Source organism: Cavia porcellus, unplaced genomic scaffold, assembly GCF_034190915.1.
Source record: "Cavia porcellus strain 051 isolate PalLab524CR breed Dunkin Hartley unplaced genomic scaffold, mCavPor4.1 scaffold_4, whole genome shotgun sequence".
Lineage (NCBI taxonomy): Eukaryota > Metazoa > Chordata > Mammalia > Rodentia > Caviidae > Cavia > Cavia porcellus.
In genome coordinates, this window is record NW_026947487.1 from 70,953,147 (window position 1) to 71,221,167 (window position 268,021).

The window sequence follows — 268,021 nt, forward strand, 5'->3', positions numbered from 1 at the left end:
GAAGATTGGAATAGATGGTCTTTACCTCAATATAATAAAGGCCATTTATGACAAACCAACAGCCAATATCATACTAAATGGCCAAAAATTGAAAGCTTTTACTTTAAAATCAGGCACAAGACAAGGATTTCCTTTATCACCATTCCTATTTAATATAGTACTGGAAGTACTAGCCAGAACAATTAGGCAAGAGAGAGAAATAAAAAGGGTAAAGATAGGAAAAAAAGAAGTTAAATTATCATTGTTTGCAGATGACATGATACTCTACATAGAAGACCCCCTAAACTCCATTGAAAGACTCTTAGATACAATAAATGAATTCAGTAATGTGGCTGGATACAAAATCAATAGTCAGAAACCAATAGCATTCCTATACACGAACAACAAAATCACAGAGACGGAAATAAGAGAAACTACATTCTTCACATTAGCAAGCAAAAAAATGAAATATTTAGGAATTACTCTTATGAAAGACTTATACACTGAAAATTATACACTGAAAAAAGAAATCGAAGATGACCTCAGAAAATGGAAATACATCCCTTGCTCATGGATAGGAAGAACAAACATTGTGAAAATGGCCATTCTCCCAAAACTGTTATACAGATTCAATGCAGTCCCAATAAAAATACCATCAACATACCTTATAGATCTAGAGAAATCACTCCTAAATTTCATCTGGAACCAGAAGAGACCTAGAATAGCAAAGGCAATTCTAAGCAGCTAAGACAAAGCAAGAGGCATCACAATCCCTGACTTGAAGTTATACTACAAAGCAACAGTAGTAAAATCAACGTGGTATTGGAATCAAAACAGAGTCGAAGATCAATGGAATATATTAGAAGATACAACCACGACTACAAACACACTCAACCACCTTATCTTTGATAAAGGAGCCAAGCAGGTTCACTGGAAGAATGACAGTCTCTTTAATAAATGGTGCTGGAAAAACTGGCTCTCCATTTGCCAAAAACTAAAGCTAGACCCATGTCTATCACCACGTACTAAATTAAAATCTAAATGGGTCAAAGATCTGAATATTAAAACAGAAACACTAAATCTATTGGAAGACAAGTTGGGTAGAAACCTTGAAGACATAGGAGTAGGTAGAGAATTCATGAACAGGACTCAAACCGCACGGGAAATACTTCCCAGAATCAATAACTGGGACCACTTCTTATTAAAAAGGTTCTGCATGTCAAAAGAAATCTCCAGCATAGTGAAAAGAAAACCCACAAACTGGGAAAAGATTTTCGGGAACTCTCTCTCAGACAAGGGACTGTTGTCTAAAACATATAAAGAAATTAAAAAACTCAGACCCCCAAAATTCAAAGATCCAATCCAAAAGTGGGCATCTGAGATGAAAACGCACTTCTCAGATGTAGAAATGCAAATGGCAAAAAAATACATGAAAAAATGTTCATCATCATTGGTCATTAGAGAAATGCAAATTAAAACCACACTGAGGTACCATCTCACTCCTGAAAGAATGGCCAGGATCAAGAAAACCAACAACAACAAATGCTGGAGAGGCTGTGGGGAAAAAGGTACTCTCCTACACTGTTGGTGGGAGTGTAGACTGGTGCAGCCTTTGTGGAGGTCATTCTGGAGATTTCTCTAAAAGCTGGGATTGGAAGTCCCATTTATTCCAGCTATTCCACTTCTAGGCATATTCCCAGAAGAACTGAAAGCATCATACCACAGTGATATATGTGCACCTATGTTTATAGCAACACAATTTGTAATCGCCAGATCTTGGAAACAACCCAAGTGTCCATCAACTGAGGAATTGATAAAAAACAGTTGTGGTATTTCTATACAGTGGAGTACTATTCAGCTATAAAGAAGGATCACATTGAGATATTTATCTTTTTTTTTTTTATTTAAAGAAAAGGAAATGAAAAAAAGAAAAAAAATACATGGAGATTAAAAAAAAAGGTAGAAATAATACTAAATTACAGACACACAAAAGGTAAGAAATTGCCAGTTGATAAGTTACAAATTGTCATCTTCGAAATGGCTGTTCAGGTTACAGAATTAAAGTATTTAGAATGACATTCAAAAAAGTGACCCTACAAACCATTCTGCTCTATGGTCGAACAAAAGCTCCATAATATGATTATCAGTCCCACCTATTTGTTTTACATCTCTAAGAGGGTAAGGTTAACCATATCAAAACAGAACAGAACATTTAAAAAAAATAAAAAATAAAAAACAATTTAAAGAAATACAGATTTCAAAGCAAGTCCACTGGAGATCTACCTTATCTAACTGTCTCTAGCTTCTTACAAATAGTTGTCCCTAACTTCACCCACTTTATATACTTATTGCATATTATAGAACTAATCAAATCATTACAAATCATTATAAATCATTACTATTATAGAACTAATCAAATCATTATCAAATCATTACAGGATGATGGAGTCTTTTTAGGTCCTCAAGTTCCAAATTAGGGAAGACAATAGCAACTACCATCGCATCTCTCATTCTCTTTGTGATAGCCATCCCCATCTCTGTATATGCTGAAGTTGAGCTGAAGAAACCAGTCCAATGTCATTCTAATCAGCAAGCAATAGATTGCTAGAATTTATATTATAATGCTACAAAATAAGCCTCGGGTTTTTCAGGTCTCTTCCTCAGATTATTTGTTCCTATCCTCTCTGTATTATAGGGAAAACCAAGTCATAACAAGACAGAAAAACAATTTCCTAGAAAAACATGCAATGGATAAGACTTATAAAACTATAATATAAATGATCTTCCGTAGCTACTATGTTTTCTCTTGTTATTTTCAATAGATTTGTCCACAACACTGGCTTATTATAGTTTAACATACTTACACCTATTTTTATAAAAACTTATCTTTGACTGCATTGTAGTATTTGAGAGCTGTTACTGATTCATACCAGTATGGATATCCTTTACATCTTGTCATGCTCAGAGTAGTTTCCTCTACTTTTAGGGTTGATTCTAACACGCATACCGATTTCAAATAGGATCAGTCAAGGCCAACCAATAGTCTTATGATTCAGATACAATTAAGATCAGTCATAGTAAGACAATGTAAGTAATACAGGATTTCAGCCTAAGTCAATAGGAAAGTAAGGATAGTTACCATGGTATAACCTGCTATTTTTGGTTCTAGAGGTCTGTGTCCTCAAATCTGACATGAGTGGACAGACCAGAACAAATTTAATTCAATCTAAATATGGCACTAGGACTACTGTGTCTTTTAAATCGTTATACACCATTAGCAATGACCTCTCCTTTTTTTTTTAAATATAGTTTCAGAGCTGTCTCTACCAAAGACTAGCTTACCGTCTCTGCCTCATGTCTGCTACTCCACTTTTCTGCTATATTTTGTCCACCTTATTCCCTCATTCCATTGTCTGCCCCATTCACTGAAGCCTCTCTGCCACTGTAGCTGTAATCCTGATTTCTCTTCCTCTCTTTCTCTGTAATGTCCTTCAGCGCTCTCTGTAGGGTTGGATTGGTGGCCACGAACTCCCACAGTTCCTCCTTGTCTTGAAAGTATCTTATTTCTTCATTAATTTTTAGAGAGAGTTTTGACGGATATATGAACTTCGGTTGCATATTTTTTTCCTTCAGGACTTGGAATATTTCTCCCCACTCCCTTCTTGACTTAAGAGTTTGTGTTGATAAGTCTGCTGTTATTTTGATAGATTTCCCATTATAGGTAACCTGCATCTTTTCTCTGGCTGCTTTTAATATTCTGTTTTTTTGGTGGATTTCTGGGATCTCGATTATTATATGCCTAGGCGTAGATCTGTTTTGGTTGTAGGTAGCTGGCGTTCTGTATGCTTCTTTTATCTGGATATCATTTCTTTTTGCTATACGTGGGAAATTTTGCTTTAATATATCTGTGAATATTTTTTTGTATTTCATTTTTGGATGTTCCTGCTTCCTCACTCACATTCTTTATTCTTAGGTTATGTATCTTTTTATCATCTTCCAGTTTTAGAATTGCTTCTTTCTGGTTCCTTGTTATTTTTAAGAGGCTTTTTCTTTCACGTTCATAAGCCCTAAATCTCTCTTCAAGTTTCAGAAGGTTGTCTTTAGTTTCTGTCAAGGCATTTTGCCAATATTCAATGGAGTTTTTAGTTTCCTGATATTCTCTTTGGATCTGTTTCATGTATTCTAAGTTATGCTTAAATTCTTCTTCAGATGCTTCTCTTTCTTTTCTGAATTCCTCAGTTCTTCCATCTGTGTTCTCTTGGGCGCGGCTTGTCATTTCTTTAATTAATCTCTTTATATCTTGCCTCACTTGGATCAGGAGTACATCTTTAAATTCCTCTATGAGATCATGTAAGTACTTTTTAATTTCGGCTGATGCTGTGTCGAGTAGAGGATGGTTACCGTGTTTGTTCTCTTCAGTGTTTAGTTCTCTTGGGTTTATTTTCTCCTGTTGAACAGCTGGAGATTTTTTTTTTATTTTTATCTCTTGTCATGTTTCTGGTTTCTTTCAGACTGTCCTGGAGTTCTCTGGCCCTCTCCGAATTGCTTAGGGCCTCTCAGAAGCGTGCTGGCTTGAGTTTTTGCTGTCCTCCCCAATTTGCTGTTATCTGGGGTAGGCTGGGATGCAGGGGCGGTACAGTCTAGTCTCTAGCCTCTGTGCCAGTTAGTTCCTAAATTAGGCTGTACTTTCTGGTTGTCACTGAGTTGTAACTATTTTGTATCCGCTTATTGGGCCCCAAGCAGAGGCTTGGTTTAGCCCCAGTAGCTCCTGCCAGTTCTCTTTGAATCAGAAGCAGCTGAGTAATGGCACAGGATTCTGCCCAAGTCCCAGCTGTTCTCTTCCAAACCTCTCTGTGACAGGAGCACCAGAAAAGAAGCTCTGCCCAAAACTAAGATGGCTCCCACTAAGTTCTTTGTGTGGAGCTGAAGCCAGCAAGTAATCAGGCTCTGCCAGGACTCAAGATGTCTTCCACCAGCCCTCCCTACAAGGGGACCTGGTGATGTCACCAAGCTGTGGTTTCTGCCACCAGGCAAATATGTCTGCACCAGACTCTGTGTTATTGATTTCCCCGTGGTGGCGGGCCAGCTGTTCTCTGGCCAAACCCAGCAGCCACGGGGTTCTCTGTACTCACCAGAGTCCGGTGCAAGTCCTCGTTCCGGGACCGCCGCACACCAAGCTGCCCACTTTTCCCGCACTCCCAGGACAGTGCGGGGCGGTGCACAGCGTGCGCTCCCAGCACAGTGCTGACGGGTCAGATATCTGTGCACCATTTAAATTTGAAACGCCCGCACTTTGTTCGTCCGCTCTGGTGCAGCGGTGCAGACTTGGCTGCTACTTGGAGTCTTGGTCCGTTTCCCGCAGTCCCCAAAAGCAACTCAGCTTTTCGTGCTGGGTCCATGAGTCTGTTTGTTGATTTAAGGGCACGAGATTTGCAGCCTCCCGTTGTCGGCGTTGAAGGTCTCAGTGCGACTTTAAATCCTCCAGCTGTACTGTCTTGGTTAATAAGAATCGCTATCGATTTGTCTGGCCCTCTCCATGCTGTCTTTTTTTAGCTTCGAGTTTGAATTCTCTGGAGAGACTCTTCGCTCGATCCCCTAGCCCGCCGCCATTTTCAGAATCCCGAGATATTTATCAATAAATGGGCGCAGCTTGAGACCCATACTCATAAGTGAAATAAATCAATCTCGCATGTGTGAATACCGAATAGTTTCCCTAATGTAAGTAATGATTCAAATATATAAAAATATGTGGTAATCATGATTCCCCATTATGTGGCCTTCAAGCCTTATAAAGTTTTCACTTATTAATTGGAAAGGCTTTATTCTGGGCTTCTTGATATGGAAATATTTGAAGCTATAGTATATGAAGTTTTATTCAAATATTTCAAGGAAAAAGACAGACACTATGGTAACTACTATTAAGTTGTGTTATTTGGTGGTGAAGCACTAGGTTGCTGAAACGGTCATGCTTTGTCCTTTATTGTAATGTTGTTATGTCCTGTTTTATCTCAATCTCTCCCTTATTCATTAAAAAAATTATTTAGTTACTTCTTATGTTTTTTAATTAAGGGGAAAAATTCAAAAAAATTTAGCATGATATATATTAGTAACTTTTTTTGATTTCCTATTAACTTCTTTTAAGTCCTGTAATACTCCCACTATCCTGTTTTGACTGATTAGACTCTGTTCCATTCTGTATGATAGTATCAAGTTTGAGGGTATAGGCAACTATTTTGAAGGCAATAAAATTCACTAAGATACCCATTCTGGTTTGACTATTGTCTCCTTGGAAGTCCTGTAATGTTTACAATGCTTAAGTTTTATTGGTCTTGTTCCCTACTGTTTTGTTCAACTTTATAATATCTAATGAGATACACAATTCTTTTTAAGGAAACAAGAGACATTGTTGATAACCATTGTTGATAACCTTGTACTCTGTTTTACATCATGTGCTATGTCTATCCTTGGTTTTGACTGACAGCTTTGTTTTGCCATATTTGACTTTATTCTCTCCCCCCAAAAAAGTAATAAGAACTAAAGAGTAATAAAACCCAAAAATGTGTAAATTTTGTTGTAAAAAAGAGAGGGAAAAAAAAAGCTCTAAAGGATACAACAGCAAGTGTGTTTAGGGGTGTTAAATAGCTGACCATATTAATGTTTTTTGGTTGGATCATTGAACACAACTGTTTGATGTCTCACTGTTTGAATGTCCAATTTGTATGCTTTGATACTGTGATTTGAGCAACTATCTCTAAGATGATAATATGTAATCTGTTAACTGGTGATTTCTTACTGTTTTTTTGTTTGTTTGTTTGTTTGTGTTTTTTTGTAGTTCTGTATTACTTGTACCCTTACACGGCTTTGTTTTATTTTGTTTTTTCTCTTTTTCCTTTTAAATAAAATTTTAAAAAATGTTCCCAGGGGAAAGATCAACAATGACACAGGAAAAACCCAAATGCTGGGAGTCTGAGGAGTACACCTAATTTTTGGTCTAGGTACAGAGGTAAATTTCCACCATCAGCCTCACCCCAAAGTGCCTGTGCTTCCTCCTGTCTGCAGATGGACAGGAAGGTGGGGGTAAATCCCGCTATGCCTATATCCATAAATAATCACTGAGTCATTAGGTGTTTCTCAGCAGAAGAGAAAGCATTGTACTGAATTTCCCCAGCAAGTACCCTATTTATGTAGCCTGAACATCATATACTGCTGGTCTCTGTAACTCAATGGCTAATATTCTGTTCTTTGAAGGTTTTTTTTTTCTTTTTCTATTATGATAAACCTAGAAGTAAATATTGACTTCAGAAAAAAAAAACTTTTAAATGTATAGTGGTTGAGTGGTACACCAGTTGCTACCATGCCTGAGTTCTCTCAGTTGACCATGACATGGCATCTAAAAGCAAGTAGAAAATTGGTATAAGGCTGCTTAGTTTCACTTTCAGCCTCTAAAATCAATATTGTCATTTTTGTCTAGTGTGTAAAGGGAAAGCAGGATATTTCTTTCGACTTATATGCAACTCATGATCTTAATGCTTAGCTTTGTTTTTTTTTTTAAAAAAATCTTGCACTTCAGCTAACCGCTTGCAGTGAACTTTTCTAAAAAATGAAGTACAAAAGAATTCCAAACCATAGAATATGTATGTTTCCATTTCATTAGGGATAGGAATGGTTAGAACAAATGTTAAACACTATACTTCTTGTTACTTTTTTATTTTCTCATATCACATATCTGTGAGCCTAACTATATTACTGAATTTTTATTATTTATATTATTTTAGGTATTCTTTGAAATCAGCTGAAAAAATCACAAAATATCACTCATAGGAAAAAATGGAGACATAGGAAAATTGGGGGGAGTCTATAATTGTTACTGAGCTTAACTTTTTCAATAATTTATTTTGTATATGATTTCTCCACTTACTTTCTGATGTGCCTTGATTCATTTTTCTTTATTTTAAAGAGGATACAACCAAGGAAAATAACATAGAATAAAACCAATCAAAAGAAAAACCAATATAAGTGATACAGGACAGGACTTCAAAAATTACAAAATCAGCAATATTTACCTGCCATAATGCCTTTTGTTGTCTTCAAAATAGCTGCAGATACCGCTCAGACATAATAAAAATCAAATAAAACACAATAGAACAGAAATAATAAAAACAGAAAAATGAATATAATAAAGGACTTCATAATGTCTTGCTATCTTTCAAATAGCTGCTCATGACATCAGATTTAACATAAACAAAACAAAAAAGAATAAAACCCAACCCAAGAAAACAATGAAAATCAAATGGATTCCAGGTGAGGATCACCTCCCAGTGAGGTGGTTCTCTCCCTCCAGGTCTGCAAATGACACTGACTCACAGAGATAGGCTTGGGTGTGACTCCAGCAGCGGCCTGCACATGGCACTGGTTTCCACACAGAGATCACTTCCTTGTGAGGCCTGGTTCTGTCCCTCCACAGATGCGATCAATTCATTTTCAAATGAATGTAATGTTGAAACTTACCCATCAGAATCAACTTACTAAGTTTTCTAGTATGCACTCGAAGGTTGATTTCAGTATATTTATTTAAATCAAGATTTTAAGGATGTTTCAAAATTCTTAAAGAATTAAATAACTAAAGTTCTCATTTTATGACATTTTAGGAATACAGATGTCAAATATTCTTCATCATGCATGTCAAAATTGGATTTATAATGCAGATAAGGTTTAAGTTAAGAAAGAGAAAGCTGTGGTACTGAACTTTCCTTCACTTTTGGAAATTATCAGCCAAAATTTGAGCTAGTGGCAATTGTTTGCATGAGTGGGTTTCACCAAGTTTATAGCAGAAATGTATTTCTCATTGTAAAGTAAAAATGTTATTTTTTGAAAGTATACAGTAATATGCAGCTCTTGCTGATTTCTGAGCAAGGAAAGAACTGCAGGCAGTAAGAGCAAGAAATTAAATGCCTTGCTGTAGCACAAAGGATTTGGGCAGGTGCTTGATGTCCACTAACTTAATTATGAATGGCTTAGTGGCAAGAAACCATTATCTTAGAATACAGTGCAGATGGTGACCCACCGAGTATGCTACAGGACTTTCTCTGCAGTCCACCCATGAAACAGAGAGAAGCTGAAAGTACAGGGAAAGACTATGCTGAGACTTTGGTCCCTACTCTATACTTACCAGCCATGTGACCATGACAGATGCCTGTACCTGAAGCCACTTTTTCTCAACCTGCTTTTCTCATTTGTAAATGAAGGAAATGAGTGGACTGTCTCCTTCACATGAGCCTGTGCGCAAAATCAAAATGTGTGCAAAAGTACACTAAACCTGAAATTTTCATTGCAGATGAAAGACACAGAATGAAATAAGGCATTCAAAATGTTATATGATATATGTATGTGTTTGTTGAACAAGTAACCCTCTTTTCAAATCAGCAAAAAGAAAAAGATTTATTGAGAACTTCAAATTTCAAACTGAAAAGGCAATTTAAGGACAAACAATAATTAAAAACTAACAAAATATATACCTATATACTTGAAAACTGTAAACTTTTGAATGCCTCACTTCATATTGTACCATGAGCACTCTATGAAATATTGACTGTTAATGTAAATCAACATTATATCTATATAAAACGAATTACAATTTATGATTCTTAAGAAATAACAAAAACATGTTAACCTCATCCTTAATATAGTACATTTAGGTTGTTTCAAATTTCTTTTTGATGCTAGAAATGGAACACAGCGGCTTCTCAGAGGTATGTGCCAAGCTGATTTTCCTTGCTTGTTGCTTGATGCTGGATTTATTTCATTTTGTTTTTGGGGGGCAACTGAGACAGGATCTCACTAAATTTGTAAGTTCAAAGCTGGGCCGGAACATGCTATCCTCCTGCATGAGTCTGCCAGAATGCTGGAACTGTAGGCAAGTGCCACAATACTGCACTCAAATATTTATGTTTAACATAAGTTTTTACATATTTCTGGTTACTTCCTTTTTAAAAATTATTTATTAAAAATTAGCAGGGAGTATAATAGTTAGATTCATCAGGATAAACATTGTTGTAAGCCCCCACCCCCAAAAAAGCCCCATGATGAAAAACAGGGTAAGAAAACATCGTTTTAAAAAGAAGAGCTTTTACTTCAGCTGGCCCAGTGACATAGTACTGGAATTTGCAAAGCTGTGCAACTGAGTTAGAATTTTGACTGATTTTTATAGTTCATTTATGATTAGCTCATTGATCATTAACTATATAGTGATGAGAAACAGAAACAAGGTGGGCCTTTGTTCCCCTTTGCTTGAGGTCAAAGCCATTTCACAGTGGGTGCTTAGTGAATTTATAGCCCTTGGTCTGCCAATTCCAGGAACATTTGTCTCTCATTAAGGGAACAGTGGTTGACACAGCATCATTTGTCTCTTACAAAAGGAACAAAGGCTGACATAGCAAACAGGTTGTTCGGGGACAACTCATACAGAACAGCATGACAACATGGTCAGTGATGACGTGGTCAGTTAACTTATAAGGATGTAGTTGGTGCGTGGCAACTAGGGTAAGCAGTTGGGCACACAATGACAATACTGCTAATAACTATCTTTTTAAGTAACTATTTTTGATAATAGCTATCTCTTAACTATTTTAAGTTTTCAGCATTTTAGTACAGTAAATATATAATCATGATGCAAACTACCAGTTCTAAATTTTATATCTGTTCTTATAGGAAACAAAATTACAGGATGGTTCATTTGTCCACCTGCCAACATAGTGAACTTTTTGTTTTACAATACTATTTTTAGTGTAATATAAATAGAAACAGACATTACCTCTCAAAAAATAAGATTTTCTAGAGCTCCTTTCATAGACTAAAAACAAAGGTATTCACAATCAAGTAGGATTTTTTAGTGCATGTTGCCTTGCCTGCAGCACATAAAATGTTTTATAAGAATCACAAGCCACCACTTAGCTCTAAAAGATGAAAAAATCTTTGATTGAAAAAATGAATTTTGGAGAGTTTCAAAAATGGCGGCTTGCTAGGAGATTGGGTGGAGAGTCTCTCTGGAGAAATCATATTAGATGCTAGAATATGACAACATGGAGAGGGCCAGATGAATGGATAATGATTCTTATTAACCAAGACAGCACAGCTGGAGGATTTAAGGTCGTGCTGAGACTGCAATGGCTGATAACGGTCTGCAAATCCCACACGTTTAATATGGCAAACTGACCAGTGGATCCAAGAGGAAAAGCTGTATTGGCTTTTGATGACTGATGGAAATTGAGACCCGGGACCCTGCAAAGCAGCCAGGGCTGCCCAGCTGCGCCAGAGGAGATTGTGAGAAGCTCCGGAGTTCCGAAGCCAGGCACCGTGCAGTTTTCTGACCATTCGGCACTGTGTTGGCAATGCAGTGAAGGCAAGCGGCATAGTGTACAGGAGACTCGAGAGGAAGACCTGCACTGAGTCCTGGTGAGTCCTGGGGACTGGGTCACAGACTCCGAGAACACTCTAGTCTGAAATAAACCAGAAACATGACAAGAGATAGAAAAAAAAAATCTCCAACTGCCCAACGTGAGAAAATAAGCCCAGGAGAAGTAAATACTGAAGAGAACAAGCGCAGTAACCATCCAATACTGGACACAGGATCAGCCACAAAAAAAAAAAAAATACCTCCATGACCTCATAGATGAATTTAAAGCGGTACTCCTGATCCAAGTGAGGCAAGATATAAAGAGATTAATTAAAGAAATGACAAGCCCTGCCCCAGAGAACACAGATGAAAGAACTGAGGAAATCAGAAAAGAAAGAGAAACTTCTGAAGAAGAATTGAAACATAACTTAGAATACATGAAACAGATCCAAAGAGATTACCAGGAAACTAAAAACTCCACTGAACACTGGCAAAATGCCTTGACAGATACCAAAGTCAGCCTTTTGAGACCTGAAGAGAGGTTTATCATATATGATCGTGAAAGAAAAGACCTCTTAAAAATAATAAGGAACCAGAAAGAAAAAATTCAAAGGCTAGAAGATGACAAAAGGATACATAACTTAAGAATAAAGAATGTGAGTGAGAAAGCAGGAACAACCAAAAATGAAATACAAAGAATACTCACAGATATATTAAAGCAAAATTTCCCATGTATAGCAAAAAGAAATGATATCCAGATAAAATAGGCATCAAGAACACCAGCTACCTACAACCAAAACAGATCTACACCCAGACATATAATAATCAAGATTCCAGAAATCCACCAAAAGAACAGAATATTAAAAGCAGCCAGAGAAAAAAAAGCAGATTACCTACAACAGGAAAATTATCAAAATAACAACAGATTTATCAATACAAACTCTTAAATCAAGAAGGGAAATACTGGGGAGAAATATTCCAAGTCCTGAAAGAAAATAATATGCAACCAAGACTCGTATACCAATCAAAACTGTCTCTCAAAATTAATGGAGAAATAAGATGCTTCCAAGACAAGGAGGAACTCTGGGAGTTCATGGCCACCAACCCAACTCTACATAGAGTGCTGAAGGACATTCCAGAGAAAGAGAAGAAGGGATACCAGCATTCCAGCAACAGTGGCAGAGAGGCCTCTATGAACGGGACAGACAGTGGAAAAAGGGATAAGGTGGACAAATTATAGCAGTAAAGTGGAGTAGCAGACAGGAGGCAGAGATGGTAAGCTATAGGCTTTATTATAGATAGCCTTGATACACTACAAAAAACAGACAGAGGTCATTGTTAATAGTGTATCAGGATTTAAATGTCACAGTAGTCTTATCGCCCTGTTTAGTTTGAATTTAATTTGTTCTGGTCTGTCCTCTCATATTGAATTTGAGGGCACAGACATCTGACCCAAAAATAGCAGGTTATACCATGGTAACTATCCTTAATTTCCTATTAACTTAAGCTGAAATCCTGTACTACTTATATTGTCTTACTATGACTGATCTTATTTGAATCAGATTCATAAGACTGCGGTTTTGCCTTGGCTGATTTCATTTGAATTTGATGTGCTTGATAGTGTCAACCCTAAAAGTAGAGGCAACTACTCTGAAGATGACAAGATGTAAAAGATATCCATACCAGTATTAATTATTAACAGATCTCAAGTCCTACAATGTTTTCAAAGTTGTGTTATTATAAAAATAGCTAGGTAATACTATGTTCAACTATATTAAGCCCGATGATATGGACAAGACTATTGAAAATAACAGAAAGCATAGTAACTACAATAGATCACCTAATATTGTGGTTTTATGTGTCTTTTTCACTGCATGTTTTTCTAGGGATTTGTTTTGCTGTCTTGTTATGACTTGTTTTCCCCTATAATACAGAGAGGATAGATATACATGTAGAAATTCACACATGAGAAGATTTTTTTAAAAAATCTATTTATGGGAACAGATTATATAATGCAATATGTAATGACCAGATACTCTGAAGAAGAGACACTAAGAAAACCAATGCTAATTTTGTAGCATTATGATCTAAAATCTAGCAATAATATTGTTCACTGATCAGAGTGATATTAGTCTAGCCTCTTAAGTTCAATATCAGCATATGTAGGGATGGGGACAACTACTACGAAGAGAATGAGAAATGCGATGGTAGTTATTATTGTCTTCCCCAATGTCAGATCTTGAAGACCTAAAAGGCCTTCATCATCCTGTAATGATTTGGTTAGTTCTATAATATGCAGTATGTATTTTATGTGTGTGAAGATGGGGACAACTATTTGGTAGAAACTAGAGACAATTAGACAGTGAAGATCTCCAGTGGACTTGCTTTGAAATCTGTATTTCTTTAAAGTTTTTTAAAACTCTTTTGTCCTGTTTTGATATGTTTAATCTTGCCCTCTTTAAGATATAAAACAAGTGTGTAGGACTGATAACCATGTCACTAAGTTTTTGTTGGATCATTGAGCAGAACTGTTGGCAGTGTCATTGTTTGAATGTCATTTTGTATACTTTAATTTTGTAACCTGAATAGCTATTTCTGAGATGACAATGTGTGGCTTATCAACTGGTGATTTCTTACCATTTGTTTTTCTGTAGTTCTGTATTATTTCTACCCTTTTTTATCTCCATGTATTTTTTTTCTTTCTCTTTAAATAAAAAAAGAAGAAAAAATGAATTTTGCTAGTTTAATAAATCAAAGTGCCACCCAGTTTACATACACTTAAAGTGTGATTTTTTTATAAGAATCACTTACATTTTTGTGTTATGAACTGCTGATTCTTGTACTGACCACAGGAAATGCTTAATATTCTTGGGGTCCAGATGTAACTAAAACAATCGGTGACCCCCTGTGATACAAATGAGCACACAGGAAGTGGAGCAGCCACTGATAAAGCTGTACTGACCCCTGGAGCTGTGTGGCACCTAAAGCAATGCAAAAGTTGATTGAGCCACATATTTCATGGTGAACCTGCCAAATGGAGTAAACACTGGCAACATCAACCTGGTTACCTAAGAGAATGAGATGAGATAAAAAGATCTATCTGGAAACTATGAGCTATATTCTGCTTACATATAATAGTCAAAGTTGCCAAGTAGCTTGGGGAAAAAATGGCTTTGAGAAATGCTATATACATGAAACATTGGGAAATGGCCAGTGTTCCCAGAATCAGCCAAACACCAATGAAGCTCAGCTCTAAAAAGACTTCTTGAATGGTTACAGAGCTAATGTTTTTAACACAATTGTTATTATTTATCCTAATCAGCCTCAGTTTATCAAATAAGTCTGAGCATACCACTGAAATGAATCTGCAGTTGTGGGTGTGAGACAAGCTGGATTTTGCCTTTTTATCTCTAAGTAAAGATTTTGAATTTTTAAAAAAAAAGTAGAAACACATACTGTCATGATTTATCTCTGTGGCCTCATGAGCTTGCATTATGCATTTGTGATGGTTCATTGTCTAGTGTTTGGATTGATGGTGTCAGTGCTATACCCACATAAGTGTGGAGCCAAGATGTAATGTAATGGCAGAAAGAAGGTGTGTCTTGGTCTTTTGCTGGTTTTTGCCTTGCAGCCACCATGAATTGTGGCTCTGCCATGCCAGACTGCCTTGGAGCCAACTGACTATGGACGAAAACCTCCCAAAACTGTAAGAAATAAACCTTTCCTTTCCCAACTTGGGCTTCAGGTATTTTGTCTCAGCAATGAGTAAAAAGGAACTAAGACAGAATTTGGCATGAGGAGTGGGGTCACTTGCTGTTACTATACCTGACCATGTTTTTTGAGAGGCTTTGGAAATAGCTTGTGGGCAGAGTTTGGAAAGGTTCAAACATGTGACCTGGCTGCATTAGAGCTGGAGCAGCTTAGGCTGTTCTCTAGAGAAGATCCTAGTCAGAGCTCAGGAGACCAGAAGGCTGATAGGAAGCTTCATGGTAAAGACCAGGCTTGGGAGGTTTCTGCTGGGAAGGACTGCATTGGTTGTTGGACTTCCCATGGTGTGTGCTATGGTTTGGCAAGAAGTTCATCTGCATTTTGCTCATTCCCAGAGACTTTGCCTGACACAGAGACAAAGGACAGTGGATTTATTAATCTGGAAAAGGAAATTTTAAAGCATATTGAGGCTGTGGCATGGCTATTTTGGAGGGCTTTTAGCCAACTTTATGTTACAAATCAAGAACAAAGAGCCCAGCAAGATAATTTGCAATACCATGACTTTGGCCAGAAGGAAAATTGCAGGAAAGCTGTGAATTGTAAAGACAGAGTTGAGATTTTGATTGCTGAGGAGAAACAGAGAGATAAAAAAGATGGCCCCAGGGCATCTCAGGAAACAGGTCCCCACCCTTTGCAGCCTCACTACAAAGGTGAAAGAATTTGCTAAGAGGAGAAAACTGCAGAGCACTATGCTCCAGAATGGCAATGGTGGCCATATCAGGGGCCAGAATGGTGGCAATGTAGAGAAGCTTTTGGTCACAATTAGGTAAAGAGAGCCCTGCGATCAAGGCAACTGATCCTACAACCAAGAGAGAGAAAAGCCTGGCTACTGCTTCAGCTGGCAGCAGACCTTGGCGGCATCCACAATGCTGGTTTTAGGTGCAAGGAAAATGCACAAATTCTGAGGATAAGATGGCTTCCATCTCCATTGCTAGGGACCTGGGAGGCCAAGTAGTGTGCCCCTGAGAGAGCAATTTGTAAAGATGTAAGGGTGAAGCCAAAGGTGCAATGGAGACCCCAGAAGTTTGAAAAAGCCAGGAACGTGGATGATCCAAGGAAACCTGCAAAAAGGGAAGAGAGACGATTTAAGAGAAAAGCTGCGGAAGCTGAAATCCCTGGAAGTGCCGTGCGGGGGGTGGGGGTGGGGGGGTGGAATCACCCAAGCCTTTTGGAGCTTGCAACCAGATTGCTTTAGATGCTGAGTATGGAACTCTGGGACTTCATATTTGTCCTGATGGATGCTGGACTTGCTTTGTTCCCACTGCTTTATATTTCCCTGTTTGTAACTTTTGGAATGGTGATGTTTCTCTCATGCCTTTGCATTTCAGAAATGTGTAATCTTGTTTCCTTTGTACAGGGGGTTATAGTTAAGTTTACCATAGATCTTGGAGGAGACTTGGGATTTGGACTTTTCAGCAATGCTGAAAGTAAGGACTTTGGCAACTCTTGGAGGTGGACTAAATGTCTTTTGTATAAAGGATGTACAAGAGTACTGGGGGCTAGGGGTGGAATGTCATGGTTTATGTCTGTGGTCCCCAGGCCTCATGAGTTCGCATTGTGCATTTGTGATGGTTCAATGTCTAATGCTTGGATTGATGGTGTCAATGCTACAGCCACATAGGGGTGGAGCCAGGATGTGACGTAATGGCAGGAAGGTGTGTTTTGCCCTTTTGCTGGTTTTTCCCTTGCCGTTTGTAGCCGCCATGAACTGTGGCTCTGCCATGCCAGCCTGCCTTGGAGCCAACTGAGTATGGAATGAAACCTCCAAAAACTGTAAGAAATAAACCTTTCCTTTCCCAACTTGGGCTTCAGGTATTTTGTCTCAGTAATGAGTAAAAAGTAACTAAGACACATACATATAACATTTTGAACACCTTATTTCATTCAGTTCTGTTCTTTAACCAAACAAAATAGTTTTGTTTTCCATTAGGTCAATATGCGTGATCATTAAAGTCATAAAAGCAATCTTCCAAGACTTATTTTAAGTTCAAAATGAAAGCATTTTCATAAAAGCCAGGGTAATTGCCCTATTTTAATCTTAATATTTCTTTTAAATATGACCAAGAAAAGTCTGTCCAAAATATTTATATCAACATTAAGTGTTTTTATTTCTAACTCATTTCTACTACCACTAAGATTTCTAACAAAGTAACTTTTAAATGTGTAATGGTGTATATTTTTGAAGTATGTTGTCCAATACACTTGTTATCAACACAGTAAATGTTTAGGCATTTTACCAAACACTATTATCCCTCCATTTCATTTTGGCTATAGTATTTATTTCTGCTTTTTTCTTCATAAAGTATTCGTTCCAATATTTCTATCTATGAAGAGAAATAAAACGCACGTATGTATTTGAACAAGTGGATTGAGGCTCTTCTACTGTGGTTTTGTCTTTTCTTACACTATTGTCATTAAATTGTAATTCTTCTCTATAATGTACTTCTGATATTTATTCTGATATCCATGTTACATGCAGTGAACATATTTTATTTATTCATTTCTGCAGAGAACAGTTGGCTCTAATATCTCCATTTTAAAATCATTTTATGTATATAATCTCTTATGGACTGTTTCTCTCATGAGTTTCTCTGTGTAAAAGTGCGGAGTTCCAAATATACAAACACTTTTTCTGATTTCTGAGGTTGTGTTCCTTAGTGATTGCACAGTCTGCAGTTCCAGCACTGTTGTGCACAGTCTGCACAACAAACACTTCGGTTCTAGCCACATCTTCACCAGCACAGTAGCATCCCTAGAATGAAACCTGGACCACCAGTGAGTAGCATGTTCAAGCACATCTTCTTTATATAATTGTCCCTTACAATTTATTCTGAACTCAGGATCTAAAAATGACAAGTTTTCTAAGTGGACTACTATCCCAATATTGTAACTCCTGTGTTTGCCAATACTCCACCAATGTGGAAATCCCAAAGTGATTTAAGTGGCAGAAACAATCAGGTTTAGAAGAACTCTCACTGTATTTCCAGTGGGACACAGTACCCTGCTCTTTAGGATTCAGGAATTCTAATCTAGCAGGGTCTACAGCTACAGAAATAGGAAGTATAAATTCTACAGTAAAATTAATAAAAGTTATAAAGAGAGACGCCAATATTGCTTGGATTATGGACCTGATAATTCCAAACATTGGGCTCAGCCCCTATTGACCTCTATTATGGGGCCTGAAAACTTTATAAAAGTGACAATTTGTACATACTTTAGGCTTTGTAGACTAGAGCAGTTTTTTTTTTTTTCAAAACCACTTTCCCCTCAAAGGCCAAAAAGTAGCCTCGAAAAATACCAAAACATTTCTATAAAGTTATTGCCTCCATTAGGATTTAACCAAGGCAATGATCCCCACAGACATCAAGGACAGTCACTCAGTTATTGCATATTATTATTTGCCACCAAGTTGCTGACTTCTCTAGTCTCCTTGGAGAGCAGGACCATACTGAGAACTCAGCCTTGATCCCAGCACTGCTGACAGTTCAAACATCAACAGTGAGTGTCAGCAGAACAGCCTAAGTGACAGCCTCAGCTGTCAAAGGACCAAACCAAAGCCTCTATCTCTGCTGCCTACACAATTTGCTTCTAAAGTTCATATATCAAGTACTACCCTAGGAAAAATTATTGCATAAATAAGTAATGCTACTTTTTAAGTAGATGATAGACAGTGAATAGGTACTGTTGAGGTTAATAAAATCCATGTACTATATAATGCTCAGGGAAAATTTTTCCAAAAACAGGACAAGAGGTATATGTTTTTCCTTTTTCACAACTACATTTTCTTTCAACCTTTCCATAACATACCAAGGAGCCTTCCAAAGCACCATTGTTCTTACAATCAAAAAGGAATAACTAGAATATAAATACCAACTAGAATTTATATAACTTTGTGGTTTCTTTCATATTAAAGCTAATTAAGGGCTGGGGATTTAGTTTAATGGCATATGTACCTGCTTGGCAAGTGTGAGGTCATGAATTTGATCCTCAGCATCAGAAAAATAAATAAATAAAGCTAATTAACTGGCCTGTTTCTATTATAGAGTAATTTTCACACATGGGAATATTTTAAAATTTTGTGATAATATATGCATAGTTTTAAATAAATTTCTTTGAGTTTTTTTTTAAATTTTATTTAAGGAGAAAAGAAAAAAAAGCAGAGAAAGGTACAAGTTATATAGATTTACAGAAAAAAATAAACAGTAGGAAATCACTAGTTAATGGATTACATGTTGTCATCTTAGAAATAATTGTTCAAGTTACAGAATTAACGTTTATAAAGTGGACATTCCAACAGTGAGACTGCAAACAGTTCTGTTCAATGATCCAACAAAACTCAGTAATATCATTATATATCTTATACACTTAAATATACATGCAGTTATATCATTTAGAGCACTTTCTTTTCCTCTCTTTTGTACAATGACAATTACAAATCTTGGGTTTTGTTGCTCCCACAGTTCTTATTACTTTTTTGGAAGAGAGTAGAACCAAATGTGACATAACAGAACAGAGTCAGTCAAATCAAAAGGGTGTACATAATAGTTAATGTAAAAGCATAATACAAGGTGATCAACAATGGTTACCATAATGCCTCCTGCTATCTCTAATAGAATTGCCTATATCATCAGTTATATTAAAATTGAACAAAAAAGTAAAGAACAAAACCAACAAAACCAAAACATTGGAGACATTATAGGTCTTCAAAAGTAGATAATAGTCAACCAGAATGGGCGTCATAATGAATCTCATTATCTTCACAGCTATTGCCTAAATTTACGAACCTGGTACTATCAAACAAAACAGAATAGAGGAACATCAGTCAAAACAAGATGGTGAGAGCAATACAGGGCTTTAAATCAAGACAATGGAAAGTGAAAGTGGGTTACTATAATAAATCCTGCTATTTTTTATTTATTTTTCCCTTAATTAAAAGGATAAAAATAAAAAAGTAAATAATAAAATGGAGATTGAGATAAAAGTGGGCATAACAGGCAAAACATTGCAGATCAAAACATAACCATTTAAGCAAAATAGTGTTTCACCACAAGATAATCCCAACATAAAAGTAGTTACCATATTGTCTCTTTCCTTGAAATCTTTGAGTACAACTTCGTATACTGTAGCATCAAATATATCAAAACAATGTAAAACCATTTAAGAGAATGACAGTATTACAGGGTATTTAGAATCAACTAACAGAAAATGAACAATGGTTTCTGTATAATCTCCTTGTCTATAAAAGTTTTTGCTTATACTATCATATATAATAAAATTCAATAAGATACAACCTGTTTAGACCAATGGAGACAGAAGAACAAAAGCTTGATGAGACTTCAAAACAAGATGATACTAAATCAGTATTACCTATTAAGACGTCATTTTCTCCAAAATAGCTGTTCCTATTATCCAATCTTCTCTGCCTCATTTCTGTTGAGCTCTTTTTCTGTCATTAGTTGTCAGTTTGTCTTCTTCATTTTGTTTTCTGCTCCATTCATTGTGGCCTCTCTGCCACTATTTCAGGATTCTTCATATTTTCCTTTTTTAGAATATCCTGCAGTATTCTCTGTAGAGTTGAATTGGTGGTTGCATATTCCCCTAGTTCCTCTTTATCCTGGAAGCACCTTGTTTTTCCATCAATTTCCAGGGATAGTTGTGCAGGATATATCAATCTTGGCTGGAGATTATTATCTTTCAAAGCTTGAATTATTTCCCCCCATGCTCTTCGTGATTTGATGGTTTGTGCCAAGAAGGCTGCTGTAATTCTGATGGGTGTTCCCTGTAAGTGATCTGTTTCTTGTCTCTGATGGCTTTTAATATTCTGTTCTTGTATTGGATATCTGGAATTTTAATTATTATATGCCTGGGTGTTGCTCTGTTTGGGTTGTAGGTGGCTGGGGTCCTGTATGCTTCATAAAACTTAGTATCTTTACCTTTTGCTAAATTAGGAAAATTCTCCTGGATTATTTCTGTGAGTAGCTTTTGTAGTTCATTTGTTTGTGTCATTACTTCTTCTTTTATGTTCTTAATTCTTAAGTTATGGATCCTCTTATCATCTTCTTATCTTTGTATTATTGCTGTTTGTTTCTTTGTTATTTTTAAGAAGTTTTTCATTTCATTCTCCCATATTACAAATCTGCCCTCCAGTTCAGATAGTCTGTCCTTAGTTTCCTTCAAGCTGTTATGCCAGTTTTCGATAGAGTTTGTAGTTTCCTGGTAATCTCTTTGAACCTGCTTCATATATTCTATGCTTTGTCTATTTTCTCCATCAAACAATTCAACCCTCTTTTTCTGTTCTTCCATTCCACCATCTGTTTTTTCTTGGGTGGTGCTTAGCATTTCTCTAACTATTCTGCTTATGTCTAGCTTCAGGTCATTAATAACTTCATTCCTGAACTTGTCTATGAGGCTCTGGAGATAGCGCTTTATATCTATTGGTGCTGTGTCTGCTATTGCCTCTTTCTCAAGACTGGGGGCCAAGGAGCCTTTCTTGTTGCTGCCTTTTCCCATATTCTTTGTTCCTTATATATGCAAGCGTATATAGGAGGCCCAGCTTCCTTCCCTGTCGGCCACAGTCTGATTGAATTGCGCCAGCTAGGTGTTCCCGCACACTGCAGACCACCAGGAAGTTGCAGGCCAGGCAGCCTATGCGGAGCCCGCCCCTCCAGGTCAATCTACCTTCAGGCGCTGGGACCTGGGTTGTGCTAGCCTACTGGGTCTCAGCCAGCAGCGTCACATAGGCTAGGCACTACTCACCAATCCCTCTTGAGAGGGGGATACGTGACTGAAGTCACTGCAGCTCCCTGTTCCCGCAAGTCTACCCAGTCCTAGAATGTCCTCTGTTGGAGTCTCCTAGACCGTGGAAGAGTCCCAGTTTCTCTCACTCACCATAGGTCAATGCACAGCTCCCCGCCTGTCCTGCTTTCAACTGCGTTCACCAATTCCCATTCTCAGAGTGTTCGCACCTCTCTCTCCCTGCTGAGCCGATGTAGATGCAAGCAGCGGTGGTGGGAAACCCAAATTGCAGCTTCCAATGGTGTGGGCTCCAGCTTAAACACTGAGGCTTTTCTGTTCCTGTTATAGCACCAGGATTGCATTCCCAGTTGGTTTCTCTCAGCCCAGTTCATTCTTGGGTCAGCAGGGCATATCTCCTCCTGCTTATGATTCCTTACTCCGCACCATTCCTGAATTCTAAGCTGGGTCTTTCAGAGAGCCTCTGTAGCTGCTGCTATCTGTCTGCCATGTTCTCTGAAGTCCTCTTAAATAAATTTCTATACACTAACATTTTGCTATCTTATGGAAAATAAACTTATACACTGTAAGATGTTCAAAAGCATCTGAAACATCATTAAAAATCAGATGATAAATTTTGGTGTGCTTTTTACTGTGAGAAAAAGTATATAAGAGGCAATTAGCTTGCAAAAGGTGGGTAAATATAAAAAGACATATTTAAACTCTTAATAAATTAAAAAGTAGGTATTGGAAATCTTGGCCATTTCATTTCTTCTGGTAGGTATATTTTATTGCTAAATTACACGTGTAATCTGTCACTGTGTACTTAGGAATACGTATGCAGGGAATTATAAGATATGATCACATAAAATACAGAAATTAAACAAAAAATAGGAAATATAAATTTGAGATTCATGTAATAACCAGCGAATACATCTACTATGAGATAATGCACTAATCGAATGACTTCAAAAGAAAACATGTTCCTTAAAGTTCAAAGATTAAAGTATAAGATTATATCAACAGACTCATGTTACAATACTGTAGCACCAATGACCACAGACATGATATTTCAATATGACAGCATCTAGAGAGAAATATTTGGAGTCTCTCAACTCTTAACACTCACAGAATTACTACTTTTAAAAGGGGAGCTAGATAAAATGGTACCTTCCAAGATGGTTCCCAAAACAACAAAAGAATATTAGTTGAAAAGTACTAAGATATGAACACAGCATACAATTTCATTAGCAGTAATGGCACACTGATATTTTCTTAGCTTTGACCAATACATCTTGATTCATATATGTCAGATGAGAAGTTAACATGAAACAAATCTAGACAAGCAGACACAGGGACTTTCCATAATATCTCCTATCCCTATTCAAAATTTAAAATTATTCAAAAATTTCAAATTTCTTAAAAGCTGTAATGGCGATCTAAGTCTCTATCTATGCAAATAAGAATGCAAAACTGAGCTGTAATGATGCTCTGAAAAGAAGAACAGAGAGGAATACAAGTCTTCACACACAACTCATGGAAATGAGAGGAAGCAGAGACTGAGGCAGGGGCATGACGGGTTTGTGTTCAAGCTCTATTTCTTGACCTGGACTTGTGGTTGCACATACGTTGTCATTATATGGTAATTCGGTGAACTGTGCTTTTTGCTACACTTAACTTCCACACACCAAAAACTTTAAAAACACTTTTGTAATATAGTTAAATACCTCCCTGTTACTGACAAAGGCTAGAATAAAGAGACTATAGGTAAATAAATGAGGTGCACCTGTAGAGAGGTCATTAACAGGAACTACTATAGCAATTATTAAATTATAGGCCTAACATCTTCAGAACTGGAAAGCACTGTAAGAATCACCAGGTGCAGCAGTGGTCAGTTCTTCATGGAAGTACTCAGATGAGGAAGAACCCAGACAGCAGAGTCTCAGTCAAGTTCCTCAGGGACTAATGATGCACAGATTATAACCATTGTACTGTTTCAGGATGGTGAAATGACTTTTCATGACTTTTCAGCAATCATGAAGTTCCACAAAGAGCATAAGAGCTAAAACTATCAAATGCTTGGCTCTCTATTCCATCTGAAGGATTAAGTCCCACCTAAGAATCCTGGGATATTATAATTCCAAATAACAGTAGTATTAGTAAATTCTATTAATCTCAGTAAGTTTACCAAAGATATTTTTCCATCATCATAGCTTGCTTTTGGTTTTACCCATGAAATAACAGATTTTTGTATAAATTTAAACATTCTCATACAATACTAATGCATTTGTCACTTACTAAACAATAGCAGATCACAGATTCATAGGCTAGAGGACTACTAGCCCACTTACTTCTTTGAAAGATAAGGAAACTGATATTAGTGATATTAGTAACTTGTCATGTGTGTCTAGAATTTCATTCTCCTTTTTCAGGTTAATAAATTAGACTACATTTATTCTTCCTGATCATTGTCAGACAAAATGAACTGGTATGCCATACATAACATCATTAGTTTTTAGCTTGGGTTCTCCCACATACAATTCAGTCATTGTGACATCTGTGAACACTTCTATTGAAATGATAGTTGGTGAGCACCAGTGTGATGGCAAATGAACCACAGACAACACAAAATCTTCATTAGATTGAAAGCAAGTTGAAGAACTTCTTTCATAGATAGTAACTCATAATAATTGTAAGTGGAAATTATAATGTTTTATAAGTAATACCAATCTTAAGAAGGTAATGAAGAGGAAGATAATCATCATTATAGTCAAACCTAGAAGATTCTTCCAAAAGCCCCAAAGTGAGGGATCAATGCCTTGGATTTCCAAAAATTCTTCACCATCACATCTGAAATTAAACACAAAAAGAATACAACTTCATTCTAAGCATTGGTCATATTTTATTCACTCAATTCACTGTTCAGTTTTGAAATAAGCCTATAAGTTAAATGAACCTGTTAGTAGTTATCCCTTCATATGTAACAGCTGACAGATACTGAGTACTTACAATTTTGCCAGATATTACACTAAACAACTTCACCAGACAGCTAAATGTCTTAGTTTCTGTTCCAAACTCCAGCAGACTCTGTTTCCAAATGAAACCACCTAAATTGATCTTTACTGTTTGCATTTCTATCACTATTCTGGTCTTCTGAGTACTGACTAGTATCTACCATCAAAACTTGGCTTAGGGTATTCTTGGACTTTTCCAACTAGCATCTCCAAACCTTTCCAAATCCTCCCATGAACCAGTTCTGATGGATTCTGAACTATATGATCAGGTATGGTCATAGAAACAACCCTCCATTTTCCTGGCACTAAAAATCTGTCTTAGTCACTTTCACAAGGCTAACAAAACACCTGACACCCACAATTAAAAGGAGAGATTAATTTTGCCTCATGATTCAGTCCAGGTTTATTCTAACGCAAGAAGAACCTGGTAGAAGTATCTAGCAGAAGAAAGCCACTCATGTCATGGCAACCATGAAGCAGAGAGAAACGGGGAGGTGAATAGGCAGATACACACTTCCAGGGTCAGGCTCCCAGGAAATTGTCTTAACTGACCAAGTCAACCTAACAGCAGTATAGCTATAACAGCTCATAATCCAATAAGCTTCCAAAAGTCCCATCTCTGAACACATGAAATTCTTGGGGCACGTACTATATCTGAAGCATAACACTCTAATAATCCCTAAAATAATTCAATGGGATTTGAATATTATATACATTTTACAAACATGATCAGGTAAATGAGATGGTCAATGTTCAGTTTGGTTGTTCCTAGCTTGGGAAGCCAGTCACAAGATAGACAAAGACACTCTCCATAAAAACAAAATGAGAAATATTTAAGTTTACAGAGTTGTCTCTAAACCAAGTTTCTACCCCTTTCATATTCATTTGTTTCTAAATCTAAAATGCTGTGCTCTTCAAAGGAAATGTTTATCAAGTAAGCTTTCATTTATTACTGATGGAAAAACCCTGAGACCTAACTGATTATACTTATTGTCTTTGCCAAGATGGTCAAATCTACCTGTAGTTGTGCTCACCCACAAAATAACCATCAAAATACAGGCTATAAATTCTAAAGCTGGAAATATATGGGAACAAGGGTTTCAGGGCAGTCACATTTGGTCAATTCCTGCTGTAACCCAGGTATCAAACACAAATCTTAAGTAAAAGCAGAGCAGAGAGGAACCCTGCTGTTAAAATGAAAAGTTCTTGGTACTAAAGATATCTGGAACCATCATAATTATTGCCTGCTACCATTTCTGAGCATCTGTTAGAACTCAGAATTTCCAAAAGCATCCTTGTGTCTCTTTACTAAGAATTGCTTCCTCTTTTCCACAGGAAAGAAGATCTTTAGGTACGCATAAAGCTTGCGGTGGCTTCTCTTTATCTGGTTATATTTTCCTGTCCACTTCCTCTTAACCAGCAGCCTAGAGATGACAATATTACAAAACACCATATCTAGATCAAAACAAAAAAGAGTGGAAAGGGTAAAAAAAATTCTCCCTTCAAAAGTTTTTTCTATTGGTAACTCAAAATCTGTGTTAGAATTATTTCTAAACTACTTGAAAATCCAGGAGATATTTAATATACCAACGCTTCTGTTTCATTAATTTTTGTACCTAAATCATGCCATTAACAATAATCATGGAAGAGTATGATAAAAAACATAAAGCAATATTCCTAAATTTATTAAAACATAAGATTTTTTAAATCACATTATGCAAAAATGAAATTTCCATTTCAACACACTGAAATACACACTTCTTTCATTAGCATATACATCCTATAGTAGAATATTTCAAGTTAGTTTGCATGCATGCGCATGCATGTACACACACCGACACACATACGCACATACAATTGTGCAATTTTTCAATTCATGACATCCCCCAAAGGCCTTTGGCAGTGGGAAATCCTACAATCCTCCTGAGGCAGCACTCACTCCCTTTTAGATCTTACAACTCTGCCCAGGCTGGGCTCAAACATATAATATGATCCTTAAGTTTAGAGTCAGTTAGCTTTTCTTCAACTGTCAAAGCAAGCTGTTGTTAAATATTAAAAAAATAAGTACCCAAACCCATAATCAAAACATAAAAGTAGTCTTTCAAAATGTCACAGTAAATATTTCTCCACATTGAAAATTATTTTGGCTACCAGAGAATACAAATAAAGCATGTTCACATGCAACACTACACAATGTCTCACTTGATAGATGAGAAATACAGCCTCAGAAAGACTGACCCAGAGGATTCAGACAGGCTCTAAGCCAGGGCCTATTCTTCATTACAGCATAGCAGAAACTAAACCCATTTTGACAATGAATGTGAACTTACATTACATAACTGGAACAACCACTGTGTTCCGCTGTATTAAATTCAGGACAGAAGTTTTGACCCCAAAACTCATTATGCTGCAAAGCCTGTAACACAAATGAGAGTAGGCATTATAAAACATTTCCAAGAAATTATCACAATTATGTCTTGTGGCTTAATCTTCATTGTTATTCCTAAAGAACACCAAGTTTCACATTCACAGTGTTTGTCACATCACAGCAGCTAAAGTTATTTTTCCTGCAATTTAGATAGTTGGTTTTGGAATGTTATTCTAATTGGCAAGAAGGGACACCTGGCTCCCTGGAAGAACTGCTCTATAAATCGTTCCTTTTCTCCCAAATGTTTTAACCACATAAAGACTACAGTTAAAATATTACAATGCTGCTCAATGAATATTGATGCCTTATGGTAATTATCTTTTCTTAAATATTTCCATCAAAACCAGTTGTAGTCATAGGAAACAGAAACTTAGTATGCTATATAAAGGGAGTTTTCCTTGGAGTACATTAGTTTGATAGTAATGCCTTTGTTTGGATTTTAATATCCATTTCAATGAACCTCATATTCTAGTCACCTATCTTCTCATTTATTTCCTTATTACACAGACACATCAATACGTTTTCCATCAATTAGCATTTCCGGTTTACTATGAGAATTCTCTGCACCTTTTAATGTTCCCCAGATAATAGGGTAACTGGGAAACCATGATGGCTCCCTGACCTCATGCTAACCAAAGGTAATAGCGTATTCTTATCCTTTGCTCTGGAAAGGAGACAACTGCAAATCATGGCCAGGTAAATGACACAGTCAGAGTTCGGTTTGGTTGTTCTCATCTTGGGACGTGAATCACAAGACAAAGACACTCACCATAAAACCCAAATGAGGAATACTTAAGTACTGAAATCGTGTAAACACAGGTGCAATGGTTGCAACGGTTTCAGAATACAGCGATATATTAAAAAAAACCTACAAAAAAACACAAAACACAAATCATAACCAATCCAGTGATTTTGAGAATTTTAAAGAAAACCGTATGCTCAAAACCGTATAGTCTTCTAATCATTTCTGAGTAGACCAACTTGGTCTTGAAATTCTTTTCATTTGTACTAAATACTAGTCTTCCTCCTTTGTATGTGAATACCTCTGCATAGGTAAGGCTGGTAAAGGTGTTAAAGAAAGAACAATATCCTGAAATTTATATTATAGCTTTTGCTTATTTTTAAGTGTATATTTGCAATACATAGTAGTTATGTTTCTTCTAGGGAACAGATACATGCATATCATATCTTCATCATTTTTGATCACTTTGTCTTGTTTTTCACTATCTTTCGTTAACCTATTTACTTATTTATTTATTCATGGGTTTTGCTTCTCATATAAGAGAAACCATGTGATATCTATAGTGATACCTAATATAATGTAAATGCTATGTAACTAATTATACTGTATAGTTTAGGGAATTATGGCAACAAATGAAAAATGTGTCTCATAAGTACAGACATATAGTATTTGTTTTAAATCTTCAACTCATGGTTGGTGGAGTCTGCATATGGAATCTATGGGCATGAAGGGTCAACTACACTAACTGTTCTAAAGATATCACAACTACCTCTTTCCCTAATAAACCTTGTTATCTAGGAGCAGACCAGAACAATGCCAAGTCTCACATGCCCCTCTCTAACCCATACAATAGCAAGATTTGTCATTTACAAAGATTTGCTCTGTGAATTCATCACTTAATGAATAATGTGTGGTTCAAAGTACAAGTTTAGGATTAATCAAAACCTAGAATTGATACATAACATAATGTGGCAATATACAAAAGAAAATGTACCCCACACCTCACAGCACAGTAGAGCTATTGAGGAACAACTGCTGAAAATGAGTAAGAGATAACTATGGGGTTCACAGAAAATTGTCCTAACTGGGAGAAGACTTACTGGGATATGCAAAATAATGTCAATATTGGTAGTGTTTCTGCACTTATTCAGACGTGACCTAACCAAGTGTTTAGTATGTAACAAAGAATTTCGGAGTAAAATTTGGTTTTCTGATTGGCGTTATGGTTTAGATCTAGAATTTCCCCCCAAAGTTTTACGTGTTCAGAGGTAGTGTTTTTAAAAGTGATTAGCACGTAGAAGGTGCTCTGTTGATCGGCAGAAATCCACTGATTAGTAAATTCATAGCTGAGTGTGTTATTGAAAGCTGGGGGCGGGTCAGAAGAGGTACGTGATGTAGGGGTGTGACCTGGCAGGAAGTATCTTCCTCCCTGGCTCTTGCCTTCATATTCTGCTTTCTGGTGAGAAAAAAGAACAAGGCAATTGGTTCCAGTTATCGAGTGCAAACTTTGGGAACATATAGGGGGACATGTAGGATTATAATTAAGCAACCATTAAAAAAGAGACATGAAGATGAGCTAGGAAAAGTGATGTAAGCCTGTGAACCACAGCTACTCAGAAGAATGAAGCAGGAACACTGCAAATTTGAGGCCAACATAGGCAAATTAGCAAGATGCTGCCTCAAAATAATCTGAAAAATCTCAGGATATAGCTCAGTGGAAGAGCAATTTCGTGGCACGTGAGCAGCCTTGGATTCAAGCCTCAGTATCAAGAAAATGAGAAAAATAATAAGGAAAATTATACTCATATCAGAGAGTCTTAGGAATTCAGAAAGGAGGTGATAGTATAGTGGATTTTGAAATTTTTTAGTATTTTCAAAACACTCCTTTTCAAACCATAAGAGACCCCAAGACAGACTTCCCATGAGAAAATACATTACACTTCTTATGTAGCTTGGCTTTCATCCTGGAGAGTGGTAACTCCAGCCATACCACCTCTGTAGTTAAAAAGCCAGCAGATCTCTAATACTGGCAGGAAAAGCAAGCAGATAGCATGGCACGTTCATGAAATAATTAACAAATCATAATTCTTTTGGTTTTAGAAATGCCAATAGATAAGATATAGCACAGTGTTGCCAGAAAGAGCTTTTTAAAGGCAAATTACTAAGCATATGTTAACTAAGTTACAATTACTACGTTAGAACAGCCCCCCCCCCAAAAAAAAAAAGGTTGGACAAGGGAAGGAAGAAAGCTGGTATTCTCTACTATAAACTATAATTGTTTATGGTCTCCTGAAAGCATCAGTCCCATGTATAGAATATTTCCAGCTGATTTTATCAGATAGGTGAATACACAGGAAGGAACAAAGGGAGTATTTCCCTCTCACAGAAGCATAGATTATACTCACCAGCATAAACGCAAAATAGAGGTTCATGATTAATGTTGTCAGAGAGTCTATTCTTGGACTTATTGCTATGGCCAGTGCCATGGAACTGGCTGTGTAAGTTATCAGCATGACAGTAAACATCATGATGCAAAAGGCCTCTACCTCTTTTTTCAATCCTTAAAAGAAAACAAAGGGTCAATCCAGCTGCCCATATCACCTTGTTTTGGTAATAATTTATTGGACAAGTAATACTATAATCTATAAATCTAGTATCAGAATGAAGAGTAACACACTATCAAACTACCTGGGTCAACAGTTTCATTTTCCCTCCATGTAACTGCATAAAGTTTTCATATAGTTTTTTCTTATCACACTTACTACGAACTCTTCTCCATAAAGCACCTGTGCTCCCTTGTATGAACTTAAGAACAATATCTGAGTTCGTGAGATGGAGCGCTCCAAGCAACACAATAGACCAGCATTCTCATGCCTTCGCCTCTCACAGAACATTCAGCAACAGCATTTCACTTCCCCAGACATCTGCACAGCACTCAGTGTTTGCTGTGACTGCACTAGTGAGGAGTCTGGGGTCAGGACTCCATGGCCTTCACAGTGATTTTAATATCTGAGACCAGGGAAAGGCCTTCATAAACCAAGTCCCCCAGAACAAAGCACCATGTGACTTTGTGATTGAGAATGATGTTAACTGAATTCCTGAAGCCATCTCATAAAATATAGTGAGCCAATATTATGCATCACACAGGCTGAAGATTTACAAAGAGCTGCAAGAACACAAACAGGAATCTCGAGACCTCAATTCCACACCTAATTCTTTTGATGCACATCATCCTTACAAAATGGAATATCTAAGCTCTGTAAATGATTCTTATTAGGTAGCGTGTTATCAAAAAAGATAGTTCTGTTGTGTATGTGTGTACACCCACATGTTTTTGTGCACACATGCATTGTGTGGCAAATACTATCACTGAAATGTGGTGTTAAGTAATTTTGATGAGCATGGGATGAAGGCTGAACATAATGCAAAAATGAAACTATAGCAATCAAACAAGCATTTTTATTAATGCACTATAAAGTACAAGGCATACGGAATAGTACGTATTTTGTTTTATTGACCTCTATATATACGTCTATATAGTTATTAAGGATGTTACCGATCTCCTATCTATATTTTACCTCTATAAGGAACACACAGAGGGATAGAAAAATATAGACACATAGGCAATGAATATTCCACCGCTTCCAGTTTGGTCTCAAATTGTGTATAAATTTTTTTCACTTTTGTGTATGACTCACAGTAAATATATCTTATTAAAATCGAGTTCTATAGTTTAAAACGTTCAGGTAGGAAAAGATTTGGGAAAAATACCCATATAATATACAAAATAGCTAAGATAATTGTACTATTCACTCTATTAGCTTATTGAAAGAACAGCTACTGCTTGTATTGTTTGATCAGTTTTGCCTGCCTACATCTGGTAACTGAGCAACTACTTTGAAGAGAATAATATGTAATATAATAACTATTGTTAACTTCCTATCATCTTGTTTTGAAACTCTGTATCATTTTTATTGTTTTTTTATTTTTAAAAGAAAAAGATGAAAAATACCCATACAGCACAGTTATTTCACAGAGGCAACATATTTTGTCTCTAGCTCACGGCCTTTTTTCCACTTTGAACAATCTTCCCTAAATATTCTTGCAAGGAAAAATTAGTTTCACCAATATCCAAGTCTACAAACAAACTTTTTGTCTTTTTACTTACCAAACATAAAATATACAGTCAAAGTAAATGTAATACTCGGCAAAAGCCTTCTAGGGATTAAGTCAGATAATAGTTTTCCAAAGAAATAAGGAAGAAGTCCATAGTATCCGCTGATATACTCGTGTCTGTAGAAGAAAAATATACATTGTTAGACATCCCAGATTAATTTCAGAAGCTACAGACCATAAAAATAAGTGCTTGCTATATAGAATTTTGCTGCCCAGGGCTGTAAAAGGACAACTTCCCACATGTGCTAGGCTGCCACTCCGACACTCTTCACGACACCCCATATTAGCTGCAGGAGGCTCTCACTGTGATGCTCTCTTTTTGCAAAACTTCCTCCTGCAGCTGTCCACGTGGGCCCAGAATCCTGCTCCAGATGCAAAGAATCAGCATCTTCTCACTTGCCTCACAGACTCTGCTTCTTCTTTAATGCTGGCTCTCTCTGAAGAACAGCAGTCATGGTGGCTGTTCTTTTCCTCACTTCTTCTTCTTATTATTGTTACTATTAAGTTTATTGGTACCATTTAGATAGACACAATGATCACATTCATCACAGGGGATCTGTATTATATACATGATATAAAGAAGTTGTGTATCAAGACCTACAATGCAGCTTCACATCAACAATCTCTCTTTACTTCTTCTATTTTTATGCAAAAGACTTCTTCCTTTGATGATCCTGTCTCCAACTAAGCAGCCATGTCAGCCAACAAATCCTAATCTTCCTCTGACACTATTCTCTCATATTTGCAAACTATTTCACTACTATCTTACTCCTTCGCCTCTCTGATGATTCCTTTCCTTGGCATGTAAATATGAGCCAATTGTCTTTCATCTTTGAAAGACACAACAGGCAAACCCAGCCTGCTCCTTACTGTGAAGCTGCCCTCTTGGTCTTTCCACTCCTTCATCCAACGAGGATTAACTTGGACCCAATCTTTGTCAACTTTACCTGCTTTCTCCACTTCACTGCTGAACTCGCCATATACTCAACACCAGGCCTTCAAAAATTCTCTTCCTGGAGTTTTTATCACCAGGTATTTGCTAAAAACAAAAGCTTCTCTTCAGCCCCCTCACTGGTGCCTAGACATTTGCACTGGGATTTGCTGACCATACCCTGATCTTGAAACTCCTCTCCCTTGGCAGCAGATTCTCTACTCCACTGGTGACTTTTTTTCAATTAGTATTCATACATATGTACTTCAAAAGCTTCTGATTATAATAAATATATGGATAGTTTGTATTTTTCAATTAAAAAAATAACAAAATGAAACTGCTGGTAATCACCAGTATGGCATCCTTGTTGTAATTCTCAGTGGAAATAGTTTGTCCAATAATCACCACAACAACCATTGCAAAAGAAATCTACTCACATGAACAGCTTCTTCTCAAGCACAAAGATATCCGCGGCTGACACACTGCTAAAACACTGAAAGATGACCAGTGTGAGGAGTACTAAGGATCTTCGAGGTTAAAAGAAGAACAAAAACACCACAGTCAGTATCACATCATTAGATATTCTACCTGCAGAATTCTTTTTAATGAATAATATTACATTAAACAAAGTATTGAAATTTTTCTTTATGAAAGCTAGAATTATTTTGGTTCAAAGTGAGAGGGGAGCAGGACCCCATAAAGTCTCTCTTCCATCTGTCTCTACAGCTCAGCTCTCTTCCATCTGTCTCCACAGCTCAGCTGGACCCCTGTGAGTCCAAACTATAGCACATTTTGACATTCATGGCCTGCTGCAAGATACATTTTGTGTTCCCATAAAATTTATAGTTGAAACAACAATCCTTGGGAGGAAGTATTTGGGAGTTAATTAGATTGAGATGAAGTCATGAGAGTAAAGTCTCAAGATGAGATAAGTGTCCTTATGACAGGGAGGAACACCTGACTCTGTGTCATCAGAAGGCATCCAGGGAAGGCAGCCATCTGCAGCCAGCACAGGGCCTTCACAGGAACCCGACACTGCTGGATCAGAACAATGACTACAATATTTTATCCTTTCATCAGCTGATAGATGCTTAGTTTGATTCCTTGGTTTGGCTATTATGAACAATATTGCAATGAACACAGAAATGCACATAAGCTGACTTCAAATATTGCAATACATGAAAGTGAGATGACTAGATACAATTAGTTTAAGCCCCTCTCCTAATTTGTTTAGCTATCACCTCAACCTACTAGGCGGCAGGAAGTTCATAGTCTGCAAAGGATTCAAACACGTTTCTTAGTTAAACCATAGTCCTCTTTGCTTAACAGGATGTTTACCAGTGCTTCTTAGGGTTTATTAATGTACAGTTGAAATTTGATCCCATTGTTGTTAATGAATTTAATACACTTGCCAAGGAAACACAGTACTGCTGCCAATTGGTTTTCTCTCTGTGCTGATACCTAGATGCCTGGAGGTCATAACACTGTGGCTTGCCCCTGAAAAACAGAGGCACTGAGCCAAAAAGTTTGCAAACCCCATTATAAAACAGAAACATGAAAAGACAAGGTAACAAAATTCCCCCAAAATCTCCCAGTTCTCTCAAAACCAGTTCAAGGGGCAATACGAGGGAGAAAATCATAAATGATACAGCACATATATTTCAAAGGCTACCAATGGAGATAAACCAGTCCATTAAAATAGTTGGTGAACTTAAAGAAGTTATACCTAATAAGATAATGATCTTAATCAAACAAATTATAAATTAGTCTAAAGACACTAATACACAGCTAATGGAACTAAAGAAAGAGATGTAAAATATGAATGCTCAACATAGAAAAAAATGGGAGTCTTTAAGAAAGGTACAAAACAGAAATCCAGGAGATTAAAAACTTGATTGAAATTGTGGGGGTAGAAGTGATCTATGTGAAGACAGAGTGAAGGAAAGAAATTATAAAGATTACAACAGAAATTTTAAAAAGGGAGACTAAAGCAAAACATTACAAAGAATCAATGAATCAAAGAGCTGGTTCTTTGAAAGAATAAACAAAATTGATAAACACTTAGCAAATGTTACCAAAAAACAAAAAGGGAGAAAAGATACAAATTAATACAATTAGAAATAAAAATGGTAAAATCAATGTAGACGCTGTTGAAATCCCAGAAAATTTGTAGCAAGTACTTTGCAAAATTATTTGCCATACAATTGGAGAACACAGAAGAAATAGAAAGATTCTAGATCTTATATGACAGCCACAATTAAATCAAGAAGACTTAAAAATTCTCAATAGCCCAATAACAGGCAATAAAGTTAAAGCAATAATAAGAAAAACTAAAAACTAAGAAAAGCCGAGGACCTGATGAAGTCATAGCCAATTTCTACAGAATCTCCAGGCAAGATCCAACACCAATACTCCTCAAAATTTTCAATGAAATCCAGAGATAAGGAGTACTTTCAAACTCACACTTGGAAGCTAATATTATCCTGATCCCAAAACCAGACAAGGGTCTAACCAAAAAAGAGAACTATACACCAATTTCTCTAATGAACACAGATGCAAAAATCCTTAAAAAGATACTAGTAAACAGATTACAATGAATCATCAAGATCATACATCATGAGGAAGTAGGCTTCATCCCAAGGATGCAGAGATGGTTGCATGCAAGCAAATCAATAAATATAATTCATCACATAAACAGAAGCAAAGACAAAAAATCACATGATCATCTCAATAGAAACAGAAAAGGCCTTTGACAAGATCCAACATCCATTCATGCTAAAAACCTACAGAAAATAGGTATCTCAACATGACAAAAGCTATTTATGACCAAGATACTGCTATCATTATACTAAGTAGGGAAAAAAATTAAAACTTTCCCTCTAAAGTCAGGAAACAAGACAAAGAATTTCATTATCACCACTCTTGCTCAACATAGTCATCAAAACATTAGCCAGAACAATCAGGCAGTGGAATACTTTAGAAGAGGACAGTCAAGCTCTGCCTAGCTGCCTGGGTCCTGGAGGTTTTGAACTCCACTCAGCCAGGCATAAGACCCGGGCACCACACTCCAGCAGTATGTCCTCACTAGCCACACAGAGGACCCGAGCTCTGCCCAGCCCAGTGTCTCAGTGCAATCCCTCAGGGGAATGAATGCCCAGCCAGCCTTACAAGTCACAGAGGTACAGAGGCCAGCCCAGGCCCAGAACCCAAGAGCCACTCATCAGGAAGTCACCAACCTAGCTGATGGGTGTTGGAGAATTTGAGCTCTGGTCATCAGATCACAAAGGTCCAGCTCTACAGTTCAGGGGGGCAGCCCAGCTAGTCATGCGGAAGGTCCTGGAGGTTCTGAACTCCACCCAGCCAGAAACAAGATCCCAATACCATATGTGCTCTGGCTGGTAGAGGTGCGCTCTGGCTGGCCCCATGCTCCTGAGGCTCTGAACTCCTCCTAGCCAGATACAAGCTCCCAGCCATTCCACACTTTGGGGATGCACCCTGCCTAGCCACCTGGGTTCCAGAGCCTCTGAATTCTACCCATCCAGGCATAAGGTTCCAGCACCACACTCCAGGAGGACATCCCTGCTAGCTTCCTGGGTCAAGAAGGTTCTGAACTCCACCCAGCCAGGCCCTAGGCCCCAGTGACACACTGGGTGTGTATCCCTGCTAACTACCTGGGTCCCAGAGGTTCTGAACTCCATTCAGCTAGGCACAAGGCTACAGCACCACATTCCAGGGATGTGTCCCTGCTAGCCATGTGAGTTGTGGAGGTTCTGAATTCCACTCAGCCAGGTTCTAGGCCCTAGCAATATACTCTACGGGTGTGTTTATGCTAATTGCATGGAGCATTAAGCCGTGCCCAGCACAGTGTCTCAGGGTAACCCAGTACAGTATATCAGGGAAACACCCAATAGTCCCACAGGCCACAAAGCACAAGGTTCCAGCATCATAGTTTGGGAGTACACCTGGCTAGCCACGGGGATGTTGCAGGATGGAAGCTCTGCCCAGCACCAAGTTCCAGGGCAATCCAGCAGGAGGGTACCTGGCCAGCCACATGGTCCCAGAGGAAAATGACAAAAGAGCAAGATGCAGTCTTAGTTCTCCAGCCCACCAAGAACAAACCCAAGAGATACTGAAATGGAAGACACTGGAATTTACACAACTGCCATTTCTGAAATGATAGCAACTGAAGTAAAGAAACAACTCTAGAAGGAAAAAAATGATGGCTTGCTAGAAAGTTGGATAGAGATCCTCTCTGGGGAAATCAGCCCAGATGCTAGAATCTGACAACATGGAGAGGGCCAGATAATTGGAAAATGATTCTCACTAAACCAGGAAATAACTGAAAGAAAAATAAAATTAGGAAGAGGAAGGAAAAGCGCAGGTGGAGGGCTGAAGCCTGACATACTCACTGAGACCTGTTCCGTGCTGTGCTGGGCGCCCCATGGAGACAGATGATTCAAGGTTGCACCGAAGCTGTGGCTGCCAATAACGGGAGTTGGTGAGTCCTAGGCCCGTGGCGGGAGGATGTGGCACAGTGTGGAATGGAGCCAAGGTAGAGAGCTTTATTAGCTCTTGGTAAGTGCTGGAAATTGGGTCCTGTATGGTAGACTGACTGGAAGACATCTTGGAGTAGAGCACAGTCCAGCACCACAGTGGCATCAGTCAACCTCCCTTGGCCCAGAGAGGACTGCTAGGAGCAGCTTGGGCTGAACCACACAGCTGGTTGGGACCCAATAGCCAGGGACGAAACTATTCCAAACCTGTGATGTCCGCCACAGCACAGCATAAAGTGCTGAAGGCAGTCGCAGGTTGACTACCACAGAGGGGAGAGCTAACCGCATGCCACCTCAAATATCAGCAAACTGGAGAGAGCAGCAAGCCCCCAGCCAGCACGCTTTAGAAAAACTGTAAGGAATACAAAAACGGCCTGAGATCTCTACACACCTGTCTGAAAGAAACCAGACACACAACAACAGCAAAAGATAAGACAAAACCTCCAGCCACTGACCCTTGGAAAATCAGCCAAGGGGAGGTAAATACAGAAGAGACCAGTACAGCAATCATGCAGTGTTAGCCACAACATCAGCAGACATAAAGAAATACATTCATGACTTCATAGATGAACTTAAAACTGAAATTCTAACCCAAGTGAGACAAAAAAAAAAAAAAAAAAGGTTAATTAAAGAAATGTTAAGCCCTTCTCAAGAAAACACAGAGGGAAGAAGGGAGGAACCCAGAAAAGGAAGAGAAACCTTTGGTGAAGAATATAAACAAAATCCAAAATACATGAAACAGATCCAAAGAGACTACCAGGAAACTAAAAACTCCATTGAAAGCTGCCAAAATGCCTTGACAGAAACAAAAATTATCCTTTCAAAACTTGAAGACAGATTTACAATGTGTGATCAAGAAAGAAAAGACCTATTAAAAATAACAAGGAACCAAGAAATAACAATTCAAAGGCTAGAAGACAAGAGGATATATAACTTAAGAATAAAAAACATAAGTGAATAAGGAGTAACCACAAATGAATTACAAAGACTATTCACAGAAATAATAGGAAAATTTCCCAAGCATAGGAAAAACAAATGATATCCAGATAAATGAGGCATACAGAACTCTAGCCAAAACAGATCTACATCCAGACATATAATAATCAAGATTCCAGAAATCCACCACAAGAACAGAATATTAAAAGTGGCCAGTGAGAAAAAGCAGAAAAGAAGCAGGAATAAAGCACCAATCATCAAAATAGTGACAGACTTATCAACACAAACTATTAAATGAAGAAGAGCCTGGGGGAAAATAGTCCAAGCCCTGAAAAAAAAATAACCTCTAACTAAGATTAATATACCCTGAAAATCTCTCAAAATTAATGGAGTAACAAGATGTTTCCGAGACAAAGAGGAACTGTGGGAGTTCATGGCCACCAACCCAACCATACAGAAAATACTGAAGGATATGAGAGAGAGAGAGAGAGAGAGAGAGAGAGAGAGAGAGAGAGAGACCAGGATTCAAGCAACAGTGGCAGAGAAGCCTCAGTGAACAAGGAGGACAGTGGAATGAAGGAGAAAAATGGACAAATAATAGCAGAAAAATAGAAAAACAGAGTTGAGGCAGAGAAGGTGGGCTATAATTTTTTAACATAGATAGCCTAGATATACTAACAAGAAGAAACACAGGCAGAGTAGGTTAGGAGGCCAGATCTATCATGATGCTCTGAATAGGAAATATACTCAACCTGAAAGAAGATTAATAAACTGAAAATCAAAGATGAGAAAATGAAGCTCTAAGTGACAGGGAACCAGAGAGAAATAGGGACAATTCATCCAGCAGCCACAGGTAGGTTGAAAAGCTATGACTCTTCTGTGCAGTGTAGAAGAACTACAAAGCTAGAAGGAAGGAAATCTTTGTGGCTTTAGTAAGTAAAAGAGTACAGTTCAAGATGAAGGTCAGGGGTAAAAAGACTCAGTACCACTCAGATAGATAATGGATTGCCCCTGAATCTAAAAACTAAAGGAGTTAGTGGGACCCAAAATATACAAAGCATCCAGAGAAAGGAAAGGTGAGAAATTGTCTAAAAAAGGAAGACAGAGGACATTTTTAATAGTGTATCAGAATTTAAAGCCACAGTTATCTTACTGCTCTGCTTAGTTTGATTTTATTTTGTTCAGGTCAGAATACTCATACTAGATTTGAGGGCATAGATAGTTATCCCCAAAATAGCAAGCTGTACCACGGTAACTATCCTTAATTTCCTATTAACTTAAACTGAAGCCCTGTATTACTTACACTGTCTTACTATGACTGATCTTATTTGAAGCTGGTTTGTTAAACTGCTGTTTTGCCTTGACTGATCTTATTTGAATTTGGTATGCTTCATAATATTGAGTCTAAGAGTAGAGGCAACGACTCTGAAGATGACAAGATGTAATAACATATCCTTTCCGGTTTGATTATGAACTGTGTTTGAAGTCCTACAATGTCTCCAAAGTTGTGTTTTTATTAAAATAGCCATGTAATGTTTATTATATGTCTGATGATGTGGACAACTCTATTGAAAATAACAAAGGAAAGCTTAGTAACTACTGTAGATCAACTAATAATGTGGTTTTATATCTTTTTCATTTGATGTTTTTCTAAGAATTTGGTTTTTTGTCTTACTATGATCTGCTTTTCTGTTTAATACAGAAAGGATAGATACACATGTAGAGATTCACACATGGGGAGAATTTCTAAACGGTTTACAGGAACAGATTATATAATGCATGATGTAATGAACAGATTCTCTGAAGAAGAGACACTAAAAAACCCAGTGCTAATTCTTAACATTATGATATAAAATCTAGCAAAACTAATACTCACTGTTTAGAGTGATAATAGTCTAGTCTCTTATGTTCAATTCTAGGGTACGTAAAGATAAGGACAGCTACTATGAAGAGAATGAGGGACATTATGGCAGTCACTATTGACTTCCCCAATGTCAGGTCTTGAAGATCTAAAAAGCCTTCATCACCCTGTTATGTTCATATTAGTTCTATAATGTTCAGTATGTATTCACTGTGTGTGAAGATGGGGACAACTATTTGGAAGAAAACTAGAGACAATAAGACAGTGAAGATCTCTAGTGGACTTGCTTTGAAATCAGTGTTTCTTAAAATTGTTTCCTTATGATCTGTTTTGGTATGTTTAATCTTACCCTCCTTAAAATATGGGCAATTCTTTTGAAGATAGCAAGAGGCATTATAGTAGCCATTGTTGATCACCTTGGATTTTGTTTTTACATCATGTACTATGTCTATTCTTGTTTTAACTGACTCCATTTTGCTTTGTCACATTTGGTTTTATTCTCTTCAAACAAAGTAATAAGAACTGTAGAAGTAATAAAACCTAAAATGTGTAATTGTTATTATAAAAAAGAGAGGAATAGAAAGTGCTCTAAAGGATGTAACTGCATGTATGTTTAAGTGTGTAAAAAAAGGTAACCATATTACTAAGTTTTTGTTGGACACTGAACAGAAATGTTTTCAGTCTCACTGTTTAAGTGTCCACTTTGTATGCTTTAATTTTGTAACTTGAAGTGACTTCTAAGATTACAATATGTAATCTATCAACTAGTGATTTCTTCCTATCTGTTTTTTGAAATTCTGTATTACTTCTACCCTTTTTTTCTGTTTTGCTTTTTTTCTCTTTAAATAAAATCCTTTATAAAAAAAAAAAAAGAAAGAAAGAAACAACTCCATGAAGCTATAGAGGAAATCAGGTCAGAAATAATCTTCTAGGTAAAAAATGAAATGACAAGCATTATGAAAGAAATGCAGTGTGTATCTAAAGAGGATCTACATAAAAACAGAGGAACATAAGAACATGATGGAAACACTGAATGAACAATGTAAGACTTAATTAGAATGCATAAACAGATTCAAAGGAATATTCAGGAAACTAAAAATTCCATTGAAAGCTGGTAAAGCCACTTGAATAAAGCTGAAGATTGACTCTCAGACCTTGAAGACAGGATGGAAGCTTACAATCACAAAAGAAAATATCTCTTAAAAATCACAGGGAACCAGGAAACAATTCAACAAGATGATGCAAAGAGAAACAATATACAATTTATGGGTCAACACAAATGACCTGTGAAGACAATTTGCAGAAATAACAACAGAAAACTTTCCCAACATGAGAAAAGAATCCGATGTACAGATAAGTGAGGCATACAGAAACCCAGTTAACCATAACCAAAATAAATCTTCAACCAGACATATAATAATTAGAGTATCAGAAATTCACAAGAAAAAAATACCAAAAACTGTCAGAGAAAAGAAACAGATCACCTACAAAGGAAAGCCTATCAGAATCATGGCAGATTTTTCAACACAAACCTTCAAATCAAGAAGAGGTTGGGGAGAAAAGTCAGCATCTCCTGAGAATCGGCCATGCTAGGATTTGGGGTATCAACCAAGAAATCAACTAGCCAGCCTTCCTAATAAGCTGGGCAAGGCATACAGGTTCCAGGGAAAGAAAAGTCAGCACCTCTCAAGAGCCTACCAGTGTGTGGGCTGAGAGTCAAACTCTGTCCATCCTGCCCCCTTTCCCCACAAATGGCAGTTGGATGGTTCTGAAAACAGGCTGAGTTGATAACAGCTAAGTTTCATAAACCAACTGGATGCTTGTATTTTTCATTGATCATGCAGTTCTGGGGCCAGCAATCTGAGCATCTCTTGGGAAGATGACAGTATATAATATAGCAAATATAGGGGATTTCCTTCTGTCTTGTCTTTGAAGTCCAATATTGTTTTCACTATTTTGTTTTGTTCAATATTCTATTTTGATTGGTCTTATAGTGTTTTGTTTTTGGTTTGATTTTGCTAAATCTGATGGAATGGACAACTATTTGAAGACAAAATGTATTATGGTAGGAAGCTATTATTGTTTTCCCAGTATCCTGCCCTGAAGTTTTGTACCAATTTTGCTGCATTGTCTCGATTGGCTTTGTTCAGTCTTTTTTGTTGTTGTTTCATTTTACTATCTTTAAAATAAATTTTTAAAAAAGAGCTTGGAATTAAGTATTTCTGGTCCTGAAAGAAAACAATTTTCAACCAAGATTGATGTAGCCTGTAAAACTATCTTTGAAAATTGATGGAGAAATAAGATACCATCACAACAAAAACAGCTGAAGGAATTCATGGCAACCAAACCAACACTACAAAGAGTATTGAAAGACACCTTAGAAAGAGACAAAGATAACTACAATCCCAAGACCAACAACAAAAAGAAACTATTAAGTAAGGCAAAAAATTTAGCAGTAAAAGTAGAATACCAACAACAGAAAGATAACATGACAGTGAGTAAGATACTACATATCAGTTATATCCATTGACTTCATAAATTCAACTCACCAATAAAAAGAAACAGACCAGAAAAGTAGATTAAGAAACAAAACCCAAGAATATTCCATACATAAGAAACACACTTAACACAAAAGGAAATTCATAGACTAAAGGTTAAAGAATGGTAAAACAGTACTCCATGCAACAGGAACCCAGACAAAAGCAGGAACAGCTATCTTGTTTGCAAATGTGTGAACTTCAAACTAAGAATGATCAAAAGAGATAAAGAATGTCACTACACACTTGTTGGGGGAAAACTGCAAGTAGAAGAGATAACAATCTTAAATATATATGCACCAAATATGGGAGTATACAGCTATGTAAGGCAAATATTAATAGAAATAAAAAACAAATAAAAATAATACAGTTATAACAGAGGACATTAACACATCATTGTCACAAAGACGCAGATCAACCAAACAAAAAATCAGCAAAAAACTAACAGAAATGAATCAAACTTGTGAACAAATGGACCATGTAGAGGTGTTCCACTCAGCTACATCACATACACATTCTTCTCAGCTGCATGTGTGGTTCTCTAAAATAGATCATATATTAGCCCACAGAACATTCTGTTATTATTATTATTATTTAAAGAAAAAAATAAAAAACAGAAAAGATAGAGAAAAAAAGGATAGAAATAATACAGAATTACAGAAAAATAAACAGTAAGAAATCACTAGTTAATAAGTTACATATTGTCATCTTAGAAATAGTTGTTCAGGTTACAAAATTAAAGCATACAAAGTGACATTCAAATAGTGACACTGCCAACAGTTCCGCTCAATGATCCAACAAAAACTTAGTAGTATGGTTATCAGTCCTACACACTTGCTTTTTATCTCAAAGAGGGTAAGATTAAACATATCAAAACAGAACAAACAGTTCATAAAGAAACAATTTAAAGAAATACGGATTTTAAAGCAAATCCATTGGAGATCCTCACTGTCTATCTTATTGTCTCTAGTTTTCTTCCAAATAGTTGTCCCCATCTTTACACACGTTGAATACATACTGTATATTATAGAACTAATCAAATTATTACAGGATGATGAAGGCTTTTTAAGTCTTCAAGACCTGACATTGGGAAAGTCAATACTGACTACCATAATGTCTCTCATTCTCTTCATAGTAGATGTCCTTATCTTCGTAGTAGCTGTCCTTATCTTTACATATGCTGAAACTGAACATAAGAGACTAGCCTAATATCACTCTGAACAGTGAATAATAGTATTGCTATATTTTATATCATAGTGTTACAGAATTAGCATTGGGTTTCTTAGTTCTCTTCTTCAGAGTATCTGTTAAATACATAGTGCGTTATATAATCTGTTCCTATAAATAGTTTAAAAAGTTCTTCACATATGTGAATTGCTACATGAATATCTATCCTCTCTGTATTATAGGGAAAAACAGATCATAACAAGACAACAAAACAAATTCCTAAAAAAACATGCAATGAAAAAGACACATAAGACCATAATATTAGGTGATCTGCCATAGTTACCATGCTTTCTCTTGTTATTTTCAATAGACTTGTCCACATCATCAGGCTTAATACAGTTAAGCATAGTATTACATAGCTATTTTTTATAAAAACACAACTTTAAAGACATTGTAGGACTTGAGAGCAGTTAATAATCAAAACTGGTATGGGTATCTTTTACATCTTGTCATCTTCAGAGTAGTTGCCCCTACCTTTAGACTTGATACTATCAAGCATACCAAATTCTAATAAAATCAGCCAAGGAAAAACTGCAGTCTAACAAATCAGATTCAAATATGATCAATCATAGTAAGACGATGTAAGTAATACAGGGTTTCAGTTTAAGTTAGTAGGAAATTAAAGGGTACTTACCATGGTATTACCTGCTATTTTTGGGTTAGTTGTCTGTGCCCTTAAATCTGATATGTGTGGACAGACCAGGAATAAAATAAAATCAAACAAAACAGAGCAATAAGACTACTGTGACTTTTAAATCCTGATACACTATTAACAATGTCCTCTGCCTTCCTTTTTTTAGGCTATTTTTCACCTTTCCCCTTCTCAGGATGCTTTGTATGTTTTGGGTCCCACCAGCCCCTTTAGCTTTTAGATTAGGGGGCCAGCCTGTTGTCTATCTGAGTGTTGCTGAAACTTTCTACTCTTGAGTTTGATCTTGAGCTATACTCCCTTACTCACTAAAATCATAGGGTTTTCTTCCTTCCAACTGTGTAGTTCTACACTTCCCAAAAGTGTCATAGCTTTCCAATCTATCTGCAGCTGCTGGATGAGTTGTCCCTATTTCTCTCTGGTTTCCTGTCACATATAGCTTTGCTTTCTCATATTTGACTTTCAGTTTATTAACACTCTTTCGAGTTGAGTGTATTTCCCATTCAGAGCATCTCGATGGGACCTGATTCCTAATCTATTCTGCCTGTTTTTTTTTTATTTTAGTGTATCAAGGCTATCTATATTAAAGATTACAGCTTACCGTTTCTGCTGCATGTCTGCTACTCCACTTTACTGCTATAATTTGTCCACCTTATTCCCTCATTCCACTGTCTGCCCCATTCATTGAGGCCTCTTTGCCACTGTTGCTGGAATCCTGGAAACCCTTCCCCTCTCTCTCTGGAATGTCCTTCAGCATTCTTTGTAGGGTTGGGTTGGTGGCCATGAACTCCCACAGCTCCTCCTTGTCTTGGAAACATCTTAGTTCTCCATTAATTTTGAGAGAGAGTTTTTCTGGGTACATCAGTCTTGGTTGCAAATTATTTTCTTTCAGGGTTTGGACTATGTCCCCCCAGGCTCTTCTCAATTTGAGAGTTTGTTTTGATAAGTCTGTTGTTATTTTGATAATTTTTCCATTGTATGTAATTTGCTTCTTTTCTTTGGCTGCTTTTAGTATTGAGGATTTTTTGGTGGACTTCTGGAATCTTGATTATTATATGTCTGAGTGTAGATCTGTTTTGGTTGTAGGTGGCTGGATTTCTGTATGATCACTTATCTGGATATCATTTCTTTTTCCTATGCTGGGGAAGTTTTCCTTAATTATATCTATGAATATTCTTTGCAGTTCATTTGTGGTTACTCCTGATTCTTTGTTTACATTTTTTGTTTTTAAGTTATGTATCCTTTTGTCATCTTCTAGCCTTTGAATTGTTTCTTTCTGGTTCCTCATTATTTTTAAGAGGTCTTTTCTTTCATGATCATATATCATAAATCTCTCTTCAAGTTTCAAAGGCTAACTTTAGTTTCTGTCAAAGCATTTTGCCAGTTTTCAATGGAGTTTTTAGTTTCCTGCTAATCTCTTTGGATCTGTTTCATGTATTCTAGGTTATGTTTAAATTCTTCATCAGAGGTTTCTCTTTCTTTTCTGATTTTCTCCTTTTTCCATCTGTGTTCTCTTGGAAGGGGCTTATCATTTCCTTAATTAATCTTTTTTCGGGGCTGGAGATTTAGTGGCATAAGCGCCTGCCTTGGAAGCAGGCAGTCATGAGTTTGATCCCCGGTACCGATAAAAAGGAAAAAGACAAAAAATAATAAGAATTAATCTTTTTATATCTTGCCTCACTTGGATCAGAAGTAGAGTTTTAAGTTCGCCTATGAGGTCATGAAGGTATTTCTTTATGTCCACTAATGCTGTGTCTAGTATTGTATGGGTACTGCACTGGTTCTCTTCTGTATTTACTTCTCCTGAGCTTATTTTCCCAGGTTTGGCAGCTGGAAAATTTTTTTTTTATTTCTATCTCTTGTCATGTTTCTTTCAGACTGGTGTGTCCTGGGGTTTTCTGGCTCTTTCCATATTGCTTAGGGTCTTTCCAAAGTGTGCTGACTGGAGTTTTGCTGCCCTCTCCAATTTGCTGTTATCTGAGGTACACACAGGGATGCAAGGACGGTGCAGGCTAGCCTCGAGCCTCTGAGCAGGTCAATCCACAAGTAAGGCTGTACCTTATGGACGTCACAGAGTCACAACAATTTTGTACCTGCTTATTGGGTCCCAACCAGAGGTATAGCTCAACCCTAGCAGACCCCGCCAGTTCTCTCTGTGCCAGGGGCAGCTGACTGATATCACCGTGGTGCCGGGCTCTGCCCAACTCCAAGATGTCCTCAAACTGTAGCACAGTAAAATTAGAAATTAATGACAAAAGAACACAAGGCCATAAACACAATGAAATTAAATAACACTCTCCTAAACAATGAATGAGTCACAGAAGAAATTGAAGAAGAAATTAAACAACATTGACATTTAAATGAAAATGCAAATATAAATTATCAGAACCCATTAGGCATATGAAAGCAGTCCTCAGAGGGAAATTTATTGTGGTGAATTCCCACATGAGGAAAATGGAATGAACACAGATAAACAACCTAATACTGCACCTCAAAATCCTAGAAAAAGAAGAACAAGCCCAAAGCCAAAATAAGGGAAGAATTTATGAAGATTAGAGCAGAAATTAATGCAATTCAAACAAGAAAAAATACAAAGAATTAATGAATCAAAGAACTGGTTCTTTGAAAAAGATAAATAAAATTGGTAAGCCCCTAGCTAACCTTATCAAAAAAAGTAATGAAAAAACTCAAATCAATAAAATAAATGAAAAGGATGAAATCATTACAGACCCTGTGGAAATACAGAAGATTATAAATACTTACTTTGAAAATGTTTACTCTCATAGATTCAATAAGACAGACAAATGGACAGATTCCAAGAAACATAGAAATTACCAAAGCTGAATCAAGAAGATGTAAAACTGCTGAATATCACAATTTCAGTTAATGAAACTGTAAATGTAATTAGAACCTTACCAACAAAGAAAAGCGCAGGTCCTGATGGATTCACTGCGCAATGCTACAAGAAATTCATGGAAGGCTTAAAGTCTCCTCAAAGTCTTCAGTGAAACTGAGAGGAAAGCAAATCTCTGTAACTCATTCCTGGAAGCAATTATTACCCTAATGCCAAAACCAGAGAAAGACTCGATCAGAAAAGAAAATTACAGGCCAATTTCCCTAATAAACATAGATGCAAAAATCCTTAATAAAATACTGGCAAGTAGATTGCAACAAGTAATCAGGAAGATTATACGCCACAATCAAGTGGGATTCATCCCAGGAATGTAGAGAAGCTTCAACTTAAGCAAATCAATAAATGTAATACACCAGATCAACAGAATCAAGAACAAGAATTACATGATTATCTCAGGAGATGCACAAAAAGCTTTTGACAAAATCCAACACTGATTCATGGTAAAAATTCTACAGAAAATCAGAATAGATGGTCTCTACCTCAATGTAAGAAAAGCAATGTATTGTAAACCAACAGCTAACATCTTACTAAATGGACAAAAACTGAAAGCTTTCAACCTAAAATCAGGAACAAGACAAGGATATCCATTATCACCACTCCTATTCAATATAGTTCTGGAAACATTAGCCAGTGCAGTAAGACAAAAAGAGAGAAACAAAATGCATAAGGATAGGAAAGGAAGATATTAAATTATCACTATTTGCAAATGACATGGTACTCTACATAGAGATCCCCAAAATTCCATTGAAAGACTTCTAGGTATAATAACCAAATACAGTAATGTACCTAGATACAAGGTCAATACTGAAAAATCAATAGCATTACTATACACAAACAACAAACTCACTGAGAGAGAAATAAAAGAAACTACACCCTTCATAATTTCATCCAAAAAATGCAATGCTTAGGAGTCAGTCTAACAGAGCAAGTAAAAGATCTATATAGTGAAAATTACATTACTCTGAAAAAAAAATCAAAGAGGATTTCATAAAGAAAGATATTCCCTGTTCATGGATAGGAAGAACAGACATTGTGTAAACAGCCATTCTCTCAAAATTGTTATACAGATTTAATGCAATTACAATTAAAATATTATTAGCATACCTGACAGATATAGAGAAAGCATCATAAAATTCACTTGGAACCAGAAGAGACATAAAATAGAAAACGCAATTTTAGGCAACAAAGGCAAGGCAGGAAGCATCACAATCCCCACCTTGAAATTCTACTCAAAGCTACTGTAATAAAATAAGCATGGTATTGGAATAAAGACAGATCTAAAGACCAGTGGAATAGATCAGAAGATACAGCCACAAGCGCAATCACACTTAGTTACCTCATCTTTGACACAGGGGTCAAACATGTACACTGGGAGAAAGACAGCCTCTTTAACAAGTGGTGTTAGAAAAATTAGCTCTCTATATGCTGAAAACTAAAACTAGACCCATGCCTATCATCATGCATAAAACTAAAGTTAAAATGGATCAAAGATCTAAATATTAAAACAAAAACACTAAACCTGCTGAAAAACAAAGTAGGTAAAAATCTTAATGACATAGGAGTAGGCAGAGGGTTCATGAACCAAAATCAAAAAGCACAAGAAATACTTCCCAGAATCAACTGGGATCTTGCCTTATCAAAATGTTTTAGTATGTCAAAGGAAATATCCAACAGAGTGAAAAGAAAATCCATAAATTGAGAAAATATCTTAGGCAACTGTCCCTCAGACAAAGTAGTTCTATCTAGAATATATGAAGAATTAAAAAATATCAGGCCCCCCAAATTCAAGGACCCAAACCAAAAATGGTCATATGAGATGAATACACACTTCTCAGCTGAAGAAATACAAATAGCAAATAAATATATGAAAAATGTTCAACATCAATGTTCATTTGGGAAATGCAAATTAAAACAACACTGAGATTCCAATTGATCCCAGAAAGAAAGGCCTAGATCAAGAAAGCAACCAGTAACAAATGCTGTAGAGGTTGTAGAGAAAAACGAACTCTTCACTATTGGTGGGAGTATGGGCTGGTACAACCACTATGGAAATCAGTGTGATGATTTCTGAAAAAGCTAGGATTAGAGATTCCATTGACCCAGCTATCCTGCTTCTAGGCATTCTCCTAGAAGAATTGAAGACATCATATCACAGTGATATATGTGCACTCATGTTTATAGCAATAAAATTTGTATTTGTAACAGCCAAATCTTGGAAACAACTCAAGTGCCCATCAATCAAGGAATGGATAAAAATGATGTGGTATTTTTATTCAATGGAGTACTATTCAGCTATAAAGACTGCATTGAGGCTTTTATAAGTAAATGGACACCACTTGAAACCATACTTATAAACGAAATAAATCGAACTCACAAGTGTAAATTCTATATTGACTCCCTAATGTAAAAAACTGTACAATCCAAAATCTACAATAAATATTGTATAAGAGTACGAAAGTTCTCATAGAGGAAAAGTTATTGGGATCAGGGAAAGGAAGAAAGAAATAAGGGAAAAGGAAAACGACATAAATTTGTACATATATGTGTGTGTGTGTGTGTGTGTGTATACGCGTGTGTGTGTGTGTACACATGTGTGTGTGTGTGATAGGTAAAATGACTATACTACTAAATGTTTTAGTTATTGGAAAAGAACAGTTAATATTCATATAATTAAATCAATATTACATGTCTACATCAGTTAATCTAAGCATGCCTTTTGAAGGTAACAATATGCAATATTACAACCATTGTAAAATTCCTATCATCTTGTTTTGTAAAACTATACTATTATTGTATTGGGTTTGTTATTGTTTGTCTCTTTTGCTTTTTGATTTTCTTTTCTGTGTCACTTTTCCCTTAAAAAATAAAGCTTTTTCAAATGGAAAAAAAAAGACAGTCAAAATGTCATCATTTGCAAATGACATGATCCTTTACTTCCAAGTCCCCAAAGACTCCTACATTTATTTTATACCTATATTCAGTAATTGTGCATGGTACTAGATTGGGTCCTTGAATTCTGGGGGCCTCTAGATAGAAGTCCTTTGTCTGAGGGACAGTTGGCTAAGATTTTATGGATTTATGGATTTTCTTTTCACAATTTATGGATTTTCTTTTCACTCTATGGGAGATTTCCTTTGACATGCAACAAACTGAAATGAATAAATTGAAAAAGGAATTAGGAAAACAATACCATTCATGATGGCATCCAAAAAAGTAAATACTTGGGGATTAACATAAGTAAGGAAGCAAAAGATTTCTACAATAAAAATTACATTACTCTGAAAAAGAAAATCAAGGAAGATACCATAAAATGGAAAGCTATCTCCTGTTCCTGGATAGGGAGAATCAACATAATCAAAATGACCATATTTCCAAAACTGATATACAGATTTAATGAAATCCCAATCAAACCATCAATGTCATTTCTCACAGAGTTAGAGAAAGTAATGATAAAATGCATATCAAATCTAGAAAGACCCAAAATAGTAAAAGCAATCCTGGGTAACAAAGCCAATGGAATCACAATCTCAGACTTGAAATACACTGCAAGCTATAGTGATTAAAATAGTGTGATACTGGAAGAAAAACAGGCACATAGATCAGTGAAACAGAAAAATAGAAGCAGAAAAACCCCAGGTACATTTAGGTATTTGAACTTTGACAAGAGTCTGAAACACACACTGAAATAAAAACTATGCAGTATTGGAAAATAGGAACTTGTTCAAACAAGAAAGGAACAAGAGAGGATGGAGGGGAAAGAAGGAAATGAAAAGGGATTTTTTAAAAAGAGAATAGAAGGGAAAACTGAAACAAAGCTTTGTAAAAAGGAAGAGAGGGAAATGAGGAAAATGGAATTAAATACTATGAACAAGTACTTAAGAAATATTATGTACAGGTACAAATTTTCTATGATAAATGTGATCATTATATATGGCAAACATGTACTCATAAAAACAAGTAAGTAAATAAATACATACAAACATTAGTGGAAATATAGCCTCTTTAATAAATGGGGCTGAGAAACTTGAGTATCCAGATGCAGAAGACTGAGTCTAGACCTACACATCTCACCATGTGCTAAACTAATATCAAAATGGATCAAGTATATCAATATTGTTTTAATATTGACAATCTCCTGGAAGATAAAATGGATATAACTCTTGAAGACATAAGGCACAGGCAAGAACTTTCTGGACAGCATTACACTGGCATTAAAAATAACCCCAATAATCAACAAATGGAGGTCGCATCAACCTAAAAATCTGCTCAGTGAAGGAAACAACCAACAGTAAAGAGACAATCTACAGAATGGGAAAAAATTTTCTAGCTCTTCCATGGACATCAGAACTAACATCAGGAATATGTAAAGAACTAAAATATTTAGACTCCTCAAAATAAAAGACCCCATCAAAAAATGATTAACCAAAATGATTAGGCATTTCAAAGGAAGTACAAATGGCCAAAAGACACATGAAAAATATTCACCATCACTGACCATTAAAGAAAAGCAAAAAGGGAAAAGATTATACGTATATGTGTATGCATAAATATATACATATATATATGTATATGATAAATAATTATACTACTAAACTGTTAGTTCATCAGAAAGAACAGTTCTGTTTTCATTGTTTGATTGTTGGATCATTTTTTTCATACCTATGTCTTGTAATCTGAATAACTACTAGTTGAAGAGATAACAACATGTAATATATTAACCCCAGTGTTAATCTCCTATTGGTTTGAATTCTATATCATCGTCTTTATTTTTTGTTTTTAAAATAAAAAGAAAAAAATGCAAATTTAAAACCAGACACCTTATTCCAGAAAGAATGGTTATCATCAAAAAGTCTAATAATTACAAAAGCAAGAAAGGACATATTGGATAAAGAATTGTTCCATGTTTCCCATGAGAATTTAAACTACATCAACCACTATGGCAATCATGTAGATATTCCTCAAAATACTAAAAATAGAAATTCCATTTGACCTAGCTATCCCTCTTTTACATGTTCCTCTTCTCAAGAGACTAAAAAAAAATCATCCTATTACAGGGATACATACCCATATATATACCAGCACAGTTCGTAACAGCTAGATTTTTGAAACACATATTTTTCACTAACACATAAATGGATAAGGAAAATGTAGTATGCATACACAGTGGAATATTACACTGTTGCAAAGAAGTATAAACTTGAGGCATTTGTGGGTAAGTGGATGCAACCTGAGGATATAATGTTAAGTGAAGTTAGACACAAACTCAAATATTAGACGGTTTGTCTTATATAAGAAATAAAAAACATATACATATAAATGTACACATAAAAAGCAAACTAGAAGAGATAATAAATAGGAAGTAAGTTCAAATGCCTCCTCAAATTGCTTATTTCATTTTTTAAAAAATATTTTAATATATATGCTAATTTGTTCCATTTATACTACTAGTATATCTTAGATCACTGAAAAATTTTCTGTTACTGTTTGTTTTTTCTAAGAACCTTTTTGGTTTCTATCTTATACCATTAAGTAACTACTTCAAAGATAATGATACACAGAGTATTAACTATTGTCATTTTCTTATTATTTTGTTATGAAATTGTTTTATTTTTTCATCTAATAAAAAAATGTCCAATTTCTCCACAAAACATTTGAAGAAGAACCTAAAGCACTTCTTTTTTTTTCCCCTGAGTTTTTCTGGTAAGACCTTACATGTCTTGATTTCCACATGGTCTTTAAAATTCCAGTTGATGACAGTTGGCTCAATATTTTTTGAATTCTCACTTCTACCACGAGACACATCCTATAGAGCCTGTGGTGAAGGCTGCATTGGTGAGAAAAGGGATTCAATAGAGGGCACAAAACAAGTCCCGGCATGTTTGGAAACAGTCCAGAGGACTCAACTTTCAGAGAAAGGTAAAAAGATGACAAATTCTGGAAAATCACTGCAATAACCATCTCAATATATTATAGTACTGTCATGCTTCAGTACTTAGTTTGAAGTGAGTGAAGAATTGGCTTTTATGTTTATTTTCTTTCAAAAATAATCAGTCTTTTGCAGAAATTAAAGTAGATCACCATGATCTACAACTTTCCTTAGTCATAAAAATACGACTACCCCTTTGACTGCTGGGATGTCAATCACAGATCAGAGCCTGGCAAAGAGCAGTTCTCTGTACATGAATTAAAGGACTGGAAGGTGTGAGCACATCTGCATTTAGAGCACAGTGCAGTTGTCTAAAAGTCTCTTCAGAAACAAGGTTTATAAGAGCACATTAAACTGAAATGAGTTAAGAATAACAAAATACCCACTCGAGCTAACCCTACATCTAACAAATAAAAAAACTCCAGGGAAACTTTCTCACACACAGCAAAACAAAAACATAGATGAACTTGACGACATCAAATTTAAAAATACTTATTCACCTAAGGCTCTATCAACAAAGTGATAAAAAGTCCATAAAATGGGAAAAATATTTGCAAATCTTGTATTGGCCAAGGTATTAATATGCAGAAGTATAAAGAATTCCAATTCAGTAACAAAAATAACAACAATCCACATTTCAATCCACATTTTAGAGATCTAATGAATCTCTATTATTAAAACAAAAACTATACTAGGTGAGGATGCAGAAAAATGGAGATTCTTATCCCCTGCTGTTAAGAATGCAAAATCGTGCAGCTGCTGTGAAGGACAGGGCAGCAGCTCCTCCCAAAATTAACCTGACTGCCATGCGGTCAAACAATTCTGCCCCTGCACATGTGTCCCAAAAAACTGAAAGCAGGAGTTCACCAAACATTTGTATGCTTATAGCACTGTTGTTCAAAGTAGCCAAAAGGTAGAAGCAACACAAATTTTCATCATCAGATAAACAGATAAACAAAATATAGTACATACATATAATTGAGTGCTTATTCAGCCTTAAAAAACCAAGATATTCTAACACATGCTACAATTTGCAAGACTTTTGAGAACATTATGCTAAGGGAATTAAGCCAGTCACCAAAAAACCCTCACAAATACTGTACTGTATGATTGATAATTTATGATGTTCCTAGAGCAGTCAAATTCAGAGACAGAGAATGGCATTACCCAGGTATGGAGAGAGGTAGATATGGGGTGTTGAATGTATATGAAGCATCTATTTGGGAAGCTGAAGTAAAGTCTTAAGAGTTGCATGGTGGCCGCATCATATGAATATACTTCATGTCACTAAGAACTACACTTAAAAATGGCGCAGAATTTATGTTGCATTTATCTTACCACTACATAATTAATACACATGGGAAAGAGAAAGTTAACTTTCCCACTCAGTTTTCAATGCACTGACTTATCCTAACCCCTCAATAAAATAATGACATCTACCCAAAATTCAAGTTCCCAATGGATATTTACAATCTTGAACAAAGTATCAAAATTTTTCCCAAATGAAGATAAAAATTTACTTACCGATTCTGGAGTGCAGTACAATTATCATGTCGTCCAAGAAAAACACAGCTTGTAATCACTGCTATCGCCAATATTATCAATAGCTTTTCAAATGAAAAAGCAGAGTTTTAATCAAAGGTAAAAATGTTTACACAGTATTTATAATAAATCTGGCCACCTGTCAAATATCTCCATTGAAATAAGCACTTCCAATGACTTTTCCAGAGTCCCTGGGAGAATATAAAACACTGAGCATTATATGACTGCTTTATAAATTAAGCTGAAAATTAAGTTATCTGTTGTTTGAGGCTCTGAATGAACACAGTACAGATGACTGACAAATCCAAGGTTCTTCCTACTATCCCACCAGATATTGCTGGCTCAGGGCCCAGTTAAGCCACTGGACCCACAAGCATTACACTTCCCTGGAGAAGTCATTTTAAGAATAAAGTCCACGTGGCCAACAGTTTTTATTTGAAGTAAATTCATAACTTTTATGACAGTGAACATGTAGTTTATAGTTCAAAAAGTTCACAAAAAAGTTATCTTTATGTTTATCATTAGAAATAAGTACCATTTTAGGGCTGAGAATGTAGCTCACAGGCAGAATACTTGCTTGTCATGTGCAAGACCCTGGGATGAATGCCCTGCACTGAAAAATGAATCAAAAATAGAATTTTTAAAGCACACAACATTTCTAAGAAGGAAATTTTGCATAAGAAGTAGGAGTGAGGTGGCCCCATCTAGCCAACTTATGAGGAGTCCCTGCCTATGTGAGAAAGTGCCCCCAAAGCACCCAGCCAGCTTTCTTGGGGGCACCCAATGCTTCCATTACTCGTTCCTCTGTCCCTGCATCAGGAAGGCTTGCAGTCCTCACAGCCAGGGAAGCTGTGGATATTTGCTATCCTCACCTCTCTTCACCTCCCCAATAGGTGTGGAGGGCTCCCAAGGAGACTGAACAAACATCACTTTTAATTTTAAGATGAACATTGTCTTAAGGATTCTTCAATTAGCAAGGGTTACATTATGACATACTTTTTGAGGAAATCTAAAATTATTGATGGACTGAATACAGAGGTATAGAACATAGTAACCTAAAGAAAACAAAATATTCTAATATATATTTTGGAAACTTCAAAGTTAAAAAATAAAGTCTCAATACTACAATAATATAAAGACATGAAGTAATTTGTGAAGGGTACATTTGAGGAAATCCAAGCCAAAGTAGAAACAGAATGAAGATCTGTAAAAACTAGTTTGTGAAAATCTTAACCTGCAAAGGACATTTATAAAATGTTTCACTTGTAAGATATCCTTAAATTCCTTTGGCAACAAGAGGGACATTTAGAGAAAAGAACTCCTTTGCCATGGCATATTTTTACTACTCTCAAAATACACCTGACTTCAGCAGATCTAAAGTAAATACCAATGACTATCAACAGTAGCATACCAATGTATACAAGGGTCTATAGTTTCACAGAGCCTAAATTTTAAGAATCGGTCTTTTAAACTAGGCATTCCATATTCTTTGTTGTACTTTTTTTACATCCAAACTTGACAATTTATACTAACAAAATCAGTGTTTCTACTGTGATGCTCACTATTGGTTTCAAAGTTCTACAACAAATTTTAGCTGTTTAGCAACATTGAAAAATGATGAATCCCATAACGACATCCTGCTTTTACAAAGTGCATCAGAATTACACTTTTTTTTGCATAAGTAATAGGAAAACTATTATGTACAATAAACATTAAACAACAGCGTAAATGACACCATCTAGGAGATTTGGGAATTTGGTCTCCAGCATATTTTCAACACATGGATCACTCTAAAATATGTTGAGTGATTTTTCTAGCTTTTATTAAAAATATGAATGTAGTGGCTCATTATAATCTCAGCACTTGGAAGCTGAAGACACAGGAGAAATAATTTTGAGACCAACTTGGGTTTGTCTCAACCTTAATTGAGACGAAACTGAAGTCACCCGGATAACATAGGGAGACACTGTCTCCAGAAAAAAGGAGAACCCATTGTAGGTTTGTAATATGCTGGTAGAAATGACAACACTGAGAAATTAATGCTAAATTTTAACAAATTAATTTGATTAGAAAGCCCCTCACCCATTAAACAAATGCTAAATCTTCCTATTCAGAAAATCTATTCATTCCAAGAACCTTCTAATACAACTTGAGCCATGTAAATGACTACTTCAAGCCATAAGACAACAGATACAGTATTTTTTGGCACGAAATCATAAAATTTTTCGTAATTCTACATTAAAAACAGATTTAAAAATATATACAGCATACTTCTATTAAAATATAAATAAAAGTCCTAGTGTATTTGCAAGTCAGTAAAATGCTACCCATAGGCCACTAAGCGACAGCCAAATATTTTTGTTCTGTCTGAAAGTTAAAATGGCTTTCATACCTAACAACATAGAGAATAATTATTATTTCAGACTTAGAAATGTACAGAGTAATATCCTTACAATATCAAATTTATTTGAAACTCAAATGTCACCGTCTAGCATAACATCATAACTTTTTTTTCAAATAAAGAATAACCAGGGATTTGGCTCAGTGGAGTAAGCACCTGCTTGGCAAGCACAGTATCAAAGAAAAAAAGAAAGAAAGAAAGAAAGAGAGAAAGACATATTCATTTGTTTATATATTAGCTATGGCTGCTTTCACACTAAAATAGCCGGGTAGACTACCTGAGACAAATCCCATGTATGGCCTGTGAAGTCTAAAATATTTGCTATCTAGTCTATTCTCAAAATGGGATTGTCCACTAGTAAGGTAATCATCCAATATTTACAAAGTAAGAGTTGTCCCACTAAGCTCAGGGAGAATCAAGGTCTCAACCTTATGTTACAGACATCTGCTTCTCTGAGCTTTGCTGTGTTCCCTTTGTGGAACTGAGCACACTGATGAAGCAAGGTTGCTGAACTTGAATCCTGGAGGCAATGGGCCTGGTGGTTGCATCATGAGGAAGCCTCGGGGCAAACCACTCACAATCCAGGGGGACTGAAGTAGATGGATTTTAATAAGACACTGCTTAGAACTACCACATATGTGTCTTGGACAAGACACTTATAAACCACTTCTACAGGCAAATAAGAGCAACCTAATACATAAATTACAGGAAAAATCAGCTCATTACATCATGTCAGTGTTCAACAATGGGGTAACCCCAGTTGATGGATTTAATTCTTAAAACGTTTTTCCAAATGGCATCAAATCTCCTGCAAAGAATGAAATTTTGTCCTGGGTTGACAGGACACAAAAGTGTTCACGTTCTCACAGAAGTGCCTAATCAAATAACCACCAACACTGCAGTGTCTGACACTATGACTCACACAGGAGTGAAGGCTCTCAGATACACTTGGAAAGTGACAAACTTCAATAAGAAAATTATGGTGCATGTGTCCATAGAATTTCATTAGACTAACATGCTATTAGAACTCAATAGCAACTCAATGACATATACTAAAAATAACAACCCCAAAACAACCTAAAATAATTTCTTTATAGATGATAAAGAAATGAGCTGGAAGAACCAGTGATCTGTGACAAAGGTTTGCGGTTACTCATGATAGTCAAACTGATAGATGCAGGACTGCCAAAGACATTAGTTAAGCATACTGCTAGGTAAGTCTGTGGGTGTTTCCAGACACAATTAGATCATGAGGGCACTAAATTCATCAGTGGACTAACTCATTCATGAGATTGTGATTTCATGGCACTACTGGAAGGTAATAGAAACAAGAGACTGGGCCTGGTTCCAAGGCTTGATCCTGACTGCTATGCATGGTTCCTGGCTCCTTCTTCACCGTTCTTTCCTTTTCTCTTTATTTCAAGGCTGCTATCAGGCTGTCATCAAACCCTTCTGCTGTGACTTCTGCCTCACTTCAGACCCAGAGCAACAGTACTATACAATCATGGACTGAAACCCCTGCAAATCTTAGCCACACATTTTTCCTTCTATAAGCTGTTTATGTGTGGTGCTTGGTCACAGAGACAAAAAGCAGACCAATATTAGAAAAAAAAAAAAAAAACAACAACAATAAGAAGAAGAAGATAACAACAACAACAAAAAAAAAAAAAGTAAAATCCCCCCCCCCAAAAAAAGGACTAATAAACAACTTCCACAGAGTCATCCAAAATCAGGCAAGGACATGATCTCATTGTAGTTAAGTGACTTAATCTGCCCGTAAATAGCCTTATTACATCTGGTTACTACCTATGTACAAACTACACACTCATTTGGGTATCTAAGAATTTCAAAATATGAAACCCTCAGAATAAGGAAATCAATTATGGAGCACACATCCTTTGGCATGAAATCTCTTTTCTCAGACAGTAAACAGCCTAAGCTACCTTCAAGACCACTTGCTGCCATGGGTTCCCTCGTCTCCTGGCTTCAATTGCAAGCAAGCCTTATCCTGATGTCACTCTCTCCCTCTAGCCCCTGCCCCTCATCTCTGATCAAACATTCTGCAGTCCTGTTTGCCATCTGACATGCAATATACTTTATTTTTCATTCAGCTACCATCTCTCTGCCCTCATAAGAAAATAATTTCTGTGAGACCAGAGATTTTATCTTTACTCATTTTGTTCACTATTGTATTAAAATCTCAAAAGGCAACATAAGATATTATGTTAAAGTTGTGGAAGGAATTCCTGAATATAATTGCAGTTTCTAGAATATCCCAAACATGACTGATGGTGCTTTACATTTTGGGGGGATTTTTTTTGCTCTGATAATCCATTACAGTTCATCTGAATCAACAAAAATTATGAGTTAGATAGTGCAAGAAGCAACTAACAAAAGCTTTCTCTATATAGAAACTTAATTGTGCTTTTTCATCCTACTGATTGTTTCTAGGTCCCAAATGGAATAGGGATGACAAATAAATGGTAAGGTGCATAGGAGATAAACATAATCCTTAAATAGACCACATCAGAACCAAACTGCTGAGCAGGGTATGGTGAAGCACATCTGTAATCCCAGCGCTTCAGAGGCTGACACAGGAGGATCATTCAAGGCCAGCTTGCGCTACACAGTGAGTTGAAGGCCAGACTTAATTACATTTTGGGATCCTGTCTCAGCACACACACACACACACACACACACACAAGTTGGTTCAACATGAATATTTCACATCACATTGAAAAAATATGCTGAATTACCTGAATTATAGTGACTTGAGGAAAACCTTGCAAGTTTCTGAATGAACGTTTCATAATACATCTGAGCTGATGCCAGAAGGAGGTAGTAGAAGTGATCTTGAAAGCTGAAATCCTCTTCTTCTGACCTCTTGGGAAGTTGGAATTATCTAATTCATCCTTTATTTCTTTGTAGAAGGATGAGTTGGCATAAAGGTTGACTAAGTTTTCTACAGCTGGTTTGTTTCTCTTATAAAACACTTCAGTCTCTCTGGCTTTGGAATAAAAATAGATGAATACAAGAAACATTAAAGACAGGAATAAAATAACTGATTTAACAGTTTTCTCTGACTTTTTATTGGATAACATCTTAATGTGAAAACTTGTGTACAAAAAGAAATCACTAGCTCTGTCATTACACATGAGAAAAAGACAGCTATCTGACCTGGCTACTACATAATCTTATGAGTATGCAATAATCACTGATCTTTTTTCTAACAATTTGAATGTCAATTCTTAAAACAGACTTGTTACCATACAAATTTATAATTCTTATTATAAAACTTCAGTCCATACTTTCTACTATGTGCAAATATAAAAAATCCCAAATGTCTTATTTTAAAAATACTATAAACAATGAATGGGGCTGGGATTTAGCTCAGAGGCATAACAGCCTGCCTGGCAAGTGTGAGGTCATGAGTTTGATCCCCGGTACCACACACACACACACACACACACACACACACACACACACAAAATGAACATTTTTGTTTTTAAATGGAAACTCCCCTTACAATTGGCAATGTTATATAAATGCTCATTTACCAATTAAATCAAAATACCTACACCACTCATAGACAACAATGCTATCTGATGACTGGTATCAGAACAATGCATTAACAGAAATTTATAAAATCATGTGGTAATGAGTCACTACATTAATGAATTTTAGATAAGCCAGCTAGGCAACACCCCTGTGAACCCAAAAAATTCACATACCTTCAGAGCTTTCTCCCTCTTGGTTTACTACAATAGCGGAGTTTCCACTTAACACATCTAGAATGAAGTCTGCAGGGTTGTTGTAGGGCTCACAGTGGTAACCTAGGAGAAAAGGCAACACAAGAAAACAAACCTGACGGTCTTGGAACACAGAGGACTCCTTACAGAGGGTAAGACAGGTAACACTAGGGAAGGCAGAATCTAACAACTTCCCCCTCATCTTCTTACTCTTCTCTTCCCTCAGTAATTTATCCTTTCCTTTTTTTTTATTTTAAAGAGGGAAAAACAAAACACAAGAAAAACAATAAACAAAAGAAACAAATGAACAACAATAACAAAAAACCCAAAACAATAACAATATAGGCTTCCAAAACAAGGTAGTAGAACTTAACAAAGGTTATTTTGCACAGTTATCTTCAAAAGAGTTACTCAGATTACCAGGCAGAGACATGCAAAAATGATCTAATCCTATGAACATTAACTGTTTTGTTCCAAGAATATAATTAGTAGTACAACCATCTTTGCTATCTCATGTATATAGACAAATTTACATTATTTCCTTTTCTCTTCCTTCTTTTCTCCTTTCCACTGAGTAATTTTTTCCCTTTGAGCAGTTTCTAACCCTTTTACAATATTAATGAAGTCTTTAGATCTTATTTACTCTTTCCATGTCTTACACCAGGGAAACAATACAGTACTTGCCCATGATTTTATTTATTTCACTTATGAGTATGGTCTCTCAAGTCTCATCCAATTATCCATTTATCCATAAAAGCCTCAATGTGATCTTTATTTATAGCTGAGTAGTATTCGATTGTATAAAAATATTACATCTTTTTCATACATATCTCAATTGATTGGCGTCTAAGTTGTTTCCGAGATTTGGTTACTACAAACTGTGCTACTATAAACATGGGTGCACATATATCACTGTGGTATGATGTTTACAACCCTTCTGCAAATATGCCCAGAAGTGGAACAGCTGGGTCAAATGGAATCGCCAATCCAAGCTTTTTGAGGAACCTCTACATTGAATTTTACGGTAGTTGCAGCAGTCTACACTCCCACCAGCAGTGCAGAAGAATTCCTTTTTCCCCACAGCCTCTCCAGCATTTGATACTGGTTATTTTTTTGATCCTGGTCATTCATTCTGGAGTAAGATAGAATCTTAATGTTGTTTTAATTTGCATTTCTCTAGTGATCAATGATGCTGAACATTCTTTGATATATTTATTTGCCATTTGCATTTCTTCAGCTGAGAAGTGTTTATTCATCTCAGATTCCCATTTTTGAATTGGGTCTTTAAATTTTGAAGCCCTGATTATTTTTAATTCTTTATATGTTCTAGATAGAAGTCCTTTGTTTGCGGGACAGTTGACAAAGATTTTTTTTGCCAATTTATGGGTTTTCTTTTCACTCTATTGGAGATTTCTTTTGAAATGCAAAAACTTTTTTAGTAAGATGTGGTACAGTTGTTGATTCTGGGAAGTATTTCCCATGTGGTTTGACTTTTCTTAATGAAATCTCTGCCTACCCCCATGTCTTCAAGATTTCTACTTACTTTGTCTTCCAGGAGAGTCAGTGCTTCTGTTTTAGTATTAAGATTTTTGATACATTTTACTGCATGGTGATAGGCATAGGTCTACTTTTAGTTTTCAGCATATGAAAAGATAGTTTTTCCAGTAAAACTTGTTAAAGAGGCTGCCTTTCTTTCAGTGTTTGATCACTGTGTCAAAGATAAGATGACTGAGTGCATTTGCAGTTATGGTTGTATCTTCTAATCTATTCCATTGATCTTCAGGTCTGTTTTTATGCCAGTATCATGCTGATTTTGTCATAGTAGTTTTGTAGTATGATTTCAAAGTAGGGATTGTTATGACTCTTACCTTACTTTTGTTGCCCAGAATTGCCTTTGCTATTCTAGGTCTCTTCTGGTTCCAGATGAATTTTAGGAATGATTTCTCCAGATCTATAAGGTATGCTAATAGTATTTTGATTAGAATTGCATTAAACCTGTACAACAATTTTGGGAGAATGGCCATTTTCACAATGTTTGTTCTTCTTATCTGTGAACAAGGAATGTCTTTCCATTTTCTGAAATCCTCTTCAATTTCTTTTTTTCAGAGTACTGGAATTTTCACTGTATAGATATTTTGCTACTTTGTTAGATTGATTTCTAAGAATTTCATTTATTTGGATGCTATTGTGAAGGGTGTGGTACCTCATTTCCCTCTCAGTGAGTTTTTTGTTTGTGTACAGAAATGTGATTGATATTTGAGTATTTACCATATATCAGTTATATTAACGATTTTGGTTACTACATCGAGAAGTCTTTCAATGGATTATTCCTGTATAAACTTATAACTTGCTGAACTTACTTAAAGTAATTTTGCTCACCAAAAGCATATGTTCATTATAGCTTTCTTTCTGCCTTGATTCTTGAATATATTTTTAACCAATGTTTATAAAATCATTGAATTCAGACAAAATTATTTTTCTTTCATTAAAACAAATTTCCCTTTACATAGATTCTTTCATTAAACTCTTATATTTTGAACTTTTGCATATAGAATTACATATGTTAATTACAATACTTAATTCTTAATCACCTTACATTTTAGAGAAGATCTAGAAATAAATCTTAAATCATTAACCCATATACCAAAAGTTTATGAGATACATTTATGAATAGAACCAAAAGTATACTGTCCTTTGACAGAATTAAAGAAGCTAAGCATCTTCAAATGTATATTAAGCAATTGATGTTTCAGAACTTCACTTTACTTAGAAACAACACATTAGCTTTATCTTTGTTACCTAATGTAATATAACTATAAGGCTTTACATTACATAAAGAACACAGTTACACACTTATTTTTATTAACTGGAGTTAGTTATTTTCAACAGTTAGACCTAGTCTAACTTCATTCAGAAAAAGAGATACAACTCAAATATTTAATGGTTTCTCCTATATCAGAAGTACAACTATAAACAAAGAGCAAAATAAAACACAGATGATAGGAATTAGGGAGACAGATCTTCTTAAATGAGAAGGAGAGAGAAGGGAGAGGAAAGGGAAAGGATAAATAAAGACTTAGATGTGTTATGTCCATGTACCAGCTCCTCAAGGGGAATGTGATTATTGTGTGTTTCACACGGGTGATGATAAAAAACAAAAACTTGGACACAAACAACAAACTAATAAGCAAGAACATTATCACACTACAAATATCAAAATCATGATGATATAATACAATCTTCAGGCCTTTCTTTAAAAATGGATAGAATTTGAGAACATCATATTAAATCATACAGAGGACAGCTATGATCATATGTCCTCACATATATAGAAACAACAACAAAAAATAACCTTCCTGGAAATAGGAGACTGATTACCAGGGCTAGAAATAGGAAAAGGAGAGTAGGAAAAGGGTCCACAGAAATGATCCATTCATGATGTAGAAATGTATGGGAATACCTTACTGAATCCATCATTTCTACCATTAACATGTTTATGAAATTCTATTAATATATAAGTTAAATAAATAAAATACATCATTGCCAGAGAATTGAACTGCACTCAATGGAAAACAAAATTACTTTAGAAAAGTAAGGAAAAAACCCACAGGCAGTGTAGGAGGAAACTGCAAAAAGAATAGAACAACCATGGGAACTCTCTCCAAAGCTGTGCCCAGGAATTCTGGGAACAGTTTATTTTGATGACTCTGAATTAAATTCTACCAAACGCAGTTTTGAGCGTCCATTTTCAAGCCATTTCTCTCCTAACCTAAGAATATCAAGCCCAGGAGCAATTATATAAGAAAATTGTTTTCCCTCACCGCAGACACATAGCTAAAAGTCACCCTAATTTGGAGATTATAAATTAATGGACTGAGACCAAGCTACTCAACGATACACTTATGTTATTTATGCTAGAATCAGATCTTGAGACTCTTACAATGAAGTACAAACAAGACCAGAGTAGTGTTTCCAGCAGTTAAATATTAGGTGTCCCCCAAACCAGAAAAGAGACTAGAAGAGCATTTTCTTTGGGAAGTTAAAAGAGAAATTCCATTGACAAAGATCTTTTAATAATTTTTAAACCAGAACTCCCCCCATAAATGCCAATCCACAGCTTCCATTGAAAAATCAAGTAGCAGGCATCTCTAAAAGGCAGGTTCTCACAATGGAAGCCAAACTACAGAGAAAGATAAACAGAAGTCTGGTCATTTCTATAGAAGTTACTTGCAGGATAAGATGTCTTCCAGATCAGCTACTGTTTCTACAGTATAAATGCTGAGATAATGCACAGATAGTCAGCAGTGCTGAGCAATGGGAAAATGCCTGGGGACACTCTCTGTGATGAGCGACTGAAGAATGTGCTCGGACTCATCTACAGTCTCTCGGGACCTGCAAGGAGCTAAAATTCAGGGAGAAAGGATGCTTCTGGACCAGACACACTTTGCCTGCTGCACAATATATCAATCACTAAAATTACAAGTACTGAAAAAGACAAAATATTTATTTACGAGTCACCCAAGTGTGAGGAGACATAACTCTCAAATCTAGATGCCCAAGGGAAGCTTAGGGATAAAGAACAAGATTAAGTTACTTGAATAACTACTTCTGAGATAGCCATATGTAATATATCAACTAGTGATGATTTCTTATTATTTTTTTCTTAATGTTATTTTTTGAAATTCTGTATCATTTCTACCCTTTTTTCCGTTTGCTTTTTTAAAAAACAATTTTTAAAAAGAACAAGATTAAAGCATGGAAAAGGCTGAGTACAGGAAAAGGAATCAGTGGTCTGTGCATGTGATATCAGTATTTGTACCTCTTCTTAGGATTTCGGTTCACAAATGGCATACTAGCCTGATCATACGCAAGACCCAGTTTCTCTGTTAGTCTTTCCTTTGCAGGTTCAGCCACAGTAGTGCACATGGGCAGTCAACTGTGAGACACACAAAGAAACCAGCCTTAAGTGGGTCATACTGGGCTTTTTTTCCATTAAATCACATGTGTGCATGTATACTAAAAAGAAAAAAAGTGAAGATGTCACCAAGTTTAAAGACATCTTTATTTTATCCACTGATTTAAATTAGACCACTGTTAAGCTATGTGAGCCAAAAAGCATTTAGGCTAGTATTGTGAGTGTTTATAAGCCAAAATAAGCAGAATACATACCTGAAAATTGACATACAGAAACATCTACATTAATCTGAATCACATAACCTTTATGTTATCAAACTTTAAGGTTTTATCTGAAGTCCCTTGTAGGCTTCAAGACCATCAGGCCTCATTCTGTAACGTCTTAAGTGAGTTTGGCTATTCCCAAACACATATATAACCTGTTTTACACAGAAGATGCAAACAGCACAAGTTCATACGGGCAAAAATAAAAGAAAAAACAGTTGATACAACCTTAAAACCTTCAGCAAAGCAGGTGTAGGTATCTTGGTCAGATTAAAATGACCAACAATTAGCAAAGCACACAGAAAGCAGCTAGTTTTAAATTAGGACACATGCGTAGATGTATTGGCCAGCCGCACTATCATAATCAGTTATAGTTCTAGGTGCACAACTATAAATAGATACTTAGAACATTTTATGCAGTGAAAAATTATCACTTTTTCTTTTTGGTGAATCACAAAAGAGTTCTCTGGTAACAAGATAACTCCAAAAAGAAAGGGAAAGAGAAAAAACCTTGTACATTGTGAAACCAATGACTGTTTAAAGAATGATTATTACACTGACAGTTTATTTTAGTGTTGGAAGATAAACCACAGAGCAGGCTCCTCACAGTGCACTGTACTATAGCTATTAGAGGAATCTGCTCCATTGAGAGCTGTTCCCCTGTGTTAGATATTATGTCAAGCTGCTTTCAATAGAGAACACAACTCATGGAGAAATAAGCTCCTTCCAAATCTCAGAACTACTCTCTGGAAGAGAAGTTTGGTAACAAGGGCAGCCCTTTGTGACTTCTATTACTCTCTCTTCTTCCTCATCCTCTTCCTGCTTGCAACAGCAAGAATAGAAATCTTCTCCTATGGCCAGGCAGAGTCACCTGTGCCATGTGATGACATCATGTCTTGGGAGGGTCCTCCCAGGGACTGACACTAAAGGTGGATAGAAAGCTCTGGACTAAATATATCTTCATGGCTGCCGGCAGTTATAGAGAGCTCTTTAGAGTATATCTTTTAACTCAGCCTCCAGAGGAGAAGACAGTGGTACAAAGTGGCTTTTGTTTGGAGAAGTGGCAGTCGCTGTACCAAAGTGTGAAGGAAGTGGTTGAGGGGGTTCCAAAATTAGGTCCCCTTGAGCCCTGCAGGAGATGCCAGAGAAGACCAAGGCCCACTGCCAGTAGGTTGGATGATAACATGCCCTGAGGAACACTTCTTTAACTTTGACCTTTGTCTTAACAAACTTTTCTCAGAAAATCTAGAGGACTGGTCGGTAGACATAGGTTCTATGAATGTTAGGACAGAGGCCCAGGCAATAGCCACATCAGAGGTCAGAGGAGCCCAGGATATGGGCTAGGACTTTAACCACCTTCTAGACCCATAAATGTATCAAGACCCATCTGAACAAGGAGTGGGATCTGTCATACTATCAGAGAAAGAAAATCCCTAGGCTGTGGCCCAACTCTTCATGGAGACTTCTGAGAGGGCTCTGATAGCATGGTCTCAGTTCACCCTGGAAAAGGGACAGCTGGAGAGCACCAAGAGGTTCTTTCACCTCATGGAGAACTGCAAGCTGGACATTATGGGCCTGACCTCTGCAGCTGATCTGGTAGTTTTCAACTTTCCAGAAGAGAGCTCCATGTCTTAGAATGTAAAAGGACAGGGAAGAAGGAGACCATGTGTGGGATCCGACTGTTTTGCCACACATTCATCTCCACAAAGAAGTCAAGCCCCAGATTCTGGAAGATGGTGGAACAGTAAGCAGCAGAGTAAAATGGCTCTCTCAAAGAAACAGCCCAGATGCTGGAATATAGCATTCTGGAGAAGACTAGAGGGAAAGAAATGGGTCCCCTCAACCCAGGAAAAAACTGAAGTGAGAATTGAACCCACAGAGAGAATTTTTTAAAACAGAAAAGAAAAACTTAAACAAGAGGTAGCCCAATGCATTCTCACTGGAGCTGGTCCCACTGTGCAAGAAGTGCCCCTGGAATCTGGAGATGCTGGTCACAGTGAATGTGGGGGCTGGCAAGCCCGAAGGCCTCAGTGGGAATACACAGTGGTGAGGGGAGCAGTAGAATGAAGAACGGCACTGGCTGGCGGTAAATGTGGGGGACTTAGTCCTCCTGCTGAGTGGGTGATTGGCCAGATGCCATTTTGGAGTTGGGCAGGATAAGCCTGGAACCAGAACTTTAGTTGGCTTCATTCAGCCACTCCTAGTGCAGAGCAGACTGGGGAAAATTCCCTGGACTGAGTCCCACCCCTGAGTGATCCAATAGTCAAGGTTGAGGTCTCCCTAAAGCTATCCCTAACCAACCCCACCCATGTGGCACACACTGACATGTTGAAGACTCCCAGTGGTTAACCAGCTTGGAAGGGAGAGGCCAGCCTGCCCTACCACTGCTTATACTCCAGCAGATTGGGGGAAGCAGCAAAAAACAGAAATTCCTAGCCAGCATGCTTCAAAGTAATTATAACCAATACAGGAAGTGCCCAGGACTCCACTACCCACTTATCTGGAAGAAACCAGGAACATGACAAAAGGAAGAAACAAAAGGCAGTCTCCAGCCTCCAACCCAAGCAGTACTGGCCCAGAAGAGTAAACACAGAAGAGATCAGGAGTTGCACACCTGCAGTTTCTGAAGCAACAGCAACTGACATAAAGAAACAATTTTATGAAACTATAAAAGAACTTAAAACAGAAATTCTAATACAAGTAAAGGAAGATATAAGAAAAAAGAAATGCTAATCATCACTCAAGGAGACACAGATGGAAGAAAAGAGGAGCATAGAAAAAGGAGGGAAACCTCCAATGAAGAATATAAAAAAATTAAAATACATGAAACAGATTCAAAGAGATTATCAGGAAATTAAAAACTCCATTGAAAGCTGTCAAAACTGTTTGAAAGAAACTAAAAATAGACTATCAAACCTTGAAGACAGGTTTGCAACTTGTGATCATGAAAGGGAAGATCTCTTAAAAATAACAAGGTACCAGGAAGAAACAATACAAAGGTTAGAAGATGACAAGAGTATAACTTAAGAATAAAAAATGTGAGTGAAGAGGCAGGGGTAAATACAAATGAAATACAAAGACTATTTATAGAAATAATTACAGAAAACTTCCCAAGCATAGGAAAAGGAAATGATATTCAGATGTATGAGGCATACTGAACTCCAGCGAGCTATAAGCAAAATAGATCTACACCCAGACATATAATAATCAAAACCCCAGAAATTTAACACAAGCAAAGAATATTAAAAGTTGTCAGAGAAAAGAAACAGCTCACCTATAAAGGAAAACCCATCAGAATCACGACAGACTTCTCAACACAAACCATCAAATCAAGAAGAGATTAGAGCGAAGAATTCCAAGCCCTGAAAGAAAATAACCTCCAACCCAGATTGATATACCCTGAAATCTATCTCTCAAAATTAATGGAGAAACAAGATGCTTCCATGACAAAGAGGAATTCGGGGAGTTGATGACCACCAATCCAATCATACAAAAAGTACTGAAGGACATTCTGGAGATAGAGAAACAAGATAATGGTTTCAGGAATAGCAGCAGAGAGGTCTCACTGAACAGGGCAGACAGTGGAATGAAGAGGAAAAGTAGACAACCAAAGGCAGAAAAATAGCATGGCAGAGATGAGGCGCAGAAGGTTGGCCGTAATCACTAATACAGATGGTCTCAATACATTAATAAAAAGAAACACAGGCAGAGTGGATCCAGAGATAAGGCACATCAAGATGCTCTATATAAGAAATATAGTTAACCTGAAAGAGGGTTTATAAACTGAAGTCAAAGATGAGAAAATAATGCTCTGTGTAACAGGGAACCAGAAAAAAGTGGGGTTACCTTGCCCATCAGCTGCAGATAAGTTGCAAAGACATAACACTTTTATACAATAGAGAGCTACTCAACTATAAGGAAGGAAATCCTTGAGGCTCTTGCAGGTAAATGGATACAACTTGAGATCATGCTCAGGGGTTAAAAGGTTCAGAACCATTTAGGTGAATAGTGGGTTACCTCCCTAATCTAAAACATAATAAGGAGTTAATAGAATACAAAATGTACAATGTACCCTGCAAAAGTGAAAGGGGAAGAACTGTCTAAAAACAGAAGGCAGTGGACACTGTTAATCTTGTATCATGATTTGAAACCCACATTATTTTCATCACTCTGTTTAGTTTGGCTATACTCTGTTCCAGTTCATCAACTTGTACTAGTTTTGATGGCTTGGACAGCTTTCGAAAGATAGCAGGATATACATGGTAACCATTTTTGATTTCCTATTAACTTAATTTGAAGCCCTGTATTGCTTTCACTGTCTTGTTTTGACTAAGTTTATTTGAGTCTCTTTTGTTTGATCACTGTCTTGTTTTGACTGATTTTACTAGAATCTGTTTTGTTTGATAGTATCAAGTCTGAGGGTATAAGGCAACTACTTTCAAGACAATAAGTTTCCCTATGATGCCCCTTCTGGTTTGACCATTATATTCTTTTGAAGTCCTATAATGTCTCCAATGTTTTGTTTTCTTTGATTTTGTTCTGTACTGTTATGTTCAATTTTATTGTGCCTACTGATATGGGCAATTCTTTTGAAGATGACAAGAGGCATTATGATAACCATTGTTGATCACCTTGTATTTTGGTTTTAAGTCATTTACTGTGTGCATTGTTTTGTTTTGACTGACCCTATTTTGTTTTCTCTCATTTGGTTTTATTCACTTCAAAATAAAAATAAAATAAAAAGAAGTCAAGCCTATGCTGGGCACCAAAGATGCAGCCAGTTTTCTCTTCCTGGGCTCTAGTCTTGAGGGTGATAGAAGAATGAAGTCAAAAAACAGCGGTGGGGGAACAGAGCAGGTGTGGTTCATTAGAAAGAACAAGAAAACCCCTCAGGTTTGGAGGGAAGCTCAAAAGTAAGGATGTCTTAGAGGTGCCTGAATCTAGGGTTTACATGGAGATTTTGGTACATGAAAGAAGCAGATGGATGTGTGAAAAAGCAGGTGTGCAGTGGCTGCTGCTTGCTAGGCTTCTTATCCACAGATTTCATTAGTCTTTTGCCCTTTGCCCGACAAGCAGTTCTTTGTTCCATGTGCTCCAAAGTCCTGAGGGTAAGGTGATGAATTTGCTTGCATGCAGTGTTGCTCTGCATGAACACATCGTCCAATGGCAGGAAGGAAGACAAAATATTAAACTATACCAGGGATGACCGAGGATGGTGGTATAGAGGTGAGAGATAGGAAATGATAGTTTAAAAATGCGCAAGTTGATTAAACCAGCTAGGCAGGGTGTATAGAATGACAATACCATTTCAAGTAAGGATATCAAAGAGAAATAAAGAAGGGATGGACAAAGGAAAATGAGCCCCAGATGGAAAGAGAATAAATAGAGAGGTCCAGAGCACACACAAGAACATGTGACGTGGAAAATCAAGACATAGCACTGAATCCAGGTTTGCGTCTGTGGATAAATTTGAGACTAAAACATAGAATGGCAGAAGAAACCAACCATAGTACTAGGTAAACAAAGGGCTTTTCTTTCTTGTCAAGGTAATTTCAATGACTTATGACATATGTGGTCTGGCAGTATTTTAGGCTATGTGTCTTTGAAAGCTGTACTTCTTAGACATTGACAGACACAGTGCAGAGTTATCTGAACACTGATTTTCTCCGCCCCCCATGGAACACCACCAACCCTGATGTAACCAATCGAAAGAGGTGGGTGGTAAGGGTGGGCACATCACAGGCTTGTGGGGATGTGTGACAGTGGGCTGTTCCCAGACAGAGAGCAAAGTAAGAGCCCCTGAAGATCTCTCAGCACAGGAAAACAGAGCCCATGATGGTTGACAGATCCAGCTTCCCCATGTTCCCCTCAACTCACCCCCTAACTAGCATAGCATTGGGCTGCTCCTGTTGCTAGGTTCTGGACCAAACACTGAACATTCCAGGCCAGCACTGTGGTTCAGGAAACTGCTCATACAGCCTTGTGCCATGGAGTGGCCAGCCACTGTGGGTCATTTGACCCCTCTCTTAATTTCACGGAGAATTTTTTGTTCTATTAGAAGTCGGTTTGCAGTGAGGAGAGAAAAACGGCTCGCTCTTTCACTTGAAGGACTCTTAAGCAAAAATGCCAACACTTGAACAAACTCAGCCAGCTTCAAAAAGAACATGAAACCTTACAGACAGCTCTCAAGGAGACCCACCTAGAAGAAGAGGCCAGGGAAGCACAGCATCGGGAGGCAGCCTACAAGAAGGGGTTGAGGGACAGAGCCAAGATTCCAGGGCAGATACTTTTCCTCTTCAAGAAGCTCAAAGAAGAGCAATCAGAATGTTTTTGACGACAGCAGTCGAAGATGGCAGAGATATCCAACAGGATATGGACCCTAGCAGAGGAATCAACATCACTCACATTTGAAATAGCTGAAGCCAACCCTGTTGAACATGTGCAAACAGTAGCTCTAGAGAGCTATGGCGATGCTCTGAGTGAGAAAGCCCAACCCAGGAAAGCCACTCACAGCTTTTCCAGGAAGCTCAGTGGCGGAAGGAATGAGTAGCTGAAATCACCTCGCAGAAAAGGACACTGCAAGACTCCCAGGCTCAAGCAGAACAACTGCTTTGGAAGAAAGGAAAGCATGTCAAGGCTCTGAGTGCCTGCTCATCATCACGAAAGACTGGGCTTCTGAGATCCCAAAAGACACCACACAGACTGAGAACTCACAGCAGGAAGTCAACTGGAAAATGGTCCTGACTTAAGTCATCAGCCAAAAGTGCCTTTAAAGAAACTGGTTTATGGTGCTCAGTTAAATGTGTCCTTAAAGACCATAGAAGAACAAAGAAACCAACTTTGCACTCAACTCTTGGAAGCAGAGAAAAATAAGAAGGAACTGGCAGAGTCTCTGCAACACCTCCAGACTCAACAAGCATCTCTGCAGTCAGCAAATGCACAGCTGTGAGGGAAGCACCAGAAGCTTCAGCAAAAGTTCACAGTGAGCACCAAAGTTCACCACCAAACAGTGCTGAGCTGCCACAAACTGAGATTGTAGCCAAAGTCCAGGCAGAGCAGGAACACAAAATGTTCATACTGGAAGAGGAGAGGTGGACCACATTGCTGAAGAGCTGGAGACTTACAGGAAGAGAGGCCAAGATATGCAAGAAGGAGTAGGAGAAGACTGTTCAATTCTACCAAAGGCAAGTGACCTCCATGCAGAGACAAAGAAGCCCATAAGAACTGGGCTGCAGCCACCATCGCTGAAAGACACCTCCGGGAGTTAAGGAAGGAAAACGCTCACACCAAACAAATCCTATGTGCAATGGAGCTGAAGGCTTCCCTGTTAGGCCAAGATCCTGCCACTCTTAGTGTCACGAAAAGCGAATCTGGCAGAGAGCATTTCCAGCGTGCTCCTTCCCCTCAGGGTTGGCCTGCATCTGCAAGGAGATCTGCTCACCCTCTTCCAAAGCTGGAAGGAGCTGCTGTGATCCTCAGCTTCCTCTCCAGCAGAACCATGAAGCCCACTTGAGACTCTCAGAAGGGCCTACTTCAGCACTGCCTGTCCTAAGCCACGCCCCAGGACAGGCTTTGATTCCCCCAGCCCTCCCTCTACAGTTTCTAACCCCTACAATAGGCCAGATTCTGAGAAGTCCGCTCCTCCTTTTATGCCTCCTCCAAGAGGGCTCCATGTCATCGGCCACCAAGATATGTCCCCGACCCACAGCCAGCATTCCTCATGAGAAAAGTCTCTTCCCCATGGCCTATTCTTTAGGCTTTTTTCCCAAAGCTGGCATTTTCCCCATCATCACACGCTGAATGGAGGGGCCCTTTGGGACACACTCCAACTTCCAAGGAGCCTGCTACACAACACATAGCCCCACACCCAACAGCACACCCTGGCCCCAGCTCTGTTCTCCCTTCAGGAGTCACCCTCCATTCCCCCTCACTGCTTCCACATCTACTTTTTCTCAGGATTAATATTCAGTAAGTAAAGAGAATTTCAGGATAAAAACTGCACATGCTCAGTTCCTAACTCTATATCACATACAAGTTAATAAACAGGAATACAGTGTACATTTTACTGTGTGCAGACTGACAACTCCCTTCCTGCCTCCCTTCAGGCAAACAGAACTTCGGAAAGCACATGCCTGATTTCAGTTTGCAGGGCTCCATCACCACATTCCCTTTATCCACTGGGCTTAAGGAAACAAGAAGTGGAGTGAATGAATTCAAATCACCTTCACCCTGGCACACTGGGCTTTACTCCAGTTGCTTTTCTTGCCTCTAGGAAACATCCAAGCTGAAGTTGGCCAGGCTGACTGCAGTAAGGAATTCAGGGCACTGGCTGAGGCTTCTGCTTTGCAGTCCTTGAGGATCAGGTGAACCAGAAAGAGTAAGAGGACAAAAGTGGAGTGTAACAGACATGAGATGTAAGAGTTATGAGTATTTAGCTCAGTGGCATAAGTGCCTGCCTGGCAAGATGTAAGAGTTACTATCAGTAGATATGGGGTTTTTCTTTGGGCGGGGGGAGGTTGTTTGTTTATTTGTTTGTTTTGAATATAAGGATGTCATCAGGTTTCCTCAAGAGTGACCAAGATAGAATACCTAAGATTAGGAAAAACCTACCCATTACTTAAAATACATTCAGGGCCATTTTGGACACTGCAGTGACAAAAAGGATTGCTTTAAAATATTAACATGACAAAATATATACCATTTATTTACATTTATTGATACTGTCACTGTGCTTTTACTTGACTTATAAAAGTAATAAATGATACCTAAGGCTTACTAAGACACTCTAAGAACTAGTATATTTTGAATGTATCTCCCTATTTAAAACTTTGAGGAGGCTTTCCATTTACAGAAATCAGTATAACACAGAAAACATAGCAGACAAAGTGGCAATTTGACAGATTCGTAAACTAATACAACACATTTCACCTTTAGTAACTACCTCTCTATCCTCAGTAGCTAAGATAGAATGTGACTGAAATTTGAAAATACTGATTTGGGAACAATCATTTGAAAAGTTACTAGAATTGTGTAACTGTAAAATCAGGGAATCTTCAGCTGTAAAATCTGGTAAATGACAGGAGGACAGTACAAGAAAGTGACATGGTATTAAACATGCAGCCAAGATAGTATCTCAAATTCATTAGCTCAGAAAAGGAAAGGTAGTGCTTCAGGAAGAGGCATTTCCAGGGGCAGGAAATGATGTCAGGGGCTCTGAGCTATGAAGTCACCTGGGGACCACCAGAATCTCACAGGAAGAAGCACTGTCTCTTTAATCTCCTAGTGTCCTCTTCCTTCCATAGAGAAGGGAGGGAGCAGTGAAAGGAAACACAGCCAGGCCTGGGGAATGCACGTTGTCACCCTGCCCTCCAGGAGACTGGGCAACTCATACTAGCACCCACCCTACAGGCACCAACCAGTGAAAAGAGTGAGCAGCAAGCTTCGTAAGAGACCTGAGCTCAGGAGGAACATCACCTAGAGTATACAATGACCTGAACACCAGGGAGCAGCAATACTTCCTTGGGCTGCCTCTAGGGAGGCACCAGGGGAGAAGGAACTGGGCAGGAGACAGTTACTTCCATAACCCTTCAAAAGCAGGCTTTTTTCCAAAAAACACCCGGTGATATCAATTACTAACCATGAATTTTCGAAACTGCATGATTTTCCTGGCATTAGAGCAGTGATTTTCTGACAATTCCCTGGCACCATCTGTAAACACTTAAACCATCAATACCTACAAATATTTTACACTAATGACTGCCACTATAATTAAGGCCATGGTACTCTTAATTCACCAGTCCTGAAGTTGGTAAGCACTGACAAAAAAGCACTCTACTGGCAAAAATCTTCAATGTTAAACATGAAAGTTCTGACCACCTTTTAGTGATAACTGACCTCAGAAATGCAACTCTAAGCCAGGTATACTGGCAGAGGCCTTATCGCAGCATTCTGGAGGCTGAGTAAGGAGAATCTCCATGAGTTTCAGTCCAGCCTGGACTACAAAATGATTTCAAAGCCAGCCTGAACTACATAGGGGGAACCTATCTCAAAACAAAACAAAGCAAAACACCTAAATAAAATAAAAGTAATTCTACATATCAGGTGTTTCAGTTAGGTAAGAATACAATCTAATTCTCAAAAATCCAATTCTAGTTCTCTCTACACTCACTTATCCTAAGATCACATTCAATGAGCAATGTTTGGCTCTATGAGAGATTTGTCAAAGGGTACAGAGTTGGTGATTAAGTCAGATACCAGAACTTTCCTGCCCTGTCACAGCTTCCCATAGACATGACAATGACACCACTATTTCCACTGAATTCCTCCTAAAACAGAGTCACAGAGCAAGTCATGGATTGTGATGCCTCCTGCCTTGCCTTTGTTGCCCAGAATTGCCTTTGCTATTCTAGGTTTCTTCTATTTCCAGATGAATTTTAGGAATGATTTCTCCAGATCTGTGAGGTATGCTAACAGTATTTTGATTGGAATTACATTAAATTTATTCAACAATTTTGGGTGAATGGCCATGTTCACAGTGTTTGTTCTTCTATTCATGAATAAGGGATATCTTTCCATTTTCTGAAATCCTCTTCAATTTCTTTTTTCAGAGCACTGGAATTTTCACTGTATAGATCTTTTACTTCCTTTGTTAGATTCATTCCTAAGTATTTCATATATCTGGATGCTATTGTGAAGGGTGTGGCTTCTCCTTTCTCTCTCATTGAGGTTTTGTGTACAGAAATGTGATTGATTTTTGAGTGTTTACCTTGTATCCAGCTACATTACTGACTTTGGTTATTATACCTAAAAGTCTTTCAGTGGATTTTTGGGCATCTTCTATGTAGAATATCATGTCAACTGCAAATAATGATCATTTAACATGTTTCTTTCCTATCCTTATTTCTTTTATTTCTCTCTCTCGTCTAATTGCTCTGGCTGTTTCCAGCACTATGTTATTTAGGAGTAGTGATAATGGACATTCTTGTCTTATTTCTGATTTTAGAGTGAAAACTTTCAGTTTTTGGTCTTTTAATATGATGCTGGCTGTTGGTTTGTCACAGATGGCTTTTATTAGATTGAGGTAAAGACTATCTATTACAATTTTCAATAGGGTTATCATGAATGAGTACTGTACTTTATCAAAATCTTTTTCTGCACCTATTGATATAATCATGTGATTCTTATTTTTGGCTCCACTGATATGGTGGATTACGTTTATTGATATGTGTATGGCGAACCATCCCTGCATTCCTGGGATGGAACCCATTTGGTCATGGTGTATAATCTTCTTGATGACGATGCATTCTGTTTGATAGCATTTCAATAAGAATTATTGTATCTATGTTCATTAGGGAGATTGACCTCTAGTTCTCTTTTTAATGGATTTTCTCTGGTTTTGGTAGTAGTATTTGCTACCTAGGTGGTAGTTGATAGGTATTATTTGGTAGGGTAGTATTTCCAGGTGTGAGTTAGGGAGACTTACATCCCTTTTAATTTCACTAAAGAGTTTGAAAATTGTTGGCATTAAATCTTCCTTTACTTTCTTGTAGAATTCTGCAGTGAATCCATCAGGTCCTGGGCTTTTCTTTGTTTTTATAAGGTTCTATTTGCATTTTCAGTTTCATTAACTGAAATTGGGTTATCAGTAGTTTTACATCTTCTTGATCCACCTTTGGCAATTCATGTTTCCTGAAATATGTCTATTTCTTCTGTGTTATTAAACCTATGAGAGTAAAGGTTTTCCAAAGTAGGATGAGATGATCCATATTTCCACAGGGTCTGTAGTAATTTCATCCTTTTCATTCCTTATTGCATGAATTTAAGTTTTTTGTACCGGGGATCAAACTCATGACTTCGCATTTGCCAAGCAGGCACTTTTGCCACTGAGCTAAGTCCCCGGCCTAAATATGAGTTTTTTAATTTCCTTTTTAAAATAACGTTGACTAGGGGCCTATCAATTTTATTTATTTTTTCAAAGAATCACTTCTTTAATTCACTAATTCTTTGTATTCTTTTCTTAGTCTCAATTGCATTAACTTCTGTTTTGATCTTTATACTTTCCTCCCTTCTTTTGGTTTAGGCTTGACTTCTTTTTCTGTATGTTTGAGGTATAGTATCAGGTTATTTATTCATGTTCATTGTTTTTCTGATATGGAAATTTACTACACTATATTTACTTCTGAGGACTGTTTTCATTGAATCTCACAGGTCCCAGTAAGTTGTATTTGCATTTTCGTTTGCTTGTAGATAGTAATTTCTCCTTTAATTTTCCTCTGTGAATCATTGATTGTTCAGAAGTGTATTATTATTTTACATGTGTTTATGGAGCTTTTGAAATTTCTTTTGTCATTAATTTCTAGTTTCGTAGCACTATGATCAGATAATATGATTGGATAATTTTGATTCTGTTGAATTTACTGAAGCATGTTCTATGGATGGTCGACTTTAGAGAATGTCCCTTGTGAAGCTGAGAAGAATGTGTAGTCTGATGTTGTTGGGTGGAACACAGTGTACAATTCTACTAAGTCCATTTGTTCATAATTTGATTCAGTTCTGTTATTTCTTTGCTGTTTTTCTGTCTAGTTGATCTATCTCCTTGTGTCAATGTGGTTATCATGTTACTAATTATTTGATTTTTCATGTCTATTAATAATTGTTTTATATATCTAGGTATTCCCATATTTGGAATGCATATATTTAACACTGTTATCTCTTCCTCTTCAAGTTTTCCCCTAGCTAGTATTATACTAGTAATTAGTATAATAGTGATTGCCTTTATCTCTTTTGATCATTCTTGGTTTGAAATTCACATTGTGTGCAAACAGAATAGCTTACCCTTACTTTTTTGTGGGGGAGGGACGGTTCCTGCTGCATGAAGTACTGTTTTCCATCCTTTGACTTTCAGTCTATGAACTTCCTTTTGGGTTAGATGGGTTTTTTGTATGCACCATATAATTCGATGTTGTTTCTTGATCCATTCTGCCAGTCTGTTTCTTTTAATTGGTACATTGAGACCATTTACATTAATGGTTATAAGTGATATATTTTCATTATGTTATCTTTCTGTTATTGGTTCTTTACCTTTCCCCTGTATAAGTGTTTGCCTGCTTGGTGGTTATTTCTGTTGGTGCTCTTGAAGTCATAGTTATTTTTATGTCTATCTGGAATATCTTTCAGTATTCTTTGTAGTGTTGGTTTGATAGTCATGAAATTCTTCAGCTGTTCTTTGTCATGCAAGTTATCTTATTTCTCCATCAAATTTGAAGGATAGTTTTGCAGCGTACATCAGTCTGGGTTGGAAGTCATTTTCCTTTAGGATTTAAAATACTTCTCTCTGTGGCCTTCTTGACTTGATTATTTGTGTTGAGAAATCTTCTGTGGCTCTGATGGGTTTTCCTTTAGAGGTGATTTTTTTCATTTCTCTAACAGTTTTTAATATTCTGTCCTTATGCTGAATTTCAGGGATGTTGATTATTTTATGTCTGAGTATAGATTTATTTTTGTTATGGATAATTGGAGTTCTATGTGCTTCAATTATCAGTTTCCTTTTCCATGTTTGGGAAATTTTATGCTATTATTTCTGGAAAGAGTGTTTTGATATCATTTGTTTTGTCACCTACTTTTCATTTACATCTATTAATCTTACATTTTTTTTGCATCATCCTGCAACTGTTGAATTGTTATCTCTTGATTCCTTACTGTTTTTAAAAGATCTTTTCTGTTCACAAGCTGCAATTTTGTCTTGGAGATCTCAAAGTCATCTTTACATTGATTTAGATGGTTTTGCCACCTTTCAGTGGAATTTCTGATTTGCTAGATATCTTTCTGACTCTGTTTCATGTATTCTAATTCTTATATTATTCATTCAAAGTTTCCATCATTTTTCAGTGCTCCTCAATTTTTTTTAAACTATGTCTTCTTTAGATGTGTTCAGCATTTCATGCACTACATTTACATTTATCATTTCTTGTTTTACCTGGGAGATTGTTTCTGATCTGAGTTCCTTTACAGCTTCATGGAATTGTTTCTTTACTTCAGTTGCTATCATTTCAGAAGTTTCAGGTGTGTGACTCATACTTTCTTCTATATCCATGTCTCCTAGTTTTCTCTGGAATGGGCTGGAGGTTTGAGATTGCATTTTGCTCTTTTGTTTTGTCATTTTCATGTATTCCCCTAGGAAGCTGGTTGCAAGGTCTCAGTTGTTTCCTGGGTTGAGGATGACTTTCGATATTGGAGGGGGCTACTCCAACTCAGTGAAGGTCATTAGGCAGGTCTTATCACGATCTGGTGGCACTCAGTAGCTCCCAGAATAGGTGGAGTATGTAGAGTGGACATTGAGCATACCCCATACCATGCACTGAGGCTTATCAAGTGATTGGGCTTCTGGTGCAAGGCCCCATCAGGCCTTGAGTGGCCTCCAAGGCTGCACACTAGGTAAAGTATGCTGTGCAGGACTTCAGCTCATGCCACCCAACACATGCTCTCCAGCTGTTTGGGGTTAGTAGGCAGGCCCTACCAGGTCCAGAGTGGTGCAGCAAGGTTCCCTGGCTGACTAAGGCCACTGGAAAAGGCCCTACCAGGGTCCAAATTGCACACCAATGCTGTCTGGCTGCTTGGAGTGACTGCACAGGACACTACCAGGACCCAAAGCACACACCAAGGCTCCTCAGTTGCTTGGGGTAGCTGGGCAGGGCCATATCAGGTTCTGAGTGGACCACCAAAGCTGCACAGCTAGGTGGAGTACACTATGCAGGCCTTCAGCTCATCCCACATGGCACGCCCAAGCTCCCCAGTGGCTTAGGGTTGCCGTGAGGGGCCTTACCAGGACCCAAGTGGATACCAAGGCTCCATGGCTAGGTAGTGTGCTGTACAGGCCTTCAACTCACACCCCACAGCACACCAGAGTGCCCCAGCCTCCTTTCCTTTTATATAATCACTCACATGACACTCCTACAATTATCTGTGCCTCCCCTCAAATATATGTCATGAAGATTGAACTATTCTGAACATCTCCTTAACTTTCATAAGTCATAGAACTCAAAGAGCTGTCAGTATGCCTGGTACTACATAAAACTTGGTTTTTAGAAAAAAATATCGACAGTTCATATGGAATCTGGGAAGATGGCAGAACAATAAACAGCAAAGTAAAAAGCCTCTCTGAAAGAAACAGCCCAGATGCTGGAATATAGCATTCTGGAGAAGAAAAGCAGGGAAAATGTAGGTCCCCTTGACCCAGGAAAAAACAAAAGTGGGAACTGAATCCCTCAGAAAGAATTTTTAAAAAGAAAAACTTAAACAGAAGAGTGGCACTCTCACCAGAGCCAGTTCCACTGTGCCAGAAGCATTGCTGGAACCCAGAGATGCACGGGCACAATGAAGCTGGTGGCTGGAAAGCCTGAAGGCCTTGGTGGGGAGATGTGACGGCAGAAGGGAATAGCAAACTTGAGATTCACTGGCTGACATGCCCGAACTCATGAGGCTGCATGAACTGCCCAGGTTCCTGTGGCTTCAACTAAGTGGCAGTCACACTGAGGTGTGGGCACACTGAGGTTGGAGTTCGGCGAGACCAATGGAGAGCAGAGCTGGTAGGGGACATGCATTGACCTATGGTGAGTGTTGGGAATAAAACCCTTCCACAGAAAGGGGAATGACATTTTGGAACCAGGGAGGACTGGCAGAAACCAGGTACTGCAAAGACTTCAGTCAGCTGTTCCCTTCCCAGATGGAATGGGTGAGATGTGCTTCGCCTGGGTAACAACCCTTGTTGGGAACCAGTAGGTTGTCCCAGACCAATTCCCTAGCGCTGTGCACACTAAGGCTCAGTGAAGACCTTGGAAGACGGGCTGACCCGGTGGGGAGGAGCCAGTATACGCCATCCTTATTTGCACCTCAATAGCACACTGGAGTAGACAGGGTCACCTAGCCAGCATGCTTCAAAAGAACAAGAATCAACAAAAAAAAAAAAAAAAAAAAAAAGAAAGAAAGAAAGAAAAGGGGAATGGGGCCTCCTTTATATGGCTGTATGGAAGAAACAAAAAATATCAGAAGAGGAAGCAATAAAAAAAGCCCCCAGTCCCCAACCCTGAGAACACTGATCCACAAAAGGTAAATACAAAAGAGTTTGAGGACAGCAAACATGCAATATCAGACACAGCATCAATGGACATAAAGAGGTATCTTCGGGACCTCATAGACAAGATCAAAAGTGAAATATTTAACCAAGTAAAGCAAGATATAAATAGATTAATAAAAGAAATGCTAAGCACCTCTCAGAAGACACAGATGGAAGAATGGAGGAACACAAACAAAGGAGAGAATGTAGAGTATAAAGAAAATATAGAAGACATGAAGCAGATTCAAAGAGATTACCAGGAAGTTAAAAACTCCATTGAAAGCTGGCAAAATTGCTTGAAAGAAAGTAAGGATAGATTATCCAAACTGGAGGACAGGTTTGCAATGTGGGATTATGAAAAGAAAAACTTTTTTAAAATAACAAGGAAACAAGCAGTAACAACACAAAGGCTAGAAGACGACAAGAGGATCTACAACTCAAGAATAAAGAATGTGAATGAAGAAGCAGAGGTATAAACAAAAGAACTACAATGGTTATTCACAGAAATAATTAAGGAAAACTTTCCAAACATAGGAAAAGAAAATGATATTCAGATGTATGAGGCATACAGAACTCCAGCCAGCTACAACCCAAACAGAGCCACACCTGGGTATATAATAGTCAAGATCCCAGAAATTCAATATAAGAACAGAATATTAAAAGCTTTTAGAGACAAGAAACAGATCCCCTATAAAGGAAAGCCCATCAGAATCACAGCAGACTTCTCGACCAAACCATCAAGTCAAGAAGAGCTTGGAGCAAAATATTCTAAGCCTTGAAAGAAAATAACCTCCACTCAGATTGACATACCCTGCAAAACTGTCTCTAGAAATTAATGGAGAAACAAGATGCTTCCAAGACAAAGAGGAACTGGGGAAATTCATGACCACCAATCCAACTCTACAGAGAATACTGCAGGACATTCTAAAGAAAGAGAAAAGTACCAGGACTCCAGGAACAGTGGCAGAGAGGATTCAATGAATGGAGCAGAAAGCAGAATGAAGAAGACAAGCAGACAACTAATGGCAAATAAATAGCACAACAGAAATGAGGCAGAGAAGGTTAATCTCTAATGTAGATGGCCTTGATATACTAAATTAAAAAAAAAGAGAGAGAGAATCACAGACAGAGTAGATCAGGAGGTAGTGGCCACTCAGATGTTCTTTATAGGAAATATAATTAACCTGAAAAAAGAGTTTATGGACCGAAAACCAAATATGAGAAAACAATGCTCTATGTGACAGAACCAGAGAGTAGTAGGGGCAACTAGACCAGTGTTTGTGGAAAGGTTGGAAGACAGGCTTCTATAGGTAAAGGAATATAATTAGAGATCAAGTCCAGGAGAGAGAAGGTTTGGAACCACTTAAGTAATAGCAGGTTCCCCCCGCCAATTTAAAACCGAGGGTCTTGGTGAGACCCAAAAATGCACAGTGCACCCTAGGGGAGTGAAAAATGAGGAACAGTATTTAAAAAGACAGCAGAAGATATCATTGATAGTGTATCAAGAATTAAAACCCATATTAATCACACCACTCTGCTTAGATAAGATTTTATTCTGTCCCAGTTTGTCTACTTGCATTAGATTTGAGGGCACAGACAGCTATCACAAAAATATCAGGATTTAGCACAGTAATCATTTTTAATTTCTTATTAACTTAATCTGGAGCCCTGTATGACTTATACTGTTTTATCATGATCTTAGTTAAATCTGGTTTGTTTGACTGCTGTTTGGTATCGACGGATTTTATTCAAAACTGATATGATTGATAGTATCAACTCTGAGAGTATAGGCAACTACACCGAAGATGACAAGACTCACTATGATACATATTCTGGGTGATTACTACCTGTTTTTGAAGTTTTATACTATATACATATGTGTATATATATATATAATATATTTTGTATATATATAGTATATATAGCTGTGTTTTTATTAATACTGTTATGTACTGATATATTCTATTACACTATGTCTGATGATATAGCCAATTCTATTGAAGATAACAAGAGACAACACAATAACCATGGTAGAACTCCTTGTACAGCAGTCTTATATGTCTTTTTTGTTTCATGTGTTTATAGTAATATGTTTTGTTCTGTCTTGCTTTGTTTTGTTCCTCCCTCTAATACAGAAAGGATAGAAATACATGTTAAGACTCATGCAAGCGTAGAACCTACAAACAGTTTATGAGAACTGATCTTATGACACATGATGAAACGAACAAATACTTTGAAGAAAAAAAGGCACTACAGTATCCAGTGCTGACTCCACAGTGTCATGATGTAAAATCCAGCAATACTATTATTATTCTTTGTTCAGAATGATTTTAGCTGGCTTGGGTTTGTTTAATCTCAACATAAATAAAGATATGGATAACTACACCTATATTTAAGTGTATAGGATTGATAACCACATTACTAAGTTTTGTTGGATAGTTGAACAGAACTGGTTGTAGTCTCACTGTTTGAATTCCCACTTTATATGTTCCACTTTTGTATCTGGAATAACTATTTGTAAGAGGACAATATGTAAATATCAATTAGTGATCTCTTACTGTTTATTCTTTGAAAGTATGTATTATTTCTACCTGTTTTCTGTTTTGTTCAGTCTTTCTTTAAATAAAATTTTTAAAAAGACAAAAAAAGAAATCAAATACTTTGGTGCACTGTGCTTTCAGAGTTCCCCTCTCTAAGTTCTTCTGTGTTCTGTGCAATGTGAAAACTGCAGTACACACATCAGTAATGACTCCTTCTATACCTACTAAATCCAGGGGTCTAAACTAGCATCTGTTATACTGCCATAATTTCAAATACAGAAAAAATCCCCAGGGTAGTACTCTCCAAAGAACATGACCATCACAGCATACCTGAACTCTGACCCTAACTTCTTGTGACACAATCATCTGAAGATTAAACTCCCCTAGATTTTCCCATGTGTGCTTGATTAGTTTTAAAGAAATAGACTAAACAAACTAAAAATGATAGTGAATATTTAAAACTGTATTTATTTATTTATTTATTTATTTATTTATTTATTTATTTGGATTCAGGAATTAAACTCAGGGCTTTGCACATACTAGGCAGATGCTGTACCACTAAGCTATATTCCTAGCTCTTAAAGTTGTATTTGAGGTCATAGTAAAACATCTATAAACATATCAAAATATTTCTAAAATGAAGCAAACTGCATGAAGCATTTTACAAACTAATTAAGTCTATGTGAATACAAAGAACTAGACAGTGCAGAAAAGACAGAAATCCTGGCCCTGTGAAGGTCAGACTCATTATTTGATTGACTAATAATTCATTCACATCCATCCACAGCCCAAATTTGCAATCTAATTTTACTAGAAAATGAAGTAGCAGTTATGGTGGCAGATCTTCAGTGGCCTGGACCCCTTGACTCCCAGACCTCAGAGTGTGGCATATCTTTGGCCACTCGGCCTGCCTCACTGCCCAGACCTCAGAGGGCAGTAGATCTTTGGGTGCCCAACCACATTGTTCCCCAGACTTTGGAGGGTGGTGGGTCTTCAGCTGCCCAGCGCCCACACCCTCCGGACTTTGGAGGATGCAGGTCTTCAGCTGGCCTTCCTTCCTTGACCAACTGAACCTAGTACTACTGTGGATCTCTGGCTGCCCCTCCCCCTCCCAGAACCTTTTCTGCAGTAGATTAACCTTGCTGGGCTAATGGGAGACTCAGTAACCCCTCATCCAAACAGAGGACCTCAGCAGGCTTGCATCAGTGTGGTGAGTCTGCCCCTAAAAAAGAGGACTTCAGTGGGTAAACAGGAGAAGTAGCAAAGTCCCCTCCAGTCACAGGACGTTGGTGAGCCTAGCAAGAACGTGGGTCCTTCCTCCATACAGAGAACATCAGGTGGGTTGAGGAAAGTGCCAATAAGGCCTTCCCAACCTGGAGGAAATCTAAAAATGCTTATGAGACACCCAGTGACATAGTGGAGTCCCAGTTGAGGCAAACACTGTACCAGGTAGATCTGGTAGCCTGTAGCAACCTGAAGACATAGTACCAGCAGGAACTAAGGGATGACTTACACCAATACTCCGAGGCTAGTCAGCCTAGGAAAAATACAGGACTCACCCAACAAGCCCTGCAAGAGGAATTCACGTGACTGGCAATCCTCCTCATTGTGGGACCTAGCAACTGGATAAACATTAACCTCACAGTAGGACCCTATACACTGCCACCAATTGAGAATAGTTGGATTGAAAAACCAAATATTAGCCCAAAAGGTGAAAATGACAAAATGAAAAAGGAAAATGCAATCTCAGACATCTAGTTCATCAGGAACAAATACAGGAGACACTAAAATAGTAGACATTAAAAGTCGTATACCTGAAATTCCTGAAAACATAGCAAGTGAAATAGGTTTGATTTGTATGCAACAACACAATTGTAATACGGGAAATTAATGCCCCATTGTCACAAAGAGATAGATCAACTAGACAAAAAGTAGACAAAGAAAAAGCAGCACTGAATCAAACCTATAGCAAAGAAACAAATCCATGAGGCTATAGAGGAAATCATATTAGAAATAATCTCTCACATAAAGACAGAAATGACAGCCTTAATAAAGGAGTTGTTCAGCATAGCTACAGAAGGCATAGATTAAAAAAGTACAGGAGCATGAGACAATGACAGAAGCCTTGAATGAACAATATAGAAAAGAAGTAGAATACATGAAACAAATTCAAAGAGATATCCAAGAAATAAAAATTTCTACTGAAAGCTGGCAAAAACATTTAAACGAAGCTGGGGATAGAATTTCAGACCTTGAGGATGGGATTGCAGCTAGCAATCATGAAAGGATAGAACTTTTAAAAGTAACAAAGTAGTATGAAATGATAATCTAACCACTATAAGATGATACAAAGAGAAAATATATAAGACTAATAGGCATCAATGAAGTGCAGGAGTCAATGTGAATGACATGGGTAAACTATTCACAGAAGTAATAGCAGAAAATTTTCCAAACACAGGAAAAGAAGCTGATATGAGGATAAATGAGGTATATAGGATGCCAGTTATAATCAAAATAAATCTACACCCAGACATATAATAATTAAGCTTCCAGACATACAACATCAAAACAGATTACTAAAGCTGTTAAAGACCCAACTCACCTATCAAAGAAAGTTCAATAAAATCATGGAAAACTTTTCAGCACAAACCCTTAAGTTAAGAAGAGTTTGGAGTCAAATATTTTAGGCCCTGAAAGAAAACAACTTTCAATCCAGATTGATGTACCCTGCAAAACTTTCTTTGAAGTTTAATGGAGAAATAAGATACTCCCTTGACAAAGAACAACTGAAGAAATTCATGTCCGCCAAACAAACTCCAGAAAGAGTACTGAAAGACATACTAGATAGAGACAAAAATGAGTTCAATTTGCAGAACAACAGCCACCTGACAGGGCAAGCAATTAAACAAAGGAGGAGAGCAGAAAACCAACACAGGAAAATAACATGACAAAGTTGAACCAGGACATGGCCTCAATTCACCTATTAAAAGAAATAGATTGACAGAATGGATCAAGAAACAGGATCCAACAATATGCTATATACAAAAAACACATCTGGCACAAAAGAAAACTCATAGACTAAAAGTCAAAGGATGGAAAAAATGTTCCATGTGACAGAAACCGAGAGAAAAGCAGGAGTAGCTATTCTATTCGCAGACAATGTGAACTTCAAGCCAAAAACGATCAAAAGAGATAAAGAAGGTCACCACATACTTGCCAGGGGAATAATTCAAGAAGAAGACCTAACAATCATAAACATATGTGCACCAAATACAGGGGTACCCAGCCATGTAAGACAAATACTAACAGATATGAAAAACCAAATAAGCAACAATACAATTGTAATAGGGGGAGGTAATGCCCCATTGTCACAAAGAGATAGATCAACTAGACAAAAAGTAGACAAAGAAAAAACAGAACTGAATCAAACCTATGAGCAAAGAAAAATGGAAATTGTATACTAGATGTTTACAGAGTGTTCCACCCAACCACATCAGAATACACATTCTTTTCGGCTGTGAATGGCACATCCTCCAAAATAGACCACATATTATCCCATAAATTATTCTTAAGTAAGTGTAAAGGGACTGAAATTATCCCATGCATATTCTCTGACTATAGTGTACTGAAAATGGAAATTAATGGCAAAAGAAATTGCAAAACCTGCATAAATACATTGAAATTAAAGACCAACATCCTAAAAAAATCAATTAGTTACAAATGAAACTAAAGAAGAAATTAAGCAATACCTACAATTCAATGAAAATGCAGATACAACCTGTGGGATGCATTGAAAGCTTTCCTAAAAGGGAAATATATAGCAATGAATTGACACATAAGAAAACAGAACAAGCACAAATAAACAAACTAATGCTATATCTGAAGATGTAGAAAAAGAAGAGCAAGTAAGAACCAAAACTCAAAGAAGAGAGGAAATTATAAAGATCAGAGCAGAAATTATTGCAATTAAGACTAAGAAAACAATATAAAGAATTAATGAGTCAAAGAGCTGTTTTTTGAGAGAATAAACAAAATTGATAAATCTCTAGCCAACCTTATCAAGAAAAAGAAAGAAAAAAGTCAAATTCACACAATAAGGAATGAAAGGAGAGAAATTACTACAGATTCCATGGAAACTCAAAAAATCATGAATACTTACTTTGAAAATCTTTACTCACATAAGGTGGGAAACACAGAGGAAATGGACAGATTTCTAGAAATATATGAACTACCAAAGCTCAATCAAGAATATATAGCAATTTTGAATAACCCATTATCAGCTACTGAAATTAACATGATTAAAGAATTACCAACAAAGAAAAGCCTAGGTCCTGATGGATTGACAACTGAAATCTACAAAAAATTTACAGAAAATTCAATGACACTACTCCTCAAACTCTTCAAGGAAATTGAAAGGGAATCAGTCCTCCCTAACTCATTTTTGGAGGCAAGTATTACTCTGTTACCAAAACCAGAGAAAGATCCAAGCAAAAAGAACTACAGGCCAATCTCACTAATGAAACATTGATACAAAGATTCTCAATAAAATACTGGCAAATAAAATGCAGCAAATCATCAGGAAGATTATACATTATGACCAAGTGGGATTCATCCCAGGAATGCAGGGATAGTTTAACATATGCAAATCAATCAATCAATAAATAAATCAACAAAGCCAAAGACAAAAATCACTTGACCACCTCAATAGATGCAGAAAAGGTTTTGATAAAGTTCAACACTTGTTCATGATAAAACCCTTCAGAAACTTGGAATAGATGGTATCTACCTCAATCTGACAAAGGCCATCTACGATAAACCACTAGCCAACATTATGTAAGTAGACAAAACCCAAAAGCTTCCCCTCTAAAATCAGGAATAAGAGAGGATGTCCACTAACACCACTCTTATTCAATACAGTTCTGGAAACATTAGCTAGAGCAATCAGACAAGAGAGAGAAATAAAAGGAATAAGGAAAGGAAAGGAAAAAGTTCAATTATCTACTTGCAGATGTCATGATATTCTACATAGAAGATTCCAAAAACTCCATCAAAAGACTACAAATGCAGCAGTGTAGCTGTATATAAAGTAAGTACTCAAAAATCAACCGCATTTCTGTACACAAACAACAAATTCACTGAGAGAGAAATTATGGAAAAAATACCTTTCACAATAATGAAAGAAATGAAACACTTAGGAATCAACCTAATCAAGAATGTAAAAGACCTACATATTGAAAATTATACTAATCTAAAAAGGAAATTGAAGAGGATACTAGAGGAAGGATACCCCTTGCTCTTGGTTAGGAAGAATGAACATTGTGAAAATGGCCATCCTCCCAAAACAGTTATACTGACAGTTAACACAATCCCAATCAAAATAGCATTGACATACCTTACAGATCTGGAGAAAACATTCCAAAAATTCATTTGGAAACAGAAGAAACCTAGAATAGCAAAGACAATTCTTGGCAACAAAGGTTAGGCAGGAAGCATCTCAATTCCTGACTTGAAATTATACTACAAAGCTACAGTGATAAAATCAGCATGGTACTGGCAAAGAAATAGACCTGAGAATCAGTGGAACAGATTAGAAGATGCAAAAATGACTACAAGGACACTCAGCCACCTTATATTTAACAAAGGAGCTAAACACATGCTCTGGAAAAAGGATAGCTTCCTTAATAAATGGTGTTGGAAAAACTGGCTTTCCACATGTCGGAGACTGTAACTAGACCCATGCCTATTACCATGCACTAAACTAAAGTCAAAATGGATTAAAGATCTAAATATTAAAACAAAAACACTAAATCTACTGAAAGATAAGGTATGTAGTTATCTTGAAGACATAGGGATAGGCAAAGAATTCATGAACAAGATGCAAACTGCATGGGAAATATTTCAAAGAATCAACATCTGGGATCTCATATTATTAGTTTTTAGACTTCAAAAGAAATCACCAACAAAGTGAATGGAAAATCCATAGAATGGGAAAGAATTGTGTCCAGCAGTCCCTTAGACAAAGGACTTATATCCAGAACATACAAAAATTCAAAAACGTCAAACCCCCCAAATTCAAAGACCCACTCTAAAAAACAAGTGTCTGAGATGAACACATAGTTCTCAGATGAAGATATACAAATGAAAAGTAAGTATATAAAGAAATGCTCACCATCACTGATCATTCAAGAAATGAAAATTAAAACAGCATTGAGATTTCATCTCCAGAAAGAATGGTTGCCATCAAGACATTAACCAATAATAAATGTTGGTGGGGCTATGGAGAAAAAGGAACACTTCTCTCCACTGTTGGTGGGAGTGTAGAGTGGAGCAGCCACTGTGGAAATCAGTATGGAGATTCCTCAAAAAACTAGGATTGGAAATCCCACTCAATCCAGTCATCCCGCTTCTGGGTACTTTCCCAGAAAAATTGAAAAGATCATGTCACAGTGATATATATATCCCCTCATGTTTATAGCAGCACAATTTATAATAGCTAAATCTTGGAAACAACCAAAATATCCATCAACTGCAGAATGAATGAAAAAGATGTATTTTTTATACATGGAATATTGCTTGGCTACAAAAAGGATGATCTTGAGGCTTTTTAAGGTAAATGGAGGCAACTTGAGACTCTCCTCTTAAGTGAAATAAATCAGATTCACATTTATAAATATTGCATTGTCTCTCTGGTATAAAAATAAATAAACAATGATAAAGTGAATCAGTAAAAAGATCCAAAATGTATAACAGATTGTTGTAATGATGGAAGGGAAAGAAAGTGCTCAAAAGGAAAGAACAACTAGGTGTACACATATAACTTATGTATGTTTAAGTGTGCAAGGTAGATAACCATACTAATAAGTTTTTGTTAGTTCATCAAACAGAATAGTTGGTGCTGTCATTGTTTGACTGTCTGTTCATTTTTTATGCTTTGATATTGTAACTTGAACAAATACTTCTAAAATAACAATATGTAACATGTCAACTAGCGATGATTTCTTATTGGTATTTTTTGAAATTCTATATCAGTTCTAGTCTTTTTTTCTGTTTTGCTTGTTTTTTAATTAAAAAAAAGAAAAAAATGAAATAGCATCTCTATGAGAACTCATGAAGGAAGAAAAAAAAGCCAGGGTAAAAACTTATGAAGCATTATCCAATTTAATATCAAGAAGTGAATGATATTGGAACTTTTCAAAAATGTTCACCTGACAGAAAAATTGACTATAAGCCCAACACATTACTTAATAAACTCTCAGGGGAAGGTGACCACACCTAGGCAATAAAATAGACACAGGCTCAACTTAGACACATTCATGCATGCACACTCAAGTAGGATAAGAAACGGCAAGAAACATCATGAACAAAAAAAGCACTGCAAAATGAAGAATAATCCGGGCACCACAGTGGCCAAAGGCATTTCAGAGGGGTGGAATCCAAAGTACTTCTACACAAAGATCAAACAGCACTCTCGGAGATCTTATCTCTTCTCTTCCAGGATTCTGTGAATAAAGGACCAGCTGGATGAAGAAGTTGGGGCTGGGGATTTAGCTCAGCGGCATAAGCACTTGCCTTGCAAGTGTGCAGTCGTGAGTTCGATCCCTGGTACCTGTAAAAAAGAAAAAGACAAAAAAAAAAAAAAAAAGAAAAGAAAAGAAAAAGAAAAACTAAACAATACCTGCCGATGTAAAGTAATCCACAGCCAGATGTGCAGGGCCATGGAAAACTAGTTTTCCTGAGGTCAGTAAGGTGAGGCTATCAAACAGCTTGAAAATGGAATACTGTGGCTGATGAATGGAGAAGATGATTGTTCGCCCCTGCATGGCCATCCTAAGTTAAGAGAGGGAAAAGAAGAGGTCATTAAACATCTGAACTTTGCATTTTCTGATAAAATATTCTATCCTACCACTACCCTGTTTATTTCCAATTCAACTTGATTTTCTCTTACAAACTTCTTCTCTTACCTTATATTATCTATTTGATAGTTGAGGAATCTAAATATAATGCCTTTATTTAAAAAGACTAGAGCTCCTTAAAAGATGGTACTTTAAGAGTCTAGAATGCACTAGAAGGTTTATTGAAAATGCAGGTCCTTGGATAGTCTTCTCAGGCACTGAATTAGAATTTCTAGGGGTAAGTGCAACACTCCAAGAAATCTGCAACTACATCCAAGTTTGATAACTCATTATGGGCTAACATTAAAACAATGCTGGTTTTTTTGTTTTGTTTTGTTTTGCTTTTTTTTTTTTTCGGTTTGCACTGATCATTTCAGTGTTCTTGGCTTTAGGATTGATTTTTGTTCTTGTGCTATGGTAATACAATTAATATCATGAAGCACTAAGTCTTTGCGAAATTCTTTGGAGAAAACTGCACTGTAATTTTTACAAAGTTATTGTATAGTGGTTCCTGTATTATTTTCTTCTTTTTACATGTAAGTCTTACAAGGCAACCAACTAACCAAGAAGGCACAGCTACCAAGATATAAGTTTGTGATTTGATCCTTGGTCAACATCCATGTCAGAAACAACGCTAAATACCTTTCCACCGGAGTTATTATCAGTGGGTAGAGGAAACAAAGGTCAAAAATTCCCGTTTAAAACTGTGATTAAAGATATTTTATCAGAATTACTTGTAGCATTTGATAAATACTAAATGCTTGCAGTGTTTGTGTCTAAGGGGATCAGGCAGGAAAACCAAGAATTTCAGAGGCAAAAGCTAAGAGTTACTTGTAAGCTAACAGGAGTCTTGTAACCCAGTCTGAAGATATGAATATCAAATGGCTCTAAAGAAGCATGCTAAGAGAAAATCCTAAAATAGAATAATAAAGTGCAAAATTCAAAGGTTTAGTTGAAAAACATGAGTTCATTGTTATACAACAAAGAGTGTGTGTGTGTGTGAGTGTGAGCATGTGTTTGTCGTGTTGGATGAAAAAGATAAAGAGGCTGCAGCAAAGACGACCTATGATACACCCTTCCCTCAGAAATGAGATTCCTGGCCACCAGGCAATAAGGAGCTGGTAAAAGATGAAAAGCTGAGAGCCCTAATACTCAAAGTATGGTCTGCAGATCAGGGACTTCAGGTGAGTATCTCTTCTAAGAGAATAGAAATGGAGAATACTGCACTCCACCTCAGACCTACTGAAACTAAATTTGCATGTTAACTAGACCCCATGAGGTAAGCATGCATAACAATGCTTGACAAGGATGGATTAGAGCTCTCTGCATAAGGAGAGAAGGTAGTATGTCACACAACACAAAATGTTTAGGAAAAAACAGTGACAGCAGTTCTGTGACACAACCTAAACTGGCTTTTTTCTGGTGTCCTTGAACTACCCACTGTGAATTGTGCAGCTTCTCTGCAGCTGCCTGTGCTGTGCTCTAGAACTACTCTGAAAACATCTCCCACATCCCCTATGCAGAGTAAAATTTACAATTCTCACAGTGGCCTAATAGCTCCATGTAACATCACTAACACAGCCCACTGCCATCCCATTTCTACCTGTGATGGGCTGAAGTATCCTGCTCAGAACTCGTATGCTGGAGTCCTGATACCAGTACCTCAGAAAGTGGGTACATTTGGAGGTAGAGTCTTCAAAGAGCTAATTCAGATTAAACAAAGCCATCAACAGGGTCCTAACCTAACTGATGTCCACTTAAGAGATTAGGACACACACACACACACACACACACACACACACACACACACACACACACACCTATAAGCCAATGATAAACAACTCAGAATAAACAAGCCTGGGAACATCTTAATCTCAGACTTTCAGCCTCCAGCGCTGTAAGAAAATTGATTTCTATCATTCAGCCACCTGGTCTGTGGTATTCTGCTGTGACAACACCCTTGCCAACCTCCTCTCCCTCTAGTCACAGGTTCTATACCTGGTTGGTTTCTTTGATGCTCCACAAATAGCAGGCCTCCTCGGGCCCTGCACCACAGGTTGTTCCCTCCAACTATGGCTCTCTCTTGCCACCTGCAGCCTGGTCTCTCTCACTGCCTCCCAGCTGACATGTCACAGCCCCCATCCCACCATGGCCAGCTTTCCCTACACTCCTGTTTCTTCTTTCTTGACAGCACAGCTTTGTTTCTTTCTAAGAAAAAGAAATTTTGCTGTTCAATTCTGAGTTCCCTTCACTAAAAATACTAAGCACACAGATGTGATCAGTGATTTATATTAAATAAATGAAAGAGCAATGTTCCAGTAGCATTTACCTTTTCAGGCACAAAATAACAGCATATGCTGTGCTTGAATCTAATCCAGTCGTGGGCTCTTCCAGGAACAAGATGGGAGGGTCAGTGATCAGCTCCACTGCAATACTGGTTCTTTTCCTCTCTCCTTTGGACAAAACCTAAAACACAAATCATTATCAGAATCTGTAGATATGACCAGGGTTCCTGTCATTTGGTGAACTAACCTGTAACAGTCCTATAACAGACAATCTATCTCTTATTTCCTTATTATTCTGAACAGTAAGTAACCACACACTTAGAGAAGGTTTCCCTTTCACCAGATGAGTAGACTGAGACTCAGTTCAGAGCCGTTAAATGATAAGACCTGATATAAAGCCCATACTTGTCACAGTTGTAGATGTGCCTTATAAAGCTGAGCATTTCATTTTAAGGTAGGAAATTAGAACCCTGAAAAGGCATAGTACTGACACAGTGAAATCACACTCAAAACAGAGCAGACAGACAGGAGAAAAAGAAGAAAGAATCTATAGAAAATTATTAACCTTCTAACAATACATCTCCCTAGTATTCTGGCCAAAAATCTCCAAATAAAATTACAAGGGAATGAACTGGGAGCCAGGAAAGCTCACCTTCTACCATATGAGCACCTTTTCAATTTCCATACGGCTTTCCAGACTGATTCTGCCTATAATCTGTCTCAGGGCACAATTCTGATTTACCCTTTCAGACAAATCCAGAAAATGGGATGTTGCACAGGCAAACTGGCTGAATTTTGCCACCAGGCAGGGTCACTGTGTGTGGTGAGGGAGGTAGCAAGGTTTGCAAGAGGCAGGAAGAAACAATTCTGTAACTAAGAGCCTCCTGAGAGATAATAATTAAATGTAAATCAAAACAGGGTTGACACACCTGGTGACATGAAGATATATAGTGTCCATTTTGATAACTGGTAGTAGTGTTATTTAGGTAATTTCCTTATTTTTTACAGATATGTAATAAGTATTCAAGCATAAAATGTTATAAAACTTCTATAAAATATTTCAGAAACAAATAGTTGTAATAATCATTGGAGAAGATTTTAACAGCTGACATATCTAAGTAAATAGTATGCAAATATATTAACTATCTAATCATTGTATCATAGTGATCAGACTATGTTCTTTACGTCTCTTTTGTTTAAAATACCATTAAAAATTAAAATTATTTTGATCAACTGGACTATGTGAATTCTAATAGCTCAACAATGGCTTTTGTTTTCCACAGAAATACAAACAAGTAGTTTAGGGCAACGACTGCTTAAATGTGAAGAAGAAAGTAAAAGAAAGTATCTCACTCAGAAAATCAGGTAAACAGAACCAAAGCAAAGATCACAAGCACTTATAAAAGAAAAACAAGTGGTAAATAGAGATATCTCAAAGTTTTTTTTCCAAACAAAATATACTTTATACAACAGTCTGTCAACAAGTAATGATATTAGGAATTCGTATAGAATTCCCATTCTTCGTTGTTCTAAGGACAGCTAAGTCACTACAATCTAACTAATATATTTGCCTCCAAACACCCACACGTCAAAGCTTCCACACTGACTGGTCAAGTCTAAATTTCAATGATTTCTCTCATTTTTTCTCCTTAATCTTCACAACTCACAACAGAAAACATTACTTTGTCTGCTCTTTGGTACCCCTGCCCACAAGGCATATAAAAATTCTAAAAAAAAAAAAAAAAAAAAAAAAAAAAAAAAAAAAAAAAAGGCAAATAAGAGTCTGGAAATAAATACTAGCAGAAGAAAGGTAAAAGAGGAGAGAGGTATGAGACAAACATCAAAAGAAAGCCTATGGAAAAATAGTTTGAGTAAAAACTACAAGTAAATAATAATATGACTGAATATAATTTTGGAAACCACATTAGAGCAAAGTGAAATAGAGCAGGAATTCTTGCTTCTCATCAGTCAATTTCAGACATATGCCTCAGAAACACATTGGAACAAGTCCCCTGGAGGAAGAGAGGGGAACTGAAATGAGGAAGAGAGAAACAGGAGAAAGAAGTTAGTACACAGCTATTAAAGAGCCTGGAGAGATTTTATTCCCTAGCTATGATTCCCTCCGTTTTATTCACAATACCTTGGAATCTGCCACTCCATCCAGATCTAGCTCAGCAATGAGATCGTTAATCTTTGCATTTTTTTGATCATTCTTCATAGTTGTTGGAAGCCGAAGAGCTGCTGAGAACTCTAAATGTTGTCTCACAGTCAGCGTGACCATCACAACATCATCCTTCAGACAACACGGTATTTTAATGAGACATCCTGAGGCTTTTCTAAGACCATCGGTCTAGTATGTGTATTTTAATCCTCAAAAATTACATACTAAAGGCAATTTCTAGCTAATCGTGATCTTTCAATTCTACCAACTGCAGTTAACTACATACACAGACATTTCCATCCCCCACTGCACACCCAAGGACAGCACAGGTTGCACAATTACTAATAGCAGACCGCTGCATACAGGGATTGCCCATGGATACCTCTCTAAGCTAAGGAAAGGAGAAAGGCGAAAGGAGAGCAGAAAAAGACAACAGTAGTGGGTTTTAGAAATGATGCAACAGTTGGAATTGATGCCTCTGCCCTAGGAGGCTCTTACTCCAGATCCTCTCTGCCTCTTCCTTTAACACTACCTCAAATAGTGGAATATTGTGAAAAGTTGGTGTAAAGAAAGTTAGTTCTACAAGCACATCATGTAATTCACTGGAAGCACACTAATGCATAACTCAAGACATTGGCTCATGTAGAAACAGAGAGACCCATGTATACTTACTTGTACCACATAACCTGAATTACACTTGAAATCAGCGGGTGGTAGTTCTCCATTTATCAAAACATCTCCAGATAATCCAGGCGAATCCTTTCTTCCAGCTAACACATCTAACAACCTATAAAAATACATATATTTTATGGGATTTTTTCCCCTCCAATTCAAGCTGTACCTCTCAGCTACTCTCAAATGTAATTTTGTTCCAATTATAAACTAGTTAAGTTCAAATTCTACTCAAGTTATGAGCTAGTAAAAGATTCTATAGTTCAACTAGCTTTGATAATCTGTATGTAAATACACACACGCACACACATATGAAAAATATTCCCTTACAGGGAATATTAGAGAAGGGAAAAAGAGACTAGGGAGTAAGAAAGGATAATAGGAAAGGTGGTAAAAGCAAAGTGAGTTATCTGTATGTATGAAAATGTCATAATAAAGCTCATTATATTTTTCAGTTAATATGTGCTAATAATTAGAATTTGATAAAGAAAGATTACATCACAGTAACACTGCAGTTATTTTTGTGTAAGTACATTTTTTGATCTTTGCATAATAACAAAATTCCCTAAGGACATATTTTTCAAAACATTTCTCCATTGTTTACAACATTATGCTTTATTATGAGCATTAAAGCATAATTTTTAAATTCTCACTTTTCTTTTAGTTAGGTGCCATAAGAATTCTCAAAAATATAAGCCAAAGGCAACACTGGCTTAGTCAGCACAGATCTCTGAAATGTTATCTACTTTGTGGGGTCAAACTGAAGAAATGTTCTCATGTCCCCAGTGAACAATTTTCATGTCCCCAACTATACCTTCTGCTCCACTTGCCTCCTTCAATTTTACTGCTTTATTTTTCTTCCCTATTATCTCCTAATAATGTCAACAGCTGCATATCAATCATATCAATCTGGCATAGAAGATAAATGTAACTTTTAAATATCACAATTAAATTGCACTCAGAAGGTTTGCTTATAGTTTTTGTTATACTCACATAGATTTGCCTCCACCTGTAGGCCCCATAATGGCATTCAAGCCAGGTCTCATAATCCCACTGTAAATACAAAAAGATATTGATTTATTGTTTGACTTAAACCAGTTCTATTAATTTAGGGTCTGCATGGAATAAACTCAGTGAGTAAGTACCAACACTTTAAAAAATGTTGATTAAACAATTCTATTTATGAAAGATGTTCATCCAAATACAAGACTTATATGGCAAGAATATGGCACAGATCCTGTGAATTCTGTTCACTTATGCTCTAAGTCACTTATTCTCTTGGAAAATGACATATCCAGTTCCTGGGACTATAGCTCAGAATACAGCTCAGTGTTAGAACCAGTGTTTAGAATACAATGGACTGGGTTTAACTCCAGTAACAACAACAAAGAAATGTTTCTTTAAGTAACAGATTTGCATTTACACTTACTCCTTATGACACAGTGTAAACTACAAAACAATTTGTGAGTACTGTTTGTTGATCAATATCTTCATATGTCCAGTTGTTATCTACTCAAGTTCTGCATGAGGAATTAATCACTGACTCACAGAATATCAGTGGTAGTGGGCTCACTATTAAATTCTTATCAGAACAAAAAAAATAGAAATCTAAAGGCTAGAAGGAAACATATTAGAGGATTTGAAAGCATCAACACATGTTAACACTCAAGGAAAATGTCTTACCAGCTAGAAAAATGGGAATTTTAAATCTATCCTTCAGTTAGATGATTTCCTTCCTTGTTAAGCAGTTGATAAGTGAGCTAGAAAATACGACCTATCAAAAGGGTACCTCATCACTTCAGCAAAGGACGTCCTTTAAGGATAAACAAGTAGAGAATGGACACAAGTATTTTTCAAATGAGCTAAATGGATGTATGAGAGTAGGGAGTGTTTAGGTAGAGTAGGAAGGTGAAAAAAATACAGCAGAGCCATTGTAGCTGGACAGCCATGGTGAAATGGAGGCCTGATTTAGCCTGGTAAAAACCCTGGTGTCTATGTCTAAAAACCCAGGAATCACATAACAATTCCTGCCAGAGTCAATCCTATGATTATGTAATTATTGTGAGTGATAAATTTCATGTATATTTTGTTAGACCGGTGTCACAAGGAAGACTCCAAGGGCCTCGCTCTCATGTAAAAACAAAGGGGTTTTTATTATTCCGTGTACACGGGGTCCTCCAAACAGGTGGAAACGGAGAACCCTGAGTTGGGGCAGGGCTGGTGTTTTTAAGGGGGAAAAACTGCAGTGTAAGCATTTATTACAGAAGCCAATCATTACAGTTAGTGCGGAGCGGTGGGCATCTTATCTATCTGCTATTGGTCAGTTCATAAGGGGTGACCAGCAGGTCAGAGTTAATTAACTGTCTTTGTTCTGCACAACTTGTCTTTTAAGACACCTGGTTTCTGTAGACTTGAGTCTGACATATTTTACAACGCTGATTAGCATAATGGCAGGCTCTATCTCTGGGTTCCCTGGCATAGCACATCCCCAGCATATCACAGCCACAGAGGTTGTTTTTATTTCTGCAGGGCTGAGTTAGGACTGAGTCACGAGGCCCAGTGCTGTTTCTAGCTGAGAAACAGCATCTTGTTTTTAACCTTTAAATTTCTGGTTCTACATTCCCCTCTCTTCATGCATAATACCTCTAATCTTAGAGGTATAATTGTAGCCAAGGGAGTATATTGTTGTCTTGTTTAACTAATCAAGATCTTATTAAGTCTCCCCCAGACTTTTCAGCTAGCTGTGACTTCCATCCACTAGTTACTTCGCTGCTGCCCACTGCAGCTAAAGAGCCTAGGCACCTGGACAAGGGACCTCACCGTAAATCTCTTGAGAGTGACAATTACTCTTGAGAGTAATTGTTTTTATCTGAGAGACTTGGGAGTTAATAAACTGAGTTATGTGATTTATAAAGAAACCTGTAGAGCCATCAAACTTGTTGACCGGAGTCTGGAAACTGTATTGCTGTTCGCCTAGCTCTGACAATCTCGGGAGCCCCCGGTGTTTTCTCAAATTACTCTCATCCTGCAGACTGACACCATCCCAGAGTGGCACGTCTGCAGCAACATTTGGAGAAGAAGTGGGGAAGTCAATCATCCCAGGACAGCTCGTTTTCGCTAGTGGGTGTGAAGAGGTCAAGAGTTACAAGAAGCTGAAACTTAAGTTTTACAAAGATCTGATAGCTAACTCATTTGATACACACAGAACAAAAGGAAAGCACCGATTGGGGTTTGGGCCACAGTATTACCCGGTAATTTTTTTTTTTTTTTTTTTTTGAAGCTAAACAGTTTTCAAACTTTGGGGCAGGCTTATTTTATGATAGATCATCACCGGGTCGGGAGGAGGTCACCAGAAACCCAAATTCTTTATGGCCTAGATAGATAGGTGAGGGGAGAGGGAGGCAATAAGGTGCCATACAGAACAGAAAACGGCAGTTATGTGTCAAGGTCAGAGTAAAGGGCCAAACTCACACGCAAATCTCTCTGCACACAAGCAGGTTACTTTAAACAAATGTAAATTAATTGCCATTCTAGTTTTCTTTAACAGAGAGTAGAGGTGCCTAGCAGTGATCAACAACCCTTGTTAGCTTGTTTTAGCACAGCTTTTGTAGTTTGTAGAGGGCAACAATGGTTAACATATCAATTAGGTGAGATTCTTGTAATTTTTTACAGAGGAGAGTGTTACTCAACATATCAATTAGGTCACTTAACATATCAGTTAGGGAAAAAGGATAAAAAAACATTTAGTAAGTCACTTTACAGATTTGTTATAATACACATATAACGAAGCTATTTTCTTAGAGTACAACATTTTCCATTGATTGACTCATTAGCATCTGTTTATAACTTTGCATGTGTCTTTAAAATCACAAGCTTTTAAGAACTTTGACATAGTTTATCAACTTGTTTACAACATAAGGCCCAGTAGGAGGATTGACAAAGGTCTTGCAGCTGTCATTAAAGCTGTTAACCAAAAGAAGAAAGAAAACCAACATTTAAATTTGTTCTGTTTTATCATACAAGTAACAATTTTTAAGTCAGACAGAGGCCTCCTTGGGGTCTCTACAAAGGAGGAGAACACAAAATTATCAGTTATATTAGACAATCTTAAGCTTTAAAGTGTCCTTGGAAGAAATGACAGTTCACTTATCCGCAGGCTGATGGTCTTTTGAAGTTGGGACCTGTCTGCAGTGGGAACGTTGAATCCAGGCAGGCTTTTAGCTACTTTGACAGTCCATTGCGGCTTGAGAGATTCAGGGTGAGGTCGCTCTCAAGAGATTTACAGTGAGGTCCCTTGTCCAGGTGCCTAGGCTCTTTAGCTGCAGTGGGCAGCAGCGAAGTAACCAGTGGATGGAAGTCACAGCTAGCTGAAAAGTCTGGGGGAGACTTAATAAGATCTTGATTAGTTAAATCAGCTAATTTTTAGAAACCTTCTCACATAAAACCTCAAAAGAGGAAATATCTGTAACATAGGGGATGTATCACGCATGCAAAGGGGCAGAAGGAAAAGAGACTCACCCAGTTTTCGCCAGTTTTTAAGGCCATTAGTAATTATAGTCTTTAAAATCTAACTTATCTTTTTACCTTTTCTGAACTCTGAGGCTGGTAAGCCCAATCGAGTTTTTTAATTGATCTGCAAAGCTTAGGTTAATTTGAGTTACTAGGCTATAAAAGCCAGGCCATTGTCGGACCCCACAGATAAAAAGGGAGACCAAATCAGAGAAACTGCTATCAGAGCTGACTCAGACTAAGTAGAAAACACTTATATCCTTGAAGTTCAGGCTTTTTATTTTTGTAAAATCTATTTTCCAGTGTTTTTAGGCATAGTCCCACGATAACCAGTGGTTTTTATTTGTTGCAGTACTTTTAGATTTACCAATTGGCACTGAGGGCATCTCAAGCTCACAGACTGGGCTAGCTTGATATTAGCCCCCGGGAATCTCTCGGAAGTTGAGCTGCCAGATGCTGGTCTTTTTAAGTGCAAATGGGCTCTGACAAAGAAAATAGGTGAGATCAGCAGTAATGTCAAGCTTATCTCAATCCCCACTGATTTTGGGGCTTTTTGGCTGTCTTTTGGAAGGTGGCATTTGCCAAATTATTTTCCCGTATAACAAGATCATCTTCTGCCCAATGGCTTATACAGCAGATAGTAGCCACTCTCCTTGGCATCTAGATGGCAGCCAACAAGTCCAAATTTGGGAAGCAATTTTAATCTTTTGACTCCAGAAGACAGTAAACACCATTTTTGATAAAGACAACTTGAGGCCTCAGTGTGGGCAACGAGTTTAGCCCACTATGCTGATGTCTCTGGCTCTAAGATTTGTTCCCATAGAACCTAAGATTTTGTGTAACGGCAGCTCCCATGACCTGCTTACCTTGAGAGACATAACTGTTTTCATCAGAGAAGTAGGATGGAACTCTAGACAGTAGCTTATCCACTAGATAAGGTCGATGTTCCGTGAGGTGATCAATGACCTCAGTACAACTGTGGTGAGGTGATGAGGGGTCGTCCTCAGGCAGCAAAGTAGACAGAGTTTGAAGCTGCTGTTTCCAGAAATAGTGCCTGATAATGTATAGCTCAGGAATTAGATATCCATCAGTCTGGTGGGGCCTTGATGAGAGTCTCCAGTGAATAGGAGGAAACAATTAAGAGTTTGTGTCCAAAAGTCAATTTTTAAACCTCTTTTATGAGGGGGCCATTGAGGAAATCACCGCAGACAGGGTGGCCATCTGGCTGCCACAGAACCAAGTCTCTTGGAAAGGTAGGCAACAGGCCTCTGCCAGGGTCCCAAACTCTGGATCAGTCCTGTGGCTCCTAGAAATTTTGTACTTGTCTTTTAGTCACAGGGACTGGAATCCGTTAGATGGCTCACAACAACCAGTGTAGTCTTTTTTTGTGTAGACTGGTTTTGACAAGGTCGGGGGGACTCGCATCAGAGCAGTTACTTTCTCGGCTGGCCTCTCTGATGTAATTGTTACTCTTCGAGCGGCCTGATCTGCCAAATTGTTTCCTCAGGTGAATAGCAGCAATCTGCTGACAGCCAGACTGCTGCCAGCAAATCTAGGATTTGTGGAGCCCTCTTTTTTTTTTAATCTTAGCTCTGGCCGAGGTTAAGAGACCTCGCTCTTAATAGATGGTTCTATGTATATGTATAGTAGCAAAAGCATATCTACTATCAGTATAGATGTTTACCCTCTTTCTCGTGGCTAGTTTTAGTACCTCAGTCAAATCAATGAGCTCCGCCTTTTGGGCAGAGATGTCAGGCTCTAACCCTTTTAACCCAGAGTACCTCCTTTTTGGTGGTCACTGCTGTCCCGGCCACTCATCTGTCTCTGCCGTTCTGGATGAAGCTGCTTTCATCTGTGAAATTTCTCAGGTCGTTGTCAGGCATAAGGGTGGCTGGGTTTAAAGCTGAAGAAGTTTTGAAAACTACCAATTCTGGGTCTAGGAGCAGGGCCTAATAGTGTGAGATTTTAGCATTCACATTTTCGGGAGGGGTTTTGATAAGAGTCTCTAAACTGTGGGAGGTCATTACAGAAATCTTCTGTCCAAAAGTGAGTTTCTTAGCCTCTTTTAAGTAGCATTGTCACAGCGGCCAGAATTTTTAGGCATGGAGGCCACCCTCTTGTTACTAGATTGAGCCTTTTGGAAAGATAGGCTATAGGCCTCTTTTAAGGGCCAATGTCCTGGGTTAGGACTCCTTTGGCAATGTCCCTGAGTTTATCTATGAACAAAATTAATGGCTTGGTAACATCAGGGAGTCCCAGGGCTGGGGCCTCTGTCAAGGCCCACTTGAGCTGCTGCAAGATCCGTTTACATTTATAAGTCCAGTTTAGTGAGTTTTTCCCTTAAGGGAGCCATATAGGGGGTGAGCTGTTTCAGTAAAATTTAGAATCCACAGCCTGGAGTATCTGACAGCTTCCAGAAATTCGCACACCTGTTTCTTAGTTTCTGGGAATGGGATCTGCAATATAGCCTGGGCTCTTTTTTAGACAAAGTCCTCTTTTTTTTTTTCTTGCAATTTGTAGCCCAGATAAGTCATAGCCTGACAGCACGATCGGGCCTTTTTAGCTGAGACTTTATAGCCTAATTGCCTCAAAGTCCTTAACAGTTTCTCAGTTGCCTCTCGATAAGCTTACAAGCTTCTGGGGGGGGGGAGGGGGTCAAGGCTATTAACAAGTCATTTACGAACTGGAGGAGCACTATCTCAGGGTGGTTTTTTTTTTTTTCTAAATTTTAAAAGATCTCTTGTGTTATTTCTATCAACTGGCTGAGGGGCATTTTCTCAAAAACTCTCAAACCTTTGTAATCTTTTTTCTAACATGTGGGGCCAACTGAGTTGCAAAGAGAACAACTGGCGAAGCTGGGGAAACCCCCTTACCTCTGGAAGTCCAATCAGGGTGGGACAAAGGGAAAACATGGCTTTGGCATTCCGGATCAGAGAGCAGGCTTTATCTGGATGGCACACCACCTTTTGTCCCAGGGTGCCACGTGGCAGGCCATCATTTTACTGAAATTACATACTTAACAAAAAGAAGCTTTTTCATAGGTAACAAAATTGTGCCATATAATCTCTCAGATGTCCACAGCACATGTAAGAACTTATATCTTAACTCTATTATCATCTATAATCTCATATTAATGGAAACACCTTGTAGCAAAGGTTTAGAATCTTATAAATAAATCTACCAACACTGATCTAATATTGTCAAATTTTGAACACATTTACTTCTTGTCAAACCTGCTGTTTTCAGTACTATAACCAAGACAAATAAAATTCACATCATCTCGTGCTTTTTATAACTTATAATATACCTCCAAGTTTTATCTTCTTTCATATTCTGGCACAGCCAGACATTTTTACTTGAAGACAAACCACTTTCTTTGTCCCTCCTTTTTACTATCACCAGTCAATTACCTTTTCTCTCGCTTCTTAGACATCATTAAAACTCAAAACAAAACCCTTGAAGTCACCTTCTAGTAGTCTAAATCATATTTAATTATTTTATGTCTTTTTACCATATTAAAATGCTGTTTTTTTAAAAAAAACTATAACCCTTTTACTGGTTCAATTACAGTATGACCTGGTTTTCACTTGGTAAAGTTGATATGATTCTTAAAAACCATACATATACGCATATATGTGCACATATGTTTACATTTTAACCAGAAAGAAAAATACTCCTTTTAAAAGGCATGCCAAGGTTGTAAACAATCAGTTGAAGACTTATATATTAAACAAGGCACCACAACATTAAAGACACAAACGAAGGTTGTTTCTTGCATAGTTTGGTGAGCTAAAGGAAATAATTTTTCTTATTATGAACCTTGGATCTAATAAGCCATATGGATCCTGCAACAGAAATGGGCAACAAGCCCCTAAGTTAGTAACAAGTTTAAACAGGCAACCAAGGAGAGGGCATTTTTCCCTCAGCTGTACCATCATTAATCATGTCCTTTTTAACCTGGAGAGAAAGATTGTGAGCTCACTCTCAAACCTCGGGCCAATGGTCTAAAGTAAGGGAGAGAGGAGATGAAGTTGTCTGTCCCATCTTATCCTGGAGAAAAAGAGAATAATAACAACAAACAGGGAAGACACAGACAAACACAAAAAGTTTACATTTTAGAACACAACTCACAAGCCAGCATCACGCACACACATACCAAAACCACCAGGTGGAAACGAACCAGCGGAGTATTCCACCGTAAACGTAGCCATGTAATGGCTACAACTAATGGCAGGAGCGACCTGCCCGACTCAGCAGGAGCAACCTGCCTATGTGAACGTAGCCGTGTAATGGCTACAACTAATGGCAGGAGTGACCTGCCCGACACAGCAGGAACGACCTGCCTACGCGAACTGGTGAGCCACCGACGAATGTTCCTCAGGGGAACCTTGGGGCGTCCCCCAAGAGAAACAAACTGCCTTTGAAATCAGAACCAAAGAAAATGAACGGTTCAGGGCAGTAAAAGAAAGAGGAGAAAATAAGTGATCGATCAAGATGAAAGTAAACAAAAACCGGCCGTACTGCTTACCCCAGAGAGGTGCCGTTGGGGTCTCCCTTGGGCGAGGAGGTCTGATCTCAGTATGATCTCGCTGGGGCCTCCAAAATTTTAGACCGGTGTCCCAAGGAAGACTCCAAGGGCCTCGCTCTCATGTAAAAACAAAGGGGTTTTTATTATTCCGTGTACACGGGATCCTCCAAACAGGTAGAAACGGAGAACCCTGAGTTGGGGCAGGGCTGGTGTTTTTAAGGGGGAAAAACTGCAATGTAAGCATTTATTACAGAAGCCAATCATTACAGTTAGTGCGGAGCGGTGGGCATCTTATCTATCTGCTATTGGTCAGTTCATAAGGGGTGACCAGCAGGTCAGAGTTAATTAACTGTCTTTGTTCTGCACAACTTGTCTTTAAGACACCTGGTTTCTGTAGACTTGAGTCTGACATATTTTACAACCCTGATTAGCATAATGGCAGGCTCTATCTCTGAGTTCCCTGGCATAGCACATCCCCAGCATATCACAACCACAGAGGTTGTTTTTATTTCTGCAGGGCTGAGTTAGGACTGAGTCACGAGGCCCAGTGCTGTTTCTAGCTGAGAAACAGCATCTTGTTTTTAACCTTTAAATTTCTGGTTCTACAATTTAACTTCATGTTTATGAAACTTCACCCTTACTTAAATTTCATATTCATCCTATGATTGTACCATTATCATGAATGACAAGAGAGGACCTCAGTATTAACTACCTGTTTTCCCTGAACTGTCACAATTATACAACAGCTAGTGAGAAGAAGACAAAATCTACCTTTTGCTTAGCTCACTACCAGAAGCATCCCTCACTGAAACATTGGGCAGAGAGAGTGAGAGGTCAGTAAACCTAAAGCAAGCTGTAAGAGAAACTCTCATTCTTTTACAACCTCCTCTCACAGTGCAAAACCATACTGATTGTCGATGTCCGCTCCCGGCCGGCAGGAAAGACACACGACAAGGTCTGGCGGTGGTCAGGCTTTTCTTTATTCTGTCCTTATACAGTCTGCCCCGAAGCCTCTACCGGTCCGCTCTCCGCGGCTCCTTCCGTGCTTCAGTCTGCCCCGAAGCCTCTACCGGTCCGCTCCCCGCGGCTCCTTTTGTGCTTCTGTCTCCTCCGAAGCCTCTACCGGTCCGCTCCCCGCGGCTCCTTTTGTGCTTCAGTCTCTCTCTCTCTCGGGGGTGGAGGCACTGGCTATATATAGGATTAATAGCTAGGCAGACTACCCTGTGAGGCGGGAACTTAGTGGGGTGATAAGAAACAGGTGCCACACAGGCGGGCTCGATGAGAGGGGTAATCTAGCTCAGGCTTTTGTACTTTCCCACAGGCCTCGCAATCACCACGTCTGATGACTTGACAGTGCCACGGCTCCCAACATCTCCCCCTATTTTATTTTAAATGATGGCTACGCGCATCGCAGCCCGTCCTGGATAGAGTGCAGAGGCCTATGCCCCGAACTGAGGCCCACCGTAGGCCCTTAGCGTAGACCCTGGTCGGCCGTCCCAGGGTCCACCAAGGCCCTGAGGCCCTCGTCCTTTTTTCTAGGGCCAGGAATGAACCGGACGGAACCTGGTTGCACATAGGCATGCACTCATTTCTCTCCACGAATCCCCTCGGAGAGAAATTTATCTAACAATCCAGCGGCTTTCGAGCGGAACGGGGTAGGGCCTGGCTTAGGTTGAGTCGTGCTGGGGAGGCACGCTCTTACCCGTCATTGACTCACCCACCCTGCTACATGTTGTTGTCTAGGGAGGAGAATGTGGGAAGCCTGTCACTTTTAAACGCGGTCGTAGGCCATGCGAGCGAGCCATGCGTATACAAGGGTAGCACATAGGGGAGCAAGCCGTTCCAGGCCCCCAAAAAGGGATTGTCCTGCAGTTCTTTTAGGGCTCATCTTGTTGTTGGGTCTGCGGTTGGCCTCTGGTGGAACAGGCCTGATCTTCAGTCGAGGGACTTGTCGCGTCAACCTCTCTGGGACCCACATTGGCTCTCGTCCCGATTCCTGCGGAAAGACACAAACCGCGCCTCGGCTTCCTCTTTTGTATCTCTGCCCTCCTTGACGGACCCTTCTCGGGAGCTTCCTCACTGTGCCTGTTCAAACACCTCGCGTACTTCTACAAGTTCTTGAGAGCTCCCCCCGTAACTACCCTCACTCTTTAGGCACGTGTGTATCATTTCCCACAATGGACGAGCAGAGACTGAAGCTCTACCCTCCCGCTCTGCTAGGGAAAGGTCTCTGCCCAACTTTTCCCAGGAGGGCAGGTTTACATGCCCTGTAGGCAGAAACCAGGGAGCAAAGCTGTCAATCTCTGCAAGGAAATTTTCTAAAGTCTTACGCCCCACCTTGAGGTCCTTGGACTTTAGGAGTCTCCGAAGGACCAACACCAAGGCTGTGTATCTTTACTTGGCATGTTTCCCATTTTTAATATATCTTCTGTTATTTTTACTTCTATGTTTATGTTTTACACTCTTTTATTACCTTAAGTTCTGGTGTTATGTTTCATACTCACCGCGTGAGGCCCAAGAAACCCGCCACTTACGCGTGAGGTTGAGAGGAGTCTACAAACCCTGTAGGTGCGCGCCACCCAGGGCCCAGGCTTATCCTCTACTCACCTGTCCTGCAGCTGCAGCACTGTGTAGGAGAATGCAGTCCACCGCCGCGTCTCGGGGTTGATCAATCCCCGTGCGGGCCTCCAAATGTCGATGTCCGCTCCCGGCCGGCAGGAAAGACACACGACAAGGTCTGGCGGTGGTCAGGCTTTTCTTTATTCTCTCCTTATACAGTCTGCCCCGAAGCCTCTACCGGTCCGCTCTCCGCGGCTCCTTCCGTGCTTCAGTCTGCCCCGAAGCCTCTACCGGTCCGCTCTCCGCGGCTCCTTCCGTGCTTCAGTCTGCCCCGAAGCCTCTACCGGTCCGCTCCCCGCGGCTCCTTTTGTGCTTCTGTCTCCCCCGAAGCCTCTACCGGTCCGCTCCCCGCGGCTCCTTTTGTGCTTCAGTCTCTCTCTCTCTCGGGGGTGGAGGCACTGGCTATATATAGGATTAATAGCTAGGCAGACTACCCTGTGAGGCGGGAACTTAGTGGGGTGATAAGAAACAGGTGCCACACAGGCGGGCTCGATGAGAGGGGTAATCTAGCTCAGGCTTTTGTACTTTCCCACAGGCCTCGCAATCACCGCGTCTGATGACTTGACAGTGCCACGGCTCCCAACAACTGATGATTGGTTAAACTTTCAAGGTACATTTATTGATAGCTCTTGATGTATCTTTTTTTTTCTTAAAGGACTAGAGAGTGCCCGCGGGTCTTGAACCACCAGACTAATCGGCCAGGGCAATTGGGAAGCCAGACTCAAAGGAACCGCGGGCTAAAGCCAGCCTGATGTATAGCTACCTAATAACATATTCTAAAATGACCAGAAATAATTTTATTATTTATTAAGGCTTCAATGCTAGAAAACATTTCCAGCTTTTTTATTTTGTTTTCTTTTTTGTTAGCTTGTTTCTTGCAGTCCTGGGGATTGGTAGCTAGGATTATAAGCATGCATCACCACATCAGACTAAAGTGGATATTTTAAATAAGTAAACCAGAGTGGGGAGGCAGAGGCAAGCGCTGGCCCTATACTCCAGCAACCATCTGATGACACTGCCCACCAATAACAAGCTCGGGTTGGGACAGGTCCTGCCCCTCCCACAGGTAACCAGCTCAGTGGGGGGGGGGTTGCGGGAGGCAGCAGCCATCCAAAGACACTGCCCACAGGTAACCAGCTCAATGGGGGGGGGCAGCAGCCAGACCTGATCCCTCATGTACTCCAGCAGCCAGCAGAAGACACTGCCTACCAGTAACCAGCCTGGGTTGGGAATTAGAGGTAGAACCTGCCCCTCATGCACTCTAGCAACCACTGAAGACACTGCCTGCAGGTAACCAGCTTGGTGGGGAGGCATCAACTGGCCATGCTCCCTCATGTACTCCAGCAGCCATCTGAAGACACTGGGTAACCAGCCTGGGTTGGGAGGTAGAAGTAGAACCTGCCCCCTCATGCACTCTAAGAGCCACTGGAAGACACTGCCTGCAGGTAACCAGCTAACGGCAGGAAAGTAACATGGCAGAGAGGAGCCAGTGCATGTTAGCCATAACCATTAATGTAGATGGCCTCAACTCACCAATAGAAAGGAGCACAGACAGAGTGGACCAGGAGACAAAATCCATCAATATGCTTTATTCAAGAAACACATTTAACTCCAAAGGAAATTCACAGACTAAAGGTCAAAGGAGAGAAAACAATGTTCTATGTGACAGGGAATCAGAAAAAAAAAAGTAGGGGTAGCTTGCCCATCAACTGCAGAATGGGTAAAAAAGATACAGTATTTATATACAATGGAAAGCTACTCAGCTATAAAGAAAGATAACCTCAAGGCTCATGTAGGTAAATGGAGAGCATGCTCATGGGTGAAATGGTTCAGAGTCACACAGGTGAAAACTGTGTTTTCTCCCTAGTATAAAAATCTAAAGAAGGAGGCTGGGGATTTAGCTCAGCGGCATAAGCGCCTGCCTTGCAAGCAGGCAGTCGTGAGTTCGATCCCCGGTACCGATAAAAAAAGGAAAAAGACCAAATAATAATAATAAAAAAAAATCTAAAGAAGTTAGTAGAATCCAAAATGCACAATAGATGTTGTGAAGGTGAAAGGGGAGGAAATATCTAGAGGGAGGAATGCAATAGCCATTGTTAATCAATATTCTGTTTTGAAACCTTGTATTATTTTCATTGTGTTTAGCTTGTTTTATTCTGTTTTGTTTTGTTTGATTTTATCATATTTGTTGGCATGAACAGCTACTTCAAAAACAACAAAAATGTATTGTAGTAGTCATTATGGATTCCCAATTATCTTGTTTTGAAGCCCTGTACTGCGCTTTACTTGTTTCCTATTTTTTTTTTATTTAAAGAGAAAGACAAAACTAAACGAAGCAAGACAGTAAAAGGATAGAAGCAACACAGAATTTCAAGAGTAAAAACATACAGTAAGAGTTCACCGGTTAATAGATCACACATTGTCAACTTACAAACAGCTGTCCAGATTACAAAATTAAAGTATACGAAGTGGAGATTAATACAGTGAGATTGCAGTCGGTTCTGTTCAATGATCCAAGAAAAACTCAGCAATATGGTTCTATTTCCTACACATTTAAATAAACTTGCAGTTATATCCTTTAGATCACTTTCCTTCCTCTCTTTTTTACACTAACAATTGTGCATTTTAGTTTCCATTACTCCCACAGTTATTTTTAACTTTTTCTTTAAAGAGGAAAAGAAAAAAGATTGAAAAAAAGACCAAAAAACAAAAAACAAAACAAGACGGATCAAAGAAAAACCCAATGTGACAAAGCAAAACAGAGTCAGTTAGATCAGGAGGATGGACATAGCATAAAATGAAAAAAATAAAATAAAAAATAAAAAAAAAAGGGGGGGGATTACTAGGTGATCAACAATGGTTACCATTATGCCTCCTGTTATCCTAAAAAGAGTAACCTATATCAGCTAGTATAAAAGAATTGAACAAAACTGTACATAAGACCAATAAAACCACATGGGAGAGCTTACAGGATTCCAAAGAAGATAATAGTCAAATAATAACAGGCATCATAGAATATCTGGTTGCCTTCCAAATGGTTGCCTATACCCTCAAACTTGATACTATTAAGCAAAACAGAATATAATAAAATCAGTCAGAACAAGATATGGAGAACACTACAGGGGTTCAAATCAGGTTAATAGGGAAACCAAAAAAATTACAATAATCTATCGCACTATTTTTAATTTAATTTTCCCTTAGTTAAAAGATACTAAGAAATAAATTAACTTTTTTTAAAAAAGGAAATAAAAAGGGGGAGGAGACTGAGATAAAAAAAGAACTTATCAATATAACAACACCAATCAGAATCGAAAAATTTAACCATTATTGTGTTTCACCCCCAGATAACTTGACATTAATAGTAGTTACCATAGTGACTCTTTCCTTGAAATGTTTGAGTCTAACTTTGTATACTATAGCATCAAATTTATCAAGACAGTGTGAGACCGTTCAAGAGAATGAAATTGTTGCAGGGAATTTAGAACCAGCTAGCAGAAACCAAACATCAATTTCTGTATTATCTCTTTGTCTATAAAAAACTTGCTTATACTATCACATACATTAAGATACAATAAGGTACCACATGTTAGAACCAATGGAAACAAATGAACAAAAACTTGATGGGGCTTCAAAACAGGATGATATTAAATCAGCGCTAGCTATTACGCTTTTATTCTCTTCAAAATAGTCATTTGTAGTATCACAGACAATAAAATAAAAACACCCAAATTAAAACCATCCTAAGTAATGAGTCAAAACATTATATGGCTTTAAACCAGTGTGACTGGGAATCATGATTACCACGTACTTTCATGTATTCTTATAGTTTCTTACACTAGGGAAACTATTTGGTATTTATACAGGTGAGTTTGATTTATTTCACTTATAAGTATGGTCTCCAGCTGCGTCCATTTATTTATAAATGTCTCAATGTGATCATTCTTTATAGCTGAGTAGTACTCCATTGTATAAAAATACCAGAACTTTTTTATCCATTCCTCAGTTGATAGACACTTAGGTTGTTTTCAAGATCTAGCTATTACAAATTGTGCTGCTATAAACATGGGTGCACATATATCACTGTGGTATCATGCCTTCAGTTCTTCTGGGAATATGCCTAGGAGTGGAATAGCTGTGTCAAATGGAGCTTCCAGTCCCAGCTTTCTAAGAAATCTCCAGACTGACCTCCACAATGGTTGCACCAGTCTACACTCCCACCAACAGTGCAGGAGAGTTCCTTTTTCCCCACAGCCTCTCCAGCATTTGTTATTGGTGGTTTTCTTGATGTTGGCCATTCTTTCAGGAGTGAGATGAAATCTCAGTGAGGTTTTATTTTGCATTCCTCTAATGACTAGTGATGCTGAACATTTTTTCATATATTTATTTTCCGTTTGTATTTCTTCATCTCAAGATTGTTTATTCATCTCCGATGCCCATTTTTGGATGGGGTCTTTGAATTTTGGGGGTCTGATTTTTTTTTAATTCTTTGTATGTTTTACACAGAAATCCTTTGTCTGAGGGACAGTTCACTAGAATTTTTTCCCAGTTTGTGGGTTTTATTTTCACTATGTTAGAGATTTCTTTCAATGTACAGAAACTTTTTAATAAGATGTGATTGCAGTTATTGGCTCTGGGAAGTATTTCCCGTGTGGTTTGTGTCTTCTTCAGGAATTCTCTACCTACCCCTATGTCTTCAAGGTTTTTACCCAATTTGTCTTCCAATAGATTTAGTGTTTCTGTTTTAATATTTAGATCTTTGATCCATTTAGATTTTATTTTAGTATATGGTGACAAGCATGGGTCTAGCTTTAGTTTTCGGCATATGGAGAGCCAGTTTTTCCAACACCATTTATTAAAGAGACTGTCATTCTTCCAGTGAACCAGTTTGGCCCCTTTATCAAAGATGAGGTGCTTGAGTGTGTCTGTAGTTGTGGTTGTATCTTCTAATCTATTCCATTTGTCTTCGGCTCTGTTTTGATTCCAGTACCATGTTGATTTTACTACAGTTGTTTTGTAGTATAACTTCAAGTCAGGGATTGTGATGCCTCCTACCTTGCCTTTGCTGCTTAGAACTGTCCTTGCTATTCTAGGTCTCTTCTCACTCCAGATGAATTTTAGGATTGATTTCTCGAGATCTATGAGGTATGTTGATTGTATTTTTATCGGGATTGCATTGAATCTGTATAACAGTTTGGAGAGAATGGCCATTTTCACGATATTTATTCTTCCTATCCATGAGCAAGGGATATCTTTCCATTACCTGGGATCATCTTCAATTTCATTTTTCAACGTATTATAATTTTCCCTGTATAGGTCTTTCACTTCTTTCATGAGAGTAATTCCTAAATATTTCATTTTCTTGGTTGCTAGTGTGAAGGGTGTGGCTTCTCTTATTTCTCTCTCTGTGATTTTGTTGTTAGTATATAAGAATGCTATTGATTTTTGAGTATTGATTTTGTATCCAGCCACATTGCTGAATTTATTATATCTAGGAGTCTTTCAATGGAGTTTTGGGGGTGTTCTATGTAGAGTATCATATCATCTGCAAATAGTGATAATTTAACTTCTTCTTTTCCTATCTTTATGCCTTTTATCTTTCTTTCGTGTCTAATTTCTCTGGCTAGTATTTCCAGTACTATATTAAATAGAAGCGGTGACAGGGGACATCCTTGTCTTGTGCCTGATTTTAAAGTAAAGACCTTCAATTTTTGGCCATTTAGTATGATACTGGCTATTGGTTTATCATAGATGGCCTTTATTATGTTGAGGTAAAGATCATCTATTCCAATTTTCTGTAAGGTTCTTATCATAAATGAATGTTGTACCTTATCAAAAGCTTTTTCTGCATCTATAGAAATGATCATGTGATTCTTACATTTGACTCTATTGATATGGTGGATGACATTTATTAATTTACGTATATTGAACCATCCCTGCATAGCTGGAATGAATCCCACTTGGTCATGGTGTATAATCTTCATGATGACTTGCTGCATCCTATTTGCCAATATTTTATTCAGGATCTTTGCATCTGTGTTCGTTAGGGAGATTGGTCTGTAGTTCTCTTTTTCAGTTGGGTCTTTCTCAGGTTTTGGTACTAGAGTAATATTTGCTTCCAGGAATGACTTAGGAAGGATTGCTTCCCTTTCAATTTCATTGAAGAGTTTGAGGAGTATCGGCATTAGGTCCTCTTTGTATTTCTTGTATAATTCTGCAGTGAATCCATCTGGGCCTGGGCTCTTCTTTGTAGGTAATGACTTAATTACATTTTTTATTTCATTAATAGAAATTGGATTATTCAGCAGTTTTATTTCTGCTTGACCTAGCTTTGGTACTTCATATGCTTCTAGAAATCTGTCTATTTCTTCTGTGTTATCTAACCTTTGAGAGTAGAGGTTTTTGATATAGGTGTTGATGATCTTCTGTATTTCTATTGGGTCTGTAGTGATTTCACCTTTTTCATTCCTTATTGCATGAATTTGAGCTTTTTCTTCCCTTTTTTTTTAATAAGGTTGGCTAGGGGCTTATCAATTTTATTTATTCTTTCAAAGAACCAACTCTTTGATTCATTGATTCTTTGTATTGTTTTCTTAGTCTCTATTGCATTGATTTCTGCTCTGATTTTTATAATTTCCTCTCTTCTTTTGGCTTTGGGCTTGACTTGCTCTTCTTTATTAGCTGTTTGAGGTGTAGCATCAAGTTATTTATTTGTATTTGTTCTGTTTTCCTGCTGTGGGAACTCTGCAATAAATTTTCCACTGAGGACAGCTTTCATTGCATCCCACAGATTCTGGTAAGATGTATTTGTGTTTTCATTTGTTTGTAGGTATTGTTTAATTTCCTCTGTGACCCACTAATTACTCAAGAGTGTGTTATTCAGTTTCCATGTGTTTATGGGATTTTTGCAATATCTTTTTCATTAATTGCTAATTTCATAGCGCTATGATCTGATAACACGAAGGGGATGATTTCAACTCTTTTGCATTTCTTTAAATATGTTCTATGACTTAATATATGGTCTATTTTAGAGAATGACCCATGTACAGCTGAGAAAAATGTGCATTCTGTTGTTGTTGGGCAGAATACTCTGTATATGTCTATTAATTCCATTTGTTCACAGGTGTGATTCAGTTCTTTTATCTCTTTGCTGACTTTCTGTCCTGTTGATCTGTCCATTGGTGTCAATGCCGTGTTAAAATCTCCTGTTATAATTGTATTACTGCTAATTTGGTTTTTCATTTCTGATATTACTTGTTTTATATAATTGGGTGATTTGGAATTTGGTGCATTTATATTTAAGATAGTTATCACTTCCTCTTGAAGTTTTCCGGTAACCAGTATGTAGTGACCTGCTTTGTCTCTTCTGATCATTATTGGTTTGAAGTTCACATTGTCTGCAAACAGAATAGCTACCCCCGCTTTTTTTGGGGTTCCTGTTGCATGAAGTATTGTTTTCCATCCTTTGACTTTCAGTCTGTGAGTATCCTTTTGGATTAGATGGGTTTCTTGTAGACAGCATATGGTTGGATTTTGTTTCTTGATCCGTTCTGCCCGTCTATTTCTTTTAATTAGTGCATTGAGACCATTTACTTTAATGGTTATAAGTGTTATATATTGGTTTATTAGTGACATGTTATATTTATCCTGTTGCATCTTTATCTTTCTGTTCTATTTAATTGTCTGCTTTGTTAAGTGGTTTTTTCTTAAGTGTATCTAGACTGTCTTTCAGTATTCTTTGCAGGATTGGCTTGGTGATCACGAATTTCTTCAGCTGTTCTTTGTCGTGGAAGTATCTTATTTCTCCATCAATTTTGAAGGACAGCTTTGCAGGGTACATCAGTCTAGGTTGGAAATCATTTTCCTTTAGGGTCTGAAATACTTCACTCCATGCTCTTCTTGCCTTTATTGTTTGTGCTGAGAAGTGTGCTGTGATTCTGATAGGTTTTCCTTTATAGGTGATCTGTCTTTTATCTCTGACAGCTTTTAATATTCTATTCTTTTGTTCGATTTCTGGAATGGTGATTATTATATGTCTGGGTGTAGTTTTACTTTGGTTATGGGTATTTGGAGTTCTATATGCCTCATTGATCCTGATATCAGTTTCCAATTTCATGTTTGGGAAGTTTTCAGCAATTACTTCCCTAAATATCCTCTTGACATCCTTTGTACTGTCTCCTTTTTCATTTATCCCTATCAACCTGATGTTGTTTTTCTTTGCCTCATCTTGCAGGTGTTGTATTGTTATTTCTTGATTTCTTATTTTTTTTTCTTTTTTTTTAAGAGGAAAAATAGAAAAACACAAAACATAACAAAACAGTGTAATGGTACACGTAATACAGAACTACAATAAAAAAACATAACAGTAAGAAATCACCTGTTAATAGATTACATATTATCATCTTGGAAATAGTTGCTCAAATCACAGTATCAAAGAATACAAAGTGGACATTCAAACAGAGAGACTGCAAACAGCTGTGTTCAATGATCCAAAAACATTAATATAGTCAGCTATTTACCATCCCTAAACACACTTGCTGTTATATCCGTTAGAGCTCTTTTTTTTTCCCTCCCTCGCTTTTTTACAACAAAATTTACACATTTTGGATTTTATTACTCCTTAGTTCTTATTACTTTTTTTGGGGGGGGGAGAGAATAAAGTCAAATATGGCAAAACAAAGCTGTAAGTCAAAACCAAAGATAGACATAGCACATGATGTAGAACAGAGTACAAGGTTATTAACAATGGTTATCAACGTTGTCTCTTATTTCCTTAAAAGGAATTGTCTATCTCATTAGATACTATAAAGTTGGACAAAACAGTGGAGAACAAGACCAATAAAACTTAGGCATTGTGAACATTACAGGACTTCCAAAGGAGACAATAGTCAAACCAGAATGGGCATCTTTGTGAATCTTACTGCCTTCAAATTAGTTGCCTATACCCTCAGACTTGCTACTATCGCACAGAATGGAACAGAGTCTAATCAGTCAAAACGAGATCTTGGGAGTATTACAGGACTTCAAAACAAGTTAATAGGAGATCAAAAAGAGTTACTACTATATATCCTAATTTTTTTAATTTTTCCCTTAATTAAAATAAACATAAGAAATAGCTAAATAATTTTTTTAAAGAATAGTAGTTACCATAGTGTCTGTCTTTTTCCTTAAAATATTTGGATAAAACTTCATATACTATAGCTTCAAATATTTCCATATCAAAAAGCCCAGAATAAAGCCTTTCTAATTAATAAGTGAAAATTTTATAAGGCTTCAAGGCCACATAATGGGGAATCATGATTATCACATATTTTTATATATTTGAATCATTACTTACATTAGGGAAACTATTCGGTATTCATACATGCGAGATTGATTTATTTCACTTATGAGTATGGTCTCAAGCTGCGCCCATTTATTGATAAATATCTCAATGTGATCCTTCTTTATAACTGAGTAATACTCCATTGTATAGAAATACCACAACTTTTTTATCCATTCCTCAGTTAATGGACACTTGGGTTGTTTCCAAGATCTGGCGATTACAAATTGTGCTGCTATAAACATAGGTGCACATATATCCCTGTGGTATGATGCTTTCAGTTCTTCTGGGAATATGCCTAGAAGTGGAATAGCTGGAATTAATGGGATTTCCAATCCCAAATTTTTGAGAAACCTCCAGACAGACCTCCACAAAGGCTGTACCAGTCTACACTCCCACCAACAGTGCAGGAGAGTTCCTTTTTCCCCACAGCCTCTCCAGCATTTGTTGTTGTTGGTTTTCTTGATCCTGGCCATTCTTTCAGGAGTGAGATGGTATCTCAGTGTGGTTTTAATTTGCATTTCTCTAATGACCAATGATGATGAGCATTTTTTCATGTATTTATTTGCCATTTGCATTTCTTCATCTGAGAAGTGCGTATTCATCTCAGATGCCCATTTTTGGATTGGATCTTTGAATTTTGGAGGTCTGAGTTTTTTTAATTCTTTATATGTTTTATACAAGAGTCCCTTGTCTGAGAGAGAGTTCACTAAAATCTTTTCCCAGTTTGTGGGTTTTCTTTTCACTATGCTGGAGATTTCTTTTGACATGCAAAAACTTTTTAATAAGAAGTGGTCCCAGTTATTGATTCTGGGAAGTATTTCCCGTGCAGTTTGAGTCCTATTCATGAATTCTCTACCTACTCCTATGTCTCCAAGGTTTCTACCCAATTTGTCTTCCAATAGATTTAGCGTTTCTGTTTTAATATTCAGATCTTTGACCCGTTTAGATTTTAATTTAGTACATGGTGATAGATATGGGTATAGCTTTAGTTTTTGGCAAATGGAGAGCCAGTTTTTCCAGCACCATTTATTAAAGAAACTGTCGTTCTTCCAGTGAACCTGCTTGGCTCCTTTATCAAAGATAAGGTGGTTGAGTGTGTTTGTAGTTGTGGTTGTATCTTCTAATCTATTCCATTGATCTTCAGCTCTGTTTTGATTCCAATACCATGTTGATTTTACTACTGTTGCTTTGTAGTATAATTTCAAGTCAGGGATTGTGATGCCTCCTGCTTTGTCCTTGCTGCTTAGAATTGCTTTTGCGATTCTAGGTCTCTTCTGGTTCCAGATGAAATTTAGGAGTGATTTCTCTAGATCTATAAGGTATGTTGATGGTATTACTATTGGGATTACATTGAATCTGTATAAGAGTTTTGGGAGAATGGCCATCTTCACAATGTTTGTTCTTCCTATCCATGAGCAAGGGATGTCTTTCCATTTTCTGAGATCATCTTCAATTTCTTTTTTCAGTGTAATATAGTTTTCACTGTATAAGTCTTTCACTTCTTTCGTAAGAGTAATTCCTAAATATTTCATTTTTTTGCTTGCTAATGTGAATAGTCCAGTTTCCCTTATTTCCCTCTCTGTGGTTTTGTTGTTTGTGTATAGGAATGCTATTGATTTCTGAGTATTGATTTTGTATCCAGCCACATTACTGAATTTATTTATTGTATCTAAGAGTCTTTCAATGGAGCTTAGGGGGTCTTCTATGTAGAGTATCATGTCATCTGCAAACAATGACAACGTAACTTCTTCTTTTCCTATCTTTACCCCTTTTATTTCTCTTTCTTGCCTAATTGCTCTGGCTAGTACTTCCAGTACTATATTAAATAGGAGTGGTGATAAAGGACATCCTTGTCTTGTGCCTGATTTTAAAGTAAAGGCTTTCAATTTTTGGCCATTTAGTATGATGCTGGCTGTTGGTTTGTCATAAATGGCCTTTATTATATTGAGGTAAAGACCATCTATTCCAATTTTCTGTAGAGTTTTTATCATGAATAAATGTTGGACCTTATCGAAGGTTTTTTCTGCATCTATAGAAATGATCATGTGATTCTTATTTTTGGCTTTATTGATATGGTGGATTACATTTATTGATTTGCGTATGTTGAACCATCGTTGCATTCCTGGGATGAATCCCACTTGGTCATGGTGTATAATCTTCTTGATGATTTGCTGGATCCTATTTGCCAATATTTTATTGAGGATTTTTGCATCTGTGTTCATTAGGGAGATCGGTCTATATATCGGTCTCTTTTTTACTTGGGTCTTTCTCAGGTTTTGGTACTAGAGTGATATTTGCTTCCAGGAATGACTTAGGAAGGATTGCTTCCCTTTCAATTTCATTTAATAGTTTGAGGAGTGTCGGCATTAGGTCTTCTTTGTATTTCTTGTAGAATTCTGCAGTGAATCCATCTGGGCCTGGGCTCTTCTTGGTGGGAAAGGACTTAATTACATTTTCAATTTCAGTAACCGAGATTGGGTTATTCAACAATTTTACATCCTCTTGATCTAGCTTTGGCACTTCATATGCTTCTAAGAAACTGTCTATTTCTTCTGTGTTATCAAACTTTTGAGAGTAGAGGTTTTCAAAATAGGTGTTGATGATCTTCTGTATTTCTATTGGGTCTGTAGTGACTTCTCCTTTTTCATTTCTTATTGCATGAATTTGAGCTTTTTCTTCCCTTTTTTTAATAAGGTTGGCTAGGGGCTTATCGATTTTATTTATTCTTTCAAAGAACCAACTCTTTGATTTGTTGATCCTTTGGATTGTTTTCTTAGTCTCTATTGCATTGATTTCTGCTCTGATTTTTATAATTTCCTCTCTTCTTTTGGCTGTGGGCTTGACTTGCTCTTCTTTTTCTAGCTGTTTGAGGTGTAGCATCAAGTTATTTATTTGTATTCGTTCTGTTTTCCTGATGTGGGAACTTAGTGCAATAAATTTTCCTCTCAGGACAGTTTTCATTACATCCCACAGATTCCGGTAAGTTGTATCTGCATTTTCATTTTCTTTTAGGTATTGTTTGATTTCTTCTTTAATTTCTTCTGTGACCCACTGATTACTCAAGAGTGTGTTATTCAGTTTCCATGTGTTTGTGGGATTTTTGCAGTATCTTTTATCGTTAATTTCTAATTTCAGAGCGCTGTGATCTGATAACATGCAAGGGATGATTTCAGCTCTTTTGCACTTGTTTAAATGTGTTCTATGAGCTAATATATGGTCTATTTTAGAAAATGATCCATGTACTGCTGAGAAGAATGTGTATTCTGATGTTGTTGGGTGGAACATTCTGTATATGTCTATCAAACCCGTTTGTTCACAGGTATGATTCAGTTCTGTTATTTCTTTACTCATTTTCTGTCTGGTCGATCTGTCCCTTGGTGTCAATGGCGTATTAAGGTTTCCTGTTACAATTGTGTTACTGATAATTTGAGTTTTCATTTCTGTTAATAATTGTTTTATATAACTGGGCGCTCTGGAGTTTGGTGCGTATATATTTAAGATAGTTATCTCTTCCTCTTGGAGTTTTCCCCTTACGAGTATGTAGTGACCTTCTTTATCCTTTATGGTCATTGTTGGTTTAAAGTTCACGTTGTCTGCAAACAGAATGGCTACTCCTGCCTTTTTTTGGATTCCTGCTGCATAAAGAATTGTTTTCCATCCTTTGACTTTCAGTCTGTGAGTATCCTTCTGGGTTAGATGGGTTTCCTGTAAACAGCATATGGTTGGATTTTGTTTCTTGATCCATTCTGCTAGTCTCTTTCTTTTGATTGGTGCATTGAGACCATTTACATTAATGGTTATTACTGTTAAATGTTGGTTAATTGTAGGATTCTTATCTCTCTGCTGTTGCATCTTTATCTTTCTGTTCTGTTTAATTATTTGCTTTGCTTAGTGGTTTTTTCCTTTGTGTATCTAAACTGTCTTTCAATATTTTTTGCAGGGTTGGTTTGGTGTTCATGAAGTTCTTCAGCTGTTCTTTGTCATGTAAGTATCGTATTTCACCATCTATTTTAAATGATAGTTTTGCAGGATATATCAGTCTAGGTTGGAAATCATTTTGCTTTAGGATCTGGAATACTTCACTCCATGCTCTTCTTGACTTTATTGTTTGTGATGAGAAGTCTGCTGTGATTCTGATAGGTTTTCCTTTATAAGTGATCTGTCTTTTCTCTCTGACAGCTTTTAATAATCTATTCTTGTGTTGGATTTCTGGGATGGTGATTATTATATGCCTGGGTGTAGTTTTATTTTGGTTATGACTATTTGGAGTTCTATATGCTTCACTGATCCTGATGTCAGTTTCTGATCTCATGCTTGGAAAGTTTTCAGCTATTGCTTCTCTAAATATCCTCTTGATATCCTTTATGTTGTCTCCTTCTTTTTCATTAATGCCTATCATTCTTATGTTATTCTTCTTTGCATCATCTTGCAGTTGTTGAATTGTTGTTTCCTGATTCCTTGTTATTTTTAAAAGATCTTTCCTTTCCTGTTCACTAGCTGCAATCCTGTCTTCAAGGTCTGAAATTCTATCTTCACTTTCATTAAGGCGGTTTTTACAACTTTCAGTGGAGTTTTTTATTTCCTGTATATCTCTGTGCATCTGCATTATGTATTGTTTGTTTCTTATATTGCTCATCTAGGGATTCTATCTTTTTCTTTAGTTCCTCCAATTTTTTATCTGTGTTTTCTTTAGATATATTTAGAATCTCTTTCATTTCTTTTATCATTTCTTCTTTTATCTGGGATATTATTTCGAGTTTGAATTTCTTTAAAGCTTCCTGGAGTTGCTTGTCAACTTCAGTAGCTATTGTGTCTGATATATGAGGAGGATGGGATATATTTTCTTCTAAATACATTCCTCCTAGGGTTTCCTGAGATGGGCTGGAGGTTTGAGGTTGTAATTTGGTCTTTCGTTTTGTCATTTTCCTGTATTTCTGTGTTTCAAGTGTTATTTGAAAGCCTCCTCAGGATCTGTTGAAAATCCCCTTCTATGTTTGCAGCTACTGAGACTCTGGCACCACTCTACCCCAGGCCATTGGGCCTGCAGAACCAATGGCCCTCCTCTGCTTGTTCAGAACTCCGCGGTTCCAGACAAGCTGGGCCTCAGGGACACTGTGCGCCCACCTGCCCCTTGGTAGATCCACAGCTCTTGGATCGCAGCCGGGTTAGGGTACTCACCACAGACCGCAGTGCCTCAGGAACCTGTGATCCCTCCCTGCTTGCAGAGATATCCACAGTCCTCCAGACAAAGGAAGGGCCTCCTGCGGGCACTCCGGATCCACCCAGCTCCTCCTCTACACGCAGATGGCTATGCGCGGCTGGGCACAGGCCGAGGTGCCTCAGGAACCTGGGATCCCTCCTCCTCCAGACAAAGGAAGGGGCTTCTGCAGGCACTCTGGATCCGCGCAGCTCCTCCTCTGCACACCGATGGCTAGGCGCGGCTGGGCACAGGCCGAGGTGCCTCAGGAACCTGGGATCCCTCCTCCTCCAGACAAAGGAAGGGGCTTCTGCAGGCGCTCCAGATCCGCGCAGCTCCTCCTCTGCACACCGATGGCTAGGCGCGGCTGGGCACAGGCCGAGGTGCCTCAGGAACCCGGGATCCCTCCTCCTCCAGACAAAGGAAGGGGCTTCTGCAGGCGCTCCGGATCCGCGCAGCTCCTCCTCTGCACACCGATGGCTAGGCGCGGCTGGGCACAGGCCGAGGTGCCTCAGGAACCTGGGATCCCTCCTCCTCCAGACAAAGGAAGGGGCTTCTGCAGGCGCTCCGGATCCGCGCAGCTCCTCCTCTGCACACCGATGGCTAGGCGCGGCTGGGCACAGGCCGAGGTGCCTCAGGAACCCTGGATCCCTCCTCCTCCAGACAAAGGAAGGGGCTTTTGCAGGCGCTCCAGATCCGCGCAGCTCCTCCTCTGCACACCGATGGCTAGGCGCGGCTGGGCACAGGCCGAGGTGCCTCAGGAACCCAGGATCCTTCCTCCTCCAGACAAAGGAAGGGGCTTCTGCAGGCGCTCCGGATCCGCGCAGCTCCTGATTTCTTATTGTTTTTAAAAGATCTTTCCTTTCCTGTTCACTGGCTACAATCTCAGCTTTGAGGTCCGGAATTCTATCTTCGCATTCATTCAGGTGGTTTTTACAACTTTCAATGTTGCTTTTGATTTCCTGTATATCTCTTTGCATCTGTTTTATATATTCTGTTTGTTTCTTATATTGTTCATCCAGAGATTCTATCCTTATGTTTAGTTCCTCCAATTTTTTAGCTGTGTCTTCTTTAGATATGTTCAGCATCTCCTTCATTTCTTTTATTATTTCTTCTTTTACCTGATATATTATTTCTAGTTTAAATTCCTTCAAAGCTTCCCGGAGTCGCTTCTTTATTTCTGTTACTATTGTTTCAGGTATTTCAGGTATATGGCATGTATTTTCTTCTATGTACATGGCTCCTAGGCTTTCGTGGGGGGATGGGCTGGGTGTTTGAGATTGCATTTTGGTCTTTCATTTTGTCATTTTCCTATATTACTGTGTTTCAAGTATTGTTTCAGAGTTTCCCCTGGTTGTGTTGTAAATTGACTCATGTCCTGGGCTCTGGGTACTCCTCATGTAGTAGCTCCCTCCTTGGGCAGCGGAGCCCCTGGATTAAAAGAGGCTTGCCAGGCTCCTCTCAGGTAGGCCTAAAGCTTCCTCAATTTGCACAGTTTCAGGGCCAGACCGGAGTCACCACCGCTCAGCTGGATGCGCACCTTCAGGTCCCCAGAGGTGGTAGCATGGGTCCCAGGCAGGAGAGGCGGCAGGAGGGCTGGCCTCCGCTCAGCTGGATGTGCACCTTCCAATCCCCAGAGGTCGTAGTATGGGCCCCTGGCAGGAAAGGCGGCAGCAGGGCCGCCTCCGCTCAGCTGGACACTCACCTTCCGGTCTACTTGTTTCCTTTTGAATGATTTTATTCTACTTTGTTTTGTTTGATTTTATTATGTTTGATGGTATAAGAAGCTGCTTTGAAGACAAGAAGATGCATTATTGTAGCCACTGTGGTATTCCTATTGTCTTGTTTTGAAGTCCTGTATTGCTTTCATTGTTTTGGTGCTGAGTGGATTTTTTTTCTGCTCTGTTTTGTTTGAAATTGTGCCTAATGGTATAGGAAGTTATTTTAAAGATAGCAAGAGGCATCACGAAGCCATTGTTGGTTTCCTTTCACCTTGTTTTGAAGTCTTGTATCACATTCATTATCTTGTGATTGTCTCTATTCTGTTTTATTTCTTTCGGTATTATTCTCTTCAAAATAAAAATTTAAATAAATAAAGTCAAGCAAACAATGTTACATGATTCATCCAGAAACTGGACATGAATGTGCTAAAACAAAGAATTATACAGGTTCCTGGGTTTTGCTTGCTTTGACATTAAGTCCTGAAATTACAAAAAATAACAATAATGTATAACGGCAGGATCTCCCCACCTGTCTTCTGTCCTCTATCACCCTTTATAAGTCATGCTTGCCCTTGGCCATTGCTCAACACTATTTGTTGAATTCTCATTTGTTCTACTATAAAACATTCCTGAAAAGGCTACTACCTCCCTATCCTTCCCTCTCCTATAACATGCAGCACACTGACTACTGAATACATGAAATGAAAGTCATCCCAAAGATTCCTGTCACATCTCTTGCAGTTTAATGAATACTAATCAGTCCTTTGACTTGGTATGCTTTATGAACAAGAGATTAATGGAGCATGTCCCTCCTTCCTACATTCACACATACACACAGCATCTTGCTTTCTTAAACACCATGTTCCTCACTCCCCAATTTAGGGTTGGCAGCTTACATTATTTCTTTTAATCCTTTTATCACACTAGAGTAATGTAGTGATGGTGCTGCGGTTTTCGCAATCCTTTGCTGAAAACAGAGAACATAGCTCGATCACTGGCTATTTTGCACAACACCAGGGACCTAATAATCATTCAAAATGTGTTCAACAGGTCAGGCCTTGTGGCTCATACCTATAAGCTCAGTACCCTGGGAGGTTGAGGCAGGAGGGTCACAAGTTTCCACCAAGCCTGGGCAACACAGCAAGAACTCCTATCATAATAAAAATGAAATGATGGCTGGGGATATAGATCAGTGTGACAGCCTTGGGTTCAATCCCCAGTATCATAAACAATATTTGTGGTTGAATAAATAAATATCTTTAAATCATACTATGAGATCTCTTTCTACCAAAATATAGTAACAACTCAATGCAGGTGCAGCCATTTTTAAAACAATTTGTAAATTCCTTTCAATGTTAAACCTGCATTTAACAAGTGGTCATTCAGTTTTTGTTTAGCCAAAAGAAGTAAAATCATGAGCCTATGCAAAGATTTGTAAGCAAGTGTTCATAGCAGTTTACTGTTAATAGGCTAAACCTGTGAAATTTATAGTAGGCCAATTTTTAAAAGTCTTTTTAAAAAGTTAGGCACTTACCTGACATTTGATAGTATTTCTTTCTCAATTGTTTTCCGACAAGGTAGAGAGCCATGCTTCACTTTTACCCTATAGGAAATGTTATGGAAACTTAACACAAGGCTTTTAGTCCATGTCTGCGGGTTGCTGGCGGTCGTCCTGGGGAGAAGAGTGTTACTTTCTGACACTGGGACAGAAATCTGGACATCACTGGAAGACATCCTGAAATTTGCTGCTTTTCTGTAAAAGGAAAAGCAACAGTAAGTCAATAGTAGAGGTGAGTAAGACTATAAACCTTACGTGACAAAAAATTTAAACTAATTTTTTAAAACATTGATATTTGGGTAAATTTCCTGGAAAATCATCACTGTGATCATACAACCCTAGAACTGATAACAGGAGACAAATACAACCTTGAATACCTGCTCTCCAATGATCTGTCACATCAATCCCCAGGATATAGAGTTAAGAGGAAAAAAAAAATTACTCAAAACTCAGCACGTAGGAAAAACATAAATGCTGGTTAGACATGTGGCTTGAAAAGCACATTATGATACAATTTAAGTGAAGGGAAAGACAACATGATCATCATCATATCCCACGTATTTTTGCTTTAAACTTTTGAGTTTATATTATTTATCTCAAGAGGCTTAGCCAGGCAATGAAGGCAAAGCAAAACATTTCTCTGAATTAAACCTTCAGACAGATTTTACAACCCTGATCATTATGTGTGTTCAGTCAGCTGACAATGTAAACTCAACAATTTTTTGCAAGGATATAATCATTTCCTTAATGGAAAAACATATTTAAATTTTAGGAAGATTTAAAATTGACTATGAAAACAATTAATAAATCTAACCAACAGTCAAGTACTATAAGACTTTAAAGCAAAAATTGTGTATTTCTTAGTGTGGTAGCACACACTGGCAATTCCAGCACTCAGGAGGCTGAGGCAAGGCAACACCAAGACTTCAAAGCAGGCCTGGGCTACAAAGTGAGTCCCTGACATATACAAAAAAAGTAAATAGATAAGTAAGTAAATAAACGTAAAACTAAAACCTAAATATTGTGTTTATAAATGAAGTCTAAAATGTTCTAGTAAACAAGTTACAAAAAAATCCCTTTAAATGAATTTAATTAGAACAAGGCCATAAGGCAAACAAAGAATGAAAGAATAGGTTACAAAATGTGAAAATAAATCTATTTTTGTTTTTAAAAGTTAAAGTCATTCATGAAGAACAGCCTGTGATGGGCTAGCTGCTTAAATACATCATCCTCCTATAAACAACCATAAAAGCAGACAAAACATAAAAAGCAATTTTGTAGAGGTTTCACATGCTGGAGAAGAGGGGGCATGCAGAGGCCTCCCTTTAGAAATTAGAATCCCATGTTTGTTAGCTTCCTGTCGATGTGGGAAAGTACCTGAGAAAGTCAACTGAAAGGAAGAAAACTCTACTATGGTGCATGATTTCAGGTTTCTGTCCATGGTCAGCTACACACTGCCTTGAGGCGTTGGTCTGACAGAGACACAGTGACAGAAGGATGTGGTTAAGGAAAGCAGCTTGCCTCATGTCATCCAGGAAGAAAGCAGGGAGAGAGGGGAGGACCAGAGGAAAGGAGAGGGCAGCAGAGGAGAGGAGAAAAGGAGAAAGGAGAGGACAGGAAAAAAGAAGCACAGTAAGGAAAAAAGAAGGACAGGAGGGGAAGAGAAAAGGGGACAAAGGGCCACCCTTCAAAGCCAGCTCCCCAGGGACCCAGTTTCTCTAAAAAGAACTCACCTCCCAGAAGTGCCACCAACTCCTCAACTAAGTCACTGGGGGACATTCCAGATCCAAACTACAAAATCCCACTCCTAGATCCCACAAGCTCATGTGTACCTCACAAAGCAAATATATTTACTCTATCTACAATGGTCCCCACACTCTTAACAGTTCCAGCATTGCTCAGAGGTCCAAGTAAAATTCTCCTCTCAGACTGAAAGCTAACTTTCAGCCATGAGCCACTGTAAAGCTTGAAAATTACTTGCATATTTTTACCATACACTGGTAACACAGACACAAGGTGAACAGTTCCAATCCAAGAGTAGAGAATAGTACAATACCACAGAGGGTTCAGACTAAATAAGGACCAAAACACTTCAGGGAAAACATTAAGTTCTATAGTCCTATGTCTTGCATCTGGGACACAAGTTGGCTGATATAAACTACAAAGGGGTTGGGGATCATCCCCAGTACTATGTATGATCTTTTGGGCCACAGACCATATAACCACTCCCTTGAGTTAGCTCTGTTCACTGCAGACAGCTTTCCTACGAAGACGTTCCATGCTCTGGCATTGCTTTTTGGAGCCTCCACTGCAACTTTCATTTCACTCTCATCGCTTTATGCATTTCCCTCTCAGGAACTGATTGCAGGGGTTTCCAGACCTTCCTTTGAAATCTGTGACAGCTCTTGCATTCTGTATATTTGCAAAACCAGAACCATGAGGAGAATGCTGAGTACTGTCATCAGTGCAAACAGTAGCCAGGCTCACTTAGATCATGGCTGCAGTGGCCTCGGAGTGCCTGCACAGATGAGCATGGAGAAACAAATTCCAAGAAAATAGTGTTGTGGCTGGCCTTATGCAAGAAGGATACCCCAGAGCCCTCTTCCAAAGGAAATGTCTTTCAAATGAGTTTACACTTTTAGAATTTGAGCCCGCGATGAGTAGGGCATGGCTAATTCTTAAAATGCCTTGAGTTATGTTATTTTCCCAGTGTGAAGTTTTGGCTTCTTTTTTTCTGGTGCTAATCTCTTTTAAACAATACCTTCCTCAATCTCAGATTTACCAACTTTACCAAGCTCCCAGTTTTTCAAATCTTTATTCTCTGCTTTATGCTCACAGTTCTTTGTAAAATAACCAAAAATACACGTGCCATAGCCTAAATATTTTTCTGCCATGAAATTCCCTCCAACAGATTAGTCTGTCACCTTTTAACTGAGAATCACACAGTGTATCAGAGCAGTGATAAAATATAGACAATTTATTTACCAAAAAGTAACAAAGTGGTACCTCAGTTGACAAAATTAATTTGTTCCACCATTTTGGAAAACATGGTCGCTTTTGTGTTAGTGGTGGGAAAGCTGAAGTTGTGTTCATCACACGATGCAGACTTTGCAAACAAAAACAAAATTTTGCCAAATGCTTCTGTTAAACAAAAACATTCATGGACCAAGGTACTGCTGTATCTCCAAACCTCTCTGAACTCCTCCTGCAAACTAGTTCCAAAGGCTTCTGAAGCACATTGCTAAACACAGTCATAGCAATGATCCTACTGTTAGAAACCAATTTTGTTTTTTACACCACTGAGCTAAACCCCCAGCCCTGAAACCAATTTTCTGTACCGGTTTTCCACCTCTGTGACAAAATACCTGATAAAATCAACTTACAAAAGAAAAAGTTTATTCTGGCTCACAGTTTCAGAAGTTTCAATCCATGGTCACCTGGTTCCACTGCTTTCTGGCCTATGATGAGGCAGAAACACTGTGGTGGAATAGTGTAGTACAGGAGAGCTGCTCACCTCATGACAGGCAGGAAGGAATGAAAAGAGCAAAGAATATGAGAGGAGAAAGGCAAGGGAGAGAAGAGAAGAGGGAGAATGTCCACTTTTTTGAGTTCTTTATGTATTATAGATAGTACTCCTCTATCAGAGGAGTAGATGACAAAATTATTTTTCCCAGCCTGTAGGCTGTCTCTTCAGTTTGGTATTTCCTTTGCTGTGCAGAAGTTTTTTTATTTTATTGTAAGCCTGTTTGTTAATTCTTAGTATTATTTATTTTGCTCTATAGAGTTCTATTCAGGATAGCAGATATCTCTCTTTTCAAGTGTTTTTCCTATTATACCTTCTAGTAGATTCACTGTTGTAAACAGTAAAACTTACTAAGTCAAGTTTTCAGAATTTTGGTAACATAGTCATGTGAGCTCCACCTTCAGGATATAGTGCATTCGAATCATGCCAAAGAAAATCTTCTCCCTTAACTGTACAGTGGAGAAACTTTAGATAACTATTATGTACTATTTATCTCCAAAAAAAGAAGAAAGACTTCTGATGTTCTCATCACAAAGAAACACGGTTTGAGGAGACAGACAACTTGATTTAAATATTACACAATATACATGCAATCAAACAACGTATGGAATCTCATTGTTATGTGTAATCTTATGCTTACATGTCTTTATATATTTTATATAGTTAAGATCAATTTCATGTGAATTTTTAAAATTAGCATAAATACATATATATGGAGAATCTTATGTCTAAATACACATCTTTATGTAATTTAAATCAATTTAACTAGAATTTTAAAAATTAATATAAATACACACATGTGCATAATCTTACATTTATATATATATTTATATAGTTAAAATTAATATTAAAAATTAAAAAGTCAGTGTGGTGACACAATTTGTAATCCTAGCTGCAAGGATTACAGGAGGATCAGAATTTTAAGCCCAGCCTGAGCACTTAGCATGGTCTTACATCAAAAGAAAAATTTTTAAATGTTTAGGATACAGTGCAGTCGTATAGCACTTGTTAGCTTACCTAGCTTGCTAGCAAGTCTCTGTGACTAATATTAAGTCAAAAAAGTTTCAAATCTACAAATAAAATACTTCATTAAAATAAGAAAAAAGAAAAGAAACCTTCTCCTCCACTATGATAACGAGAAATTAGATCTGTCCTTTCAAATTTTCAACTTAATAAAAATTCTCTCTTTAATAGATACAAATAGAGCCTCTCCAAGATTGAGAGTCCAGATGCTAGAGTATAGCAATTTGGGGAAGGGAAGGAGGAAGGTGGATCCCCAAAAGCCAGGGAAGGAAAGTTCTGAAAATTGCATTGAATTCCATTCCCAGCTCATGGCACCACACTGGAGGCCTGAGCGAACAGCAGTGTGGTGACAGCAGAGGACCATGGAGGCCTCCAGAAAGAAACTCACCAGTGGAGAAGAGCACTGGAAGTGGAAGGCTGCAGCAGCTGCTGAGTGACACCATTCCAAATGACTTCAGGAGAGAGTGACTGACTGGATGGCATTTTGGGATGGTGCTAGATGAACCCAAGCCTCTGAGCACTTGGAGCAGTAATAGACTGGAGTCATCTCAAGTTTACCAGTTCTGGGTGAGGCTCAGCCCTGAGACACCCCCCGGTCAGGAAGCCATGATGAAGCCAGCAAGAAACATCCATTGTATTGTGGGCTAATGAACTCAAATCACAGGCCCAAAGCCAGAGACCAAGAGCAGCATGAGCTTCTGCAGAGTTGAATCAGCACCCTCCCCTAATCCTACTACAGGCTTGCTGGGATCATACAGTATGGCTCTTGACTCTGACTGCCTCCTTTGTCTAACAATGACAGCAAAGATACGCTCTGAAATAGATACTACCAGAAGATTGAAATCACAAAGAAATATCTCCTGTTTGTTAGTCTGTTTGGAGTTTTTAACACATATTCTTATTTTTCATAAGTGTGAACATTGTTTCTACTTTTTTGGTCTTGTTTAGTTCTTATTTTGTTTCTTTCTTCTTATTTCCCTCCTATCTTCTTTGCAGTCTCCAAAAGCTTAGGTAATCTCCCTTTGTCCTTCAACCATGTTTCTAATCACTTTCTCTTATTTCCCCACTCTTTTCCTCCTATCGCCTTTTAAATTTTCTCATGAAGGGTAAAAATCACTCAATTGAGGGGATATTCAATGTATATAAATTCTAGTTTGGTTTAGATTTTGTGACATGAGTATAAATTTTGTTCATGTGGTTAAAGGTAGAAAATAGTTACCACAGTTTATTATTTTCTAGGATAGATTAGATCCAGTTGTCATTACTGGTTTTAATCAAGGTGACATAGTTGTTCCAATCAGTTGTTTTCCCTTGGATGCCAATAACAAGACTGTCTGAAGGTCATAAACATAACTATAGTCCAGTACCAAAGAACAAAGGAGTAGGCCAAAGAGGCAGCAAATTCTCATTCCTAATAAGCTGAAAAGTCAGATCTTGTGACAGACTCATAAGTCAAAATCCAGCAACACCTAGAAGATACCTCTGAAAAGTAATCACTTCCTAAGGAATCCTACATGTGGTTGTAAAGCTAGCTACCATAAATGATTCATAAGAAATGCAGAAAATAAATTTTCTTAAAACATAGAAAATGAGATGCAACCCCACACATCCAGCTTACCTGAGACAAACCCAGGGGGCAATGAAGTATAACAAATCTAAACTCACCCACCTGAACTTTATGAAATGGTAATAGTAGAAGTAGCAAAGCAGATAAAAGAGGCTCTAGAAAAAATTAGAAATAATTTCTTTAATAACTAAAAAGATGATGAGCATTGTTAAGAACATGGTGAGTGAAAGTAGAATAGAATCAATACAGATTTTTTTTAAAAAGAGATGCTTAAGAAAATTGGAGATTTAGGCCTGTGTGCGCCCTCAATTTTGGAGACTGTGTGGCCTGGGGTGAGTGTTCCCACAAATCCCGAGTGGGGGAGTTTGGGATCATTGCTCCCACCAGCCAAGGAACTTTACAGCTTCCTGCCCCACAGAGCTTAGGCCTGCCTGCCCCACCCCTAGTGACACTCTCTCATTCCAGGGAACTAGGCAGCCAGACTCCCAGGAGCTGAAGGCATAGAAAAAGGATTTCCAACAGGCCCAGGGGAAGCCTTGGAATAACACTTGAAACACGGAATATAGGAAAATGACAAAACGAAAAAACAAAATACAATCTCAAATTTCCAACCCATCCAAAGAAACCTTAGGAGGTATGTACATAGAATAAAATATATGCCATAAACATGAAATACCTGAAATAATAGCAACTGAAATAAAGAAGCAATTATGGGAAGCTTTAAAGGAAATCAAACTAGAAATAGTCATCCAGGTAAAGAAGAAATGATAAAAGTAATGAAAAAGATGCTGAAAATATCTAAAGAAAACACAGTTAAAAAACTGGAGGAACTAAACAAAAAGATAGAATCTCTGGATGAACAATAATAGGAAACAGAGAATTCATAAAGCAGATGCAAAGAGATATACGGGAATTGAAAATTCCATTGAAAGCTGTAAAAACTACCTCAATGAAAGCGAAGATAGAATTTCAGACCTAGAAGACAAGATTGCAGCTAGTAAACAGGAAAGAACTTTTAAAAATAACAAGGAATCAGGAAATAACAATTCAATAGCTGTAAGATGATTCGAAGAAAAACAACATGAGATTGATAGAAATAAATGAAAAAGAAGAGGACAACATAAAGGATATCAAGAGAATATTTAGAGAAGTAATAGCTGAAAATTTTCCAAACATAACAGAAACTGACATCAGGATCAGTGAAGCATACAGAACTTCAAATAACCATAACTAAAATAAAACTACACCCAGAAATATAATAATCACCAACCCAGAAATCCACACAAGAATAGAATATTAAAAACTATCAGAGAGAAAAGACAGATCACCTATAAAGGAAAACCTATCAGAATCACAGCACACTTCTCAGCAAAAACAATGAAGTCAAAAACAGCATGGAGTGAAGTATTTCAGACACTAAAGGAAAGTGATTTCCAACCTAGACTGATGTACCCTGCAAAACTGTTCTTCAAAATGTTGGAGAAATAAGATACTTCCATGACAAAGAACAGCTGTAGAACTTCATGATCACCAAGCCAACCCTACAAAGAACACTGAAAGACAGTTTAGATACACTTAGGAAAAAAACACTAAGCAAAGCAAACAATTAAACAGAATGGAAAGATAAAGATGCAACAGCAAAAAGATAACATGTCAACAGTAAACCAATATACAACAATTATAACCTTTAATGTAAATGGTCTCAATGCACCAATTAAAAGAAACAGACTGGCAGAATGGATCAAGAAACAAAATCCAACCATATGCTGTCTACAAGAACCCATCTAACCCAAAAGGATACTCACAGACTGAAAGTCAAAGGATGGAAAACAATACTTCATACAACAGTAACTGAAAAAAAAAAAAAAAAACGGGGCAGCTATTCTGTTTGCAGACAATGTGAATTTCAAACTAAGAATGATCAGAAGAGATAAAGAAAGTCATTACATACTGGTTAGGAGAAAACTTCAAAGGAAGAGATAACAATCTTAAATATATATGCACCAAATTCCAGAGCACCCAGTTATGTAAAGAAAGTATTAATAGAAGTGAAAAACCAAATTAGCAATAACACAATTATAACAGGAAACCTTAACACACCATTGATACCATTGGACAGATCAACCAGACAGAAAATCAGCAAAGAAATAACAGAACTAAATCACACCTATGAACAAATGGACTTGATAGACATATACAGAGTGTTCTGTTCAACATCATTAGAATACACATTCTTCTCAGCAGTACATGGGGCATTTTCTAAAACAGAGCATATACTAGCCCATAGAATATATTTAAATAAATGCAAAAGAATTGAAATTATCACATGCATGTTATCAGATCATAGCACCGTGAAGCTACAATTTTTTTTTTGTCTTTTTCATTTTTATCGATACCAGGGATCGAACCCGCGACTGCCTGCTTGCAAGCCAGGCACTTATGCCGCTGAGCTAAATCCCCAGCCCCGAAGCTAGAAATTAATGATAAAACAAACGGCAAAAATCCCACAAACACATGGAAACTGAATAGCATACTCTTGAGTAATCAGTAGGTCACAGGGGAAATTAAAGAAGAAATTAAACAATACCTACAAGCAAAGAAAATAAAAGTACAACTTACCAGAATCTGTGGGATGCAATGAAAGCTGTCCTCAGAGGAAAATTTATTGCACGGAGTTCCCACATCAGGAAAACAGAACACATACAAATAAGTAACCTGATGCTATACCTCAAACATCTAGAAAAAGAAGAGCAGGTCAAGCCCAAAGCCAAAAGCAGGGAAGAAATTATAAAAATCACAGCAGAAATTAATGCAATAGAGACTAAGAAAACAACACAAAGAATCAATGAATCAAAGAGTAGGTTCTTTGAAAAAATAAGTCAAATTGATAAGCCCCTAGCCAACCTTATTAAGAAAAGGGAAGAAAAAGCTCAAATTCATGCAATAAGGAAAAAGGCAAAATCACTACAGACTCTGTAGAAATTCAGAAGATCATCAACACCTATTTCAAAAGCCTCTACTCTCATAGGTTTGATAACACGGAAGAAATAGACAAATCCCTAGAAGCATATGAAGTACCAAAGCTGGGTCAAGAAGATGTAAAACTGCTGAATAACCCAATTGCTAATAAAATGTAATTAAGTCCTTACCTACAAAGAATAGCCTAGCCAGACGGTTCCACTGCGGAATTCTACAAGAAATACAAAGAAGACTTAATGTTGAAACTCCTCAAACTCTTCAACGAAACTGAAAGGAAAGCAATCCTGCTCAAGTCATTCCTGGAAGCAAATATTACTCTAGTAGAAAACCTGAGAAAGACCCAACTAAAAAAGAGAACTATAGTCCATTCTCCCTAATGAACACAGATGCAAAAATACTCAACAGAATACTGGCAAATAGGATGCAGCAAATCATCAAGAAGATTATACAGCATGACCAAATGGGATTCATCCCAGGCATGCAGGGATGGTTCAACATACGTAAATCAATAAATGTAATTCACCAAACAATAAAGCCAAAAGTAAGAATCACATGATCATTTCTATGGATGCAGAAAAAGCTTTTGATAAGGTCCAACATTCATTCATGATAAGAACCTTACTGAAAATTGGAATAGATGGTCTTTACCTCAATATAATAAAGGCTATCTATGACAAACCAACAGCCAGTATCATAATAAATAGCCAAAAACGGAAAGCCTTTACCTTAAAATCAGGCACAAGACAGATGTGCCTTATCATCGATCCTATTTAATACAGTACTGGATACAATAGCCAAAGCAATTAGACAAGATAGAGAAATAAAAAGGGTAAAGATAGGAAACGAAGTTAAATTATCATTATTTGCGGATGACATGATACTCTACATAGAAAGACTCCTAGATATAATAAATAAATTCAGCAATGTAGCTTAATACAGAAACAATACTCAAAAGTCAACAGCATTCCTATACACTAACAACAAAATCACAGAGAGAGAAATAAGACTCACCCTTCACACAAGCAACCAAAAAAAATGAAATATCTAGGAAATATTCTCACGAAAGAAGTGAAAGATGTGGGAAAATTATAATACACTGAAAAAAGAAATTGAACAGGATCTCAGAAAATGGAAATACATCCCTTGCTCATGGATAGGAACAATAAATATTGTGAAAATGGCCATTCTCCTAAAACTGTTTTACAGATTCTAAAGAAATCACTCCTAAAATTCATCTGGAGTGAGAAGAGACCTAGAATAGGAAAGACAGTTCTAAGCAGCAAGGGCAAGGCAGGAGGCATCACAATACCTGACTTAGTTATACTACAAAGCAACTATAGTAAAATCAATATGGTACTGGAAGCAAAACAGAGCTGAAGATCAATGGAATAGATTAGCATATACAAACACACTCAACCACCTTATCTTTGATAAACAGGCCAAATATGTTCACTGGAAAAACAACAGTTTCTTTAATAAATGGAGTTGGAAAAACTGGTTCTCCCTATGCTGAAAACTAAAACTAGACTCGTGCCTATCACCATGTATTAAATTAAAATCTAAATGGATCAAAGATATGAATATTACAACAGAAACATTAAATCTATTGGAAGAGAAATTGGGTAAAAACCTTAAAGACATAGGGGTAGGTAGAGAATTCATGAACAGGAATCAAACCACATGGGAAATGCTTCCCAGAATCAATAACTTGGACCACCTCTTATTAAAAAAGTTTCTACATGTCAAAAGAAATCTCCAGCATAGTGAAAAGAAAACCCACAAACTGGGAAAAAATCTTAGTGAACTGTCCCTCAGGCAAAGGATTTCTGTCTAAAACATATAAAGAATTTTAAAAAATCAGACCCCCAAAATTCAAAGACCCAATCCAAAAATGGGCATCTGAGATGAATACACAATTCTCACATGAAGAAACAAATGGCAAATAAAAACATGAAAAAATGTTCATCATCATTAGTCATTAGAGAAATGCAAATTAAAACCACACTGAGATTCCATCTCCCTCCTGAAAGAATGGCCAGGATCAAGAAAACTACAAACAACAAACGCTGGAGAGGCTGTGGGGGAAAAGGAACTCTCCTGCACTGTTAGTGGGAGCGTAGACTGGAGCAACCATTGTGGAGGTCAGTCTGGAGATTTCTCAAAAAGCTGGGATTGGAACTCTCATTTGACCCAGCTATTCCCCTTCTAAGCATATTCCCAGAAGAACTGAATACATCATACCACAGTGATAGATGTGCAATCATGTTTATAGCAGCACAATTTGTAATAGCCAGATCCTGGAAACAACCTAAGTGTCCATCAACTGAGGAATGGATAAAAAAGATGTGGTATTTTTATACAGTGGAGTACTACTCAGCTATAAAGAATGATCACATTGAGATATTTATAAATAAATGGACGCTGCTTGAGACCATACTCATAAGTGAAATAAATCAAACTCACGTGTATAAACACCAAATAGTTTCCCTAGTGTAAGAAATGGTAAGAATACATAAAACTATGTGATAAGCATGATTCCCCAATATATTACTTTGAAGCCTTATAATATTTTCATTTATTAGTTGGAATGGTTTTATTCTAGCTTATTTGATTTTATTGTCTGTGATGATATGAACAGCTATTTTGAAGAAAACAAGACATTATAATAGGTAGTGCTGATTCAATATCATCTTGTTTTGAAGTCTCACCAAGCTTTTGTTCTTCTGTCTCCATCGGTTTTATCATGTTGTATCTTACAGAATTTTATTATATGTGATAGTATAAACAAAATTTTTTATAGACAAGGAAATAATATACTAATCATTGTTCATTTTCTGTTAGTTGGTTCTGAATACCCTGTAATGCTTTCAATCTCTTGATCGGTTTTACACTGTCTTGTTATGTTTTGTTACTATAGTATATGACGGTATACTCAAATATTTCAAGGAAAGAGACACTATGGTGGCTACTATTATGTCGGGTTGTCTTGTGATGAAACACTATGTTGCTTAAATTTTTCTGTTCTGACCAGTGTTGTTATGTCCTCTTTTATCTTAATCTGTTTTTTAAATAAAATAAGAGATGCGTAGGAAAATTATAGAAACCATGAAAGCCCAACGTAGGAAAGGAACAGTATCCATGAAACAAATTCAAACATATAGCATATGTTTGAGATTAAATGCAGGAGATTAAAATTCTATTGAAAGTATATGCAACAAAATCATCCAGTGTGTGGACAATCAGATTCAGAAGACAGATTACTGGTTAGTGATCGTGAAAAGAAAAACATCTTAAAAATAGCAAGGGTCCATGAAAAATCAATCCAACAACTGCTAAATGATGCAAAGAATAACATAAATTTGATAGGAATAACTGAAAAAATCAGGAGATAGCACAAAGAACATAAAAAACTTGTTCATAAAAGTAATGGCAGAAAACTTCTCAAGCATGAATAAAAAAATCGACATATAAATAAGGGAGGCATAGAGAACACCAGTTATCCATGCTCAAAAAAATCTACACAAAGGCATATAATTCTCAAGATTCCAGAAATTCAACACAAGAACAGAATACTAAAAGATGTTACAGAACAGAAACAAATCATGTACAAAGGCAATCCCATCAGACTCACAGCAGACTTCTTAATGCATACCTTTAAGTCCAGAAGAGTTTGGGGTAAAGTATTTAAATCCCTAAAAGAAAACCTGCAACCCAGATTGAGGTACCCTTCAAAACTATCTTTCAAAACTGATGGAGAATATGAGATATATCCATGATAAAGAAAACCTAAAGAAATTCATGACCACCAAAACAACACTCCAAAATTTTCTCAAGGATAACAAAGACTACATTTCTGCAAACTCAAATAGAATGAATCTACCAGGTAAGGCAAGAAATTAAGCAAGGGAGAAAGAAATGTAACCAACAATTAGAAAATAATACAACAACAATAAATAATACAACCAATGATGGTTATAACATGTCAGTTATAATCACCAATATAATGGTCTCGGTTCATCAACCAAAAGAAACAAACTAGCAAAACGAATGAAGAAACAAGATCTTTTTGCGTATGTAGTACGCAAAAAGCACATTTAACTCAAAAGGAAATTCATAGATTTAAAGTCAAAGGATATAAAATAATATTCTATGTGACAAGAACCCAGAAAAGCAGCAGTAGCTATTCTATTTTCAGACAAATTGTATTTCAAGCCAAGACTGATCAAGTGAGATGACCTGGTCAAGGAACAATCAAAGAGAAAGATATAGCAATCATAAATATATATGTACCAAATACCAGTACACCCAACTATATAAAACAATATCAATGGACAGGAAAAATCAAATAAGCACTAACACAATTACAATGGGGGACCTCAGTGCCTCACTGTCACAAAGAGACCAACTAAATAAAAAAATCAGTAAATAACAGAACTAAACTAAACCTTTGAATAAATGCACTTAGTATATGCCTACAGAGTGTTTAATCCCATGACAAAAGAATACAACATTCTTCTCAGCTGCACATGGGGCACTGTTCAAAATAGATCACATACTAATTCATAGAACTAAAACTAGAGATTTCATTTGCGCAGCTATTTCCCTTCTTGGTATCGTTCCAAAATAATTAAAAATATCATACCACACTGATATATTCACATCTGTGTTTATAGCAGCACAATTTCTAATAGCTGCGTCTTGGACACAGTTCAAATGCCCATCAACAGACGGATAAAAAAATGTGGTGTTTTTATACCGTGCAGTACTACTATGTTGTAAAGAAGAATAAACCTGAAATGTTTCTATATAGATGAATGAGATCATAATCTTAAGTGAAATAAGACACACATGTTCAAATATTTCATTGTCCCTCTGGTATGAGAAACTAAAAGTATAAACAAAGACCAAAATATGTAATAGATATTGGGAAATAGGAAGAAAATGTTTAAATGGAAAGGACAACAAAGGTGAGGGGAAGGAGTAAGGAAGGAAGGGAAAAGATACGTATATAAGGAAACAATGGAAACAAAGCCTTTTTTAGATAAGGAAGGGAAATGTTAGGCTAAACCAAGGCACAACTGAGACCACTGAGGCAGGCAGAGTTGAAGCAACGTATGGTGACTTTATTTCTGACCCGTTGCCGTCGGACAAGGGCAAAAAGACCATTGGCCCTGAACAAGAGGTGAAGGCATGTTTTTATAGGGGATTTAGGTAAGGGAGGGAGGTATTGCTGAGGGCTGTGCAAAATTTGGGTCACTGAGTAGGGGGTCTAAAACTAGATGATCGGGTTTGGTACCGGGGATGCTGGCAGGCGCAGCATGTGTCTTAAGGTTTTTAGTGGAACCAGCTCTTTGCAGGTTATGCTGTGTGGAGATGGTTGCCGGCTTCCTGTTAAATGTCCACTCCACTGGGTGTAAATGACAGATCTGTTTGGAGGAGTTTTTTTCTCAGAGTGGGGCAGGGATCTAGTTCAGACACCTGACAGAAAGAATGGTTTAAGGGAGGGGAGGTGCATGAAGGAAACTCATAGGAAGTGCCCTGTGCAGCACAGTTCATCAGAAACAGAGCAGGCAAACAGTCAACCTGAAGGAGAAACCCACCAGTGAAGTTTAGAAAGGGAAAAGACAAAAACTCTGGTCCACAGTACCCCTAACACCCCAAGTCCAGCAAACATGACATCGTGGGAGTAGATCTACCTTTCTGAAAGAAAGAGGCAGTACTACAGCTAGCTGCAGCCAGATCTTTAGGAAACTGAAAGCCAGAGAATCACCTGGAGGACAGAGACAGAGCCAGCATCAATGGATCCATGCATAAGCAAAGAACAAGGGCATAGCACAGATTAGGGACCTGTAGCTGGCTACTGGGAGAGCTGTGCCTCATGGAGTCACAGGATGCAACCAGTGAGACCCAGCATAAAATAGTTTGAGAAATGCCAAAGCAGGCACTTTGCCATTGTTGTCTCACCTATTGGGAGCTCTGTACCCATGTGATATCTCACCTAGTGCCCACTGTTTGGTGCTCACAAGGGAAAGGCTGCCAAGCACGAAGTGTCCTGGGCCTCAGAGTTTACAAGCTGGAAATCAATACTGTGGAATGCAGAGGAGACACAAGTGAAGTCAGACAGACATGGCTTAGCCACGAAGCATGATGTGGCATTTTCAGCTGGAGCCTTCTACAAAGTAAGCACAGAAGATGCAGAGATTATCACAAAGAGAAGAGAGCAGAGATTAAGAATTTTGTTTTAAATCAGCAAAACACTGGGTACTAGTCCAATCACACTCCATTCCCAGCTCCACTGAAAGTATCTGATCAGAAGACAAAAGCGAAGGTGACGTGTAAGAGTGGGCTGTGGACTGACAAGTGAGAGAGGAAAAGGTACCTGTTGTACTCACTTGTGCTATGTGAGGTGTGGAAATAAAAAAGCCAGACCTGGCGATTCTGTTCAGACCTCCTATACAAGTCAATGTTTCTCCATTTGTGAACAGAGGAGGACAAGCACACTGGTGTGAATTTAGACTGCAGTACAGACAGGACTGACAGCACTCTTTAATTTTGTTTTTTGTTTGCTTATGGTATTTTTTAAGAATTAAGTCAAAGATGTCATTTTTTAACAAGTCATATTTTAATATTTTAACAATAATTTTAATAAATATAAACATTTGTTAACCAGTTATTTGGCAGAGAAAATATAGCGATGCATAAAGAATTCAAAAAATATTACTATTTTGATAAAGTGCCATAACTCTTTGCCAAAAAATTCCTCACTTACAGAATTAGAGGTAACAAAAATTACTCAGAATAATGTATGGAGTAATCTAAAGTCCCAGGTATATTTTAAAGCTGAAAAACACTGTTTTGCCCATGAGATGGAAATGAATCTTTTTGCAATAGCAAATTATCTGACAACTTGCTGAATCAATTATTGGGTGAATTGGGGGACATCAAGGAGTATGTTCACATTGTGGGCCACACTTATATCCATTTCTTGCTCCTCTGATGTCTCATTGTCTCTCCCTGCTCTGTATCATGGGAAACCATACTTCTGAGCCTCCTTGCCAACAGGCTTCCAGATCGAGCTGGAGCGGTAAGACACTGGTGGAACACATGAAATGAGTGGTGGAAATGGAGGCCGGGGTATGTCTTGGTGCTGACTCAGCTCTGGCACTGTCGCCAGATGAGGACGTGGCTTTGCCCTTCCCATGGTTCCATTTTCCATAATACCTCAGTGCTCCAAGCTCCCAGGAGGGAGTTCCCACCATTGTTCCAGTTTCGGTGGCCAGCCTTAGCTTCCGTCTCAGGAAACCACATTTCCACTTATTGTCCACAAGTCCCATATGAAATAACAACCATCCGCTATTTGGCTTCTCTATTATCATCTATGTAAGTCAATTTCCTATGTTAAATTTCCTCTACAAAAGCATCTAGAATAAATTTTGTTTTGGACTGGATTTCTTTTTCTTCTCTCACTTACTGGGAATGCTTGTGTAAAAATCCAGACACTTTTATTCACCCTTCTGGATAACTTACAGAACTCCATATAGGAGAATTACTTCACATTACCTGGGCCTAAGAACTAATTTCCAGCCAAACTCTGCTCTAAATAGTAACAAGGTACTTGGCATGGTGATGCCTGTCTGTAAATCCCAGCATGCTGGAAGGCTGAGACAGGAGGATCACCATGAGTTTGAGCCAACCCTGAGCTACAGAATGACTTCAAGACCAGGCTGATCTCTGTAGTGAGACCCTGTCTCAAAAAACAAAATATATAATATATACATGCATAAATACATATATACAGACATAGTGTTATGATTGTATCTAGATATCCCTCCCAAAGCCTCATGAAGTAATGTGGGGGTGCTTTTCAGAAGTGGCTAGATATAGAATTTGTGACTGATTCATGCTACGATTAAGGGTATGAGTACTACACCTGCCCTAGGGCAGGTAGCCTGCATATAAATAATATAAGAGACTGAAAGAGTGTTGCCCCCTCCCCATTGTTTTTGTGGTCTTCTGCCCGCCATGAACTGCAGTCTTCTATGAAGTCACCCTGTCTTATAGCTAGTGGATTATGGACTGAAACCTCTACAAATTGTGAGTTAAATAAAACTGTGTTTCTTTAACTTTGGGTGTTGGGTATTCTGTCTCAGTGATGAGAAAAGTAAGTAAGACAAATAGTAACAAAGTCTTTCTCTCCCAAATTCAAGACTTAGCTAATGATCAACAAGGTCAACAGTGTCTCTAAACTCACCAAAATTTTATTTACCCTTCTTGTGAAGATAAACATTCACAGAGATTAGGAGAACTGAACAGGAACTTTGCCCTGTACATATCACCCATTCCCAGTCTAAACATCTCTGAAATTTTTGTCTCTTTAAATTAACTGAGTAGCTGAAAAGTAGACATCCATGCTTTTCAGGGAGTGGGAAATGACTCTTCATAATAATAGGCCTTAGGGAAAGATTGTGATAGAAACACAATGCTCAAAAATTCACAATATATGAATAACCACTGAACTTTGCACTTTAAGTAGATAAATTGCATGGCATATAAATTATATCCCAATAAAGCCATTATTGAAAAGAAAAATATGACACCAAAATCATTTATCAATTTTGGTTTTCAACCTGAGCTGGCCAGGAATGGATTCCTTAAAGTTTTGTGTTCTTTTAAATTTATTGTAGCCTTCTAAAACATATACAATGTATGACCAAAAAGATGGTGAATACCTATCTTTGGCTGGATTTGCTCACTGCCTGTGGCTCTCTCTCTTTGTTTCATATTCCTTGCTTCTCCAGCCTTCTAGAATCTTCACTGTACTTTTTGTACTTTTTCACTGTACTGAAGTCTCACAGCTTCACATACTGCCCTCTTATTACAGACAGCTAAGTTAGGCAGAAATATAGTAGCCAATCAGGCAGGGCTGGGCCCTCAAGGAAGTCAATGCAATAGAAAGCATTCATCAGGATGGTGGCTGGAGACACATCTGAAGAGTCAACTCACAATAGCTAGTTTTACATATTTCCCTAAGGGATGTGCAGAAGTTTGGGATTATTGATTGGTATTACCCTTTTAAGATTTCCCATTTTCTCATTAGGGTTAAAACATCCTTTCCAACCTACTAAGACTAAAATCACAAAGATGAAGACTAAGACCACTAAGACTAAAGCTAACACTAATACTAAAACTATTAAAACTAAAATTATGACGAAGGCTACAGATTATCGATCAAGCATGATGATACCCATGTATTTTTGCTACCCTAGATCAATATTACCTAAGTGACTATACTTGCAATGTTACTGGTTGATCATAATTTTGATCCATGTTGTACCTACCTCATGATTTTGTTCTATAAAACTTTCTTTGAGAGGTGAGCTTGCTGGGAACCCGTTAGGGACCCCTCGTACCTCTCAGGGGCTATTCCTAATCCCCATTCTTCCATCCCTATTCCCCATTCCTTTTCTCTAATAAATTTTCCTACTTCTAACCTCCATTGTTCCTTAGAACTCATTCTTTGACTTCGAGGGACACAAACTTGTGTATTTGATATCCAGCATTTCCCCATATCACTCACAAGCATATTCCATCTAGCATCACCAGCCTTCTGAAATCTGCATAGAAGCCTCCCTGTCTCCATCCCTCTTGATTTCGGCATGTCTGCAAGATCATCACCATATAGATGACACCAAAATCTGCCACTAGCTCCAGAATTAGCCAGGCGCTTCTGCATCATGGCTGCAGAGGCCTCTGAATGTCTGCATGGCTGAGCATTGTGAACCAAATCCCAGGATATGAATTTCCTAGTCGGCCTTTCTCAAATAAGGAACCCTGAGCCTCTCTTCTCAAAACAAAGTCTTTTATATTGTTTTCAATTAATTAAGTTTATTGGTACATTTTAGATATACATGATGATCATACTCATCATAGGGATCTATGAACTTCTATATAGCTTATCTTGATTCTTTTATCTTACCATTCACTTACCCTCTCTTCAACCCCTCTTCCCCTCTTTATTTAAAAAACCTTTGTTTCCATTTTCCCCTTTTTTCTCCCCCTCCCCCAACTCCTTCCCACTTGAACACATTTTTCCCTTTTCATATTGACTATTGTAGATTTGGTCCTTACTTATCCTTTTGGTTTCTCATACCAGAGAAACAATGCAGTTTTTACACGTGTCTGGTTGCTTTCACTTAAGAGTATGCACTAAAAGAAAACCTTTCATTTTTGCATTGTTGAGCCTATGAAGCATGGAGTTTTGCTGTTCCTTTCATGCCTTTAGGGAATATTTCTTATTGTCCTGGTGTGAAGTAATTGGCTTCTTTTTAATGCTAATGTTTCAGGAACCAAACACTTTGGTTTACAACCTGATCCAAGTTTACAGCCCCTTTTTTCTGACAAAGCAGAAAACTTACAAAATGAGTCATTTGCTCCTGGTTTTTAGTGTAAACCTGACTAAATGAAGCAAGCAGTATCCACTCAACAGCCTGTATACTGGGCTGTCTTGAAATTTTCTCTGTCAAATTAAAGAACACCAGCCTTAACTGCAGTCACCTGCAAAGTCTCAGGACATGAAGAAAATGTAGACAAATTTTTTGTCACAGTATAACACAGATGGACTGGAATTCAACTGTTAACGGAGTCCTTATTCCCAACTGAAACATCAGCCTCTTCTTTAGTGCCTGCCTTTTAATCAGCATTCTGGCTTCTGAGCTTTGACCAGAATCTCCCACTAAGCTCAGCTCACAGCATTCGAGGGCTTCTGTAGTCAGCATCTCCAAATTTTTCCGGACTCCTCCATCAAAAGAGCTCTACAGCTTGTAAATCACACGGTCAGGTACAGGCCTAACAATTTCCACACTCTTGGTATAAGAAGCTGTCTTTCTTTCTTTATTGCTGGGACAAAATATCTGACACCAATAGTTCAAAGAAGAAAAGGTATATTTTGGGTCACATGTTAGAAGTTTTGGTCTTACATAGTCTACAACATGGTGGAAGGGGCTGGGCAGAGGAAAGCTGCTCAACTCATAATAGACAGGCGGTAAAGAGCAAAGAGAAGGGCAAAGGAAAGCCCCATCCTTGAGTGCATGAGGACTAGAGGTAGCATCCAGATACAAACCACAACACGCATTTTGTTAGAAAGATGGGAAAGTGACTAATACACACATTATATATGTATACTTAAATGTCATACTGTATGAATATAAAACATATTTTTTTAAATTTTTATACAAATATCTGGGAAGTACATAGAAAACATGAGGTCTACCTATCCCTCCATAAAAATCTAGGTTTACTGTTGATTTCCTATTAAAACAAGGCGTTTTGAAATCCTGTGTTCCTTACATTGTTTTATTCTGATCTGCTTTGTTCAGTTTTGTTTGTTCTAGTCTCTTTAAAATAAAGTTTAAAATATTTTTTTAAAATCTAAGTTTATCCCAGAATAAAACCCTACCATCAAACCCCAGGGTCTTAGCATCTTAGTATGTCCTAAAACACTTAGGGTAAGGACAATTACAACTACAACAAGCCATTTCAGAAAGCATCTCAAGGCACTGCTGTGTGTACTATGGGATAGTACTGAGGATGCTCTCTTATTGCTAGTCTTAAATCTTATCCACATTTCTATGTGATACACTCAGAAGACATTTCCCTCAGAAGTTAATGCCAGGAAGAGTTTCTCTAAAGAACCAGTGTGTTTTACCATTTTGTGTCACTGAACTGTGTGATTTGATCATTCCTTTTAATGATGACTTCCATATGCAGCTTAATGAAACACAAAGGTCCCTTCAAGGGTCCAACAATGTCCATACCAGGTGTTCCTCCATGGCAACTGTCCACTTCAGATTGTATTTTATTTTCCAATCATTATTCTTATGCTCTCTTCAAATGTTTCATGGGTACTAAATGATAATAAATGAAAAAATAAATTAATACACTTATGTAAAAGAACAGGTTTCCTAAGAGGACTGCAGAATTGCCAGCACTTGAAATAAAAATGCCTAATAAACACGGGTTATTGTGAATTGGTATGTTATTCTCAAAGATTGTTGCATTTTTACATTTCTCCTTTTAGGTAAATGTTATGGCTTAGATTGAGAATGTCCCCACCAATGCCTCATGCACTCAAAGGTGTGGCTTTTGGAAGGTGACTAGATCACAGAGGCACTACAGCTGATGAACAGCGTGGTAGAAGAGGAGGTGGGGTCTGGTTGGCAGAGGCAATAGGTATGACCTGGAAGGATTCTTTCCCTTTCTCTCTCCACTTCCTGGCAAGCATAATGGGCGCAGTTCTCCTCTCCTTTGACCATTAAGACTTTTCCTGGTAGAGCCAGTTAACTATAGACTGAAACTTCTAAAAGCTCTGAACCCAGATAAACCTTTCCTCCTTTAGGCTGTGCCTCAAGTATTGTGCCTCAGAAGGAAGTAATCAAGACAGTAAACAAAAATAAAACATAAAAGAAACTAAAACAAGGCAACATTTCATATATATAAATTTTAAGTAATAGATTTATTAATTTCTTGCCTTTGTTTTTTCTGCCTTGCTTGAAATTCCCCAATGCTCTTTTTAATATGTACTGTAACACATCGTTAATTTTTAAAGGTATTATTAAAACTCAGCTATTCACAGAAAACTTACAAAAGAGGACTCAACAACGCTTTAGAAACTACTCAAAATTGTGGACAAACTTTATATCCTGGGAGTAAGAGAATGAATAAGTTTGTTAATCTCTTTAAAACACTAACATTAGCAAATTAATCCTCTGCCTGTACTAGCTCCCATGCTCGCTAAGTTTACACTTTATCCAACCAGTTTATCTTCACACCTTTGCAGAAGGCAAGAGCTTTCCCTCAGCCTGCCCAGATCAGGCTTCTAGACCCAGAATTAGTTGCACCGCCCAATTGTTTGAAAGAAAAAAAAAAAAAAAAACACTGAATTTTCATTTCTATTTCATAGTTTCCTTCGAAGGTCCACAAACTCGGCCAACTCTGCTGAACAGCGTGCAGTTTCCTAACGAAACGCACACACACGAAGCCCACTCTTCCCGCCCACCTCCACAGCCAGCGCTCGCTCCCGGCTCAGCAGCGGTTCCCGCCGCCCAGGGATCCGGCTCGCGGTGCCCAGGGGCAGAGCACGCACCGTCGGACCGAGCAGGACGAACCACCCCGATCTCCGGACCCGCCCACAGCGGCAGCTTCCCGGCGACCAGGACCCCAAGCATCTGCCTTGTGGCGCCCGCAGACCTCCCCGAGCGGCCCCGCTCCGCTCCCGGCTGCCTCCTCCCCTCGTCCCCGCCTCCGTCGTCGGGGCTGCGGCTCCCTCTGCCCTCCTGCTCGTCCGTCCGCGCGGCACAGGGCGCGGCCGCAGCCCCTTCCCGTCCCCGGCCGGGCACTCACCGCGGGTGGGCCCGGGGCAGCGCGGATGTCGCGGCTTCTTTCTGCTCCCTTTGCTGCACGCGCCGGACTGGACCTCACTACCGGGTCCGGGTCCGGGTCCGGGTCCGGGTCCGGGTCCGGGTCCGGTCAGGCGGAAGGCGTGGCGCCGCCTGGCGGCTGCGGTGAACACTCGGGGCGTCCTGGGCCCGGAGTTGCGGAGGAGCAGAGCTGGGCAGCACAGATCCGAAACCCCCGCCTCCGGGCGTTCCCGAACCACACCGCCTTAGCCGCGCCTCTCTTCTACTGTACTTCTTGTCTTTTCACTTGCGGTTTTCTCCAGAAGCGTGTCTGAACCGTGTCCTCACTGTGGATGTTTGTGTTTCTCTACACGGTCTTTGCTTTCAGATTGCCACTCTCTTCAGCCTCATCAAGTCGATTATGATTCTCATAAAGGCCTCTAGCTCTAATGTTCTGTTTGTTCATCCTGCTGTACAAGAAAAGTTAATCAACAACACTTGTTAAAAATGGAGGAAGGTAGACTTGATGAGGACACATGGGAACTGATAGTGAAGAAGCAAGATGAGGGGGCTGGGGATTTAGCTCAGCGGGATAAGCATCTGCTTTGCAAGTCAAGAGTTTGATCCCCAGTAGCGGTAAAAAAAAAAAATCAAAAGCAAGATGAGGTCACTGGATGGAAGATAGTGAAAAGGAAATACTAGGAGTCACAGATTCTAATCCACTTGAGATTATTCTTGCTGAAGAAAGGCCAGAGTGATCAGAGATCACCTAAAGAATGGTGGAGGATGAGAAACTGAATCAGATAGATAGATTGATAGATAGACAGACAGACAGATACTTTGGAGGGGGAAGACTGGGAATTGAATTCAGGCACTTGCCAAACAGGTGCTGCACCAGAGTCATGTCCCCAGCCCTGAATCAGATGTTGATGGTGATCAAACACTCAAGGTAGATTATTCCTAAACTGACTTAGTAGCTTCCTTACAAAAGCTAGAATCCTAGAGAATGTTTTGGAACCCGACTACAGTTTAACCAAGGAAACAATCATTGTGTTAGGTAAACCAAGGCATAATGAAACCACTGAGACAGGCAGAGTTCAAGCAATGTGGAAAGACTTTATTGCAAGCCAAGTGCAGCCAGGCCAAAGGTGAAAAGACCCTTAGCGGTGAGCAAGGGGTGAGGGCATACTTTAAGTGGGGAGTTTAGGTACAGGCGGGAGGTGTTGCCGAGGGGGTACAAAATTGTGGGTCTCTGAGTAGGAGGTCTTAGGCTAGCTGGTAGGGTTATGTTGGGTACAGGGGATGCTGGCAGGCACAGCATGTTTCTTGTGGTTTTTCCTGTGAAAAATGGTGGCTTCGCTGTGGCATGTGGAATCTCACATGAAAGTATTTCATTGCTAACATCTTTACAGATATACTCTTGACCATTGAGAAATTGTATCTTTTTCACCTAGGCACATATCCAAGCCTTGAAAAGATAGTAGCCAAACCAAAGGCTGAGGTCCTCCATGTCTGATAGAGAAGGAAGAATGTTGGTGTCAGCCCCACACCGAGGGTTGTTGCCTATGTTCTTCAAATAGAACTCAGCCCTGTAGCCCATGAGTTTTTGTAGAAAAGAAGAAAGTTTAGGCCAGAGGATATAGCCTGCCTATGCTGGCTAAAGAGGTGAGCATATAGGAGCAGGAGACATAGGGTTTGCCACAGAGTATGCCAAATCAACATTCATCAACATTCCAGATGTAGTTCTACATTTCAGGCCTGAATGAGTTGTGCAAAGGGGCACATATGTGGTGAATGGGGGCTGATAAGGATTCTCCTGAGTCCTAGGGACAGAAACTGGATCCAGGATAGAGGTTCATGGATCCCACCTCTTCATTTATCACCAATGTAACCCCAAAGCTGAGTGTGTGGAAAAGAGAGTTCTGGTGTGATCTAAGAGTCTAGCCTCAAGCCTCAGACACCAGGTGTGGTTAGAACTAAGAAGGGAGCCAAATCCAGGGGAAGCCTGTTTCCCCACCTCTCTCATCAACCATATCACCTATCTGAGTGTGCCTGTGGGCTTTGAAATGATTGCACACAGGCCAGCAAAAGTGAGAAGGAGGGGTGTTCCATCACCAGGACAAAATAGCTGATGCTCACAACTGATTTTGCTTTTACTCACAAGCACAGGCTCCTTGGCACAAGGCTCCTGCCCTGGGCCTGGAAAAGTGATGTGGCTGGGCCAATACTGGTCTCACTATGTCTGCCATTTTCAATTTCCAGAGTTTATTGAGTATAATATTGCTGCTTCTATGTACCTGTGCTTGTATCTGATCCATGACACCTAATGTCCTGGACAAAAGCAAAATCAGACTATTGGGAATATTTTGGAAGTATGCCAGAACTGGTGAACGAAAGAGTCCTTATGTTGCCATATGCTGTATAGTGATAGCCTTCAATACCCTCTTCATACAATAGCCTGGGGAAATGCGAGAATTCGATTGCCAGTGGATTTCAGTATGAGCAAGAACTTATCTGCAGAAAATAATGGAAACCGTGGTTAACCCTTTTATCTCTGAACACCGAGTGAGATAAATTTCCAGATACTGTTCACTACTTTTATGTTACTAGACCAATGTTCTATATAAATAATTAAGATGTAAGCATTTAGTATGGAAAGAGTTCATTAGTCCTTAGCAGTTAACCTCAGCACTGTCACGACAATATTACATTCTGAAAATGTTATTGTGTCATGTCAGATACCAACTTTTAGTAAGATATCTTTAAGCAACAAAACCAATAAATTACTCAAATTTTGTTTCATTGTGATTTGGAATTTTACTCTTTATAGAATAAACCTCTTTTGTGGATTAGCTTTTTTACTAGGAAAAGGTGGTTTTTATTTTGTGCTGGGATGACTCATATTGAATAATGCTCTTCCTCTGACCACACCATTTTCATCATTAATCAGAATACCTCTACTTTCAGCAAATTCTATAATTTATTATAGGTGATAAAAATATTTATGCCGTTCTTACAGGAGGAAGATAGATTAGATGTGACAAAAGTAGTATGGGGAAATGTTCATTTAACAGAAAAGAATTTAGCCAGCAGACATCATAACCTCTAACACCTCTGGCCAAGTGCACACAGGGGCTGTCAGTGTGAAACTGAGTGGTTGGCCGTCATTCTCTGAAAATGACAGCACTTTCAGAATAAAAAAGAAAAATAGAACAATTATAAAACAAGAATCCTATCCTCAGTTTGTATTTATAATGTGAAGTCCTCAAAAAGCAACACTTACTTCAATTGCTCCAAAACAAACTAAAGTTTTGTTTTGTTTTTTAATAGAGCACTTTAAAAATAGCTTATGTCATCAACTTTACCTGGAGTCTCTCATGTGACTTTGGGTGCTAACCATGCCTCAGGTCTGTGTGAGGTGTCATGTACATCTTGAAGGCCCAGTGGTTTTTTCATCCAGACAAGAAAATTCTTGGAAATGTGACTTCTGACTTTTATAAGTTTTGTAAGTTTATAATTAACATTTCTTAAGATTTAACTAAACTTCAGTTACTGCTTCAAAGATAATAGGAAATTAAATCTTAATTATAAATTAAATATTATAAGTAGTATTTACTTCATATTATTGTTCTCAATTGAAGTTCTCATGAAGACTGAAAAAAAAAAAGAAGGAGCTTCCTTTGGATCACACTTTCAGTGAATTCAGTACATGGTTGACCGTCTCCAAAGCAAAAACTGCAAGTCAGAACAACACAGTGGAGGAAAGCTATTCAGCACACAAGTGCCAGGAAACAGAAAGAAAGAACTTGGGATGAGAATGCCCCACTCACGTCATGCTCACCCCTTCCAACTAGCCTCCACTCACAGATGTTAAACTTTTAGCAGGCATTTTAGATCTAAACTGTAACATCCTGCCTCTGGCCCCCCAAAACCTGGATCTATATTATTATGCAGAATGAACTTTAGTTCATTCTAAAGAGTTCATAGAGTTGCTGGAGTCTTAACAATCCCATCACTGCTGAGAATAGAAGTTCAGGGTCTCTTCTGAGATCCAAGGCAAACTCTGAATTGTAAACCCTTTTGAAAATCAAAAATAAAGTACTTCCTCTACACAATGGCACAAGGTAAATATTTCCATTCCAAAAAGGAGAAACAAGATAACACAAAGAATCTGAACAAAAACAAGACCAAAACCCAGGAGAGCAATAACTACATTCTGCAGCTGCATGTTTAACACCTATTGCAGGATGTGGTGAGGTATGAGCTCGACAGGATATTCTTTGCCTGTGGCAGTCCATGTGGCCTCTTTCTTGGGCTGACCCTACACACTGCCTGAGGTTTTCTTAAACAGAGAGTCCAAGTTTCTAGCATTCTCAACTTCCTTAGGTCTCTATTGTACCTTTGGTTTCACTCACAGCTCCACACATAGGCATTCCATGGGCTCCTGGTGGGGACTGTGACAGTTTCATAGATTTTTGCCTGATCTCCCAGGTCTTCTTCTGACATTCAGCTGTAAGCCTCATGACCTTGTAACTCATGCATTTTGCATACCTGAAAAACAGCACTATGTGGGTGACACCAGGAGCAGTCACAAGCTTCAGCAGTAGCTGGGCTTTGTGGGCCATGGCTGTAGCAGTCTCTGAATGTCACAAATGAGAGCGTCACCCAGTGACTCTTTTCTCAAAGGAAAGATACATTGTTTTTCACCCATATATACCCACAGTACCTGGGATCTTTCTCATTTCTTAGATGCCCTCAAGATATCATCTCATCCCCATACAAAGTATTTCGTTTCTTTTTAATTTTTTTTTCCAACTCCCATGCTCTGCTTTGCTTCACCCTTGCAGATACTTCCTTTCAGGTAAAAGTGTAAACTTTTAAATATTTCAGCTGTGCTTTTTGCTCCTGCTTCACTGTAGAGCTGGGTGAAAGCAATATTCATGCCAAGCCTAGGCTAAAACTTACTCTTCCAGATTAACTAATAAATCATCCTTAATATGTAAACAAATTTGCTGTCAGAATGTGATACACATAGCCTCTAGTTCAACTGCCATTGGATCCCTTGTTCCCATGAAATCTCCTGAGCCTGACCTTTACTTGTAAGAACAGTTGTGACTCCATTGTGTTTTTAGTCTCCATTTTAGCTGGAAGTAAAACTTTAGATGTACTCCTTCCCAAAAATCCTCTTCCCCAGTCAACTATAAACCCACAAAGGGAAAGCACAAAGTTTTAGCTCACAGAGGTTAAACTGAGTGTTACCCACATTCTATACAACAAACAGGCCAGATGCTTGGAAACACAGTTGTAAAAACATCTTGTGACATTCCAACAGTATGATGCACAGTAATGTGGTTGCTATGGTAAATGGGAACTTGTAGAATGCATAAAAACCCCAGAGAACAAAGGTTTGAGGAGATAGATCTCCGTTTATGCTGTTCTATCATCCAGTGGCTTCTAAAAAACCTTGCTTTTATCTGTGCTCCATCTCTGTGAGTGATTCTCATGTCCATTTCATTTGGAGGCCCCAGTGAGATCCTCATGATCAGTCTTTGTTTGAGGGTGTCCTGTGCCTCCTTGCCCTGGCAGTTGGCCTTGGGGAAGCAGGGCATCTTGGCTGATTTCAGCTGGCCTCCCATCATGCTGCTAGGTGGGGCACCACAGCTATGAGCCAGAATAGCTAAGCCTCATCCCCAGATTAAAGTAAGCTTTGGAAATTTTTGTCTCATTTGTTTTTTGCATTGGGCTTATCCAGGGACTTCTTTGTTTGAGCTAGCATTTGGTTGGTCCCAAGGGAGCCTAGCCAACAGATGCAGTAATTATTAAGTCTTGGCATGGCCAAACATTTAAGCAGAGCTCATCTCTGCATTTGTTCCAAATTTCCGATCAGGAGTGGTGATAGTTTTCTGGGATTGTTTGTCTTTCTGTGTGTTTGTGTTATCACCCCAAATGTGCCCCTAATTCCAGGTCACCCCTGAGTCTACCACCTTGCTTTCAGCACTGGTGTTTGCCCTACTCCTACCATTCTTACCTCTTGCAGTTCTATGCCTAGCAACTCAAACTGGTTCAACTTGCGTGCAACAAACCACCATGGAGATTGCCATCTTTTCAGACTTTGCTAGTCTTTGGCTATTGTTTGTATTTTTGGTTGAGTAGGAAAGGGAAGACGTGCCAAGGTAACAATTGCCTGTGATTTTGTTTTAACTCTGTCACTGTGGGTTCTCCTGGCAGCAAGGTGATTGTTCTGGAATGCATGCTTAAGAATTTTGATAGGTTTAAAAGTAATTATGGGGTCAAGATGAAACAAGGAAAGCTACGGACTCTGTAGGAGTTGAATTTGCCTCTTTTGATGTTGTATAAAATAACCTCTAGCCCAGATTGATATATGCTGAAAAACTGTCTCTAGAAATGGAGAAACAAGATCCCTCCAAGACAAAGAGGAACAGGCGAAATTCACAACCACCAATCCATCTCTACAGAGAATATTGCAGGACATTCCAGAGAGAGAGAAAAGTACCAGGATTTCAGAAACAGTGGCAGAGAGGCCTCAATGAATAGAGCAGAAAGTAGAATGAAGAAGACAAGCAGACAACTAATGGCAAACAAGAGCATAACAGAAATGAGGCAGAGAAGGTTGGTTATAATCTCTAAAATAGATGGCCTTGATACACTAAATTAAAAAAAAAAGAGAGAGAGAAACACAGGCAGAGTAGATCAGGAGGTAGAGTCCACCGAGATGCTCTTTATAGGAAATATAATTGAACTGAAAAAGGATATATGGACTGAAAATCGAATTTAGGAAAACAATGCTCTATGGGACAGGGAGCCACAGAGTAATAGGGGCAACTAGACCAGTATTTGTGGATAGCTTGGAAAGACAGGCTTTAATAGACAAAGGAATATAATTAGAGATCAAGTCCAGGAGAGAGAAGGTTTGTTATCACTTAGGTAAATAGCAGGTTGCCCCCCCCAATTTAAAACTGAGGGTCTAGTGAGACCCAAAAATACACAGTGCACCCTGGGGTAGTGAAAGGGGAGGAATATTGGTCTTTAAAAAGATGATAGAAGATAATAGTGTATCAAGAATTAAAACCCATATTACTCGCACCACTCTGCTTAGATAGATTTTATTCTGTCTCAGTTTGTCTGCTGGCATTAGATTTGAGGGCACAGACAGCTATCCCCAAAACACCAGGATATAGCATAGTAATCATCTTTAATTTCCTATTAACTTAATTTGGAGTCCTGTATGACTTATATTGTTTTATCGTGACTGATCTTAGTTAATTCTGCTTTGTTTGATTGCTGTTTGGTATCCACGGATTTTATTCAAAACTGATATGATTGAGAGTAGTAAGTCTGATAGTTTAGGCAATTATACCGAAGATGACAAGACTCACTACAATATGCATTCTGGCTTGATTACCACCTGTTTTTGAAGTTTTATATTACGTACAAAATTGTGTTTTTATTAACACTTTTATGTACTGATATATTCAATTATACTATGTCTGATTATATAGTATTTGTAAGAGGATAATATGTAAATATTAACTTGTGATTTAATACTGTTTATTCTTTCTTGGAGAGTATGGATTATTTCTACCCATTTTCTGTTTTATTTAGTCTTTCTTTAAATAAAATTTTTAAAAAGATAAAAAAGAAAAGCAATGTAATGACAACTGATGGGAGACCAAAAGAAATCTTAAGGCACTGAAAATAAATCATGATCTTACATGATGTTTAATATTAATATAATTTACTGTAAATTATGGAAAATTTAAATCTTTTTTAAAGATTAACAATTTGAAGAAAACAATTGTGAAAAAGACAATCATTACACCAGCCAAAGTCACATGATTCTTCCATAAGCCCCAAAGGGAGATATCAATATTCAGACTTGTCAGGAATTCTTCACCAGTACATCTGCAATTCAGGACAAAAGATATATAGTTTCGTGATTAAAACATATCAAATTTTTCTCAAGAGCACCAGTATTCCTTTGGTAAAAAACTCAATAGGTTAACAAAATATTAATTATAATCAATTTACAGCAGTAATAATCATTAAGAGCTTACTGTTTTCTAGATACTACCTATGCAATTAATTCCTCAAGAGTGGAGATCTAACACACATTTAAAGAAAAATGGGATTAGGCTTAGGAAACATGACTAAAATACAGAGGGAGGATCTTTTTATTTTCTCTCATTTATTTATTTCCAAATCTATAATGCTCTTCTCTGCAAAAGATGTATTTATTAAGCATTTTTCATTGTCTTTTGATGATCAGTATAGAGTTTCTTCTGTGTCACCCACAGCCCTTGCTAAGAAACTCAAAGCTCCTCCTTCTGCTGATTCATAAGAAAGCCATCCAGAACCCAGGCTATAAATCCTAAAACTAGGACAGTGGGGAGTATGGGCTTTATTCAGATCACATTCTCAGAGTTCTTGAGCCAAAATTGTTGAGCATCAAAGAACCTCAGCTGCAAGACACTGCTAACAAGTGAGGTATCAGTTTTAATCACAGGTGGAGCACAGGAGGATACACTTGTCTTGCTACAGCTAAAACAACAACACAAAGAATCCTGTACTCAAAATATATGTGGTAGTCAAAATTATTGCTTGTTCCTTTTTTTTTTTCACCTCATGGAAATTGGCAGTGCTAAAACATCTTCACCCTCTTTTTTCTTTAAAGACTTTCTTGATTACTTTTCTCTCATTGCTGAGACAAAATCTCTAATACCCAAAATTAGGGAAGAAAGGGTTAATTTAGCTCCCAGTTTGTGAAGCTTTCAGTTCATAATCAGCTGGCTCCAAGGCAGGGAGGCGTGGCACAGGGGCAACAGTTCAAGGAGACAGAAGACAGCAAAGGCAGCAAGAACACAAACGGGGGGAAAGAAGCCTATTTTCCTTATTTATACTGTGTGGATATTATATTGTATTTATAGTGTATATTGTATGTACCCCATAGGGCAGATATAGCACTCACAACATCTCCATGCTCTCCTTTTGAACAGGATTAGGATGTTTACCAAGTGAGGACCCTGGTTTCTTGCTAACTCAGTTAGTTGAACTCCTAAATCACTTGCGTTAACACAATGTATCAACTATTAAAAGCTATGGCAGATCCCCCTTGAGGAGTCCTATGCTTCCTGTCCACTTCCTTCTGACCAGCAGGCTGGCTCTGAATTTTTCTTATCAGTTTGCCACACCTGGATCAAAGCAAATGAAGTGGGTCATAAATGGAATGATTAATTGTTCATTTTCACAGGGTTTTACAGCCAGTCATTCAAAACAGAAATTTGTTTCAATTCTAAGAATAATTTGTACATTCAATAAATCATAAAATGACTTCGAGTACATTTGAGATTGAAATGGATCTTTCATAGCTGAGCAAAATATATACAGTTATCTATGAGCTCAAACTGTGGGCAACAATAGGATCTCAAGGGGAAGCAACAGTGTTAAGAAAGAAAACATGGCCCAGTCACAAAACTGACAGCTGTCTTTGCCTCCGGCATCAAAAGTTACCATGAAACAAAAAGAAATATTCTCTCTTCTCACGTAAACTAATGTAAGAGAACCAAGCATTAACAATGAATACGGAAAATGAAAATATCGGTATTAAAGCTTCCGTCTTGATTTAAAGACACTATGCAGAAATGAGATGAGATATGTTTCTTTCCTTAGAGAATGCATTTAATAGGTCACTAGCACACACCAACACACTCAAATGTGCAGATTTTTATTTCATGAGATCTTCTAGTGCTTGAGGGGGAGAACTGCCATCATCTCAGTTGAGGAACATTAACTCCCAATAAGCCATTGCTTCCCTTTTAGCTCCATGGACTAGGTTCACAGATACCAGAAACTGTAAACCCTTGATTCACTATCAAACATCCCATTTCAAACTCAAATGTTCTCAAGGAAAAACACTTATGCTCACCTTTGCAATGAAGTATAACACAATCACTTAATTGCATTAAGTATAGTACTTACTATGGAAGGACACATGAGTTGTGTAGTATGTTCACATGCATTACTGCAGAATGACTCAGTTACACATGAGCTCATTTAGACACAGAAGCACTTGTTCACTGAAAGGACTTACACCTACTCTAAGCCCAAGGGTCTTTCCCCACCACACAAGAGAGGGAGCAAATCCGCTATGACGCTGGACACAGACTTACATTACATAGCTGGGGCAGCTACTGCTTCCATTTTCACCAACTTGTGGACAGAAGTTTTGTCCCAGAAGTTCATAATGCTGCAAGGCCTAGTACACAATGGGAATTTGGACAAAATAAATACTGTTAAATTTTACAAATTTGTAACCACTTTATCATTAATTTTGTCCCTGCATTTTACTTTTGTTTCTTCTTCCTGAAAACATACCAAGCTTCACATTCATAATCCTGTCACAGGATTGTAACGAGGCTTATTTTCCTGGCACTGGAGAGGCTTGGGGTGGAGGCATTATTTTCAGTTTGCCAACAGGAGACACTGGAACAATTACCCTGAACTGTAGAGCTTTGCCTTTTTGTCTCCACCATATCATAAAGCAACAGACACTACACTTGGTAGGATAATACTGGTGTTGCGGGGATAGTGTTGATTTATGACAACAATCTTTTATTCCTCTTTGTTCTTACCAAAACCAGTTGTAATTATGAGAGCTAGAAACACAGTGATATTAGAAATTTCCCTTAGTTTATTGAAGAGAAAGTGTTGTGCTTTTTTGCTTCTTTCTTCTTTGAAACATACAGTCTTCTTTCTTTTTTCTTTTTAAAACTTATACTTGAATAACACTTAGGCTATTCTTTTAAGATTATGATACCCAGTTGTATTAACTATTGTTATTCTCTAATAATTTTGTTTTATATTTTTCTTAGAAGAAGAGTGGTATTTTACATCTCATTAGCATCTATTTATATTACACTAAAATTTAAAAAGAAACAATTTTCTTTGGGATTGAGTAGCACGCAGAAGCAAATGTGTCTATGAGCATTACATGGTCTTTGTTTATTTTTCTTAGGTGAGATACAAACTAGGCAGTCCAGTCTCCTTTTGTCTAATTTATTTCCTTATTAACTGCATTGCAATGATATATTTTCCTCAGTTGGTCAGTCTTCCCTTTACTATGAGATTTACCTCATCCTTCACCTGCCATAGACAGTGGGGAGACTGGAGGAAAACTCAGGCCACTCCCTGACTTTGTGCTAACCACTGCTAAGAGGGATTGCTCATCTATTGTCCCTTAGAGCAATGGCCAGGAAAAGCAGATGGCCAGGATTTATTTTGCTTCCTTTCAACCTGGGATTCACAAGCATAGGAAGCACAATTACCATCAGACCAAAGTATGGAATACTGAGGTACTGAAGCCATGGAAGCCAAGATCCATTAGTTCCAAAAAGAACTGCTGCAAAGTAAAACACCTACAAAAAAGCAAAAACCATGAGTCAAAAAAGATCCAGGGGCTTCAGAAGGAATCCTAGAAAACTTCTTTTTTTTTTTTGAGAAGACTACTACCTTCAAACAGATGCTACGCAACTACCTATGCAGTGTTGTTTAGAAAATAATGACAAGAAAAGGACAAAGACCCAGTTTTTGTATCACATCTTTTTGAGGCAAGCTTAGTTGAATCTTTGAATATAGGATTCATGAACATCATGGGCCAAATCTGTTGAGTATTCTAAAGACAACAGATGCCTTTCTTCCCCTAAAAATCTTGGCAAGTCTAAAATATTTCAGAACACTTCTAAGAATCATGTAAATCACTCTACTTTCTTACTAAAATAGAGTTATTTCCAATCGTTTGCACTTTATTTCTACAACATGGGGTCGGAAACAGGCTTATATTAACATCACAATCAAGAGCAGATGAGGTCAATGCGTCCATTTAAAGTGAGGCAAAAGCAATATTGCAATGAAAATGCCTCAACTGCTCAAAATGAGCAATTTGCAGTGTGACATTTACACAAATCTTGTCCTGAAACAAGATCTACTGGGATGTGAAAAAATATCAATGTTTCTCGTGAGTGTACATGTATTTATACTTCACTTAACCAAATGTTTAATGTCTAGTAGAGCATTTCTGGGTAAATGTAATTGTATGACTGATGATTTTAAATCTGCCTATAGACATCAGTACATAGCAATCTGTACAAGTATCAAACAAATCAAAAATTTTTAATTTATTTTGATATATTTTCTTCAATGGATCATAAAGGATAGTTAATTTCTCAATGATATCTACACTAGTAGCTGCCAAATTCCAATATGTTAGAAAATAGAATTGCCAAGCACTTATGGCAGTGATGACAAACATTTCAGAGCTCTCATTGATAACGTTTGGTTGTAGTACATATGCTACAGGTTCACCACCAATGACCTATGGTAATTATCAGTCACATAGCAACATGTACACCTACTGTAGCAGAAAAGATGCAATAGAAATGATCTATGTTTTAAAAGACAAAGCAATTATGTTTGATGATACTGTAAAAGAAAATGTTTCATTATTCTCATAACTAATAATTTATAAGTTTCCAATTATATAAGTGGAAAATTTAGATATATGTAAGGTTAGAATGAGGTCCTTTTAAAAAAAAAGATAACTAGAAATGTTCACATGCAAGACTGACACAAACCCATAATGGTGATAACTGAATACTGTGAACTTACAAACGTTTCAGCATTTTAAGACTGTCTTGTATTAGCCCATGTTAATACTACAAGATGCTGGAGTTCACTGGAAAGTTGAAACATGCATTTAACATGGTTTAATCAATTTCAATCCCTTTATTTTCTGCCTTACTAAACTTGGCTCTCATCTCATTTTAGAAGTATTCCTCATGGTTTCTTGTTCTCAACTTTACTTAAATTGCTTATTATTTTATGTATTTTTCTGTTAATCACAAAAGAGAAAGCACGACATTTAATTCTATGTGACTAGCCAATGTCATTTAACATGATAGTTTCTTGTTCCATCCATTTTCCTACAAATGAATTGACTTCATGCTTCTTCATGGCTGAGATATGTATAAGGATGCCTCCTCCCTTACTGTTTTGGCTGAGGACTGCTTTGGCTATTCTGATTCTTTTTAATTGGAATGAAATTCACAACTGCTTTTTTTCCAGTTTGTTGAATAATACTGCTTTATAGGGATGGCATTGAACTGTAGATCTCTTTTATGGCCATTTTAACAAATTTTACTCTTCCAATCCAAGAATGAGGGATATTTTTCCATTATCTATTACTACTTTAGATTTATTTCTTCAAAGTACTGTCAAGTTTCACTATAGAAAACTTTCACCTCTTTCATTATGCTGACTTTTATGTATTTAAATTTTGAAGCTTTAGTGAAGATTTTTCTGATTTCCTTCTCAAGGGTTTCAACATTGATGTACAGAAGCACCAATTTATTCTTATGCAATGTTTTAGCATCTGATCGCTTCACTCTACTTATATGTCAGAACTAAGAGATTATCTAGTGGAGTATTTTTGTGTGCTGTATGTGCCCAAAATGTGAAGAATCATATCCCCTGCAAAAAAAAGAGAATAATTTGACTTCATTTTCCTTTTGAAAAATCCCCTTAATATTGAACTATTCTTCAATTCCTGAGACAAATCAACTGATCTTGATGGATAATTGATCTAATTTGGTATTGAATTCTGTCAGTGAGCACCTGAGTAGTCTTGCACTTATGTTCATGAAGGATCTTGGTCTGTACCTTTTTCATGAAGACATTATCTGGTTTGGGTACTAAAGTATTACTGCTGTCCTAGAATGAATGTGAGCAGAAACATACACTTTCTACTATGTGGAAAAATTGCGGGGATGCATTAGTGTTACTTAATCGCTTACATTCTGATATTACTCAGCTACAAATTCATCTGATCCTAGGCTTTTGTTAACTGGAATTGTCTAATACTCTTTCAAGCTCATCACTCGTTACTGAAATGCTTAGATTTTCAATATACTCTTGGCAAAACTTACATACATCACAAGCATTTAGAAATTTAACAGTATCTTCTAGATACTCCAAACTCTTGAAGCACAAATTTTGAAAGCAGCTTCTGATATTTCTTTGGATTTCAGTCGTGGCTGCTCTAATATCAAATTTTTATTTTAATTTTCTGAATTTGGGCCTTTTCATTCTTTTAGTAACTTTTGCTAAAGCTTTATCAATTTTCTTTATATTTAAAAAGCCTTGGATTTGTGCTTTTTCAAAGGCTCAAATTCATTAATTTCTACAATCCTCATATTATTGTTTCTTCTACTGGATTGGACCTTGTGTGTGTATGGAGTTTGCCAATCTGTCTTTTAATTAAAGAGTTACAATTATGAACAGTTAAATGTTGTTATTAAAAACTATGTATATTGTTTTTCTTATATTTGATTCATTTTTATTATTTATTCTTTTATCTTTCCTTTTATTGAGCTTTCTTTTTCCATTATCTCTCAACTGTTGTCACATTTATATTTTAGTATTATGGATTCTTTAAGCATTTTCAGCAATGCTAGCCTGGCAGACATGAATTTTTTAGTTTATTTGGACCATGGAATGTCTTCATTTTTCCTTTGATTTTGAAAGACTTTTTGTAGGATATATTAATCTGAGTTAGATATTTGTTTATTTCAGGTCTTTAAAATTTTCATTTTAATTCCTTCTGGCCCCTTACATTCTCTTGTGATGAATTGGCGCTTATTCTCATAGACTTGACCATACAAGGTATTTGGCACTCTCCTAACAACTTATAATGTTGTTTCTTTGTTCTGAGATCCTGGCATGTTGACTGTGGTGTGTTATGAGGAGTTTCTTTCTGACTGTGTCCATGTGTGGTAGTAAATGTCTCCTTCACTTAGGTACTTGTCTCATTTCTAAATTTTAGCAAACTTTTTGAGGTCTTTTCATTGGATATTTTTAATCCATTGTCCTGTACTTCAACACCTTCTATTAGACCAACAAAATTAAATTCGTTCTTTAGATTTATTTTTGAAATTTTTCTGTAGTAGGTTCAGTGTTGTTTATTCCTCTACTTTTTCCATCCTGATACTATATTCTAGGACTTCTCACCTTATTTTGCCACCAAATATTATCTCTTCTCTTTGATCTTGTCTGCTTCCTAAATTTTCAATGGTGTTTTTAAATTTAATTTATCAGTACTTTTACCTTTTGTATTTTTACCTGCTTATTTTTCAGAACTTTTCTTACTTACTGAAATAATCTTTGAAACTCTGTGTTATTTCCTAGCATTAATTCAATTGCTTTTCATATCTCCTTTGATCTCATATGTCAACTTAAATATTAGTTCACTCATCTGCTATCTTTCTCTTATTGATCCTATTGGTCATTTTAATTATCAGTATTTTTAAACTCTTTACCTCCAATTTCCTTTACTTCCACAGCTGTGGGCTTAGCTTCTGCAGAGTTGTGTCTTTGTACAGGGATTTTATTGCCTTGTTTTCTCATTTTAGTTCTGTCTCTGTTGAAGTTTGGACTTCAAATTGAAAATGCATGTACTCTCCCATATAGGTGGAGAGTTAGAAGTGATTATATCTTCCTAACGTGCCATGTATTACAGTTATGACTCATCAGGAAAATTTCAACTCATCCTTTTCTGGATAATCCTAGTACTGAAGAACAGATTTGAACATTTTTGGAATTGCCAAAGTATGAGAGGGACATTCTTCATTAAATAGTGCCTTCTCCAATGATGCAACAATAAAACATGTACTGTGTCACTGTCAGTGTACTTGCACACAGATTGTCCTGTGCCTAATAGCTCCCATATGTGACTGCATAAATTGTCTAATCTCCTCCATGAAGCAGCACTGCGGGTCTAAGTCCATATTAGAGACTAACAGCTTTTGGTTTACCTACCAAGGCCCATGCCTAGAATGTATTTGGAGAGAGTCCTACTGAGTAGTAAAATTCTAACTTTCCTGAAAATTTGAGAGAATCATTTTTAAAACTACGAGGCACACTCAAAAGGACTCCCTGCAATGGGCACTGTTTACTTGATGTGGATCTCAACTTTTACTCTGAAGAAAAGTAAATCCAACAAAAATTTCTTCTGCTGTGGTTAAGAGTCAGAATTCCTCTATTTTTAACATGACAAGCAAGAACATAATTGGGCTCTTCAACGAAGGAAGCTGCCAATCATAATTCTTCTGTTTCTTGAATTTATAATATATGGATGTTTCATAGTATGTCATAAGAACTGTTTTTTAAAAAAAACCAATTAGCAAGTCAGGCATGATGGTGCACCCCTATAACCCAGCATTCAGAAAGTTGAGTCGCAAGGATTAGAGGCCAGCTTGTCCTACACAGCAAGACCCCGTCTCAAGAAAAGAAGAAAGAAATCAAGAAAGCAAGCAAGCAAGCAAGAAAGAAAGAAAGCTAAAGTGTAAACACATGTTATTCAAGTTTATATAGTAAGTATATTAAAACAGAAGTGAAAAAAAAAAGATTGTATATGAGTATTGAGGAAAGCTGTTAAATTCCCTTATAAATGGTTCCAACCTATGATTTCCTGAAAGCATCAGAATCCCATGTGCAGAGTCCTTAAAGCAAGGTTTATATGATAGTTACTGTGTGAGAGGGAACAAGGAAAAATATTCATGCACAGTTCTTACTTACAATCATAAACCGAAAATAGCAGCTCATGAGACATGTCACTGTGGACAGCATCACACTCTGACCTACTGTCATGGCCAGAGCCACAGAATCAGATGAACAAGCCACCATCCAAAGGGTAAGCATCATAATGAAGAAAGCCTCCACTGTTGGTTTCATTCCTTAGGGGATAAAAGAGGGAATTAGTTCAGCTGCATACATTGTTACATATTTGCTATAGGTTACTCTGCAAATAAAATTACAATATTCTGAGAAATTGGTATCAACATGGAAAAAGTAACAATCTAAGTATCCTATCTCAGCAATTTTGTTGACACCTGTATGCAAAGGTAAAACTTTATCACAGAGTTTTATTCCAAAGTCATTTTTCCCCATAGTACCTGTGATCAGTACATGCCATTAAGAATAATTTCTGGCTCCTTAGACAGAGAGTTAGAGACAACACAACCAGTCAGAATTCTGTTGTCTTCTTCTTTAGGAAAATCATCAGTGACACTTTCATTTAAGCAGGCATTTCCATAGTACTTACTGTTTGCTAAAACTGCATGTGTGTAGAAATCAGGATCAGAATTACATGACTTCAGAGTAGTTTTAATATCTTCAGAAAAGGAGAAATCTCCCATAATTTAAATTCCTAGGGAGAAATGCTTCAATGGAGGATGGAAAATTGAAGTTTCATAAACTACTTTGTAAACAATAATGACCTGGTATTATAGGTTAAACAGTCTGAAGGTTTGAAATAGGTGCAATAATAGGAGTCAATGATCTAGGAGTCTGTATAATATTGCTAAATTTTATAATTTATTTCTTATTAATATAATGAAAGTTTTCATCTCTATTAAGGGTTATATTCTTTATTGAGTTATAAAATAAGCATTTCTGTTGTATGTGTATATGTGCAATGAGTCAGTAATGAATTCTGAGTGTACTGCACAGATGAAATTTTCTATATCTATGAAACAAATATTTCCATTAATTCAATAAATTTAAGTTAATTTCGTTTTTTTTTTTTTTGGACAATGAGAGGGAGAGACAGAAGTATATACTGAAGTATTGATGTGTATCTCTTTATTTAGATATGTCTATTAATACTTGTAATTGTGGATAGAACTGGATATGTGTAAGGTTTACAGATATAGAGTTGTTAAAGTTATTAAGTATCTATGTAAATTATATTTTTACTTAGACATATATGCTGAAAGATATAGAAAAATTACCAGTGGTTATGGGATAAATTTCACAAATTTTGCAAAATAGCCTCAAAAAATCTTAAAAATGTCTTCCATATTTCAGTATAATTCACAATAAATGGTTGTCTTTATAAAGTATAATTCTACAAACAGTTCCAAATTTTCATTTTGAAAAAGTCTTAGAAATATCATCCACATTTAATAGGTGTTTTAGAGTTGGCATGCCTGGTGATTACATGCCTTTAGTTTGTGATTTGGGCTGCAGTTTTGAGAATTTTAAATATACTGACAAAAGGAAAAGGGATTCACATGTAAGTCTTGCTGCTTACCTATTTTGACGTAGGGAATGAAAGTAAGTATAAAACTGTGCAACATCCTCCTGGGAACAAAGGCACATAACAGTTTCCCAAGGAAATAAGATGACACTCTGTAGTATCCACACATGTATTCATGCCTGTAGATGACAAACACAGATTACATATCCCTGATAATTTAACAGGGCATAAACTAGTAGGTAAGGTTCTTTATAGTTTTCTTCAGCCACATGCGTAACAGGAGAATTTCACACATCCTCCATGCCCATTAGCTGTCCATGCTTTCAGATGTCAGGACTTCGGCACATCAGCCACAGGAGGCTCTCACTGTGATCCTCTCTCATTACAAAGCCCTCAACTTGTCATCCACACTGTCCTCAGAATTCTGCACCCTGTATATAGAGTCTGTGTACCTCATTCTCATTCTCTTCAGAGACTGCACTTCTCCTTTCTTGCTAGCTCTCTGTTAAGAATAGCACTGGAAACACTATTCTAAGTGGGATTTTCTTACCTTATTTCTGATTATGAAGAAGGTGAAATTGTTATTGTCTAAGTCTTGAAATCAAGCTTCAGATCACTAATTTGGTTTTACATCTACTACTTTCATACATGCTTTAAAAGACTTCTTTTAGTGATTACATCTCTACTCTACAGAGTCCTGTCAACGACCAAATCTTACTCTTTCTCCTTGACATTGTTCTCTTACATTTCTCAAATCTTCCACTACTCTCTTCATTTCTTCCCTCTCTGATGATTCCTTTCCTTGATATGGGTATAGTGATCTGGCCCGTGGATCAATCTGTGGGCCTCGCCTGGAGAGAGGACGAGAATGGGGGGCTGGGCAAGAGGAGAGAGAGATGGAGACAAGTTGAGCAGTTCCAATTAAGTCTCGTTTTATTCTGGAAGTGATTACGTCTTTTATAGGCTAAGGGCAGGAGATGGGACAGGAAGAGGCTATGGGGGTGAATACAACAGGGTCATCATCACATCTAGGTATGTGACATAAGCAGGAGAGGATTATGGTTAATGTAGGCAGATGAAGTGCCCATAGGAGAGAGAGAGGCAGGGAGGTAGCAATGGGGCTGTCGCACGGCTCCGTATAATATAGGGGTAAATTCCTTCCATCTTTAAAAACACAAAAAGCAAAATCATTGTCCTCCTTAGTGTAGAGCAGATTTTTGGCTCTTTTCACTACACCTCATATTATTTTGGACACGTTCTTTGTCAGCTTTATCTTCCAATCCAATTTAGTGACAGTTGCGCTGGCTTAATCTTCCTCAAACCCACGACAAACCAAAGACCCTTTAACACCTATATCACCACTTACTCTGCAAACCTGTTATTTCCTGAATAAAATCTAAACTCACAACTCCTTTAACTTGGTATCAGGTCCTAGAAATGTTCCATTTTCCCTGAAACCTTGGTGCATTTTCTCAATAAATGTAGATAATTTCAATAAAAATTTAAAATTTCATATTATAAGCAAGAAATATTCACAGTTTATAAATGAATTAAATATTTAAGTAACAAAAATTTAATGAAAATTACTAATGCCCAGAATTACATTCTTGGCCAAATTCTGGGTGTAATCATTTGCCCAACATTGATTGATGGCCCTTCCCACGCCTGAGCCCTATTCACATGAAGAGTTTCTTCTTCTCTTGAAAGAGCTGTATTGCAAAGAAGTAGCCAAAACAAATACAGTCTATCAATAAAATGAACATCAAGAGTCTGTCAGGATAGAACAGAAATGAAAATGACTCAGTAATTTAAGCACACTAAGGTCAGTTTCTGACTCACAGGACTTTCCAAAGGTGATGCAACAACATTCAACTGAACAAAGAGAAAGAAATAACGTAGACTTGGTCTGAGAAGAATGGAGAGGGAGAGATATCAAAACGGATGACACTACTCTAACTCTCCCCATGATCAGCTGAGGTTATTGTATTATTTTTACAAGGGGGAAATGTTCAACTTCTAGATTTTGGTGTACCTCCCACATGAATGTTTTCTGTTTTTTTTCGGGGCCCTAAGACTTTTCTAAAACTTCAACCATGGTCTGGAATAGATACAAATCCTAGATCTTTTAAACATGCACAAAGGATATTATATTCACAGCAGTGAGAGTTTGAACTACATGCTTTCATGGGTCTCAGCTATGGCTAATCATTAAGAATGCAAAGGAAAAACAATATTATGCCTTCTTTGATTTCCAATTAGAAACAAACCTCCTGTCTCATTTGCTAATAGTTAAATTTCTGGTGACACAATATACCTATTACTGAGTATCAAGAAGGAATACAATTCAAAGACAAGTTAAAACTTCACTTACCCTTGAGGACATATGTTTAGTGAAACACACACACACACACGCACACACACACACACACACTCCACACAGTTTGTGGCTACATATATATAAGGTTCCTGCAGTAGTAAAATTCAAAGAGTGTAAGAAAAATTGTATTAATCAGGAGTTTGGATAGGTTTGTATGGGGAATTACTGTTCTTAATGACATGGAGATTATTTCTATAAAGATAAAAAGCAGTTGTAGAGTTGGATGCTGATGATAGCTGTAAATAGGAATGTACTTATAGAACTGAACTATGCATTTAAAATAGTTGAAATTGAAAATATCTGTTGTGTGTGCATTAAAACTACACACACACATACACAATTCACAAAGAAAGTAAATGGTGTGACTCAGTGATCACAAATCAACTCATCTCACTACAATAATATAATATTATACTGTATTTGTATAACATTAAAATTCTTAATGTATAGCCATACACTTGAACAAAGCAACAACATTTATCAAAATAAAGAAATAAAATTAGTTACCTATTCTGGATGGCAGCACAATCCTTTTTTATCTCAAATAAAAAGGCAACTATAAGCGGTCCATGTATAATGACGTTAATCATCTTTCCAAAAAGAAAAATAAAAAATGCAATGAGAACAAATTTACTTCTCAGCTGAAGATAAAATATCTACTCATTATGACTCTTAAGGCAGATATAGCTTACAAAGATACAAATATCGTCACTCAACTAAAGATTTTAACAGTGGTGGACAAAGTTTCATGACAAATACAAAGTATAATTTATTAGACTGCTCCTTACATTAAAGTGAAAATTTATGAATTGTCTGAGGAGTTTACAAAATAATGGAGGAGAAGACAAGAAAAGCTAAATTTCCTAGCAGTGTCCCACCAGGCTTCATCAGATCAGAACACAGCTGGAGCTGAGCTCATGAACACCATGAAGTGTTAAAGAGCAATGCGGGCAACAGGAGGGGAGCTTGTGGGAACAAAATAAAGTATGCGTGACTAACAGCTGTGTGCTAAACTGACAACTTGGTCTCTGCCAGTCAAAGTGAACATGTACAGTTTTATACTATAAGAGACAAAAGTGAAAACAAGATGAGTTTAAATGGAATTTTAGGGCTATGATGTCGCTGAGAGGTAGAGCACTTGCTTAGCATGTATAAGAATTTGTGTGTTATTATTCTTAAATTGTGTCAACTTGAGAAGTCTGAAGCATATCTAAGTGACTCATCAGGCCTACATTGGGGTGCAGAAGACAAGCAGTTAGTGTTCTAGAATATTGTTCATTGTGTCAATTTGAGAAGGTGAGAATTTTAACTAGGTGATTCAGCAGGGGGCCAGGGCCCCTAGTTTGCAATTTCCTGAACCAGTACAAGTGGAGTTCACACAGATGCTGAGAGTGCTAAGCCCACCTCAAGGTAGTAGCCTGTCTACAAAAAATAAAAGGCAAATGAGGAGGGACTGATTGCTGGTTCTTCAGAGGAGTGCCAAGTCTTCTCCTTCAGCTTGGATGCTGTCTCCTAGCTTCTAGCACAAGCTATTCAGCATCTGCCTATTCTTTATGCTTCATCATAGGCTCTCAGCATTCCATGGTACATTCTTCAGTGTTTGGTTGTAGACCCATCAACCTCCTGATACAGGAGGTTGCATGGGAAACTTTAATAAGCACCAGCTCTTGTGCTGGATCTTTCAAGCTCTAGCATGCAGCCGCCTTCTGCAAGTTCCCCCATTTGATTTTGGGGCTGACCACTGGAAGCCAATCTTTTAATTTCTAATACATTTGTATATCTTGGTTACATCTGTTTCTCTAGTAAACCCTGAGTGAAACACTGGGATTAATCCCCAGTACCAAACACTGAATGAATAATAAAATTTTTAAAGTGCACAATGGCATTTTCCACAGTAAGGAGTTATGGGTGAACAGAATGCCTAAGAAGAATGTCTAAGAAGTCCCTGATTGCATAGAAAAGGGAACTGTCATTTTAATGATTTAGCTAACTTCCCCTAGGACACTGAAGAGCTGCCTTCACCACTCTCTGTCACTGTTTCTCCATCAGCCTCTGCCACTGAGGCCTGAGGTTCACATGGCCAACAGCTGTCAGTGCTTGCATCTTTCATCTACTCAGTCTGTGTGGATGGCTCCCAGGGGGACTGCACAAACATCTCCTTTGCTTTTTAAGTAAAAAAGTCGCTGAAGGACACCAACTAGCTAAGGCTTCATCAATACTTTATGATACAATAGAATGCATAAATTCCACTTATACTTACTCATGGATTACATACAGACATTAGAAATGATCATCAAAAAATGAAAATATACTACCATATATCTTGGAAATGCCATAAATAGAAAAATCTCAATATAAAAGCAGTGTCAAGACATGAAGTAAATTATGAATGATTTAAAACTTAAAAAAGACAATGTAGTAACAGAATAAATGCTCTGTAATGACTAGTTTGTGAAAAACATAGCCTATGAAGGATATTATTGAAATGTTAAACTCATAAGGTAATTTTTTAAAAATTTCATTGATAATCAAGTGTAATTCATTGATGAGTGCATTGCCCTGACATAATCTCTTTTTTATTTAATTTTATTTAAAGTAAAAAAGATAAAAAGGGTAGAAACAATACAGAATTTCAGAAAAATAAACAGTAAGAAATCACCAGTCCATAGTTACATACCATCATCTTAGAAAGAATAGCTCAAGTCACAAAATTAAAGCATACAAAGTGATATTCAAACAATGACACTACAAACAGTTCTCCTCAATGATCCAACAAGAGCTAAGTAATATGGTTATCAGTCCTACACAATTGTTTTTTGTCTTAAAGAGGGTAAGATTAAACAGAACAAAACAGTTTATAAGGAATCAATTTAAAGAAACATAGATTTCAAAGAAAGTCCACTGGAGATCTTCACTGTCTACTTTATTTTCTCTACTTTATTTTCTCTAGTTTTCTGCCACATAGTTGTCCCCATCTTCACACACATTGAATATATACTGAACATTATACAATGAATCAGATCATTACAGGATGATGAAGGCTTTTTAAGTCATCAAGACCTGATTTTCGGGAAGTCAATAATGTCTACCAATATCTTTCTCAGTCTCTTCGTAGTACCTGTCTTTATTGTTATGTATGCTGAAATTGAACATAAGAGACTAGACTAATATCACCCTGAACAGTGAATGATAGTATTACTAGATTTCATAACATAACACTACAGAATTACCACTGGATTTCTTAGTGTCTCTTCTTCAGAGTATCCATTCATTACACCATGTATTATATAATCTGTTCCCATAAATAGTTTAGAAATTCTTCCCATGTGTGAATCTCTACATATTTATCTATCCTTTCTGTATTATAGGGAAAAAAAGATCAAAACAAGACAACAAAATGAATTCCTAGAAAAACATGAAATGAAAAAGACATATAGGACCATAATATTAGGTGATCTACAGTAGTTACTATGCTTTCTCTTGTTATTTTCAATAGAATTGTCCACATCTTCAGGCATAATATAACTGAACATAACATTACATAGCTATTTTAATAAAAACACAACTTTCAAAATATTGTAGGACTTGAAAGCAATTAATAATCAAAACCAGAATGGATATCTTTTACATCTTGTCATCTTTAGAGTAGTTGACTCTACTCTTAGACTTGATACTATCAAGCATACCAAATTCGAATGAAGTCAGTCGAGGCTAAACAGCAGTGTAACAAACCAGCTTCAAATAAGATCATTCATAATAAGACAATGTAACTAATACAGGGTTTCATTGTAAGTTAATGGGAAATTAAGGATAGCTACCATGGTATAGCCTTCTATTTTTGGGTTAGCTGTCTGTGCCCTCAAATCTAATATGAGTAGACAGACCAGAACAAAATATAATCAAACTAAACAGAGCGATAAGATTACTGTGACTTTCAAATCCTGATACACTATTAACAGTGTCCTCTGCCTTCCTTTTTTAGACAATTCCTCCTTCTTCCCTTCTTAGGGTGCTTTGTGTATTTTGGGTCCCACTAGCTCTTTTAGTTTTTAGATTAGGGGGCCAACCAGTTATCTATCTGAGTGTTGCTGAACCTTTTTACCCCTGAGCTTGATCTTGAGCTGTACTCCCTTACTAAAGTCACAAGGTTGTCCTTCCTTCCAGCTGGGTAGTTCTACACTGCCCAAAAGTGTCATAGCTTTCCAGTCTATCTATGGCTGCTGGATGAGTTGTCCCTATTTCTCTCTGGTTTCCTGTCACATATAGCGTTGCTTTCTTATCTTTGACTTTCAGTTTATTAACCCTCTTTAGGTTGAGTGTATCTCCTATTCAGAGCATCTTGATGGATCCTGTCTCCTAATCTACTCTGCCTGTCTTTCTTTTTTTGTTAGTGCATCAAGGCTATCTATATTAAAGATTATAGCTTACTCTCTCTGCCTCATTTCTGCTATTTTATTCATCTGCCATTATTTGTCTGCTTTGCTCCTTCATTCCACTGTCTGCCCCATACATTGAGGCGTCTGTATCACTGTTGCTGGAATCCTGGTATTTTTTACTCTCTCTGGAATGTCCTTCAGTATTTTTTGTAGGGTCCCACAGTTCATCCTTGTCTTGGAAATATCTTGTTTCTCCATTAAATTTGAGGGAGAGTTTTCCGGATATACAGCAGTCTTGGTTGGAGGTTACTTTCTTTCAGGCTTGGACTATTTCCTCCCCAGGCTCTTCTTGATTTGAGAGTTTGTGTTGATAAATCTGTCATTGTTTTGATAATTTTTCCATTGTAGGTAACCTGCTTCTTTTCTCTGGCTGTTTTTAATATTCTGTTCTTGTGGTGGATTTCTGGAATCTTGATTATTACATGTCTGGGTGTAGATCTGTTTTGGTTATAGGTGGCTTAAGTTCTGTATGCCTCTTTTATCTGGATATCATTTCTTTTTCCTGCTTGGGAAGTTTTCCTTAATTATATCTGTAAATAGTCTTTGTAGTTCATTTGTAGTTACTCCTACTTTTTACTCATATTTTTTATTCTTACATTATAAATCCTCTTGTCATCTTCCATCCTTTGAATTGTTTCTTCCTTGTTCCTTGTTATTTTTAAGACAGCTTTCCTTTCAGGATCCCACATCATAAATTTCTCTTCAAGTTTCAAAAGGCTAACTTTAGTTTCTGTCAATGCATTTTGCCAGCTTTCAATGGAGCTTTTAGATTCCTAATAATATCTTTGTTTCTGTGTCATGTATTCTAGATTTTGTTTATATTCTTTCTCTTCCTTTTCTGAGTTCCTCTGTTCTTCCATCTGTGTTCTCTTGGGAGAGGCCTATTATTTCTTTAATTAATCTGTTAATATCTTACCTCACTTGAATCAGAAGTACAGTTTTAAATTTGTCTATGAGGTCATGAAGATATTTCTTTATGTCCACTGATGCTGTATCTAATATGGCATGATTACTGCACTAATTATCTTCTGTATTTATCTTTCCTGGGCTTGTTTTTCCAGTGGCTGGAGGTTTGTGGCTTTGGTTTTTTTTTTTTTTTTTTTTTTTTCCTATCTCTTGTCATGTTTCTGGTTTCTTTCAGAAAGGTGTGTTTGGGGGGTCTCTGGCCCTCTCTGTATTGCATAGGGACTTTCTGATGATTGCTGACTGGGATTTTGCTGCCCTCCCCAACTTGCTGTTATCTGAGGTATCTTAAACTCCCTCCCAGGGGCACGGGATGATGCAGGGACACTCACCCCAGGCCACCCAGTCCAGAGTTCAGCGTGCAGGCAGGCAGGCCCAATTCTGCAGAGCTGGTCTATCATGGCAGGAAAGTGGAAAGTTTTGGTTCTGCATTTTTGATTATTGTTTGAAGAGATATTTTCAGAAGCAGCTTCTCTGGTTTCCATTTGTGGCAGCGGCTCTGGGGACTCCAGTCATGTGGGCCTGTCGGCCATGAAGACACACTCACCCCCGTGTGAACTTTAGAGGTGCTCTGGTGGTGGATTCCCCGTCAGTGCTGGAGCAGTGGGCTTGTGTTCTTGAGCAAGTGGTGAGTGTGAAGGCAGCTGTGCATTCCAGCAGGGCCGGTCCTGCTCCAATGACACCGCAATGTGCCCTCTTCTTCACGCTCTCTGGAATGTGGCCAAGATCTGGGTAGGCAGCAGAGGGGGAGGCGGCTGCGGTGGCAGAGGTGGCGGCTCTGTGGGGCTCTGGTCCCATGGGCCTGGAGGTGGCAAAGACACACTCAGCCACTCAAGGGCCTCGGGGGCACTCTGACGGCGTGGGCTCGCTCAGCACCGGCACACGGGCTTGTGTCCTCAAGCAAGCGGCAAGTGCGAAGGCAGCAACACATCCCAGTATGTCCAGTCCCATGTCTGTGACCCCACAACATGCCCTCCTACTCGCACCCTCCAGGACGCAGCCCGGATCCTGGGAGGCAGTGGAAGTGGTGGAGGGCGTGGCGGTGGCAGAGGCAGTGGAGGCGGCAGTGGAGGCAGTGGTGGTGGCTGTGGCAGTGGTGGAGGTGGCAGCGGTGGTGGTAGGGCAGGGGCAGGGGTGAGGGCAGGGGCAGATGGTGGGCGCCAAGTCACTCCACTCTCTCAGCCCCCAGCAAGACCCGGGCAACAGAGTCGGAGGTTGGCAACTGGAACCCAGAGGCATGGGGATGGCCTGTCTTTCCAGCAGCCCCAGGGCAGTGTATGTTTGATTGGTTTTTCTCACTTTAGTTTCTTTCTAGGAGGAGAGAATTCCTCTCCCTCTGTTTGGGGCTCCCCATGTTGTATTATGTTGAATTCTAAGTTGACTATCCCTGAGGGAGCCTCTGTAGCTGGCTGTTATCTATCTGCCATCTTTTCCATAATCTCTTAATCCTCTGAATACATCCTTCATTGTTTCAGCAGAAATGCATTTTAACATAAATGATGGCTTTTATAACATGCACTATGCTTATGTGTACAATAGCCTAAATTTTGTTGAGAAAAACATCAAACTAGACAATGAGGGGTTCTAAGAGATATTTATAGCTATCACTGATAAAAAGAAACCACAATCAGATGTTTAATATGCTAACAGAAAGGACTCTTCATGTGATCTACTATTATGTCTGACAAGTTGATTTGTCAGAAAAACCCATGGCACATTAAATGAACAATATTCTCCTTAAACAGATATACCATTCATGGCAAGAACTTCCAAATATTACCATTAGTAAATGCCCAATGATGAAACACTGAATTATAAAACAAGTAAAAAAAAAAAACAGATGTAAGAACATAGATGTAAGATTTGTCTGCAGGATTTCATAAATATTTCAATAGCTCCATGAGAAAATAGAAAAGTAATAAACCTGAAAGATGAAGAATCTATCCCTAGGGTCAGTAACCAATGATCCACTGACAAGAGAGTCACTCATCTATTTGTTTTAAGCTGTGAGATAAGAATAGATTTTACCAATAATAATAAATAATTTCAAGGGATCAAGAACATTTCTTACAATAACAAATATAAATGTAACTCAAATTTTGGTGTCCTTGAGTAAAATTTTGTCAACATATAGCCTTATTCATTTTTATATACCATTTATGACTGTATTTACAATAAACTAGCAGCATTCATGACCTAAGAAAAAAGACCATATAGGATCTACAAAGCCTAACATATTTACTATGTGGCCCTCTGCCAAAAATATTTTCTTAGTGCCATTCTTCCATTGCAGTGTTTCCAAATTTCAACAACAACTGCCATGCAAAATTCAAGGAGGTTCAAGATCCTGCATTTATTCTAGAGACTGTTGCTTCTCTGTACCTCTTGGATTCCCTTTATGAAAATGAGTTTCTCTAACACCAAACCACACACAGCCCTGATTTTTGCAAGCAGTTATCTTTTAATCATGCATTCCCCAGAGGTACCATATATTTGTTTTGGATCATATATATATATATATATATATATATATATATATATAACATTTTGAGCAAGAAAAAAAATCCTCATTCCAAAAGTCCATGAAAGACTCTAAAAGAAGTAAAAACATCACATTACAGTGATGCATGCACATTCATGAATGTACAGCATAATTCATAATAGCTACATATTGGAAGTGGGCCTGTAGGTCCATCAAGAGACTGGTGCATGAATGGAATATGATGTTTATATACAGTTGAGTACTTATATGCCATAAGAAGGATAATCTTAAATCATTTGTAAGACAGTGTCCACCTTGACACCACAACGTCAAGTGAAATATGAGGCACACAAACTTAAATATTGCATGGTTTCTCATATGTGAGACTCTCAAGATATGAACCAAAGAAAAAGCTGTAGATAGATAGTAGGCAATACAGAAACAGAAGTTTTTCAGTTGGACAGGGGATCAGCACAAAAGATGGCAGGAGAAGAAAGGGGAAGGGAGTGAAAAAAGGATTGAGTTGTTTAGTATACATGTAAAAACTCCCTACAGGTTGTTTGAGCAGTAAGTATTCCAAACATGGTATGATTTTAAAAATAAAGAAAACAATTAGCACATTACATCAACTCAGTGTGACAACAGGTAACCAGATATATATCTGGTATATATATATATATATATATATATATATATATATATATAATCGAACTTGTTTCCAAATGACATCAACTCTATTCTCAAAGAAAAAAATTATTCTTGATTGATGGGTAAAATGACTGTGTTCTTATAGGAATGCTAAATTTCAAGCAACAGAAATTTTGTTGCAATTGAGAGAATGGCTCAAATAATCATAGTGACTTCCCAGTGGATGAAAATTATAGTCCAAGATGAAAATTACACTGTGCATTATAAGTACTCTCTAGTATTTCATTAGAGTCAAAATAGACATTCATTTTATACTAGATAAAAACTCATTGACTGATAATAAGAACAACTCAAGAATGACTAGCTAAATTGATTGTCTTATACATGACTGAAAAATAAACTGGGAGAACTAGTGTTTATGGGAGAACTAGTGATATCAGGATTAAGGATTGCAGAAAAATCTAAAGAATAAAAATCACCAAAATCCATAGAACCAGCAAAAAGAAAAATATATTATATCACCTGTGAGATTTGGTTACTATCTGTTTATAATCTGTAAAATATTTGAGGTTTCTATTGATACCAAAGCTTTGGATACCAAGCAAAAAGTGAACTAAACAGGAACAGCACATGGCATGCAGGCTCCTCCCTCAGGCAGTGCACAGCCCTCACCTCTTTCATGGGTACTGGGTTCCCATACTGCCTGATTTCAACCAAAAAAACAACCTCCTGGATCTCCTTCCCTTTCTACTTCTTTCATCCCTTCACATTTCAGACTTACAATCAAGTGTCCTCTGTCACTAGACGTTTTGCTTCTTTTTTAACTATAGTTTTTCAACCTTCATAAGAAGATAACTTTCATGAAAGCAGAGAGTTTAATTTATCCTCATTATGTTATTCATTATATTACAGTTCCAAAGGTGCAACGTGGCCTTCTAGTGGTTTTCTGTAATTAACCAGTAAATACAAGTGAACAGCTGTTAGTAGAATATAATTTAAGTGGTATTTCCATTAGCTGAAATATTTTGAAGCAAATTTATAATTCTACTTAGAGTTTCCATCATAGTTTGTGTTAAATATTTAGAACTATTCTAATAAAAGCTTTTAAGAATTAAAATTTTTTCCCATACCATTTGGGACCCTCCAGGCTTCTGGGTGCAGTGAAGTGCCTAAGTGGGTCTGAGGGACTGACATCTGCATCCCCATTCCTGCTGCGCTTGGAGAACTGTGCAATTTCCAGAAAGCAGGCGGGCACACACTATTCCGGAGCCCAGTCTATTTGGGATCCTTGCACCATCTGGGTGCAGAGTAAGGGCTGGGTGGGTCTGGGGTGCCTGCAACCACCTCTCCATGTGTCTGGAGGACTGTGGATTTTGCAGCAAGCAGGCGAGCATCACCAGTTCCAGAGGCCCGCAGCCTGCGGTAAGTGCTCAGTGCACTCTGCCAGAAGCCCAGACTGTTCCAGACCCTCCAGGCGTCCAGGTGCAGTGAAGTGCCTAAGTGGGTCTGAGGGACTGACATCTGCCTCTGCATTCCAGCTGCGCTCAGAATACTGTGGGGTTTTGAGCAAAGAGGCCGGAGCACAGTTTCCTTGGAGCACAGCTTATCTGGAACTACGGAGTTCTAAACAGGCAGAAGAGGGCCACTGGTTCCAGAGGGCCAGCGGCCTGGGCGACTGGGTGCCAGAGTCCCAGGAGCTGTGAACATAGAAGTGGATTTCCAACAGACCCTGAGGAAGCTTTCAAATAACACTTGAAACACAGAAATACAGGAAAATGACAAAACGAAAGACCAAATTACAACCTCAAACCTCTAGCCCATCTCAAGAAACCCTAGGAGTGATGTATATAGAAGAAAATATATGCCATACACCTCAAATATGGGTCTTAATACCTACGGAAATATACAAGCAAATCCAGGAAGCTTTAAAGGAATTCAAACTCGAAATAATCTCCCAGGTAAAAAAAGAAATGATAAAAGCAATGAAAGAGATTCTGAATATATCTAAAAAAAAAAACACAGTTAAAAAATTGGAGGAAATAAAAAAAAGATAGAATGCCTGGATGAGCTATATAAGAAACAAACAGAATACATAAAGCAGATGCACAAAGATATACATGAAATGAAAAACTCCACTGAAAGCGGTAAAAACCGCCTCAATGAAAGGGAAGATAGAATTCCAGACCTTGAAGACAGAATTACAGCTAGTGAACAGGAAAGGAAAGATCTTTTAAAAATAACAAGGAACCAGGAAATAACAATTCAACAACTGCAAGACGATGCAAAGAAAAACAACATACAATTGATAGGGATTAATGAAAAAGAAGAGGACAACATAAAGGATGACAAGAGGATATTTAGAAAAGTAATAGCTGAACATTTACCAAGCATGAGATCAGAAATTGACATCAGGTTCAGTGAAGCATATAGAACTCCAAATAGTCATAACCAAAATAAAACTACACCCAGACATATAATAATCACTATCCCAGAAATCCAACACAAGAATAGATTATTAAAAGCTGTCAGAGAGAAAAGACAGATCACTTATAAAGGAAAACCTATCAGAATCACAGCAGACTTCTCAGCACAAACAATAAAGTCAAGAAGAGCATAGAGTGAAGTATTCCAGATCCTAAAGCAAAATGATTTCCAACCTAGGCTGATGTACCTGCAAAACTATCATTCAAAATCGATGGTGAAGTATACTTCCATGACAAAGAACAGCTGAAGAAATTCATGAACACCAAGCCAACTCTGCAAAAAATATTGAGAGACAGTTTAGATACACAAAGGAAAAAACCACTAAGCAAAGCAGATAATTAAACAGAACAGAAAGATAAAAATGCAACAGCAGAGAGATCACATGTCAACAATAAACCAGCATATAACAGTTGTAACCATTAATGTAAATGGTCTCAATGCATCAATCAAAAGAAACAGACTAGCAGAATGAATCAAGAAACAAAATCCCACCATATGTTGTTTACAGGAAAACCATCTAACCCAGAAGGATACTCACAGACTGAAAGTCAAAGGATGGAAAACAATAGTTCATGCAACAGGAATCCAAAAAAAGGAGGAGTACCCATTCTGTTTGCAGACAATGTGAACTTTAAACCAACAATGATCATAAAGGACAAAGAAGGTCACTACATACTCGTTAGGGGAAAACTCCAAGAGGAAGAGATAACGATCTTAAATATATACAAACCAAACTCCAGAGCAACCAGTTATATAAAACAACTATTAACAGAAATGAAAACTCAAATTATCAGTAACACAATTATAACAGGAGACCTTAACATGTCTTTGACAACAAGGGACAGATCAACCAGAGAGAAAATGAGCAAAGAAATAACAGAACTGAATCACAACTGTAAACAAATGGACTTGATAGACATGTACAGAATGTTCCACCCAACAACATCAGAATACACATTCTTCTCAGCAGTACATGGATCATTTTTTAAAATAGACCATATATTAGCCCACAGAACATATTTAAACAAATGCAAAGGAGTTGAAATCATCCCTTGTATGTTATCAGATCATAGCACTTGGAAATTAGAAATTAATGATAAAAGATACTGCAAAAATCCCACAAACACATGGAAACTGAATAACACACCATTGAGTAATCAGTGGGACACAGAGTAAATTAAAGAAGAAATTGAACAATACCTACAAAAAAATGAAAATAGAGACACAAATTACCGGAATCTGTGGGATGCAATGAAAGCCGTCTTCAGAGGAAAATTTATTGCACTGAGTTCCCACATCAGGAAAACAGAATGAACACAAATAAATAACCTGATGCCACACCTCAAACAGCTAGAAAAAGAAGAGCAAGTCAAGCCCAAAGTCAAAAGAAGGGAGGAAATTATAAAAATCACAGCAGAAATCAATGCAATAGAGACTAAGAAAACAATCCAAAGAATCAATGAATCAAATAGCTGGTTATTTGAAAGAATAAATAAAATCGATAAGCCACTATTACAAAAGGAAAGAAAAAGCTCAAATTCATGCAATGAGAAATGAAAAAGGTGAAACCATTACAGACTCTACAGAAATACAGAAGATCATCAACACCTATTTCAAAAACCTCTACTCCCAAAGGTTAGATAACACAGAAGAAATAGACAGATTCCTAGAAACATATGAAGTGCCAAAGCTATATCAAGAGGATGTAAAAATGCCGAATAACCCAATCTCTATTAATAAAATTGAAAATGTAATTAAGTCCTTACCTACAAAGAAGAGCCCAGGCCCAGATGGATTCACTGCAGAATTCTACAAGAAATACAAAGAAGACCTAAATGCCGACACTCCTCAAACTATTCAATGAAATTGAAAGGGAAGCAATCCTTCCTAAGTCATTCCTGGAAGCAAATATTACTCTAGTACCAAAACCTGAGAAAGACCCAATTAAAAAAAGAGAACTATAGGCCAATCTCCCTAATGAATGCAGATGCAAAAACCCTCAATAAAATATTGGCAAATAGGATGCAGCAAATCATCAAGAAGATTATACACCATGAGCAAGTGGGATTCATCCCAGGAATGCAGGGATGGTTCAACATACGTAAATCAATAAATGTAATCCACCATATCAATAAAGCCAAAAGTAAGAATCACATGATCATTTCTACAGATGCAGAAAAAGCCTTTGATAAGGTCCAACATTCATTCATGATAAGAACTTTACAGAAAATTGGAATACATGGTCTTTACCTCAATATAATAAAGGCCATTTATGACAAACCAACAGCCAGCATCATACTAAATGGCCAAAAATTGAAAGCCTTTACTTTAAAATAAGGTACAAGACAAGGATGTGCTTTATCACCACTCCTATATAGTACTAGAAGTACTAGCCAGAGCAATTAGACAAGAGAGAGAAATAAAAGGGGTAAAGATAGGAAAAGAAGAAGTTAAATTATCATTGCTTGCAGATGACATGATACTCTACATAGAAGACCCCCTAAGTTCCACTGAAAGACTCTTAGATATAATAAATAAATTGAGTAATGTAGCTGGATACAAAATCAATACTCAGAAATCAAAAGCATTCCTATACACTAACAACAAAATCACAGAGAGGGAACTAAGTGAAACCATACTCTTCATACTAGTAAGCAAAAAAATGAAATATTTAGGAATTACTCTTACAAAAGAAGTGAAAGACCTGTACAGGGAAAATTTAATACACTGAAAAAAGAAATTGAAGACAATGTCAGAAAATGGAAAGACATCCCTTGCTCATGGGTAGGAAGAACAAACATTGTGAAAATGACCATTCTCCCAAAACTGTTATACAGATTCAACTGTCATACAGTTATTCAATCTCAATAAAAATACCATCAACATACCTTATAAATCTAGAGAAATCACTCCTAAAATTCATCTGGAACCAGAAGAGACCTAGAATAGCAAAGGCAATTCTAAGCAGCAAAGGCAAGGCGGGAGGCATCATAATCCCTGACTTGAAGTTATACTACAAAGCAACAGTAGTAAAATCAACATGATACTGGAATCAAAATAGAGCTGAAGATCAATGGAATAGATTAGAAGATACAATCACAACTACAAACACACTCAACCACCTTATCTTTGATTCTACTCACTGAAATGAACAAGAAGCGACATATGAGTATATATTTGATAAAAACATAAGTTTTTTTTTAGTTTTTTTGTTTTTAGTGTATATTTGCATTACATACTGACTACTGTCTTTGTGGAGATATTCCACAAACATAACATGTCTCGGTATTTTTCTCACCCTCTTTCCTTCAAATCCTCACCTCTTGCTCCATTTCTTGATCCCCCGTCCATTTGAGTAAAATCTATGTACTTACATCCTATTATATTTTATTTTTCTCTTTATGTATTTTTGTCATATTAGAGGAACTATACACATTTATACTTGTGGGTCTGATATAGTTCCCTTAATATCTTGGTCTCCAGGTAAATCTGTTTTCCTTAAAATGACTTAATTTTTTCCTTCTTCATGGTAAAGTAGGATTACAAAATGTAAAAATAACACATTTGTTACTTCTATTAATCTTTTGTTATAAACATGCAAATCACTTTTTATCAAGACATTAAAAAATGTCTTGATAAAAGAAAACTCATTCCATCACTGTGTTCCAAGGTTACCCTAAAGAAATGAAGTTATATACCTGTATATCGGTATATATGCATGGACACAAAGGCTCACAAATCATTGGTAATATGGAAAACCTGTAATATTAAGGGGTACATCAACAAAGTATGCCTTTTAAAACACGGAACACATACCTTATATTCGATAGTAAGTCTTTCTCCACTGTTTTCTTACCAAGCAGAAATCCACTCTTCATTTTTACTCTATAGGAGATGTTATGAAAACTTAACACAGGCCCTTCAATACGTAACTTCATGTCATTGGGGATCATCTCAGAGACACCATTGGTGGCCCTTTGTGACAGTGGGATATGAGACAGGTCATTACTAGAGGACATCTGGAGAGTTCTCCTCTGAAATAGAAGGAAAAGCAAGACTTAGGTGAATCCCATCACATCACGTTCCCACACTCTAGGTAGTATATTTAAATCAGTGTGTTTTAATATGCATCATTATAAGTAAATTCCTTATCAATAAACAGCATACACAACTCTTTAACACTTATGATGAGAGCCAGATGCATCCTTAAATACACAGAGTCCTATTGTCAAATTTCTAAGATGTAATTAGACCTAATGTTTAGAGTAATCTGGTTTGAACGGCAGAGTCTGAGACACCTTATATTCAGGGAAAGACTACATGATCATCATCATACCTCCAACCTTTTATTTTACTCTGAGAATTTTTGACAGTATTAGTATCCAAAGGATTTAGTAAGTTATTCAGGAACAGGTGGAATTTCTCTGAATTTCTACATCCTAACTTTGTACTTGTGAGTATTATATGCTATCAGTCAAGTAAGATACTAAATTCCAAAATGATTTTCAAAGACATAATCATTTACTTAATTGGTAAACATACAGTATTGAATTTCTAAAAGGTATAGAATTAAGATGATCAGGAGAATAAAGCCTACAAAAATCACAAGATTTTGAAACAACATCTGAATGCAATTTATAAAACTTTTCAATGTTTTGTGAAACAAATTACAGAAGACACTGTAAAGAGAATTAAATATTATATGAACAAAGCTACTAAAACAGGATTGAAATATAACCTGCAGTAAAGCAGTTTTCATTTTTTAGTGCCAAAGTCATCCTTGCAGTACTTTCTATCAATGTATGTTTGACTAACAGATTCAACAAAGTGACTGTCATGGGAAGAATCACAGAGACCCAGACAAAACATGAGAAGCTGCTGTAGGAAATGCTCTCTGATGAGAGAAACCAAAGCTTCCTGGAACAAAAGTAGAACAAAAATCGTGGAAAGGAGCAGCCCTGAAACCAGCTGAGCACCTTGAAATTCCCCCTCCTGATATTTGTCGAGGCAAACTGCATCTGCATGGGAAATATTTCAGGAAAACCAAACAGAAACAAGATGTTAGAGGAATACCGGAAAATATCTGAGAAAATAATTCAGCAGTCTCTCAGCTAGGAAATTTGGTCTCACAGCCCCTTTCAAAGATTAAGAGTCCAGCAAATGTACATTGTAAGACCTGAAAAGCTAAGCCATGGAAACATGGATAGATGGAAAACAGGCCCAGTTCTGCTTCCTCATGGCGATCTCATCAGTCTTTGCTGAAGGAATGTTAATCCTCTCTCAACAAAGACACTGTTGCCCACACTTTCAGCTGAAATTATCATGCATACCTGGAAAGGAGACCTATAACTCCAGAAATGAATACTGAGAAATAGACCAAGTAGTAATCCAGACTGGAGTCATCAATGTAATATTAATAAAACCAAATAATATGTTTGATAAAACAAAGGAAAATATAGATTATCACCTCAGAAACAGATTATTTCTTTTTAAAAAAATAAAATGGTAAGTGTAGGGCTCTGTTATAAGCACAAACTGCTGTTCATTTTTTTCTAGTAAGATTGCAAATTGAACCCAGTGGCTTCACATTGAGCTACACAACCAGACATTTTTTAAATATTATTTTGAACATTGTCTTCATACGACCTTAAATTACCTAGCAGTGTTCACATTGTTTATCCACCTTCCTCAGTCCGTCAGAGTAGTAGTATTATATATTTATTCCATCATGCTTGACAAGCAAAGTGTCTAAACAATTCACTTATATTAATCTCAAGAGACTGCAAACTTGCTGGACACAGTTGAATTTACCTGTAACCTCACCATTCTGGAGACTGAAACAGAATGATCATTACTTAAAGGCTGGTATCATCTTCATAGAAAGACCCTGTATCAAGCACACAAGGAGAGGGGGAAGATGTGGGAGGAGAGACAGATGAGCAGGGAGAACAAAAGGAAGACAGAGATGGAAAGGAAGAAGGAGAGAGAGGGGACTGGAAGAAGAAGACTACATTTCCATGAAGTTAGGGGCCTGGTTTTATTACCAGGTGGCTGTTTTTCATGGAAAATTCAAAACAGAAAACAAAAAAAATTCCAATTTCCAAATATTATCTCTTATATTTAAGATAGCTTCTGTCCATCAATACTTTTCATGTTGTCTCTCACTTGATGTATACACTCTGATGCACCTCATATGGACTCTGAATCACAAGATGCTCATTCAAATTGGCTTGGAGTCAGTCTGCTCACTGAAGTTGCTCCAGGAACCCCCTAACTGTTGGCAAAATCTAGAGGCCACAGCATGACACAGCCCCTTGTGAATTATGTGCATGCTCAGTGAGAAGGCCTTACACATACAAATAAACACAAAGGATCAACAAATTCCTGTGCCCTAAACCTGCTATTCATCAAAAGCATGATTTGCATTTTCATCAGATGCAGTCAAAGAGGAAACACAATAACTCATAAATTGGGCCTGCCAAGGTTCTGACAAAACAAAGATTGATTTTCATTTTGTAAGACTTTGGGTAATATCATTCTCAGCTCTACAGATAACCTTGCTTGTCATTAGGGAATCTATCATATGGTCTACAATTAAAATGACTGCAAGTCACATGTATCCCAAGGGAGGCTTCTAGAAGTTGACTAGATCATGGATACAATACGGATAATCAGTGGATTAGTCCACTGATGAGTTCAGAACTGAATATGCTGTTAAAATGTGGGAATTTTTTAAAGAGATGACTCATGGAAAACAGGACCTGAAAATATACATAAAATATTTTCTGTCTTTATAAATAACAACTTTATTTCTCATAATTCTAGAGGCTGCCAAGTCTAAGGACATGGGTCTAGAAGACCTGGTGTCTGTTGATAGGCACTGTCAGGCTTATAGATGGATCCTGTGTTTTCACATTGTGGAAAGCCAAGGCAGCTCTCTGGGTCTTTTTTTTTTTTTTAATTAAATTCATTTCTCCAATTTAGATATACAAAATGATCACCTACATTTTAGGAAATTTGTACTTGTGCAAGGTATATCTTGGTCCATTTTTCCCCTATTCCTGTCCTCTTTTTTCAACTGCTTTTCTTATTTATAAATTTATGTTTCCATTTTATCTTTCTTTTCTTAGTTTTTCCTTTACCTTCCTCCTTTCCCCACCCACTCTTCCTAGTTCCCTTCTCCTTTGAACAAGTCCTTCTAATTTCACAAAATGTGTTTTACATTTTGTTCCTGTTTATACTCTTCCCCTTTTTTTATCTTCTCAGAAGAATTAAAAGACCATGCCACAGTGATATATGCACACCCATATATATCACAGCACATCTGTAATAGCTAAATCTCAGGTACAACATGGATGCACATCAACCAATGAATAAATAAAAAAGTATGTGTGTGTGTCTGTGTGTGTGTGTGTGCATGTGTGTGTGTGCATGTATGTGTTTTACAGAATGGGGTACTACTTAACCATAAAGAATATATGGTTCCTCCCTTCTTTCTGCTTCTAGTGTGCCGTAGGTTATGCGGCAAATGAGACTCATGATATTTAAATGCATGGAACTGGTGAACAAGGGTTTGACAGACATGACTTCATTCATCTAACATTGTGTCTTTTCTGACAAGGATATGTATTCCCTCTTCTTAGAATACTACCTGATAAAAAGGCACATTTTCTCAGAGTTCTGTTCATGTAAAATTGAACTAATACTCTCCTAGATGTTAAAATTTGTAACACAGAGACAGAGCATATGCCATGAGTGATACCTTATAATACATATTAAAGTGACTTAGATGATATGGTTTTTGGTATCTAAGGAAACTGGAAGAAAATTGGAAAGAAAAATCTTAGCTCCTCCCTGAAGAGATGCTTTTAAAGTCTGCCTAACCTCGAATCAGGGCTACTGATTTTTAGCACTGACAAAGCTGGATAAGGTCAAGTTAACCTGTCAATGTATATAGCATGTAGTGCTAAACCCACATTTGCTTAACACTAACTTCTTCCACCTTTGTAAGGCTGATCCATCTGCCTCTCTTGATCATTGTTGAGATTAATGGACTGGCAAATGACTGGATCTGTCCTGCTTAGAGGAAGAACTTCTATAGCAAACTATGAGACTACTGATTCATCTTAATTTTTAGATAATAACTGCAAAGTTCAAAAAAAAAAGAGAGAAGAACTGAAGAGCTTCTTATATAGCAAAAACAGTCCAGAGAGGAAAACGATCCACCAGGTGCAAGCTAGTAATCTACATTCTTCTCATAAAAAATTCTGAACATAAGTTCATAACATGGTATTTTCATAGAAGAAGGTAGGGATGCTGGTATTCATGGATGTATACAACATCAGCCATCCAATATCCTTTAGTCTCTGAGTAGAAATCAGAGTTTCCACTTCCTAAGCAATGCCCTGTGCCAGGGATGCAAAATAATGGGCTCTCCAGAGAGATGTCTCCCAGATGAGCTATACTGGCAGGTGCTGTTGAGAATTAAGTGGAGATAACAACCAATGAACCTCTTAGCTTCATTTTCTAGAATAACCTGCTCGTAGCAATAGTATGTACAGGACAACTCCAAGTAGGATTTGAAGTTTGTTTCAATTTCACTGACTTGATGAAATTACAGTGTTATAGTGATTGCCCTGTCATAAAAAGCAAAATGAAGTCATACAGAGCATCTATTATGGCTGAAAAATGTTTATTTCCAGGGTACTTATTGATGTTCAGTAGGTCATTTTCTGACCTCCCACTAACATTGATTTATTCATTCATCCTCTAAGGGCCTCACCAATTACAGGTTGTTTCAGTCGTTCTTCCACATTTATATAGAATCCTTAGGCAAATTGCCATTGTCTGAAATTTTCTCTTACTTTACAACTACCTCTTGGTTTTTTATATTTAGTTTTAGAAAGGCTAAATCCTTGACATCCCATAGTATAAAAATTTTCTGTGACTTTAGGGATCTTCACTAAACATGCTTGAACTCTATGTTATAGGTCTTGTAACAATATCCCCTAGATATTTTACTAGAAGCCATTGCATACATAAATTTCTTTTTCTTTTTCTGGTAGATTATGCAAATTTTTTTTCAAAATGCAGTTATTTTAAATGTAGCAATTTTTTAAACGGAGCTTATTATCATTTAGGTCTAAATTGTCTTCTAAATGTCTCATAGATTCAGAGGTATAACTTTTGGAAAGTGACTATAACTTTGAGACACTATACTTAACACTTAATTAATAGATGAATGCGCTGTTCAGAGGGGAATCTCTGTTCTGAGAGTTTGAAGCCTTAGAACATGATCTGGAAGGTGACATTCAAGGGTCCATACAGCCCTTCCCCTCTTTCTTGGCTACCACCGGTTGAGCAGATTTCCTATGCTATGAACATCCATCACATAGTTTCTGAGTTAGAGTCAGTCAACCACAGACTGAATTCTCAAAAATTGTGAGCAAGAATAAACATCTCTTCCATTAAGCTATTGTTGTGAGGCATGTATACCAAAAGAGGAAAGAGACTAAAGAAACAACAGCAACAAACATTGGTACCAGAACTGCAGTAATAACTGTGGATACACTGAACATGTGGCTCAGAAGCATGTGTAATACACATGAGTGAGGAGTTTGGAAAGACTGACCATGTGGCTCAGACGCATGCTTAATGATAAGAGGTGCAGACTACACAAATTCTCAGTGCTACAAGAACAGTCTAGAGATATTTATGCTTACAGCTCAGAAGGCCAGAATGTTGATAAAACTGGGCAGAAAAGGCCAGCTTCATGGGATTTCAGTTGGTAACAAGGGTCACATTGATAATTGCAATAGAGGTCATGTGTATTGGACTCTGTTCTTTTTAAAAGTGTCCTATATTGTGCTCAGACTCCAAAACAGTGGAAGATTGGGATCAAGAATTGCAGACTAACAGATCAGGATAAGGAAATTCAGGCCAACCTAATGTTGACACAGCAACCTGGGTAGAGTAAGCAACTTCTGGTCAGGTTTCCAGTGAAAATCAAAAGCAAAACAGTAACCAGAAGATGTGAACTTTGTTTGGTTAAGACAGAAAGGAAACATCTTTAAAGTTGGAACTAAAAAGTATAGTTCCTGAAAGTTTAGAAACTTCTTAAAAGCCAGGTGCTTTGTAGCAGTCCAACAGGATAAATGAGTCCACATCCTCTCAGGAGCTTCACTAGAAGCCATTCACCACGAGCTGAATGGTGAAAGACTAAATTCCTTTGGAAGATCTTGATCTCATAAAAGGGTCTGAGCCTGCTTTACTCATTTGGGGAATCCTAAGGCAGTGTCTTTCAGTTTGGATATCTGAGGTATTCCAGTCCTTTTAAGATTATCTTCAACAATTAAACAGTATATGTCATCTGCACAGCTCACTCCCAATGGGCCACCAGCTTTTTGTTTCATTTTCTTTTCTTTTCTTTTTTTCTTCTGAGCCCTAGTGGCTAACTGGAAACCCTAGTAACAATAAGGTTAGGGGACTCAGCACAGACATAAGCTTACTGTATTGCACCCAGTGACTTGAAGAGGAATACTAATGTATGGGATTTAAAGAGCCATGAGAGAGGAGGAGGAGATTAAAGCAGAATGGAGCAGTGTCAGTGGCAGGGCAGAAGCAGTATGTCAGTGAGGTTAGGGACCACAGCTACAGCAGCAAAACTAGAACACCTGCATTGAAGTTAATGAGCAAATCAGCATGATACATCCCACCTTTGAAAATTGCTCCCGAGAAGAGTTTGCAAAGGTTTGGAGATGTTACCTGAAAGTGTAAAGCTGGAACACCTTAGGTTGTTCTATATGGTAGATTCCGTTCTGAGCTCAGAAGGTCAGAAAACCAATAAAGATCAGGCACAGGAGGTTTCTGCTGGGAAGAAGGATTGCACTGGTGGTTTTACTCCAGACGGTGTATGTTATGGCTTGGAAAAAGTTTCTGTATATTTTGCTTATGTTCAGAGATTTTGCTTAAAACTAGCATTAAAGATGGTAGACTAATTATTCTGACAGAAGAAATGTTAAGGCATTCTAATATAGAGGAAGTGGTATCGTTACTGTTAGGTGTTTTTAGCTGGGTTTAGGTTTCAAATCAAGAGCAAAGAGCCCAGCATTATGATTTGAAGCATTGTGAGCTTGATAAAAGAAGCTCTAATAAATCTTTGGGCTGCAAAGACAGAGCTGAGGAAATCTCAATTGTTGAGAAGGAACAGGAGAATAGAAAAAATGGCCTTGAAGGCGTCATAAAAAGCATCAAGTCAAAACCTCTGCAGTCAAAGGCTTTGCTCTGAGATGAAAATTAAAGAGTATCATGTTCCAGAATGGCAGTGACATATGAAATTTGTTTCTCAGAATTGGATTTGGAGTGGTCAGTGATGCAGGCACTCAATCTCTACAGCCAAGAGAGAAGAAACCCTGGCTACTTCTCCAATTTGCAGCAGATCTTAGCATCATCCACATGGTGCCGGTTTTAGGTGCATACGGAATGCAAGAGTTCTGAGGTTAAAAAGCTTCCACCATGGTTGCAGAAGGCCTGGGAAGCCAGACGATGTGCCCCTGAGAGGGCAGTATGTGAAGCTATGAGTCCGAAGCCAAGGGTGCAGTGGAGAACCCAGAAGTTTAGAAAAGCCAGGAATATGGATTGTTTAAGAAAAGCTGTGGGGAGAAAGCAAAGTGAGACTATAACAAAAGTTATGGGAGTTACAAACACCAGAAGTGCCATGGGGTGGAACCACACAAGCCCTTTGGAGCTCACAATTTGCCACAGATTGCTTCAGACACTAGATATGCAGCTATATGCTTTGTAACCCCGTTTGTAGCTTTTGGAATGGGAATGTTTATCTGTGCCATTGCATGTTGGAAGTGTTTAGCTTTTTTTTCATTTGCTTAAGGGTGTGCAGATAAGAGTTTGTCTTATATCTCAAAGGAGACTTGGGGCTTAGACCTTTCAGCAATGCTGAAACTGTTAGGAATTTGGCAACTCTTGCAGCTGAGTAAATGGTTCTTAGATAAAGAGATGTGCATGAGTTGTCCTTGGGGACAAAATCAAAACATGTCACTTGCCAAGTTGACAAGTGGTGGATTATTATGGTTGATACACTGTGTCAAAATGAGATGTTTAGAAGCTTAATTAAGATATTCATCAGGGAGCCAGAGTTCTTACTTTGTAAATACCTTCATCCTGTGCAAGAAGAGACCCAGGAGATTTTGTGAAGAGGGGGTGGTCTGTGGATAATATAAAGAAGGAAAAAGGGCTTGCTCTTCTCCCCTTTTGCTCTGGGTGCTTTCTCTGACTACTGCCTGAAAGTATTGTCCCCGTGCTCTGTTACCCTGCCTAGGAGCCAGATGATAATGTACTGAAACCTCCACAGTAGATACATAAACCTTTCCTTCCTCTATTTTTGGGTGTTGGGTATTTTGTCCCAGCAATGAAAGAAAAGTAATCAAGAGAGCTATCTCTTGATTTTATGATATTTACATATGAGTGAAAATTGGCCTATCCATTCTGGTTCACATAGATAAACTTTTGCCTTCCTCTTCATTTCATTTTTCCTGTCTCCTCCCGATTCCCAAAATTTGTAATTATCTTTTATCCATCCTTGCTTGTACTATATTTCTGTTCACTCATATCTCTGCTATGTCACTCATTTGTCTAACTTTCCTCACCATGGTGTCAGTTACTCTACTAAGTGGAAAGTCTTTGTATACAAGTTTCTGAGTATGATTGGGTTTGTTATATAACTATAGATCTTGACCCTATAACAAAAGTTATCAAATGAATAGTTACCACAGTATGACAGGTTGTAGGCTGTGCTGGATACTATAGTTATTTCCAAGGCCATAGCTTTAGCCAGGATGCTACAGGTATGGACCTGTTGTAAAAAGTTGTTTGCCCTTGTATGACAAGCATGTGATTGTCTGGGAGTCATAACTATCACCATATCCAGTAAAAAAGGACTTGGAGCTGAGGCAAATAGCCAAATCTCACCTTTCATGAATTTGGAAGGTAGGATCTTGGCATAGATGCAAATAACAGGGACAATATTTTCTTGGAAGACATCTCTCAGGAACAGACATTCTCTAAGGCAACCATAATACTAGTGACAAACCTGTCCACCATAAGAATCAACAGCGAAAACTATACTAATAAAAAATAGAAAATGATGCAAAAGCAAAGAGCAACTGCAAACATCCAGCCCACTCAGGAAAAATCTGGGAAACAAGGAGATAGAGAAAATCAGTAGCTACCCACCCGAATTTTCTGGAACAACAGCAGGTAAATTAAAAATGTATGAAACTACAGAGGAAATAAGTCAAAAAATGATCTCTCAAACAAAGACAAGACAGATGAAAACTTTAATGAAGGACTGCCTTGGCAAATGAAGAGTAGACGGATTTTTCAAAAAAAGAATATAGGAAAATGATGAAAACCATAAATACCCAACATAAGAGAGAAATGGAATCCATGAATCAAACACATTTGCAGGAAATTTAAAATGCCATTAAATGTTTGCAAAACAGACTCAATGAAATCAAAGACAGACTATCAGACCTAGAAGACAGGATTGCAGTTAGTAATCACAAATAGAAAGATCTCTTTCAAATAGCAAGGGACCATGAAAAATCAATTCAATAGCTGCAATATGATTCAAAAAAGAAAAGCACAGGGTTGACAGGAGCCAACAAACATGAAAAAGTTATCAAAATTGGCATGAATAAATTTACACAGAAGCAATGATAGAAAACTTCCAGAGCTTGGAATAAGAATTTGACATATATATATATATGAATTCAAAATAGTCATAATAAATCTGTACCTCAGCATGTAATATTCAAAGTTACAGAATTTTGGTACAAGAACAAAATATTAAAGGCTGTTGTAGTAAAGAAACACATCACATATAAAGGAAAGCCCATCAGAATCACAACCAGTATCTCTTCACAAATCCTTAAATCAAGGAGAGTTGGAGTGAACAATTTCAAATCCTGAAAGAAAACACCTGCCAACCCAGACTGATGTCACCTGGAAAACTATCCTTCACAATTAATGGAGAAATGAGACAATTCCATGGCAAAGAACAAGTGAATGAATTCATGACCACAAAATCAGCTCTACAAATTGTTACAAAAGATTTTCTAGAAAAAAATCACAGGAACTATTATTTTAAAAAAACACCAAGAGAAGGAAGTTATAAGGCAGGTCAAGCAATTAAATAGACTGAAAAGACAAGGAATCAACAGCAGGATAATAATATGACAAGATAAAGCAATACTTATCAGTTAAGGCTATCATTGTAAATGGTCTCAATTCACCAATCTGAAGAAACACTTTGACATTAAGTGCTGTGATTTCATGTGTACCATCTGATCCCAGCAAAAACTGTTGACAAATCATACAAGATAACAAACTACCCTGATGTGTCCATTACATAATGTATATGTGAACTGAAATGTCACACTAAACTCAAGACATATTTTAATTACTACAGACCAGTTGAAATAATTTAAAATATCTTAATGCTTGATAGAAATATTTTGAGAGTATTTATGGAGCATAAGATCCAATTATCCCTCCATAATTTCTAGCTTTATTATTGCATAAGACTCAGCCACGAAACCACATGAAGGCCCAGAATCTTATCATCCTAGTGTGTCCCAGAACACTTAGGTTAAGAACAATGACAAACACAACAGCCCTCTCAGAAAGCACACGAGACCAGGCACTGCTGTGTTATGGGACAACACTGATGATTACTCCTATTCCAATTTCAGTCTCCTCTGCATCTCTGTGTGATACATGTACAGGACAATACCCTCAAACCAACATGTTTTTTCCATTATGGACACTAAATTATATGACTGGTCTTTTCTTTTTATTTAGGATGCAGATTTGTTAAGCAGAGAGGACCCTTTGATCCATATATGCTCATTCTAATATGCTCCTCCTTCTTCTTTTTTTTTTTTTCCAGGCATCAAACTCAGGACTGGAGATTGAACTTAGGACCTCATGCTTGCAAGGCAGGAACTTATGTTGCTGAGCTAAATCACCAACCCTATAATGTGCTCTTTCATGGCATATTTCCACCCTATGTTGTAGTTTACCTTCCATTTCTTATATTGATGATCATTCACATGCTTCATATATACACTGTAATTAATTAATGATGTTGAATTCAGAAAAAGATTTTGCATATGTGTGATGTTTTAATCTTTTGTGATACAGGAGAATATCTTTTAAGGAAATTACTGAATTATACCAGGGCCTAGTTCAAAAATGCCTATTTTTTTTTACTATTCATCTATATATTTTTATGAAAAATAGATTTTCTATATCTTTTTGCATGTAAAGAAACAAAGCATGCAGTATGAAATATTGAGAGATTTTTGATCTATAGGTTTGCTATTTTTGTATTGATTAAAATCTTTTAATTAAAATTATAAGACAACTATTTACAGAAAAATACAAAGAGGAAATCAGTAACTAGTAAAATGAGAAAATGTGGACAAACTTCGTGTTCTGAGAAAATACAACTGGTTGATCAATTCCTTGAAAACACTATTGTTGCCAGATTTATCTACAACCATGGTAACTTTCCTTCTGAGTTAATTTTTCCTGATCCTATAACTACACTTATCTTCACATATTTATGGAAAAGCAAGAGGGTTACCCCTACTAACTGGCCCAGACTCAGAATCCATTACACCATGTTATCATTTCAAAAAGCAAACACAGAAAGAGAGAGAGAGAGACAGAGAGAGAGACAGAGACAGACAGAGACAGACAGACAGACAGAGACAGAGAGAGACAGACAGACAAAAAGACAGAAAGACAGAAAGACAAAGACAGAAAGAGAGAATTGATAGTTTCTATTTCATCCTCACTTTGAAAGGAATCTGTGAGGAGCCACAGACTCAGTCATCCCTAAAGAGCACTGCTCTGTTTTCCAATACAATGTACACATACAAACCCCACATATGTTTCCTGGCACACACTGGTTGCAAACTGCTTACTGGGCTCAGTTCACTGAGTTCAGGTAATGAAGGCCTGGGATGGATCTCTGATCTAATTCAATGAAAGAAACAAGGGTAAAAACCTTTCACAGGAGTTAGTATATCTGGGTAGGAGAAAAAAATGGTTCAACATCACTGTCTAAAATGTTACTAAAATATCCTATGAGAAATGTTACTTCAATTTAAAATCTGATAAGTATCTATCTGCTATCGGTGTGGCCATGAGTGTTTTGCCTCAAATTAGCCAAAAGATCAATAATTTCAATACAATGTGGAATAGAAGTAGCTAAGCAAAACAGGGGACATAAGGCCCAATCTGAAGATGATGTAAGAATATAAAAAAAAATCCCACAAGAGTAAGCTGAGAAGAGCCTCTGCTACACTTACATCTTCTAACTCTTCAGCTCTTCTAACTCTACTGCACACTGTTCAGCTCCCCCGAATGAACCCATTATGGAGTTCATTTGCACCCGCGAGGGCAGGAACTGGAATTGCTCTCCCGGCAGGGGTCCAACGTGGCTGATGCCCCAGCAGAAGCAGAAGTAACGTCAGCAGTTCCCCCGCTTCTTTTTGGGCTCTGGTCACCCGAGATCTTACTCTGAGGTGGTCAGTCTTGGCCTTGCTTCCCCTCTGGGATCACACTGATTTAAGACATTGCATCCTCCAGCTTCAGGGACCAGATGGTTTCCATGCATCCAGATATTGGATGCTAGAATATGACAACACGGAGAGGGCCATATGAATGAATAATGATTCTTATTAACCAAGACAGCGTGACTGGAGGATTTAAGGTCATGCTGAGACTGCAGCTGCTGATAACGGGAGTCTGCAAATCCTGCATCTTTAACGTGGCACACTGACCAGTGGATCCAAGAAGAAAAGCTGTATTGGCTTTTGGCGACTGCTGGAAATTGAGACCTGGGACCCCACGAAGCAGCCAGGCCTGCCTGGCTGCGCCAGAGGAGATTGTGAGAAGCTCCAGAGCTTCAGAGCCAGACACCATGCAATTTTCTGACCATTCTACGCTGTGTCAGAAATGCAATGAAGGCAAGTGGCGCAGGGTGCAGTAGAACCAAGAGGAAGAACTGCATTGAGTCCTGGTGAGTACTAGGAATGGGTCCCACAGTTGCTGTGGCTGGCTGGAGAACATCTTGGAGTCAGAATGTCACGGCTCGGTGACATCAGACAGTCGCCCCTGGCATAGAGAGGTCTGGTGGAGGACATCTTGAAATTGGGCAGAGCCTGGTGCTGTGACAGTGTCAGTGACACAGAGAGAACTAGTGGAGGACATCTTGGAATTGGGCAGACCTGGTGCCACAGTGACATTAGATAGTCACTCCTGGCACAGAGAGGTCTGGTAGAGGACAGCTGGGATTTGGGCAGAGCCCTGTGCCACAGTGACATTAGATAGCCGCCTCTGGCACAGAGAGAATTGACAAATCTCCTGGGGCTGAACCAAGCCTCTGGTTGGGACCCAATAAGCAGATACAAAATAGTCGCAACTCTGTGACATCCACAAAGTGCAGCCTAATTTGCAGATTGACTGGCATAGAGGCTGGAGGTTGGCCTGCACCATACCTGCATCCCTGCCTACCCTAGATAAGAGCAAATTTGGGAGGGCAGCAAAAACTCAAGTCAGCATGCTTCGGAAAGGCCCTAAGCAATACGGAGAGGGTCAGAGACCCCCAGGACACTCCAGTCTGAAATAAACCAGAAACATGACAAGAGACAGAAATGCAAAAAATCTCCAGCTGCCCAACATGAGAAAATAAGCCCAGGAGAAGTAAACACAGAAGAGAACAAGGACAGTTACCATCCAATACTGGACAGACAATCAGCCGAGATAAAAAAATACCTCCATGACCTCATAGATGAATTTAAAGCTGTACTCCTGATCCAAGTGAGGCAAGATATAAAGAGATTAATTAAAGAAATGATAAGCCTCACCCAAGAGAACACAGATGGAAGAGTGGAGGAAATCAGAAAAGAAAGAGAAACTTCTGGAGAAGAATTTAAACATAACTTAGAATACATAAAACAGATCCAAAGAGATTACCAGGAAACTAAATACTCCATTCAACACTGGAAAAATGCCTTGACAGAAACTAAAGTTAGCCTTTTGCAACTTGAAGAGAGATTTATGATATATGATCACAAAAGAAAAGACCTCTTAAAAATAATGAGGAACCAGAAAGAAATAATTCAAAGCCTAGAAGATGACAAAATGATACATAACTTAAGAATAAAGCATGTGAGTGAGGAAACAGGAGCAACCAAAATGAAATACAAAGAATATTCACAGATATATTAAAGGAAAATTTCCCATGTATAGGGAAAAGAAATGATATCCATATAAAAGACGCATACAGAACACCAGCTACCTACAACCAAAACAGATCTACGCCCAGACATATAATAATCAAGATTCCAGAAATCCACCAAAAGAACAGAATATTAAAATAGCCAGGAAAAAGAAGCAGATTACCTACAATGGGAAAATTATCAAAATAACAACAGACTTATTAACACAAACTCTTAAATCAAGAAGGGAATGGGGAGAAATATTCCAAGTCCTGAAAGAAAATAATTTGAAACCAAGACTCATATACCATTAAAACTCTCTCTCAAAATTAATGGAGAAATAATATGCTTCCAAGACAAGAAGGAACTCTGGGAGTTCGTGGCCACCAACCCAACCCTACAGAGAGTGCTGAAGGACATTCCAGAGAAAGAGAGGAAGGGATACCAGGATTCCAGCAACAGTGGCAGAGAGGCCTCAATAAACAGGGCAGATGGTGGAATGAAGGAGTAAAGTGGAACCCAAGGGGGCATTAGGGATGCATAGGTAGCCCATTGGTCTTTGTTTTGGCACCAGGGACAGATTCCTAAGGGAGGGGAAGATAGGAGTTTTTTGGCTTTACAGGCTACAGTATCCAGTCTGGGCCAAAACCCTTTCAATTTCCTATTAACTTAAACTGAAACTCTGTATTATTTACATTGTCTTACTATGACTGATCTTATTTGAATCTGATTCATTAGGCTGTGGTTTTTCCTTGACTGATTTTATTTGAATTTGGTATGCTTGATAGTATCAACCCTAAAAGTAGCGGCAATTACTCTGAAGATGTAAAAGATATCCATACTGGTATTGATTATTAACAGCTCTCAAGTCTACAATGTTTTCAAAGTTGTGTTTTTATAAAAATAGCTATGTAATACTATGCTTAACTATATTAAGCCTAATGATGTTGACAAGTCTAATGAAAATAACAAAAGAAAGCTTAGTAACTATGATAGATCACTTAATATTGTGGTCGTATGTGTCTTTGTCATTGCATGTTTTTCTAGGAATTTGTTTTGCTGTCTTGTTATGATTTGTTTTTCCCTTTAACAGATAGATAGATAGATAGATAGATAGATAGATAGATAGATAGATAGATATCTACATGGATAGATATCTACATGGGTAGATATACATGTAGAAATTCACACATGAGAAGATTTTTAAAAACTATTTACAGGAACAAATTATATAATGCAAGATGTAATGAACAGATACTCTGAAGAAGAAGAGACACTAAGAAACCCAATGCTAATTCTGTAGCATTATGATATAAAATGTAGCAATACTATTATTTACTGATCAGAGTGATATTAGTCTAGTCTCTTAAGTACAATTTCAGCATATGTAAAGATAAGGACAGCTACTATGAAGAGAATCAGAGACACTATGGTAGTTATTATTGTCTTCCCCATTGTCAGATCTTAAAAACCTAAAAATCCTTCATCATCCTGTAATGATTTGATTAGTTCTATAATATACAGTATGTATTTAATGTGTATGAAGATGGGGACAACTATTTGGAAGAAACTAGAGACAATTAGATAAACAGTGAAGATCTCCAGTGGACTTGCTTTGAAATCTGTATTTCCTTAAATTGATTTTTTGAACTGTTTTTTTTCTGTTTTGATATGTTTAATCTTACCCTCTTTAAGATAAAAAATAAGTGTGTAGGACTGATAACCATATTACTAAGCTTTAGTTAGATCATTGAGTAGAACTGTTGGCAGTGTCACTATTTGAATGCCACTTTACATACTTTAATTTTGTAACCTGAACAGATATTTCTAAGATGACAATATGTAACTTATCAACTGGTGATTTCTTACCACTTATTTTTCTGTAATTCCGTATTATTTCTACCCTTTTTATCTTAATGTGTTTTTTGTTTCTTTCTCTTTAAATAAAAAAACTCTTCTTAATAAAGAATAAGCTGAGAAAAGGTATTCAATACAGAAAAAGACAATGTATGAAATATGAAATATAAAGGTCCATTCAGGAAACTACAAAACCTCAATATTAGAAATCAAGGTGTATCTCTCTCTCTCTCTCTCTCTCTCTCTCTCTCTCTCTCTCTGTGTGTGTGTGTGTGTGTGTGTGTGTATGTGTGTGTGTGTGTCTGTGCGTGTGTAGTTTGTATTTTTTTCTCTCTCTCTCTCTGTCTCTGTCTCTCTGCCTCTGTCTCTGTCTCTGTGTCTCTCTCTCTCTCTCTCTCTCTGTGTCTGTGTGTGTGTAGTTTGTGCTGGGTGACAAAAATGAGTACGGACATTGCAAGAACAGCAAAGCAGGCCCATTTTACATCTTCACTTAGAGATTAGTACTTTGTAGGCAACAAGGAGCTGAAAAGGACCCAAAGTAGTAAGCAGGGCAGTAGGCTTGCCAGGAATTCCTGGAATTCCTGCTACTCAGAATGCCTTCTGAGGACCAGTAGCATTAGCATCAACACCACCTCTTAAGAGGCTCCTTTGGAAAACCTGAGCTCTACCTCAGTCCTATGGAAGCAGTCTCTGCATTGTAATCAGACACCAGGTTAAAAAGTATGCCTGAACAGAATGGTTTGGACATTTCTTCGGGGCACATGCAACAAAAAACACTAGAGTTTTCTATACCAATTTATCATTCTTGAATTAACACTGCAACATAGAGATAAGAAAAACAGTGTGGTTTTGTTATGCAATGGGACCTAAACTCCAGTGCTATAAGTTGACATCATCATATATTATGCAACTGAGATTTCAAACTTGTGCTGTTTAAAGCCTTAGACATTTCTCAACTTCCCATTACCTCTCTTCTAGAACAGAGGCTTTGCCCCTAGAAGCATGTATATTGAATATCAGAGGAAGTGAGATAGTAAAGTCTAGTAGCTAACAGAGTGAGTAGAGGGGCTTCCACAGGCAATGGTCAGAGAAACTCAGAGACTTATTGGGCAAACAATTAAATTGCTTGACTGAAAAACCAACAAAATAATAGGATAATAGAAGCATAGTCTCTGCTGCCTGAAGCCACAAACAAGGTGAAAGGATTGCTGGCCCAGACTGGACTCTGTAGCCAAAAAAGCCTCAGCCGGAATTAGGGAGCTCCTGCCTCCCCCACCTCTAGAGATTTACCTGTAACCCTATGCCCCCAACCCTTAGAAACCTGCCCCTGGCACCAAACGTGTGCCAATGAAATACCTGTGCATCTCTAATGGCCTTAGGACACTGCCCTAAGCTTAGGCTACTTATATTCCCCCACGCCATGTGTCCACGGGAGAGATCGCCAGCCCCGGGGTGGAGATGCCGCACTCCAGGGGGTCGGGGGTGTCTCTCCCCTCATTCCCAAAATAAAGGTTACTTATATTTTATACTTCTTATTCACAGTTCTATCAGATGGTGCCGTGACCGGGGACAGCAGTTGAGAGACTCCTGGGGCTGTTTCCCAGTTTCGAGTCCCCTGCTGTTCAAGATCCACCAGACTACATCCTATAATTCCTCACTTCTACACTCAGCAATTCTATGCTTAGCTGCTGGTTCTCAAACAGCATCCACAAATTTACCACAGGTGAGCAACTCCCTGGAGACAGCCACTGAGCCAGGCTCACGTGGATTTTCTCCCCTCTTTGCGTGGGTTCATGAACTTTTCATGTCTTTTAGACAGCCCAAACCTAGGCCCTCACATTTTTTCCAGAGCTTTTGGGGCTTTGTAGCGAAGCTGATGTCCACTCTGGACAGCCCACACTGAGAGACCCTCACTTTAAAGCTTTTTACCTTTGCTTCGGGAATGTGCACCTTTCCCGCCAGCTTCCCTGTCCCTTTGTCTCCTCCAGGATCCCTCCCCCTCCCCGCACTTAAAGAGATAACAGCTCTTCCCTTGCAGCCTTTGGGACCCCCAACCACGCTGCCAGCTTCCTTTTGTTTCCCGTGCGCGCCAACCCATCCCCTGCCACCGAGATTAAAATGAGACCAGACAGTAAGAGATTCACATAAAACTGCTTTAGATTTTAAACAGCTTTTTTTTCTTTTTGCTCTCACATCACATCATGGGCGCTCTCACATCATGGGCCTTCTGTGGGCCCCAGTTTCAGCTCCTCATCCAGCCCGTTCCATGCCATGCCAGCTCATTCGTGCTGGTCATTCCGCCACTGAGAGATACCCACAAGACTGTCCACACCACGGGTTCAGCTTTTGGCACCGCATCCTGGGCCACGCATCCCTTGCAAATGCGCCGGCTCCTGCAGGTTGCCACTCACCGGCTGCCAGTCTTGTGCCTTTGGGAGCAGAGCCCACTTGGCCTCAGGCTGTGCGTCTCCAAGCCCCACCCCCTTGTGCGGTCACAGCTGAAATACGTTATTTCTCTGTGCCATCTTAGCACGTCATAACAAGCGTTTAGGTGGGATTTCTGCCCACCCCTGTGCGCTATGTCCCAGCGTTCGCCCCACCCACTCTGCATGTTCCATGTCAGCCCGCCCCTCCACGGCGCCAGGCACAAGCTGCCACCGCCACCCTGCCCCCACAGTGCCGAGCACAAGCTGCCTCCGCCACCGCTGTTCCTCTGCAGCACCGGGTGCGCACCAGGCATGCACCGTGGCTGCCATCCTTCCATGGCGCCAGGCGCCACCTCTGGTCACCACTACAGGCCTCCAAGCCCCACCCCCTTGCATGGTTGCAGCTGAAATATGTTATTTCCCTGCACCATCTTAGCGCGTCATAGCATCTAGGTGGGATCTCTGCCCTCCCCTGCGTGCTATGTCCCAGCGTTCGCCCCACCCACTCTGCGTGTTCCATGTCAGCCCGCCCTCCGTGCTGTGTGGTGGCAATCACCCCACCCCAAGCACAACTCTGCTCTCTTCCTACAGACACAGTCTCAGAATTTCAAACTGCCTTAAACACTGCGTATTTCCAAAGTCTCGCGGCCCCACTCAAACATTTTTTTTACTTCAATTCAGTTCCACTCAAGAGAGGCTATTTTTTTCTTACAATTTTTCTATCATTTATTCAGTATTACTGGCCACCTGATAATTTTACCAGCCTGCCTGCCTTATAATCTTAAATGCCAATATTAAGCTCCTACATACTTACTTAATTCTACAGATAACTTTTACTTTAGTCCAGATCTCAAACAACAAGGCAAAACTTGACCTTCAAGCTCCACAGAGACCTTGATATGGTTTTTCATATTTTAAATAACACAGTTCTGAGACAGACAAATCTACACAAGGTAAAGCTACCTGCCCCCCCCCCCGCCATGGGCCACACTCAAATTCAGCAGAAGACATCAGACAAAATCCCCCATCCTGGCATTCTTCGAGACCTTACTCCAGGGATGTTGGGCTATCCTGGCCACCAGACAGTGGCCAGGCCATCCTAATTTCTAGCCCTCACAGGTCACTGCCAAAAAACCTTACTCCAGAACTGTTGGGCTACCCTGGCCACCAGAGAGTGGCTGGGCCATCCTAACTTGTAGCCCTCACAGGTCACAGGGGCCAACCGCCTTAGTGGGTGTCTGTCTCAGAATCCAAGTCACATTAAAACTCTCAAGGTAAGACATTCTCTATATTCGTGGACATAAGAGACCACATACACAGAGTTCTTACTGAGTTTTTAGGCTAACAAATCCTCAATGTCTCACGGAGTATTAAAGGTCAACCTATGCCAGTTACAAACAGGGCCTATTTTATACAGGCCCCAGTCCTAAATCTTAAAATGCTTTTATTCCCTTTTAAACTGCCATTCTGGTTTCACATCACTCAGGCCCTAGATCTAACCATCCTTTTGATACTCATCTCTGCCTTACGACTCACAGGTTTTCATGTTTTGTTATCCACTTTGGTTCTTAATTTTTTACATTCTACTAATGATCATTTCTATAGCAGGACCCTTTAACAGGATTGCCTACAGACTCCAACGTCATATATACCAGAGACAAGCCTTACCTACCTAACTTTTAACTTTTATGCTTTCATATGGGGGAGTAAGCACCTCTCATAATTTCACTCCTTCTAATCCCACATTTAATTTTTCAGAATTCTGCCTTGTCATAAAAAATGTCCCTACCTCAACATCATCCTGATAGAATAACAGGTCTAAATCAAAGACACCTTTTCCTCTACCTCACTTGGGTCCGTAAATATGACAGTGCCATGTCTCCTCATAACATATTGTCTCTTTGTTTTTTCAGTCTAACATACATGTATTCACCAGCGAAGTAGTCCTGGCTAAAACTCCTGGCACCAGCTTCTACCTAGATATCAATTGTCATCCCGTCGAATCCCCTAGACCCCAGTACAGTGCCCTCAGCCAGCAGGAAGTAGTTAAAGAGAAAAATCTTCACCCCTTTTCCTAATAATCATAAGACAGGATATGAAAGGGTTGCTGACCCAGACTGGACAATGTAGCCAAAAAAGCCTCAGCCAGAATTAGGGAGCTCCTTCCTCCCCTGCCCCTAGAGATTTACCTGTAACCCTATACCCCCACCCTTAGAAACCTGCCTCTGGTGCCAAATGTGTGCCAATGAAATACCTGTGCATCTCTAATGGCCTTGGGGCACTGCCCTAAGCTTAGGCTACTTATATTCCCCCACCGCACATGTCCGCGGGAGAGATCACCGTCCCCGGGGTGGAGATGTCCGGCCCCAGGAGGTTAGGGGTGTCTCTTCCCACATTCCCAAAATAAAGGTTACTTATATTTTATACTTCTTATCCACAGTTCTATCACAAGGAAGGAAACAAGATGAAAAAATCTCTGAGATGTTACTACCCTAGATTAAAACTAGAAATATAATTATAAAATGAAGGATTTTACAATATGTACACATTAACAAAAAAAGCCACTCAAGTTACATTCACATTGTCTTCCATTGGAAAAATACATATATGGCCTGGGGATATGGCATACCAGGTGTGTGTATGTGTGTATGTCTGCATATGTGCATACACATGCATGCATGTATGTGTGTATGTGTGAGTATGAGTGTGTGTGTGTGTGTGTGTGTGTGTGTGTGTGTTTCTAGTTCTGTTTACTCACAACCTAGAAGATGACATTCCAGTAGTGGTGAGCATACTAAGCAACCAATGACACACAAAGAAAACAGCTCTCATGTAGAAATCCCTGAAACAAAACCAAACAAAACCAGACTAAACCAAACAAAGCCTGTAATACCAGGTGACCAAAAAGTGAAGAAATGCTAGAGGAACTACTGGAAAAGTTTCAAAATGACACAAAAACCACAAGGCATGAACATTTTGGCCAACTCAAGGTTAATTTCATAACAATGAAAAATAACAGATTAGAATCTTTACCAAATGTGATAGGAACAGAGAAGAGGTGCTTGCCTTACATAGAACATCAACTGTCACATGTTCTGCAACCACCTCAAGAGCGACCACATTTAGTATGTGCTAACACTGTCCTAGAGAGATGTGAGGAACAGAGTAAAGAAACAATAGCCACTTATCACCCTGACAAAGTGTTAATTGGTTCTAAAAGAGAAAAACAGTAAGGTCACAGCAGACACTGACAGGTACAGATGACCAAGGTTCCCACCACCTGTGTTGGGTGCAGCCCTGGCGTGTGGCACTGAGAACACTGCATCATTTCATGGGCTGAATCAGCCCGTGGACACTGGGAAGGGCCCAAGCTGAGGTCACTCCATGAAATGCCCTAAGTCTCACAAGGACATGAGACACTGGGAAAGACTAGCAAACTGTTCTGAAGTAGGGAAAAAACAGAAAAGATGTGTTTCCCCAGCGGATCCTCAGGCCTCAGGAAACAGCCAGCAGGGACGCTGGTGACTTCTGAATGCAGCGCATGGACTGGACTGGTGGAGAAGCTGTCCATGCTGACCTCCTCACCGGGAGGGTGGGAAGGGGGAGAATCCTGGAGCATTTAGGGGCGTTCAAACATGACGGGGCAAGACCTATAAAAGGGGAACAGAAAAGCAGAGTGAAGCAGCAAATGAAGTAAAAAGGTACAGCCTGGGAATCTGGATGAGCAGAGTGGGATTTTCTTTGTACTATTCTTGGAGTTTTATGCAGTTTGAAATTATTTTTATTAATTTTCCCAAAGATAGGTTAAACTTAATTTTTGAAAAATTTTCCTATGAAGGCTCTGATAAGCCTTATTTCTTGATGAAATACTATATCTTTTCCTTCTTCATTCCATGGGTTTAATCCCAAACTCTATAAATCATTCTTTAAATCATCCATCCCAATTTAGGTCCAATTTCAAAACCAGTTCTGTTGGGGCTGCCTTAGGAACAGACCCACAACCCACCCACTGCTCAGTACCTCACCGTGACAGTCACAATCAAGGCAGCATCACACCTCCTCAGTCTCCTTCCTGGCCTCCTGACACTCATCTCTGCCCAAATTTATAGCTCTGCTCTGCAGCTGCCACTCCTCTGCTCTTGAAAAGTCTCCCACATCTTAAAAGCCATACTTCTCACAGTGGTCTATGTAGCTGTCACCAACCCAGCCCCACCTTCCATCCTATTCTACCTGTGATGGGCTTACTGTGTCCTTCCCAGAACTCACATGCTAAAGTCTTGATGTTCAGTGCCTCAAATAGGGCTGAGTTTGGAGGCAAAGAGGTAAATAAGATTAAACAAGCTCACTGAGAGGATCCTAATCAGATTGGCATCCTTTTAGGAGATTATCCCCTGGGCACAACACACCAAAGGGAAAATAGCCATCAAGAAGTCAGTGACATTTTGTTCTATTTTGTTTTGTTTGATTTTATTGTATCCAATGGCATGGGCTGCTATTGCAAAGATAACAAGATATATTATGGTAGCTATTTTGGATTTACTATTATCTTGTTTTGAAGTCCTTTATTACATTCATTGTTTTGTATTTATTGGTTCTGTTCTTTTGTTTTGTTTTGATTTTTACTATGTCAGAAGATATCTGCAGCTATTTTGAAGACAGCAGGTGGCATTATGCTAACCATTATTGATTTCCTATTGTTTAGAAGTCCTGTGTCACTTATACTGGTTTATTTTGATTGGCTTGTTCTGTTTTGTTTTGCTTGGTTTCATTCTCTTTAAAGTTAAAAAGAAAAAGTCAAGAAGTCAGGAACAGAGGACTCAGAAGAAACCACCATGAGGACACCTTGATCTCAGATTTCCCAGCCTCCAGAGCAGGAAGACAAATAATTTTAGCTATTTAAACCATACAGAGTGAAAAGTCCACTCTGCTCAGTCACTGGGTTCTGTCCCTCTGAGTTCTCTGCTGTCCAGGCCCTCCCTGCCCAGGCCCTGGCTGCTTCTCTTCCAATGAGCACTTGCTATGCAGCTTGGCCTCATTCACTCCTCCTCAGCTCTAGTATCACAGGCTTAAGATTTTCCCCGACCCACCTACGATTTAAATCTGCCCTCACCACCATCATCATTTCTAACTGACTTTTTCCCTCTAACAGGAAGGAAGAAATTCTGCTATTCCATTCTGAGTCCCCTGTACCAAGAATAGTAGGTACACAGAAGTAATCAATATTAAATAAATGAAAGAAAAATGTTTTCACAGCAGTTACTTTTTCAGGAGTGAAAACACAGCATGTGCTGTGCTTGAGTCTAAACCATTTGTGGGCTCATCCAGGAACAAGATGGGAGGATCCGTTATCAGCTCCATTGCAATGCTGGTCTTTTTTCTTTCTGCTCCTGAAAGACCATGGATAAATTCAGTTCCAACCTAAAACAAAACATTATCAACAGGAAAGGCCACATTCATTATCATGTGAACAATTCTATATCAGCCTTGTACATTTGTGTTACTATTCTCCTTATTCTGAATAGTAAATAAGCAGACACCTAGAAAGAAGAAACAGATTTCTACTTTATCAGATGAGTAAACTAAGCCTCATGCTAGAGCTGCCATGTGGCTGAGACCTACTACAAAGTCCATGTATTTCACACTTCCATATGTGCCTTACAGAGTTAAATATTTATTTTTAAAATAATCAGAATACTAAGATACGGAGTAAGGCATGGTGGCGCATGCCTGTGATCCCAGTACTTAGAAGGCTGAGACAGGAGGATTGCCATGAGTTTGATGCCAAGCTAGACTGCATAAGGAGTTCAAGACCAGCCTGAACTGCACAGTGAGACCCTGTCTCAAAAACAGAGAAAGAAAAATCTAGAATATTAAGATATAGCATGACATGATAAAATCCAAGCATGGTGGCACATTGCTTAAATCCCAGCACTGTAGGAGGCTAAAGCAGAAGGGTAACTTAACTAGACTTCATCTCAAAAGCTGAAAAGGGGGAAAATTGAGACTGTGGTTCAGCACAACAGCTCTAGGTTCAACCCCAAGTATCACAATCAATCAATCACTCACTCAACCAATAAATAAATGAGGAAAAGAGAAAATATCCACACTGATTTATGAAGTACCCACCAGCATCCCTCCCTACTGTCTCAGCTATAAGTCTCCCACTGGAATTACAAGATGAGAGGTCAGGGGGTAGAACATTAGATAAGTTTCTTTAAAATATTTCAGTAAGAAAGCTTTAAGGCAATTCTGGTTAAGATGTGAAGAATTGAAAAGTTAAGGTAAACAGTCTTAATAATTATACTTTTACATCAATTGCTTACAATATTTTCACTGTGGCAATCAGATTATTTTCTCTAAACTTCTGTTGTTTACAAAAATCATAAAAAGTATAAAATATATAATTATTTTGAGAAATAACACTATAGGAATTCTAAGTCAACTTTCTCTGCATATATTCCCTGAAACTTCATGAAAGTAATAATACAGGGCCTTAAACTCTTTTATTTTAGCTTTTTTATTAAAAAAGAATTTTAAAAAAGGAGATTAAGATGAAAGAGGACATAACAACTCAGTTCAGAACAGAACAATTTAAGCAACATAGTGTTTCACCAGAAGATAACCCAACATAACAGTACTTACCATAGTGTCTCTTTCCTTAAAATATTTGAGTGTAACTTTGTATACTGTAACATCAAACATAACATGACAGTGTAAAACCACTCAAGAGAATGAAAGTATTACAGGGTATTTAAAACAACTAACAGAAAACGAACAATGGTTTCAGTATTATCTCCTTGTTTATAAAAACTTTGTTTATAATATCATATATAATAAAATCCAATAAGATACAACCTGATAAAACTGATAGAGACAGAAAAACAAAAGCTTGATGGGACTTCAAAACAAGATGATATTAAATCAGTACTAGCTATTATATTGTTTTGGTTTTTTTCACAATAACTGTTCATACCATCACAGACAATAAAATCAAACAATCCAGAATAAAACTACTCGAATTAATGAATGGAAACATTATAAGGCTTCAAAGCAATATAATGGGGGATTATGATTATGATATACTTTTATGCATTGTTACCATTCCTTACACTAGGGAAACTATTCAGTATTTATAAATGTGAGTTTGATTTATTTTGCTTATGAGCATGGTCTCAAGTTGTGCCCATTTATTTATAAATATCTCAATGTGATCCTTCTTTATAGCTGAGTAATACTCTATTGTATAAAAATACCACATTTTTTTAATCTATTCCTTAGTTGATGGACACTTAGGTTGTTTCCAAGATCTGGCGATTACAAATTGTGCTGCTATAAACATAGGTGCACATATATCATTGTGGTATGATGTTTTCAGTTTTTAGGGAATATGCCTAGAAGTAGAATAGCTGGAATAAATGGGACTTCCAGTCCCAGTTTTCTGAGAAATCTCCAGACTGACCTCCACAGTGGTTGCTCCAGTCTACACTCCCACCAACAGTGCAGGAGAGTTCCTTTTTCCCCACAGCCTCTCCAGCATTTGTTGTTGATGGTTTTCTTGATCCTGGCCATTCTTTCAGGAGTGAGATGAAATCTCAGTGTGGTTTTAATTTGCATTTTTCTAATGAATAATGATGATGAGCATTTTTTTCATGTATTCATTTGCCATTTGTATTTAAGATGATATATTTTGTTACTTAGATTTTACTACAAACCAGCGTGCTCAAAAACAATTATAATACAACTTAGAGGACAAATAGGCAATCTCTGCACAAAATTTTAATTTTTAAAATAAATATTAATATCCTTGGTTGTTTTGTTTGTCCTATAGATATATTTTAGATATAAATTACAGACACATATTTTTCTCTGGGAAATGAGAAGCTTATCCATAAGCACCTGTGAGTAAGGCACAGTTATCTTTATAGAAAAAGCAAGAATTATACCAAAAATAGAGAAAAAAATTCTTGATATTCTATCCCCAGACTGATGTTGCAGCAGCCCAGCAGAGATACCACTGGTGGGCTGAATGATGTTCCAACATCACTACCCACGGGAGATCTTTATTTTGCGCACCTGCCAGTCCCTTTTATTATGAAAATACTTATTTTTAAAAGAAGACCTCGATGCAGTGAAATCTCCTGAACTGAATCACAATAAAAGAGTATTTTCAAAAAGTAGTAAATACAATATGATTTGCAGTTCAAATAGCGGTAATATCCCAATGGTAATTTCTAGGCTTTGATTAATGTATCTTGTTACATATGTACTATAAATTAACATTAAAAAATCTAGTGAAATGGCATATGAGAATTTTTCATGTTATGTTTGTAACACTTCTGTAAATATAAAATCACTTGAAATTTAAAAGTTATTAAAAAGTGGCAGGGAACTGTAAGTCTGTACTTGTGCACATAGGAACAGAAAACTGAGCAGTATTGATGCTCTTATAACAGCAACAGAACACACAAGTGTCCTTTCAGAACAACCTGTAGAGACAGGAGGAAGCACTGACTGGACAGGGACACAAGGGACTTCTGTGTGCTGCACATGCTCTATTTCTGGACTTGGAGTGACAGCTGGTCGTGTGTCTATATGTCACAGCAAAAAATTGTATTTTATGTCATTCTCCCCTTCCAAAAATAAGTTTCTAAACAGTTTTTAATAAGTGTCAAATATTTCCTTGTTGCTGAAGTTTAAATAAAGAGATGATTTGGAAGTAATGTGGTACACAAATAGCGGACACATCTGTGCAGAGACAGATGTAACAGTAGATAAGCCACAAGTCTACAATTTCCAGAATGGGAAGGATCTTGGAAATTACCACGTCCAGCAGGTATGTCAATTCTTCACAGAAGGAGCTCTGTAGATACTGCCGTAGGATGAGGCAGGGTGCATACATGTGTTGTAGCAGAGATCCTCAGCAGATTCTGATTCATGGATTATATACCACTGAATGTCCTGGACATTTCAAATGAATGAATGTCTCAGGAATGGCACAAGAATCAGGAGTCTCTCAAACAAACCTGAGATATTACCATTCTCCAGAAGGTATGAGTGCGCTATACCAACCTTGGTAAGCGTATCAAACATGTTTTCAACTACCAAGTTTTTTTATTCCTAGAAATAACAGTGCTCTTCCAAGATATTTTATATTTCATCATTCTAATGCAGCATTGTTATCCTTGTTATTTATTAAACAGTTGCAGACAACAGATACACAAAATACTATAACTAGAGGACTACTGGTCTATCTACTTATTTTAAAAATGAGGAAAATATATCAAAGAGATTACTAACATCAAAATTTTCTAGAATTCTATTCTCCTTTTCCATGTAATTTTAGTATATTAGATTACTTCCCCATGGTTATTGTCTGACAAGATGAACTAATACATAGGGCACAACAGCTTTGGGTTTGGGTAGGTTCCTTCCACATGTAATTCAGTTTGCTGTGATTTTTGCGAATGGTTCTATTAGAATATATTTGTTGCTAAAGAACAGTTTGATAGAAAATGACAGAAAACAACACTTTCTTTTTTCACATACTATAAATTAAGATGTTCCATTTTAATATGAATGCAATTCACAGTAAATTACAGTGGAATTAAGAATGTTTTTTAAGGAATAATAATTTTAGGTATGCAACTGTGAAGAAGACAATCATCACAACAGCCAAAGCCACATGATTCTTTCACAAGCTCCAAGGGGAGATATAAGTACCCAGACTTGTCAGGAATTCTTTACCAGTACATCTGAATTTCAAGACAAAAAATATTTAACTTCATTTCTACAATGTGCTAAATTTTACTAAATATCATCAGTATTTCTCTGATAAACAATCCCACAGGTTACCAGACATTAACACTAGTTCAATATGTTGCTGGCAGTCATCAAGTACTTACCATTTTGCTACATACTATCTAAACGATGAATCCCTAAGACAATCTGGAGAGGTAATAATATGATACACATTTATTTATTTGTTTATTTTAAAGGGAGTAAAACAACAATAAAATGAATCAAAACAGTGTAAGACAATAGGAAATCTACAATAGTTACTATGTTGTTTATTTTCCTCTAAATAATTGCTCGGTTTTAGGCTTGTAAAGTCAATCAAACAATACAGTTATTTCTGAATCACTGGCTGCTTGGGGTTGGGGGTTGTTTTCTCTGCCCAGCCCATGAACTGGTAGGCTAACAAGGCAGGGGCTTAGCTTCCTTCCTGGTTTTCCCTGATCGCACTCCAGACAGCTCACAGGTATGCGTGTCAGGGGTTACTTCCTTTCCTGGTCCATGCTCCAGCTTGCTTAGGCAGGGATTTAGTTTCCTTCCTGGTTCTCCCTGGGCCACACTCAGGGGCTCACAGGCAGGTGCTTAGCTTTAGTTCTCTCCAGTTTGTACTCTGGCTGGCTCTGGCTGGCTCACAGATGTGGGCTGGCCCTTTATTTTTAGCCTTTTAGCGTATCCAATCTACTAATTTCCTCTTGTCTGTCTGTTTCAGATCTTGCTTTTGCTTTGATCATAGTAGAAGTTTAATTATTTTATTTCTGATACATTGTTGCCCTGCCACAATATTACAGAATTCTAGTGGCAGGTAGCTATGCTTCTACTCCTGCCCCATTTGCAGACAGGAAAGGTGCAGGTACTTCCACTGAAAAGTATACTTTCTCTGAAGTACTGTGCTACTGTTCTTGCTACAGTTTGGCCATTTTCTAAATGTAAAGGGAAGGTTTTGTGACTGGTGGGCCTCCTTGTTACATTATAAACGCAAATTTCTATCTCATTGTTCTACAATGAGTTACTTCAACGTTTAGACTTAGTTCTTTGATGAATTTCATTCAATGAGAATCAGTCAGAGGTCTTGGTTGTTCATTAATATTATGAATATGAATAATTTCACACGAACTGAATTACAGATTGTACACTGTAGAAGGTAGTGTCAGAAATTCTTAAGTAAGGTTTCCTATGTCATCCCATATTGTATATTCTTATGAGAATTTCCTTATCTTACAAGGATCTGAAAAAGGTGATGATTAAATCCAAGCTATAGGAAACAATATTAAATGGTATCTGCCCAACATCATTTAGGCAGTCAATCAGCAAAAACCTTGAATTTTAGAACTAGAACTAACCCTAACCCAACTGTTGTCGGAGGAGCTCAGGGCCTCCATGTCACTGAGGATGGCTGTGGTGACTTTCAGGACAGCCCTGGTCTTGTGAGTGTGACTTCTCGGCTCCAGTGTAGAACAGTCATCCCATCAGCACAGCTCCTTCACCCTGCTGGCATGGACTTTCTGGTTGCCACTGCTGACCTTTGGGCCATCCTGGCACAGATCTGTAAGAGAGACTGGCGTGAGTCCTTCTTGTGGGCTCTGGACCTCCAGTTCAATTCATGGGAGGCATTGTCATGAGCTCTGGGTTTTTATCTGGACACATGTGGGACATTGCTGTGGAATTTAGGCCCTTGACTAAATATTCTAGGTCTTTGGTGTTGCAGATAGATTTCCTGCATTTTCTTGTGTTAACTCCCAGTGACCATTATAAAAATAATATTATAAAATCCATTTCCTGATTCTAATTGTTCTTTGTGTACAACCCCTAACTACAACAGGACATTAGCGGTTTCATTGTATTTTTCTAATATCCTGGAGAATTCCTGAAGTGCTGCCTTGATGGTCATGAATTGCCTGATGTGCTCTTCATCATGAAAACCCCTTACTGCTCCATGAATTTTGAAGGAAAGTTTTGCAGGATATATAAATATGAACTGGACATGGTTGTCTTTCAGGGCTTGAAACACTTTAAGTTCTCCTGGCTTGTAAAATTTGTGTTAAAAATTCTACTGTAATTCTCATGGGTATACCTGTATAAGTGACTATTGCTTTGCTCTAATATCTTTTAAAACTCTGACCCCATGTTGGATTTCTGGTATTGTTTATAATGTGATGTGACATGTTCTCTTTTGTTTATGACTATTTAGGTTCTATATGCCTCATTTAGCTGTTTAATTCTTTTCACATAATTGGAAAGTTTTATTTCTATACACGTTTTTTCTGCCATTTGTATTATCTTCTGAGTTTTTATTTATTCCAATTAATCTTAGTCTTTGTATCAGGTTAATCTTCTATGTAGCAGTTTTTGGATTCATTTTCATGTTTTCTAGTTGTTTTAAGGAAGTGAAAGAAAATAATTGTTTTCAATGACACAAACAGTCCACTGTGACATGTATGCACTGTAGATTCATTACCACTGTTTTGAGCTATCTCAAGTAATTTGAAAGCATCCCTGTTCTAATTGTGATATTTTGTTTCCTTATTGATCTCCTCCGCTGTCCATATTTTCAATATAATTTGTAGTCTCTTGGAATTCTGTTTGAAATATTTTGATGGATTCTAATTCTTTGCTAAACTGGTTGTCAGTGTTTTGTGTCATTTTGTTTAGCTTAGCTTTTTACCAGTATCTTCAGTTACTTTTCTCATTTTATTTAATACTTTAATTATCTGTTTAGATATATCTTTTGTGATCCTGCTGAGCACCTCATTGGTCTGAGATTTAATCTCTTATTGTACATTCAAATAATCTGAGTGTGTGGCTTTCAGTTTCCTCTCACTTGATACCTCCAGAGTCAGCACTGCAGGAATTGGGACTTTTGAGAGGCAGTTTGTTACTTTGTCTTCTCATGTTCTATTACTGCTGCTATTGTTGTTGCTGTTGTTGGTCTTGTCTTTTGTGCTTAGCTTGGTAGGCACTTACAGTAGAAAGACTTTGTTGCTAGTATGGAGGTCTCTTTAGTTAGTCTGCTTTTCAGTGACAGCACTCTGGGGATGACTAACTGTGGTTCTCTGCATCTGTCTCAAAATCTGCCCATCTCTGTAAATTTGGGAGGGGATAATGTGGCAACTGGCCCAACACCTATTCTCTGAGACTAGATTACAGTATCATTAATGTTACCAAGGTAATCAAAGGGTTGTCAGACAGAGAAAACTTACTTATAGCATCATGTGACTCTGCAATATCAAGCAAATCAGCAACAGTAATACCACCAAGAGAAAACTGGATATTGAGCTGCCAATGAGAACCAATAATGTGCTATCCTTAACCACAGAAAATAAATCCACAATTGTAGTACAATCCCTGTAAAAACCCAGACGTTAACATACAGCAAATATAAACTAAATGCAAATATACTTCCATTATTTATAAAAAGTAATTTTACAGCAATGACCTAGAGTTAATTATCTAAATATTAATAAAGCTTAATGGTTATACTACTAAAGGTGCAGGAGAGTGGGGATGGGAGAATGGGAGAGGAAAATGTGAGCAATTAAATAAGTGGAGATGAGAAGGAAAAGATAGACGTGAGATAAAGGATCTCATCAAGGAGTACAAGGATATGGAATTAGCTATAGACAACAGAAAAAAATGAGAAATAGAAGATAAAAACAAAAAAGAAGGATGGAAGGAGAAGAAAAAAAGAAATAATATGTAGGATAAGATCAGAAAAATTAATTTAAAAATTACAAGGAAAAAGTAGGGAAAGAAAAAAGAAGGAAAAAATAAAGGAACCCAGACTCAAAAACACCAGTGAGGAAGAAAAGAAAAAGAAAAAAATACGCAAAAACAAATTATCTGTAGTTTTCAATGAGTGCTCCCTTTTTTTTTTTTTTTTTTTTTTTTTTTTCTGCATCTGCAGTTTTGGGAGCCTAGTAATTTACCATTCTCACCAGTCTGTGAGGTCACCTCTCACCTTCCCCTTTCCAAAAGCCCCTCTGTTTGCTCCAGATTGTGGCAAAATCCAAGATGAGACCTTTCCTGCCTCACGCTGGTAGGCAGCAATCAGACCCCAGATTTTTGCTGGACTCTTGGCAGGAGATCTAGGGCTCATGTATTCAGCACTGGCACTTTTAGATCCTGCACAACTCAAGTCATGCCTAACTTCCCAACATGGTGGGGATGGGAGCTCATCTTCTTCCTAGTCCAAGGACAAACCCCACAGGAGGTCTCCTTCCAGCATGCTCCCTGTCCACTGATGTGACCTGGCTGTCTCACACCCAGTCACTATAAGAGGGTAACACTGGGAACTGTGAAGTAAAGCTATCCCTCAGATGCTCTGAGTCCCAGATTCAAATAATTAAGCCTTTTCTAGAATGGTACCTGTTCAGGCATTCTCCAGCGATATAGTGAGTACCTGTGCCAAGATCCCTAACCAGCTTTTACCTGATGTGTGGAGGGAATAGCCACAGAGTAAAAGCCCATGCTGTACCTGCAGAACTCAACAGCCACAGACTCCCACTGGAGGCCATGTGCAGCCTGGTCTTTCACTGCTGCTTCCCTGCAGCTCCCAGAGCTCATCTGACTGCTACAGACCCAGGTTCCCCTCTCCACAAGCCAAGAAAAGCTGGGGAGAGAAGTTACAGTTTTGTTTTCTTCCCTATGCTGTAGTCCATCTCTTGAAGCTCTCTATAGCATTTAATTTTCCTATCATTTCTAACCAATTCCTTTGTGATCTGTTTCTCTAATACATTCTTATTCTCTCTCTCTCTCTCTCTCTCTCTCTCTCTCTCTCTCTCTCTCTCTCTCTCTCTCTCTCTTTCTCCTTCTTTCTTCCTTTCCCAAATGGCTATTTTCCAGAATGTAGATTCTGAATCTCAAAGAGGCTGAATTTTGCTGCCAATCACCACTCTACAATCTTGGTTCATCTCAATTATTAGTTTTTAAAATTGCTTGTTTGGAATTTCATCTACTTCCTAAAATGGGGTTAGCTTTTCCAGAGTTGTTTACTTTTTGAGGCATCTTGTTGCCTGTTTTCACATTTTAGTTCTGTCTCTGTGTTAAGGTCTAAAGTTCAGTTCATGAAAGGCAAGCATATAACTAGGCACTTCTCCAAAGGAATCTACCAATCATATTTTTGGGTGTTTTCTGTTTCTAGTTTGCATAGATTATGCATCATGTCACAAGAAATGTCATTTAAAAGATCACCAATAAGGATATGATAACTAAATTACAGTAAGTACATTAGAATAGCTAGATAAAAGGCATCATACAAAGACCAAGGACATCTGTTACATTCCTTAATAAACTATGTTTCAACAACACATGACTTCCAGAGAGCATCAGATTATCACGTACAGAAGCCTCAAAGCAAGGTTTACAGTTCAGTGAGTGTGCAGAAAGAAACCATAGAAGCACTTCTGACCCACAGCGCACAGTTCATACTCACCAGCATAAACTGAAAGTAGCTGCGTATCAGAAATATTACTAAGGACAGCAGCACACTCGGACCTACTGCTATGGCCAATGCCAAAGAATCTGCTGAAGAAGATACCATCCAAAGGGTAAACATCATAATGAAGAAAGCCTCCACTGCTGGTTTCAGTCCTTAGAAAGAAAAGAAGGGATTAGTCCAATGGCCTACATTGCAAGGCATTTGTGATGGGTCAAATAACATTACAACACTCTGAGAAACTAATATCAGAATGAAAAGAGAAACCCACTAACTAGGTATGCTAGGTGACCATTTTCATTGTCCTGTACATGTAAATGCAGAAAGTTATCACAGCGTTTCCTTTCTACATTTACTATAAAGACACTCTATAACACCTGTGACCCAATGTAATTAGGAACAATTTCTAAATTCCAGAGATGAGAGTTAGAGACCACATGACTGGTGAGAATTCTATTGTCTTTTCTCACAGACAACTCATTATAACACATTCACTTAAGCAGAAATTTCCACAGTACTTATTGTTTGCTATAACTGCATGAATGAAGAAATCAGGTTTATGATCACAGGGTAATTTTAACATCTCCAAAAAAGGAGGATGTATCCATAATGTAACTCCTCAATGACACAGCAGCATAATTCACCAATGGAGAATAAAGAGATTAATTTTCATAATCAACTTTGTAAACTATAATGTCCCAATGCTATAGTGTTCTGTAAAGGAGGGAAACAGGTATAACTATACCAATCTGGAGTCCGTCTATATTATATGCCTAATGTTTTATCACATATCTCCTATTTACTAAAAAAGGCATAAGCTCCATTACTGGGTTTATTTTTTATTGTGTTACAAAACAGGTATTTCTGGTAATCATTTATATAGGATTTTGTGAAATATGCATCAATACTGAAGCAGTGAGCCAGTTGTAAACAAAATGCATACTGAGTAAATTAATCTTTCTGTATATATGACATAAGTACTTTTATTAATTCCATAAATACTGAAGTCACTTTATTTCTCTCAATGGACAATGGGAAAGAAAAGAATACATGACAATTTCATGTGTCTCTCATATATATAGAAAATATATACACATGGTATACATTGATATGCATAGAGTACAGACATAGAGATATTACAATTATTAACTGTATATTTTATTTAACCTATATGTTGAGATATATAGAATACAAATAGTTGTGCAATAAATATCCAGCTCTTCCATGATAAGTCTCAATAATTTTATGAAATTTTTCCACATTTGTGTATGACACACAGTACATGTGTCTCATTAAAATATGATTTTATAAATAGTTTTAAAATTTGAGTTACAAAAATATCTTAAAAATAGCATCCACATTGAATAAGTATTTTAGAGTGTGCATATGCATCCCTAGCTCATGACTTGATCTATAATTTTTGGAATTTGATCTATAATTTTTGGAATCATAAATCTCAAAAGGGAAACTGTTTTCACCTTACATCCAAGACAAAAGACACAGCCTCTTTTTCTTGCTACTTACCTACTATGGAATATAGTATGCAAGTAAATATAGAACTTCACAACAGTCTCTTGGGTACTAAATCAGATAACAATTTTCCAAGGAAATAATATGATACTCTGTAGTATGCACTCATATATTCATGCCTGCAGAAGAAAACTACAGATTATACAGCCCCACTAATTTTATAAAGCATAAACTAGTAGATGAAAGACTTTCACTAATTTCTGCTGCCACGAGTGGCATAATATGAAAGCTTTACGCAAGTTTCATGTTCCAACTCTTCACACTTTCAGATTCCAGAGCCCCTGGATACCAGCCACAGGAGCCTCTCCTTATGATCTTGGTGCTATACACAGTGGCCCCAGAACCAACTCTGTGTGCGCAGATTGTGTGCCCTCTCTCTACTCAGGATTCTGATTCTCCTCAGGTGCTGGTTCTCTATGAAAAACAGCACTGCAGATGCCATGAGGGCTTTTCTTACATCACTTCTGATTATGTAGAAGGTGATTATTATTCATCAATGCTCCCAAGGTAGCTTTAGATTACTAAATTGTTTTTATTTCTGATACTCCCATGTTAAAAAAAGTAAGATTTCTTCTAGTTATTATACTTGCAACCTATACAGCCATATCAGCTACCAAATCCTAACCTTTCCTCATCCTGACATCTTTCTCCAATAATTTCGTACTCTTCCATGAGGACATTCCTTTCCTCTCTGATGATACACGAGGAATAAATTCACTCTGCCCTTTACTATAAAGCTGCCCTTTGGATCTTTCCACTCCTCTATACACCTAGGGTTTACTTTGGTCACATTGTTTGTCATATTTACCTTCCAACTGCAAATTCATGATGGACCCACTTGTCTTAGTTACTTTTCATATGTGTTGAGACAAAATGCTTGATGCCCAAAGTGAAGCAAGGAAAGGTTTATTTATCTTACAATCTGGGGATTCAGTCCATACTCAGCTAGCTCCAAGGCAGAATGGCATGGTGGGGTAGCTGTTCATGGCCACCACAAACAGCAAGAGCAAACAGAGCAAAGAGAGCAAGCATTCCTTCTTGCCACCCTTACAGTATGCCGGCTCCACCCCAGGGTGGGTGCAGCACTCACACCACCAATCCCAGCACCAACAACAAACCAATCATGAATGCCAGACTCAGCTGTGTCCATGACTGCATGAGGCTTGGGAGGGGGACATCTGTACACAAACCATAACAGCACTGTTTAATCTCTCCAAGGTCCTCAGCCTTGCCCACGCTTCCCAGCCTCTTTTTCACTGCTTTCCCTCCACACCGGGATTTGCTGACCAGGCCCTAAACCTGAAATTCCTTGGTAGCAGACCCAACATGCTCCTCACTTTGTCCCTATCCATGGCTACTATTTCTCAATAAACATTGATAATCCCCATGAACATTTACCATCTCTTGTTGTGAATAATAAACATTTATAATTTATAGGTGTAAAGCAATCAAATAAATAAAGAAAAATTTAAAAATACAGTGGTAATCCCAAGGATCACATTCTTAGTCATATTCTGGATATAACCAGCTTACCCAACATTTCTCTATACCCTAACCCTGAACAGAGCCCTACTCACATAAAGAGCGTCTTCTCCTCCAGAAACAGCTCAATTGCAGGCAAGCAGCCGAAACAATGGGAGACTATGATCACATAGAACACCCACGTCCTGTCAAGATACAGCAGAAATGAAAAGCACCAGTTAAACACCTTTAGGTCAGTTTTCTACTTACTGGACTTTTTCCAGAAATGATAGAACTTTCAACAGATCAACAAAGATAGAAAGAAAACAGAACTGTTGTAGGGAAAATGGAGAAGGAGCAAGATTAAGAGGGCAGAGTAGGGATGGGGACTTAGCTCAGTGGCATAAACGTCTGCCTGGCAAGCAGGAGGTCATGAGTTCAATCCCTGGTACAAAAAAAAAAAAAAGAGCACAGTAAAAAGATACTAGTTCAAACCCTCTCCATGACCTTGTCCTTATGGCACCACATGCTTGTATCTTGAGGGGATGTTTCAAGGCCTGCACCTTCTCCAAGACACCATCAACTGGATGTGTCCAGGACAAAATGGAGAAAGTATGGCCTCCCTACAGTCATCTCCCTTCCTAGGGCCTTTATGTCTCTAGATCAGAATTTCAATGATGATGTGATGAGGACTCTGAAGGATCTGATGACTACAATTTAGCTTTAATGTCCTCCGTACATCTTGTCTATGGAGCCTCAATGCCTCTTTTGTGCAGTGTACTTTGTTTATACAATACTGTATTTTTTTGATTGTACTGTTCATTATACTGTTCTATGTTCTGTTATGCATTATGGTACTGCATGTAAGAGTTGGACATATAAAAGTAAAGTTACCAAGTTGGAGTTTCTTTGTTTTGAATGTTGTAATGTATATACTGTATGCAATTTCTCATTCAGTAATAAATTCCATTGATGATCTAGTCATTGGAACAGAACTTGGGTGCTTAAAGAGTAATGTCTGTATTCACTTCACCTGAAGTCTGAACCACAAGTTTGTGTGGATTTTGTCTATAGTTAGTGATTAACAAAGCAAAAGAAAAACAACATCCTGGGTTTTTTGGTTTTCATGTAGCCCCAAGCCACCTGTCTCCAGGCTTAATAATGACTAATTTCTGCCTAACATGATGGACTATTTCTCAGTCTTAAAAAGGAATAAAATTCAGAGACAAGTTAAAACTTTAATAAACCTTGAGGACATTATGCTTAGGAAAATCACACCATGATATAGATACACAAACGCACACAGACAGACAGGCAAACACACACACACACACACACACACACACACACACACACACTCACACCCCAAATAACTGTGTCTCCATGCATATGAAGCTCCTAGAATACTCAAATTTAAAAAAAAAAAAACAAAAGAACTGTGTTAACCAGTGAGAGATGCTGGTACAGGCAATTACTGTTTAATGCACATGGACAGTTCTTTTGAGAAAATGAGAAGCAGTTCTGGCGCTGGACAGTGGTGACAGCCGTACATGTGAATGGACTTGATACTACTGACCTATACACTTAAAATAGCTATAATGGAAGTCTTCTGTCCATAATTTAATACTACATACATATACATCAAATACTAGTTTAATACTACACACACATTACACAGAAACCAAAGTCTTTCATTGTTTCCATGCATTATCTTCTCCCATTGCAATAATACAGTGATGCACTGCACTTGTCTTAAATTCTAATTCTTAACAAATATCAATGAGCTTGAACAAAGTAACAGTATTTCCTCAAAATCAAGACAGAAAATTATTTACCTATTCTGGATGGCAGCACAATCAATTTTTAGCCAAAGGAAAAAGGCACCTGCAAGCAGTCCCTCTACAATTGTGATAACAATCTTTTCAAAAAGAAAATAGTTTCAATTAGAAACAAAATTTGGACATATATTATTACATATATCCCAGTAATAAATAATATACATTATATGTAATAATATGATCACATTATACTATAATACATTGACTACAATATATATTTGTATATATAGATAGTTCTGTAAACTAAACACTTCAAATGGGTTGGTCAAGTTCCTTAGAAAGCATAAAATATTCTTTACTAGGCTGCTCCCTAAAGAAAAGTGAAATTTTAAGTTTGTGGGGGCTAACAAGACAACATAGGAGATGACTGGGAGAGCTGAAGTTCCTCCCAGTGTCCCATCAGGCTCTGTGAGAGCAGGGCACCACTCAGGTGCTGCGCTCACAAATGCCATGAAGTGTAAAAGAACGAAGCAGGTTCCTAGAGGGGTCCTTGTGGGAAAGAAATAACGTTCACGTGACTACGAGTTGTGTGCTGAACTGACCTCTCAGTCTCTATGCCAGTGGATATGCACAGTTTTATACTGTGCAAATAATAAAATGAATTCAGACAGCATCTCAGGGCTATGAAGCAGCTCTGAGGTAGAGTGCTTGCTTAGCGTTCACAAGAATCTGGGAATCATCACTAGGACCACAAAATGAATAAGCAATAAAATGTTCAAAGCACACATAAACCATTCATAAGGGAATTTTACATAATCAGGACTTATGGGTGAACATCTAATCTCTGGGAAACCCTGATGGCATAGAAAAGTCTGAATGGTCATTGTGAGGAAATCACTCAGCCAGCTTCCCCTAGGCCACCCACGTGTTTCCCTCACCCCCTCCTATGTCACTGCTTCTCCACCATCCACAGCCAGCCAGGCCCAGGGTTCACACTCAGCTGCCAGTGCTTTGCATCCTCACCTCTCTTTATCTATCAGGCTGCATGGACAATGGATGGCTCCCAATTAGACAAACATCTCTTTTGTTTTAGGCTAAAAATTCTCCTAAATATTCTGAATTAACAAATGTTTCAAGGTTACTTTATGATACAATTTAATAAATAAAGGAATTCGACTTATAGTTATCTGTGGGCTAAATATAAAAATGTTAAGAAATTATAACCTAAGAAAAGTCTTTTTGTTGCTGTTGTTTTGGGGTATTTGGTTTGTTTGTTTTGGCACTGGGGATCAAACTCACACCCTTGCATTTACCAGGCAGATGCTTACATCACTGAGCTAAATCCCTGGCCCCAGTGTGTGGGGGTTGCTTTTTCTCTTAAACTGAAAGTTTGTTTTGTTTTGTTGTTTGTTTTTTGGAACTGGGGATCAAACTCACAATGTCACACTTGACAAGCAGGTGTTTATGTTACTGAGCTAAATCCCCAAGCATAAAGGACATTTTGGGTTGTATAAGACAAAGTAGAAACTGTAGAAAAAAAAAAGAAGTCCTCTTTGTGAAAATCACAGCCTGTAAAGGATATTATTTAAATGTTTCACACATGAGATATCCTTAAAGACTCCACTGTGGATAAATAGCAATAAAGGGGAAAATCTCATGACTCTGGCATACTTTCACTATACTCCAAAGGTACTCCACCTCTTTCAATAGGCGAACTTTTCACAGTAAATACTGATGGCTTCATCAACATGTAACATGTACATGTGTGCAGTGGACAGTTCTTACAGGTAGCCTAACTTTCATGATATCCATCATTCATACTAGACACGCCCCAGCCATTGTTTCTTTTGTGTCCAAACATGAAAACTTATACCATGTCTTACTTACTTCTGGTCACTGGCATACAATACCCAACACACACAATTTAAGGAGGAGAGACTTATTTTCACCTGTGGCTTTAGAGGTCTCTGCCTGTAGTCAGCTGGCTCAAAGTAAGAAACTGTATGGTGGAAGAGCCTGAGTATAGAAAAGCTGTTCAAGTCATGGAGGTCAGGACGGAGAGAGAAAACAGGGTCCTCAGGCAGGGAGGTGCTTTCCTCCAGGTCATAAGCACAGTGACCCACCTCTGACCAAGCCACCTCTCTAAACAGCAAGTCAGCTAGAGGACTCCTGTCTCCTAATCACATTATAAAAGCCTCCCCCATGAACACATAGACTTCAGGGGCACACTGCCTCCAAACTATACCATACCACAATTGTCAGTCTTACCAATGGAATGTTTCACTTGAGTTTCAAAGTTCTTTAACTATATCTCATCAGTTTTCAGACACAGTCACCAGAAAGGGACTTTCATAAGCATTCTCTGCTTTTAAAAGGTGCAACTATGTTCTTCATTCTTGCATGAACGAAACCTCGAGGCAACCTAAGCATTTCATAACAGAGGAAATGATGCTGCTCTAAGCACTAGGCAACTTGTCTCAGTTCTCTTTTGATAAAGAGATTTAAAGGATAAAAAGAAAGAAACTCTCCAAATATGTTATTTGGTTCTTATTCATAGATGTTGAGCCAATATTTCTGATAGTGTACATCAAGAGATAACTGTGACTCTCACTAAAAAAATGAGTTCATAGTCAAATGTTTAATATGTTAGGAGAAAGGACTCTCCAAGTGATTAACTATTACATCTCCAAAATGGTTTGATCAGAAAACCCTTTCCATATTAAATAGAGAATACTTTCCTTACCCAGACAATCTATCAGGGAAAGATCTTCCAAATACAACCTTAGTTAGTGATCAATACGGAATCACCAAAACATATAAGTAGATCAAACCAAAGAACAGCTTAGACTTAGAGGAAGATTTAGATAAGGTTTATCAATAGAAACTCATATTTCAAGAACTCCATAAACAAAAACAGAGAAATAAGAAACCTGCAAGATGAAGGACCTATTCCAAGGGTCTTTAACCTATGGCCAGTGACCAGAGAGAGGGTCAGACATCTATTTATGTTAAGTCAGTAATATATGAATAGTTTTTACTAATTTTAACAATTGGAGGAGCAGATTAAGACTAGTTCTGTTTATTTTTTGTTTGTTTGTTTGTTTGTTTTTGTTTTTTTTGGTACTAAGGGGGATCAAACTCATGACCTTGCACTTGCCAGGCAGTCACTTGAGCTAAATCTTTGGCCCAAGGATAATATTTCTTGCAGTATCAAACACATGGGAAATTGAAACTTCCATATCCATGAACAAAGGTTTATTAACGTTCAGTCTGGTTCATTTGCTTATGTATTACTTATAACAGTATTCATAATAAAATAGCAAAGTTAACTATGCCAAAAAAAGACCACATACAAGCTACAAAGCCTACCATATTTACTATCTGGCACTTTACTAAAACAGGTTTCCTACTCCTCTACTATCATTCCAGTATTTCTAAATCAGAACAAGACTTGGCATGCTAAGCTTAGGAGCATACAAGGGCCCACAATTATTCTAGAGCCTCTTGTTTCTCTGTGGATTGTTGGAGTTCATTTTGTGGGAATAAGTTCGCTGATGCAACAATGGACATTGAACATGAACCTGGTCCTTTCACTGGAAAAAAGCCTAGAGTCAAACCATTCATAGTCCTGATATATGGTAAGTAGGTGTGTTCTAATCATGCTCTGCTCACAACTACTATATGTTTGTCTTGAAATGGACACTTATAAACACTTTCTGAGCAAGCAAGGAAAAAGCCTAATGCAAAAACTCCAACAGGGAGCCCAAAAGACTTAAAGATTCTTTACTGTTACAGTGATACACGCTCGCTCATGTTTACACTAACACATTAATAGCTAAATCTCAGAAGCTGCCCAAACATAATACAATATATAATCACCACCATCATAGAACCAGCCAAAAGAAAAGCACATTGTGTCACTTTGGTGAAGAGACTAAGTCTGGCTAAATAAACTGCAAACTTTTTAAGTGCCTTACATTCTCATTCATTATTTTATGATCAAACACTATGCCAGCGGTCCTACTAGACACACCCTCCCCCTCACTCTCTTAGTAGGAGGTGACAGATGTTGCGGTTACCAGTGCATAAAGCACCCACTCCCAAGAACATGGGCTACAAAGCAGAGTGCATAGAATTAGAGGAGCATGTGAACATGCTTATGTTTCAGAATTTTAAAAAACTGAGTAGACTACTTAGTATATTAAGAACAACAAAAGTGAATTTTCCTCTTTTCTGAGATTTCACAAACATGAAATTGTGGAATCAATTGCTTAATAGTTATGGATGTATATGCAGGCATGTGTGCATATATGCATGCATACACTGAAACAGATGAAGTTCAATACATATCAGTGATGTGATTACTTCATTCCTAGATTAGTCAAAAGAAATGAAAGTATGCATCTCTGTATTTGTGCAAATTCATGTACTCAGAAGTTCACATAAGTACCTTATAGGTAACCAAAAAAAAATGTGAAGTTCACAATAGTTTTTTAAAAGTGCTCTTTTAAAGGTTTAAGCACATGATATTTGATAGTATTTCTTTCTCAGCTGCTTTCCAACCATACACAAAACCACTCTTTGTTTTTACTCGATAGCAGATGTTATGAAAACTTAACATAACCCCTTCAGTACAGATCCTCAGCTCCCTGTGGGTCACACTGGAGAGATCATTGGTGTTACTTTGTGACATTTCAACATAAACCTTCTGGTTTCTTAAAAACACCTGGAAAGTTTCTGCATTTCTTTAGAGAGAAAAACAATAGTTAATTGACAGCCCCAATAAGTTAGATCATAATTGTTTTATAATAATACTTTCAAATCAAATCTGTTTTAAACTACAGTGTAATAAGAAATTCCTTGGACCAATCTACATAACTATTATAACCTCAAAACCTATAATAGGAGGCATATGCAACTATGAATGTGTACATTTCAATTAGATATCAAATTTCTAAGTAAGTGATTCCAAATAAGACAACAGTCTGAATATTACTCAAAACTCAGGAAGGATGAAAAAGATGGGTGAGAGACTAAGTTGCTTGAAAGACACATTACACACTTGTTTTCAGGACAGACTATATGGTCAGTATCATGGCTCTTGTATGTCATTTTAATTCTGGATTTATGCTATGACTATTACCCAAAGGGACTTAGGCAAGCGTTCAGGAAGAAATTTGTCTGAATTAAACATCCAGACTTTATATCTATGATAATATATGCATTAGTCAACTAAGATGATGAACTTCAAAATGGATCACAAGGACATAATCAATTCCATTGTGGGCAAATATACTTAATTTGTTTGTTTGTTTGCTTGTATGTTTTTGAGGCATGGCCTCACCATGTAGTTCAGGCTGGCCTTGAACTCACTTATGTAGCCCAGGTTAGCCTTGAACTCACAGTAATCCTCCTGTCTCAGCCTCCTGACTGTTAGGATTATAGCTGTACACCACCACATTCAGTGGCTATACTTGACTTTTAAGAAGTAAAATTAAATATAAAATGGTTAAGGAAATCAACACAAAATTATTATAGCCCAATGTTTTAAAATTAAAACTTATTATTCTATTATTATTATTATTATTATTATTATTATTATTTTGAAGGTAGTAAAACATAACAGAACAAGACAGAATAAAGCCAATTGAGACAATGCAGTGAAATTGGTACAAAACTTCACAGCAGGTTACTGAGATAACAGTAATACGTACCATGGTATATCTCATTATCTTCACAACAGTTCTCCTTTCAAACAGGCATAGCAAAATCAAACCAAATTCAGATCATAAAACCTATCAAAAGAGTATTAAATAGAGCAATACAATTAATCGAAACAAGGCAAAACAGTGATAACAATATTTGCCTTCAAAGAGGTGGTAGAAGGAAATCCTCCATGTTTGCTATATTGCATATGGTCATCCTCCCAAGAGATGCTCAGACTTCTGCTCCCATTTGCTATGGGTGGGGGCGAGGGATGTTTGATTCTCAGCCCACATACCCATCTGCCTACCAGGGGTGAGTCGGTTAAGTTAATATTCTTTGTAAAAGAATTCAGTGTTTTACTAAACAAGTTATAAAGGTCCTTAGATATATAATTACAGTAAAAACTTTAGGTGAGTAGGTGGCTGAATTTTAAAAATAGGTATAAATATTGCATGCAATAAATTTATTTTCATTTTTTAAATTCAAAATCATTCATGAAGTACTTTCTGCTTGTTTCCCTGTCAGCTTCAAACAAATCATCCCTGTGAGATTTACCACAAAAACAAACAAAGCATAACAGGCAACTGTGTGAAGACCTCTGCTGTAAGAGAAACCAGGACTTAAGGAATGAAATTTTTTGAAAGAAAACACCTACTTTCAATCAAAACCCTCAGCTTTTGACTTCTGTTATTTGCACAGGCAAACTGAACCCACATAAGGAAATCTCAGGCAAACCCAGCACAAAGAATCTGGTAGGGGGCTCTTCCTGTCATATATCTGAGCAAGTACTTCGATGCCCTCTCAGGTAGGAAGACAACATTTAGGCTTAAATCACTGTATCAAAGGTGAAGAGCCATGGTGCTCCAAGCTTTTGAGATCTGAAAGCACTATAGCCTGGGAATATGAACAGACCAAAAATAGATCAGCTTTTGTCCCATAAACACAATCTGCTGAAACTTTGCTAAACAATGTGAAGTTCACTCTCAGAGAAGATGTGGTCATTCAAATTTTAAAGGACAAATTCCAGAAATGCCAGAAAGTAGGAATAGAGAACTAGAACAACAGGTAATACAGACTGGAATTATCACATAATAATATTAAGACAGTTGATGAATATGTTCAGGAAAATTTTTAAAAATAGATTATTACCTAAAATCCAGAGTACTGAATTTTTTTATTTTAAAAAGAAAACAATAAAACAATTTCAAAAGAAGATAATAGGAGAGTAACAAATAATACTTGAGGATTGTTATTTTCAAAGCAGTTACTCAGAGTTATAAAAACTATTGAAACTGAAAACGCAGCACATGGAGTTAGCAGGATTTTTAAATGAAATTTAGAAAATAGAACTGGTAAAACCAATGAATGCAATGTAGAAAACAACCAGCATAAAAATTCTAAGTGATGAAGATTATCACTAAATGTTATGGTTTATATATAGAAGTGCCACCCAAAGCCTCATGTGCTCATGGGAGGGGTGTTGGGGGGAGGTTTTTAGATCATGGCAGTATAACGCTATCATGTACTAACTCACTGATAGGTTATAGCTAAATGTACTGTTGGGAGGTGAAGCCTGGTTGGAGGAGGTGAGTCATGACCTAGAAGGGTCTGTCTCCCTTCTTTCTCCATTAACTACTCTCTGGTTCCAACCACCACGTCATGAGCTGTTTTTCCTCAGCAATATCTTGCCTCCAAGCCAACCAACTATGGACTGAAACCTCTACAAACTGTGATCCAGAGTGAACCTCTTGAAGGCGCAACTGCTAAGCATTGTCTTACCATGACAAGAAAGTAACTAACACACTATAACAGTGGAGTCAAACTTATGGCATGTATGTTATTTGTTTTACTGTTAAGACAAAAGATGTTAGTGTATGAGTTATTTTCTCTAAAGTACAACCTCACTTTTGAGGTTTAATAGTAGTGTTGGCACTTTGAAATAGAGAGAGGGAAAAAATAACATTTATGATAAACATTACCTTTTATGAACAAGTCAGGTTAATTCTCTTCAAAACTGTGTGCAAAGAATCCAAAAATAGGTTAATAATCAACATTTAACAGACTCTGACACTTTAATACTCTGCAATTACACCCCATGTCCCACTCCCACAATAATTCTCTCAAATATCCTCAACAGTAACCCTTTTTACTAATTTATCCTTCTTTTCTTTTCTCTTCTTTCTTCATAAAGACCACCACATCCCCACATACTTGTTAGTGTCAGTTGTGGGGCACTGATAAAAAGCCGAAATTGTGCATGATTGGATGTGTTAACATTGATAAAACCACTGTAATTGTCTCCATACAACACAGAAACCAAGTCTATGCCTGCTACACAGAATAGGTCAAGGAGGTAGATAAATATCAATGTGTATCTATGAGCAGGGATAGAAAATTAAATAAATGATTGTATGAAGTGATAAAAACTAGAAATTAAAAAAACTCAGATCAATAAGCTGTTCAGGGAGTTCAAACACAATATTCCTAAATAGGTAGCGGATATACTATGAAATATTTAGTGAGCTTGAAGAAGGCATAAACAAAAATGCTAGCCAAACTAACCTAAATAACACAAAGCATAAATGGTCAGTTTACTAAAGAATTAGGAGTCCATGAAAAGATCCTGAAGAAACACTTAGAGAATTAGAAATAACATTGAAAATATGGGCAGCAGAATTGACCAAGGTGTGCAATGTCAGAATTAGAAGATACAGCTGATACATATGACCATCTAAATACACCTTAAAAACAGCTGACAGTAGTGGCAATAAGAGTCAACAGCTGGTAGAGATGCAAAGAAGACCAAAATCATTTATAATTAGAGAAAAATTAGAAGCTGGCACAAATAGCATTAAAAAAACTGTTTACAAAAATCAAAGCAAAGCCCATGTATGGTGCAACATACCTACAATCCCAGCACTTGCAACACTGACACAGGAGGATTGCTAGGAGTTCCAGGCCAGTCTGAGATAGAAGGGGGTTCTACATATGAAAATCAAGCAATGTAAAACATCACATTAATAGAACCAAGTACAAAACTTACATGAGTATATCATTGGGTCTAGAAAAATCCTTTGATAAAATCCAGCACTAATGTATAATAAAAACCTTGAGTAATATCACCACAAAAGGACTTTCCCTCAATCTGATGAAAACCATTTATGACAAACCTAGTACTAGCATCATCATAATTAGAAAGAAATCTGAAAATCTACCACTAAAATCAGAAACAAGCCTATGTCCACTATCCTGACTCCTGTTTAAAGTATACTTAAAATATTAGCTAGAACAATAAATGAGAGAAAAAAAATAAAATAGAACAAACATTTTGGGGGGGAAAAGAAGTAAGCTTCATTATTCGCAGACAACATGCTCTTTTACACAGAAAACACACAAAATATCCACCAAAGAACTTGTGTTTTGTTTTGTTTTGGTACCGGAGATTGAACTCACAATTTTGCAATTGCAAGGCAGGCACTTATACCACTGAGATAAATCCTTGGCCCTTATTAACCTAATAAAAAAATTCAGGAAAGTAGCAGGATACAAAATCAAAACACAAACATCAATGCCATTGCTGTACACCAACAATGAACACACTCAGAAAAAAAAAATCAAGAAGATAATACCATTATGGTAGCTTCACAAAAGTTTACAAGCTAGAAATTAACCTAACCAAAGAAGTTTAATACTGTACTATGGATATACAGAAAACCAATATTGTCGAAATGGCCAAATTATTAAAGCTGATGTATAGATTTGAGGCAATGCCAATCAAAATACTACCAACACTTATAACAGGAATAGAAAAACAAAACTTTAAATGGAACCAGAAGGGATACACATTACCAAAGCAATCCTGGACAACAAGTAAAAAGGAGGAGATATCAAACTTTTGAGTTTCAGGTTGTATCACAACACTACAGTGATTAAAACTGCATGGTACTGGCACAAGAATACTCTTTCAGATCAACAGAACAGAATAGAGGATTCAGAAACATCTCCAGACACATTCAGCCATCTGATCAGTGGCAAAACAGCCAAAAGCATATACTGGGAAAAACAAAGCCACTTTTACAAATGATGCTGGGAAACCTGGTTATCTACATGGAGAAGACTTAATCTAGACCTTCACCTTCACTATGCACTAAAATAAAATAAAAATGGAACAAAATCTAAATATTAGAACAAAACCACTTTACTCTGCTAGAACAAAAAATAGATAAAACACTTAATGACACACACATAGGCAAGGACTTTACTGAACTGAACCCAAATTGTACAAGATATAACAATCAATAGATATGATTTTATCAAAAAATCAGCAAATAGGATTTTATCAGACTAGAGTCCTTCTACACAACACAGAAAACAACAAGAGAAAAGTAAAGAGACAAGCTACATAATGGAGAAAGTTTTGTTTGTCCAGGTACTTTTCAGACAGATAACAAATATCTAGAATTCATAAAGAACTCAAAAAGACCCCCCAAAACAAAAGATCCAGTCTAACAAATAGGCCATTAAAATTAACTGGACCAGAAATGGGTGGAGCACACCTATAAGCCAGCCCTTGGGATCCTGAAGCAGGAAGACTGCTGTGAGTTTGAGGACAGTGTGGGCTACACAGTGGGTTCAAGGATATCCTCACTACAAAGCAAGACCCTGTCTCAAAAAAAAAAAAAAATAAGTTAATTTTTAAAAAACAATTAATAGATATCTCACAGAAGAAATACAAATGACCAATAATTACATGAAAGAATGTCTATTATTTTGACCATCAGAGATATGAAAATTCAAACAACATTTAGATTCCATCTTATTCCACAAAGAATGGACATCATCAATAACTCATAGAACAACAAATGTCAGAGAAAAACAAACACTGATAACTTGTTGAGGGAATGTAAACTAGTATAACTACTACAGAATTCAGTGCAAAGATTCCTCAAAACACTAAAACTAGCAATTCCATTTGGCCCAGCTGTTCCCCTTCTCAGTATTTCCCAATAAATTTAAAGATGTTATAGGAATATTTGCATACCTGTGTATAGCAACATAATAGCTAATTCTTGGAAGCTGCTTATCTATTAATACATAAATGGGAAAAGAAAATATAACAAAACTGCACTGTGGAATTCTACTCAGCCATAAAGAAGGATAAAGTGGAATCATTTGCCAGAAAACAATTGCACTTTAGAAACATAACTTCTAATAAAATAAATTTAAAAAGAGAGGCATAAGTATTATATGATTTCTATTACATGAGAAACACAAAGTAACAAAAATTTAAACAGCAAAATAAAAGATAATAAAACGGAAACAGGGAGTAGACCTTTCATAAATGTGAAGGATATTTAGAGATTGTGGGAGGGGGAAGAAGGAGATGGAAAGGAGAATTGATGAGAACAAAGTCCTGCTACATACATGTAACAACGTACTGCAATGAATATATTCACTATGTTTCGCAAATATGTACCAGAAAAAGTACCTAGCAAGTTAAAAAAATTTTCCATATTGAGACCATGGATCTTCCTTCCCATTTCTAGCCTTCCCCTTTCTGAGATACAACTTATAGACATTCCCCCGCTCCCGGATATGCTGTCACTACCGGGCCACATTTTTTTTGAAAGTTTTAAACCCATTCATCTACTGTAGTTTACTATGCCTATTATCATGATGAACTGCATTGAAAATACCAGTTTTCTCCAATTTTGTATCTTAATTGCATAGCCCTCTAAAACAAGAGTGACAAACTCATTTTTTAAACAACAAAAGCTGTCAAAGGTTAGAAAAGTACCTGTAAAACTCTAAATCCTCAATAAGACACTTGGCCTGTTATAGGTACTCTATGTAATGCTAGATATGAAGACAGAGTCATACCAAGTGTTTGGGGTCTTCTCTAGATTATTCCCCAGGGATGATTCCCACGTGTGGAGAAGTGACTCTGCTCTCTGCTGTAAAAATGAGGGCTCCTACATAAGTACAGTCTTCTCTTTCTTTGTTTTTTATTCTATTGCAAATCAAGCATGCCCATGGCCTTCACACTGAACTGTATCTCCAGACTATTTTAGTTGTATTTTGTGACAGGATATCACTAAATCATTACATTGTCCCATTTGGGTTCAAATTTGCAATCCTTCTTTCCCAGATCCCCAGAGTACTCATGTAACTGTGTGCCACCACACCAGGTAGGCACAAACATCTCTAAGTAATTTACTGACATTAGCACCAAACATTGCAACCCTTTAGGGAATAGTAGCACAGACCTGTAATACCATCACTTTAGAGGGTGAACTAGGAGATTTACAAGTTGGAGGCTTGTTTCAGCTACATAGACACCTTTCCAGTGAGAACAGGTGAGTCCTTAGACTAATATCCAAGAAAACATATTTGCATTTTTTCTTTAGGAACTATAGATTTAAAAGCACTTTTGCTAAAAGAAAAAAATACAGTAACTCATCATTTGTGCCTATAGATATGCTACAATAAGAGAAACACTATTGGTCTCCTGTTGTCTTGCTTTGAAATCTATGTGACTTACATTGTTTTCTTCTGAGCTGTTTTGTTCTATTTTGTTATGTTTTGGTTTACCTTCTCAAAATAAAAAAAAATTAAAAAGAAAAAGAAAAAGCCTGATCTTTGTTGTGTCTCTAAGTCAAATCCTTCAGTCCTACATTTGGGCATGATGGTCATTTAAGGAGTACCTGTTACAATCTACATGTGAAATATCCTCCAGAAGTCCCATGTGTTCTGAGTAGGGCTTTTGTAGGGTGACTGGATCATGGGTACTATACTCGTCAGCATATAAATTCACCATGAGTACATAGGTGAATGTACTGTTAGGAAGTGGGGCCTTGTCTGAAAAGTCCAGCCAGGGATTTGGTCCCTGGAGAAGTGACCACCCTCAATGGGTCCTCAAATGCAATACTGTACTGCCCTCAGGTTTTCTTCAATGGTATTTTAGGGGAAAAAATCATTTCCCTACTCTTCTCTGTCTCTTTAGGCCCTGGAAATTAAACTTACAACAAACTGAGAATGAAGCTCAGAAATAAATTAAGTGCATAGCAGGGTTGATGCCAGGGATTTGATTCCCAGCAGCAATACAGACCACATCCGACAGAACATTCACGTCTGAACAGTTTTCTCATCGGAACCAAGGGTCACATGTAATTTTAAAGCTTAATGCTTTGATTCACACAATGACTTCAGAGGTTGTGTGGAAGATCTTTGTCCTTTGCCTCCTCATCCCTTGATCATCTCTCCTGCAATGATTTTTCCCTCCCTTCTGCTCTCAGTCCAGGATTCTCCCAAAGTAACCAGTTGTTTTCTAGGAACTAATGCTTTTGATGAAGTCCTTCCCTTCCTAACCATTAGTCCTGTTCACATATTGTTCTGATTTCTAAGTAGAAGCCTTTAAAACATACTCTGCTTCCTCAGCTGTTTTGCAGAAAAGCAATGTGCTAGTCTGAAAAGAAAATACAGGTGAAGACTCCAGCACTTTCAGGTTGTTTTTGTTTGTTTGCACTGATGACTGGACTCAGGGTCTTCACGCTGAGCTATAACTCACTACTTTTTTAACTTTTTATTTCCAAAACAGGGTCTCACTAAATCATTACATTTCCCAGGCTGGGCTCAAACTCAGTCTTCATGCCTCAGCCTCCCGCAGTGTTGAGATTATAAGTTTCTGCAAATGTGAGTGACTAGATCTGGTTTGATAAGGAAAAGAAGGCACTGGAAACAGCCCACTGAGGGGGAACAGCTCACTCTGAAAAACCCCCCAAGCTTGATGATTTCCTGCCCATTGTCTCATTTTTCATTTCTCATAAAAGACACTCCTGTCCCTGAGATGTGAGGCAACAAAAAACTTCTCCATGTTCTTAGGACTGGCTTTTAATAAATATATTTCTTTCCACTAAGTTCTGTTTCCAAAACTTTTAGTTGAATTGCATACAGAAGAGACCCTGAAGTCTAGTAACAACAACTTGCCATTGTGAATGCAGTGTTCTCTCTTATCTGTCTCTGAAGTTCGCTTTTTACAGTTAGGTGCTCTAATCAGGTGTTGACACTGTCTCTGTTAATTTGTCAGTGATATGGCTTTACTTACATTAAAACAGAGATACAGCACATGTACATAAAGATTCTGTGCTCTGAAAGATAAATAATATTGGATTAAGCCTTTAATGACAAAGAGAGAGGATTTCTCCTATAGTTTGGCATTTTAGTCACCTACTGCACTGTCCTCCCCTGAGAGAATAATGCCTTGAATGGCATTAGCCTGACATCTGGTGTTCATGGCAAAAATAAGCAGGATTATTAATTTTTTGAGAATGAGTCTTTGTCCCTGGACATATGATGACTACACTGACAAAAAAATTTTAGAGACTGTTATAGTCAGAGTTTGAGATGAAAACAATTAGAATCAGGACATGGAATTCATATTGTTTTGTGATGGTCATCCAGAGTTAATACAAAAATGTACAGGAAATCTGTCCAAAGCACTAGAAACCCAGAATATTCAGCCAAGGCCCTTGATCCCATAGCAATGTCTCACTTGGATCCAGATGAAGACCCAGAGCTCATGACAATGCCTCCCACAAGTCCAACTGGAAGTCTAAAGCCCACAAGAAGGACTCATGCCAGTCTCTTTTAAGTATCCATGTGGGAAGGCCCATAGGTCAGTGGTAGAAGCTAGAAAGTCTATACCTATGGAGTGAAGGAACTGTGCTGGTATGTTGAGGGTTCTACACTGAGGTTGAGAAATCATGCTCAAAACAAAGACCAGGGCTGTCCTGAAAAGCACCACAGCCACCTCAGTGACATGAAGGCCCTGAGCTCCTCGACGATAAGTACAGTTGAGTACGTGCCAGGAAGCCAGCATAATGAGTTGTCCTGGAGATTAAATGGCACATGATTTCCCCTCCAGAGGCAGGAAGCAATGCTTGATGTAAGGACCAGAGCTCGATTTCCCCTCCAGAGGCAGGAAGCAATGCTTGATGTAAGGACCAGAGCTCCTGCAGGAAAACCAATGGCTCAAACAGCAACACATAGGAGAACCCACAATACCTGAACACCTCAACACTTCCCTTGTCCACATCTCTATTTATGCTGCCCATTTTCCTCAGGTGGAAAATCTACACTCAACATCATGGTGATTTAATTCCACTGGTGTAAAGTTGACCACCAGTTCTTATCTGTAACAGAGACCTTTACAACAAGTTTGATAATAAATTGAGGTAAACACAGGTATTAAAGGAAGTAATATCACTCTCCTTGATCTGGAGGAGACAGTTTCTCTCTTTTCAGGATTTCTTTCCACACTCTTTCTCTTCTTTATGGGAACTAAATTCCAGTTATATATTTGGAGATACATTAACTGGAGCAGGAAAAGGAAACACCCACAGCTGGTATGAGATAAGAGGGCAGCTTCACAGGGTCACCAGGGAAGTGTGTGCCAGTATTAGTGAGAACAGAGAAGTTGGCCCAGCCATTTGCTCAGGTGACTCCACAACCATCTGCCCTAGGAAGAGACAGGGTGTCTTTAGCCATTGGGGCAGACAAAAGGAACTGATGACCTTTTCTCCCCTTGGCATTGTTTAGAATGGAAAACTATATTGATTCTACTTCCTCCATCTCCTTGAAATGCATACTTAGAAACTGGGACTCTTTTAATTCCAAGATTTGAAAGAAACATCACCTAATATATTTTCTGCATCCATGTATGGCTTGGGTACCCTCTTGGAGATGGGGGAAAGTTGCTGCATGAGAACAATAGACAGTGTAATAACATTATTCAGTTAGACCTGTTCTATACAAGAGGAAAAACAGTCAGAAATTCCCTACTCAGACATCTTTCCTTTTGAGAGATAACTGTAAACTATGTCAACAATGAGCATGTGCTCCAAAAACTTATGGCTCCTCAAGGGTCCACCAAAACTCAACCCCATCTGAACCTTCCTGATTCCACTGCCTTACTGAGTATCCCCAATGCCACCTAGACCCATAGAATGGTTGTGCCCACTCAGGAGATGAGCTGGGGAGAACCTGGCACCATCCAAGTCCACGTGCCACATTCTCTGGCAGATCACATAGGATTTGGAAAGTTTCCTGCTGGTTTTGATAGGTTCATAGCACCTTTAAAGTTTCCTTTGATCTACTACAGAAAGATGTTATACTCCTTTTAAATCAGACACTATCCCTTCGTGAAAACTAAGCTACTTTACAGGCAGCAGAAGTCTTTGCAGACAAGTTACATATAATTCATTATAAGGGACCTGAGGATTTAAAGGAATGGTGGAACCCTATTCCACAGGGAAACAATTCCAGGAGAGGACCCTGCTGGGATGCATAAGGTACTGGGAGTAAATGTGGATGTAACCATTTCCAGGCTTCATTATTTAGGAACTGCAAAGGACCTGCTCCAAACCTCTGAATGACTTCAAATTATCAACTGTTAACCAGAGCAGTGAAAAAAATCCCTCCGCCATTTTACAGTGACTCAAAGAGGCTTTAACTTAATAGACCTCTTTGTCTCCAGACACCTTAAAAAGATAAGAAAATATCCAGAGATAAATTGATAACCAATTGTCTCCTGAAAATAAGGAAAAAATTACAAAAAAAAGTAAAAGACAATTGGCCCTGATATCATTTTCAGATGTCCTAGTCAAGCTAATCACTGAAGTCTTTTGTTACTGGTATGTAAAGGCCTAAGAGAAAGAAAAATGAGATCAGGGAAAACCAACTTCCCTCATAGCTGTCCTCCAAGGGAGCCATCCACATTTGTAGGACTCCAAAAGCAGTTCATCCATCTATGATAGATAGCTTGGGAGATTGAGGACATTTCTGTAAGAACTGTGATAAAGATCACTGCAAAAAGGACAAGAAGCCTTCTGTACCCTACCCAGTATAAAATAAGAATCACCAGAAGTCAGACTTCCCCTAAAGGTAAAAGTCTCTAGGATCAAACCTATCCTTTCAGTTGGTCCAACAAATCCCAAGGACCCCAATGCACCCAGAACAGTCTGCTTTAAATCTGCACAGCTTCCCCAAATATGAAGGAGGAAGACTAATCTCCTTCTGGACACTGGGACCTTATTCACAGTTCTTCCTGCTCCTGGCCCACTCTCCTTGCTTATTATGAGTGTCAGAGGTGTAACTAGAAAATCTGTGTTCAGACATTTGGCCCAATCCCTTAGGTTGAGTTGTATATCCATGCCTTCTTAATCAAGCCAAAATCCTCAAATCCTATGCTGGTACTAGATATCTTATCTCCTCTAAATATCATCACTTATATTCACCCAAGGCTAGAATTGTCCCTTCCCTTAGTTGAGTTAGTCAGTAATAAAAAAAAGTTTTGGGTGTTCAGGGAAAAATAGAAAGAGCAGCATAAGTAGTTCCACATGGATTAAGAAACCCCACCTCCTTTTCTCATGAAAGATGATATCCATTAAGATCCAATCTAGGAAGAGAATACAATCCATAATCAAAAAATTAAACGATCCATGGTCTTCTCAAATCTTGTAATGAACTTTGCAACACTCCTGCTTAAGGTGTTAAGAAGCCAAATGAAAAACAGAGACGGGCTCAGGGACTGTATCAGGATATTTGGGCCATATCTGACCTTAGGTCCTACTGGTTCCTCTTTTAGGAACCAATTATTAAATATTGGGATTATTATTATTTTAATTAACTGTATGTTTCAATTTATATATTCCAACCACTCCTCTATGCACTATGAACTATGCACCAGACACTCCTGTCTCATACACTGAGGCTGCTACACAGCATGAGATCTGCCCACATGGCATACTGTAGCCAGTGTCAAACTGCCAAATCCTAGCTGACTCAACTTCAGTTCTCCTCAGTACTGGGTGATGAACCTGAGTCAGGATAAGACCAAAATTTTAAAGGAGTTTCTGTCCAATAATGAAGTGTTGCCCTCCCACAGAGATGCGTGAGAGACAACTACAGGAGACAGATGTAGATGGGTTAGGGTTACACATATACCCTGAGATCCCCCAAGAAACTCAAGTTGAGGTCACGAAGGATACAGGATCTGCATGTTGTGATGGGAGGTCAGATACAATGTGAATAGCCTTTAGAGAAGCCTGGACCCGAAGATAAGTGAATTCAGTAGTCTGCCTTATACTTTACCACAGTATGTGGAGACAAGTGGTCTGATTTAGTGTAAGTCAGTATCTGGTTTGCCTTAGTACTGATGCTAAATGATAGATCTCTGCTTTGCTTAAGGATGGTTCATGATTGGTTTTTAAGGTTTGTCAGTAGCAAGGTGACATAGCTGTTGCTATCAATTGGTTTTCTTTGTAGGCCAATATTTAGAATGTAGGGCCATAAATAGTACTTTGGCCAATTCCCAAAGAACCAGGTACTGGGTCAAAGAAGCTACAAGCTCGCCTCTCGAATTAATGGAGGTACTTGGATATTGAAGCAGAAGCAAAGGGCAAGTGTTAATTAAACAGCTAACTGTTTAATTATACAACAAAATACTACGTTAGACAAGTAAAAACAATGAATTCACCAGAAAAAGACCATGAGATGTTACCATGAGTTAAGTTATTCAAAAAGTCTAATAGAAGGGTAAGCTAGGTGGCTAAACAGAGAGGCCAGAACTCACCTCAACATCAAAGAAGATTCAAAGCAAGAGGGGCATTGCTACACACAGAGATGAGGACTTACGCTATAGTGCTAGCATTCAACAGCAAAATAAATAGAAAATGTAAAATCTAGAGGTCAAGAGGAGCACAATAACAAGAGTAAAATATTATCCCAGCAACTGCTACTTCAACTTCGAGGACAGAGGAGCATCATTGTAGATACTGGCAGTCCTATCTATTGAAAGGCAGATCCTAATGGTTAGACAATAACGAGATAAACCTAAATTCTGCAAAGTCTTGGGACAACAGTTAAAAGAATTTAATTTGTTTCTCAATGAACTTCTAGGGCACTCTATCCAGAAATCACATTGAATAAAGAACAAGTTGCAACCACTCTGGGTGTCAGTAACCCCTGTATATTCCCATCTCTGGTACCAGCCTGTTGCTTATCGGGGTAGAAAGTGGGGAGGAGTGATTCTCGGGAGCTATCTGACTTTTGTCTTCCTGGGCCCCACATGGCTTGCATGGCTTACCAGAAAGTTCTCCTGTATTTCTGAATGGGTGATTTGTCTCCAGAGTTCAGGAAGTCACAATTGTCTCTGCCTATGTTTATGACATGTGGGTTTACAAAGCTGGTTCCTTTTTGCTCTGCCCATACATCTCAACCCAGTGCAGCTGTTCAAGTAGAGCTGTTCCTTGCTCATGTTGGTAGATGGGAAAAGCAATGAGCTTTCTGATCTCTGCTGGATGTTGACTCCAGGGCAAGGATTCAAAGCTGACCTTTGAACTAATGCTAACATATTTAGACCCAATCTCTTCTGAAAGCCACATGCACTGGGTATGGTTTCTTACTCCAAGAAGTAGAACCCACATCCTTCTTGACCTAAACTTTAAATTCTCTGGGGTTCTATGTCTAGGCTACACTATCTCTGTGGAAGTTTCTCTTCTAGCCACTAGGGGAGGGTAATACTGGAAACTCAGAAGTGGAATTGTTTTGTGACTCTATCTTAAACAATCCCTCCCCCAAAATGTAGCACAATTAAACGTTCTTTGGCAACATGGCAGAAAACACGGGGTTTCTTCTCCTACTCTAGCTTTCCATCAAGGTGTCACTTTCAAAGTAATACACAATGCTGTTTTTTTTTTTAAGTTTACTATAGTAGTAAGTTTTTCTTGGTGTTAGTGCTGCAGGCCACCTCTGTTATTGCTTCCTGGAGCTACTGACTATCCAGGGCTTACCTTCTCTCCTGAGGCACTGACCTCATCTACAATCAGGTTGGTTGGTTGTTTAGTAGCTCTGCTGCCACATGTCAATGGAAAAAAATAAGGAATAAGCCTGGTATTTTGGGGTGGATGTAGCAAGAACCAGAAATCACAGAAACAGAGTAGAGTCAGGTGGTAAACCATGCATGAGTGGGCTGTTATATCCATGTGAGGACCAGGACAGGATGGCTGTAATTATGCATTTTATCAAACTTCTGAAAGGAAATAACAAATACTTATTGATATAGTATTCTATAGAATTGATTGGCAAGTTAACTTAGCAGAAGCATGCATGGCTAGATGATTTGAGTATAGGTCCTTGAGCCATACAATAGCAAGAAGGAAGGAAGGAATAAAGGGAGGGAGAGAGAAAGGAAGGGTTGAGGCATACCATAGCAAGAAGGAATGAAGGAAGGAATAGGAAAGAAAAATAAAGAAAGAAAAGAATAGAATTTAATTAAAATGGAAGGAAACATTTCTAATTCTATTGGGCCAAAATTACAATGTCATCAAATCCAGACAAGGACACACAACAAAGAAAATTATAGATCACGAATATAGATGCAAAAGTCTTGAAGAAAAACTAACAAATTGGTGCTAGGTATGGATGAATTTGACTATAATTCTGGCACTGAACAGGCTGAGGCAGGAAGACCATGAATTCAAGGCCAACTGGTCTACATAGCCAGATTTTGTCTCAGAAACAAAAAGCACATTAGCAGTATCATACACATAATCAAGCTGGCTTCACTCAAAGGATGGGAAGAATTTGGTAATGGGATGACTGGGGATGACTGGGAAAGCTACATTCTTGATTCCTTCCTATTTTCTCTGCTTCCTGGCTGAACTGAGCACCTTTCCTTTGCCATGCACTTCCACCATGATGTTTTTGCCTTAGAGTTAGCTTACAAGGAACAGGATCCTATGAAGCTATGAGCCAAAACAAACTTCTACTTTAATTTATAGTATCAGACATTCTGTCTCACCAATAGGAAAATGAGTAATACAGTAGATTTGTACCAGGAGTTGGGTCATTGCTGTGACAATATTTGACCAGGTAGAGTGGTCATTTGAACGGATTTGCAGGAGGAATTTGGAAATATTTGTAGGTCCAGACTAAAGAATCCTTACAATGTTGTAATGAGGACTTGATGAATGATTCTGATTGGAGCTCAGAAGAGCAGAATGTTAATAGAAATTTGAACAGTAAATGCCAGGCTTATCAGCTTTCATTTTGAAACAAGGACTACACTGGGGATTGAACTAAAGGTCATTTGTATTATACTCTAGCAGGAAAAAAAAATTATCTACATTTGGCCCAAGCCCTGCGTCTTTACAGGAGAGTGAGAATAAGGGCAGAGGCCTAATTAATCTTGTCAAGAAAATTTCAGGTTAAGGGTGTTATTACATGCTTTTAATCAGATTTACAACATGAACTAACCACAAAACACAGAGCCAAAAGAGGTGAAAATTGTGCAGCTTAGTCAGAAAAGAAGCACATTTAAAGTTGGAGCTAAGGAAAGTATGACTGCTGAAAAATTAGCATTAAAATAAGCAAAGTACTTTATATCCATTCAGTGTTTAAAATGGCTTCAAGATATCTCAGGGATGAGGCAGATCCTACTCATCAGAAGCCCAATAGTGAAAAAGACACAATAGGTTGAATACTTGAAGACACTGGTGTAGTCAAAGATTTTATGGGCAAAACCCTAATTTCATGGGAGCTAACACAAAGAATCAACACCTGGGATCTCATCTTATTAAAAAGATTACACACAGCAAGAGAAACCACCAACAGTGGTTGAGACAACCCACAGTAAAGAGAAATTCACAGTGTTGGAAAAAATGTTTGTCAGCTGTCCTCAGACAAAGGACTAATGTTTAGAATATATAAGGAACTAAAAAAAAATCAGATTCCCAAAATTTAAAGACATAACCCAAAAATGGGCTTTGAAATATACAGAAACTCCTCACATGAAGAAGCAGAAATGGCAAATAAAGATATGAAAAAAATTCAACATCACTAGTCATTTGAGAGATGAAAATTAAAACAGTGAGATTCTATTTCACACCAGAATGAATATCTATTATCACAAAATCAAACAACAACAAATACCAGTGGGGCTGTGAGGAAAAACAAACCCTTCTCTTTTGTTAATGGGAGTGTAGACTGGTGTAACCACAGTGAAAATCAGTATGGAGATTCCTCAAAAAATTAACAGTAGAGATACCATTTCACCCAGCTATTTCTCTTCTTTATATCTTTCTGAAAGAATTAAAAGCATTGTATCCCACTGATACATGCACAGCCATATTTATTGTAGCACAATTTGTAACAGCTAAATCATGGAACGCCCCAAATTCCCATCAATCATTAAATGCATAAAGAACATGTTTTTTTTAAACAATAGAGCACCATAAAGAAAGATGGGCTTGAGACATTTCTAGCTAAGTTGGTTGCACTTTAAGACCATATTTTTAACTGAAATAAATGGAACACACATGTGTAAATACCACACAGTATGTCTGCTTTGAGAAACTAAAAGTGTAAATAAGAACGAAAAATGTATAACTGATAGTGGGAAATGTGAGGAAAATGTTCAAATAAGAAAGAGCACAAGGGTATTAGAGGAGGAAAGAATGGACAAGAAAAAAAGAATAGAAGGAAAAATGTAAACAAAGCTTTTGCAAATAAGGGAATAGGGGTTAAGGGAGGGGTGGGAAAAAAGAAGATGCAAGATATTATATGTGCAGTTACAAACTCTCTATGATGAATGTTATCACCATGTACATCGAAAATGTACCAATAAAATAAAAGAAAAATCATGTAAAAATTAAAATAAGAAATACTTTTCAATGTTTATAATGGAGGCATACTATTAGATTTAACACGATATATTTATTCTTGAAATTTCCCTATCACAGTCACACCTATATTCTGCAAACCATCTCTTCCTTGGTTCTCTGGTATATTAACAATCAGCTAAAATTCAAATGACATCAGAGCCAGGAGAGCCTGTTAGAAATCAAACTTTAGAGGTATCTCTTTCGTAGTAATAAAGGAGTCACAGTACAAGGCTTTCAGTTTTTTAAACTGTTCAGCAATATTTGTGCTTTCTTCCCTAATGGGGCGAAGTAGCAGGAAAAGTGTGGACATTTCTCATTGTTGATAAATGAAGCCACTTGGAGTACTCATTGCAGTGCACCAGTTGTTAATACAAGACACATATGAGCCAAGGAAATAAATACTCTGAGAGTCTTTGCTTCCACAGTTGGAATTCTGGGGGACAAGACTGAGCACATCTTCCTGGGGGAGGCATGTCTATATCTGTTTATGAAACTGAGAGACAGAACTGGCTTAAACCTGTTGGTGAATAAGAAGCTGAACAGAGTTGTGCTGGAGCAACTGGGCTCACAGGCCTGGGCTGATCACTTCTCCTTGGGCATGGATGAACGCTGCATATGCCAAATCAGTTCCATCTCTTGCTTGATTTGAGAATGGAGGTGGCTGAGTGAACTGGTATGAGCACATTAGTACTATTTGATTTAGGTATAACAGCAATGACAGCATTTTGTTTTTAACTCAAAGTAGACCACTGCTTTATAGTTTTGAATCACACATGGACTGTTTATCTCCTATCACCTCTCACAGCAAACAGCATATTGGGAATTGGATATTAGAGGCCAGTCTCCCACAGCAAATTTCTATGCATACCAGCTGATTATCCAGTAATTACATTCAAATCTGACAATAACAAGAGGATTAAAAGTACCAGCCCACCCTGGGTAACTCAGAGAGACCCTGTCTTAATACAAAAAACAGACTATGGACATAAGTGACCTGGATTTAATCTCCAGCACCACCCGAAACATTGCTAGTATCTTCCTGAAGAGAGTAGCAGATCAAACAGATTGAGAACTCATTGACACAACTAGCCTTGTACTTCAGACACTTATCTGAACAACAGGATGTCATCTATGTTTCTGATGGGCTATATGTCACAATTCACACAAAACCCTCTCTAAGGTGCATTATTCTGCTAGAATGGCTTACAGAATTCAGAAGTTCATATATGTGTATATATGATCTATATGATCATATGATATGATCATATATGATCTATATATCATATATCTCAAAAGATATTATGACAAATACAGGTGAATTGTGGGAAACCCTACAATTGGCCATCATCTTATGTTAATAAGACAACAGGCATCTTAATGTTAAGTTTCTATTTGGTAGTTAAGTTTCTGTCTCTCCTCACCTAGCCTGTCACCTGTCCCTGTATTTTGGCCCATGCAGCGATTATGCTAATTAGCCTGCCTATGGGCCCACATGCAGGAGATTCAAATTACCCTATACTCTCCAGTCTCTCTAGAACTTCCCGCATTGCTAAGTTACCTGCTGACGTGTCAGAACCCAGTACCCTCTATATTCATTACTCTATTTTTGAATAAATGAGACTTGATCAGAGCACTGTCTTTTCTCCATTCTTCGAATCTCTTGTCTCTCCCAAATCCCCACTCTCCCTCTAGGGTCTCCTTTGACTTACCTGCAGTTTAGGACAAGTGGCGCCCCAACATGGGACCAGTGAGGGATCCAGTGAGGGACACTGTTTGTGGGCCCAAAGTAGAAAAAAGGAAAAGAAAATAGAGGACCTAACAACATGGGAGCCTGCCACACTGCGCTGAACCTCGGTAAGTGAACAGCAATTATGGGACAAGAAATGAGTCAACACGAGATTTTTGTTGAAAGTTTTCCTAAAAGGTGAGGAGTGACGGTTAAAATTAAGCAGTTGTGTCAATTGGGGCTTAATACATTTTAACTCAGAGACAAAGTGATCCAGTAATTGCTAATGTTGTTCAAAAGGGTGAAAATATATTACAAGGAGAAAATCTTAAAGGCAAAATTGAACAAACTGACCAAGAGACAACAAAAATGAAGACCTTATGTCCTTTGATAGTGATAATGAGGAAATCAATGGTGCCTTGGAGAACAAAGACAAAGGGAAACAGACAAACACTGATATGCCTCCAAGGCAAAAACCCAGTCTCTATGACCTAGAGGCAGCCCAGCCAAAAAACAAACTTTACTCTGAGCTACCTTTAGAGGCTAAAATAGACAATAATGATGTGGATTGGGATAGTTTAGCAGAAAAGGCTGCAAAATACCATAGTCATAATTGGCCAATTAACGCCCAACCCCCTCAAGGCTCAGCACACTACAGCACTGCCCTGCCCCAGGTGCCAGCTCAGACAAAGCCCTTAGCACAGCCCCCCTCACCACGTGCCCTCCTCCATACTGTAAGGCCCCTACTGCTCCCACTTCAGTGTTTAACTTGCAATCCTAGAAAGGAATTAAGAGACCAAATTAAACTTTTAAAAGAACATATTGAACTGGAAAAAGAACATCCGGATTTAATAGCCCAATTAGAAAGGCTAAAAATAGCACAGCTCAAAATGAATAGTGAAACAAACCCCAGAGTTTCCTCCGGGATTTCTCCTGCTCAGTGACCCACCCCCCCACCCCCCCCACCCCCGACCAAGGGGCATGATTTCTAATTTTACCCGTTGGTTTGACCCCATATCAGAGCTAGATGCTCTCCTGCTGACTGAAACAAGGAATGCAGAAGATCAGCCTGTCCGTAACCGGTTTCAATTTCAAACAGTTAAGGGAGTTAAAAGCAGTGGTGGCACAGTATGGGGCCAAAGCCCCATATAGCCTTGCTGTCTTATTCCTTGGCCCACAATTGGCTTATACCTATAGATTGGCAAGGATTAGCGTGAGCAACCTTATCCAGAGGGGACTATCTTTTGTGGAAATCAGAATATATAGAGAATTGCAAAGATACCACCAGGCGGTGGGTGGAGCTTTGATATGTTATGGAGATAACATGCAGATAAAACTGCACAAATACAGTACCATCCAGCGCTTTTCACTCAAATTCAAATGGCAGCTACTCTAGCATAAAAAAACTGCCTTCAAAGGTTGATTTGAGCTCCACTCCCATGAACATTAAGCAAGGGCCTGATGAACATTTCTCAGAATTTGTTGATCATTTGATTACCACGTTTGGCAGAATCTTTGGCCATGCTGAGGCAGGCACAGATTTTGTAAAGCAATTAGCTTTTGAAAATGCTAATGCTGCCTGTCAGGCTGTTATTAGACCTCACGAAAACAAAACAGACCAGATATATATGCCTTTGCTCTGACATTGGAACTGTTTACCAGCAAGGCCTTTCTATAGCTACTGCCTTGCAAGGGTTTACTGTTAAACAATTCTTATCTCAAAAAAATAAACAAAAATGTTTTACCTGCAGAGAAACTGGCCCTTTTGCAAAGAACTACAAAAAAGACTCCAAAGATAGAACATCTTAATATTCATCATATAAAAGGCATAGTTTAAAGGGCACAGCTCTCCCTAAAACTCACGGTTGATAAAATAAAAAAGGGGGAATGGTACCCCACAAGGGGGTCACCTAAAAATATTCTATTTCATGCATTATTCATCCTTAATTTTTTAAATTTGGATGCCACTGGAAAATCAGCAGCCGCCCATTTTTGGCATGCTGAAACACAAAAGCAATTCACTTCTGTACTATGGAGAGACCCCCTGACTAACTCATGGCATGGTCCAGATTCAGTCTTTATCTGGGGACCGGGATTAGTATGCACACACTCTAAAGAGATGAAATCTGCAAGATAGTTACCAGAAAGATTGGTTAAACAAATAGGTCAAGTACAACAAATAGAGGATAATTTTATGGATGACTCCAGGGGGAAAAATGCCCCATGAGAGACTTTTCCCATGTCTTATTTTTCAGATGATGAAACCGGGAGCCTGGATCCTGTCCCTTGGGATTATGATGATTCTACTGCTGCCAGGAAATGGAAGCTTTGGACCCTTTCCCAAAGAAAGGGCTCTGAGTGCCACTCTATTCGGTTCCCCATGTAATTGTAAGGGAGGTATAGTTAAAACTAAGCCCACTTCTTACACTAGAATGACAGATTGCAATGATAAGATGGCATACCTTCAATACAGCCACCAAATGGAAGGAGGCTATGCACAAGAATAGGTATGTTGCCACAAGCCTCCTGTAACCACCCCCAAAAAAAGATCAGTTAGACCCATGTCCTGAAGTATGTACAGAGTTCCATAATTGATGCACTTTTCTTGCTATACTTCTGTACAAAAATGCACAAAAGCCAATAAGACCTTTTTTGCAGCCATATTGCAAACAACTTCCAGAGGTACTTTTGGAAGAAGTGATTGGTCCCATATCCCACAAGTTCTTGGTTCACAGAAATATGCCCAAGCTTCATGTCCTGGTACACCTGGAAAACCTGTATGCTGGCACCAGGTCCCACCCATTCATGTTTCTGATGGTGGCGGAACACAGGATAGGATCAGGGAACATATAGTACAGGTACGAGTCTAACGAATTATAGATAATATGCTCCCTCAAATCCACTACCACTCCCTGGTGCTGCCAAAATCATGGGAATTGATCTAGATACCCAGACCTGAGACATCTTAGAAGCCACTTATATAGCCTTTAAAATTTCTAACCTTGATTTGGCTAAAGATTCTTGGCTGTACATGGCCTAGGGCACTCCTATGCCCCTTGCTTGGACCATTACTGGGACTGTTAATTTCACTTTCATCATGCCCCCTCCTTTTTAATAAGTTGATGGCTTTTGTCAAACAACAGGTGAATGCCATAAAAATGAACCTATACAGGTCCATTACCACAGGCTTGAAATGGCTGATAGAGAAAATTACATGGAGCCTGCAAAGCCGTATTATGATGATGCTTTGTGAAAGCATAATGTCTGCTCCATTCTTCTTACCTTGGTGTGATAGACTGGATAACCAGAGATGGGCAACTGGACTTCACACACGCTAACCAACTGCCACCTAAGACAGGAGCTGGGCCTGTGGCTGCCCTACCTCCAATGAAGGGTAAAGCAGAATTGGACCTGTGTGAAAGAGTCCTGACCCAAGACAGGCACAGTCTCCCCAAGGATGCAACCTCTTATATTTTAAAGTAAAGGGAGACCTGTAGGAAACCCTGCAATTGGCCTTCATCTTATGTTAATAAGACAACAGGCATCTTAATGTTAAATTTCTATTTGGTAATTAAGTTTCCATCTCTCCTCACCTACCCTGTCACATGTCCCTGTGGTTCAGCCCATGCAGTGATTATGCTAATTAACCTGCCTTATGGGCCTGCGTGCGGGAGATTGAGATTACCCTATAGCCTCCAGTCTCGCTAGAACTTCCCGCTGTTGCTAAGGTACCTGCTGACATGTCAGAACCCAATACCCTCTATATTCATTACTCTTTCTTTGAATAAACAAGGCTTGATCAGAGCACTGTCTTGTCTCCATTCTTCGCTTCTCTTGTCTCTCCCAAATCCCCAGCCCCCTCTAGGATTTCTGTTGACTTACCCGCGGGTTGGGACAGTGAATGACCAGAATATCAAGGATGTACAGAAGAGGAGTTCAGAAAGTGTGCTTGGCAAGAGGGTTTCTGTTTCAGTAGAACTGGGAGTTCCTCCTCTCCACATATGCATGCATTCATCAGGGAGAAACTCATCTAATCTCACTGTTTAGAAGTTTCATAGAGTTTAATCTCCAGACCCAACTCCCTTTTCCAGAGATCCATGAGTGGGGATAAATGTTCTAGCCCTATAATTCCTAGGTCTTTCTGCAGACTATCCTCACCCTGAAGCTATTGAGAAGCATTGTATAGCCCAACTAGCTCTAGTTTAAACTCAGGTATCATCAAACTGGCCTCTCTGGTAGAACAGTAGCTCAGTGGTAAAGCACTTTTCTAGCAAGCAGGAGACTTGGGAGTGAAACTCATTATGAATACCAAAAGACATTCCTGTCACTCAGGAGATTCCGAGGATTCTAGGAGCTCTGTAACACGCACAGGGACAAAGATCACATGTGTTGTATATTATACCACAGTAATATTATCTTTCTGTCATGGAAGGATTGTAAATCCAAGTCAGATGGCAGGTTGGTGGAACCCAAAGTCAAGGGTCTTGGCCTTCCCTACCGTAGTGAATATGCACTGAAATAATGGGCAAATCTTATTTTCCAGGTTAGCAACTCTGTTCTTCCTGTATTCAATAAGAAAAAGTAGGCATTGGGAATGAGTTATTTATTAAAATAAGGAGGCAGATAGGTCAAAAAATACCTTGTCAGGATTTTTCTCTTAAAAATCACCTAATCTAACTACTACTACTGAATTAATTTTAATGTCCCATATTTCACTTCTGGGATTCCCAAATAAAATGCAGATCACTCCTGACAAACACACATACTCAGTCGTCCCACAAAAACAACTTTTCATCCACTTCTGAAGACACCTACTCTCCTTCCTGCCCTTTGCATGTCTTTATGATGAGCTCTTCTACAGACATGGTGTAGGAGACCTGCAAAGAGGAAGAAAAGAGGGCAAGAAGACAAGAAAGGAGAGGGATAGAGAGGAAATGAAGAAGGGAAGGAAAGAGCACCAAGTATGGGTACACAGACAAACAGAAAGACATAAACTTTAGTGAAGTTTTGTATCTAGTGGACTCACCTCCCTCATCTATACAAATGGGACTAAAACAAATGCCTGGAAGGCTTCCATATAGGTTTGCTTTCTAGTGATTGTTTATTGTTGGTGGTGGTTATTTCTGTTTTTCTTTTGCTTTCATACTGTTGATTTTTGGTCCTTAGGTTTTTACCACTACCTCACACACACACAAAGAATACACCCTAACCCTGACCTACACCTTTAGTCCCTACCCTGTCCCAGGTATGAGTGATGCTGAGAAATCTCAACATCCTCATCTATTACCTTCTTTAGTAAAGAACTAAAATGATGTCACCTAATGTTTGAGCATGATGATGGTTATAAAATACATATACACACAGTAAACACTCAAATTCACATTAAGGGCAAGCTCTTTTTATTACTCTATAAGCATACAATATCTAAGTCACTCCAAACTGTGCTTAACATAAACTATTTTATTTTTCCAAATACTCTGTTGTCCCTTCTTATGTTTCTGTTCATTCTCTTCTCCACCCTAGGGTATAAAGAAGTCTTGCAGAGTGAGTCACTGTTAGAATGAGAAGGAACTGATCTTCTCTAGAGGATAAGTCCACATATATCTTAGCTTTTTTGTTTTTTTGTTTTTTTGTTTTTGTTTTTTTTTTTTTTTTTTTTTTTTCAGCACTAAGGATTATCAGGGACTTGCACAAACTAGGCATTGGCTCAACCACTGAGCTACATCCCCAACCAATTTTATTTAGAGACAGGACCTCCTTAACTTGCTCAGGTTAATGTCAAACTTGTAAAAAAATTTTTGCCTCATTCACTGCAGTAGCTGAGATTATAGGTGTACACTACCACATGATGCTGTATGTATCTGGGGGAAGGTGATACTCAGGATGCTAAGTACAGAGAAGAAAGTGGAATATCAGTTTTGCTCCATACATCATCCCATCCCCAATTTAAACTAGTGCAGTACTAACTTTGAACATGATTATCCCAATACTATGTTGAGCTCCGCAAATAAGTTGCTACAAATTCCAAAATTAGATATTCACTTTTCTCAAACTCCCAATCAATAGGATATAACTACTCACCAGTAAGGGTTTTAGGGAGAGATGATGATGGAAGTGTGACTAGCATAATTCTGAATACGCGTATAACAACAGAATTATGTGCTTGAGTTGGTGAGTTGTGTGGAAAGTAAATTACGTCCCAATAAAACCATTATTGAAAACAAAACAAAAGAAAACTCGGAGACAAAATCATGCAGATTATCAAGTTTTGTTTCACATTCTGAGAAGAGATGAGTATTTATTTTTTAAAGGACAAACTTCACTTTCCTGCAAGTCTGTAAGACCTGTGGGAGGGTCATCCCTGGGTTCCTCAACCTTCTCTAAAACATTCCAATCCAACGTTTTTGCCACAGTAAGCAATACAGTTCTCTCTTGACATAGTTTTTGACTACTTAAGTACTGAACATTGTCTACTGTGACCCCTGTGTATTCCTCTAAAAGAGTCACAAGGTAGTATATTTCTGCTATTAGATAAGAAAATAAAAAGAGGCAACATTAAATATTTACATTTTTAACTAGCAGACTCATCATTTTCTGGTCTTAATGTTTCTGTATTATTTTTACTTTTTCAGTATTCTTGGAATACATATTGTAAAAAAAAGATGATTATTTTTAGTTAATCATTAAAACTCAATTATTTACAGAACAATTACAAAATGGGCCAAATAACTTTTTATCAGACCACACAAACTGTGGACATACTATATCTTGGAAATAAGAAAAAATAGATTGAACAAGTCTTTCAAAATGCTAGCATTAACAAACGCCCCGTTCATTGCAGTAGCTCCGACGCTCAGGGAGTGTTTCTGCATCTCCTGTCACCTATATTTACCTTCACAGATTTGCACAAAGGAAAGTGCTTGCTTGATCTCTGGGCCTACCAAAGCAGTGGTTCTAGCCAATGGCGGGTTCTGAGAGCTCTCAGAGGAGAGCATGTGCTTTGCTACCTGCGGTCATCATGGCGGTTTCTGTAAGTGGCCCTAACTCCTGTCCTGGCTGCTTCCTTCCCCATCTCCTTTTCCAGGCAGATACTCCGTGACTCCCCATCCCCTCCTGCTGGCCATCAAGGACTCTGAGGACACAGGCCGCAGCAATGTCCTTACCTGGGCTGCACCCTGTGCTCCCGCAGCTCCCCTCCCCGGGCTCAGTTCCTGGCCTGGGAGGGCGTAGTCGGGGGCCAACGCCAGGGGCAGCAGGCAGCAGCGATGGACCTTGCACCCACGGCAAATGCTCCTGAGGCAGAGCTCCGATTGCAGGCGCCCTAAAGCAGGAAGCAGCCTCTGCCCAGCCCTCCGTGCCCAGCTTCCTCTCACATGGGAACGCGGGAGTGCTGAGTGCCTGGGGGCCTGACCACCAAAGACTGGCAGGGTTCCAGGCTCATGAGGAACCCCTGTCACCTGGGAAGTCACCAGGACGCCCCAGGACAGCCCACAGCGGTCTCCTTAGGAAGACTGTGGGGGAACACTTAGGGACAAACCCCAAATTCCCTGATTTGCACAGATAGGTTAAAGAAACAAAAGTTGCTATGAGATTACGCCAGAAAAGGACTGAGCCCTCCAGCCCACCACACACCCACAGTCCCCAACCCTGCGCACACCCTACCCCTGACTTCTTTTCGTGTCTGTTTCAGGAGGCAGGGGGTTAAAATCCCAGAAGCTGAAACACATCTCTGTGGTTTATGTTAGCTAGTTTACACAGCAGACTAGCGAATCATTAACAAATAGTTCACTTGGTAAAGTTCTCAGGTAGCCAGTTTCTGTAATGGAGGAGAGAGGGAGGAAAATTATTGACTGGACATTGATAACTGACCTGGAGAATCAGATACTACAGTAGAGGATGTAACCTTTCTCCCTGTGTCAGAGGCTGAAAGGTTAAATGAATCACCATACTTTCCATGCATGCAGAGGTCTTGCAAGTAAACTTTTTACTGAAGGGTATAGTAAACATACAAAAAGTACAGAAATATAAATAGTTGAGTGTATGTTTACAGTGTGGACAAACCTCTGTGTGCCACCCAGACTTTTATAAATGCGCCACAAAAGATTGCTCCAGGAGCTTCTTCATTATAGTCACTGTATTTTATAAAGTTTACTATTATGTTCATTTGTATCCATCAGCTTTTGTCTATTTTTAATTGTATTTAATCATTATTACTGCTTATTATTGCTGAGAAACTAACCCAGAGTCTTATCCATCCATGAGTGAGCTCTACCACTCAGTAACTTCTACAGCCTGGGAGTATTTTAATAACTTGGATGATCCTTCCTACTGATTCTTCATTTTCCCCCCTCAGGTCACTAAGTGTCTCACCAAGGGAAGCTGGTAATTACTCATTGCCAATTCCGTGTTCTACTTTCAACCTCTCAGACATTTGGTCTTATAGCATTCTAGATACTTCCTGTCTTCACCTTTGTAACCACCTCTCTTTCTGGGTTTCTCCTTGTCCTTTCGATTTGTTTTGGAAACACATTTGTATAGTATATTTAATGTGGTTAGGTTTAGCTTTTTCATCAAGTAATCTCTACATCAAACGTCAAGTACTACACATATGTAGTATCACCCAATTCCCTATCTCCAGCTTCTACTGAGTTACACACTTCTGTCAACTTCTACTGGGCATCCCAGTGGAATCCCTCACAGCAAATCCTATCCCTCACAGCAAATCTCTATCCCTGACAGTCCACCCCTGTTCATCATCCTGATATAGGGGAAAGAAAATCCCAAACTGCTGATGTCCAGTTCATGTTCTCCAAAAACAAAGACTCGATGTTAGGGAAAATGGAGGTTAAGAGCAGAATATATTTTTAGAGAGAAAAGGCTGTCTGAAGGAGAGACAGAAGAGGTCTTGAATGGGTTGCCCTGTATTTTCTAGGGACTTTTATAGAGCAAAACCAGGAGATGAGATAGGTCAGAGGTTGGAAAAAATGGGAACTAGCAAGGTGGTCATGAGGTGGGACAGAGTTATGATCAACCAATAAGATTATGAGTATAATTGTTCAGGTAAGATTGATTAAATCGGGATCAAATAGGGAAGTGCATCAAGTAGCAAGGGGGAACAGGGCCTTTGCCTGCAGGCGGTTGGATTAGTGGCTTCTGGCTTTGATTCCTCAAGGTGATCAAGGTATCTTGGTGATTGCTATTACTTAAAATGTCAGTCCCTGATGTTCATCCTTAGAGTGCAGATGCATTTGTTTCCTTTTGTCTTGATATATGGCCAACAGAGGGAGGTGTCTATCTTCTCCAAGGTTGAAAGGTATCTACTCATCTGCAGTGGCTCCTTCAAAGGCTCAGCCTTATCTGCCTACCTATAATATTTCTGTGTAACTCAGCTGCCTACAACAATCCCACTCATCGAAATGTACTTTGGTCACATTCTCTTTCTACATGAATGTCACCATAACCTGAACACAAGCCTCCTCAACTTGGGTAGAACCTCAGATGTCTTCCCTTACTACTCTTCTGGTAGTGTTCTGCCTGTTAGTTTTCAATCACTCTTCTCCTTATTTAAACCTTTGTCATCTCTCTCCTGAATTATTTATTATTTATGCATGTGGCTGTTTAGTAAGTTAAATACATTCAAATAGGTTTAGACACTGGCCTTAAGTGTGGTGAGTGACATGAGAGAATAAGTTTGGGAAACCAGGCATGGGTGGTGCACTCCTGTAACCCCAACACTCGGGAGGCAGAGGTAGGAGGATCATTGCAAGTTCAAGACCAACGTGGGCTACAAAGTGAGTCAAGGCCAGCCTGAACTGCATTGCAAGACTTTGTCTCCAAAAGATAAGAAAAAAAAAAAAAAAAAAGAATAAGATTAGGGAGGATGGTATGCAGGGCCCTTCAGAAGCCTGAAACAAGAATGACAGCCATTCAAATGAAGAACTTCATGACTAAAGGTTTTGAGTCCTGAATAATCAGAGTATTTTAGAAGTTGAGTAAATACAGGTACTGGAAAGTGCCATCAAATGAAATGGGAAGGGTTTTCAGCACAAGCTACTATATGTCTGCTTGGCTTTCATAGGAGCTTTGTTGGGAAGATGGGATTTAAACAAGAGTGACAACAATTTATTTAAATTTTAAGATGACTCAATGCCACATGAATCATGGGTCACATGGGAATGACTTGCCTTGTATCTGGACTTCTATGATACCCAGGCACTGTCTCCAAGCACTCCTATTTCTGATCAGATCAATGGAGGTCTGTTTTCTCTTTGATATAATATAATCATGTCACTTTAAGAAAAGCTTTTAGAATTTAGATAACAGACTAGCATTTTAGTACATGACCTTTTCTTACTTTTTCAAGACTACCAGCCCTTAAATACCTGATACCTCAACCTTGAGATAAATGATGTTCATAAAAGCCTCCATTGCTCTTTTTTACTTTATTTGTTAATATTAAGAAGAAAAGGTAAAACAAATTTTCATAACAAAATAATGAAAAAGTAACAATTGTTGATAAATTACACATCATTATCTTTAGTCACTCAAGTACAAAATATGGGCATAAAAATTTCTTCAATCAATATTAGCACAACCTTTCCTATTCAGTGAACTCAGTGACACTAATGGTATAACTAACTTGCATTTTTTTCTTTTCCCTTCTATCCTTTCTCTTTTCCCCTATCTTAGTTTCTTCTTTTTATTGAACAGTTTCCTCCCATTTCACAGTGACTATTGTATATTTTGAACCTTATGGTTCACATATGTCACCTCCATTTCTAATGTTCCCTTCCTGTTGATGTATGTTAAGACTTGTATCTAATTGTTCCTCTACAGCCTCACAAGCTCATGAGTGATGCTTTTCAGAGCTAACTGGATCTGAATGTGAATTAAGAGTGTGTGATTACTAAATTAATCCACTGATTGGTTTAGCATAGCTGTGGGTATGGATAATAGAAATGCCCATCTTGGATGTGGATAGCAGCAAACAAATGCTAGCCTGGGTAGGGTTTTTAAAAATCCAAAAATTTATTCTTGCTGCTTCCTGCCTGCCTTGCCCTGGCCTGTTTCTCCTCATGCATGCCCCTCTGCCAGCTGCCCTAGTTTGGAGATAGCCAACTATGGACTGATACCTCCACAATCTGTGAGTTAAAATAAACCTCTTGTTATTTAATTTTGGGTTGTCCCAGCAAAAGAAAATAACTAAGATGATCTAGTTTCTTCTGTTAAAGAAAAAAGTATTCAACAATAGTTGTTAAAGTATGGTAGATTGTATTCAGGACCATATCCGTAAGTGCAGCAGCCACTGCAATAGGTCTTGCAATGGGAGAGAGTTTGTGCTGGACTCTGAATGCAGCATGGGCATGTGGGAGCTTGCACCAAGGAGCAGGGTGGGGCCAGTGGACGGAAGATGACTAAAAGGGAACATTAAAGGTATTGAAATTCTGATTAAACCCACCTGATGTTATTCTTGCTGAAGATGTGAGATAGAGATGGTGAGGAAAGAGCAAAATCAGATATCAAGGTTGATCAGATATCAAGAAAGGAGTATTATTGCTAAACTAATTAAGTTTATAGAAGGTTCAGGTACTGACTACATTCTAGCCAAGTAGTCTTCACCACTCCTCATCTTCAATATCCACTCAGGAGCCAGATCCAGGGAGAAGCTCTACTGGGGTCCAGCTGCAGTGTCCCCTTCCAAGCTGTGCTGATGCTTGGGACTACCTCTGTCTCACCTGCTCACACTGCATTGCAAAACTGGTTCCTACCTGTATCTGCTATGCTCAGGGAGGGGAAAGGGACGCTGGAAAACACATCGCAGTGCTGCACACCTAGCTTCTCATTCTCTCTTGTTCACTAGTACTTCTCACTCACTAATACACAGTTTTTGCTGTGAGTTGAGGACAACTGCATCAGCCCAAACCTCACAATGTCTAATCTTTGATTCACTTATGCTACTTTTTCCTTCAAATATATTTGTGTGTATGATAATCATGATTCCCCATTACATTACTTTGAAGTCTGATAGTGTTTTCATTCATTAGTTGGAATGGTTTTATCCTGGTTTGCTTGATTTTATTATCTGTGATGGCATGAACAGCTATTTTGAAGAAAACAAGACATTATAATAGCCAGTGCTGATTTAATATCATCTTGCTTGAAGTCCTACCATGCTTTTGTTCTTCTGAGTCCATTGGTTCTTTCATGTTGTATCTTATTGAATTTTATTTTGTGTGATAGTATAAACAAAATTTTATGGACAATGAGATAAATATAGTAGCCATTGTTCATTTTCTGTTACTTGATTCTGAATGCCCTATAATACTTTCATTCTCTTGAATGGTTTTATACTATTTTGTTATGTTTGATACTGTCATATATGAAGGTATGGTCAACTATTTCAAAGAAAGAGACATTATGGGAGTTACTGTTATATTGGGTTGTCTTGTAGTGAAATACTGTGTTGCTTAAATTGTTCTGTTCTGAAAAAAATCTAAAAAAAATACATATATATTTGTGTTTGTGTGTGTGCGTGTGTGTGTGATTTAGAATGCAGCACTGAACCCAGAGTCTTGTACATGCTAGGTAGTTGTTCTACCACATCCCTAGGCCTTTTGTTTTTGAAACAGTGTAATGGTAAGTTGCTGCAGTTGGTCTGGAACTATAATCCTCCTGTCTCAGCCTCCCAAGTGGTTGAGTTTTCAGGTATGCATTTCAACATCAGGCTCTAAATTTCCTTATTTTGTCTCCACCACACCCATGTGAGAAGACAGTACAATGTGGAGCCAGCAAAGAAATTATTCCCCTGTGCAGGGTGTCAGCTTCGCTTTATGACATGTGGCCTGGAATTTGGGATCCCTGTATTTTATTATTACTGCCCTTACATCTGAGGAAGTTATATTTTCCCTGATGTGCTAATTTAGTAGTGGTCACATGTGCCTCACAAGCTATAGTTTCCTGACTCGTGGCATGCGCCATCATTTCTCCATTAGATCCTGGATTCAGCAAAAACAAGAGATCCTTGTTTGACCCCACAGTAGATGGCAGGGCATGGAAACCTGGTGTTGGAGATGTGGGACAGAAGTCTCCTCCCTGACAGTCTGACTCTGTCAGATCCCCGTCCTCGGTGGAGGACCTGAGACAGGGGAACCTAGGAGAGACAGGTGTCCAGCAAACTTGTAGTTTTGTCTCCAACAACACTGACTACAGGCTCATTCAGGAACAGGTAATACTCAACAGGAACATTACACACATCAGGGACTTGTTTTAAAAGCCCCAGGCTCCTTGACTTTCTGGAAGGAGGTTCAGGACTCACAAACTGGCTTTCAGAAACAGAGATATTCTGCGATCCAGTTTTAAGAAACCATCCTCTGTGGATCTGGGTTGATCATACCAGTTCTCGAAGGAGACAAGAATGGGCAGCTCCTGGGCTTCATATCCTGATATAAAAAGAGAATGTTAAGGGGGAAGGAAAAAAAACCAGGAGAATGGCCTATTCCTCTCCCTTCACAGATGGGAAAACAGCTTATGCAGACAGCTGAGTTGGGCAAGATCCCCTAGAGATTATTAGCACTTACCCTCCTGAATCTCAGGAGCTGAGGGAGATGCTAGAAAAGGTGTCAGCATCATGGCCAGAATATAATCTTGACTATCAGAGACTATTCCTTCTTCCCGGGGGCATAAGTGCCAAGCTCTGAAAGGAGGGCGGCCAACCTAAGAGGCGAGGCTCCTGTGTGGAGTGGAGGAGTCAGGAGCTGGGGTTGTGGCTGTGTTCCTCTCATAGGCCCCAACCCTGTCTCACTTGAGTTACCCAGAGAAAGAAGGAAGGTTGCATGGTGCAGCCTACCTATGCTGGGGTACTGGGAGGGGAGGACATGGGAACCGCTAGCTTGGGGTCCCCCCACACACGTCATTGCCAAATCCACATGTACTCATCTATCACACATAGTTCTAAGTTTCAAGTATGAATTGGAGTGAAGGGTGACACACTGCGTGTGGGGCAGGGAGTAGTAAAGAAAGCTCCTTGGGAACAAAAAAAAACAAAAAACAAAAAAACCTGGATCCAGGGTAAAGGGCCATGAATCCTGCACTCTCACTCTCTCAGTTACCACCAGTGTGAGACAAAAGGTGCATGTGCAGGAAAAAAGAAATTTGCAGAATAACCTAAGTAGCAAATATGGGCCCCAGGCCTTTCAGTCCCATTCTGTGCTGTCACAAGAGCCCTGAGGGACACCTTGGCACTTCTGAGATGAGGTCTTCTGCACTCTCTCTGTAACTTAGTCTAACCTTCCAGATGGAACATGGCCAGGATCACAGGCAGGCACACAACTCTGCATGTAGCTGATGATCGGACAGAGCCCCCTGGAGCTGCCCTTGCCTTGTCCTCTGGTCTCACCTGCAGCTCAGGAGCAGCACTTGAGTTCTATGGTGGCAGAAATGTGTGAGCTGAGGATCCACTGGATAAGGTAACTGTCTTAAACGCTGTCACAGCAGATGAGATTAAGAACAGGGGCTGCAACCAGTTCCAATCTCCCCGAGTTGTGATCCCTATCAGGGCCCCATAGGTCTCCACCGCCTGGAGCTGGCAGCACTGCGGACTGCTCCTGGCAGAGCTTCCCGATACTACAGTTACATTTTTCTGGTACTTTTTGGAACTACACAGTTTAAGTTCCCTCACTCAAAATACTTGGGACTACAAGTGTTTGGGATTTGGGATTTTTTTCACATTTTGGTAAATGTGCATATATATGAGATATCTTCAGAATAGAACCCAAGTTCATATATACATTATACACGTAGTCTAAAGGTGATTTTATACAATGTTTAATAATTTTGTGTATGAAACAAAGTTTCATGATATGGAGTTTTCTGCTCATAGAGGCATTTTGGCTGATTAATATTTTTAAAATTTTGAAGAAATTTTAGATTGAAGACTTTTGAGTTAAAGATGTTCAACCTGTATGAAATTTGAGCTATATATACAGTAACACATGTATCAATTAAACCCTTAATAAGCTAGGTAATTTTAACCCTTAATAAGCTAGGTATTTTCTCTCAAGGATTGAGAAATGTAGAGTTAATTTTCTAACTACAAGGTGATTTTCCTATTTCTTATATTATTAACAGATCTTATCATTATATATTGTTTCTCTTCTGTTCAGTACATAGGAACTCAAATTATGTAACTTATCAATATCACATTACATATTGACAGGCTCAATGATCATGTTTTATTAAAACATTTTATTCCTCACAACATGTTTTGTCAAAGATTTATTTTGAATAAATTTTAAATACAATTTGTACAGATAGCTCACTGATTTTCAACCAATTATCAGAACTTTGTTATCAAATAAGGTTTTGCTATATTTCCATTTCCTAATTTCCATCACCTTATTTATTCCTCTTTTTATAATTTCTCATTTTTTTATCCTCAGAGATTTTCACTTTGCTTTTCATTCTAGTGAGAGGAATTTGTACAGTAGATATTATGCTACAATACCTTGTATTTCTTTTAAATATTTGTACCTGCATTTTTTAACAATATGAGGAAGCAAAAGGGTCCATTATACATATTTTTATTTTTTATTTTAAAGGAAAAAAGCACAAAGAAATAAAAAAGCAAACATGAATAACAACAACAGCAAAGTACCTAAAGCCGAAGGTGAACAACAACAGGAAAAAGACAGTAGTAATACAGGATTTCAAAACAAGATGATAGGAATTTAATAATGTTTGTCATATTTCATGTTAGTATCTTCAAAACAGTCACTCTGCTTACCAGATACAGCCTTGCAAAATTGACAAAACAGTATGATTTCTCTTTGAACACATTCTTCCCTTTTCCCTATGTCTATTGTAATATTTAGATCTTATTTACTTTCACTTTCTTACACTAGTGAGAAAATAGTGTCTACACATATGAGTCTGATGATTTCACCTATAAGTATGGTATCTAGTTGCATCCATTTATCTATAAAAGCCTCTACTTTATCCTTATTTATATCCGAGTGGTACTCTATTGTATAAAAATACCACATCTTTTTTTATTCACTCCTCAGTTGATGGGCATTTGGATTGTTTCCAAATTTTAACTGCCACAAATTTTGCAGTTAGAAACATAGGTGCACACATGTCACTATGGTATGATGTTTGCAATTCTTTTGGGAAAATACCCAGAAGGAGAATAGCTGGGTCAAATGGAATCTCTAGTCCGAGTTTTTTGAAGATCCTGCACACTGATTTCCACAGAGGTTTTATTACTCTACACTCCCATTAACAATGTAGAAGTGTTGCCTTTTACCCACAGCCCCTCCAGCATTTGTTATCTGTTGATTTCTTGATGGCAGCCATTCTTTCTGGAGTGAGATAATATCTCAGTGTTGTTTTAATTTTCTCGAATGACCAGTGATGTTAAACATTTTTTCATATATTTATTTGGCATTTGTGTTTCTTCATCTGAGATTAGGTATTCATTTCAAATGGACATTTTATATTAGATCTTTGAATTGGGAGGATGCTGTGTTTTTTTTTCAATTCTTTAAATATGCTTTCTCAGAAAGACAGTTGGAAAAAAATAATTTCCCTTTCTCAGAATGACAGTTGGAAAAAATAATTTCCCAATTTGTGGGTTTTCTTTTTGCTTTGTTGATTTCTTTGAATGTGCAGAAAATTTTTAATAATATGAGATCCTATTTGCTTATTCTTTGAAGTATTTTCCATGCAGTTTGGTTTTTCTTCATGAATTCTCTGCCTATTCCTAGGTCCTCAAGATTTCTACCTACTTTGTCTTCCAATAGATTTAGTGTTTCTGTCTTAATATTTAGATCTTTGATCCATTTTGGCTTTAGTGTATGGTGATAAATATGGGTCCAGTTTAAGTCTTTAACATGTGGAAAGCTATTTTTCGAGCATCACTTATTTAAAAAAGAGGCTTGCTTCCAGTGAATGTGTTTGTCCCTTTGTCAACTATAAGATGGCTGAGTATGTTTGTACTTGTGTCTGTTCCATTGATCCTCAGGTCTGTTAATTTGCCAGTACCATGCTGATTTTATTATAGTGGCTTTGTAATATAATTTTAAGTCAGATATTGTTATGTCTTCTGCCTTATATTTGTTACCCAGAATTCCCTTTGCTATTCTAAGTCTCTTCTAGTTCCAGATTAACTTTAAGAATAGTTTATCAAGATCTAGGGGTATGTTAATGATATTTCGATTAGAACTGCATTAAATCTGTATAACAATTTTGGGAGAATGGCCATTTTCCCAATGTTCATTCTTCCTATCCATGAACAAGGAATGACTTTTCATTTGTTGAGATTCTCTTTGATTTGTTTTTTTTAGAGTGCTATAATTCTCACTGAATAGATCTTTCATTTTCTTTGTTACATTGATTCCTAAGTATTTCATTTTTATTGGATGCTATTGTGAAGGATGTGGTCTCTCTATTTCTCTCTGTGAGTTTATTTTTTGTGTTCAAGAATGATACTGATTTTTGAGTGTTGACTTTGTATGCAGCTACGTTACTGAATTTGGTTATTACATCTAGAAGTCTTTCAATGGAGTTTTGTGGGTGTTCCATGTAGAGTATCATGTCATCTGCAAATAATGATAGTTTAATGTCTTCCTCTATCCTTATTCCTTTTATTTCTCTCGCTTGTCTAAGTGCTCTAGCTAGCATTTCCAGCACTATATTGATGATGAGTGATGATAGTGGACAGCTTTGTCTTGTTCCTGATTTTAGAGTGAAAGCTTTCAGCTTTTGACCATTGAATATGATGCTGGCTGTTGGTTTGTCATAGATGGCTTTTATCATATTGAGGTAAAGACTATCTATTCTGACCATGCCCTTCTTAGGGTTTTAAATTTCTCCTATACCTGGATGTCTATATATTTTCAAATACTTAGGGATCTTTCTACTATTTTATTAAATATATTTTTATGTCACCAGTCACCTTATCAAATACAAGAAATAAGTTTGGTCTTTTAACTGTGTCCTAGAGTTCTTGGATGTTTAGTTCTCAGTTCCCTGGGAATTTTTTTTTCCTTTTTGGTGTCTGCAAGTTTCTTAGTCTTATCTTCATCTCCTTTCATCCTCTTGTTCCTGTCTGTTGGTGAATATTTTATTTGATTTATGATTAATGTTTCATTATTCAGAATCTCTATTTTTTTGCTAAAATATTCTTTCTTATCCTATCCTGCACTGCTTTCCTTAATTCATTCATCTGTGTCCTTGTATATTCTTTGAAGTCATTAAACATTTTAAAATTAGTCTCTTGAATTCTTTAGCATTTCATCTACTTCAGTATCTTTGCATTAAATTATTGATTAAATATCTTATTTTTCCCCAATGCTGATTCTAGAGCATCATGATGTGAAATACAGCAATATTATTATTCTTTGTTCAGAGTGATTTTTAATCTGCTTTGGTTTGTTTAATCTCAACATAAATGAAGATATGGATAAATGCATGTATGTTTAAGTGTACAGGATTGACAACCATATTGCTAAGGTTTTATTAGATAGTTGAACAGAACTATTTGCAGTTTCCCTGTTTGAATTCCCATTTACATGTTCCACTTGCGTATCTTGAACAATTATTTGTAAGAGGACAATATGTAAATATCAACTAGTGATTTATTACTGTTAATTTTTTCCTTTGAAAGTATGTACTATTTCTACCTGTTTTCTGTTTTGTTTTGTCTTTCTTTAAATAAAATTTTTAAAAATATCTTATTTTTCTGTACTGAGACTAACATATTTACTGACATGAGTATCTCTTCTGCTTTTATTAAGGAAACACTGTTTTTCAAACTTCTTTAAAATCTTGAGCTCTAGCACTCCTCAAGAAGGAAAAATTCAACTGCAGTAATGTTGACAACAGGAAGACAAACTAGATAGTGACTTACAATGAAAACAATTGAAAGCAACAATTATGCCACTATTAGCAAAAAGAAAAACTGACTAATAATACTCAGAAACTAAAAATCCACTGAAAGCAACACTAGAACACCATTCACATTAAAAATCAGCAAAAGTAGCATAAATAACAAGAATAATTATTATTCAACCATTCACTCATAAGTAAATATTTTGTTGCATTTTATCCTTTTGCAAACTACATCAAAATGTAAAATAGTATTACTATGGTTTCCTTTGGAATGAATAAATGGAAGAAACAGTTCTCATAAAATATTTCACAAAGTTATGATTTCATAAATCACTCAGGCTTGGGGGGAAATGTGTATCAACAGTATTTGTCAGTTATTGAATTGATGCTTCTAAAATGTATTTTAGTGTTTTTTTCTTTAATTTAAAAACAATGTGTTTTATTTTCCCTCACCAGTAAGTCTTATGTTCATGTAAAATCTGATTGGGTCCAGAAGAAAGCTGAAACAAAACTTTCTGATAGTATCAGAAAGCTAGGAAAATTCCTAATTCTCCAAGTTTTAAAGTTTCTTGCAAAGAATACCATTGTCACTCAAAATTCAAAATCAACATTCATTATTGAAATTTGTTAAAATGCATAGTAGCTTGCTTTTGTTTTCTTTCAAG

The 268,021-nt window shown here is 37.9% G+C and overlaps 1 protein-coding gene and 1 pseudogene across 8 annotated transcripts; one reads left to right on the forward strand and one right to left on the reverse strand.

The window, feature by feature from the left end:
* Positions 1 to 19,246: 19,246 nt before the first annotated feature.
* On the reverse strand, positions 19,247 to 150,634 carry LOC100716350 (broad substrate specificity ATP-binding cassette transporter ABCG2-like). 8 transcript variants are annotated; one of them, XM_063247258.1, is made up of 17 exons: positions 150,241 to 150,634; positions 148,547 to 148,745; positions 127,727 to 127,945; positions 99,290 to 99,349; positions 98,297 to 98,411; positions 97,604 to 97,756; positions 95,508 to 95,644; positions 92,962 to 93,113; positions 61,440 to 61,541; positions 60,465 to 60,715; positions 55,290 to 55,372; positions 33,600 to 33,689; positions 32,224 to 32,348; positions 30,461 to 30,615; positions 28,083 to 28,181; positions 27,216 to 27,301; positions 19,247 to 24,721 (listed from the first exon to the last, which is right to left on the reverse strand). In XM_063247258.1, the coding sequence occupies exons 3-17, from the start codon at positions 127,924 to 127,926 to the stop codon at positions 24,553 to 24,555; spliced, it is 1,977 nt and encodes a 658-aa protein (XP_063103328.1). In that variant the 5' UTR covers positions 127,927 to 127,945; positions 148,547 to 148,745; positions 150,241 to 150,634; the 3' UTR covers positions 19,247 to 24,552. The 8 variants fall into 8 exon arrangements, 7 of the variants coding, with proteins under 7 accessions (XP_063103328.1, XP_013005543.1, XP_013005544.1 ...); XM_013150089.3 differs by having other exon boundaries at positions 148,656 to 148,745; positions 150,241 to 150,633; XR_010046956.1 differs by lacking the exon at positions 19,247 to 24,721 and adding an exon at positions 29,463 to 29,511 and having other exon boundaries at positions 148,656 to 148,745; positions 150,241 to 150,630.
* A 1,840-nt stretch (positions 150,635 to 152,474) lies between these two features.
* LOC100723166 (protein kish-A-like) lies at positions 152,475 to 152,974 on the forward strand (annotated as a pseudogene).
* The last annotated feature ends 115,047 nt before the right edge of the window (positions 152,975 to 268,021 follow it).

Coding starts and splice junctions, on each gene's coding strand:
- LOC100716350 (XM_063247258.1), bottom strand. CDS start 127,926: ATGTCTTCCAGTGATGTCCAGATTTCTGTCCCAGTGTCAGAAAGTAAC. Junction 61,542..92,961: donor GGATTACTTTACATCGGCAG/GTATTGTTTAGT, acceptor CTTTTCTCCTAG/GTTACCACTGTGAGCCCTAC. Junction 32,349..33,599: donor CTTGAGAAGAAGCTGTTCAT/GTGAGTAGATTT, acceptor TTTCTTCTACAG/ACACGAGTATATCAGCGGAT.